The sequence below is a fragment of the Lepidochelys kempii genome, chromosome 10 (genome assembly GCF_965140285.1).
Source record: "Lepidochelys kempii isolate rLepKem1 chromosome 10, rLepKem1.hap1, whole genome shotgun sequence".
Lineage (NCBI taxonomy): Eukaryota > Metazoa > Chordata > Testudines > Cheloniidae > Lepidochelys > Lepidochelys kempii.
In genome coordinates, this window is record NC_136389.1 from 30,311,016 (window position 1) to 30,585,987 (window position 274,972).

The 274,972-nt window shown below is 48.5% G+C and overlaps 6 protein-coding genes across 31 annotated transcripts; 3 read left to right on the forward strand and 3 right to left on the reverse strand.

Annotated features, from left to right (window-relative positions):
• The first annotated feature begins 876 nt into the window (after positions 1-876).
• On the forward strand, positions 877-56,987 carry PPL (periplakin). Of its 2 annotated transcripts, XM_073362560.2 has the most exons (22): positions 877-1,114; positions 27,193-27,292; positions 28,848-29,002; positions 29,974-30,094; positions 32,261-32,386; positions 32,800-32,841; positions 33,116-33,277; positions 33,970-34,077; positions 34,883-34,978; positions 36,646-36,768; positions 38,145-38,291; positions 39,696-39,847; positions 40,840-40,937; positions 41,606-41,763; positions 42,690-42,868; positions 42,952-43,090; positions 44,404-44,597; positions 45,788-45,938; positions 46,442-46,525; positions 47,335-47,451; positions 52,509-52,601; positions 53,318-56,987. In XM_073362560.2, the coding sequence occupies exons 1-22, from the start codon at positions 1,053-1,055 to the stop codon at positions 55,979-55,981; spliced, it is 5,271 nt and encodes a 1,756-aa protein (XP_073218661.1). In that variant the 5' UTR covers positions 877-1,052; the 3' UTR covers positions 55,982-56,987. The 2 variants fall into 2 exon arrangements, with proteins under 2 accessions (XP_073218661.1, XP_073218662.1); XM_073362561.2 differs by lacking the exon at positions 27,193-27,292 and having other exon boundaries at positions 1,038-1,114.
• Positions 55,403-92,323, reverse strand: UBN1 (ubinuclein 1). Of its 9 annotated transcripts, none has more exons than XM_073362567.2 (18): positions 92,219-92,323; positions 90,705-91,571; positions 89,072-89,158; positions 84,221-84,316; positions 83,810-83,944; positions 82,941-83,044; positions 80,431-80,869; positions 75,840-75,910; positions 74,661-74,790; positions 74,315-74,433; positions 73,718-73,846; positions 72,544-72,687; positions 70,251-70,301; positions 69,193-69,235; positions 66,935-68,158; positions 63,902-64,154; positions 63,470-63,559; positions 55,403-56,658 (listed from the first exon to the last, which is right to left on the reverse strand). In XM_073362567.2, exons 2-18 carry the CDS (start codon positions 90,945-90,947, stop codon positions 56,645-56,647), a joined length of 3,372 nt encoding a protein of 1,123 aa, XP_073218668.1. In that variant the 5' UTR covers positions 90,948-91,571; positions 92,219-92,323; the 3' UTR covers positions 55,403-56,644. The 9 variants fall into 9 exon arrangements, with proteins under 9 accessions (XP_073218668.1, XP_073218667.1, XP_073218664.1 ...); XM_073362566.2 differs by lacking the exon at positions 55,403-56,658 and adding an exon at positions 58,031-60,416 and having other exon boundaries at positions 69,199-69,235; XM_073362563.2 differs by lacking the exon at positions 55,403-56,658 and adding an exon at positions 58,031-60,416.
• A 103-nt stretch (positions 92,324-92,426) lies between these two features.
• On the forward strand, positions 92,427-125,598 carry GLYR1 (glyoxylate reductase 1 homolog). Of its 8 annotated transcripts, XM_073362579.2 has the most exons (17): positions 92,467-92,574; positions 93,733-93,824; positions 95,287-95,323; positions 96,966-97,045; positions 107,481-107,619; positions 108,220-108,462; positions 111,839-111,925; positions 112,851-112,907; positions 114,114-114,164; positions 114,256-114,329; positions 115,992-116,091; positions 118,249-118,359; positions 118,706-118,807; positions 120,228-120,390; positions 120,892-121,071; positions 121,584-121,708; positions 122,115-125,598. In XM_073362579.2, the coding sequence occupies exons 5-17, from the start codon at positions 107,533-107,535 to the stop codon at positions 122,187-122,189; spliced, it is 1,455 nt and encodes a 484-aa protein (XP_073218680.1). In that variant the 5' UTR covers positions 92,467-92,574; positions 93,733-93,824; positions 95,287-95,323; positions 96,966-97,045; positions 107,481-107,532; the 3' UTR covers positions 122,190-125,598. The 8 variants fall into 8 exon arrangements, with proteins under 8 accessions (XP_073218676.1, XP_073218677.1, XP_073218675.1 ...); XM_073362575.2 differs by lacking the exon at positions 93,733-93,824 and having other exon boundaries at positions 92,427-92,574; positions 118,709-118,807; XM_073362576.2 differs by lacking the exon at positions 93,733-93,824 and having other exon boundaries at positions 92,427-92,574; positions 118,267-118,359.
• A 13,113-nt stretch (positions 125,599-138,711) lies between these two features.
• On the forward strand, positions 138,712-190,697 carry ROGDI (rogdi atypical leucine zipper). Of its 10 annotated transcripts, none has more exons than XR_012161165.1 (12): positions 138,712-138,825; positions 149,887-149,958; positions 150,670-150,752; positions 153,018-153,072; positions 154,102-154,182; positions 156,988-157,083; positions 159,001-159,099; positions 159,706-159,819; positions 160,757-160,806; positions 162,212-162,338; positions 163,957-164,128; positions 168,035-168,080. XR_012161165.1 is itself a non-coding variant. In XM_073362586.2 (12 exons), the coding sequence occupies exons 1-11, from the start codon at positions 138,784-138,786 to the stop codon at positions 168,045-168,047; spliced, it is 768 nt and encodes a 255-aa protein (XP_073218687.1). In that variant the 5' UTR covers positions 138,712-138,783; the 3' UTR covers positions 168,048-168,080; positions 190,628-190,697. The 10 variants fall into 10 exon arrangements, 8 of the variants coding, with proteins under 8 accessions (XP_073218687.1, XP_073218686.1, XP_073218692.1 ...); XR_012161164.2 differs by lacking the exon at positions 168,035-168,080 and adding an exon at positions 164,636-165,141; XM_073362586.2 differs by lacking the exons at positions 162,212-162,338; positions 163,957-164,128 and adding exons at positions 164,636-164,698; positions 190,628-190,697.
• Positions 168,595-179,644, reverse strand: SMIM22 (small integral membrane protein 22). Its single transcript, XM_073362593.2, has 4 exons — positions 179,388-179,644; positions 174,714-174,880; positions 172,049-172,131; positions 168,595-171,187 (listed from the first exon to the last, which is right to left on the reverse strand). The coding sequence occupies exons 2-4, from the start codon at positions 174,847-174,849 to the stop codon at positions 171,140-171,142; spliced, it is 267 nt and encodes an 88-aa protein (XP_073218694.1). The 5' UTR covers positions 174,850-174,880; positions 179,388-179,644; the 3' UTR covers positions 168,595-171,139.
• A 56,566-nt stretch (positions 190,698-247,263) lies between the features above and the next one.
• LOC140917886 (galanin receptor 2b) lies at positions 247,264-262,402 on the reverse strand. Its single transcript, XM_073361409.1, has 3 exons — positions 262,309-262,402; positions 254,039-254,433; positions 247,264-248,401 (listed from the first exon to the last, which is right to left on the reverse strand). The coding sequence occupies exons 2-3, from the start codon at positions 254,410-254,412 to the stop codon at positions 247,654-247,656; spliced, it is 1,122 nt and encodes a 373-aa protein (XP_073217510.1). The 5' UTR covers positions 254,413-254,433; positions 262,309-262,402; the 3' UTR covers positions 247,264-247,653.
• Positions 262,403-274,972: the final 12,570 nt, after the last annotated feature.

Here is a 274,972-nt window from a genome sequence, read left to right on the forward strand (position 1 = left end):
GCAAGTGGAGAATCAGGATCAGTAGGCCAAATCCTGCACTGACTCGCCCTCAGGACATAACCAGTGTTGGATTCAGCCCTGATTAGGTCTACACAATCCTGTAGTCATTTGTTTAATCTCACATGTCAGCAAAATCCAGACAGAACAGTTGCTCCCAATTGCTTAATTATACACACTCTCCATTTTGTGGAAGCAAGACTCCGTTATCAATTTCCTCCATTTTTCTGTTGAAAACAACTTGTCATTTTGATGTTTCCTTAGATGTTATTTTTTAAAGGTTTTAAAAAACTCAGAGTCAGCATGAAGTGTTCAGTTTTGGGTTGAGTGAAACATTTCACTCAACCTACAACTTGCTAAGAACGGCCAGACTGGGTCAGAACAAAGGGCCCTCTAGCCCAGCATCCTGTCTTCTGATAGTGGCCAATGCCAGGTGCCCCAGAGGGAACAAAAAGGTAATCATCAAGGGAGCCATTCCCTGCTGCCCATTCCCAGCTCCTGGCAAACAAAGGATATTTTCCCAATTTTTCAGAATTGCCAGGAAACTGAAAAATAATCAGTTACACAGCTCTCATCTCCACTTGGTTTGCGAGGCACATTCTGGGGGCTTGATCTATAGTCATTCCCTGCCTCTGTTAACAACAGGATGGCAACAGACTGGAATGCTAATTCCTGCTAGTGGCTATAGTAAGCCCTGACCTTCAGCCATACACGCACAGATTTATATCGCTCATCATCACTTTTAGTAACCTCTTTTCTGCTCCAGGCAAAAGCAGACTGGGGAAATGCATGTAGCTCCGCCTGTGTCAGTGACATGTGTGGTAGGTAAGCACCACCTTCTCTGGGAGAGCCCTACCCAGTTTAGTGGGAGAACTCACACCCCTGGAGTAGTGACAGAGCAGGACTGGAGGCAGCTGCAAGTTTCCCTGTTCCTTCCTTCCCAAGAAGTGCACTGTACCTGCAGGATCTAGCAGCAATCTCCTTTAGCCAGCTGGGGAAGGAGCTGGCAGCCAGCATTTTGCACTGAGGCAGCTGCTAGCACCAGGGAAATCACGATGAACTCTCTCTTCAGGAAAAGAAACAAAGGGAAATACAGCCCCACGGTACAGAAGAAGAGGTGAGTACTCTGTGTCCCTTCATACTAGGCTATTGGCATTGCCAGCCACTGCAGCCTGTAGAATTCAGGCTCTCCCTGAGCTGGGAAGATGCAGATTATAAAGTGGAAAGGTAACAATTAGCAATTCCTACGTGTTCCTTGGAGAGAGTAGACCCAAGCAGATCTGTAGCCAGGCTTCAGAGCAAGAGCCTGGCGAGCAGGTGCTTGCAGGGCATCTGAGAGGTGCAAAGACCACAGCTGCACAGCAGAGAGAGCATTACTTTGCATGCAGCTTTTCTGGGGTTGCCCAGTGTGAGGACAGTAGAACTGGCGCTGCTGTTTCCTTTGGCTTCCCTGCTTTTCAAAATTGTGCTTGTTGGGGTTGTCGGCACATTCCAGAATTTAATCTCTCCAGGGCGTCTCCCCTTCCTCCCCACAATGCTGCCATGCACCTTATTTACGTCTCCTTGAAAGGGCCAATTCCAAGGCAGAAGAACATGTCTCGATGTGTCCAGGTTGTAACAAATCAACCCACGCTGATATGATAAACAAGAATTAATGTATTCTGTGCACAGGGAACCGGTGCCAAAAGGAGACGCCCCCTGGGCGCTATGCCAGCTCTGGCCAGCAGGCAAGGGAAATCTAGAGGCCGGGAGATTAGAACGCTGCACAGTGCTACTGGGGCAAGTGCTGCAAATGTTCGGTGGCCCCCCATGGGGAAGTTTAAAGGGCCCAATCCTGCGTGGGGCTGACTGCCCTCAAACACCCATTGATTTTAATAGGAGCTGAAGGTGGTCTGCACTTCACAGGATCAGGCTCTAATCCCTTGGCAGAGAGTCTGGCTAGAAGCACCCATTAGCAATGAACTGTGTCTGTTAGTATGTACTGGAACCCTGTGGTAAACAGGCCCGTGGATGGATTATCCAGTCTCTACAGGGGCAGGCAAATGTACCCTTGGAGAGCAAAGCTCTGTCTAGGGTAGAGAGTCAACCTGTTGCTGACACCCATCGTCAGCCATCCAGCTAGTGGTGGAAACAGTTTATCCATGAGAATAGACAGCACAAAGTACCTGCCACCCCATTACAGAGCAGCTTGCTTGGATTGTATCTGAGGCTCTTTCCTCCATGAGGTCTTGTTAGCTAATCTATCCCCCTCTCAGTCATTCTTGTCACTTACTCAGCCTTTGTGCCATGATCCCCAGCAGTTACAGAGTTCGTCCCATCCTCTGTGATGATCAGGCCCACTGCTGTGGGGCAAGCCTCTTTGGGAATGTTTTGGGGGGCAACAAGTAAATTACATCTGCCAGGACCCAACCCCGCCTCCACTCTATTATTCCACTCCTTCCCCAGCTAGGATCCCCACCACCTTCTAATATTCCCGATGTAGGATCCCTGCCTCCCTCCACTCCTCAATCAGCTCTACCCTCTGCTCCCAGCTCCAGGACCTTTTCCCCCAGCATCCCCCTCTTTGCTAATAATGATCTCTCTCTTTTCTCCATACACCCTCCCTCTAATCTGGAGCTCCTCCAGGAGGTCAGAGAAACCTCTCTCATCTCCCTCACCTCCTGCATCCCTGGGCACATTCAGAATTTCCATGCTAGTGGAGGATGACATTCCTGATCACTCCTCACCCACCCCCAGGGAAAACTGAAAAAGAAACTGGACCGATTTCTCTGCAAAATTGACTGGAAACTCTTTTGTTGTGTTGCTGTTCGGAAAAGTGACTGTTCTTGGAATTGTTAAAGGTTCCCCTGACACTCTCCTTTGATAGAACCCTGGTGAGATCCAACAAGCATGTCATCTGTGTGGGTTGGTTTCTTTTTTAAAGGATCAGTTATGGAGAGACATCTAGGGTGGAGACTTGGAATGGCCCTCTGTGTTTGTGTTATACTCAGTCTCCTTCATTAACTCAAACACACCCACTTCAAAATGAATGGGAAGGAACCAGCTGAAAAACACATGCTTGGCAGCTTGAGTTACACCATGCTCCCACAGGCCTGGCATGCCACAAGGCCACAGCTAGCCAGGTACTAAGTTATATTATCCAGATGAAAAAGGAATCAAGACAGAGCCAAGCAAGAGAATGGGGTGCTAGGGGTTAACATTTCCAAAGGGCCATTTGGGGGGAGTTTACACCAGCAAAAATGAATTGCAGGTGCAAATCACAGTACTTGCATCTCTACTTATCCTGATTTGCCCCCATGGGCAGGTAATTAGAGGTGGAAAGAACCAGATTTGCACCCATAGCTGAACTGGGGGTAGAGAAATGTGTGTGGAAATTGCACTCAGAAAGGAAACCATTATTTTGATAAGAGGTCCTAAAGTGACAGACAGCAGCAGAGATATTAGCTATTGAAGGGGAAGTGATGCAGCTTTGGAACTGCAAATTAAATACAACCTCTCTCTGGTGATTTTATTTTTTCTGGATATATTATGCAACCTCAGAGGGGAAGATACTGCTCATGTGTTGTATTGAGTACACCAAGAGCGAGCTTTTGGACAGCAGGGCTAGGCAGAGTGGATCTATAAGGGAGAAGACGACCTGCCTGAGTGGAAGGGACAGGAGATGGACTTAACTGGAGAGGCAGTCCTTCAGAATCCATGGACTTTGAGGCCAATTTCGCCTGCATAATGGCTTCAGGATTTTTCCCCATTTTTTATATCTCGGATTATAAACAAGCAATTGTGCTAAAGCTGTAGAAGGCTGAAGGGGAACGGGGTTAAATATAGTTCCACTGTTCCTCCATGCACAATGGAAACGATGCTAAAATTCCCAAGAGCCAAGGCTAGGCCGCTCTGAAGGCTGAATGATTCATTGTAGCAAGGAGAAGGAAACCTGGACTCTCTCCAGCCTCCAAACACAATCTGAGTTTGCAAATTAGAACTAGGGATGGATGGTTTACAGAAGGTTCGGAATTTACAATTGATTCAGCAAAGCAGAGAAGTTTGACTCTTGTGCGGCAGCTTCTCCAAACTAGCCAGACCCCTTGGGTAGGCAAATCTGGCCTGGAAGTCAACAGAGGATAAAGTTGTCTTCTGAGAATCAGTGTTTTTGGTACTCCTAATCAGCCAGGAAGTTGGGGAGAAATAGGCTGTCTTGCTGTATTTTGAGGCTTCCAATATGCTGAGCTAGATCAAAGCAATAAAGTGAAGAGCTGGGAAAATGATTTTTGGGAGAGGGTGGAAGCTAAATTAAACTTTTTCAAACTTTTGAAAATGCAGTTCAAGTTGTAGGGGAAGATTCTGATCCGTTCTTATTTTATCCCTGGTTACGTTACACCCCCGTCTCCTGGCTTTCCTTCCCGGCTCACCATTACCCACTCACACTACCTGTCAGCAGGTAGTGTGCTTTGTGCCCAAGTTTACATTTTGATTGTTGAGCTACTTTCCCAGGCTTGCAGCTTGGATCTAACTGCTACCCACGGAACTCACCCAGCTCACTTGCTCACTGCTGCCTCACACAGACAGATCTTCCTTCCGTAAAGGAAAAGTAAGGGTTCAATCTCTCTTCATGAGCGAGTTGCAGAGACTACGAAATCCAGAAATGTTTCCCATGAACGACAAGAAAAGCACTGACCCAGTTAGCACCAATACTGGCCGTTAAAGACAGTATCAATAGCTAGCTATTATCCCACTGCAAGGCCAGTGGGATTGGGTGGGGAATGACAGGGTTTAAGAGGCTCAGGTTTGAACCTAAATCACCCTCTCTTCAGATGGGATGTAATGCAGGGACTCTGGTTTAACTTGAACAGGCACCCCCTTGGTAAAAGTCTCTAGTTGAACTTCATTCCAGGCAGTGCTGCAAAAAGGAAAGCCAACAGGTGCAATCCAATCCAGAGGAGCTCCTAGGTCACGCCAGCCCTCTCTGCCCTGTGGTCAGCAGCCCTTACCTTATTCTCATAGGAGAGTAGCACTCTTTTCCTCTAAAGTGTTACACTTAAATAGGCTCAGCTGCACAGTTAACTGCCTGCTGGGAGTGCCTCCATGAGCCATCTCTGAACCCTGCCTGGGAATTAACCTCCACCAGCACCGGCTCCTTTTGGCTTGCACTTCCCCCTGGGAACACTAGTGGGGCAGCAGGACTTTGCAGGGGAGCCAAAAATACCTATGCATGTTTGGGGTCAGCTTCCGTGGTCTCTCTCACTGTCAAACAGCATCTCCTCCCAAACTGGGCTTTAAAGACACACACACACACACTTACTTAGCATTCAGGCAATCCAGAACAAGACAGCCCTCTACACCCATCACGAACGTTACCAGGCACTGAAAACAGAGACATTTGACCCTGCAAACGTGGCCCCTTGAGTTAGGGTGACCAGATGTCCCAATTTTATAGGGACAGTCCAGATTTTTGGGTCTTCTTCTTATATAGACTCCTATTACCCCCACGCCCCGTCCTGATTTTTCACATTTGCTCTCTGGTCACCCTACCTTGAGTATTAGGTGTAGGTGTATATAGGGCCTGGTCCTGAGAGCTGCCTCCTGTGCTGAGCATCCTCACCTCTGCTGGAGGTCAATGGGAGAGGAGGGCCTGGACCCAGGAAGCAGGATGCTGGATCTCCTGCTGGGAATACTATGGCCAGACACACGCAGCAGAGGGAAGGCTGGGCGAGGCTAAACAGCCCTGGCTCTGTGGATGAGGTGCAGGCATATCATGGCAACTCGCAGGGTTTTAGCACCAGTCTCATGCTGTGGGGGATTTTTTCCCCCTAAGACCCGCAGCTCTTGGAGTCAAGTGATGACACAGGAATCGCAGCTTTGATATAATAGTTACTACTGGTATTACAGAAGGGCTTAGGAGTCCTTGTCGGGGCCCAGGGCCCCACTGTAAGTGTCTAGCTTTCATGGGTGTAGAGGAAGACTTGAACCATGGTCTGGAGGCTCAGAAGCCAAATAAAAGGTAGGTCTTGGCTTAGGAAGATCCAGCTGAACTGGGCAGAAGTGCACCGAATGACTAAAGAAGAAACCAGTCTGCCCGCTATACTAAGGAAACATGTTGCTGTTTTTGGAAAGGATCTGGGAAGTATGAAGGGAATCACTGTGACATTGAACATTAAACCTGACAGTCAACCAAAATATCTGAAAGCCAGAACTGTGCCATATGTCATCAGGTCAAAGGCTGAAGCAGACTGGTCACAAATGGAATCCTAGTACCAGTTATCCATAGCCCATGGGCAATTCCTATCATTCCAATAGTGAAGAAAGATGGCTCCCTCCGGATTTGAGGTGATTTTAAAGTCACTGTCAACCCAGAGTTGTGTGCAGAGCAATACCCGCTTCCCCGCATCGATGACCTCTTCGCAGGCCTGGCTGGGGGACAAAAGTTCAGTAAGATTGATCTGAGTCAAGTGTATTTACAGATGCACATTGATGAAAAGTCCCAAGAGCTGTTTACTATTGTGACGCATAAGGGGCTTTATTGATACTGTCATCTTACCCTTTGGAATAACGTCTGCTCCTGCCCTGTTCCAGAGGGCTATGGATCAGATCTTGTGTGGCTTGCCAGGAGTCCAGTGCTATCTGGATGACATCCTGGTCACTGGCAGGAATGAGGAGGATCACCTAAAGAATTTAGAGGTTACCCTTCAAAGACTGGAAGAGTATAGTCCACGAGTCCGCAAAGACAAGTGTGAATTCTTCCAGCCCTCTCTTGAATATTTGGGACACATCATTGATACTACAGGTCTTCGTAAGGCCCCTGCAAGGCTATTGTGGAGGCTCCCCCTCCTCGAAATGTTAGTCAGCTTTGCTCGTTTCTAGGACTATTAAACTATTGTGGAAAGTTCATCTCACAGTTAGCCACACTGCTAAAACCACTTCATGAACTCTTTGGGCAGAACAAGGCCTGGAAGTGGACTGAAGCCTGTGATTTTGCATTTAACAAAGCTAAGGATGCATTGCTAAATTCTGAAGTTCTGATGCACTTTGATCCAGCGTTACTCCTACAGTTGGCCTGCGATACCTCCCCAGTGGAGTGGGAGCGGTCGTGTCACACATTATGCCTTCGGGAGAAGAGAGACCTATTGCTTTTGCTTCACGCACTCTAAGCAAAGCAGAAACTAACTATGCCCAAATCGAACATGAGGCATTGGGAATCATTTTCAGAATTTGGAAGTTTCATCAGTACCTGTTCGGACAGAAGTTTACTCTTCTCACAGACCATCGACCTCTGACTTCAATTTTTGGACCTCACACAGGCATTCCCCCATTAGCTGCTAGTCGTATGCAACATTGGGCGTTGTAGCTTTCCATGCACACATATGAAATGAAATATCGGATATCCACTCTGCATAGCAATGCGGATGGTCTCTCAAGGCTGCCTTTGCCAGTCAAATGTCAAGATATTGCCCAAAAGGAAATTTTACTTTGAACAGGTAGAGAATACATCCATCACTGCTACTCGGGTAAAGGCGGCAACTCGAGTTGACCTCGTATTGTCCCAAGTTATGGACCTGGTGATGCATGGAACATCTCGACGAACCTCTCCAGTCTCACCCGACCTTGTTACCTACATGTCCAGGAGGACGGAGTTATCGATCCAATCTGGTTGTTTGTTGTGGGGGAAACGTGTCATTATCCCACCACCACTGAGATCACAGATGTTAGAACAGCTACGTTCTGGTCACTGTGGAATAGTCCGCATGAAGGAAATTGCACAAAGCTATTTTTGGTGGCCTGGATTGGACAGTGCTATTAAAGAGAAGGCAAGAGCTTGTATGTCATGTCAAGGTGTGAGGAACGCACCCCAGTGGGCACCCCTACACCCATGGGACTGTTTCAAACAGGGCCTGTTTCCGACACAGTTCGGACTGCAGAGGATCTCACCTGGCAGCGACATGTAGATCAGCTGCTGCCAGGTCAGACCAGTCCTCAGGACACATCTTCAGTTGAGTTGCCTGACTTCACCACTTCTGGCGAGACACCGAATCAAGAGTCACCTGTTCCTGACTTTCCCCCTCCATTACTGCTGGTGGCAGAGATACCCCCCTGCCTGGAATGAGCTGATACCACATCCTCATGCATTCGCCTACGAACCCTGAGCCCATTGTCAGGCCTGCGCCCAAGACACTTTTGGGAGCAACACCACCAGAAGTCCGCCGTAATCCACCTAGAGACAGAAGGCCTCCTCAATGGCTGGATCTTTAGCCAGGGCAAACCCATGGTTATGGGGCAAAATAATCCCCGGGGTTTAGCTGGGAACGGAGGCAGTCTACCCTCCTTCTCTAGTTTAGTGTTTTGTTTTATTTAGGGGCTGTTCTTATTCAAGGGGGAGGAATATGTTGTGTATTTGGTTGTCATGGTAATAGAACCTTGTTGTTGCTATGGCAACCGAGTCAGATTATTAGGGCATAGTCCAGCCAGTTTTGGCTCATTTTTGGTTTGTTCAGTGTGTGGCAATAAATGGCTGCTTTTAAGGGGTACAGCACTCTATGTCTCCAGTGGTTTCTTCCTAAAGCTGTTGCCCCCAAGGATATAAAAGAAGCGGTTTGGGCTAATGGTTCATTGTTCCACACATCTCTCTGCACAGCACTTTGCCTGCAGGGTCGGCAGTCGTGCTCCATTCCTAATACATGTTGCAGATAAGGTCCGTATAAACGAGGTCTGATTTAGGCCGCCTGTGTGCAATGCTGATGTGATGTGTACACATGAACCATTTGTTGTTCAAAGCAGAGTTTCTCATGGTAAAAAAATGAAGGGAAACCAGAATTGGGCTGGTTACGCTCACTAGGCTAAACCCTGCTCTGCTGCCTGGGTGCAGCCCTATTGAAATCAGTGGCATTGCTTACATGCACGTAACAGAGGACAGACTATAGAGTCCAATCCATTATTCACTGACGTTATTAGAAAGACTCCCATTGACTACACTGGTCATTGGATCAAACGTTTTGCCCACTGGATCTTATCTTTATGAAAGGGCCTGTGTACTGTGTTGGCACACTGGCCTGCAAGGAGAGACCCCTGAATTACACACCACCATCCCCCTTCCACCTCCTTTGCCCTGCACAGCTGAGGCACTATCCTTTGCCCTCTATTTTTGAATTTAATTCATTTTACTCTGTGCCATGGTTGGTGTGCTGAGACACATATCTGCACGGGACAAGTTGTTGTGGGGGGAGTTGGAAGTTTTGACAAAGAGGGTAGGGAACAGTTGGAGTTTCAGAACTCAGGAAAGCAAGGAATTCACATTGGATTTTGACCCCTGGGAGGAAGTTGAGGCTTTTGGCATTAGGGAGGGTGGAGGTGATGGGGGAGTTTGAATTTCTCATTCCCCTCCCTGGCAAATCTTGAGAGCAGCTAGCTGCCTGCTGCATCCTATCCCAATACTTGCCACTCAGTGCAACAGTAATGTACTTTAGCTTGATGAGCCTGCTGAACAATACTGACATTTAAACAGTCACCATTAGGTTTCAGACAACTCCCTCACTCAGAACTATTGTTTTGGGCAGTCTACAGACTCAGGTAGATGCCAGTGCATTGCTTTACTCATGGAAGGTTACCTTCCCACCCAGAAAGGGTGGACACTATTTTGATTAAATGAAACCTTAGATTCTGTAGATCAATTACCCAAGCTGAGAAACCAAGAGAATTATATGTCCACACAATCACTTCAGGCACAGGGCCCTGTCTGTGCAGCATTCTGGAGAACTGGCTCTGAGCAGGTGCTAGACTTTCAAGTGTGTCTACTTGCCTAGAGGAGTGCTCCAGTCATTAGCCTGGAATGTGGACCAAACACTGTTTTAGTACATATAGATAACAACTGACAAACACCATCTGCCGTAATTAATCCTCAGAATGCTTCCAAGGTGGGGAAATATCATCATCCTCATGACAGAGAGGGGGAAACCAAGGGAAGACAGGTTGAGTGACTTGCTCAAGAACACAATGGAAGTCACTATGAGAACAAAAAAACAGCATCTAGGAGTTTCTGACTCCCAGGCCTGTGTTAGGCTCTGGGCCCAACTCCCACTAACCATTCAGTTACCCTGGTGTAAGTGTGGAGTAAAACTCTTCTGAGCCCAGTGGAACTACTCTGCCTTTACAGTGGTGGAAATAAGATCAGAACCGAGCCCCATCCCTCTCTTTTAGGCTGCAGGGGTTGGAGTGTTAAATAATAGCACATTCTCTAGCACTAGAGCAACCTTCATTTCAATGACACCACCACCTACCTCTTATATAGGGTTTTTCATCAGTGGATCTCAAAGCACTTTAGAAAAGGAGATAGGTATCATTAGCCCCATTTTACATATAGGGAAACTGAGGCACAGAGCGGCGAGGTGACTTGCTCTAGGTCACCCAGCAGGCCAATTGCAGACGTAGGAATAGAACCTCCATTCCAGTCCAATGTACTAGGCACAAGGCCACTGGGTTAGGCTTCTATGCATGACTAATACAAGTAAGAAACAGCTAAACACAATTTCAAAAAGAAGCCAGTACCCATCTGAGCATTTCCTGCGGATAACAACTAGCCAGACGAGTGATCCACTGGCAACGTAGCACCTTCTGGAGTGCTAACCTCCGTCTTGGCTGATGCCGGGGAGTTCTACACTTTTTACTGCTTGAGTTCAAGAGCCAGATTGTGTAGCTGGGGTGGGAAGAGAGGCTCAGAGTGGCACACACACGTTACATTTAGATTCTGCTCTCACTTACACTAGTGCAACTCCTTGGCCTTGAGTGCCTGCCCATAGAAGACAACAGAAAAGATCCCAGGAGGCCCTTAGTCCTTCCAATTGACAGAAAAGATCTCGCTCATGGATGTCAAATACTCCCCACTTCATTTTCAACACAATTCAATTCCTTTGACTTAACCCTTTAGAGCCTGACCAGAGAACTAAAGGTGACCGTGCACCACATTTGTTTTGTAAATGTGTGAACAGCCTCCTTGGACTGGGTAAACATCTTCTCTTGCTGAAGAATTCTGCACCCACTGAGGGGGATGGAGCCTTCACATGAAGGGCAAAGATCGTGACAGTTCATGAAGTCAGGATCGAGATAAGCTGTCAGCACTACAGATCTTGAGCTCAAGTCTGCACCAACCGACATCCTGTACAAATCCCATTGAAATCAAGGGTCTCTCTCACGCCTGTGTAAGTCAAGAGTAATTCCAATGAAATCAGCAGTGTTACACCAGCATCAAACTGGTACAAGTGAGAGGAGAGTCTGGCCGTGGACTCCAGTGGGGCTTGTGGGGGGCATAAGTCTGTGCAGAATTTAGCCCACTGTACAGAGAAGATTTTATCTGATACAGTGAAGCCTAATCAGAAACAACATCTGTCAGGCCAGATGGGTTAAATTTGTGGATGTGGGCTGAACCTGATGCATTGATTTCAGTGAGGTTATGCCAGAGAATTCGACCCTGGATGTCTTCGTAGTGAAATCCTTTTGCTCAGATAATAAAACCATGCAGAGCTGTAGCAACCCCCCAGGTACTGAGTCACCAGAAAAGGGCTGATTCTGCTCTCACTCTCTGCTCTCATGTTTATGCCAGGAGAATTCCATTGACTAGTTCCACTGATAGTGACTCCCGATTTACCCCAATGTGAGAAGAGAATAAGACCTGATGATATCAGACAAGTGAAGTCAATAGCCCACTGTGTACTGGCTAATAATGATTTGAAGCTGCAGCTTCTACAGTGCGGAGGACCCCAAGGAGTTGTAAGTGGTGTAGTGTGAACAGCACACATCAGACTACATGCCCCATAATATCAGGGGCTTCAGCATGAAAGTGGAAATGGTATTGCAGAAGAGGAAGCTAAGGGATAGCCGGCTAAGAAGAGAGTTGCTTAAACGAATGGGTGTCGGGAACCATAATGAAGAAACTCAAGTGCAAAGGGTGCTATTGGTATTGAACAGATGAGCATTACAGTAACACGGAGCCTTATGGTGCTAGTCCTGGCCATGGCCACAATGGCATGGCTCAAGTTTCAGCATTGACCTGTTCCAAAAGGGCACCAATACTCCATTTGAAGTTACTGAAAGTGTGGCTAGTTCTGCCTGCCTCCCCAACCTGCAAGGAAGAAGGTCCAGGGCTGTGGAGGCAGCTGCATGATGGGAATCTGTCACAAAACAAGAAAGACCCCCTGTCACCAGGTCCGCATGTCAAACCTTATCTGATCTACGTTGCTATCGCTCAGGAGGAGTCACTCCCTTGGCTTTGACGTGCTAATGGGGCAGCGCAATGGAAAGAGCAGGAGCAGCATCAAGTCCAGGGAAGCCACGATTATCTAACCTCCATTTGGTGAGCACAAGATGAACCGGACACCCTGGCTCAGTGCAGTGTGTCCATTCACAGGTGCTGAAAAACTCCACTCTCACAGCAAGACATTTAGCAGCATGCCTGTCTATGGCTAGCGGAAACCCACACTGACCCCGTGTGTCCAAACACCTGACCATTCCTGGTGCGTCATTCCTTCCACTCCTTGGCCGTCATCTCCTTGTCCTTTCCCGCAGGCTCCTAGCTACCTTACTCCATAAACACAACAATAATTATCTATGCATTGGACACCAGCTTCACACCCACATGCAGGAGTTTGCTATCGCTTTAGTCCCAGTCATCCACGGGCACGTCCCTCCCAAGGAAGAGGCTGCAGTGCTCTGCTAGCTCTTACCTGTTGTATTTTACTTTGTTAACTTTTAGATAGGAACAAGAAAAAGATTTGGTCCATTACATCCCTTGGAAATATTCCTCCCCTCCCCACCTCATACAAAAGTGGGGCAAGTAAATACCTAAGTGGACTTCCCTTGCCAAACCCTCCCCTCCTGTATTATATCCGCAGTGAGACCCAGAGAGGAGAGATGGTCTTGTGATTAAGACACTGGGCTAGGACTCCAACTTTGCACCAGGCTAGTTGATGTTGGGCAAGTTACTCGATTCCTCAGGGCCTTGCTTTCCTGTCTGTAAAATAGGAACAATAGTACTTCCGTTGTCTGTCTTGTTTATTCAGATAGATAGCTCTTTTGGGCAGGGACTGACTCTTCTTATGCACAGCACCCATATAGCCCAAGGTCCCTTGGCCAGGGCCTCGAAGGGTACATCTATATAGTGAGCAATGACAAGTCTCTGCAGCTGGGTTGACAGCTTTGGGCTTGCAAGGCTCACTCCGCAGTGCTAAAAGGAGCTGCGTAGAGACTGCGGCTCAGCCTGGAGCTCGGCTCTGAAGTCTGAGAGGTGGGGGGCCTCAGTGCTAGATTTTAATCTCACCAAAGAGGTTTGTTTTTTTCCTTCCAGGTACTTTAATGGATTACATAACAATGAACAAGATTGAGTTTAGAACTGGATCACCTGGCCCTTTCTCTTCTTGTCTCCTCCTAGCTCAAAATGCTTGCACCTCTTAATGGCCAGCATTCTCTTGGACCTGCATTTGGGCTCCACACACTCAAGCCTCAGCACGATCTTCTTTGTGGTCTTGGCCTTACATGCATAGGAGTTGATGGGATCATAGCGTGGATAGAAACCAAATAAAAAGGCCTTGTAGTAAATGCTCCTATTCTGTGTTTCCTGTAGCTAAATACAGAGCCCATAGTATAATTCCACTGAAGTCAACAGAGAGACGGTCTCTTATGCTTGAGCTAAATTTGACCTGTACACTCTCAGTGGAACTTGCGCTCTTTCACACAGCTTCAGCCTGCGTGATGAAAAGTAGCCGTGTGCTGAGATATCTGTCATGTACATCGTTCTTAAGGCTAGTCATTTTCCCATGGCTAAAACGTCCCCTGGTTTTGTAAGCCATCTGTCAAGGGAGGGATTTTTCCCCACTGGGCAGCAGTAGTAATCCTAGCCACTAATAATAACAACAAGAGAAGATGGAGTAACACAGGAGTGGTTGTCAACACCCGTCAAAGCTAACACAGGATAATACAGGGCCATTTAAAACTGAATTGCAGTGTCTTCCCACCAAAATCCAGAACCTTTTGATTTTTGGACAAATCCCCTATATAGTCTGATCCAATTCCCAGTGGGAGTCTTTCTATGGATTAGAGCAACCTGCAGCAGCCTGCTCTGATTTCGGTTGGATTGCATTCAGTTGTAGCCCAGAGCTGACATGTGGTCAAAAGCGACCTGTGGGACATCCATGTGAACTTTCCACTATGAGATTTTGAGCAATGAGGAAGCAAAGGGAAACTCAAGAAGAAAATGAAAGCCCCTGAAGGGATTTCCCAGCACCCATCATCAGGTGTGAAGCCAGAGTGCAGGATCATATCAGAGTGTGAACATGTGCACATTCCAGAAATACCTGACCTCTGGACTTCAGGCATTTTATCAGTCAAATGACAACACTTTGGTTCAAAATCCTGTGCGATTATACAAAGGAACTAACAGTAGACAGAATTCTTATCAGTTTAGGAGGCAGGCTGAAACTGCTTCATAGACATGCAAAATATTAAGGATTTATTTGATGCAAGTGAGCATGTTGCAGATTCAGGCCCTGATCCTGCACATACATAATCTTTTGCATGGGAGCAGTCCTGTTAATTTCAAAAGCGCTAGAATCCTTTTGACAAACATGGTGCCCTCTCAAAGTGACAGCCAAGTTATTGGGTGGTAAGGAGATAAAATTAGGAGAAATTCCAATGACCTTTCATGTTGCCAAATGGCAGTAAATGGCACATGAGGTTTAAATCTCGAACTAGGCTGGAAGGCTTGGGGGGCTGGTAATGAGATAAGGAGATTTTCTCAGTTCTAATCCAGCCAAGATGCTAGGGATTCAAAATGGTTACCCTACAAGGAGTGGCCGCCTTGTGAAAGGCATCCAATTCATGTCATAAGAACCACAACTTTGTTTGGCATTAGTTCACCTACCTGTTGCCAGTCTTAAGAGAAAAGCCAAAAGCCGAATGAACCGTGAAAACTGAACTTCCCTTTCACCTTAAAGCGATCCCTGCCGAACAGGGCTGGGGTGCACTGGTGCGGCCATGGGGGTTAACTTCTTGTTGCTGCTGTCCAGGGTGAATAGAAGACTTCAGTCTCCAGAACTGAGGAGCAAGATGGCCAAGGAAGGAGAGGGGTTCTGTACAACTATGGGGTCCATCCACTTTCAGTCCCTTGCCAGCTCACAGAGCTGTCCCTTGGGCAGGGCGAATCGGGGAGACCATGCTTTGGGGGGCCCCATGAGCAGGAGTGATTGGCCAGCGCGGTCAGTCCTGGAAGAGACGAATCCGTTACTTCTGCCCCAGGCCCCGCACCCACCGAGGGATGGCCCTGTATCTGGGCAGAATTCCTCCAGGCAGCGTCTGCCAACTCCTGGGACCCCTTCTCAGAAGAGCCAGCCTCCACTTTCTCAAAGGCCATTTTCCAATGAAAAAAGGAACATTTTTCAAACAGCTCTAAAGGATCCTAATCTCATTAATCCGAAAGACCTACCTGTAGGAACATGATGATTGCCGGGCTGGATCAGACCAGCAGGCCACATAGTCCGGTCTGTCTCCAACACTGGTGGCCAGATGCTTCTGAGGAAAATACACAAATAACCTGCCATCAGCAATTTAACAATCTGCCCATAGGACAAGGTTCTTCCTAGCCCCCTCAATAAGTTGCCTTCTGCTGTGGAGCAGATGGGCTTAATATCTGTTCCAAACTTTATTTCCAGATCATTTGTATTGTAGTGCTGGATGTTCACCCTGGTTACATTTCTATCCCCCAGCTCCCTCACTCGCCTATATCCTTATGCATCTAGAGTGATTTTATGTCCCCCCGTGCCATTCCATTCAGACAGTCAAACCTCCACTTAGGGCTCATCCACAAATTTTCCATCAAAACTCTTTTTACTCCCAGTGGAAAATTGGATCTTTATTAAATGAACATTTTCATGGACAGCATACACTTTCCTTAAAATTATTCAACTTTTGGCAGAAAATGGAAAAGCCAAAATTTTTTTTTAGTTTTCATCCAAAACTAAATGTTCAGTTTTCAACAAAAACAGAAGGTTCTTTGTTTTTGTCCAATTTTTCCATGGAGTGAACAAACTTTTTCCAATCAGCTCTAGTTTCACTAAACATTTCCTTACATCTTTTGGAATCTCTAATGAATACTTTACTCAAGTATAGCATATCTAAACTCATCTGGCAGATCACTCCTCCAAGTGGGAGAACCATCTTACTGATGAAGTGTGGAAAGAATATAGGGTAAAGAAGACTGACTTCTCAGGTTCTGTCTTACAACAACAACAATGATGTGTATCCCAGTGCTGCACCAATCATGTGCTTGTATACATCCATGATGCAGGAACGAGCAATCAGTCCACATCTTCTGTTCTGATTCTCTAAAGATAGATAGCTGACTCATGATGAGCAAACAAGATACAGAGATAAGTCTTCACCTCCTTACAAATCATTCTGTTGTCATGTTTTATTCCTAAGTAAGACTAAGCTATCTGAGAAACAGGTCTAGTGTAAATTATAAACCTAACACTTCTTTACAAACATTTACTTACCTGGGTAGGTTTGTTGATTAAGAGGTTTAGAAATAAGATGAAATTCTTTACACACTAGGCCAAAGGTCAGATCTAAAGTTTAATTAAAATTCAGGTGATTTTCCCCATTCGTTGTCCTGTAACATGTTCTGTTGCAAGTTTGGGGCAGGAAGATTTTAGGGTCAGGGGGTCAACCATAAAACGCACCTTAAAAACAGTGGAAGGTTTTTGTTAGATTTCCCTGGGCCAGATCCTCAACTGGTATAAATCAGAGCATCTCCACTGAAGCTAAGGAGCTGGTCCCTAGTTTAAATTGCAGTTTGCAAATACCCATTGTATTGCTAAGGTGCTTGCTTGAAGGAAGCAGAGAACGGAGTGGCAAATTGCTGCCAACAACACATGGAAACATGTTCTCACCTGCTCTAAACACCAGCTTCACAAAATCTTTCCGGACTTGCCCTCTGCTAGTTACTTCTAACAAAACATCTGTAAGGCTAATAAAAAGTTTACAAATTACCATACAAATTGTCCTCTCATTACACTGACTTCAGTGGCCATCTGCAAGGACAATTTGCCCTCAGGTTGATTCAGCTCCTCCCCAAAGGTCAGTTTCTGTCCCTTGTATCTCAGCTCCTTAATCAAAACTCGTGTATCCTCCTTGGAAGGTCTCGTCTCATTGGCTTGTATTGTAGCTTTCCTGCCCATTATACAGCAGCAGTGTGTGCGTGTATGTTGTCGAGGCACGGCAGTCTCTTTCTGATCCAGACGAGGGATGGATTCCAGACTCAATGAACATAACTTTGCCATTCCCTGCATAGAGAGGTCCTTATTCAGGGCCAGATTGTGCCCTCAAGGCCACATGGGAAGGCATCCCTCTGTGCCGAGATCTCCCCTCTTCCATGTGAATGGGGAAAATGGCATTCACATGCCATTTTCCGAATGGCATCGCAGCACCATGCCTCCCCAAGACCCCAAAAAGGCTTTCTAGGAGAGGGGTCAGGACTGGGCAGGCTGGGAGTAGGGAATGGGCAGCCCTGCCTTAGAGAAGATGGCCATGGGGGAAGGAGAGGCATGTTGGCCCCTCTATTAGCCCCATGGAGACTGTATTCCCTGACCCACGGAGTTCCCTCCGAAGTGGGGACCCCATTAAGATAGAGTCCCAGAGACAGGAACCGTCAAGTGGTAGCCATGGGAACTCTATTGGAGCCATGCTGACAGAAAATGGGGGGGTCAATGCCAGGGGCACAGAGCGAGTGAGGTGGCACATATTGGAGGATCAATACAATTTTGAGATGGGCCCTGCAGATCATTCCGATGGGGCGGCAAACCCTGCCCCGAACGGCTCAGTCAGGGACCTGAGCCCTCTCCTGTGGGTTTTGCTGCAGGAGGCAGCTCTCTGGCACTCAACCCTCATAGACAAACTCCCATGGAAGCCAAGAGCTGAGTAACAACCCAGCAAGGGGCACCGTGCTTGGCCCATGATGGACGCACTGTTCCATCAGACAAAGGGGAGGCTGTTCTCTAATCGGACTGTACATCTCAGCTGTGGAGAGGGTTTAGTTTCACTGTTCAAACTCACTCTTTCAAGTAGGCAGCGCGGAGGAGCCCGGCAAAGTATCTCCAGCCTAAGCCCTCTGTGGCTGCAGCTTCAGAAAACCAGATCAGTGCATCCCTTCTCTGAATTGTTTAGAACAGTCTAACACCAAGCCAAAAGAGCCATGATCTTCTCCTTTACCAAGGGTCCAGCAAATAAACCAACAGCCTCTTCTCCACCTCCCAAAGAGGGGCCCAGAGCCCCCACGGGAAGCAATCCAGCCACCAACTTAATAAAAAAAAATACAAGCCAAGCAAGCAAAGCATGGCACAGTCCCATTGTCGAGGATGATTGCGTGCCACATCTGCTTTTCATTAGCATTGCGTCCCTTTGTTGTTCCAGTCGTAGTTATGAAACAAGCCTGAGCATTTCCAGCAGAGAGCAGGCCAGCACCAAGAATTGCTGCAGTTCCCAAAGGCTCTGCGGTCAGAGAGGACTCCTGAGGGCTGCTCTTTGGGAAGCATGGAAAGGTTCCCCCTGCAGGTTTCCTGACATGGCCAAGCCAGAGCATCATCGGGAGGCTGGTGAATGGTCTATGACGCAAGCCAGAAAGCTTCACTGGCCACCAAGCCTCTCAGACGATCAGGCCGATTCTGCTCAGCATTGTTGCATCACAGGTCTCGCCGGTGGCTTGGAGAGACTAAGGAGCTGTGCCCAAGATGGCAGTAGCTGACAGCACTCTTCTTGCCGGGGGGCAGGCCTCCGCACTGCCAGGGGAAAGCATGCAAAGGAGTGGCAGCTACCACAGCCTCGGAAAGTTTGCAGGGCATGCTCACCGCCACCCCATGTCACTAGCAAGATGCTTGGCAGGCAGGACAGCAATGACTCCCCTAATCCACATGACCACGCGCCTTCTATTTTATGGCAGCGATTCTCAACTGCCATAAGCCTTGTGCTTTCACTTATGCCTGGCCAGAGAGGGTATGAAATCCAGCCACTCCGCAGTGTAGCATCTTATGTCCATTTTGTAAATTATGATTCAAGGGGCAGTGGAGAATCATGCTCAAGGGGCTCAAATGCCAGGAACCTGCCTGTGCAAGTGAAAAGGGCTGTGTATACCTTCTCTGTCTCACCTTGTGTGCCATGCAGGGGCCCACAGGGCCAGATCCTAAACTAGTGCAAATCAGTGTAATTCAATGCGGCTATGCTGAGCTATACCGGCTGAGGATCTGGCTTGTCCTGTTTGGAGTTGTATTAATACACGTGCTCACCTCCTGTTGCAGGATCTTAGCAGGCCCAGCCAGCCAATAACTCGCTATTTCCCACATCACTGCAAAGGGATTTTCAGCCCCTTTCCCAGGCTGAATGAACTGAATGAACAGAGCATTGGGAATTGGTCCTGCTTTGAGCAGGGGGTTGGACTAGATGACCTTCTGGGGTCCCTTCCAACCCTGAGATTCTATGATTCTATGATTCTATGCTCACAGGGCAAGGGGTCATACAGTGGAATTGACTGTAAAGGGAGATGGAGGAGACATTGCTTTAAACCTCTTAGACTCATAACTGGGACTAGTTAGAAAATATAGACATCCGACAGGCAAGATGGTGCAACATACCATTCGACCAAACCACCATGCACTGTAACTCTGGGTTTTTCATGATCACAGCGGAGAATTATAAGATCATAAGATGATCATTTGCTTTTCTTTTCCTCCTAGGATCTCAAAGCACATCTACAGAGAAGTGCTCCATCTCTAAGAGCTAGACATTATTAATTATTATTAACAGCCATCATTAATTAATGAACCCTCAGAAATGCCCCTTTGTGGTTGGGAAGATGTTTTATCCCCATTGCCCAGTTGTAGCCCACAGAGATACGGGACCAGGTTTTGACCTGCTTGCCCATGATGAACAGTAACTTGCTCCCCCGAGGGCCCCGGCAAAGTCTAGTGAGCTGATTCTTCACTCACTCATGCTGGTTTTACACCAGTATCATTCTATTGACTTCACTGGAGTCATTCCTGGTTTTCACTGATGGAGGCAAGTGGAGAATCAGATCTACTGGGATCCCATGTGGAGTAAGGTGCTATATAGCCAAAGGAAGGAGCCTTAACAGGATCTGGCCCAGGTGATGTGCCTAAAATGTCTCAGAGATTCAGTGGCAGGTCTAGGAGTCCTGGTTCCCAGTGCCCATCTATAACTATGGTCCCGCCCTACCAAATTCACAGCCATGAAAAATGTGGCACAAACTGTGGAATCTGGTCTTTCCCGTGAAGACTGATTTTTTTGTGTACTTTTACCCCATACTATAAAAGTATAACTATATGGTAAAAGTATACAAACATACACAGTGCTGCCTTCAGAGCTGGGCACCCGGCCCAGCCAGCAGCTGCTGCTCTCCAGCCATCCAGCTCTGGAAGGCAGCACAGAAGTAAGGATGGCAACACTGTGACCCCTCTACAATAGCTTTGCAACCCCTTTTTGGGTTGGCACCCCCAGTTTGAGAAATGCTGAGTCTTAAGGGCTTTACGTGATTATATTTTGCCATTTTAAAATACATATTCATGTTTTGTTACAACACCGTGAAATTTAAGAGTTAAATACCTGAAACTGTGAAATTCAAGATTTTCAAAATGCTATCACAGTGAAATTTATGAAAATGGACCGTGAATTTGGTAGGGCCCTATCTATAACCTCTAGAATTCTGCCAACATTAGTCCTATAGAGGCATTTAAATCCAACCCCTTGAACTATTACATTAAAAGAGGACATGGGTATTTTTGCCAGGAGTCAAACACAATGAAAGAGCCTACGAGGTCAACGTCTTCAATGGCCTTTCAGTTACCCAGTGCATCCGAACAGAGCTGCTCAGAAATACTGGGGAGTATCTGCACAGCACATTGCTTTGCATTGCTAGGAACACAGAGCCTCGTAATCCTCCTCTTAATCTAATCAACTCCTTGCACTGAGAGGGCTCCATGGAAATGAAATCATTGGCTACATTGCAAACTGCTTCTAAAACAGACATAATGCAGGGCCTTTCCCTCGCCTGCTAGATGGAGACACACAAACAAACCTGGGCTTGCGATAGAAAACCACGCTCCCCTTAGGCATATCCTATCATCCCTTCCCCAAGCCCTCCCTTGGCTCACTCCTCACTCATAAGTACTTTCCCCGCAGCCATGTGGATTTGTGCTATTTTGAGACTCTGTAGAGGCAGTTTCTTCTTGGATATGAACTGCTTGCAGCTGCAGGAGAAAGTCAGCAAGCAGCAGTACTTACCTCTGAGCAGTCAGATGACAACACCAAGCGGATCTGCGGTGACACTCACCTTTATGTCCAAGGAGGTTTCCGACCAGTAATAACTTCGAGTCGGATGTCTAGGGTCATTTTCAAAAGTGGCTTGGGGCCAGAAATGCAAAGGTATTTAGGTGCCCAGAGATAATCATAGGTGCCTAGCAGGATTTTCAAAAGCACCTTGGTGCCTAATTCCCTTTGAAATTAATAGAGGTTAGGTGCCCAGGCACTTCTAAATCAGCTATTAGGTGTCTATCTACATAGCCTTAGGCATCTAAATACCTTTGAAAATCTGTCCCCAAGTCTTTTTTGAAAATAGGATTTATGCACTTTTGAGCATGTTGCCTGAAGTCACACCACTCTGTGCTCAGAATGGGGTCTATTATTTCCTGTTCATGCATAGTCCACGTTAACATAGTGGGCCAGATTCTGATCTTAGTGACAGTGATGTAAATCCAGAGGAACTCCACTGGGGGGTTAGCACTAATGGAAGTAGCTTAGGCCCTTTATGAGTTCCTAGGGTATCACTTCTTTGGACCTTTTCTCTCTCAACATCTTGAATCCCATTTCGTCTGTGGGGCTCATAGAAAAACTTACACAAGGCACCACAGTCCTAGATAATTCTTCACCTCTGAATATTAGAAGAGTTGGGCACACAATTGAGCGTTTCATGTGCACATGCAGCTACTATGATTGCGCGCACAAATCATGTCTGCACAATTGCTGTTTGTGCCTGTGATCACCCAGGTTGCCTGAGCAATTGCACCATTTGCCTGCACGTTAGATGCACGACTGGGCATACATTTTGTGCATGCAATTCTTCTGAAAACCTTGTTCTGTCCTTTTAAGAGTGCCCCATTCTAGCCTGGCATTAACAATAGCATTGAACACATCTGATGTGATTTGAAAGGCACATGGCAAGGTTATTCTCTTCTCTAAAACCCCGTTCATTCGCTGCTGCTCTAAGAGGCCCGGGAGCAATGCTAGGACTTTGTTAATTAAGAGTTGCTAAACAGAGAGACAGTGACAGATGCTGAGACTAAGCTAATAACCAGCACCAGCAATGTGATGACAGACAGAAGCTTCCTGGCTTCCATAAAGGAAAACAGAGCCAAACACTGTGCTCAGAGGGTGAGTGGAAATGCTAGCAGGTGTGTCCACTGCCACAAGAATCCTACTGGCTGGGACAGGATTCCAGGGGGGCACGTGGTAGGTGATGGGTAGAGGGGTGAATTTTTCTGATCTTTTGCAAAGGGCACTAACTACGCCTGGCTAGTACGTGCTACACAGCTCAGCCCTCATGCCAGTCAGCTACGGGGGGGCTGGCCACATCACAAGATGGCAGAACTCATGTCCTGGATGGCCCATGGTGCAGGAACTGAGAGTTGAGATGCACGTCCCTCCAAAAGCTCTCAAGCACTTAGGTTAGATCATGTTGCAGCTGAAATCACACAGCTGCAGAGAGAACATCAAGACCACCTCCTGACCTCCAACCATTGGTGCTACTGGGAGATCTGCCTGCAGACGAAGGGCATGGCATGGCCCTATATCTGTGCAAAGTCTGCGGAGAGTTTTGACCTGATCTATGGAATTGGACAGCTCATTATAAAATCCTCTGCTAAGTTTGGAGTGAAGGGGTGTTGCTCAAGCAGACAGCTAAGCTTAGTGCTTTGAGGAGCTTGGATGGATGAGAGCCTCTCCTACTTCAGAACCAGACTTAGTCCATGTTCCACTAAGATACTTTCCTGGTTCATCTTTATCCCAGGCTGCATTTGCCTGAGGCTCTGGTCTTGTCATATTGCATATTCCTGAGCTGAGTCAGGCCTTAATGGGACCCTGCCACAGAAACCCCAGGTGCTGTGAGAAGTGGGGTTATGGGACTGGTGCTCTTCCAGTGGGGCTGGCACTGAGCAGCGTTCCGCTAGGCTGTGTCGTCACTTTATGCTGCTATGGGTGCCCTCCTTTGGATGAAATATGAAACCCTGATCTTGTAATTATTTTACTGAGCAATTAATATATTCAAAGCACTGTATCAACGTTAAGCTTTCCACCACTCTTTAGTCCCATTTTATAGAGGGGAAACTATCTATTGCCAAGAGGTTTAAGTGTCTTGCTTAAGGCCACAAAACAAACTGATTTCAGAGAGAGGATTTGAACTCAGGACTTCCTAGCTACCAGGCCTATACTCCGGCCTGTGGACATTGCTAGGTCTTGTAAAGCTGGCTGGGATTACTCAGTATCCCCTGACATTTTGCTCAAGCGTTGCAGCTGGTGTCTTGGCCATGTGCCCATTCAGCTAATTACACCCTGCCTCACTCAGTAATCCTGCTGGCTCCGGCTGGATGCCCTGTTCTTCAGGTCCCAACTGATGCTAATGTGCAGCGTTGTGCTGTTGCCTCTTCGGGCCTGAGTGAGGTGGTTTCTGTCTATAATTTATGAAGCATCTCAGGAGCCTTCAGCAAGCCAGGCAATAGCAACAGATGGGGCTTGCTCTACTCATTGCCAGGAAATGAACGGTTACTTTAGAAACTGAAGGTTCACCCCTTGTAAGGGGCAGTTGATCACGCCAGTTTCCCACTTGCAGACTGATAGAACGGACAGAAGATATAGCCAGCCTAAGCCATCACTAAGTCTTCCATACCCAGAGGGGGGAAATTCACTCTCCGGCAGCTGCCACTTTGCACTGGCTACGCAGACGCAACATGTCTGTAAAGTGGCCAAAAAGTCTTCCCCGCCCCACCCCCACTAACACCTGCAGCTAGTTCCCTGGCAGGTACAGGGCCAGTATAGCCAGCTCTATGCCACCCCTCCCCAGGCACAGAAGGTGTGACTAGGGTGTTTCACTGCTGGTGTTATTCTTGCCGAGGCTGTTGCCGCCAGGGGTGCAAGTTGGAACTTGTGTCGGAGAGTGAGCCAGCCCCCGGTGCCCTCAGGGTGAGAGAGATGCAGCATCTTCCCTATCGTGGGTTCTGCACCAAATTGAGGCCTAAATGCTGGCTTGCGGCAGGGACTCTGGTTCCACTTGGCTTGTGCTTTGTTCCATCATCACAGGGCTGATCTTAAGAGCCTAGTGGTTTGTGCACCACCAGTTCAAAGTATCAGACAGCTGCAGTGGGTGCGTGGGATCAGATCTCCTGCAACAGCCGTGGCAGCTCAGTGAAACAAGGGGATGAAGGTTCCCAAGGGCTCTCCTTGTGTCTAGCTTCGAAAGGGGCAAACTATCCTCTCACTTCCACCTCCTCACCACCAGGGACTGTCAAGCAAGATGAGCCGCTGGGCCCTGAGCCGCCATCGCTCTGCAGTGTGCAGCTCCCCACCCTGGCGTATTGCATGGGTGAAAACCACTCCATCAGAATGGCAGCTTTCCACACCTGCTCTGCACAGGTGTAAACGCCTGGGCACGGTTCCCACTGCACTCCGGAGCCAGCCAGTGCGTGGGGTAGAATGCTACCGAGTGGCACGGAAACCACAGCAGTGTATGAAACAGTCAGTGGATGAGCAAACACTGGCAAGAAACAAGGAGCCTCCACTAGATGACCAGGATCACTGTATGGAAAGGCAGATGCACCTCCCTGTGAACTGCAGCTCTGGCCACCAGCCCGAGCACTTCATTATGTTATAAATCACGAGTCAGTTGGGGCCTGATCTTGCTAACTCGCACTCATGCACGCTGTCCCGCTGACGTCAGCCAGGCTTCTCTTGTGGGTGAGTGAGGCTCCTCCAGCTGCACTGCCCTGCAGGGACAAACTGTCTTTCTCTCAAGGAGGGAGAAGGGTTCCTTGGGCAAGTGCCCACATGGACAAAGCCGAGGTGGGTGGGCCTGTCCCCCTCTGTTTGGTTTAGATAACAAGGCGCTTTCCTTACAGCATGGATGCCCTTTGCCTAGGAAGTCAGGGTTGCTGCTGAAGGAGGAGCCCTGCCTGCCAAGGACGGCATCCTCGCTGCTGGCCCGTTCCTGCAGCTGATACACTGCAGTGGAAATGTACAGTGCTTGTCATGGAGCCTGACCACACCAGGAGACTTTGCACTTACCGAGCTGGTGGCTATTGGGTTTGCTAGATCCTCGGGCACTGGAGGCTCATCTGGGCCCCACAGAGCTCTTTCAGGCCATGGACCGCATCATGTTCCAGACACATGTTCGAACAACCTCAGGCACAAGACTCCAAGGGCAGATTGTAAGATGTGCCCAAGGGTGGACAACTTCCAGCTGGGACTTGCTGAGCATGGCTTTTACTGGCCCAGCTGGAGCAGGAGCTCTCTCTTGACTCACCTGGCTAAGGGGCTGCCAACAGCGTCCAGGTTGAAGCCTCACTTGTGATGACCTGTGGGGAGCACACAGCCAGCTGCTCAGGGAGCTACAGTAGGTGCTTAAGTCAGCTGTAGTGACCAGCCAGCAACAAGAGGGAATCCTCCAGTGCAGACCAGGGGTCAGATCTGCAGCTGATGCAAATGCCAACACACTGCAGCTGAGGATCGGACATTCTGTCTCCATGCCTCCATCCTCAGTGAACCTGTCTCTCCTGCAGACCCATGGAAATGCCCCATCCATGCTCTGTAACATGCAGCCCTCTGAATACCCGTATGGCTCACCCAGATACATCTTGCCTTTCAGAGCCCAGGACAGCTGCTGATTAACAAGCACCTGGGGAAGAAAAGGGCAGCTCAGCTTTGACTTGGAGTTACACCAGTGCCTCCCCTTTGACTACACTGGGAAGGCAGTGGTGTAACTAGAGGATGTGGCCTTAGGTGTATGTCCACATCCAGCTGGCTGTATGGGCGTGAGCCCATCCTGTGCTGCTGGGCTCTCCTTCCTGGCCACGGTGCCAGTCCAGCTGGTTCTGCAGCTGATATTCAGCCACACTCTGTCCTTCTCCTCCCCCGAGAAATCCACGGTAGTCCTTTGCCTCCTACCCAGCACAGGCAGGAGAATCCCTGCGTCCCATCCTCAAACTTTGGTATCAGGGCCAGGTAACACCAGCCCTGGATCCACATGGCCAGGATCACTCCCTCTCTCTTGCTGCTGTTGACGGGGGACAACCTGCACCGGCTGGGATTAGCTGCGACCTAATCTCTGCTGAATGCACAGAGCAGCTTTCTATGGAGCAACTCCCAGTGTCTGCTAGACTGGAGCAAGGAGGTGATGCACCCATATCTGTGCTGCCCCTCTGGAGCAGCTGCTGGCTTGAAGGGGGGCGTAGTACAGCCAGCAGCCCACCTCAGACTGCAGCTTGGGCCAGAACGTCGGGGACACCCTGGCTGGTGGTGATTGACCATCACAGGCTGTATTTGGGAATTACAAAGCCAGGGAGGCTGACGGAGTCCCATCAGTGTCCAGCAGCTTCAGTAAACAAGCAGGTCTGCCTTCACTCCCATCGGCCTGTATCGTCTCTGCCATGAGAGATGGGGGGTGTGCACACAATGATCAGTCAGGGAGCCCCACCCTAGAGTCACTTTTCCCCCTGCTCTGGAGCTGTCCCATTCCCCCGTGCCCTCTTGAGGTCATGCCCCTAGTTCCTGAGGCAGGGCCAGGCCTGGCTGTGGTGGGGAGGGCAAGGTGCTCCCATCCTGCTGCGTGGGAGATCATAACCTGGCCCCTCCTGGCAGGGCAGCCGAGCATTCTGGAAACTATTAGAAAGGCAGCAGTGAGTCATGTGCAGCTGCAGTGCCTGGCAGGCTGAGCTGAGCCCTCTCCCTCCCTCAGATGGGGTCAGGGCCATTGTGCAGAGAGCAGGGCTGGCTCACTGCCACCAGGGCGAGGCACTTCCAGATATCCCGGAGCCTGGCAGCAGCTCAGGAGATGGTCTCCCGCTTCACTCTCCTGTAGTCACCGGCATCAATTCCTCTGCTCTTCTCTCCCCACAGCATCTCCAGCAAGGAGCTGTCAGAGCTCATCGAGCGGCTGCAGAAAAATGCCGACCAGGTGGAAAAGAACATTGTAGAAGCTGACTCCCGAATGCAGAATGTAAGAGCTGCCCCTGTGCTCAAACGCCACCACACTTAGCCACACCCCTTCCCATGCACACCCCACGCCTATTCTTCTGTAGGCTCCTGTTCCCAATACATCCTGCCCACGCTGCCCATTCTCCCTGGAGGATTGCCCCCCAACATCATCCAATCCCTAGACAGCCTCTCTTTATGTTACTCACCTTCCATAAACATGCCACACCACCCTGCAGGCATCCAACACCTATACAGCCATCCCATGCATGCACCTCCTCCACCCCCCCTTTCTCCCTGAATGCACATCTACCTACCCTCACCTGCATGGGCCCTCATCCTGACCTCGATTGCAATTACCTTAGTGAGGGAGCTTTCCTTCCATTGCATTTAGCCGTTAGCTTGCCGTTTCACACCAAGTCTGCAGCCCAGTCCTTCTCTTGGAGGATCCTCTTTGCATCCATCTTCCTTTCACGTGCACCTGCTGCCTTCCCCGCTCGTGTGATTGAGAACACCTTTGATCACTATAGCCAAAAGGGTTTGCAGAATTTTGTCGACTTCAGGCTGTTCTGTGCAGTGTGGTTGTCATTTGCATTTCACTCCCATGGGACAGTGAAATTAAGGTGGTCAGTTTCACTTTCTATTTACAGTCAGTTTCATTTCCCATTTCTTAACAACCATCACAGTGCTGAAGGGTGGGAGATTCCCCAGACTATGAAGAAGGTTTAACCCCCTTCATTCCCCTCCCCCCTGGAAAAACCCCAACCCTTGTCATTTAAACTAATGGCCCTAAATATATTTCTAGTCCTATCTTATTTTGTTTAAAAAAAAATAGATTACATATCATAACTGTGAGGACTATCCTATTGGATCATGTCCCCTATACACAGCAACAGCAGAGCCGCTTCTGTGATGGGATGCCTGGTGGCTTTGAAGATCTATCCTGGGGAACATGTTACAACACTGGCCCTATAACACCAGTGCAGAGTGGTTAGATGAAAGGGACATAAAGAGGAGGAAATGTAGTCTCATGAAGCTAGGAGGTTAAACCCTAAGACCTCAGTTACCTATGACTTGATAATGGGTCTCAGAAGAGGCTTGCTGTGGAGTGGAATAGATTACATGGCCTCCTGTTATTTCCGTATAAACTAGTGAAAGGATTCCTCAGAAAGAGGTCTAGTCACAAGTTGTGTGATCACGAGAAAACAACAGACATGAACATCAAGGGAGAAGGAAACAGACAACTCCAGCTTGGGGTTCAGCTCTCTCCAATGAGCCTAGCCGCAACATTCAGCCTGCCCAAAGGTATTCTATCCTTGGCCTCCCACGCAGGCAATCTATAGTCCTGCTCCTGAGCATCTGTGGCTGGGGAGGAGGCCAGTGTGTGGAGGTTAACATCCTGTTCACGGGTGCCCCCCCTCCTTACACACTGCGCCTCACAACACAGGCTGTATGACCAACCCTTATGTAATAACTCCATGCACTGGGCAGTTTTATGTTGTATTGTTTTCCACCATTCAGCTGCTGTCGATTTCAGCTCTTTCTGCCAATTCACCATCCTTTTCTCGTTGCATCCACAGGACTTACACAAGCTCAAGGCCGGCCAGCCTGCTCAATACAAGGACCACACAGCAAGTAAACTGTCCGAGTCGGATAAACTCCTCTACGTTCTGGATGGGGATGCAGCAATTGCCAGGCACATGAAACACCCACAGGGTGACATGATCACAGAAGAGTGAGTCCAGTGGGGACAAAATTTGTTCTGGACCCTAATTGCATGCATGGTGCTGGGCTAGCCAGACACCCCTCGTAGGCCAGTAGGCATTTCTGTAACTCCTTATGGGAGGGCACTGGATGGTATAGCTAGAGTTGGGCAACATTTATGGCTGTATGTTTTTTTGGTCAAAAAACGCACCTTCAGGTGGACGGAAACATTTCATGGATTTGGGTGGAATTCGCCTAATTGTTTCAGTAAAAAAAATTCTGAAAAGAACGGAAATGTTTGGGTTTGACATTTTAGAAATGAAACATTTTGATTTTTCAATTCTAAACGCCTTTTCATTTGGACTTTTACTGTCATTTTAAAAAAACCTGAAAAGAAAATGAAATGTTTCATTTAGGGTTGAACAAAATGGTTGGTTTGTTTGTTTGAAAAAATCCAGTTTGCTGGAAATTTTGGTTGGCTGAAAATGTTTGTTTCTAGTCAACCCAAAACGATTTTTTTTCCAGTTCAGGCCACCCAACTGAAAAATCAATTATTCACATAGCTCTGATTATACCACAGATACAGCATAGCCTAAAGAGGGCTTTTGTGTGTCTGTACTTACACCACCTTAGCCTGGGCTCTCACATTAAGCAAGGTCAGCCCTGGGCCGTACTCAGGTGGGAGACCCTCCCAGGTTAAAAAAGGGGTGCGAGTGCCACTCTTCCCTCGGGTCAGTTCGGTACCTTGTGGCCCAGCACTGTGCTGCAGTCGATGCTGACTTTTTGGTGAGATGCAAAATCACATTCCTGAGCGGTTATTAAAGATCACATGGCAGTGCAGTCCGACCATGCCCCCTTCTCCCAATGTGCTAGGGGACTTGGGGAGGGAGGATGACCCAGAGCTGATGGTACCAGCTCTGTGCCAGCCCAGAGATTGATCACACCAGCCCAACTACTACATCCTTGATGCCCCTGAGTAGCTTGTCTTCTCCCTTTCTTCAGCATCCGGCAGCTGAAGGAGCGTGTGGCAAACCTGCGTGCGAAACACGACCAGATCTACAACTTCACTCCGCAGGACGTGGAGCCGCAGGTCAACTGGTCCAAGGTGATCGATGAGAAACAGGTACAGTGACCCCAGCATCTGCCCCTGAAACACCTGTGCCTGCCTGCAGCGACCCTCAGGGCAGCTCTGGAGACAGGGGCTTGCACCAAAAGTTTGCCATGTGGGTGCCAGAATTTTTTTCCCATGGAAGAACACACCGAGGAGCTCTCACTCAAACCATCAAGGCAGCTTAACATGGCATGGAGCACACACAACAGCGGAATGTATTGAGTGGGGGCAGATGGGGAAGGCTGGGAATATTAGAGTGGAATCCAGGACTCCAAGGGTTTTGGAATGGGTTTAAAACGACCAGAGAATGGGTGGGCAGCTGTCCTTAACTGAGGCTTTAGCTACACTGGGGATCTGCTCTGAGGACAGCCATCCATGGCCAGCCACTGGGCGAAGCTGCACCAATGGATCTCCCTACGGTAGAGCACTATTTTACCAGTGTAGCTTGCACGTGCTTGAAATCTGGGTAAGCTGCCCCATTGCTGATCAAGGCTTATCGCAGTTTGCCCTGTCTGCTAAAGTTAACTGATGCTGGTGGCCATCCACTGATGCCTGAAATTAGACTAAATATGGCCAAAGCCTCCTTTGGAGACAGTACATCCGAGTGGATAAAGCACTTAACTGGGATTCAGGAGACCTGGGTGCCATACTCAGCTCTGTCACTGCCCTGCTGGTTGACCTCAGGAGAGGTACTTCCCCGCTCCATGCCTCAGTTTCCCCATCTGTAAAGTGGGGATAATGACACAGACCTCCATTGTAAAGTGCTCTGAGGTCTACAGCCAAAAAGCACCATATAAAAGCTAGGTATTAGCTTTGGTCTTGGTCTTTCCCCCATCACCTTCTTTTATTCTCTTCTCATTTTCTTGAACCCATTTGTTTTTCATCCTAGACAGATAGAAAAAGTAAGGGCCAGGTCCTGAACTGGTGTAAATCAGCAGAGATCCAGAGAGTTGTGCCAGTTCGCAGCAGCTGAGGATCTGGCACAAATGGATGCTGCCTTGGTGTGTGGTAGCCACACCTTACGGGTTCTAATGCCCTCTGCTGCTGTTCGTGGCTGCTCAGTGACGGGGAACGGAATTGCACTTCATTCAGACAATCCCGGGGACTTTGGGTCAGTTCTTATGAGCGAAAGGACGATTTCACTCCTTTCAAGGGCTGGCCTACGATGCCCGCTGTATTCATTAGCCACATCCAGCACAATAACAGACACAACTGGTCGCTCCACACTGTTGATTTTGCTGCTATTCAAACTGCTGTGTCAGCTTCGCTATGCAAATCCCCAAATCCAGCCTGAGCTGCCGCTTGTTTAATTAGCACTTTGCTTTGGGAAGGCCATGCTGGCCTTGCAGTTCTGCCCATTGTGCAGGCTCTGCTGCTTCCAAAGGGGAACGGGCCCATTAGCATGGGAGAGGGGAGGCCCTTGCAATGACGGAGGTTTGTACAATGCTTGGGAAATGCCAAGCGGTGGTTATTAGAATTCACATCACAGGCAGGCGCTGCTTCCCATCTCGTCCCCTAGCACCTTGCAGTCTTGGGCTGCTCCTTCTCCCACTGACGCCGCTAGCCAAACTCCCAGCAGGCCCATCTTAGCCTCTGGAGAAGAGACACTTCACAGTGCAACCCAGGGCTGCCTCCTAGGAACATGGAGACTGCTATATTAGATCAGACCTTCGTTGGGATGCCCACCATCTGGCAGCACCTGGCCCTCGACGCTCGAGGAGACAGCTCGTGCAATGCTGTAAAGGGGCGGGGGTAGGGGAAAGCCCAGGCCACCAGCTGACACCCTGTAGCCTAAGAACGGGTCATCCTTGCATAGCTGCAAGTGGGCCATGTTCACACCAGCTCTCAGGCTGCCTCTGTGCTATGAGAAGGTCGTCCTAGAGGTGTTGAGTGCCCCTTGCTCTGATGTGACGTGGGGGGATGAAAGAGGAGGTCTGGCTCAGAGATCCCTACGCCGTTCATGACGCTGAGTGCTTCAGCCAAGGCTCTTTCTAGGTCTTCAGGGAGCAGAGATTCCCATGAGACTTCCCAAACCTGCCCCATTCCCCACTGCAACGAAGCAGAAGAGGGCACCCCAGGCTGGGGGTCTCTCTGCCTTAGCTCGAGGCAGGTGGGCAGCAGAGCTGGAGGGTGGTTCCCGGTACGCCTGTTGCTAACTTTAGCCTCTCTGTGCGCCAGGAAACATTGAACAGCCAGGGCTTTGGGACCGACCTGCCGCTAGTCAACAGTCAAGTGGAAGAGCACAACATCTTCCACAATGAGGTGATGGCCATTGGGCCGCATATCAGCAAGGAACGGGACAAGGTAGGGCCCGTCTCTGCCTCATTCGCTGGTGTTCCCTGTGCCAGTCTTCGCTCTTTCTACCCTGCCTCTGCCCCCGCCCAACCCTTCCTACACGGGATTGCAGAGCACAGGCCAAGCTTTTAGACTAACACAGGAACTTCAGGCCAAGCTAGAGGAGATGCACCCGAGGGAAGGACAGGCTTCCAAGAACACGGGGAGAGCAGCACCCAAAGTTGCTTGCAGTGCCATGGGCCCAACCCAAGCCCTGTGTCCAAAGACCCCAAACTGCAGGGTGTCCTGAAGCTACACCTGTACCCGGAGCTGAGTTTCAGGGGCAGCCCCCCGACATGCCCCCTGCTAGATCCAGCCCCCTTTGCCCTCCAGCTGAGCTCTTCAGCCCTTCTCATGCCTGGCTTTTCTCTCCTTGTTTGCAGGAATATATGAGCAGCCTCCAGGTGAAATACCAGAAGCTGCTGGTAAGAACCTCCCTCAGCCCTGAGGGAGCCGGAGGTTGGTGGCTAAGCACCAGAGAGCTGGGGAAAGGGGGTGCGAGCACGGGAAGGACGTGTAAGAGGGAGACACATGGCCCAGAGATGCTCATTACTGGTGGGGAGGGGGGTGCAGAGTCCTCACAACTCCCCCTCCCCCCCTGCAGAGGAAAGTTCTGAGCAGGTGGCCTCCTTGGGCTGCTCCCCCAACTCCATGACTGGACGGTGAGCTCTGACCCTCTGCAATCCTCTCCTTTGACAGTCAGGGTCCCAGCAGCGGCAGCAGGATTTGAACTCCCTGCAGGATTACATGCAGCGCTGCACGAACAAGCTCTACTGGCTGGATCAGCAGGCCAAGGACAGAATGCATTACGACTGGAGTGACCGCAACCTGGACTACCCCAGCCGACGCCGCCAGTACGAGGTCTGTGTATACCCTCCCCGGCACACAAAACCTGCCTATCTCGCCAGCTATCTCCTGGCCAGGAGGATTACACCAAAAGGCGGAGGCAGTGTTGCCTAAGGGGGAGAACACTGCACTGGGACTCAGGAGACCTGTGGGTTCTAGTGCTAGCTTTATCACTGACCAGCTGGGTGACTTCACATCCCTGCTCTGTGCCTCAGTTTCCCCCCTTTGTAAAATGGGAACAACACTACTGACCACTTTTGTAAAGTACTTTGCGATCTACTGCTGCAAAGGGCTGGGTAAGAGATAGGGCTTGATGTTATTACATGTACAAATAGATCAGGCCCTAAAACAAAAAAGAATGAAAATACCTGTCTTGACATAGGGCCTGATTCTCCTCTTGCTTACGCTGGATTTACCTTGGTGGGAGCAAGGAGAGAATCCAGCTCAGAGACTTTACAAGCAACTATAAGGAAAGGAGGAGGCCAAGATGCAGCAGGGCAGGGCTGGGGCTTCCTGGCCTTAAGGGATTCTCTGTTTTGAGTGCACCAAGGAGTCAGACCCCTTCATTTTAAGGTATGTAAAATCTGGAGTGTAAGCCAGGGTCCCTTCCCCCTGCTGTTGCTGGGTTCCTGTGTTCTGGTCTGTTAGTAAGGGGTCCCCTCCAAGCATTCCCTTCTGAGCCTGACACCTTCACTGCCTCTGTCTAGAACTTCATCAATTGCAATCTAGAAGAGAGAGAGGAGGCTGTCAACAAACTGCATGCGGAAGGAGACCAGCTACTAGCCCAAAACCACCCTGGGAAGAACCCCATTGAGGTGAGTGTCCCTGAGAATGCTAACAGGTATGTCTTTTCCCTGCATACCCTGGAGAGAACACCATCCCATCCAGGAAATGCCTACTTGACCCTGACCCAGCACCCTGAGATGACAGTCCATGGAGAAAACTCCCCTGCCCTTTGTCCTGTATTGGCACTCACCCTATAATGGCTCCTCAGCTTTGCATGGCTTCCTGAGCTGCCGAATGCCAACCAAAAGGCTCCCTTCTACTACAAGTGTATAAATTGGGTAAAACAGAGATCCCATTACCCCACCTCCGCCAGGCCTGTTATCTTGTTCCTCCCCTGACAAGCAGAGCTGGTTAAAAAAAAAAGAAAAAAAAACCATTTGTTTTTTTCACATTTGTCCCCCAAAATGTGTCCCATATTCTAGCTCGCTCTCCCGAGCAACTCTGCTCGGACATGTGGATTTCCGGCTCTGGTCTTAGGCTGCCCACGAGGATTCATTCAGTGGAAATGGAAGGTGGCACTTTCCCCTGGGTAGCAAGCATGTTTGGTTAGGTTCACTCCTGGAGTAACTCCATTGACTCCAGTGGCGTTACACCAAGAGAGAATTTAGCCCCATAGCAATCTGGCGAGTTGCTTCCAAGCCTTCAGTTCCCAGAGGAAAACTGGCTAATGTGCTGCTCCTGCTACCCATTGCTACTATTCTTGGTCTCAGACCCCATTTACGATTGTGTCACCAAGTAAATGCCTCCCTGGGATTCTTCTCCAGAGCTGGTATTCACCCATTGAGGCAGGCAACAAGCCTTTGTAACATGCCGGCTGCTCCCGTTATATCATAGGCTCACATGGAGGCTGTCCATGCTGACTGGAAGGAGTATCTCAACTTGCTGATCTGTGAGGAGAGCCATCTGAAATTCATGGAGGACTATCACCAGGTACCAGAGCCCGTAGGCCAGGAAGGCTCCTACTTCTCAGTGGTCCCTGGGAGAGCAGATGCTGTGTTCTGAGGGATCTGTGAATGTGGGGAACAAGCACCATGTGCTCTAGTGTCTATCTGCCAATGCTAAAAGCCAGGATACTAGACTCAAGAGTTTCATAGATTTCAAAGCCCAAAGGGAACACTGTGATCATGCATAGCACAGGCCAGAGTTACCCTGTAATGAGCCTAGTAAGCTGTGTTTGACTAAAGCACATCAGCCAGAGAGGCACCAGACTCATTCTGAAGCTATCAAGAGATGGAGAAACCACTCGCGAGGAGAAGGTTGGTTCTGTGGTTGGGCACAGGCAAGCTGGGTTTAATTCCTGCCTGCCACAGGCATCCTGTGTGACCTTGGGCAAGTCACTCAGGCCCAGATCCTCAAGGTATTTAGACTCCTGTCTCTGAAACCAACAGAGCCTTTGAGGCTCTGGGCCTGAGTCTCTGTGCCTCATCCCCCACCTGTGCCAGGGACAATACTTCCCAATGTCCAAAGGGCATTGTGAGGATAAATGCATTGGTGAACGTGAGGCTCAGACACTCTAGATAACCCTAGAATAAGACTCCCAGCGAGCAGAGCTTCTGCTGTGAAATCCTCAAGCATGAAAAAGGGGTTGAGGGGTTCATTTACTGCCTTCTGTTGTCCGAATTCCCTTTTCCACCCCAGGGAGCAGTTCAGTTCCCAGAGCCCTCAACACCTTTGTGCCCAGGAACTCTGGGCTTGACTGGGAACAGGGAAGAACACATTCCAGAGGGCCCTGAGAAGAGAAGCAGTTGAGGGAGGGAGGGACAGAGCAAGTGCAGATGGGAAATGAGGGGGTGGTATCCGTTCCTGAGGGTGTGTCTCAGACAGGCACGTCGCACCTCCCCCAGGGTGATCACTGCCATGCAGGTTCAGGGCTGGTCCCCGACAGTTCATGGTGAGGGGAGCAAGTCCTAAGCTGTCCTGCCTCTCAACAATCAAGCCACTCCCCACATCCCTAAGGTGGGGCAGGGCAGTGCTGGAGGAATCCCAATGTGATATTTCCACATTGGCTGGAGGCAGGGGGTGAACCCGGCCCTCACTGCTTCCCTGCCGGAGAACTGCCTGATGGCATGGGGCGCTGCATGGGGCCATGCAGACACTCCGAGCATGGGGACAGGCAGAGCAAGAGCAGGGGCCTAGGTGTGCTAACACCCGGAGGAATGATCCATGGTGGGATGTTTAAACAGACGGAGGGATGCTCATGTGTCTTCCCCTTGGGGGCGGGGGGATTACTGAGAAGAAGTGGCTCAGGGGCTGCAGGGCACTTGGGTCTCTTCCTGCAAGACTCCTCCAGCCTAGTACCAAAGGGCATCAGCCCAACACTGTAGAGACATGAAAAGACAGAGCCAAATTCTCAACCACCCCCAACGAGCATTGAGCAGAGCAGAGGAAGTGCTGGATGAGGCTGCAAAGGAACCACCCCACCCCCACGCGCCTTGCTACCCTGGGGCTCACTCGGCCCTAGTCCAGCCTCACAGGCCGGGCCCCCGGCAGGCTCAGAGAGGACACAGCACCCACCTGTCCTTAGCCCATGCAGGGGTCAGATCTCTCTGCCAGCTGGGGGTTCTCTTTTAAACAAGTCTTGCTTGGCCTTCCTGCAGTTCCAAAAGAATGCTACGGATGCCCAGGAGCTGTTGAAGAAGGTGGACACAGACCTGGACCAGAAATACAACCCTGATTTCAAGGACAGATACCAGCTAGAGTCGCTTCTCAGGGAGCTGGATGTGAGTAGCAGCACAATAACAGAAGAGCATGACACTGGCCTTGGTGATGGGAAGAACCTTTGTGGCATCAGAGCAGGTGCTGCCTAGAAGGGTGCAAGCGGGTGGGTGGGCTGCCCAGTCTCTGCCCATGGCAGGCACTAAGGCCTGGACACTTCTGTCCCTCTGCAGTCACCTGTTCATTGTTCTGTGCTGGCCACACCCCGTCTTCCCCTTTGGCCTCCTACTACATCTTCCATGACGAGACGAGGGAGCATGGGGCTGAACTGTTGGGATTCTCCCATCACACTCCTACTTGCTCAGGTTGGGAGCCTCATTAGATCGTCATGGGACTTGGCAGAACCACCCGAGGGAAACGTTCGTCCACAGAGCCACCCACCCAGGGAAAAGACAGGCAGAGCAACTGGGCTGCTCCCAGGCCAGAGCGCTGCACAGCCAACACACGCAGTAATAGACATGCCTCCACCCCAGTGCAGGCAGCCAGCCACCCTCCTTCTTCCCCATGCCCCCAAACCCCTCTCCAGCCTCTGGTTCAATGCTGGTCCCAAGTGTTGGGGGCTGGGGGTAAGCGTATGATCCCGGGTGGGGAAGGTGCTGGGCAGTGAGCAAACTTTCTTTCTGATCATTGGTCAAGGACATGTCCTTAGAGAAGTTTACTGGTTGTGGCCGCATTTGTACTGGTCCCACCCCACTGTCTCCCTAGGAGGCACTGGGCCCCTGGCTGTCACACCTCACTTATTACACAAACCCTCAATGTCTGTGTTACTAGTGAATGCCAAATAACAAAGACAAGTTCATATGTGTTCCTTCTCTCGTTCCCTCCCCCCGACAAGCTCCCCTCTCCTGCTGATATCACAAGCATTTCCTTTGCACATCTCCGCTGTGGCTGTGGCAATGGCCCACCGCAGTTAAGGAGAGGAAAGAGCAGACAAGCGCATTCTCCCCTTCAGGTTGCTCACACCCTCCACTCAGTGCCCATGGGCAACAGTAGCGCCGCTTGCCTGTGGAAATGGGAAATGCCAGCAGGAGACCGAGACTTGAACAGCACCTCAGCCTCTGCGAAGGGAAGGCATCACCGCTGAGGAGAACATTTTCCTATTTCTTCACATTTTGCAGTGTGAATATTCAACACCAAACATCTCTTTTAAAAGGGCCAGAGTAGATGAGATGATGTCCAGGCTTTACAAATCAGCTCCGCCAGCCAGGGCCCGAGGGAGCATTTCAGGCTCGCCCAGCAGCTGTCTCCATGGCCCATTCAGGCGGAAAAGGTTTCCCTTCCATGGCCAACATGCCACATGCACAGCCCTCTGGTGGTCCACGGGTGGCAGCGGCACATTTTAAGACCTCCCACCTCGTCATGGCTTTTCCTTTCCCCCTAGGACCAGGAGAAGGCCTTGGACAAGTATGAGGCAGTGGTGAAGTCCCTGCAGACGCACAGCCTGCAGGTGCTGCCTCTGAAGTACCGCCGGGAGAGCCCGCTCAAGCCCATCCCTGTGGAGGCACTCTGTGACTACGAAGGCGAGGAGGTAAACCTTTCTTCCGACAACCGGATCCTGGGGCTACGGGGCGGGGGCACTGCAGGGAAAATGGCTCACCCATTCCATGCCTCCCACTCAATGGGAACCTGGTTAAGAGAGAGAGTTTTCCTGGTGCTTAGGTATTAAAATATAACTTATTCTGGCCAAGGCCTTGGCCCTGCCCGGAAAAGAGAGGAGATGTGGCGGGGCACGACTGTGGCTTGTGACAGCAGCCAGACATAACTAGCCTTGAGGGTCATTTCTCCTACAGAGACTCTATGGGATTCAAGTAAGACGCTACATTGTATAAGGAGCCTCCTGAAGTTAGAGCCTCCTTGACCTGTAGCCTGTGGAGCACTCCCAGGTTGGCTGTTGTCACATTTAGAAGCTGTGCACCTTCCTGGTGGTTGTTGCCCAGTCCAGGATAATAACGGGGCGCAGGCACCTTGTGACTAATTAAACTCAACCCCCAAGCACTTCTCTGTCTCCCTTTGCTAATATAAATTCCACCATGATCCTTTGCACATGCTCCTGGCTGAGTGCCGTGTGACAGCAATGCTGGAGGAGCTAGTGCACAGGATGACAGAAGCAAAGCAATCTGGCTAAGTTAGAGCAGGGGAGAGAGATTACCCATGGCGGAGCCACAAGCCTGCACCTTAGGGAAGGCAAGGAACAGCACCGATACAAAAGGCAGGGCTGGAGCCTGCCAGCCCCAACTAGCCCCTTTAAAGGAGTTTATTTGCATTGTGCTGCCTCAACCCCATCCTCACAATGGAGTTTCCTTGGTGTAACCATCCCTTGTAAAGTGATGCAAGCAGGGGGCGGGAGCAGGACTGGGAGGATTAAGGGAGGTGGTATCCCAAAGAGGCTTATGTGGTCCACACACAGGGTGTGAAGATAAGCACTCTGTATCTAACCCATCCCACATCCAGATGAGATTAGCAGCTAGACCCAAAGGCCGTTTCTCCTGCTAGCAAGCAGAGGGACCAGGGAAGGGTAGGGGCCTGAGGCTCGCTGTGGCCATTTAGAGTTTGTTGAAGGAAGCTCAACACACCCCTGGCTGTACAGAGGTACTCTGAGGATTGCAGAGATGGTGGTGGTGTGGCTGCTCGTACTAGGGCCTGGACACTGGGATGGTGCTAGCAGCTCTGTATGTGCATTGATCTATAACCTGCCAGCAGGCAAGTGGGTCCCCCAAAGGGGAACACGCTGTATTTTCTTTAAGAACCTCTACTACCCACCTGATGGCGGGGGTGGGAACACATGCCTGCCTGGGAAAAGCTGTAGGGCTGTGTGTTAGCCAGGTTGGCCAGACAGGGCCCCACCCGGGCCTGTGTCCCAGGCATGCATGTACTAGACCAGAGTGGTGGTAGTTATTAACTGACTGGCAGCTGTGACTGATTTCTGCCCTAGGGCCAGGTTACCCGTGGAGCCCGATACACCCTGACTAAGAACGACGGTGACATCTGGGATGTAACAGACAACTCAGGAAACAAGATCCACATCCCAGGGGTCTGCTTCATGATTCCTCCCACAGACCCTGAAGCGCTAGCTCTCACTGACAAGTACGTGCAGTCAGGTCCCTTTTCAGTGTAGCCTGAGCTAGGGTGTGATTGGAGCTTCTCCTTCCTGCTGTGCCTAAGACACACGTGGGTAACACTTTGCTCTTTCGGAACCAAAGCAACACGGAATCATGGAAGTGAATCCACAGGGGTGGAAAGTGCTTCACTGGGCCACGCTCTAGGGTTAAGGCCTGACCAAGGCAGTTTGTCCTCCTAGCTTTTCTGAAACCTAAACCCTTCCTGTCCCGAGAGAGAAATGCAACAAGAAGCTATTAAATATACTTAGCTCCTCAGTGGTCAAGGCTGCTCTCTCTCAGTGGAAAATGGAGATAAGGTTGCTGACCCTCCTTGATAAAGCACTTTGTGAGCTGCAGAAGCTTCTTAGAGTATGCCCAGCATGCATCAGGTGGCACGTGACCAGAATTCAAATGTGCTGTGTGACCATTCACACTTAGTGCTACAAATACAGACACCAGCCAGGCAGATTCAGGGACTGTTTCGACACAGCAATGTTAGTGGGACTGTCCTATATTCCCCTCACAGCCCTCCAAGTCTCCACCTTATGGCAACCCTGCTATTGTCAGAGGAGGAGCAAATGGCTCTTTCCAGAACCCAGCAGCCCTGCTCTGCCCATCCACCAGCACCAGAGCCGGGTTGCCAGAAAGCAATTCAAGGCAGCCCCTTTCTCCACTTCCTCTGCAGGGGGACTGGAAAGGACACCAGCTTTGCCCACGCTTAGGCGCTCAGTGCAGCTGAACAACAGTGGTTGGGTCATGCTACCACCATCCAGGGCTTTGTCCAGAGAGGGAGATGCACCCTTGTGAGTAGGAGAAGTCCCTTGGTTATGGTGAAATGCTCTCTCATATGGCAGGGACAATAGGTTCGATGGCACATGGGTGACAGTCCTGATGTTACTGGCCAACTGGATGCATATGACACTGAAAGGGTGAAGGAACAGGCCCTAACCTCAATTCACACACTGTCTCATTGTATAGCATTGCCAGTCAGTATCAGAGTGTGAAGCAGAAAACAGCCAGCAGCAAGAATGCATTACAGCAACGCTATGAAAGGCTGAAGGCTGATGGCATTGGAGGTGAGTCTTCATACCTGGATCCTTTTGACAAAGCCTTTGCAGAGTCCTAGGGTCAGGAGCACCAAAGAATATTGGGAGTTCAGTTGGAACCGGTGGCAGTGGGCTCTGGCTTCCATTCTTGGGTCACCTGGTCCTCCATATGTTCTTGGCCAGGACCTGCAAGAGATTTCTCCTTCTCTTCATCCTGCCGGAAGATAGTTTGCTCTGTAGTCAGCTATATGGATGTCTGACAGCTCCCAGCACTTTTGTTCTCTTCAAAGGTAAAATGGGATAAAGTAGTTGCCACAGCCACCACAAGTGACCATCTTATTTTCTTCTCACGGAAATAATGGGATGGCATTGCTGGAACAGGGAGTCAGGCAGGTCACTCAGTCTCTGTGCCTCAGTTGTATCATGGACCCCAGCTGTGCATGGTGAAGCACCTCCTGCAATGGCTTTTTTCATGCTGGCCATGGAGCAACATCAAGAAACAGACTGGAGCCACCAAGCTAAGATGCAGATTTCTAATAGCCCAAAGGTCCAAGGGTTGGGGGCAGGATTGCGGTAGTAGGAGCTGCGGTTTTGGTTTTCACCCAGCTCCCTCTCTCTCTCTCTCTCTCTCTGTGTCTGGGTCTAACCCCAGCCCCTACTTCCCATGGCCTCTAACTCAACATCCTCTGGTTATCTAGACGCTGCATCCATACAGGTGCGCCAGCTGCTAGCGGGACTGGAGAAAGTGAACAGCGACCTAGACAAGCAGGAGAAGGCAATAACAGCAAACCTACGCCCCCCACTGGAGCACAGCCGGGCAGTGCAGGACAGTGCTGAGCGCTCAAAGGACCTTAAGGTAACGGACATGGAGAAGAAGATAGGGAAGGTCATTTGCCCACTTCATAGGCTAATTACTGTAGCAAGAGCCATGAAAGCAACCTTGGCACAGGAAACACCACAGCAAAAAAGCCAGCTAGAGAATCACCCTATGACTATAAAAGGATCATTTGAATGTCTGTTTATTCAGCTACCAACCTCATGGCTGCCAATGCACAGCTGCAAGCCTAACTCCATAAAACCCCTCTCCCTGTATTAGGAAAGAAAAGGGAAGGTACCAAAATGTCACTATTCTTAGATGCAATTGTTCCTCATGCACCAACTCCCAAAAGCATCATTGCTTGCATGCAATTAGATGGCTTCTCCTTTTCCATTAACAGCCCTGGCAGATTCCTTGAACATACAAAGCAAGCCAACCTTCTTGCTCTGAGTGATGAGACCCCTGCCATTGTCTTGGCAGGAAATTCAGATCTCTCTTCCCACCGTGATGCAGTCAGAAAGGAAACATCTAGTAAGATAAAATGGCCATAACATAGCTAGGGGCTATTCATTAAGGGCCTCAGTGTACAGAAAGAATACGAGTGGGATAGCGGTAGAGTGAACGGAGGGGACACAGTCTTGAACATTAAAATAGGGTGGATGAGGGAATATTGGCTGCTCGGGTCCAAAACCCTTAACACAGTTTGCAGTTTCATCCCTGCATCACAATGGCATGATCCTACAAAGAAATGCCATCCTGGAGCAACTATGCTGCTGTTTGATCCTCAGTGCCCTCAAGAAACATCACCTTGTCTCAACAGGCTGAGACCCACCTGGCACAAAATCCTCCCCACATATCTGGAACAGGGGGCCTGCCTCAGTGCAAACCTCCCTGCTGCTGCCTTGTTCGTCATCCAGTCGCTAGAGCCCTGTTCAGTGTCTGTAAGGACTTTCTTCTCATTGCAGAACATCTCCAATGAGGTCCGCTGCATCGAGCCTGAAAAAGCAAAGAAGATCCAGGAGTGTGAGGCTTTTATTGACACAGTGCCCAACACTGGCAATGCCACCTTGTTGAGGAACAAGGTAGAGGACACTAAGAAGAAGTACGACCAAGTGGTCCAACTGCTCGGTGCTGCCCAGGAAAAGTATGTTATAGCTCCCACTGGGCTTAATCCAGACTTTTCAGTGGTGGCAGGGGAATGCAGTAACATGCTTCTTGTATTTACAGAGTGGATGTGGCCAATCGCCTTGAGAAGAGCCTTCAGCAAGGCAGAGACCTGCTGTCTGCATATGAAAACAAACTGGTGACAGAGGATACTGTGCCAGAGGACTTGCGGGCCCTAGATCATAAGAAAGAGGAGCTCTTGGTAAGTGGTTTCTTCAACCAGTTCTCTAACCTATCAACATGCTCAATAAACAGACACACACTAGAAAACCTGGCCCAGGTGTCTGCTCAAGGGACCAACCAAAACACCAATGGGTTAGTGGAGATGATCTTCAACAAAGGTGGAGAAAAGACCTGGACTCGTTCCATTTTCATCAATGTGTCAGCAGTCCTGAGACAGGAGGTTGCTTGACAGTGGGTGGTCTCTGTACAGACTTCATTGGAGCACAAGGGATTCTCAGCACAAGGTGCTCATGCAGGGGGATGGTCCCTGCCTCATTGCCACCAATGTGCATCCCTTAAATGAGTGCCTCCTAACTCACCAAGCCAAAATTCTAATGCCTGGCAGGCACTACTGACTTGACTATAGGGCTACCACTGGAATTCGGATGATAGAATTGCTCAGGGACCACACAGCTGAGTAGCAACCTCTAGGTCCTAGTCAATGGGTATCCGTCAGAAAAGTCACCTATCCCAACCTGCATCCTTGTGGGTAAGCTCAATGGAAAGGCCAAGAACTCAATGGGCCGATGCCTGACAGCCTCTAGATGTGTCTCTCAGGAACAGGGTGCAGGTAAGCATGCAAAAGCTATTGCAGTGACAGGGACGAAGGACTTAAATCTTCAGCACTTTTCACAAACACTGTTACCTTAAAAATTAAGAAAAGGGGGAAGTCAGAATAAGAGAGAAGTGGTTTCCTCCCCAACAGATCTACTGGATGGCTCCTAGCCTTTGTCTAGAATCCCCAGGCCTGGGGCCTGAGTGTCACCCTTCCACAGCCAGGACACAGCACCATCTGTAGCATTAGCACAAGCCTGGCCATCCTCTAACCTCGCCCGCAATGCCGATGCTGGGTGCTGCTAGAACAGAAGGGCATTCTGATGCAGAGCACCACACCCATTTCACTGGAAGCAGGCTGAGCACTCTTCCTTCTTGCTTTGCATCCATGGTCTTTGCAGGGCTGGGCAGCAGTCAATCACTTAGATCAAAAGACGGATCCTGCATACCGACGAAATTTTGCACCGAGCCAAGCCTTTCCTAACTGGTTTAATCACATCAGCTGAAGTAATATTTGCCATGCCCCTCACCCTATGAATCATGATGTGGGTGCAATTGGATGGGGTAGCAAAGAATTCAGGGGTGAAAGGGTTAGAGGAGTAGGAATGCAAGGAACACTCATGAATGGTCAGCGAACTTCTTTCTTTAAAGCTAGAACCGCAGCTAAGCTATGTCGGAGAGATACTTGGTGAAAGCCTAGGATTTAACAACCCTATTGTTCTCCTACTCCCATTCCAGGCCATGGGCGTGGAGCTGCAGTCCAAGAAGTCTCTGCTTAATGAGGCAGAGCAGAATTTGCAAAAAACAAAGACGTGCTCCACCACCCTTGCCAGCCGCTTTCAGGAGCACTGCCCTGACCTCGAACGCCAGGAAGCTGAGCTCCACAAACTCAACCAGCGCTTCAACAACCTCAGCAAGCAAATTGACCACAGGTGAGACTCCAGGACAGGCTGTTGGCTGAGCACTGGAGATATAGGTTAGGAGAGGGAGTCCCTTGTCTCCTAGCACATGGATTTTTACAACAGAATACAACTGATAGGAATGGAATCAAGTCTGGAGGAATTGCAATATGGTCCCTAGGGATACAGGGATGGTTGATCAACATGGATGCATCTAGAGCTGATGGGAGTTTGACATTACAGGTCTAGGGAAGGAGGCATGGATGGTTCTTCAGCATGGGTAGGCTGAGCAGATCTGGATGGCCTTTGGCACTTAAGCGCTCTCTTAGTGGAGACTGGAGTTGTTATAAGACTGACCAGTTTCTCCACAAGGGCTGAAGGAAGGATGAATGAATTCCCCTCCAGCACAGCCTCTCCCTCCTGCCTCTGACTACGTGTCCTCCCTTCACTGGCCTTCATTTCCTTTCCACATCAAGATCAAGCCCCTTCAGAGCTTTGCATGTATTTGTCCTTATCCACCTTCTGCTTCCTTTACCTACACTCCACTCGCACTCCCTTCCTCTTTCACCCACTCTCCACTACCCAGCCGCCTTCACACTGTGCCAGACGCCTGACATAACCTCCAAGCACTTGCTGGCCGCATACTCCACCACCCAATGATTCCCTTAATACCCAACTAGGCAATGACACTGCCTATGCTGGCCCCACCCCACTGCTTGCTTTGACTTAGTCGGGTCTGTGCTCTATTGCATGCACATCTTTGGATTCTAAGATTCTCAGGACACAGACACTTTTTGGGCTGGCACACTGTACGCTGCCATGCCTATCAATAGTTATATTCCAGTGTCACCGTGGATTCCACCGCATCCTCCGAGCTAATCATAGTGTAGTTTGACGAACTGTTGGTGCTTGGGGTCCATAATAGACCGGGAGAGATGGGCCCTGTATGGAGTGCTTTGTTATATACAGCACAGCTGAATTTCACAACGCTCCACCCTGACCTAGACCTGCAAGCAGAGGAAGGAGTATAAAACCACAGCATGTTTTAACATGACCTGAAGAAAAGACCTCCTAGGAAATACTACGTAGGATCCTGCAGAAGACGACTCCTCCTGGGGGAAAACTCAGGCCCCAAGTTTGTGTCTGTGGGAGGGGTGGGGCCAGAGACATTTGCAGAAACTGTACTAGTTTGGGAAGTATTACATCTCATATCCCCCTTGCAGATCTCGGACCCTGCAGAAAGCAAAATCATCCTATTCCACCTATCGCTCCGGCTACAATGAAGTCAACCAGTTTCTTTGTAACATTCCGAATTATGAGCCGCAGGAGATGGACAACATCCAACAAGTGGAAACGAAGCTGAAGAACCAAATGGTAATTCCTTCTCCTCTGAGACACATACTGCAGGGAGCCTCAACATCTTCCCCACACTTCACATTCAGAGTCACCAACATTGATCAGGACTGCTGCGTGGGGAGATGCCAGCAGCGGCTACAACAGGGGTTAAGGATAGAGTGGGGGTAAATATGTCCTTGTTTGTTTGATGAAGAGTTCCTGCTTAGCTAATACAGAGGTAGGGCACTGGAAATCCACCTCAATCTGAAATCTAGTGCCGTCCTTAATACAGAATTATTCAGTGCTACTGCACTTTGCCCATGAGTACTACCCTGCAGGGGACATGTCCCACTGGGAGGAGAACCCTCCAATGAGCCAGAAAATAGGTGAGGGGCAGCTGCACCCATTCAAATCATGTTCAGAGAATTGAGGAAACAAAGAAAAGAATTCAGACCATCCCCTAGGTGTAGCTTTAACTGGAGCCCCCTAAAATGCCATACTGCTTGGTTCATGCTTTTCCTGTGCCGTTTGTCTGTTTATAGACGCTGCTGGGTGATATTGCACAAAAGGAGCAGGAGGTACAGAAAGTCTCCGCTGATGCCCAGCGGTACCAGCAGGCAGTGAAGGTAAGGAGTGTGATTCTGTCACCAGAGGCGTTTTCAATAGACTCAGACTTTAAAGTCAGAAGGGTCCATCATGATCATCTAGTCTGAACTCCTCCACATTGCAGGCTGCAGAACCTCCCCCACCCACTCATGAAATAGACCTCTAACCTCTGGCTGAGTTATTGAAGTCCTCAAATCATGGTTTGAAGACTTCAAAAGTTACTGAGAATCCACCATTTACACTGGTTTAAACCTGCAAGTGACCCATGCCCCAGGCAGCAGAGAAAGGTGAACTTCCACCGCCCCAGGGTGTCTGCCAGTCTGACCCGGGGGGAAATTCCTTCCCGAACCGAAATAGGGGATAGGATAGCAATGGCTGCCAAAAACAAACCACTGCGGCCCAGTGATGGAGCAAAAGGATGGGGGAGGTAAGGACAGCTTAGTTCCAATCCCTGCTCTCACAGCAACTCCCTCTGTGGCCTTTGTCCCGTCAGTTAACATCTGTCTCAGTTTCCCTGTATGTAAAGGGGTCAATTCTCCCTTCTTGAAGATAAGTGGCTTTAAAGCACTTCATATGGAAGTCGCAATACAACCACGAAGGTGCATTAGCAGGGTAGACACGACAGGCAATGCCTGAACTGGAATTCCCAATGAGATAGAAAGGTCTCACTGATGTTGTTGTAGACCCATCATTCTAAATTAGTTACTTAAAAGACGACCAAGGGTTGGGGTAAAGACAGGTGAAAGTTTGGGTCCATTCACAAGCAGTGAGGCGCATAGGTCAGGAGGACCTGCATCCTCACCTCTCTATCACCACCACTCTCCTGCAGGACTATGAACTGGAAGCAGAGAAGTTACGATCCATTCTCGACCTGGAAAATGGACGGAATGGCTACATGAACAAGAGACCCAGACTCCAGTCTCCAGCTGCCAAAGTGAAAGAAGAGGTAAAGCCGTGATGGGGTTGAGAGAGGCTAAGGCTGGGATATGACTTTGAGGAGCCATCAGTGATTGTAAGGACGATGATTTTCACTTCTGTGACCTCAGCCTCATTCAGGGTTGGGAATTCTTCAGCACCATTAATGGATCAATTATCTAGCATCCCAAAGATTTTTGGGAAGGGTGAGAAAAAAGTACCTGAGCCTGCACTTTGTTCCAGTGAAATCTCCCCCAACACGACTTTCAGCTGGAAGGACAGGTTTTAGGGGTTAAAATTCTTGGTGTAAGCTATAGATACTACGCAAAGACCATGCAAGTTTTCAAGCTACTTCATAGCTGTATAACCCACTGTTTGGCTATCTTAGCTCATCCTTCATCGTATATTGCACCATGTAGCTGAAGTTGCCCACATGAGTCCCCAGTTGTCCTACCTGTTACACACATTTGGTAGAGCAGGTTGCAGGAAGGGAAACTATTGTTCTTCTTTGAGCGATGGCCCCTCTTGGTACTCCACATGCAGAATACGCAATGGCTGTCCGCTGGCCCGCACGGGTGCTGTAGCTTTCATGCTCCCAACCAAGGATATAAAGGGTGGTGCAGGCTGACTATGCCCAGGTCCCAGGATTCAAAAACTGTTTCCTGCCCTCGTTCCTCTTCTGTGAATGACAAACATCAACGCTGCCTCTGCTGTCTGGCTGAGGCTCATATTTCTAACAAGTGCAGCATCTGCCTCTCTCTTCTCCCCAGAACTCATGAGGATCGGGAACAGACTCAGAAAACACCTCCTGGAGAAGGCAATGAAGCCCCAATAAGATGTGGATCAGAGACTCATCTCCCTCACTCCCCTCAGCAGGCAGTGCCTCCCTGAGCACAAGCTTGGGAACAGAGGCTAAGTCTGATAAGCCTAAAGAAAAGGCTTTACAGGAAAGTAAGGGACTTGTCCTTAATATGCCAGTCCCAAAAAGAAGGGATTCCCTCCCTGACCCCATCAGAGTCGAGAGAGCCAGTGTGCATGGGTACTAAGGTTTCAGTTCCAACTAAATCTTCTTGACAAGGAGGCGGCGGCATGCAAGGGTATGAATCCTATGGTTCCAGCACTTGCGCCGGTGGTGAAGATGAGGTATAGATAGCTCGTAGTGCTTCTATCCACTTCAGGAACTCAGATAGCAATGTGGCCCCAAAGGGTGACCAGAGAGGCTCCAGGAATGGACTCTCCTCATACTCCAGGATGGTTGGAGATGTCTTCCAGGGAGACGTACATCTTTGCTCTCCCCCATCCAAGTTCACTGTTCCTATTAGGTCCTATATTCCCGGACATTGTTCGCAGCCCTCAACATGAAAGATGCGTATTTTCATACGGATATCCAGCCAGCCCATAGGAGGTTCTTCAGGTTCCTCTTCAACCAAGACCATTACCAATCCAGAGTTCTCCCCTTCAGTCTGGCCACAACATCCAGCATGTTTACAAAGTTTTTTCCAGTTGTGGCTGCTTAGATGAGAAGAGAAGGATTTACAGTCTTCCCGTACCTTGATGACTGACTTCTCAGAGTCAACTCCGACAAGGAGGTCCACAGGGCAACCCGTGTTCTGCTCAGCCCCACAAGGAGCATAGACATCATAGGGGCAACACGTTACACTCGTACTGTAGTCGAGTCTATCTACCTCTCAAAACATTTGAGCACTTTCATAACCAGGTCACTCTCAGACCCAGGATGTCACTCAGAACTTGCCTTTCCCTCCTTTGCCACATGGCTTTCGTGCACACGTGATGCCGTTCAACAAGCTACATCTAGAATGCCTACAGGCCTTGCTTCTCTCAGTGTACCCCCCGGAGAATGGCATCATAAATGACAAGGTCACAATTCTGCCCAAGAATTGGGACTCTCTCGTCTGATGGACAAAACCAGAAAAGGTTCAGGTAGGTGCCCCTTTCCTCAGACCAACACCCGAGGCACCCACCATTGCCAATGTCCCCCTCTTGGGTTGGGGTGTGCACATGGACCTTCCCAAGGCACAGGGCATCTGGACACCTTGGGAGACCAGAATGTACATAATTTACAATGGTTATCAGCAGCTTCATCGTACTTACCCAGGGTGCAAAATTCCCTAGTGGACTGTCTGAGAAGACACTTTCCTGAAAGCCACTAACGGGAGATTCACGATTTGGTTCTCAGTGACGTCTTCGCTCAATGGGGAATGCCAGCTTGGGACCTTTTGGAAGCTTCCTCAGTACTGCTCCAGAGCAGTCCTGGGCAAAGACTCATTGGGAGATGTCCTCCTGATGTCAAGGAAGGGTTGCCTAGGCTATGCTTTCCTTCCAATTCCTTTGTGGATAAAGTCCTGATTTGCTGCTTACATCACGATCACATCATGTGGAACAGCACATTGCATTTGATGTTGTGCATGCCGTCTGTCACGATTTTTCCCCCTCTGTAAGTTGAGGTGTACATTTGACAAAATGTCAGCTCCTAAGAAAGCAAAGTTAGATGTCCATTCATTTCACTTAACAGCAACATTTGGTGGCTAAGTTGTGGCAAGGTTTTGGTGCGCTTTATAAACTGTTTTGATGCAATCAAGGCCTTTTTGTCGGAAAAAGGACAAAACTACCCTGAACTGGATGATGAATAATGGCGGTGTAAGCTCATGTTTCTTACTGACATCACCGCTCACCTAAAAGAGCTCAACCTCCATCTCCAGGGTGCAGGGCAAACGGTTCTGGATCTTTATGAAACTTGGAAGGCATTTGTTGTAAAACTAGAAGTTTTTTTCCTCGGGATATTTGAACTTCGACTTTCTGCTACTTCCAACACATAAAAGAGCTAGCGACACGTTGCACTGTCAGTGTTGATGAGATTGGAATGTACATGCAAGAACTGGAATCAGAATTTTCTGACAGATTTCAAGATTTCCAGCAATTTGGCCCAACGTTTTCTTTTCTAATTAAACCTGAGAAGTTCAACAAAAGCGACTTGGATTTGTCTGTATTTCAGTGGATGGATGTTGAAGATTTCAAAATACAGCTCATTCAGTTAAAAAGCTCAGAATTGTGGGTATCAAAGTTTGGAGATCTGCGGAGTGCACTTAAAGCTACCGAGAGAGATCATGGGGCCTCTATTCTGACCTGCTGAATGTCCCTGCCAGTGAAATTTAACTGTGAAGAAAACTGCATTTGCAATGCTTTCAGCATTTGGATCCACATACCTGTGTGAACAGATATTTTCACACACGAAATCTGTCCTCTATCCCTCTCGGAGCTGGTTAACAACTGATCACTCAGAAGCCTGTGTGCAGCTTAAACTATCCAAATACATGCCAGACATTGGAAAACTCAGCAAGGAGAAGCAAGGGCAAGGATCACACTAAACTGATAAAATCTGCATTTTAATTTAATTTTAAATGAAGCTTCTTAAACGTTTTAAAAACCTTATTTACTTTACATACAACAATAGTTTAGTTACTTATTATAGAGAGAGACCTTCTAAAAACGTTAAAATGTATTACTGGCACATGAAACCTTAAATTAGAGTGAATAAATGAAGACTTGGTACACCACTTCTGAAAGGTTGCCGACCCCTGTTCTAATGCAACACGGGGGCAAATTCGCACACCCAAATCAGGAGTCGTTGCATCTTAGAGTATCTACTTACCCTTAAGTCTTCAGGTATTATATTTGCAGTCAGCGCTTTCCATCCTCCAATGGATAACCATACGATCTGTACACCCACATCACATCAAGATTTCTGAAAGGGATTTTCAGATCCTTTCCTCCAGTGGTGAAATTTGCATCTCCCTGGGACCTCAATTTTGTTCTATCATCTCTCACTAAGATTCCCTTGAGCCACTGTCCACATGCTTTGTGACCCATCTGTCTATGACGGTGGCATTTCTGATAGCTATAATGTCAGCCAAAAGAGTCAGCGAACTGAGAGAGCTTATGGTGGGCCCACAGTATACTACCTTCTACAAAGGAAAAGTCTCTATGCCCCCACCCGAGATTCATACCCAAGGTAGTTTATGAGTCAGGTCATCCACTTATCTGTATTTTTTTCCTAAATCACATGCCTCTGAAGAGAAAATTGCATGCTCTGGATCTTCGGAGGACTTTAGCCTTTTATCTGCAAAGAACAAAGGAGGTTAGAAAGATATCTAAACTATATTTATTTCCGCAGCAAAGTGATCAAGAGGTCAACCTATATTGGGCAGAGACTTACAATCTGAGATCTATTTTGAATTATCCTTTGTTACCAACTAGCTGGTATTCCCCTTCCCTCTCCTCTCCCCCAAAGGGGTAAAGGCTCATTCCACCAGGGGACAAGCTACTTCAGCTGCATCTCTGAGAGACAATCATACTAGAGATATGTAGGCCAGCTATTTGGAGCTCCTTGCATACCTTCCCGAGACATTATGCCCTGGAACAGTCATTGACTTCAGATATGGCTATGAGGACAGCAGTACCACAGTCAGCTATAATTTCTGCATCCTCACACCCACCACCTGTTTGACTACTGCTTGTTAATCTCCCACATGTAGAATACACAAAGGGACCATCACACTTAGAAGAAATGGTGGTTACTTACCTGTAACTGGAGGTAAGTCTTTTGAGACGCATGGCCCCAATCTGTATTCCACTACTCACTCACCCGGGAATTCATTACTCTGTCATAAGAATAGGAAACTGGAGAGGCGACAGCCCACACCGCACATTATGCCCTCAGTTGGGAGCACAAGGAGAGCTATGGAGCATATGCAGGCCAACAGACATTGCTTCCAAGAAATTCTACGCACAGACCCATCGTGCGCTTGTGTATCCCATGTATGGAATACACATCTCAAAGAACTTTCAGTTACAGGTAAGCAACCTCCACTTCTGTGCATGGAACCTCTCGAACAGAACCCACAACACAAGATCACAGTAAGAGGGAAGGTTTTGAGAAAAAAGCCAGTTGCCCTGCCATACACTTCCCTACCTGTCCTGCATGTCACCATTTGTTTTGTTTCTATTCAGAAAGTCTTGATTAACAGCTCTGGTTCCACTTCCTTCTCTGAACGCCTTTCCGTTTCACAGGAAGCAATTCTGGCTGCTAAATTCACTGAAGTTAATGCTGTCAATAAACAGAGGCTGCAGAACCTGGAATTTGCCCAGAATCTCCTGAGGCAGGTAACTGATGAATAGCAGGAATTGATTTAGCTAGAGATGAAACTAGGAGCTTGACCTTCTAAAACATGCACTGTGCCTCCTCTTAAAATCACAGCTGCTGGGTGATGGTCACATCTGCACCACAATGAAGGATTTTGGAGGTTTATGCATACGTTAAAGTAGATTAACTTTATGCTAAGCAATTTATTCTACAAGAATATTTAATAAAGCAGAATTGCACACAGTTTTTCACCAACTAGAAATAGAGCTAGCTAATGTGTCACATCCTGGAAATCATCACCCAGAAGGAACCCAATTTGAGCCCACCCATCAAGAACAATCTAGCCCACCCAATGACTTCATTACACTCCTGATTTGGTGTGAGGGAGTGTTATGTAAATCTTAGGATGCACTAGTTGAATGGTTTTCAACTTTTTTCATATGAGCGCCACCCACAGATCCCCTTCCCACATAGCCAGACACATTTTCCATGGGGTAGTATGAGAAAGATGGGGTGGTCATGACCTGTGGTTAAGAACCCATGCACTAGTTCGATGGAAGGACATGGACTTGCTAATATACAATACTCAATCATTTTCAATGGATCTCTCCATTAGAGTTTGAAGTTATCCCACAGTAGTTTTACCATTTTGCTGCTGAAGGAAGATAGGTACACCAAGTAGTGATTGCTAATAAGAAAGGTTGTCCTTACCATGCACTCTTTATTTCACTGACAGCAGCCAGAGGTACAAGTAATGCAGGAGTCTGTCCAGACTAGCAAGTCCGAGAGGCCGCAGGAGGAAGTCTGGAAAATAATGAAAGAGCTGGATGATGAGAGTCTACGTCGACAGCAGCTAGAGGGGGAGATCAAAACCATCCAGAACGACATCCTCCATCTACAGAAACAGAAGCCCCAGGAAACTGTGCTGAAGAAGGAACTGCTGAAGAAAGTTCCTGACCCTCAGCTGGATGAGAGCTGCCACAAAATGCAGCAAAGCCTGGCAGAAGAGCAACGCAAGAACCAGGTGCTACAGGATGAGCTGGAGGCCCTAAATCTGAAGCTGCGAGCCCTAGAGCATGAGAGGAGGGAAGGGGGCCAGGAGTATATCGTTAAGGAGGTCCTGCGTATTGAGCAGGACAAGGCACAAGCGGATGAAATCCTCAAATTGAAAGAAGAGCTGGAGGACCTCAAGAGGCAGGAAGGAACCAGAGAAAATGAGGTCACGCTCCTGCGCCACCAAATCACCGTGCTGTCTGATGAGAAGAACAAAGAGCAGGAGAAGGTTACTGAGAAGGAGGTGGTGAAGCTGCAGAATGACCCTCAGCTGGAGGCGGAGTTCCGAATGCTGCAAGAGAACAAGGAAAGGGAGAGCACCCTGAGGCAGAAACAAGAGGAGGAGCTCAGCTACCTGCAGGACAAGATGAAACGGCTAGAGAAGGAGCGGGCCATTGCAGAGAGCAAGATCACAGTCAAGGAGGTGCTGAAGGTGGAGAAAGACCTGGCAACAGAGAGGGAGGTGAACGAGCTCCGACGCCAGTATGAAGACGAGAAGTCCAAGGGCCGTTCCAATGAGAGGGAGAAGGATGAGCTGCTCAGAAAGATCCAGGTCCTGGAGGAGGAGAATGCTAAGGTGGTCGTCCAAGAAAAAGTACGTGAGATAGTCCGCCCAGATCCCAAGGCTGAAAATGAAGTAGCCAACCTTCGTCTGGAGCTGGTGGAGCAGGAGAGGAGATACCGAGGTGGGGAAGAGCAGCTGAAGAGCTGCCAGAATGAGCTGGCTTACCTGAGAAACAGAAGCGGACAGGTGGAGGTGAAAGACATTATCAAGGAGGTCATTAAGTATAAGACCGATCCTGAGACCAAGAAGGAATTGCAGAGACTCCGGGAAGAAATTGTAGACAGGACCCGAGCGATTGAGAGAGCTGATCTGGAGATCTACCAGCTGAAGCAAGAGATTCAGACCTTGAAAGACACAAAACCTCAAGTGCAGATGAAGGAAGTCGTCCAAGAGATACTGCAGTACCGGGAAGACCCCAAGACCAGGGGGGAAGTGGAGTCCCTGAGAGCTCAGCTAGCAGAGGAACAAAAGAAGCAGATTGACTTGGAGAGGGAGAGGCTGCTCCAGGAAGAGAAGATCAGACAGAAAGAGGAGGAACTGTCACAAGTGAAGGAGAAAGTGGTCCAGCAGGAAGTGGTGAAGTTTGAGCAAGATCCTGCCTTGAAAGCAGAGATCAACTCCTTCTCTCAGAGCATTGAGAGTGAGCTGAAGCAGATAGACTCCCTGCGGGAAGAGCTACGCAAGCTGCAACAGAGGAGATCTGAGCTGGAGCGTCAGTTGGAGGAGCTCGAGAAAGAGAGGCAGGCCCGCAGAGAGGCTGAATTTCAGGTGCAGAGGCTGAAGGTCAGGCTGAACGAGCTGGAACAGCAGGAGAAGGAGACAACGGAGAGAGTAACCGTGAAACAGAAAGTGATCCTCCAGCAAGACCCACAGCAAGAGAAAGAACACTCTCTCCTCAAGCTGGAGCTGGAGGAAGAGAAGCACCGAAGACAAGTCCTGCAGGCTGAGCTGGAAGCCTTGAGGAAGAAGCTCCTCATGCTGGAGAAGATGGAGGTAAAGGAGAAAGTAGTCTTTTCAGAGAGCATCCAAGTGGATAAAGGGAACACCGAATACGAGATTCAAAAGCTGAAGAGCAACCTGGAGGAGGAGAGTCGGCGTAAGAGGGAGCTGGATGCAAATGTCAACCGCCTCGAGGCCAAACTATCTGAGGTGGAGTTCAACAATTCCAAATCCTCCAAGGAGCTAGATTTCTTGAGGGAGGAAAACCACAAGCTCCACCTAGAAAAGCAGAATCTTCTGCTGGAAACAAGGAGGTTACAGTCCGAGATTGAGCTCACAGCAACGGAAGCTCAGGATTTACGAAACATGACCCAGATTGACAGCAGGGTGACTCTGGACTCCAGATTCCAGACTTTGGAGAGAGAGCTGGAAGATCTCAAGAAGTTATCCAGTGAAAAAGATGCAGAGATTAAGCAACTTCAGAACCGCCTCAAGACAGTGGCCATCAAGAGAGAACAGAGAGAGAACCACTTGCGGCGCTCCATTGTGGTCATAGACCCCGACACTGGGAAGGAGATGTCTCCAGAGGAAGCTCACAAACTTGGCCTCATCGAATGGAGCTTGTTCGTCAAGCTGAAGGGCCAGGAATGCGACTGGGAAGAGATCTCAATAAAGGGACCTAGTGGGGAGTCCTCCATGATCCTCGACAGGAAGACTGGCAAAGAATTCTCCATTGAGGATGCCTTAAAGAGTGGAAAGTTAACCATGGCTCAGTACGATCGTTACCTGAACAAGGAAATGTCCATCCAGGAGCTGGCAGTACTGGTGTCTGGGAAGAAGTAATTACAATGTTCCCTCAACTCTATATTGAAACTTTTCTTACAGCAGCTTGCTCAGAGCTGCACCACTTGTTACAATTCCAGATTGCTGCAAATCCTTTATGTCTTCCGAAATGCTATAGCCTTTGCATGGTCCAACATGAGGCTGCCATGAAGTCATGCTGCTTGCTGCATCCATTGCATAAGAGCACTGCCACGCCAGAGGTGGAAAATGTATTTGTCAACATTACATTAATCTTTCCTTCCCCATTACAACCTTACCTAGGTACTCACGCCAACTGAAAACAAACAAAATCATCTTCAAGTCTGAAGTTGTTTATTAACATGTGCTCTCAAATTTAGCAACTGAGAAAAGGCTGCATATCTCAGCACATTCCTTTTTTGTTTTTATGTCAAGTATGAACTTCTCTCTAGAGGGTACCGCAAAGCTGTATAAAGAGCCACTGGAAAGAGACAAAAGGTCAAGACCACCCAGAATAGCAGAGGAAGCCTAGTAAGCCACCCACCTGTATGAAAATCTAGAGAGACACTATCATTATATACAGTGGAATGAATGATGGTATCTTCATCTGAGAAAGGCAGCTAAGTGCACAAAAAATGAAATTTATATATTAATTCATAGTCATGATACTCACATCTAATCAAAGCTGTTTCAGACGGACTTCTGTCACCTCAGTGCCTCTAATGCCAAAGGAGAGGGGGAACAAAAAGAATTGTAATTTGATACAGTAATTCCTAGATTAAAAGGAGGTATTTTCATATGACATCACCAGAAACATGTAAAGAGACGTCAATATTATGTAGTAAATGCTACTGTAACCTAATGCGGAGGTGCCGGAGGTGCCTTCTGAACGGTCGTGCTTACCTCATGGTTAAAAGCCACTCATACCGATATTTTACTGACTAATGTTACACATTCAGCTATATGTATCATTTATTTGTGTAAGGGAATGGGAAATATGGGGAAATTCTATTTATAGTACAAAATAAAAATGCGGTGGTTTAAATCAGTTTATTTTTCCTTTTTAAATTGATGCCTGCCTTTTGATCTAATACCTTAAAGGAACCCAAATTTCAGAATCAAAGGTGACCTTTCACCCAACACTTACATTTATTTTTTAATATAAGAAACGTGCATGTTAATGTTGTACCTATATCTTTGGAAAAAACACAAATTGCTTGTTGGTCAAGTTTACTGGCAAGAAAGGCATGCAGCTGATCATTGGTACGTTGTCCTGACCCTTGCAGCTACTGGAAAAGGCGAATTACAGGCCAGTTTCGCTTTCAGGTTAGAGCTTCGGAATTTCTACCTTACCATGCAGCTCTGCTATCAAAAAAGGATACTAAAGAGAGCGCCTGTGAGGTTCCATGTTTATTGCATCATGGATTTCCTGATCCTGTGTGCTCAGTTTACAAGTGGAAAAGCTTTTCCTGCAATCTCAGTCTGGGAGCTGAAAGGCAAGCTGGGTTTTTCCCACCTAACGGATCCTCCTGGGTAGTAAAGGTTCTGCAGGCCAAATGCTGCCCTTAGTGATACCCACAGGGGTGTGATCTTAATAATGTCCGAGTGCCACTTGTGCAATCCCATTGCTGTTAAGAAACTTACACAGGTGTAAGTGATTGGAACCTGGTACAGAGTTCTGCTCACTTTGCTGGAGCTCTGCTGACTCTACTCTGTAGGGCTAAGAGCACTAAAAATTTATTTTACACCCAACCCTGCTCCCACTGAAGTCAATAAGAGAGTTTTACCATTGACAATGACAGGAGCTAGATTGGGCCTTAGGTCACCATTATTAAGCTAAAAGGATGGTCCCTCCCAGCAGATGTAACACACACAGGAACAGGTTTGTTGAGTAAGAAGGTGTCATTCTACTGCAATGGCAATTTAAGAGTTACAGCCGTATTTTAAAAGGACTTGGTCATTTACAAAGCATTGGCCAAAATGCATACTAATAATTAGTGACCCAATGAGTGGTAAGAGGCAGCAATACAGTCACTAAGATGATCTTCCAGTCAATTTACATTTGAAGAGAAACTGAGACTGAAAAGAGCATTTTGGAAACTTTGAAACAATTTATTCAGTTGCTCTGTACAAGATTGACAGTTTTCACACCACCCCCATCATTGTCATCTAGACAGTCCCAACACTCACAACAAAAATAAAGTAAATAGCAGCTCTTACACACAACAGAAACTGCCAAACTAAGTAAGTGCCGGTGGGAGGCTCGCCCCCCACCGTAAAGAAAACAGCTAACGTTGCCTAGTCAAGACAGAGATCCCAGATGCTCTGCTCCCCAGGGCTTGTGATCTCATTCCATATTTCTGCCTTGCCATGGCGGTTTAATTCATTCACTCGTTCATTACAGCATGTAAAGAAAAAAGAAAAAAATCCCACAGAATTTCCACCGAATAAACATTTCCCTGAGGCAAAGGCTTTGCTAAATTCCTAAAACGAGGGCATTCTGCTCCAGCTGCGACACACAAATGTGCATCCCAGCAGAAACACCAAAGTGAAAGCAAAGAGAGGGAGTGGAACCAGTACCTTGGGTTGCTCATTAAGGGCTGGGATCCTGCCAGGTGTTTGAATGCCCTTTCAGCTGCCACTGGCTTCAGTGGAAGTTGAAGTGCTTGGTACCTTTCAGGATTAGGTCCTAAATGGGAACCATGCGACATCCACTGCTCAGAGTCCATCGATAACTGCTGTACTCTATCTTAGTAACTCAAATTCTGTCTTTGGCTCTTTTGCTACAACTTAGAAATATCTTCTTTTCTGTAAACAAATTTGAATTCTGAGCTGCATTTTTAAAGAAAAATACGAACAGTGAAGTGATCTTGAGAAGTCCTTTATCAGTTCCACTTCCAAACATGTGTCTTGGGTCTTACGAAAAATAGAGAAAACTAGAGCTACTATTGGCTGGCCTACTTGATTTCAGTACCCCTCCCAAAGCACAGGAAGGAATTCTGCAAGCTTTTATTTGAAATACCAATGAATAACTTATGGAGCAGTGCTACTATCTCTGAAGTCCAGATAAATTAGATCTGGTTAAAAGGTGACCTGAAAGAAGGGAGATCACAACACCACAACTACAAGTCAATGGGGCTTACGATCTGAGAACCACAGACTGCCCCCTCAATCTATGCAGGCATATCAAAGGGGACATGCAGACAGACTGAAATCAGCTTACTGGGCTAAAGCTAAAAATATACACTCAGATCCGAGTAGATCTCCATTGCTGCAGCTCTGACAAGTAAATGATTTTAGTGCAGAAGTCATCAAGGGGAGCAATATTCACTTGATTATCAGTGACCTTTGTTAATCTAGATCACCAGAGAGATCATTATTGAAGACCCTAGTAAAGAATGGCTTTAGGGGAGGGTCTGGAACCCACTTGCACAAACTCAGATAAGAACTGGTGCTCTTGCTAGATTTGGTACTGGATTTAAAGTAGCCAAGTCACCATTTAAGTCCAGACAGTGCAGCTTTTGATGTGTAACCATAAAAAGCTCTATTAAATAAAAACAGAATACATATTAAATACAGAGTGATTAAAAAAGAACTGAGGTGCACACACAAAAAACGGCCAAAATGGATGTTATTAGTCCATTCTTGCTCCACCATAAAAGGCACTGGAATTATGTCTTCCTATACATGTGACATGCTGAGAAGTGTTCCAATCAATCCAATGCATTCAAAGGTAATGATAAAACTGAGCACACAAAAAAAAATCCCTTGAGAGGAAATAAAAATGTAGAAGCATTTCAATGTCCGTGAGTGCATCTAGAAATGTCTCTCTAAGAGTCTTCATTCTCTTCCAGAGGGGAATATCAGGCGATTCATGATAGTCACCATAAAGGAAGTGCTAAGTCCTCCAACTAACTTGAGCACTGCTTTATAGCACAACTGAAAAATTTGGACAGAGTCAATGTCTTTGAAAAGCCCTAGCAGTGCTTGAGTTATCCAAGTCAATCCAAAGCAGGAATAAGCACCTTTCATGTACTCTCCTAGGGAGCCAAGGAAGTAACTGAACTCAGGTACTTGGCAGATCTAGACACAGGTGGGGGGAAATCCACCAAGGCTCTTGACTTTTTGAAAGAAAGATGCCCCACCAGTGTTGCCCACAAGTTCTAGCGCTTGCCCGTGAGGACTGGCAGCAGTGAAACAGTGCCGTAAGTGCTTCTCTCACCAGGGTGTGGCGCAAGGTGGCTCACTTCCTGCAGAGCTCCTCTCTGGATGCCACTGACCAAAAGTGCCAACTCAGTTTCTCCAGCTGCCATCAGGAAAAGAAAACAAAGAGCAGGTGGAAAACAGGGCATCTGCATCCAGTCTTCACGGCCGACTCCTCTTGGTTTGTCCTGGGCTTGCATTAGCTTCCCCTCTTGCAGATGTCACAATTTTCGCTGCTGCACATTGGACCCTTTGCCATGAAGCTGAGACGCATCTGAAAAGAGAATGAAAAAAAAAAAAAAAAGGAACAAGTTTCAGTGTCACCATACCCCTAGGCCAATTGTTCCAGTGGTTAACTCCTCACAGGATTCTCTGCACAGCTGGGAGGCGCCAAGATCCCATTGCATGTAAAAGCTATTGGGTCACCAAGGATTCAGACTAGAGCAGTGCTATTCAAAGTGGTGGCCTGTGGACTGGTGCCAGTCCACAAGCCATCGGCTGCCAATCTGCGCGCACATTGGAAAAATAAAATTGCCGGTCCCCCACATAAGATAGCTTGAGAAGCACTGGACTAGAAGATGCTGGGGGAAGATAGAGATTTTCATGGACACGTGGTAACTGGGAGTGGTCTTCATTGTGCTTGTATATTACATGATCTCTGGAAGCAGTAGACCTCTTCTATGGCCTTCCAGCATAAGCATCACCAAGGGCCACAGACGCAGGTAGCTGGGAGGAGGGAGCTGTTAGCCAGCTAGTCTAGCAAGCTATTTTCTCTTCATCAGTCCAAACTAGCCATGGATAAGGGCACTTGCTAACAAATACATGATTTTACCGATTACCCAGACAATCTGGAAATTGTAGTTATTGAGAGTTCAAATAGGACTTTAGTTCCTGGCAATTAGCGGATTTCCGCAACTATAATGAACCTTTTTGTACTTCCGATAGCCCCAAAGAAACTCACTGCACCACCAGTAGTCAGAGTCTGAACACCAGAGGTAAGGGAGAAGGACAGTAGGAGGAAGTAGAGCAAGGAAAAGGGGCTCCACAGAGGAGAAGTGACAAGAGAGAGACAGAGAGTTGAAGAAAGTAGAAAGTTTCTAATCGAGATTACACTAGCATCAAACTAAGGCGTGAACTGGTGTACTTGAAATGCATAGCTTGGCAGAAGTGGTATTGGGCATGGGGCACTAACAATTTATCCTGTACTAGCCACCCCAAGGCAAAGAGGGTTTTGCTGATTCTAGAGCGGACTCATGACACGGATTCTTTCAAAACACGCGGCAAGTAAAGTTAGAACAACCACTGGGAGAGAAATACACGTGCATTTCCACCAACATGCAAATTGATGACAGAATGGCAAACACACACACTGCATGCCATTTGCTCAGATGCTTTTGGACAGCTGTTACACACACTTTAATTTAGGATTCCATCAATTCCCAGCACGGCAGAGACATCCCAACACACTGCAGACTATACAGTTTTCAAATGGCTACATTACCCTGAAACCCAATCTTCGGAGGTGCTCCTCTCCAACAGAAAGGAGATTTATTTCCATAGAGTTTGTCATAGTTTATTCCACCACACAGATTCATAGATTTTTAAGGCCTGAAGGAACCCTTATGAAATCATCTAGTCTGACCTCCTGCATAACACAGGTAATAGAATTTTATTGAAAGATTTCTGCATCAAGACCATAACTTCTGGTTGAGCTAGAGTATATATGTTTATTTAAAGACAACGGTGATAAAAAATCCACCATACCCGTAGGTAAATTGTTCCAGTGGTTAACTCCTCACAGTTAAAATGGGTGCCACCTATTGCTAGTCTGAAAGTGTCTAGTTTCAGCTTCTGGCCACTGGATCTCATTAGGCCTTTCTGTTAAAGAGCTATCTATCGTCAGAAATCTTCTCCTCATGTAGGTACTTGTAAGACCATGATCAAGTCACCAGTTCTCTTTTGATAGAGTGGAGATTTCTTCTTAGCAACACACAGAATACATTTTGTACACATTTGCTTAATTAAAAACAATGGTCCCTAGAGGATGTGGTTTTATCATCACAACATAAAGCAAAAGGTTTTTGTCTCCTCCATTATCTACATCACGGATACAGCTTACTGATTTCACCCACCTAGTCACTACAGGTGGGCCCTGTTCTCTGCTCCTCCACATCGATTACTCTATTGTGTATTGATTGGAGAGAAACTGTATCTCAGCCAGGACTTGGGTGTTGGAGTGGGGAAGAGGACTGATGTGGGTTCTCATTAACGCACAGTGCCCATATCCTTTGCTCAGCAGAGGAACACATTCCTTGATGATAGATCACATGATACTAAGCTATGTTACAAGGCTAGATTAACTAGAGGTTCATCCACCCCCAGTGGCCTTGCCCACCAAAAATAAGCTGTCTCACTCACCCCCATATGTGGCACATTGCTCAAGTGTGAAACACAGCAGCAGGAAGTACTGTCCTTCAGGACTGAATTGCATTAATAGAGTTATGTGGGGCATTGTCCAGGATTAAGAAAGCAGGAACAGCCGTCTATCAGGACTGAGCTGCACTTTCAGTGTTTGCACAGCACTCTACACTTGGATCTTGATTCTACAAGCACTGACTGTATCCCTCTTCCCCCCTGCTCCCAGACCCATAAAATGCTACTGCCTTTATGTGGCTTTGCCATGTGCCACACAAGCCAGAGCAGCTATTGTTCTAATTACAAAATGACAGAGAAGGAAAGTCACCTGCTTCTCACAGATCTCCCATGGTTTGTGTTGGTTCTGAAGGTATCCAGCTGGGGTCACAATGAACGTACTCACAAAAAGGTCATGTGACCAACGCTAGATAAAGCTGTGGCTGAAAAAGAGGCAGCCAACTAGCATGATATTATGCATGGGAGCAGTATTTCCTCCTGGAGATAGCTCAACGCGAGGTCACAGGTGACAATTCTCTATGCAACTAGCACATTTAATCCTAGACAGTACTGGCAAGTTATGCAAAACCACATAAAGCTCTTAATCCTGGTAGAGTGGGCCTTTAACATGCACCAAGAACAGAGCCAAACCACTTGAGACACTCAGAAATCCCAAAATGCATCTGGGGAAGGGGTCTGTCTTTCCGGAATGGAAGATTTCTACCATCTAGTCAGCAAACGCACAGGACATTAAGGACCCTAAACCTCATGAGGCTGGTGAAATGAAGCATCAGCAAAGACTACACTAGTAAAGACAACATTGAAGGCGGTGGTGCTTTCACCCCAAGATGAGCCATCCATCAAGGCGGAAGATGACTCAAGGCACAAGACAAACAAGACTGTCTGACAAGTTACCTGGCAAACTCTGCGGTAAATGGGTGGACAGGGCAGAGTGTGGGAGTGGTGCTGCATGGTGCGGGCTGGAGTGCAAGCCAGCCAGAAGACCTAGAGAGAAAAACAAAGAAAGGAAGGGGTGGGGGGAAAAAGAACAAATACACATTGAGGACAGAAACAAGCAGAGTAGCTGCAGCCGTTAGAGCCTGTAGCTTTGTCTCCAGTACTAGTTCTGCTGAACAGTGGAAGACAGAGATAGCTGGGACTTCTGGGCTAGCTATAGGTACATGCCTGAGGGCCTCCAAAACCACTGGCTTAAGACACAAACGCATGAACTACAAGCACAAAGCAACAACATGAGAGATGGGCTCATATGCAATGGTCTAACACAGTAGTCCTGATGCAATTCTTACAGCACAGGCATGAGAGACACACACAGGGGAAAACACTCACTGTGGCTGAGGCCGTGGTGGAAAGTTCCAGGGGCAGGGCCCGTGACAATTGCATCCTTGGATACTCCTGCTTTGGGGGAGGAGTCCGAGCTGAAGGAGATGACGTGAAGAGGAAAGGAATGGATGGGAGAGATAATCCCCAGCGGGGTGGAGCTCAGGGCACCCGGCAGCTTTGGACTGCTGGACTTGTAGGATGGAGACAGTACACTTAAGGGAGGAGAGCTGGTTAGCAGCACAGCTCCACTGGTTCCTTTCTGGAAATGAAACAGCAAAAGTTAGTCAAAATAGAAACACAATGGTACCTCATCAGCTTTCCCATTGGATGAGGAGAGCTCTGCCCAACCCAACCCCCTCACCCCACCCATGCCCAAAGCCTCCTCCCCCATACACAGAATGCCTGCCTGCCAGATACCAGAAGACCAGCTCCATAATGCAAACAATCCAGTGTCTGGAGGTTCTGTTTCTGGGAACAGAAGAACAACCACACTGGCCCAGACCAGCAGTCCATCTAGTCTGGAATCCTGTCTGCAGCCGTGAATTGATCCTTCAGAAGGTGTAAACACTTCTATGATTGGCTGTCATGCACGAACACTGCCACACGGGAAGTTTCTTACTAACCTCTGGCTTATGTCCCGAAGCACAAGGGCTCATTTCCAATAAACTTGTATCCTTATCCTTATCCTACCAGTGTAACTGAAAATATTCTTCAGTCACATGCCTACTTCTCTGATGAATCCTACTAAGCTCTTGCTCTGAGTAATCTGCACGGCATAGAGCTCTAGAGCTTGATTAGAAACAGGAAACACACAAATTGGCAACTCTCTCTCAGCCCATCCCCTTCTTGTGTTATGAAAAAAGAGTAGATATGAATGGCTGACTTGACAGTCGATTGTTATATGAAGGCATCTAGAATTGATAAGCTTTCTTCTGGGAGTGAAAACCGCGGGGTTCATTGCATTAAACACAAGAAGTAAATATGAGAAGTAGCTCCAGGATTATTTAATGAGATCCTACATTGGGTTTACTTTGCACAGTACCTGAATTTTCAGTATGCTGCAGAATTCTGCACAGAACAGGCTGACCTGGATCTGGAAGTGGTCAAGGAGAAGCAGGAGATTGTGGTAGCTGGGTAGGTGACAATTAGAGGATTTTAGCCCCTGGGAAGGGGTGGAGGCAGTTTGAGTTTGTGAAACAAACACATTTCAGTGTCCAGTTATTGATCAGCAGTGAAACCAGTGTTAATACTGAAATCTCTAAGGTGGGAGGATATCAATCATGTTGAAGTCTGGAAAACTAAATTTGTTCCACTGCAACTTTAGATTAAAATGGAAACTGAATTCAATTATAAATGCTGTCATGTTTAAATGCCACTATGGGGAGGGTACCTGTTTGAATTTTATAAAAATTTCTGTGGACAAAAAGCAAAATCATGAAAATTAAGGCCCTGATCCTGCAAACACTTAAGCACAGAGGTAAATTTACTCACGACTAATCCCACTGATTTCAGTGAAACTACCTCCATGCTTAACTTAATGCTGCAAATACATATGCACAGGCTTAAAGGGCTAAAATTGCATTTTTATTTTAAAAATTCTCTTTGATCTACTCTAATGTTTTGCCAGTAGAACTATATTAGTATACTAGTAGGGCTTTGCCAGACAAGTGTGGATGCAGTTTATATTGGCAATACTATGCTTCTCCTGGCATAGTTTATTCCAGACCCCCTGAACAAAATAAGCTACACCAGGAAAAGCATGGTTTTACTTGTGTAACTGTCCACACTGGAGACTTTTGCCACCACACCTATGTCAGTCAGGTGTGAAGGGGTGTGATTCCCAGCCAATAGAGCTGTGCCAGCAGAAATTTGTAGTATAGAACTGGCCTTGGTGGCATAAATTCTTTGATACTTCAAAACAAAGCTTGACTCAATGTTATTCAGACTTTAAATGCATTAAAAACTCATGTTTTTTTTATATATACACACAGGCCGTCTTTAGAAATAGATACCTAAAGTAAGGCTCCTAAGCTCAAATTTAGGCTCCTCTGGGTGGTGTTCTGAAAAGCAACTGGATGATTTATTAGCACCAGTCCCACTTGACTTTAAACTGCAAACCCTAGTGCAAGACTTATAGCCTGCTTGAAGCATTACAGCTTTCTTAACTCGTACAAGTTTAATCTATTGGAAAGTGGTGATGTTTGCAAATCTAGCATGCACAATTTGCTTATCTATTTTGTGTCTGAGTTGGTTTTGTTCTCACAGTAAGGTCTAGACTTGTCTTTTTTGGCACAGACAAGCTTCTGTAGTGTGAAACTAATTAGTAAAAAAACTTCTCTGTAAAACCTGAAAATCTAAGAGTTAGGAAGTTAATTAAAGAAGCAAGTACAAAAAATTCACTTTGACGATTTAAAACTATAAAATGGGAAGAAAAGAATCAGCAATATGAAAATGAGAAATTTGATCTCTCTCTTACAATAATGATTTTTTTTTTAAATCACAATTTTTATCCATCGTGGAAATTTGTCTAGCTGGATTTCAGAGTTTACATCCTATTGAGCTGAATGGGGGAGCAGACACAGACATTTCTTTGAGCTATTGTTTCAGGCTGCCTGCAAATTCAGGCAGATAGCACTGCACAGATTACACTCAAGTCGCAGTTCAGAAGGTTTTCTTCATAACCCATAATGGGCTAAAAACTTTGGTTCTTTTTAAATAAAAGTGAAAGCTTAGATTCTGGAGCACCAAATCTGTGGCAAAGGGTATGTTCTGCAGCAAATCCCATGTCCATGGAATTTGAGTACACACTCTCCTGAATCTAAACAGACAGCTTGGGGCAGGACTGTCTTTGTTCAGAGTTTGTACAGCGTCTAGCACAATGGGGTCCATAACAAGGGCTCCTAGATGCTACAGTAACACAAATAAATAACCTCAAGAAACACCTGAAATTCTTTTGAAGCTTTCACTTTAAGGCAGATCTTAGCAAGACATTGCTTGACACAATGACGTTAGGCTGGGCTGTCCCAGCAATATACTTACTGGCACAGAGGTAGAAGACGCCGTGCTACTAACCACAGCTGGCTTTATGGAGGAGGTTAGTAACTTGGCTACCCCCTGAGTTCCTCCACCAGAATCTCCATTTGGACCACCAGGTGGCGCTACGAGAGTCAGCTTCTGAGAGACAGGGGTTTTTTTGACCATGGAGCTTGGGGAGGATCGGCTGGAAGCCTGCCCTGGGGAGGGAGTCTGCACACCCGACAGCAAGCCCCCCGAGGAGGAGCTCTGGTGTGCAGACACTGCGGACGACGTGGAGCTGCTGGAAGAAGCCCCATGCTTGGAGAGGGAGCTGGAAACGAAGGGAGATTTGTAGGACTGCCCTGAAGAGCTGGTGGAGTGCTTTCCTGCGTAGCTTAGGGAAGCCGTTGAGGAGCCAGGGCTCTTGTGGGAGCTGCTAGAAGCTGGAGTGCTGCCCGCAGATGAGACCGAGGAATGAAAGCCCTGAGCTTTGGTCGATGGCTTGATCGGCTGGAGGAGGGAACGTGGGGGCACGGGGGAGACAGACTTAGGGCTCTGCCGGGGAGCCGGGGACGTGAAGCTTTTCTGCTGCTGGCTGCTCGAGTGAAAGACTTTCACTTGGGCAACTGGCAAGGGGGTGGACGTCTGGGGCCCATGACTCGTTCGCTGCAGGCTGTGGTGCTTCTGTTTGGACTGGTGCACATCGGGGAGGATTTTACTGGGGGACGCTTGGCAGGGCAGCTCTTTGTAACCAGAACTCTCTGCCTTTTTGTCTTGAGAGGACTGGCCCAAAGCCAGGGCCTGTTCGGCCAGGAAATTGAGAGGTGATTGTAGAGAGCCAGCAGGCGGTGGGGTAGGAGAAGAGCTGGACTTAGAAAAGTTCCGCTTCTCCTCTGAAGTTGCAAGACTCATGATCTTCTCTGAAGGAGGCTTTGGGGGTCCAGGGAGGGTGAAATCAGGGCTCCCACAGGCTCGGCTGTTAAGCACAGCCAATTCCTTGGACACGGCTTCCAGGGAGGAGGTTGGGTTACGAATTAAGTCCTCGTCCAGGGAGTCATCCATGCTAAAGGCAGCAGGTGTAGTAGTGCTGCTAGATGCTTGGGCAACGCTGAGACACAAGAGCTCTCTGGTCTGGGAGCTGATGCCAATGGCCACTCCCTGGGGCTCAGAAGGCAGAGAAACCGGGCCACTTGAGTGGGTCAGTGGAACAGACACTAGCGTCTTCTTATCTGGCTTACTGGAGGAGTCCTGCAAGAAAGTCACGAGGAGTGAGACGCGCAGCTACACAGAGTTTACTGGTGAAAATGAATGCTGCCTATTACATTCATTCCGGTGGCAGAAGTTGGGCAAGACACAGCTCAGGAACTTGCCTTGCCCACAGATCCTGTGAGCAACAATTGCAGCTGTACAGTGCTGTAGCTGGTTGCTTTTTTTCCCCCCCACTTGCACAATGTATTCAAATTACTCACATAGCCCTGCTGCAAACTACCCACCTGAGTGCCAACCCACGGAACAATCACCCCATGCAGATACCAGACAAAGCTAGAAGGGAACTTTTGCCAGAACAGACTTTCAGTTTCCAGTTCCTTTCTGCTCTAAGCTGGGTTGGAAATACCCCATTGAGGAGCCTCTCAAATGGGGTAAAGAAACTGCCTTTAGAAAGTCAACATTTGCCAGACATTACTGCTGGTATCTCTTATTTGAAGTATAGACAGAGGTAACTACGGGCAAGAGATTTCATGACCGCTGGATTTCAGTGGAGACAAGGAATTGAGGAGTCCTGTTAAAATGTAAGACAAGTCTACAGACTTTGGGGGCCTACAGATTTGGGGGAATCTAGATGGATGGTGGAGGCTTTGCCCTTTTTCAGCTAAACAAACATACTCAATTGCTCTCATGTTACGAGAACCACTGAATACTTCACTTCCTCAGAGAAGGACATTACTGGGGAAACTTAGCGAGTTTATTTGTGTTCCACGGTGGCTCTAAAGCAAGATCTTTTATACCTGTTCTATTAATGCAGCCTTTGCAGAGCTTGCTATGTCTGCTTCATATACAATCATGTTAGTATCCAAATGCCCTGGAACCAGCTGGAGTTTACCTCCACCCCATACATTCTCACAGACAGCATCTGACCTGTGGAGACTAAGAAGGATCCTCCCTCTCTGGTATAACAACCTGATATGGGGACAGTTCAGTGCACATCATAAGCAACATTGTCCCTCCCCATCTCAAGACAGGTAAGTACAGCCTCCGGGAGGCAGGGAGACAACAAAACTCACTTTCACCTTCACTTTTGGAGGAGCCATAACTTTCTTCTTCGCCCTGTTTGGAGAGAGACAAAAGACATATGGGCTCATTGAATTTCCCTGGAGAACAAGCCAATTAAGGAGCGCACCAACTGATCTCCACTGAGATTCATAGGAAGAGAGGCAGCTTCTCAGGTTGCTAAGACTCAAACCACATGAAGTTTGCTATTGCTCTAGAAAGTCCTGACTTCCATCCAGGAGCCCAAGGAAAGTGAGGGAGGAGGCAGAAGTGTTGGTGGAGCACTAGTCACTGAAAGCAATTGGCCTGCATGTCCTGAACCAGTTATCGAGTCAGTGTTGAACTGAGTACACTGCAATAACACATTCCAGAAGTCACAAAGGAACTATAATAAGAGGCCCGCAGAGAGAAACTGCCACAATCGTTTGTGCTCAGGCCAGCTACCCGGGATGCCAGGAGAAATCATGGATCCAGAAGCATCCTCAGAAAAACTCTGTCAGGAAGGTTCCTCTAAGTCATTAGGGCAGGCATCATCTCAGCTGAATTCCACATGGTTCTCCTGGCAAACTGGTATTCCTCCTTCTTGCCTGCAATGAGCCTTAGCTACCATGCTTATCCCAGACCCTCCTTCAGCCAGGCAATAAGAAAAAGTCCACATTGAATGAAGACCAATAGAGCAGGGTGCCATCTGCATACTGATGGAACCAAGCACAAGCTGTATCCATGTTCCCTCCAAGGGTATAGCATACAAGTGGCCCTTTCTGTTGAATGATTAAATTCTAGGAAAGCCCAGCCCAGGTTAGAGTTCTTATCTGGGAGAAATCTCAAGGCGAACAAGGTGCACGCGAATCTATTGTTGGAGGTGAAGTTATATGCAAACTATAGCTACGCTACTTCCCAGAGACGCTCTCCGCTCATGCAAAGCCAAGCTGCATCTGGAGAGAGCTGAACAAGCAAGACTGCAGGCCTCACGTAGGAGCAAAGAACGAACGGGGAGAACTTTATTTGGTAGCAACCAACAATACAGTACAACAACAATCAAGGAAGAGGGCAAGTGCTGCAAGATACTCACAGGATTGATGTCAGGTGTCCATGCACACGCCTGCTCTCCTTGAACAGAGTCCTGCAAAGGAGAGAGAGCCGTGATCAGTTCTATCCAGCCGTGCTCACTAGAATGACAGGGATCACAGGAGACAACGGAACTCTGCTGTACCATGATGCATGCTGTGGTGAGCCAAACTGCCAGAGGCAGGAAAAGCTGGTAACTTGGCACCCAATTCTTCTCAGGAAGCCTCTCTCCTACTGCAACAAAATGTCCCCATTCAAGTCCTCCTCTGGGGTGGGGTGGGGGCTACTCTCTCCACAGGCTCCAAGTCTATTAATTATTAGAACTTCACAGCGAGCCCTCTGCTACTGGCTAAACCAACTGGCGTGGCAATACTAACACCAATTCAGCTAACAGAAGGATAACGGCAGCTGCTCCTCTAGATCAGTGGTTCTCAACCAGGGGTATGTGTACACCTGGAGGGTACACAGAGGTCTTCCACGGAGCACATCAACTCATCTAGATAGTAGCCTGTTGTAAAACTAGGCAAGATAAAAATCACTAGCGAAGTCAGTACAAACTAAAGTTTCACACAATGACTTGTTTGTACTGCTCTATATACAATATTTATATTCCCATTGATTTATTTTATAATGATATGGTAAAAATGAGAATGTAACCAATTTTTCAGTAATAGTGTGCTGGGACACTTGTATTTTTAGGTCTGATTTTGTAAGCAAGTAGTTTTTAAGTGAGGTGTAATGTGGGGGTACGCAAGACAAATCAGACTCCTGAAAGGGGTACAGTAGTCAGAAAAGGTTGCGAGCCACTGCTCTAGATGTCTGGGTAAAAAGATTACAAACATGCAGTCAGGGTTTATGTTTTTAATATGTCTGCTCCTCCGTTATTAAATGTATTTGGCTGTTAAAACAAACTAAAAAAAACAAATGCCAGCTTACTTTCACTAACTGCCGCTCTCTCAGCTCAGACTCTAAAATACACTCGGCACGCACCACCACGTCTCTGAACTCATCCACACAATCTCTATTCTGTCCACATGGAAGCTCCTCTTCAAGATCATCATCATTTGTATTTTCATAGCACCTAGGACCCCCACTGTGCTAGGTGCTGTACAAACACAGAAGCAAAAGCCAGTCCCTTGCCCCAAAGGGCTTACCATCTAAGTATTTTAAACAGGAGACAATGGGTGGATGCTGACAAACTTGGGAAAACAAGGAAACAAGAGACAATATTGGTTCACATGATAAGCGGAGGTCTCAGCACACCAGTAGCCTAACCAAGCTCTGCCTTCTTGTGTACAGTGAATTGAGTTGTCTTGTATATAAACTATACACAGTTTGCCTAATGTTCCTATTCATTTTCCCCTGCCTTCTGTCTGCTTGTCTGCCCTTAGCTTAGCCTGTGAGCTCTGAAGAGCAGAGAATTTTGCTTGAGCATTTGAAAAGCAACCGGGAAAAGCAATTTTTGTTCATAGTCACTGTCTAGTCAATTTCACGTCTAAGTTCTCCTGCACTCAGTCGCAAATTGCAATGGATACTTTACTCCTAAACTGCACGAAATGCTTGTTTATACATTGAAATGTTCACGGTTTTCCATGTTTATTTATTTGGAATTCAGAACACAGCAGTGGAACTATTTCTATTACTCTCACATAAAAGCTAATGTTTTACAAACCTCAAATCCAGCAGCGTCCTTCTAAGCTCCGGAATCCTCCTTACCCATTTTCCAATCCCACTGCCGAGCTCACGTTCTCTGAATGGCACATTACAAATGTCCACACATTTGTGAACCTCCTTTCTGTGTACAACTGCAGTACCTAGGCATGCAGGTGTCCAGTTAGACCCATTACTGACCATTCACACAATGGTTATAAAAAGCTGGGACCTACTTCTCCCCTTCAGACCAACTCACTTCAGAAAAAGGGATGAAGAATCCCCATATTAGAGGTTTACCACTGCCTTTCTTTTAAGCTACTGAGCAAAACAAGCAAGAGAACAGCCAATAGTAGCACCAAAGTGACTCCACTTCCCACTCATGTGCTGGCTTCCTCAGTGGAATGTGTAAGGAGGAAACACAGCCTAGCAATTAAGAGTGAAGAGCTCAGGTTCAGTTCCCACTTATGGAACAGACTCACTGACACACCTTGGGCGAGTCACTTAATCATTCTGATGCTTTTTCCCTTCTGGTAGATGGGAACACAACTGAGACATGAGACCTCACTCATGTCTGACATACTGCAAGATCCTCTGAGATAAGGAACAACAGAGCGCAAAGTGTTGACAGCCTCACTCTGACTCACCTGGACTGCATCCAGCCCTTCGGCCAGAGGGGTTTGACCTCTGCGTCTAGAAAGGTCTTCACGTAATCCTCCAGAGACTGAGCCTTGTTCTTCTCCAGCTCATAGCCATCCAGTTTAATCTTCACCACGTGGCAAAGCAGCTCCCTGAGAGATGGGCAGATTCAGACCAGGTTACCCACAACAATTTCCCCCGGAGTGCACTCAATTAACCAGAGTTGAGTGAATATTTTATCAGTCTCCTCACATTAGGATTTGCCATTCTGGGTCAGACTATGGACCAGATCGAGGATCACAAGCCCAGAAGTTCCCAAGTGGTGATTCTTCAGAGAAGAGTGACACCTCCACAGTAATGCACCCAGCCAACTGGGCAGAGTGGGTGAGTAGGTGTGAGAGTAGATACTTCCTAGCTCCCGCAACTTAATACCCTGTGGCAGAAGATGTGGTTGCCCTCTGCCATAACTTTAGCTGTTATTAATGGCCCTGAAATTAAGCCAGTTTGTCTTGATAACCAACTGCAGCAGTTTGTTCTAGAAGGCAACTAGATGCTGTGTGAAGTGAAGTTTCCTTTATGTTCTAAAGGAACCAGCCCTTAATATAATGTTGTGCCCTTGTTGTGGAACAAAGAGACAATGAGGGGTTGATCAGTTTTCACTTTGCCCTTTATCATTTTCCCCTTCAACCATGCCACCCTACCCATATTCTTCTTTATCAGACTCTAGAATCCCAGCTGCTGCATTCTTACCAGCAGTTTTAATTACCAGCAATCTGGTCATTTTAGAATCTGTAGGACCTCATGTCCTCAGTATAGCTCCTTCTTTCCCAAAAAGGCTCCCTATTATCAAATATCTTTAAACTTCTCATCTAGCCACTATCTTCGCATCTACCCATTGAAGCCCCTTACTGTCTCCTGAAGAGCCAGCACCATGCCTGGAAGCGGGAGCATTTTAGAATACACGCAGAATCTGAGACTAACAAATGTTGCACTGGCCTCATAAAACATTGCAACACCAAACCTCTGAGCAGACCCTGAATGGATTCAGTATTTAGGGTCAGACACACTCAGAAAGCCAGAGATAAAACAAAGTCACACTGTGTACTCCCAGCTCCATCAAGCTCAAGGGTCTGGAATGGAACGAATGGAAAAGATTCGGTCAAAGACTCAATCTGTCCAAACCTGATTTCATCGTTCCACTGAAATTTCTTCCGAGGTCCCATTATCCGCTTCCCTCCCTTCTCCTCATCATCCTCCTCATCAGAGCAAACCCGGTCTCTCTGCTCCTTGTCCTTTTCCTCTTCCAGCATCCTGAGAAGAGAATGGAATCAGTAAACTGTGGAACTCACTGCCACAGATATTACAATGTAGAATGATTCAGAAAAGGACTGACATGGATATGGACAAGAACATCCGGAGTTATAGAAAGCGAACATAAATTATGGAAGAGATATTAATCCTCATGCTTCAGATTTTAAAACAATCTCCAACAACTAGAGATTAGGCGGTTTCTCGCACCTTCCTCTGAAGCATCTGGTGCTGCTACAGCAGAATCCCCTAACCTCTGGTAATCTACAGGAATGCTACAGCAAGACCACAGCACGAGGGGCAAGGACACAGCTTGACAACCCTTGTGCCCTTCAGAAATTTTCCATCTAGGCTTAAACACATAAACAAAAGACTGAAAAGAAGTGAAAGGCCACAAGAGCAACCTGCAGGTGGAGGGTACCTGCTGAGAAGAGATACAGATTGATATTGAGAAGAAAAGGAAAAGCTTACTTAGCAAACTTGGCCTGGGTATGCGCTTGACACTCCTCCTGATATTTAGCCATCTGCTCTGGCATTGCCCGGCCAATGGCTTCCTTTAGCTTCTGGAGAGGCTCCTTCAGTCGGCCACCCTGCAAAGAGCGACAGGACACGGTGAGGTTTCACACAGAACTTTCCATTCAAGAGATCCCATAGTTCAGAGACAATAGCAGTGTTGTAACGGTACCACTAGACATGGTGACTGCTATATGCTCAGCAGAGGACAATAGTGCCTCATAAAAAGAAGAAAATTCCTGATCTCCAGAGCATGGTCAAAGTGCAAATTAAAGGATATTGTGCTGCTTCTAAGATCACCCACCTGTTCGTAAAGATAAAGCCTGCGGGCACGTTTGACCAGTGTGTCTTTGCTGCAAGGAAGGAAGGAGGCCAGGTGAGCATACACTCCGGATCGGATCTGGCTATTCAGCTCACGGGTCTGCAGCTCTATGCTGAAGAATAGGATAGACAGACTATTGACTGTGATTTCAACATGGTTTCCTCAAAGTAACACAAATATTCTGACATGAAGAAAGTCACATAATACTAGGGATGTGGTGAGCTGACTCCAGGAATCTCACAGTCTAGGCTTTTCCACTCAGTACATGCCCACCACCATCATAACGGAGCACATAACAAGCATATTACAGCCAATATAGGTCAAGAGTTGTCATTTCTTCCATACTTCCTTCAAGGCAGTCAGGACCATGATGACCAATGAAGCTTTAGGCAATGAAACAAGAAAGATATTCCCCAAGGAGCACATTACCCTAGTCAAAACAGATCACAACAGAAACACTGCAGCCTAAACCAGAGATAACATACTTTTCACGTTTCACCCTTCATACAAGGCTCTCAGAGCACTTTGAGAAAATTACGCTGGATAAGACATGTAGGTATTCTCCCCGTTTTACAGATGGGTAAACCTAATATTCAGGGTGGCTAAGGGAATCACTCCAGTCACGGAGAAAATCAGTGGCATAGCCAGGAATTGAACCCAGCAGCTCCAGCTCTTAGTCCCCTCTTCTAACCAGGGGATACTCCCTATACCGTTCTGGATTGGATAGCAAGGAATAGGACGACTAAGAGCCCTCATGGAAAAAGGCTATTGTAATTAGAAGAGGCCACTTTATTTCCAGTTATAGATTTGATTCAATTGACCAAGCACAGCACATTTCAACAGTTTATCTTAAACATCAGCTGGAGATGGAAACAGGATGACTGGACACACCTCTTAATTCTCCCCCACCCTCACCCCCACCCCAAATATTTGGTATTCTCCAATTTAAGGCCAATTATGGAGTACATCAGGGTTAGTCCCAACACACCTAGGAGGAGCTTACACAGGGCAGCTCCCCACCCATGCCCCTCAACCCTAGAGCCAGGAGATCTTCTCCCCCTAGATTTACCACTGGAGCGTGTTCTATATAACTTTCTCCCTTCCCCAGAGTTGTGTCCCCTTCCTCTATATTAATGGCAGGTAAGAGATGAGGATACTTACTCCAGTATGATGTTATTGATATCCTGGGTGAAAAACCTCTGTTTGCCTTCTCCTTCTGCAGCTCTGGCAGCCTGGTTCACAGTAGACAATATGAGCTGTTAGCTCACAGACAGATACAAAGAGGCACAAGTAATCAAATGTTTTTCAAAGCAGCCTCAGGGATACTGTAATAAAACTATCAGCAACTTTATTCCAGGGAGACTCTGCATCGGTTACATACCAAGACTCCAAGTGGAAGTAACACCTACTTTGCATGACATGCACTTCCATGAATGAGCTCGGATCGTGTCCCACTTGTCAGGAACTGGAAGGCCTGCCCCAAAACCCCAGCCAATCAGCTAGCTGCGCTAGGGCCCCTCTAGCTGAAGCTTCACCATTAACTCTACACGGGGGATGCAATCACTAACTTCACATGGCAGCTGAGTTTTGCTCTATTTCACTGGAATATACTCCAAGTAAAGCACACCAATGTAAGATGTGCTCTGCTTTCCCCCAAGTTGCCCTGGGCCTCTCTGCTTTAGGAAGGGGGTGTTCTCACCCCCTTGCTCTGACCTGCACATACCGCACTACCTGCGCTCACCTCTACACCGAAAGCATGTGGCTCTCCTGAGAGGTGCTCCAGAGTAGAGTACCAGTGTGCTGGGCCAGCATTCCAAGGAACAGCTGAAAAAAACACTACTCCAGTGCAGCCCTGCATTTCTGGGCCACCCAGCCACTGCCTTCATTTGAATGGATGCAGGGGAAAATGTGTCTGCCAATAAACATGGGCCTTCCAGCAGAGGAGGGTTATAGAAACTGAAGAGAAATGGAACCAGTACTGCTCATTAACAAACCCAGCTGGAAGCACCAGGGTACAAGAGGAGATATGCTGTGAATAAACAGCACCCACCAGCACTGAAAGCAATGCAAGCCTGTACAATGTGCCAGGTAAGGCACCACTTCCTCTGCTGCATAAGCCCCAGATTTGTAGTGTTCTTGTCACACAACTCCGCACATCCAATGCGGACAGTCTATAATTAAATAATCACCCAGGAAAACCAGGGGCACTCTAGCATTTCCTCTTAGAGACTTCAGTCAATCATTCATAGAAAAGCAAAATGTTTCATGAGACTGTGTTGATTTCCCAAATTTGTTCTACATTAAATTTTGTCAAAGGCGGTTTTGATATGCTCAAAATATTCCATTTCAACCTCTTTGGAATGCAACACTTGAATTTTCCATTTCGAACTGACTTTTCATTTCAATTGTTTTATTTTACATTCATTCTATCAGAATGAAATCTTTCAATTGCACCAAAACAAAATTCTGGGGGGGGGGGGGGAGTAGGGGTGGAAATTGTTATATGGGAAATTTCAAAATTATTTGTTTTCATTCTGTTTTGGAATGGAACAATATTTTAGAAAAAATCAAAAGAATTTCCTGCAAAATGGAAAATCTACTTCCTGCCCAGTTCCAGTTTCTTACTGGAGAGCAGGAGGTCTGGGGAGTTCAATCCGCTGGCCTGCCTTTTTGGAGACAAGATCCTTTGCATTAGCCATGAGATGGACTATCATCCCACAGATCTGGCCCAGTTCTAGTTTTAACAATTCTCCTTTATTTTACTCTAAACAATTGTACGATTTCTCGGCTGAGGCAAGAATGAGGAGAGGGGAGAGGAGAGAGGAGACGAGACTCAGACCCTATGCACTCTCTCATTTCTTGGCAGCTTCTCAGCAGGTCCCAGCTTGCCTTCCTTTCGTATGTACCTAATAATGTCAACAGAAACACCTCGGGATAGAGGAGTCCCTCCCCACTGTCAAGCCTCAGTGAGGTGCAGTGTGAATTCATAGATGTGGGGCTGGAGGAAGGGCAAGATAGCTGGACTGTAAATATGATCCCATCAAGCCAGAAGCAGACAATATAAGGAGTCCTGCCCTCTGTTCATCCCCTCCATGCCCTCACTTCTCAAGACTGTCCCCCCTCCCAACCCTGCCCCAGAAAACCCTCCAGCTCAATAGCCAATGATAGTTCTCACTTCAATGCACCTGTGAAATTGAGAGAAGCACTCTCCCGCCCTTGTGGCCAAGCAGAGGACTCCTGAGCAACTAGCACACCTGGTATGTTTCAACAGCAGCCTTCCCCTGGGAACAAGGAGCAGCTACTTGCACCTCAGCGCAAGACGGCTCCAGGGCACAGTGTTTTATTTCATGCTGCAGCAGTCAGACCCGCACTTGCAGTTTGGGTAGCATACGCAGCATGAGACAACGACTGCCTCTGGGAAGCAGAGGGGCCTCTTACTTAACTCTAATTTGGTTTCTCCCAGTCCCTACTAGGCCATTCTGGACACTAGGCAATAGGACTTCCTAGCAGAAGACAGAGGACCAACCAAATGTGCTTGGTCAACACATACAGATGGGTCAGTTCCAGCCAAGGAATCCTGTACAGGAAGTTTCCCAAGTAACAAGAATTGCACACAAAAAAATCAGAGCAATAAGAATGTGGAACAATGGTAAAAATAACTCAAACAACTGGAGGAGGGATAGCAAGAAATTATAGGTTGTGGCTGAGGTCGCCTAGTACCATTTCTGTGCTGGTGAGTGGAACTATACAAGAAAGCAAGGGCTGGGATTAACCAGGAATTACACACACTGAGTTAGCCAGCCCTAGCAAGGGGAGATGGCTTTGAAATCACTTATGCTGATGCTTCAAGCTCCAGGCTGGTAAGGGATGAATGAGTAAGGAGAGGTCCTACATTCCTAAAGTGACCCCCATCTCTGATAGCAGCAGCAGGCAGATGGCCAAAAGACACCACCACACAGATAGTAGACAGGCGAAAAATAAAAATTATTTTCTAAAAAGAAAAGCAGCACTATGAAAATCCTACCAGGGAGGAGAGGGTTAAAACCAAAAACTCAAAGGAGGGAAAAGAAGAGAAGAATGTGTGAAAGCTTCCATTCGACAGAGGGATGCTCCCAGTTGCTGATATGGGCAGAAAACTGGCCTCTTTTAGGGTGTGTGCATCCAGAAGTGTGGTCTTTGTCCACCTTCACCTGCTAACAGGGTCTGTTCTCCAGAGTCCAGACTGACCAAGGGGGCTTAGGAAACACAAGTTTGAAAATGCAACTGTTTCTTGCCCCCTAGAAACATAACCCAGCAGCGACCCTGCTTTTCTACTACACTGTGAAATGTTCCCCCATAACCACACAGTAATTGGCCATCACACTAACTCGCAGCAGTGTAATAATTAACTCTGTGTCAAGGGAGCCATTGTATTACTCACCACTAGATAACATACACTCCAGGGACATCTGTTCCAGTTATCCATTAACAGACAAAGTAACAAATGGCTACCTCCATGAAAAGTTCCATGTCATTTTATCACCCATACTTTGCTGTGGCAACACCTTGCCGAACTTTCTATCCTGTGATGCCTCAGTGCTGACAGCTCACCACCACTACAAAGAGTTCAGGTTTCGAAGAGGGACGTGCTAATGAAGAGGAACTACCTCAACAGACATGTAAGAGCACATGCTCTAAGATGGTGACTGTCCCACTGTTCTACATTAGGGTAAGAGCAGAGGTTAGGACCTGAAGTCTAAATTTAAATATTAGTAGCAGGACAGAAATGTCACCATGACATGTCCATAAACAAATGGCACGACAGCTCTTACAGAAGCTGAAATACCAAATGGTTTTTAAAATGCAATTCCCTAAAGTATCCTCAAGAGGCTCACTGTTTACTACCTCTCAAAATCTCCATATCAGTCTTCTAGAATTAAAAGTACTCTTTCCCTTCTCCCCCAATGGTCAGTGCCACACAGGTGGGATCTGAAAGTCAAGCTGGGTTCTTTCTTTCCATCTCAGACCTCTCTGCCACTGAGAGAGACCTGGCAGAAGTGTGGTAAGATATAGTTAAGCCTTAACTGAGGCATCCACCTCTGTGCATCTCAAGGTGAAGATTCTGTAACTGGAGCTGAGTTAACAATGCTAATGAATCCTCATTCCTGGATATATGGGCTCTACAATGTTACAAGATGTCAAGAAAAGCCAAAACTTATTGCTGGCATCTGCTTGTTTTAGTGTACAGGAAGCTGAATGTAGCACCACTTCAGAGTCCTATTTCTCACCACCACTGGATTTAAAGGATATTATCCTGTAACTTGGCTTCCAGCTTCACTGCCTCCTATTATAAGCCCACTCAGGTTAAGTCAGTCATGGAAATTGGAGATGGAACTGACTTATTAGATCGCCAAGTCCCTGTCTCTCCAAGACAAGGATAAAGGTTATGCTTACCAACTACTGAACGTAGTACGCTTGAGCTAAGCGGCATTTTAACACCATCTCAAAGCACTGAGTGCAGAAGAAGTGCAGCAAAAGCTGGGGTGACCCCTAGCTGGACTACACCTGGCTCTACACACAGTCCTTCACTTCCATAAGCGGGGGGAACTATGTGAAGTGAAGCCAATCCTATGTCAGACAGAGGCCCACCAGCTGGTGGAGCTGCAGACTCGCCTGTGTACGAAACAGAAGAGGCTTGTCCTCCTCCATCAGCTGCACAATCCATCCATCCCCTACTGAGCAGTACACCCCATGCCTAATCTAGCTGCAATACCTGAGTCAGCTCTTTGATGCGTTTCTCCAGTATGGCTGGTACTCCATCTGGGAGGGAGGGTGGCTGTTTGAACTCCTGTTCCAAGCCCATCCCAAGAGGGTCACTCCCATCTTCCATGTCATGGAAAGGACTCCCTTCTGGAGATTCGTTGAAGAGATGCTCCAGGTCTAAATCGGTCAGGGAGTCCATGGCAGTGGCGGCCTGAAGCAAGTCACTGTCACTGGCGTGGCCAAAGAGAGATAGCAAAGGATCAGACATAGTCTCCACTTCCCGCGGGGCCGGAGCTTCTGCTGGTGAGGGTGTCACTATCTTCTGCTCCTCATCTCTCTTCTTCTGAGCTTCCTTCTCCTTCTGGAATTTCTTCAGCATCTCTTTGACACTCAAAGCACCTGAATATTTCTTCTTCTTCTTCTCCTTACTGGCATTTAGTGCTGTGAAGCTGTAAGCAAGGGAAAAACAAGAACATCCTTATGACAATAAGCCCCATAAAGGGAAGGGAATCTCGCAAGAAGAGGGGAGGAGAGAGGAAATACCTTTGTACTAGCTCAGAGCATCAACCATGCATGCTGATCTCCAGATGAAACTTACCCAGGACCTACTCTGCCTTACCCCTAGTTCCCCCAGAACATGGAGCTACTGCCTCTAGAGGCCACTGCTAGGAATTCGGCACTGTGTTTCTGAAAAGTACAACTTTGTACAACACCAAGTGTTGATAGTGACTCAGGGATATTCCTGTTCAACATACTATTTTTTTTAGATTTACCTGACTATTAAATGTCCTCCCTTCTAGTTCTAGCACATAATAAGTTCACCTCCCATTTTACAATCCACTAGATTTCTTGTACATACTTGTCTGATCATTCCTATGTCAGACTTCATGAATATGTTTCCCACGGAACAGCAGTTAAGTGGGGAGTGAAGATGTTTAACATGACTACCCTCAAACACGTTACTATATCACAGAGGAAACAGCTGACAGACCATGGGAAATGACGGATGGTCCAATGCACACCAGCCACCTTCAGCAAGGAAAAGCTTAGAATGCCCATAACAACACTGCTCTAAGCTCTCTACTTGCTCCCCATTTGATTCCATCACCACTCTGAGGTCTTGGCCCTAATGTTAAGATTCTTCATGCGCTACAGTGTAACTCTCTTAGAGCCTACCTCCCCATCTATGGCCCACTCACCATAAGCATTCCAGGTGAAACTCTTGTGAGCTGTGTCTTAGAGGTGCAGGGAGGGCAGGAGATTCTTGGTGCAGGGCAGATGTGGAATTCCTTATACCAATGATAGGTCGTGCATAGCATTAGGCCCTATCTCATGCACAAGTCCTCTCTTGGTGATGGGACCTGGTATGGTGGAGCTTAAATCTCCTGCTCCATCAAGGTATGCTTTTAATTAATCAGGTGCATGCAGCCCAGATAGCACAGCAACGAATGCACTAGAAGTGCACAAATAGAAACTGAAACCATTTGTACTAAAGACTGAAATATGAGAAGAGTTGATTTGAAAGAAGCCTTTTGAACATTTCCCTTCTAGTAGCACCACCACATCAAATTCCCTTTTTTGATTGACTTTCAAGGTTCCAAGCACTCAACATGACAAGTCAGACAGCTTTTGAGAGAGAGACAGGACTGGAACAATAATATGTTGCCAGAAATGAAACAGCACAAAAGAAAAGAAAACACAGGGAAATAATTAAAGCGAAGGGGGAAGAGACCAAGGGGAAAGCGCATCGAGCCAGCTGCAGAGAGGGGAGGGGTGAGTGGGGGAAGAGAATAAGGGAAAGAGCCTGTAAGGCAAAGAAAGCAGATACAGAAATCAAAGCAAGTAAAAACTGCAGCTGTTAGGAAGCATTAGAACACTTATAGTGTCAAAAGGAACTGGTTACATTTGTAGCCCAACAATGACAAGCCAGTTTCAAAGGAGAGAGACTAAAGAGAGCAAGCACTCAAAACCAGAAATGCCTTCCGCAAGGGGTCAAACATCTGCCTAGGGGTGGCATCAAGACACTGCTTTGCATTTCAGTTCTGATCACTTGCCCCAGCTTTTTAACACCTAACACTTCATGCTCCTTCCCTCCCTTGCTCTCCCCATTTCAATATCCATTATCCTCCTTTCACTCCCTCTTCTACACTTACCCCCTCATGCCATTCCCCCTCATCCATCCCTGTGCCTGTCACAAATAGAGAGAACACAAATAATGAAAAGAAACACAGCTAACAAGCCAGGTGACCCTCACTGCCCCAACCCCTTTGCTTGGATGCTGGGCCGTTTCCCCCTAAACCTGCATCTGGCTTTTTGCCCACCTGGACTGTAAATTCTTTAGGGCAGGGAAGTATCTTCCTAGGAGCTTATCCAGTCCCCACCATGATAGGCTCGTGTCTTGACTGGAGCTTTTGGGCACTACTGCAGTACAGATAAATGCAATCTGGCCTCAGAGAGGCGGGGGTAGACTGGCACCCAAGAACTTCCGTCGCCCCCTGAATACATAGGGCTCCTTCTCACCCGGCCTTGGGGAACTTGGATTTTTTTGACTTCTTTTCCTTGTCATAGGAGTCGTCTTTCTTCTTCTTCTTCATCTTTTCACCTCCTTCTTTCAACTTCCGCTTCTGGGGATTAAACACAAACCAGAGTCAGAGAGGGTGGGCTGCACAATGGTGACCTCTTGTCCCTGGGAGGCCCTTCTAAGCCCTACTTCCGATCTGCCACTAACGGCCTTTGAATGTCTCAAATCAACCCCCACTGGATACTAACCCACACCACGTACACATAGCTACTGCCTGCTCTAGCACACTATCTTCAGCTCTTTTGGGATTCCTCTAGCTAAGCCCAGCACCACATGAACAAAGACAACTGAATTTCCCATCTCCCTTTTATTCAGGTCCGTTTAGTGCTGGTGAAATGTGCCTGTTTGATAGCCCTGGAGGTTTAAACCCTTCAAACAGCAGGTACCACAGGGCAGTAGAGCAAGCTTCCCCAGCAGAGCCCTCCCTTCCCAACGTACCTCAGCACCAATGTGAAGGGCTCATCCCTGGGGCAAGAGAGGAGGATATTTCCACTCCCACCTGAGCTTTCCTGCTAAGATTCACCAGCTCCTAAGGGTGATAATTGTGGTGCCATTTCTCTTCTAGGAACGAATGGAGACCACCCACTCGTTCTACACAAAGACAGCTTTCCCTGGGTTACAGCCAAACAGGACAGGATTTGAACCAGTGATCTGGGGCTAAAAACTCCTAATATCTCCATAACCAAGCCCCCCAAACCAGCCAGAAACCCAACCCAAAGTTACAAAACATTATTTCTCCAGCAGCAAATCCAACCTATCCACTGAAATTTAATGACAGAAAATACTCCCTAATTGCAGAATCTCTGACCTTGGGAGATTTCTTCTTTTTTTCTTTGATAAAGTCATCCTCCGATTCAGATGCCTGTCGGAACTGCAGCGTTCCCGAGTTGATGTAAAACCCTCCATACTTTGTAGTTAGAGAAGCTGGAACAAGCTCGTCGTACTGGGAACAAAAGAAAGAACCATCTATTAGTGGTGTAAGTTAGTCTGTTCCCATGTTAGATAGTAGCAGGATGGCACGCTCCCACTCCCCACTAACAAGTCTCCTTGTGGGACAGCGTGTCTGAGAACTTGGTATTCTTCCACCCTGCAGATGCCCCTGGAGTTGTCATTGCACTGTCCCAGCATGCTCCTTCCCTGCACTGCACTAACATTCTCCCACATGCCCACCTGCAGCCCTAGAAGCAGCTGAATTTATAGCCCTTCATTCATTACTCACCGCTTCAGAATTATCAATGAAGGAATCAGATTCGTCGTACCCATACCCCATATCAATCAAGTCCTGCATACGGTCCTTCCTGCGTTTCTTGCCACCCTGAAATGATAGAGATCGATCACATCCCCCTCTCTCCTCAGTCTATTGCAGGGACCAGTCCTGACACAGGAGGCTGGCACTTCTTCCCAGCCTAGACTGAGGTAGCACTCCTTCTTTTCACTCTTCACATCTCCAGGAAGGGGCCTACATGGGTGAGCACCGGGGCTGGATCCCAGGCTTCTCACACATTAGTACAGACCTCCTCCAACAGGAAGGGGCACTACTCTCTAATCATGTAACCAGAGTAACATTGAGTTGAATTTATTTCTCCTCCATTGGCATGAACGAAACAGCAATACAAGAAAGGCAGACAGAGACCTTAGTACCAGTCTTTAAAAAGGCACTCAACACCTACAAGCCCAACCCAAAGTGATAAAAAACCTGTGTTTCCTCCCTAGGCCATGCCACTAAAGCCACCCCCTTAGAACAGATTAACCACTGGAACAAGTTACCAAAGAAGATGGTGGGATTCTCTACCACATCATGTCTTCAAACCAAGATTAGGTGTCTTTCTAAAAGATCTGCTCTAGTTCAACACAGGAATTCCAGAGTGAAATTCTCAAGCCTTTTTATGCGGGTCAGCTTGCATGATCAGTTTTCAAACTGTGGGGCACGCCCCAGGAGGTTATTGGGGAGCGGAGGGGGGCAGCGCAAGGACCTAACTTGTTAAGAACTTTTCTTGTTTCTTCAGAGTATTGTTGATAAAGTAAGAATTCCTCTCACAAGCTGAGTCGCCAGCTGCCGCTCTCACTGCCATGCTGGAAGATGAAAAAGGGAGGGAGGAGCAGCAAGGGTGCATGACCTCTCCCTTGGCAGGAGGGTCCCCATTCCAGCTCACTCGCCTCTACAGAGGGTGATGTGCAGGCGCCCCCTCTGGAGGTAGTTCCTCCCTGCTCAGACAGGCTCTTGCGCATGCACGCTGGGGATTGCACCAGGGCCAGAGGACCCTGTAGCCTGTGAGTGATTCTGTGGGGGTCCCAGGGTAGAGGTACAGCCCAGGTGTCTGTGTCCTGCTCAGATGCTTACAGCTGGGGAGCGGTGGGGCACCCCAGCCAGGATGGGCTCCCAAAGCCCAGGCATCCGTGGAAATACCATTTCTCAGGACACAAGACATGAATCTCCTGGGGGTGGGGGGAGCACGCAGCAAAAACATTTGGGAACCTCCAGCCTAGATGATCATTATGATCTGTTCTGGCCTTAAGATCCATGAATATCTATGTAATGTTTACCGTGCAATGTATTTAATTTAACATATTGTCCGTTCAATTTCTAATTTAAAAAAATACAATTTGATACTAGGGCTGGTGGAACAGCAGAAAACGATATTTATCAGTATTCATCAAATACATTCTTTGAAGGGTATTTCATCAACTACAGAGCTCATCAGATACCGCAAAACTTATTAATTGAATAAATTATTCACTTTATACTCAATTACATTTGTTGAGTGATGTTTGCCAGGTACTATCTGTGACAGACTGACAGTATCCTGGACAAACCTCAATAAAGTAAGTTAAACTTTATTGAATTAAGTTTAACATCTTTGGAATACATTGTATTAGAAATTAAAATGTTTATGTACTATTATGGGATTATATGGAACTGCTTTAACAAACAAGATTAATGCAATCTCTGAAAGGTCTTTTTGGAAAGTGTGAAATGGATTTCCTAGGAAGCCCACTGGGATGAGGGAATGTAAATTCTCCCCTCCAAGCCAACTTTTTGAAGATATCTACTGAGAGACAGATGTATTGGAAACTACAGATCAAAGACCCCTGAACTGTATAAAGGATGAACCAAACACGCTATGAACATGTTTGTTCTGACCTGACGTTGTGATGAACTGGTCACCACAAGGAATCCCCCTTGAACGGGGTTTGAAGGACAGTTGGTGTCAGAAGCCATGTTAGGGCTGGAGTTAATTCTGTTGGCTTATCAGCATACAAGTAGGCTCTTTTATTGCTTTTAATATGCTTTCTCTGTAATGCTTTTTATCTTACGAACAAAGTAGGCTTGCATAGGAAGTGCTGTGTGATACCTTGTAACTAGCAATTACACCCGTTAACGGTCTCTGAAAAGAAAGCAAACCGGTGACCCTGGGCAACCTGTCAGTTCAGGGAAACACAGTGGAGGTAGGGAAATGTGCAACCTGGACATACCCCAGTCCGAAGGAAGAGGGACGCAGGACTCCTCCGAAAAATGGTTGGGGTGCTGGAAGCCAAGAGTGGGTGCCTTTGCTGGACCGCTGAGGGGAAATATAAGTGCAGTTGCCCTGAACTATAACACTATCTGGCCAACCCTACTTACCGGCAGCCCTTGCTTTTCTTAAACCTTCTTTTCTTATGACAGATCATGCTGTACATTTTCTTGTGTGGTCTTCAGTGTCTCCCGCTTCCCTATCGTTTTTTCCTCCCTCTCTTCCATCCCGTGTTATTGTGGTGTCTACCTCCTCTCCCCAGAGATGGCAATTTCCCAGGAAAAACTACTTTAGGACAGGGAGCTGGTAAATACTGGGCTTAAACCCAGTTTAAACCAGGAAACTGGGGAAAATAATTGCATCGGTGTTTAGCAAGCATAGAATGAATCTTTTCAAGTGTTGGATACATCCTTTCAAAACTGAGGAATAGGCTCAGTCTATCCACTATATCAAAGCTGGTCTTCTGCTACAGGACACTTTGTGGCCAATGGACCTGGACTGGTAGCCTGAAACTCTGTGTGCTTTTGATGGCTTAATGTTTCAAGCTTACAAATCTGCATTGTCGTTTTCATATAATCAAATGTTTTCAACTTTTCTTCATAAAATATTGAAAACTCAAATGAGTCATGATGTGTAATTTTCTTGAGAAAATACCAAAATGTATACAGATTTTATATTGTTCATTATTACAATTACATATATTCAGCTTATGACCACTGCAGTTTTACTTTGTATTTGTACAACCCTAAATTAACCTCTCAATCTACTGCCTTATGTAACTACAGCTGGAATAGGTAACTCAAACTAAGTGTAATGTGGTGTCATTAACAAAACCGTTTTTAAAATAGAAAACTGGGACTAACAAGTTTTTCCCAGGCAAGTAAAAATCATAATTTTACCCGGTAAAAACCATGCCATCCCTAGTAAATACCATGCCATCCCTGCCTCTCCCATATTTCCTCCTGCCTTTCTTCTCCCACCTCAATCCCTAAAAATCTAATACCATATTTCTTTCGGAACGTCTCATCAATCTCTTCCTCATGTCTAGCCACTCACACCCCTACAGACACCCACACCAGGCACCCAATAGCCAGAGGACTCAAGTTTCTGACCACAGCAGGGCATTACTGTATAGAGGCAATGCCCAGGTGAGAGTCCAAGTGATAGGAAAGGAGATAGCACTGGGATCCCTACTGAGCCTTTGTCTTTCACATTAGCCTCTAACTAGTAAGTGCCTGATAAATTTGAAGCCTTACCCCCACAAAAAAATCCTCAAGAGAAGAACCATTAGCATCCCCCCAAGCAACACCACAGTGAATTGACCCAATTCTTGTCAATTTCACTGTTGTCCATAGGATTCAGTAGAGCAGCAGTGAAGACTGGCACCACTCTGGTTGCAGTTTGGCAAAGTTCTGAGCAGCAACAGAAGCTCTGAAGCTGTCTGAAGATTTAAGATGACAGCACAGCATCATTTTACACATGGTTTAACATTTGGAAAGTGGCTTTTACCACCATAAAGGCTAAGTTTTGTTGTTTTATTTTTCTTTTTAAATGAAAGCTTAGATTCAAAAGAATTTGATAGCACTCTACCAGGAGAATTCTCACTTGCCCTGGGTGAACATACTGTTTGAGCCCTGCTTGTTATTGTCATGGACCTCTTTAACCTTAACATCTAAGGCATATCTACCAACTGAAAAGACAGGAGAATTGTTTATTGAGAGGTGCAGGGCTATTTCTGATGATGACTTATTTTACCACCATCTGGATGATTGAGTGAATAGCATGTTAAAGAAATGCAAAGAATTTCTGAATTTATTTAATTAAGAATAGCAGAGCTATTTTAACCTAGCCTTCTGACTGCAGGAAAACAGGGGAGCCCATGCTACTCTACCGCTCCCTAGTCTCCATTTTATTAATATCCCTCTCCAGAAAATAGTAGAAGTATCTACCCTCCAAACAATGCTGAAAGCTTTCCCAAGCAATAACACAATGAAATTGAAACCTAATTCTTGTCAGTTTAACTGTTGGGACCTCCTGGCCTAGACATCATGTGTAAAAAAAAATAAAATAAAAAGAGCGGTGAAACTGACAAGACAGGTTATTTTTCCACACTCTGGTGCAACTTGGCAAAGTCCTGTACAGCAGCAGAGGCGCCAGAAATGCATATGTACAGACTTAATAGATAGCATTACATTCTGTCACGCTCATTTCATCTTAGGAAGGTTATATTCACAAACAAAGGCCATTTTTCCTTTTAAAAAAAAAAAGTTTACACGCTGCATTAGTTGATGGCACATATAACTAACAAGTGAAAATAAGAAGCCTTCACTTATTGGCCAGAATTTGTCTTTACTAATGGATGATCGGACTGAGACAATCAGAGAAAGTTATTTTCCAGCTGGATAAAGGATCTCACCAGAAATAGGGCATAAGAACCAACGGCCTTTATTCCTAATGAAATACGTTTAGCAGAGAGGCAAGAGGTTGGAGTGGAAATAAGCTAACAGAATTACTCATTCTGGTAGAAGAGAGTGTAGTAGGAGGGATAAAACACATACGTATTTCTCTTCGAACTTCCTAGCAAGAGCTTCCACTTTGTGTCTTTCCTTTTCTTCATCATTGAAGGGATCACCAAGGTCTTTCTTCTGTGAAAATGAGCAAAGGCAAACATAAGAATCGACTCCATCACACTGTCTGACTAAGAAGTCCCACCATGAGCGGAGCCTCTGGAAAGAAGCTTACACAAACCACCTTCAACATGCTGAAGAGCTGTTTTCAGTGGATATACTACTGCAGCTCTTTGCACAATGAGAGAACCATGTTAGGGGTTCTCAGGATGCAAGGAATAACCAGCAACAGAGAATATACACAAGGATTGAAAAATTTAACCAGACACCCACTGGCCAAGATGTCAAATTACTAGCCAAAAAGAGAGAGGCCAAAAAGGTGAAGTAAGCCTTCTATCACCTTTCATTGAGGTTTCATGAGAAACCCAAGCCTTCATGGACAGTTACAGAGAAAAAGGGGAAAGGGGGTGCTGGGATTCATTCCAGGTCTCTGCTCATGGATTTCATCTTTTGTATTACTGCTGGCTAGCAGCTGACTAATCTGAATGCTCATTTTCTCCCTCCAGCAGCTAGAAGGAAGGAATTTGCTCTTGTTCTCTTCTCCAACTTGTTACATCCCCCCAGAGTCCTGGCTGCCACCCACACAGACGCATATGTTCTCCCCACGGCTTCTGTTCTTCAGGTCATCCTAACATGTAAATAGCCCCAGTGCCTGCCACTGCTGGTCCTCCCAGCTTTCTCAAGCAGCCACATGAAACCATCAGTTGACTGCCCAGATGGTTCTGGACAACAGACATGAAACTGACTAGAACTTGTTAGTTTTCCCAAGCAACACCATGTTACCAGCAGTACCACTGGACACATCCATTGCAGACTGAGGAAATCAATATTTGTACAGATCAAATTAACAACAATTCTAGCTCTTGCAGGGCACTTTTTGTCTTTTAGATCTCAAAGTGCTTTACAAAGGAGGTCTGTTTTAATTTTGAAGCACTTTGCATTTAAATTAGTCTTTAAAATTAAAGTTTAGTTTCTGCTGAAACCGACTGGTGAGCCCTCTTATGGAAAAAGTTTCCTACTCACTATTGGCAAGTGAATTTCTCAGGTGCTGACTGACAGCAACTTATGTACAAAGCAGGAATCAGAGAATGCTCAAATTGAAATATCTGTGTACAGTATGAGTCCGTCTCTCTGCAGACTCCCACTGTACAAACTGTATGGAGAGGGTCTACTTTGAATGTTCTTTTAAGGATATTCATGTTTCAAGCAATCCAGGTACCAAAAAAGCACTGCAGTCAGTCTGGATCAAGTCAAATCAACATTATAGGACATTGTCTGTTGTGCTTTCCAAACAGCGTTTTATCCATTTCAAAGGAAATTCTAATAAGGAAAAAATATAAAGGGAGTGCTGTCCAACAGTAAGTCATCCTGGTTTCTATTTCCAGTTCTATCACCAAGTTGGTGTGTGATCATTGACAAGTCATTTCACCTCTGTGCCTCAGTTTCCTTCCCCATCCCTAAAATAGGGATAAAACATACCCAGCTCCCAAGAGAGCCCCAAGAATTAATATTATGAAGCAATCTGAAATCTTTAGTTGAAAAGAGTACGTTATTAGATGCTCACCTTGTCTCCTGAGGAGACACCTTTCACTTTCCCTCGAGTATTCTTCAGAAGCTCTGGGTAGAAGAACTCTGGGCACCGTTTGTGATCTGGCTCAAATAGGGTGAGTGTGATGCGAACTGCTGCTGCAGCTGAGTCCTGGGGCTGCTCTGCTCCTGCAACATCCTCTTTACGAGGCTTCTTCAAGAAAGTGTTGCTTAGTGGACTTGGCAAAGAGGTGAACTGAACCCTGTGGGGCTCCGTCATGGCTATTATCAAGTCTTAACAGGTCTCATGGCATGGTTTCCATTAGTTCAGAGAAGTTCTGGTGAAACCTTGTACGTTTGCATACATGGGGACTGCAATTGCAAGGACAAACAGAGATGTTTAAGGACACAGGAGCACATTGGAGGCAGAAAAGGTTATTGGAGTTAGATGTTTCTATAAGGAATGGCAAAGACTGGCCTCTCAAAGCTTGCTGCATTCATCAGAGAAAGGCTGATTCTCAGAGCAGAAATACCTCTGAAGTTTGCAGTCCCCTACATTTTAATGTCTATCCATCTGTAATGTTACCGCTTTAATGCTGCAAAACTCCATTTCTACAGGGTGGAGAGAAAGGAAAACAATAATCTGGTGCACAGTGCAACCTCCAGAAAAAACAGTTTTAATGACTGAACGCTCCTTTGTCACAAACACTGGTCTGGACTGTGCCACGTTGCATCAGAGCTTTGCCCTCGATGGCAGATATCAAAAGGCAAGGAGAGCCAAATATACCCGCTTCTCCTCTGCACTGTGCACATACACATGCTTGCTACTGTCAGATGCCTGGTCCATGCCCAAAGATCAGCACTCACGAGACTGCATCCCAAAGAGGCTTCTTCACATTTCTGACTGGAAAAGAAAATAAAGATCCACCTTAAAACCAAAAGGATTTTTTTTGAGGGGAAAACACCCTCCCCCGCCCCCAATCCAGCTCAAATAAGCGAGATTTAAAACAACACCCCAGCTCAGGAAAAAGCCTAAAAAAAAATCAGCTCCGTGACAACAGGTACCCGGCTCAGAAGCTGATCCCCAGAGAGCGTCCGGGCCACAAACCCAACGCGCCACAAACCCCCTGGGGGAGATACCAGCTGTCGCCCACATGCTCCACCCAGCCCGCAGGGAATGGGCGAGCCTATGGCCCAGCTGCCCTCTGCAGCCCCAGGGAACGGGGACACCCCTTCAGGCCGTGCGTGTATCGGATCCAAGCCCAAGGGAAGGAGACCCCAGACTGCCCGGGGGAGGGAGGCCCTTCAGGCTAGGTACCCCAATGGAGCCCGAGAAAGGCAACGGGGGCGGAAAGAAAGGGAAACAGCGGCTCTAGGGGCGGCACCAGCATCCCCTGCAGCTGGTGAGCCCGGGGGCGGCCAGGAGAGGGGCCGGGGCCGGCTACCCTGCGCCGCCCCCGGCGGGAAGCGGACGAGGCGTGGCCCCGTCACGCGGCGACCCGGGGGAGGTGCCAGCGCGCCAGGCTCTGCCCCGCTCGGGCTCGGACTCACCCCCGCTCCTAGCTTGGCCGCCTCGGCAGGCCCCCAGGCCGGATCCGTTCCCTGCTCCCGTATCACGTGCCGGAGGCGCTACCCCGCGCTGAGGTGGCCGGGTAGGGTCACGTGACACTCCCGAGCCCAATGGGCGAGGAAAGGGCAGTCACGCGCGGAGGGAGCGGCGCGGTGACCGCGCGACCGGATCACGTGACGCGGCCTGCCCTATCCCGGTGGCACCGCCCCCTCCGCTGAGGCTGGCCGCGGCGTGGGTGGTGCCCCCCCGGCCCGTCCCGGCAGCCCCTGCGCCGTGGTGCTGCTGGTTGAGTCGGTAAGATGGCGGCTGTGAGTCTGCGGCTCGGAGACTTGGTGTGGTGAGTGTGGGGGCCGGGAGGCTGGGGCAGCGGGCGCGGGGGTTGGCGGGAGCTAGCCCTGTAGGGGGTGATACCGGAGCGCAGGTTGAGAGCGGGGACCGGATTAGGAGACCGGGGGCTGGGTGGGACTGGGGCGGGGGCGTTGCCGGGCTGTCTGTAGCGTTAGCGGGCAGACGTAGGGTTAGAGGGGAGGGTGTAGGTGGGACCGCTGAGGGTAGGCGCCCGGGGTGGGGTAGGCCGGGCTCTCTCACCCTGAAGCGTTGGCGTAGGGGTGGGAGCAAGCCCCGCCTTCCCCATGTGAAGGGGCCCGGGCTGTTGTTCTGGACAGGTCAGGGCAGAAAGCAGGGTGAGAGCTGGGGCACTTGCACAGGAGGTGTCAGTTTAGAGCGGTGTCAGAGATGGTGCAGGGCACTGGCCTGTTGCCTACACATCACTGGGGGCAGAGAGTTGATGGGGGAGTTATAAGGGCTTTGGGGGGGCAGAATAGGATCAGAGCCCCAGTTGGTCAGGAGGTATTGGGTTGAGGACAGGGTGGGGTACAGACCAATGGGTCTCTATTTCAGGGTAAAATGTGGGGCAGGCTTTGCCTGTGCGGTGGGTAATGTGCTGTTACCTGGGAGTCTTTAGGAGTAAAAGGGATAGAGAATAATTGCCTTAGCATTTTTGGAACTGGAAGACCGGGTGAGGCAACCATCTAGAGATGAGAAAAGGTAGAGAAATGAGGCAATGGGTTGATTGCTTGGTGGATGGTGCTGGATATACAGGAGTCACCTGGGGGTTGTGAGCAGAGCAAGGAAGGAGTGATCATTAAGATCTGGGTGTTGCTTATAGGGAGTGATTTATGTGATAAGCAACACAATATAGGAATGGGATTTTTTTTTCCAGGTTGGGCTATCCCTGTTGGAGCTCACAGGAGCAACTTTCCCCTGTCACCCGTGCTTTATCCCCAAGCGCAATTGAAGAGTCATGGTCTTTATACTTCCAGCTCAGGAGGACTGATGAGGCCTCCTTCAAAGCTTGTTAGCACTGCTCCTAGAGTGTTCAGGCTTCACTGTGCTTCTAGATTGCATTGAATGGCGGGTTAGACCTCACACGAGGGCCTGCAACAAATAGCTAATCCCCAACACGCAAGTGTATACATTTATATTTATATCCCAGATAAAAAGAAGTGCGTGGTCCAGGCTGACAACTGCAGTTTCTCATCCGAAACATTGACAGTGGTGTGAAGTTTGTCTAATTTATATAGCAAAGTAAGTAAAGGTTGATTCCTTTAGCTGAACTTGTTTCAAATGAGTGTTTTGGGAGTGCACTGCTGTTAGTGATGTTTCTGAATGCAGATCATCCAGCTTGAGTTTCATATGTGGCCATGTAGACAAGGCACAGCTGCTAGGCCCACCCAAAAAGAACTATAGCCATAAGACTTGGAGGGAGATGGGAAAGGAGAAAAACCTGGATAAAAGGAGAATTGATGGATGCAACAGTAAAAGAAAGTCATGGTTAGTGTCCTTCTAAGCAGTGTTTCTGCCATTACCAGCTTGCCCTCTCTGTGGAATCCTCACCTCATGGATGTTGACATGCTACTTGCTGAAAATTTTAGTTCGGGAACTGGCAGGCGCTAAGGATTCTCTGCCAGTCTCATGCAAGACAGTGACTGATGCCAGATAAGGTTTTGTGAATATTTGTAGTTGTGTGAATGACAGGGGTAGGAAGACTATGCTTTCATGCTGACACCAATTCTCTCTTTTCCCCCACCCCTTTCTGTGAGGAAATGGTTTGGCTTAGACTTTGTGATGAAACTTGCAAAGGCAGGAAATAAACTTTTCTGTGTTTCTAGTGGGCCTGCAGTATGTTTCACAAATCTTAGGTTTCAGAGTAGCAGCTGTGTTAGTCTGTATTCGCAAGAAGAAAAGGAGTACTAGTGGCACCTTAGAGACTAAGCTAGCACCTGGAAGATCAGTACTAAAGCTCTTAGTACTTTGGTAAGACTGAATGACATTTCTTTGCTCCCATACAAATGACTAGTTTAATTGCCTGCATCAATACGAAATAAATTGTTTAGTCTCTAAGGTGCCACTAGTACTCCTTTTCTTTTTTCACAAATCTTAGTAGCATGATGAGTGGCTGAAAAAAGAGTGATAATGGAAGTAACCTTGCAACCTTTGATATAGGAATTACTATCTTAAATTATAGAATAGTACATTTTAGGAATCACAGCTACCTGAATTGGAAACATATGATGCTTATTAGACTTTTTCTGTCCTGAAAAGTCTTAAGTTATCAATACAAACTCTGGATTTCGTATTGATGCAGGCAATTAAACTAGTCATTTGTAAGGGAGGAAAGAAATGTCATTCAGTCTTACCAAAGTACTAAGAGCTTTAGTACTGATCTTCCAGGTGCTAGCTTTACCACCTCTGTTCTTAATGACTTAGGCCCTGATCCTGTAATGAGGTACATTACCCATGTGGGTGGTCCCCTGTACCCATGCAGACTTCACTGGGGGTCAGCATGGCCACAGGCATCTGCTCACATGGCACTTGGGAGCATTGGTGAGTGCTCTTCCAAGCTGAACAGTTTTGTTCTGTCCTGGTAGGCTTTGTGGCTTATATTGTGTAAGCTCTAACTTTTGAAAATAAATTGCAGTAGAAGCAGGTAGAAGTGGAGCAACTGTCTTTTCTGTTGCTAGTGGCTGACCTTTTCATTTTTTCTTAGGGGGAAGCTGGGCCGGTATCCTCCTTGGCCAGGAAAGGTGAGTCTGCTTCTGTCCTGAAGGGAGCAGTTCATGAAAACAATTCCAGTGAAGATTTAAGATTCTTATAGTTTTCTTCTTTAATTTTTAGCTAAGAAGCTCTTTGGCCTTAATTGTGAACCAGACTATTCATCAGGGATTTTACTTGACTCAGAAGTTCAGTCTGTCAGTAGCAGCTGTTAGTTCAGATGGAATGAAAAGCAGTACAAACCAAATTGTCAGAATCTGGAACTGATTGTATCTCCCAGTCGTAGCAATTTAATCCCTATTGCTTTCTGCAAGACAGGTTTCTCTTCTCTCACAATAAATTGGCTAATTTGACTACATGCACTGTCTTAAGTAATAAACAGGAGAGGAAAGTCCAAATTCCCAAACTAATACTTAAAGTTACAGTTTTGTCATGTTCTTTGGGAGAAGACACTGGGTGATTGTGGATAAAAGTTCAAGATAGGGGAAAGAAGATTTTGTGTTTAAAGTCAGATTGCAGGCACTGTTCATATACCCCTCCCCCCCACCCCAGAGTGTTCTATTTTCTGTTTTTAGTGTAGGTACATGTGCTGACCTAACAATATAGGCGTTGTCTTCACGAGAAAAAAAAGTGCATTCCTAACTTGTTAGCTTGAGTTAAAATCCAAAAGAAAACAAAGTAATTTGTAGATTTTAGCTCAACCTGCTAACTCATGTGAAAGTCTGTGGTTTAACTTGTTCTGGTAACTTGCATTAAAACTACAACCACCTTAGAATCATAGAATCTCAGGGTTGGAAGGGACCTCAGGAGGTTATCTAGTCCAACCCCCTGCTCGAAGCAGGACCAATTCCCAGTTAAATCATCCCAGCCAGGGCTTTGTCAAGCCTGACCTTAAAAACCTCTAAGGAAGGCGATTCTGCCACCTCCCTAGGTAACCCATTCCAGTTCTTCACCACCCTCCTAGTGAAAAAGTTTTTCCTAATATCCAATACCTTGTCCACACGCGCATTTTAACTCTGAGAAAAACACTCTTTTCTGTACTGAAGACTTGGGCGATAGTTGCCTTATGGGAGCAAAGCTCTATAAACCCAGCCTGGCTTTTCAAATTTTAAAAAGATACTTTACTCCTAGGGGATAGGGAGAACCTCATGTTGCTGATCTTTTGGACCAGTGGAACCTCACTAAAATTCCACTGGTGCATCTGGGCAATGTGCCTGAGCCCGTGCAACACAGGTATAACTTTGTAGCTTACAGTAAAGTTTGTTCATCTTTACTCACATCTGCCCTCTCTCTCAGGTCCAAAAGCCTCGCAACAGCCAAAGTCATGATTATTTAAAACAAAAGAACCATGAAAATCATGGAATTCACAACAGCTGTGACAAAAGTCCAATCTTACCTGAACAGCAGGCTAAGCCTATAATGTGATAGGGTAATTGTTACTCACAGCACTATGCCTGGAGTTAGTATCAAAGAAATATATGGATTGTGTGCTTGGGAGGCAGACCTTTGCTACCAGTACAAGCCCCTCCTTACCACCATTTTGCTTTAAAAATATTTTTAGCAAAGAATCTTTGAAGCAGATTTCTTGCAGGCATAGACCAAAAACTTTAAAAAGCCACAGAATTCTATTGCTGCCTCTCTAACCAACACTTGTCTCCTCTCTTTGCTCCTCAGATCGTTAATCCGCCTAAAGACCTGAAGAAGCCCCGTGGAAAGAAGTGCTTCTTTGTGAAGTTTTTTGGGACAGAAGATCAGTATGTACACACTCTCTTCATCTGATGACAATGTTGGCCTTTGAATCACAGGGCTTTCCTGGAAAAGTTTTATGCTAGCATAAAAAGATGTAGCTCTGAGACAGATTGTCTTATATTATCTGTATGTAATTATTATTCTATGATGTAGCTTTTCATGTGGGTGTATGAGGGTTGCATAGACCTTCTCAAGCATGTTTTGATTTTAGGTGCTGCTCTGACAGAGAGTTCTGGGTAGTTGATCACTTGCATGGGCGTAGGTGTGCCTGGGTTAATGTTAGTGTAACTGTCACCATTTTTCAAGAATAGTGTGTGGTCTCTCTTGTTTCTCCTGCCATAAACATAAAGTGGTTTTATTCCCGTCACTCATAAAGAGAACACTTTATGATGTCTGATGGCATAAAATTTGCTTGTTTTGCATTTGGGAAGACTGCAACATAGGGTGGTAAAGTTATTGTAAGACATTTTTCTATGAAGTAGCTATTTGTGATAAAAGCACATGCCAAAATGAGAAAAATCACACTAGTCTGATAATTACATACCTGCTCTTACTACAAATAACTCAAGATTCCTGGAACTGAAATGTTAGGAAACACCTGATGTGTTGTTTATTTTTTATATTTGAAGTCATTTTTAGTCAGTTTCGCTATTTCCCTGTGTAATCATTTAGCAAGGGAGAAAACGATAATTGGGGGGGGAACCTCGTTATGAACGCCAGTAAGTAGAAAAACCCTTTACTTTTTTGAAGGAATTAAACAAAAGTGAGGATGTGGGCATTAACAGGATGCTCTATCAGGAAATGGAACTTTTATTTTGTAATTGTCATTTTTTTCAAAGCATATTGTCAAAGCTTCACTGTCCCTTTAAGGACTGAGGTCATGTAACCAGCCAGGACTAGAAATGAAGCTGCATACCAATAAAATGGGGGCTGCTGGCTTTCAAATAATGTGAAGATGGTGTCTTTAGCTCACAAGTAATCCTGACTAATCAGGCCATAAAGTTGTTAGTAGTCAGTGTGTGTATTTTCATTCCTGCCCCTGTATCACTGTAATTCTTCGTTATAACTAACTCATGTTTTTGGGAGAATAGGAAAATATTTTGTTGTAGATTTTGGAGGGCTGTTTTGTCCAAACGATAGCCTGTGAAAAACTGGTCGTATATCTGGAATGTTCCACTTAAGATTAGTGGACAGATAGCAAGTTAGGAGGCCAAAGCTACAAAATAAAAGTGGTTTATCAGATGATTCTGAAGTTCAGGTTAGGAAAAATCCCATCATGTGGCAGACTGGAACAGACAAAAACACAGTCTGTGAAATGTAATCATTTCCTGGTGGATCATCACAGGATTTTAAAATCCTGCTTACCCGAACTGATGGGTGTGTGCAACTTGAAGTTGGAGCAAAAATAATACTGTCCTTCCACCTCAATTTTCTTATATAGTCCACTAATCAAGAGAAGAAATGGATGCCTTCTATGGCTCTGTTCTATCTCATACTGGACCTTGTGGAGAATGCATATGTTTAGATCTGTTTGATTGTGCCAAAAAATGGGAAAATTTTCTCATTTTACAACCAAATTTGAGATTAGATTCTTAAACCAGTTGCCTTAAACTCCAGCAAGCTGGGAAGGAGAAATTTCATGGTTGCAGAAATAAAGTAATTTACTCCATAGTTGGCTTTTATCTTATTTAATTGTTTAGATTAGTATACAAAAGTAAAAACAACAAGGAATCCTTGTGAAAAGATGGGAGTTGCCTTACCGAGTGGGGGTCAGTGCTAACATGGCCAATTCAATTAGGATGGATGTAGCCCATTTCCAACAGTTTTCATGTGCTGTATTTTTATACCTGCCTACTGTATTTTCCACTCCATGCATCTGATGAAGTGGGTTATAGCCCACGAAAGCTTATGCCCAAATAAATTTGCTAGTCTCTAAGGTGCCACAAGGATTCCTCCTTGTTTTTGCTGATACAGACTAACACGGCTACCCTATACAAAAGTCAAAAGTGATGCATCTAGGTGGAGATAGGTCCCTGACTGAAGATAATAAACCTGAAAAATATTAGTAAGTCAGCTGAAAACAAAACTCCTGTTAACTCCTCCCCTGCCCCACCCCCATCCGTCTCCATCAAACTATGTGTGTGCGGATACAAAGACCTAGCACTGGACTGTTCTAGTGTAATTAATGCCCAGTTTTGTCTGCTTGTTAAGTTTTTGAGATGGGATTGGCTATAGTATCATCCATATGCTAATGACGCTTGGCTCTACAGCTTATATTGTCTTGATTTGGCAGAGATGGAGATCTGGACAAAAAGCCATTCTGGCTTATGTTCGGTGTATATATACACAATGGAGGAGATGCTGGCTGGCAGGTGAAAGCATTTTGAGGAACTGTTGAAATCTCACTGCTCTCTCAGTTGAGGACATTTGCCTATCCGTTGGCAAAAGGGTCTACAATCTCAGGCTGTTGATAGACTCCTTTCTACTCAAGATTCCCAGATGGCAAATGTGGCCAGAAATGCCACCTTTCCATCATATGCTAGCTGAAAGACTGCAGTATTGTCGTCTCCATGCCTTTGTCATCTTGAGGTCGCAGTGTGCCCTACCTAGGATTAAGTGTGAAGGCTGCTCAACTCAAAAATGAACACTGGTGCAAAATATGACAGCCCACTCTTTGAGCAGAGTGGATGAGTGGGAACGTGTTATACCTGTGACTTGCATTCTGCAGTGCTTGTTGGTGAAACTTTCAGGTGAAATTCAAGGTTCTCCAAGATCCTAAATGGCTTAGGGCCCAATTTAGAAGAGCCTGCCTCTTCATTCTTTGCCCACCACAAAGTGGGCATTGCACTATGTGCAATGATAAAGTGGGCATTGCACTATGTGCAATGATAAAGCTAACTTGTCCCAAGGGCGAGGCTACAGTGAGCAAGGATAGGGTGTTAAAGATAGCAGAATTGTCTTTGGCCAGAGATATATAAACCTGAGCCTGGTCGCATTCAGACATCCAGCTTTTCATAGGCTTCCTGCTGATTATGTTATTCCGTGCATTTAGCCTCTTGGTAAAGTTTCCATTGTCTTGCCCTTAAAGTAATAGTGCTCCTGGAAGGTGTCTTTCTAGCATGTAGGAAATGTTAGAACATAAGAACGTCCATACTGGGTGAGACCAATGATCCATCTAGCCCAGTATCCTGTCTTCTGACAGTGGCCAATGACAGGTGCTTCAGAGGGAATGAACAGAACAAGTAATGGAGTGATAAAATGTTTTTGCATTTTAACTTAAGGCCCGTGAAGTGCACCCACTACTACTGGGGGCATTCTGCACACAAGATTTTAAAATTTTGCATATTTTATTTGTCAAAATAACAATATAATTACACTGGTTTCAATTATTTTGGTAATTTATTGAAACTACAACACAGTGGATGGAGAATGGGAGTGAGGAGCACTGGAAGAAATCCCCAAACCCCCTTGTCTAATAGTAATGTAGCTAGGTTTGACCCTTTATTTCTAGTTATTAGTCAACATATATGTGCAGCCATGTGCTCCATGTTACATCATAGGCAACTGAAGAGCAAGTGAAGGCTGGGGAATCAAACTCACAATTTATATTGGCTACTTAACATCTCCAGAAAGATCAGTAGCAAACAGTTCATGGAGCACATTTTGATAGGAAATTTTTTCAGTTCAAAAACTTAGACCAGTTCTAATCAATAAAGGACAATAAGCATTTATTACCACTCTGGCAATGTAGAGGAGCCTTAAAACTTTTACACTTGTTTTATACTTCTGGGTGAATTCATAAAGACAATGAGAACAATTCACTAAGCAGACAGGCTGCTACGTTCTGCTCTGCCTGAGGGGACAGAGCCTGCCCCATGCTTATCTCCTCAGAAACACCCTGAAGCCCTGCTCCTCCACTACGAGCATACAGCAATAGTGAGTGAGGGGGACAGAGTGTGTGTCTGTCTGTCTCCCTCATGCATGACTGCACATCTTCCCCCCACGGCGGTGATTTACCTCTCTACAGAACCGACCGACCTGTCTGTGCTGCCAGGGAGGGGCACGTGACTGCTCTTGCAGTTTCCCTTTGCTTCCCCATCAGAAGTCATTTTTCTGTGGAGAAACAAAGAAATCTGCAGGGGACATGAATTCTGCACATGCACAGTGATGGTGTATTCCCCCCGAGTAACCCATACACCATAGCAGTGGGGGCTTTATCAGTGTCTACAGTAGTAATCTAGTACTTTCACCTTGCTCTGAAGTAGTTTCAATAGTTATGATACACACATTGTTGATTATATAGCTCGCTCACTGGCTCCATGAAAGAGAGTGAGATGTTTCAGGCTACCTTAGAGTTCATTTTGGAAGTTGGGAGATTATTAGCTATTGCTCTAATTCTGCAGAGAAATAACACTCTGAAATGTCTTTCCTTTCTATCCCCCAAATCCCAAGTGAAGTCCCATATACCCTTTTCTCAGCAATGGAAACCTTGTAAGTAGACTGGGGTCTCTAAGCTCTGCTGGAAAATATTAAGCAGGTCTCTCTCAAAATATTGGTATAGATAAGCTCCCTCATCCATCTGATATATAACGGTGTTCCTAGGCATACAATCACAGCCTATCTTATTTCCCAAGCCTACAGATTTGTCATAGGAAGGCTTAGTGCACCCCCACAATAATAACACGAAATAAGGCAAGCAAGGAGAACCCTAACATCTTTCTCAGACAAATGACATGACTGAATCCCATAAAAATCAAACTCTATGAGAGAGACCCAAGGTGTGCTTCATCCAATTCAAAATAGTCTTGTATGCCGTGATCTGCTGCTCAACAAGAGGAACTTGGCCTGTCTGCAATTAGCATTGGCAAACAGACATTAGCTATGTGCTATAACAGTGTTGTTCCCTATAGCATTGGTTCCCAAACTTGTTCCGCCGCTTGTGCAGGGAAAGCCCCTGGTGGACCGGGCTGGTTTGTTTACCTGCTGCGTCCGCAGGTTCGGCCGATCGCGGCTCCCGCTGGCCGCGGTTCGCTGCTCCAGGCCAATGGGAGCTGCTGGAAGCGGCGCAGGCCAAGGGATGTACTGGCTGCTGCTTCCTGCAGCTCCCATTGGCCTGGAGCAGTGAACCGCAACCAGTGGGAGCCGCGATCGGTCGAACCTGCGGACGCAGCAGGTAAACAAACCGGCCCGGTCCGCCAGGGGCTTTCCCTGCACAAGCGGCGGAACAAGTTTGGGAACCACTGCCCTATAGACATGGAGTCATTTCAGTGAACTACTGGAAAGTACACTGCAACCTCCACTACCTGATAAATACTATGCTCTTTCACTTAACTCACAAGCCTTACAGCTTGGAAAAAAAATTCTTCGGTATTAGTGTATTATCAAAATTTTATTGTTAACGTGCTGGAGCACCCCATAGTGTCTTTCTGAAGCACCAATGTACAAACTAAATAACCTTATCAGGTATAGGGTCATCTGGGCTTACTGCCTGACCTGAGTTACCCAAAGAAAAATCAAAGACAAATTTTGCAATCCAAGATAAAAGTATAATATGTAGACTGTTTGAAAGATACAAAAATGATGGCCTTAGCAAAACTGTGTTAGTAATTTCACCAACCCCCATATCCTTCTGTAATGCCAAAGCTTAAATTCTGCCACTGCTCTTTCCTGGACCCGAGGGGGGTTCTTGGGATAGTAGAGCTTTCTGCTGCAGCTGGTTGGAATGTTCGCCAATGATCTTGCATTCAGAAAACACTAATTTGGAGTTGGCTTGGTGGTGAAGGTTGGGCTTTTGAAGGTCCAATCAGGTAGTTGGAGCTAGGGTTATGTTTCCTATGGGTAGGGTATTTAGAGCTTGGGTTAGGGTTTCTTTGGGTAGGGTACTTGGAGCTCAGGTTAGGGTTCCTTTGAATAGGGTACTTTGAGCTAGCATTAGAGTTCTTATGAGTAGGTCTCCGTGATCTAACGTTAGGGTTCATATGGGTAAGGTACTTGGTGCTAGGGTTAGGGTTCGGGTTCGTATGGGGGTACTTTGCACTAGCATTGGGGTTCCTATGGGGGGGGGTTTGGCACCAGGGTTAGGGTCCTGTGTATAAGGTACTTAGAACTAGGATTAGGGTTCTTGTGAGCTAGAGTACTTGGACCTAAGGATATGGTTCCTATGAGTCATGTATTTGGAGCTAGGGTTAGGGTTCCCGGGGTAGGGTTGGTGTTCCTATAGGTACAGTACTTGCAGGTAGGGTGGGGTTCCTATAGTTAGGGATCCCCATCCTAAGGCTAGGGTTCCTGTGGGTAGGGTACTTGGTGCTAGGGTTAGGGTTCTTGGGGGTGGTGTGTACTTGGCACTAGGGTTAGGGTTTCTATGGGTAAGGCTCTCTGCCTTGAATTAGTGTTCCTACAGGTAGGGTCCTTGGAGCTTGAGTTAGGTTTCCTGTGGGTAGAGTACGTTGAGCTAAGGATAAAGTTACAATGGGTAGAGTACTTGGAGCTTGAGTTAGGGTTTCTGTGGGTATGGTACTTGGAGTTAGGGCCAGGGTTCCTATCTGTAGTGTACCTGAAGCTAGAATTAGCATTGCAGTTCATAGGGTACTTCCAGCTATAGGTAGGGTTCCAATTGATAGAGTACTTAGAATAGGGTTAGTGTTCCTACAGGTAGGGCACTTGAAGCTAGGGTTATGGTTTCTATGGGTAGGATACTTGGAGCTAGGAATAGGGTTCTTTTACGTCTCTCTGCTCTAAGATTAGGGTATTTTGGTTAAGCTATTTGGAACTAGGGATAGGGTTCCTGTGTTTCTGTGACTTGGAAATAGGATTATCGTTCCTTTGGGTAGGTGATGTGGATTTAGGGTTACGGTTTGTGGGTAGGGCCCTTTGAGCTAGGGTTAGGGTTCCTATTGGTAGGGCTTCCAACCCTAGCATTAGCTTTCCTATATGAAGGGTACTTGTAGGTAGAGTTAGGGTTCCCATGTGTAGGGTGCTTGGAGCTAGGGTTAGGGTTCCTATTAGCAGGGTGCAAGGAGCTGGGGTATGGTTCCTGTCGATAGGATCCGTGGAGCTAGTCTTAGGGTTCCTATATGTTGGGCTCCCCACCCTAGTGTTAGTGTTATAATGCCTAGGGTACTTGTAGAGTTCCTTTGGGTAGCGTGCTTGGACCTAGGGTTAGGGTTCCTGTGGGTAGGTTGCTTGAACCTAGCGTTCAGTAAGGTTAGCACTTATTTTATTCTATGTTATGCCTCAGAAAACTCTTATCTGGATACTTGACCTTCCTTAGCTATGAGATCACAGCCTAATATGTCATTTGAGAGGACTTATGCTAGGTCATTGTTTTTTGAGGCATGCATGTGTAGCTATGAATGCCTTTGTTCTGTGGTGTAGCTTTATTTTTATAGTACCCTACAGCATTGGGTGCTTTACAGACATTTAAGAGGACTAGTCCCTGCCTTGGAGAGATTAGATAAATCTATGGCATGTAGACAAGGGACAAACTAGGGAGAGGAATGCAGACTTTTTTTTCTTATTGTGTGTCTGTGACTTTTCTAAGTCCTTGCCTGCTTGCCCTTATCCCTTAGTCTTTTATATAGATCTTTAATCCTTGTCTCCAACAGTCCCCAGTGTCTCTGTCTCCCCTGATGTATAAACCTTGCTCCTCCACTACCAAAAGAATAGTGAGCAGAGAGTTGGTGTACGTATGCATGGGGAAGGAGGTGGGGAGTGGGTAGGTACACACATCAGAGGCAATTCGGAGGAGAAAGTGCAGTGGATTCCTCTCCCCCTGCCCCCCTTGTTTTGTTCCCCCTCCAATAAGTTTTTGAGGAACAGACTAGTGGAAATAGTGATTTAATTGAGGGGCCCAAATCTGGAAGGAAGCTGGGGGAAATGCTTCTTAAATGACTTCATTGACTTGTTTCCCGACATTCTTATTGCATGTGTACATGTGTGAGAGAGCGAGCTAGCTAGCTTTTCATAGACCAACACTGCCCAGCTCCCTAGTGATTCATAGGGTGAAGGGTTTCATGCTTCCCAAGAAAGATTCCCTGGACAATTTCTAGGCTGTAGACTGTTGTCTGAGAATCACTGATTTCACTCGTTATATTGTGCTAACTCAAAGGTGGGTATGAAGGGGGATGTAGGACCGGGGAAAGGATTCTGTAGGGTGCACAGAATGGAAAGCATTGTGGGATCTTCCACCCTTCAGGGCTATGGTGGAAACTCTAGAGCAAGAACCTGCTTGCAGTAAGTGGAAAGTGTGTAAGCATGCTTCCTGCACAGTGAAACCTGTGCTAACCGCAACCTCTAAGCAACAGTTACCTGCTCTAACAGCCATGAAGTTTCTGATCTCTTCTATATTAAGTCCTATGTGAAAAGCATCTATCTGTGAAATGTTTGCAGTACCACACTGACTGATTCAGTGGCTCATTGTACACAATGGCCCATGCTAGTGGAAAGGAAGCTGCTCCACCCAGGCCTTAAGATGGTAAACTGGTCATTGCATCATGAAAAAAGAGCAAATAGGAACAGGCAAAGGGGCAAGACCCAAATGTGAAGTGAAAAGAAAAGAAAATTCATCCATGAGCATGAAACTGGAAACTCTGCTATTTTCCTGCTGTCCTAAACAGATCCAGGAGACACAGGCTATTTGTTATGGCTGATCAGAAAACCTTGATGCGGAGGCCAGGGACTTTAAAATGAAAAGCAACGAATGATGAGATCAGTGGAATACTCCGGGCTTTAAAACTGCACAGATGAACATTCTAAAAAGCAGTGGGGAATTATGATTTTAAGGCAGGTGGATGGAGAAAGCTGCCTCTACCACAGGTTGTTTTTGAAGCTGATTCTCTCAGAGACTGTAGTAAATGAGAACAGCTCTCTGGCAGTCTGATTCCATCACGCTGATAATATATGGAACTGGGATAAGATTGCTTGTCTGTTGAGTATATGGACAAGCCATGGAAAAACAAACTAGAAAAGGGCAGAAAAGCTGAGCCAAAGAGCTCCTAGATATTCTGATGTGATAGCACAACTGGAAGGTGAAAGAGAAAAGCTGCTGTTAATTGGGAAAGTTCTGCAACTTTTTAAACATTATGAAACTCTTCAATACCGAATGTACCAGTTATGTGGAGGAGGTCCGATTTAAAAATAGAGGATTCATGCCATAATGGGTGGATTTCTAATTTCCATTCCTTGAAAAATGAGCTACTGAGGCATCATGTATCAAAATTTGTGTTCGGTTTATAGCTATGTAGATATGATTCTTGAAAATATGAAATTGAAAAGGCTTCCTGTGAACAGCAGCACCTGTCTGCAGGAGATAACCATTGCTGGGGGTGATCAAAATGTTTAAATCTTCTACCACTGACATTTAGCATCTTTTGTTTTTCAATGGTGCCCATTTTTAAAATTCATTTCCCTGCCTAATGCTGTACACTGAGCTGCTCCCTGATGAAAATGCTGATGGATGTTCCTATTCAGCAACGTTTCCAATAAGTAGTGCACAGAACTCTACTCTTCCCAATAGTAAAGGGGAAATAGCACTGCAGCCACTTAACTGATGAGGAGCAGTCCGGAATGAAAATTTTGAAGAGGTAGACAACGTGAAAGAAGGCAATCATTCCGTGCGAGAGCCTACACATTTCAGAAATGTCAAGGAAAACCAGTTGTTACAGGGAGAAAATGTAGGAGTTTCTTCACAAAGCAGAAGAGAGCTCTGCTTTGATGTTACTACGTTATAAAACACAGTGGTGCGAGCCACTCTTAAACACACTGCCAGCAATTGAGGATAAATGCTTTTTTCATCAAACTGAAATTTTTCACTTTTATTTCAAGTCATTTGATCCTGTGTGTGTTGAAAGTGTGGTGTGCAGTGAGCTATGGTGTGTATGCTCCTTTTGTTTGTGGTGGTCACTCAAGTGTTATAAAATCTAATTTTGAAAAATATTGTCTATTCTTCCAGCCCTCATGGGGATTTATACATACATACACAGTACTAGACAAGAATAATCTTGTCTCTGACCAAAAGGTGGTTTTGTCAGAACTGTTGAGTGGCCTCCTGTTGCAACAGTCCTAGGAATAAAATCCCACATTGGGTGTGTGGGTGTTCCCCACACCAGTACAAGAGCAATCAGTTGTGCACTTATAAATGTGTGTGCTCACATGTGGGCGCATTGGCAGAGCACATGAATGGTGCCCAGAGGCGAGTTTCATTTGCACAGTTGGGTATGCTACTTGTTGGGAAGGCTGAAGAAAGACTTCAGTGAATGTAGGAGTTGGAGCCATCAGGGAAGAGGGAACAGAAGTGAGTTTGCTGGTATGGTCAGTCCAATGTGGCCATACTATTGTATATGTCAGTTTTACCTCTACATGGTGGGGTTGGGTGAGGAAGTTGATGTGTGTTTTGATTGGAAAATGTATCAGTAGTTAACATTTTCTGACGTTTATTATCAGTGCTTGGATCAAAGTGGAACAGCTGAAGCCTTATCACGCCCACAAAGAGGAAATGATCAAGATTAACAAGGGTAAGCGCTTCCAGCAGGCTGTGGATGCTGTGGAGGAGTTCCTTAAGAAAGCCAAAGGCAAAGACCAGGTGAGTGGTTTTAACTTTGCTTTGTGTGCCAAAGTAAGGCTTGATGTGATCAATAACCAAGCTTCTGTATTACCTTTATTAAAGCTGGTGGCCTCTAGCTTTAAACTTTCCATAGAAGAGTGGTCATGATGGCCATGATACTAGTTAGCACTCACATAGTACTTTCCATCTGCAAAGCACTTAACCAAACATGAATTTCCCCAACCCCATTGTGAAATAGGTAAGCATTATCCCTTTTTTTAGTAATGGGGAAACTGAAGCAGAGAGGCTAATTGACAACACAGTAAATCAGCGCTAAATCTGGGGTTAAAACTTATTCTCCTAAACCTTTGTTTTAGACTACATGATTCCCCAGCGATCCTTCACGTGGCATGTTCTATGAACAAGTTTTTGAAACTGATACATTTGACTTAAATGCTAACTTCAATAATTTCAAACTCAACAGCTTCAAAGAGCTAATTTTTCTTGGACCCGGTGCTGTAATGTGACTTTGAACCATCAGTTTCCTGATAATCAGCACTGGATTCTTGGTATCCCTGGGTTTTTTATGAAAATCACTCGAGTTTCTCTCTTCCAATCTTCTGTTCTATAATCTCTCAGGCGTCTTCCCATAACTCCAGTGAAGAGAAGAACCGGCGTAATTCCAGTGAGGAGAGAGGCAAGCAGTCTGCTGGTGATGAGAAGCGCAAAGCTGGTTTGTCTGAAGGGAAGTTGAAGAAGAGCACAGGAGAAGGAAAGAAGCGAGCATCTTCTGTCTCCTCAGAGCGAGGCTCAAAATCACCTCTGAAAAGAGCACTAGATCAGAGCCCCCGGAAGCGGGGACGGCCCCCCAAAGATGAGAAGGTTTGTGTTGTGCATGTCCTGCCATGACCTGTGGACTTTACTGATTGACTCTAGGGATGGCACTTAGGCTTACAGGCCAAAAGGAAGGGCTCAGTTTTGTACCATTTGTAAAGCTGTTCGTGTCAATTCTTCTGAATCTATTAGCTGACCGATACCCATGACCAGGTTATCGTTGACTGTCTTCTGTGGATTCCTAGCAGGATTAGATAGTCTTTCTTGAATGTCTCCATTCATTTTTTTCTGAGAGATCTTAGAGGGCTGTCTTGTGCGGTTGCACATGGTTCCGTCTTGCCACCCTACCTGCTCAGTGTATGCATGAGGTCCGATTTGAAGATTAGTGAGGAGATGTGAGCTTTAGTGCCTTGAAATGATATCCTGGTGTACATTTCCCCTCCCATCTCATCTGGTTTGTGTGGTTGAATGACTGATACTCTTCCCTCCCTTACTCCCAGTGCTAACAGAGATTGGGGGCTTGGGTCAGGACATCTGATTGAGAGTCACTGAAGAAATGCTTGTGGGTTGAGGAAAGCTATCAGAAGCATTAGTGAGGCTTATTTTAGCTTCTGTGATTGTGGATGTAGTCCCTCTGTTACTGAGATACAATGTAACACCAGGTTTTGTATTCTCAGTTGTTTCTGTGTCTCTGCGGCAGCAACCAAATGTATTTTTGTATCTGTCCTCAGCTAGAAGATTGCAATTTATTTTGATTGTCGCCCTCGCTGCAGTGATCCATGTCTTTGTCACCTCCAAAATGGATTACTATAATGCACGTGCTCTACAAGGGACTGCTGCTGAAAACCATTGAGAAACTTTAGTCCGTGCACAGCATGGCAGTCTGCTTGCTCACTGATTCTTCAAAGGGATCACTTTGTACCTGTGACTCATGTTCTTTGCTGACTTCCAGTTCACTTTGGAGTACAATTCAAGATGTCAGTCTTGATCTGTAAAGCTCTAATGGGATTGGGCCCTAGTTGTCTGAGCAGCAGCCTTTCTCCTTGATAACCCTGCAGTTAAGTTCCAGCTAACACCAGGTAGTAGATGTGAGGGTACTGCTGGCAAATTAGGTTTAGTGATGAGCTATTGACTCTCTCTTTGTCAAACTGAAGAGAGTGGTCAGGAAGAGAATTCCAGTGTCTGTTGAGGCCTATCTGTTTCTCCTTTCTTCTGAGAAGAGGAAAAGGTGGGTGGGTATTGTGGGTTCTGAGCAGTATTGATGCTCCTGGGGGCTATAATTGGTTAATGCAGAATAACTTTTTATTGACTAACTTATTGTACATGTTCCTTGTGCTTCTGGATAGGCAAATGTTAAAAGTTCAGGTATAAATACATGGATTAAAATGCACCTTCAGAATCTTCTGGGGATGAAAGATGCTTTCTTGGATCAGAGCATGATTCCAATCTTGGAGGATGCATGTTGCTGAAGGTTGTATATATGAGATCAGTTGCCAGTCATGAGTTTGATCCTCATTGGCCTGAAGACTTGTCAGTCATCTTGGCATGTGGCATTTGTCACATGCAGAGAATGCAGCTGCAGGAGTCATGCCAGCTGCCAGAAATGAGTTGGAGGGATTTATAAAGTAAGTATTTTATTGGCAAACCTCAGCAGAGGCTGTGGAAAGCTGTTCTTATGACATTGAGCTGATCAACTGGCTAGCAAATGTCTGGTCAGAGACAACAGGCTAACTAAGATGTGAAGTTGATAACGGTATGTGCTTCCAGAGAATAATATGCTGTCTATTAATGCCATCATGGAAATGTACAAGCCCAGGCATAAATTCTGTTATCTGTATTGTGAAAATAATAATTACAAATCTAATATTTTACTTTTCTGGCCAAAAGAAGAAATACTGAACACGCATTTTCTACCTGCATAGGTTGAGTGGCGTGAAATGTTGGCTTCTATGACAGTGTCAGTTCTGTTTCATAACAGACAGAGAATCTTTCTTTATCCTTATTGTTGGGGTGGGAGGGGAGGAGGGAGATAGCTACACTACTTAATGATGAGAGGTGACATTGCTGAGCTGCCAAGAAGCTCACAACCACAGCTGTACTCTTCTTTAAAATATGCTCAATTTTAAACTAAAGCGATTAATATTTTTAAGTTAGGCAAAATCTGGACATCCATAACTTGTCAAGATCCTAAGGGCCACTAACCTGCATTAAACAAAGCAGATTGTAGCCACCCTCGACTGTCCAAACGGCCGTGCCTTTCCCACTAATTACAAATCCCAGCAGGCAGTGCTTCACCTTGGTCTGAGTGGAAGGTCTCCTAGATCTAGATGGAACTTTACATGCTGGGGTCTGAAATGTCCAGAGTAGTGGTCTGTTTCAAAAAGACAGCAGCAACAAGCCAGATTAGGTCCAGGAACCATACTTCGGCCATCTTTGTTCCAAGTAACGTGAGCTGCTGCTTTGTTCCCCAAGTGAAACTGCCAGTGTTTGGACAGTAATGTGCTCTTTCAGGAAGTAGATCTGGGGAGGGAGAGGGTCATGTTTGTCCATTTCTTGACAGCTGAAAAAAAAAAATCCTCCAGGAAAATGAAACCAATCATGCCCCATCTCCCTCCTGAATCCTGGTATGTGCTGTCATAGGGGCCTGCGCAGCTTAATTTGTACATCTTCTGTACACCACATTTGCAAAATGCTGCTATAGAACTTCATAATATACTTCCTCTTTCTTACATGCTTTGCTGAGTAGTGAAGTAGTTGAAACATTGACATGTTAAGTATGATTGTTATTGGAGTTAGCATCTATTGAAATGAAACAAACACCTGAGCTACTGTATTGGGTACTCTGCAAACTGAGGCAGACATTGGTGCTTTGGTTATGCTTGCTTTATGTTGTGAAGGTTTCCTCACTATCTATAGCAGAGACTAATTTTTAAAGAAATGAAAGCTGAGAATCTGGAGAACAATTAAGAAGTCTGTGACAACATCCCCGTGCCCTGATTAGCTCTCTCTCTCTCACACCCCGCCCACCCACTCTGAGGGATGGGCCTCACATTTGGGGAAATGCTGGAGTAGGGGGTGTTCAGTTCTTTCCAACTTTGTTTTCCATTTGTGTAAATATATGCATTCCTCCTAGGTACAGTGGGATTTCTCCTGAAATCATAACTCTGGCAAACTCCCCGTGTCAGTGATTCCTACTCTCCTTCATCTTGCCCACTACTGGACTAGTCTTACACTGACAATGCAATGCATGGTGCAGTGTGACCTTCTTTGGGGAGGGATTTCCCAAAGGCCTGTGAAATGAAAAGTGTTTCATGATGCTCTTCAAAAATTGTCTTGTTTGTATGTCATAAAAGCCAACACTACATGGTCAACCCTTGGGACTCCATCAGTCACAGTCTTTATCACCCTCCTTGTCTCTCCTCAGGACCTCACGATCCCTGAGTCCAGTACAGTGAAGAGAGTGATGACTGGAACAGTGGCAGGATTTAAGTGGCCACCAGGTGTAAGTGAGGTAATTAAACTCTTAGCTTTCTTTGCATCAGAAGTGATTTAGGAGCTAGAGTGACCCTTATAGGAGTGGATATGCTGGGGACAGTGCATTTGAGTCTCACATTTTCCTAGGCTCTAATAATAGTCATAGATCTTTCTTGCTCCTATATGAGGTGGAAAGGACAGCTAGCTTTTTTTATGATACTGAAATGTAACTGAGTCAGCCAGTCAGTGTTCAGGGGAGCTGATGTATAAATGAGCAAGCTTTGTTCCTTAGTTAGCCAGTTCCCTTCCTCTGGGTCTGTGTATCTTGTCTGTATATTTTCTACATGGTTATTTGTCAGCAGTCACACAGTATGCCAACACTTCCAGTTTAACATCCTTTTAGTTTTAACTCTGCTATCATTAGCAGCGCAGGTAAGCAGTTACCTTTTAAATGATTTTTTCCTGTCTTCCTTTAAACCACCAAAACTGTTCTTGATAAAATCCCAGTTTAAACTGGGAAGTGCTAGGAAGTCGCATGATTGTGCCCCATGGGGCTTAGATGTTGTAGAACATATAGTATGGAAGATCATCTGCTGAGTGTAGTCTCAAATTTAATCTTCCTAGTCTTTCTAATTTGACATGCTTTAAACAAATAGCATTTGAGTATCTCTTCTGACCAGGATTCTAGACTGGCTGGTATGCCACCTCATTCTTAATATAATTCAGCCATATTCTCAATCTTTCATTCCCCTCCCATGATTTCCTGTTTCCCACATGTTCCCTGAGTTGGGAATTACTCTGTCAGAGGTCCTAAAGTAGGCAGGCAGAGAAAGGGAAGCAATTTATCAGGTTTCTTAAACTGGGAAATGCTGCCGTCCGTCTGGGAGAACAGGGGAATCAATGCTGAGGTTGCTCAGTAAATCTCTGGTGATGTTTCTCAGCCTGTGCTTTTCTGATTGCAGCCTGTGAATGATGGTGACCCACATTTCCATCACTTCTTGCTCAGCCAGACAGAGAAGGTGAGCCATAGTAACATAGGTTTTGGCAGACTGGCTCAAACAGCTGGTCCATCTAGCTAAGCCTCCTGCCTTCTGCAGGGTCTAATGTCTGATGCTTCAGACAGAATGCACAATAGCCAGTTGTCCAGTGCTGTGCATTTGGAGCTACAGCTATGAACCTCTATCGCACCCCTATAGTGGTCCTCTCACTCCCTAACCTTTGGACTTAGGTGAACTTTATTTTAGCATTTATAACTACAAATTTTACAGGCAATAAAAAGTTATCTAGCCACATGATTTGACTCTGACCATCAGCTGCAATGAATTCCCCATGTTGATACTATCACGTAAGAGATGGTATTTCCTGTGTCAAGTAATCCATTGTTCTTGTCTTCTGGGATGATTGATCTACTAGTTCTTTCATCTGGGTAGAGCTTGGTGATTCAGGTCCTGAATAATGAGTGGAATAGGAAGGAGAGCATTACATTGAACCTTCTTGTCCCTGGGAAATGCAGTCAACTAATGCCAAGAAAGACAGGTTGTCATGTGGGATTTTTATCATCAGGCAGTGAAGATCGAGATTAAAGAGAAGGTCAAATAAATGAAGTGGGTTTGTATCCAGGTAGGGATCTGGGCAGAGACAGCTGGATTAAGAGCAGATAGCTGCAGATTCTAACAGGTTCTTATCTTTAATCTTAATGAGTCTGAAGCCTTTATCACAATCCATTTGTTAAATCCCCCACACCTTCTCCCTTACTAATAAGGATTCTGCTTTTCCAGCCATCAGTGACACACTGAGTGTAGGTGTGAAGCAGGGTGTTCTGCAAGATACTAGTCTGCATCCTCTGGGGGAAAAGGGTTTAGGGGTCTCCATCTTCTGCAGTGTCAAATGTGTGAACAGGTAAGTCCCCTATACTCAGGGCCTCCACCTTCCATTGGTGTGGATTGTCGCATAGGAGCGTGTAGTACCTAGAAGAGAGGGTGAACAGCCTGAGTAAGAACTTTAGGGATTTTGGTACCCTGCATTGCAGGAAAGTTCTGGGCTTTATTTTCTCTCATGGGGAGGAGGGTGGCCATCTTTTCCTGCATTGCAGATGATAGCGTGGGGATGAGTTGCCTCTTTTTCCTTTGTACCAAGCATATGGTCAGTTTCTTCTGTACAGGGCAGGATAAAGCACGAGAGCACCCAGCCCTTTCCCTAAATGTGTTTTTCTCCTCTTCATATAGCCAACTGTCTGCTATCAGGCAATCACTAAGAAGCTGAAGGTGTGTGAAGAGGTAAGGCAAACTGTCCCGTTGTCTTACTCTTATTGTGTTGAGGTCTGGCAGTTCTGCTAAAGTAAGAATATCTTGTGGCTTGTCTTCACAGGAAACAGGATCCACCTCCATCCAGGCAGCAGACAGCACAGCAGTTAATGGCAGCATCACTCCTACTGACAAAAAGTAAGGCCCCCATGTGTTCCAAGAATCTGCCTTCTCTCCCTTTTTGCCACTCAGCTCTCTTTCTCTTCCTCCACCCCCTTCCTCTTTCAGGTGGATCTGGGGAAGCAGCCATTGGCTCTGCTGAGAGAGACAAGGTGGGTGAGGTAATATCGTTTATTGGACCAACTTGTGTTGGTGGAAGGAACAAGCTTTCAGGCTTCAGAGTTACCTTCCCCAGACCTGAAGAAGAGCTCTGTGAGCTCGAGAGCTTGTCCTTTCCGCCAATAAAGTTGCTCCAGTAAAAGATACTACTTCACCCACCTTGTCTCTCTGATATCCTGAGACCAGTATGGCTACAACACTGCAAACAGCAATTGACCATCCTGTCATTTAGAATAAATAAACCTTCCCATCCCTCCCCCACTGTTTCTGAACCATATACTGTCCCTGTGAGACTCCTATTCATGGGAAACAGCCACACATGAGAGTGGGGATGCTGCACCATGGAATAGCTCAGCAAGAGGCCTTCAGGATGCTCATAGGGGATTGGGTTTTGTCTGACCCTGACACACATTTGCAGTGTGTGACGTGACATGACAGAATATTACACAGATCAGTGCTTCTGAATGCAGTGTGGGCCGCAAAGATAAAATGTCTCCAGTAATGTCTGGCAGAAAACCAGGTTTGTTTGCTCACTAGCTCAAGCAGCTAGAATGCAAGAGGAAGAGGGCGGCGCTTTCTCCCACCTCACAGGAGCACGTGAGCCTTCTGGTTTCTTCTAATGTTCCCCTTCTCCTTTCTAGAGTGACAGGAGCCAGAGCGGGGCTTCCTGTTTCACTCTGTGACTTCTGTCCTGTTCAAATGCAGATCAGGCTCTGGTCTGTTTGCCGTTAAATCGGTTCTTTCTCTGGGGATGTCAGTTTTCAGCCTTACTCAAGGGGACCCAAAGTAAAGATGAAATTATTCAGGTAAAACCCTTTCCCTGAAGGGGTGGGGGGAACGTCTCTTCAGCTGTGAGGAATGGAAATGGGCAAGTCCTGTTGCTGAAGGAACTAGAGTGACTCATTCCAACCCTTATATGTTGGTTTGCTTCAAAAGCAGCACATACAACCAGCTGTGAACCAAAGGGCAGATGTAAAGCTGAAACTGAAATGCATCTGAAATGGCTTTGTTCAAATTAGCATTCAGAAATGCTACATCATGGGGGATGGTAAACTCTGAAGTGTAATTTAGATCCACTCTTACTTAGTATTTCAGGGTCTCCGACTACCATCTGTCATTTTGCAGCAAACTGGCATGATATATACAGGATCCCTGGAGCCATAGCTGCAAAGAAGTTCCTAGTGTAATAGGAGTAATAGGGAAGGAACTTTTGCATGATGACGATAAAAATCTTGACAACCATTAGGCAGCTGGTATGCTGAGATCACTGCCAATATGGTCTCATTGTTTCCTTGTGCTTTCTTGAGTACCAGCTTGCTCTTCATATCAGCCTGAACTCTGCCTTTGGAAACAGGTGGCTTCTTAAAAATGTTCTTCTTCTACCTGTGAGTGCGGTGGCACAAGTTCCTCGTGTGTTGGACCTCTGTCATGTGCTCTACAGTATTTTCAGTGGCATCAATCTGACATCTATTGTCTCTGTGTGTTCCCTTTTCTTCACTGATGTGTGTCTCTTTTCCCCAGGATAGGATTTCTGGGTCTCGGCCTGATGGGAAGTGGCATTGTCTCGAACTTACTAAAAATGGGGCACACGGTCACTGTATGGAACCGGACTGCTGAGAAGGTAAGTGTGTCCATGAGAAGGTGTGGGATGGAGTCTTTCACAGTGGGACCTGTTTAAGTGCCTTAACTTCCAGAAATGTGTGCACATGCTTGGAGGAGTGGAATGCATAATGTCATTGGGTTATTGTATTCAGCTAGAACAGCCACACTGGTCATGGTGTGGAGCTGGACAGCCAAGAAAGGTTTAAGCAAGTCCACTCTGTGAGAGATGTGCTATTCAGATGAGAGACTCCACCCTGGCACCCTGTTGTGCTAAGGTGGAACAACAGCTTCATCTTGAGAACCTGAACTGCTACGATGAGGCTGAGGTAGTTTTCCAGGTTTCATCATCAGAAACTAATTCAAGAACAGCTGATTGGCCATATAATGTTAGTTCATAGTATCCAATGTACTATTTCCCTTCTCTCCTCCTCTTTTGGTGGCCAGTGGGGAAGAAAACACTACACAATATTTTGATCCCAAAAGAACTGCATCAGTGTGACACTGGTGTCTGAGTGTGGAGAGAAATTACTGTCTTTGGCAACAGGAATCATTTGATGTTCAGCACAATTCATAATGCTCTAGCAAGGTGGCAGAGGAGTTCCAGGCTAGGATTTAGATTCTTTAAAGTGTTTATGAATACTGAGGGGTGTGTGTGTAATGTACTTTTTTCATTAGATCATGGCATAGAGTGATATATACACACACACACGCGCACAAAATAGTGTGGCCATTTTTCGTATGGATGATGAGACAACACGCCCCCCCTCCTCCCCCCAAACACAGACAGTGGCAGAAGGCTGACCAGCTGGAGAAGCAGACAGTCTAATAAATTAAACCCCACATTGTTCTCAGTACTGTGGATATTCCTGCTGACAAAACAGGAGGTGCCATTTGACAGTCATCTTCCAGCATTTTCTCCCCTTCCCTCAAACTTTGGAGTATCCAAATCTTCTATGACTTCTCACAGGATGCACTCCGCCCTCCCCTTTTACATATCCTCAGAATATTTTCCTTCTCTTGTACTCTGTCCCTGCCTCCTGGGGTTCAGGAATTGTGAAGTCAGAGTCTCCATAGTGGTCTGTCCTTCTGCTAAGACGCCAGGTCTGTCTCACATCAGTCTGGGCACAATGGTTAGAGTGTGTGTTACGGCAGTGGCTTAGAGCAGTGGTCTCCAAACTTTTTTGATCGCGCACCCCTATCAGTAAAACATTTTTGAGCATGCACCCCCAATATATGTATATTTATTTATGTATAAATTATATACATGTACTACTATATTGTGTAAATTATAAAACACAAAAATAGAAATTAAAAAACAAGATAAAGATGAAATAAACAATATTTTTAATTTTTTTTTATTTTATTAACGGTACAAAAAACCTTTTTGCTCTCTTTAAAAAGAATTATTAATAATTTTTAGTGAGAGCAATGTGATCGAATGTGCTTTATTATTTTTGAAAATCTTGGTTTAACACTTTGTGATACAGCGGGCGCTCAGGGTGGGGGGCGGGGTCTGGGAGGGAGTTAGGGTGTGGGAGGGCGCTCAGGGTGAGGATGCGGGAAGAGGCTCAGGGCTGGGGCAGGCAGGAGGTGCAGAGCACTTACCTGGGGCAGCTCCTGTTTGGTGTAGGGGGGGTGCAGGTGGCTCTGCGGAGCGCAGCACCACCCCCATGGCCACGATTCTGGGAGCTGCCCCGCCCCCGGCAGGCAGGGCCACCTGGAACACAGGGGCTTTAGGGGCTTCAGGGCCCTGGGCTAAGGGGACCCCTGGCCTGCAGCTCTAAAGCCCCTCTTGGAATGCGGCCCTGAGAGCACAGGCCAGAGGACTCAGGAGGAGCAGAGGCAGCTGCGCTTTCCCCTTCAAAGCGCCGCTTCTCTCTGGCCAGCTTTGAAGGGGAAAGTGCTGCTTCTTTCTGGCCGTTGGCTGCGCAGCTGCCCCTGCTCCTCCATGGGCCGGGGTCTCAGGGCCGCCCCCTTTTTCTTTCTTTTTCCTCCGGCGGTGCTCCTCCTGCCACTCTGCCCTTTTGCTCCGGCGGTGCTCCTCTTGCTGTGCCCCCCAATCGATCGTCTTGTGCACCCCCTGGGGTGCGTGCACTCCACTTTGGAGACCATTGGCTTAGAGGACCTGTTGCTTTGTGCTTCCTGCTCCTTACGTTTGGATCTGTGACTTTTGCAGTGTGATTTGTTCATCCAGGAGGGGGCACGGCTGGGAAGAACCCCCGCTGAGGTGGTCTCGACCTGTGACATCACCTTCGCCTGCGTATCAGATCCAAAGGCGGCAAAGGATGTAAGGATTATCTCTCTTTCCTAACCGGACTGCATGTTAGAGTCCTGACTTGTCCTGCCCTACCCAAACCCTTTGGACAGTCACGGAATACAGGTTCCTGGTTCCACTGAACACATTAGTCAGGGTCATTCCAGTTGCCAGACAGCACAGTAGTAATTTTTCGAACAAAAACATTGCTGTATCCTGTACACACATTTATTTAAAATTACACTGAGAGCATGAACATTTCTGGAACCCTTCCAGAAGACTGGCACTGTAGAGTCAGGTTTGTTTTAACTGCTGACATTGAAGGATTTGAGTTTCTTTGCAGACACTCTATTGCTTTACCCCTTGTCTATTCCCACAGCTGGTACTTGGCCCAAGTGGGGTATTGCAGGGTATCCGCCCAGGGAAGTGCTATGTGGATATGTCGACAGTGGACGCCGATACTGTCACAGAACTGGCACAGGTAATTGCCTTGGACTAAACATCTGACATTCACTGCTGTGGAATTTTTCTTGTGTCAGGAGGTTAACTCTTGTTTGTTGCAGTACTGGGAGATATCCAGGACTCTTCTAGGGAAAGTGCAAGCTCAGAAAGAATGAAATAAAGTAACTTGTCAAGTGATATCCAGTTAACAAAATCAGAAGCGGTTTGCTCAAATGATTATGTACAACAAACTGTATAATTTCAGTTCTGTGCTGTCAAGTGACCAAACTCCAGTTCCTGAGAGAGTTCCTATCCTCCATAGTAACTTTCACAGTAGCAGCTTTGGTGGAGGGGGAGAGAAAAGGTTTGGGAGTCTTATTGGTGGCTAGTAAGTTTTCCTCTATTTGTTCAATATACATAATTTGGCTATTCCTTGGTTTGTTGTTAAATACTCCAGGGCATGGGAAGGAAGCTCCTTCATGTGCCTGGTCTTAAAAATATTTACATCAAGGGAGACCCAGATATTTGTATCTGAGGGAAGCAAGGTTTCAACCACTTCCAGCAGAAACTTTGGTTTCCTACCTTGACCTCTCAAGTCCATATGCCTTTGTCCTGAAACTGGCTTTGGTCCAGGCCTAAAAGCAGGAGGACTGGGCAGTACAATAGCGCACAAAATTTAAATTGGTGAAATGTAAGGTCATGTCTGTTGGTGAATTGGTAAATTCAGACTGCGGATGTGCTATGAACTAACATGCTCCTGTCAGGAACAAAAGTCCAGAAAGTCACTAGAAGATCTGTCAGAGGCCTGTGGTCCTGGGCCTGCACTCTCACTTTCATGGGCAGCCAAAGTAAAATTTAAAAGAAACTGTTCTATGGACTTAAATGCCAGGATATTTCCATCCTCTTGACTTCCAAGCCCCCGTCCTTGTGCCTCTCCTAATTTAGGATGGTGCCGGTGAAATAAACACATCTGCAAATAATAGTTGTCATGAACAAGGGCAGAGTCCATGGAGTCATTTTCTATTCAACCAACTCCTTTCTAGCACCTCTTCTTCACTCCCACCCCTAGATAATATACACTTTCAGTGTTGTCCCAAATTCCTTAGACTTTTCCAGCGGCATGTGACACAGTCACATAGTTTTCAGATACTGAAATGTATAGTCCTCTAGTCCACCTTTGTGGGATGGGGAAACGTGAACAGAGGTACGAATACATGGCTAAGGCAAGTTCCTGGGCTAGGGTACCTTTTGCAGTACTCTGTGTTGTATGCTATTTTGTATTCTGCAGCATTTCTGTTCTTCATCTTATCTGTATGTATAGACAATTTACTTTGCTTTATGCTTCTGTACCTAGTGCTAGAAGCACCCTGCATGGTGTTTTTGTTTGCCCTGCTGCGTACACAGCGTGTGTCTGTTCTGTTTGTGCATAGCTAAACAGAGTATGTTCTCTTTGTTTCCAGGTGATAGTATCCAGGGGTGGTCGCTTCTTGGAAGCACCAGTCTCAGGAAATCAACAGCTGTCTAATGATGGGATGCTGGTGATCTTAGCAGCTGGAGATAGGGGTTTATATGAGGACTGCAGTAGCTGTTTCCAAGCAATGGGGAAGACCTCTTTTTTTCTAGGTAATTGAAACACCAGGGGCCTTGCAGTTTCTCAGTCAATGCAAGGAGCAGGATTTCCAGCAAGGAGTCTGAGGGGGACATATATCCTCTTTGCAGACCACTGGTAAGAGGTTGAGCATATCAGCTGGTTGTCTCCTCTCTCTCTCTCATGAGGTAGTACAAGAAACTGGACAGGTACATGTCTGTCTAGAATTGGGTTGGGGGTTCTGAAGTTGGCTGAAGCTCCCGTTTGAAACACTGGAATCGGAACCATGTTTAGGGTGAGGTTTATAACTAGGGCTGCATGAAGGTTTTTAGTTCAAACCATACTTTTCATCACGGTAAGTTTCTTCCTTCTCCCTCAAGACAGTGGCCCTAAGGGTCAGCAATCTGTAAGACTGGGGGAAGGGAGAGCTACTAGGGCTGGGTGGGTCTTGTGGAGTGTCTAGGATTGCTAATGTCATGTATACAGGGAGCCTGCCTTGCTACAGAGGAACATCCAATGGTATGTCTCTTTCACAGGTGAAGTAGGCAATGCTGCCAAGATGATGCTGATTGTGAACATGGTCCAAGGTAGCTTCATGGCTACGATAGCAGAAGGACTGACCCTGGCTCAAGTGACTGGTCAGTCCCAGCAAACTCTTCTGGATATCCTCAATCAGGGACAACTTGCCAGCATCTTCCTGGATCAGAAGTGCCAAAGTAAATTTCCCTCTTGTTTTGTCATAGGCCATGGTTATTGCTTTAACCTAGCAGCTGTAGGCAGAGATGAAGGGGGAAAAGTAAACGTCCCTTTTGCTATCAGCCTATGGTGCTGGGAACTTTCTCTTGCTGTCCCCTTTGTCACACTTGATATGAAAGGTTGAATTCTGTATCCCAGCATGGTAAGGGCTTCAGAGACACAGCACCAATTCTTTCACCTGCAGCCAGTGTCTCCTTAGGACTGGTATTAAGGAGTTCACTGGGCAAGGTGACAAATGAAAATGGATGGAAATCTGCCCTAGGAACTGTTGGAAGTCTGGGTTCAGTTCGACAGTTGTGGTAGTGAAATTGTTTGTTGTGTTGTATGTGACTGGAAGAAGGGACAGGGTGGGGAATAGGGAAGGAGCATCTTGGGAGTTGGGGATGGGGAAATGAAGATTTATGTTGAATTGCATGCCACTGAGGTATTTTTAGGGTTGATTTATAGTCTGATTTTTGGCCTCTCTTTACAGATATCCTACAAGGAAACTTTAAACCTGACTTCTACCTAAAATACATCCAGAAGGATCTTAGATTAGCCATTGCACTAGGTGATTCCGTCAACCACCCAACTCCCATGGCAGCTGCAGCCAATGAGGTAAGACACTCAGCATTTCAACTTAGTGTGTGGACCTGTCTCCTGCAAGACAGAACTGGAGTCTTGTGTTGGGTAGGGAGGGGCTGCTTCTCAACAAGGGGGAAAATCTAGAAGGGAAGGCTGCCTTGAGACAAGGTAGCAGGGATTGGTGTATATCTTATAGTATGATGGATGAGATGGAGACTTGGGGAGATAGGTTTGATGGGAATTTTACAGATCATATGTGCCCAGAGAAAGTGACACTTAAAGTGCTTCTGCAAGATCTGTGTGTTCTATTCTGTGTTGTACTAATTACCCAGTTCAATGTGTGCAGTGCTCTGGTTAGTGATGGCTACTTAGTAGTTCTGCTAGATGCAGACTTCCAGGGAAAAGTGTAACTGATCCTTTGCCCCTTTCTCTCCTCCAGGTATACAAACGAGCAAAAGCATTGGACCAATCAGACAACGATATGTCTGCTGTGTACAGGGCCTACATCCACTAGGCTGCACCATTCTTACTGTTAATACCATGATTATTAATTAATATTATGATGATACTGGGTTTTAACTCTGGACCAGTCCATCTCTGTCTCTCCATTTCCTTTTATACACAAACTTTGTTGAGATCTGCCTCAAGGGCAGCTGCTGCAGTGAGCCTTCCCCTGGTGGCACAAGGGGGAGGAGGGGGCTCGGATTATTGCAATCTGATTAGAACATCCATGCCATGCACTGACAGTCACGGAACAGAATGGTGGCGGCTGGTTCAGAAGCTCTGAGGCAATTCAGCCAGAAATCTGCTGCTTGGCTTTTTATTTCTCCTCTGTATGCTTGTCCGAGATGCTGTTTCTAACAATTGCTTCTCTCCTTTCCCATGGGTAACATATGCATTGGCCTCTCTGCATCGAGGGACAGTTGTAATACATCCCATCTACCTGTGAATATCAGTACAACCCTAAATCCCAGTGGGGGGGGCGGGGGGAGGGTGTGAGAATTGCTCCTGCTCATCACCCACTGCTATAGAACAAAGCACCTCCCAAGGGCAGTTCTGTAAGTTGATGGGGCTGTATGTAGGCTGCATGCAACACTGTCTGGTCCCCCAGCACCTTGATGAATGAGCACCTCATACTGATGGGAAGAGCAAGCTGTATTATTCATGGCTTCTCCTCTACAGATAACTCTAGCTTAGGAACCACAGGCCATGGTGGATGAGAGACCATGATATAAACACAGCCTCCTAAAAGGCTAATCACAGCTGCACATCCCTATAAACAGTGTTAAAAGATTTATAGGGGTTTGCTTAAAAAAATCATAAGTAAAAATTCAAAGATTAAAATTGAGCCAGAATTTTTTCTCTTGGTGAAGGAACAAACCTCAAGGTCTTTCCTGCCCTTATTTTATGTGGATTTTTTAAAATCATCTGCAACCTCCACTTTTTCCTAACAGTTATTTACAAACGCTTCTTGGGTTCCGGCAATATCCCAAGTAGAGTCATGAATCTGACAGAATGGTCTTAGAGGAATGATCATAGGGCCAAGAGGTAGGAAGTCCCACAGTTCCAGTCCATGCTCTTCATCTGTGGCCTTCAGGTAGTCATTTTAGCTCTTTGCCTCCGTTTCCACATCTGTAAAAATGAGCTTGATATTAACCTACCTCACAGGGATGTTGTGAGGATTGATTAGTGAACTTTGAAAATGTAAAATTTCACATACAAATGCTGAGTGTTGCTGTTATGGGCACCACACTAGCATAGCATATCTCTTGCTGCAGTTGTGACTGCTTGGCACGATCCCAAGTTTAAGGAAGGCCTAGTAAATATAATGGGAGCCTAAAGTGCTGCTGAACTTGAGCCTAGAAGTGTTGGAGCTGAACTGCAGAAGTGAACTCACAAAAACACAGAAAAAATTTTAGTGCCGAAGGTGGAGAAAGCCAGAGTCCAAACAATGCCTGAGTATGTAAAAACACAGAACTTTGTCATTTTAATTTTCTCAGTATTAGCCTTTAAGGAGGGTTCTTGCATTTTGGACTCAGAGAATGAAAAGGTTAGTAAAACACCAGGAACCAGCTTTCTTGGCTGAGATCACTCCCCCACCTCCTTAGGTTGGGTAACACTCTTGACTCCCTTTATGCTGGAATTCTGAAGTGGAAAAGAAAGCAAATGCAGAGCAGGCTGTGTTCTGTTAGGTCCTTAAGGGCTGCTTGTCCTTTACCATCAGATCCTTTTCGTTGCATTGGCTAAGAACAAACAGCCTTGGAGTCCACCTTGGCATTGTTGCCCCCTTCTTTATTAAGGGCTGTTTAGGGGCGGCAGTGTTATTTAGGAAAACCCTCTGATGATCCTGTGGCTCGGGATTGCTTTAGTTGAAGCAGATGCCTTGCCTGCAATGGGATCTATAAAGTTGTGGGTCTAGTTCATTAAGAAATGGGAACGTATCAGGTATCCTTTATGGAATATAACATCCAACTCCTCCCTCAAGCTGTAGATGTGACTTATGTTTTAAATACTTCACCTCTTTTGATGACCCATTACTGTTTGTGAGCGAACACTGTATTACACATCCCCTCCTAAAGTAAGTATCTCCCTGTAGCAAGAGATCCTGTTAGACATCACTTGGCCTGATTACCCATTACTGTGTTTGTGAACAATCTTATATACATCTACTCATGAAAACCAGTCATCCTTCACCTAGTATCGTACGTTAAATGTACATGTAACCTTACCTGCTATTACCTATCAGTCTGCTTTTGACATCTTGTATGCACACTTTACAACCACAATAAATCCACAGTCAGCATTCAAAATCCTTGGTTAAACGCATCACAGTTGTAAAATGGTGCACAGCTTATGTGGGGAAAGTTACTCACCTCTTCAGTGTGCAGGAGATGGATCTTAGAATTTATACTCCAAGGTGTGTCTGTTAGGGACACTTGGTATCTGAGCTGGTACAATGGAAGGCTTTTATAACGTCCCTGCAGAAACCTCTTGGAATATAGGATGAATGGATCTGAGCCAGTGTAGTCAAGGATCTCCCTGCATTATAGTCTGGAACCAGCTGGGGAGAAGGGTGCTCTTAAGTCTTGTGATCCGTGTTCTATAGTGAATTCAAAGAATTATACAGAGGAAAATAGTTCCCGGGTCACTGCACTGCTGCATGTTTGTTTTGTCAGAAACAGTCATGTTCTCAAACGGGATCAGAATGTACATGGGAGTGGCAGGGCAGAGCAGCAAAACACTGTAATTTATCCTGTAAAAGTCTAACTGCAGCTCTCTAGCTAGATGGATACAGATCTGCTGGAGGGTGTGGTGTTTCCGGCAGGACTGTACCATTATTAATACACAAGGGAGCAGAGAGAGCACTCTGAAATAGATATGAAGCATGGGGGAGGGAAGGAAATGGCAAAAAGTGGACTGTTTCAGATGCCATTTCAGGTTCTGGCCCAGGAGTTGGTTTCACTTGGATTCTTGTATTTATCTATGTCTAGTCTCTGAACACGAATCCCATTCTGTTTGCAGGCCTGAGACATCCACGGGTGGGAAGGGGGGAAGCTGTGGATTGAGAGATGCTATAATGAAACTGGCTAGTCAATGTTGTCTTAATATTGTTGGCAATTCTGTAAAGTTCCTTTTTATGCGGATTTCTGTTTTAGCAATTTGCTTTATTTTTTGACTCCCTCCTTTTTAAGAAGAAAATGTGACACTTGTGAACAGCTTGTAAAGAAAAGCAGTTTCCTTTTGTTTCCTCAATGACAGATCCTATAGGTAATTAAGATTGTGAATTTTTATTTTTTGCCTTGTTTTTAATTAACGTTTGTCATTCAGAATAGGATGTGTGATAATGTTTAAATGGCAAAACAAAATTTTTTTGTGCAATTAACAAAGCTACTGGTGAAAGAAAATAAAACCCTTCTTGGTAACACAGTGTTCTCATAGCTGTTTCTAAGGCCATCTCAAGTCTATCCTCTGTCACTCTCCATTCCATACGCAGATTGTAACAAGCTGTCCTATACCTCACCTAGCTCAGCTGGCACAACTGTCATGTAGAACCCTGATCCTGCCATGAGCCGACCCCTGCGCCTTTGTGGAATCCCAGTGAAGTCACTCGGGCCCTGCAAGTGCAAAGGTCTGCTCACATGGAGTTAATTGTGGGACTGAGGCCTTGAATAGGAATAATAAATACAAAACTGTCCTGGTGCAGCAATTATTTCTCTAGTGGCTCCTAAATACAGAGCTTCTGCAGACCCATGGGAGGCTGGCACTGCAACTGTTCCCAGCCATCTAGAATTTCCTTCATCCAGAATATGCTTTTTTTTAAGTCACATTTATTATTTATGTGGCATAAATGGTGAGGGGTTTTCCAGGCAAGCTATGAAGATAAGATCTTTTAACTGAAGAGCTTACAATCTAGAGAGGAAGCTGCAAAGTGCTCTGACAATTTGAATTCTGACATTGTCACCGTTCCTTATTGCTAAGGTAGTAGCTGAAAGCCTTTGCTATTGCATGAGTGTCATTTGTAAATTCATGTGCTTAAAAAAGAGAACTTTAAAAATGTGATGGTAACAAGACTGAATCCCAGTGATGTCTGAACACGATGGTATTCTAAACAAAAAGGGCTTTCAACCATGCTGGTAGCTGCTTTCATCACTTCACACTGACTCAGCAGACGTTCTAGGCTTAAGAATGATGTTTGGGGTTATTGTGCTGATTTGTGAGTTTTGTGCTAGGGAGAGTTGTGTGGATTTGTGCAGGTGATGAATGAGGGGGGTGTGCTGCAGAGAAAATATACGTTTCGGATAATTGTTTTTTGTGGGGGTGGTATTGTGCTGGGAGATTTGTGTTGATTCAGGTGGGTGCCAAATGAGGGTGTGTATTGTGATGAGGGGCTGTGTGTATTTGGGGTTATTGTGTATGCTGGTTATGGTGATTTGTGCCTGGAGGCTGTGCTGGGAGATTTGTATTGATTTGTGTGACTGGCAGTTGGATGAGGTAATGCACCTTCTGTGCAATCTCCCCCATATAACCAATGAAATTGTTGCATGAAAATGTAGCCCTAGAGCAGTCGTTCTCAAACTTATTTGATCAGGCCCTCTTTCTTTGTGTCTGTAGTTTATTCCCCTCCCCCCTCCCCCGCCCAAGTACATATACCACCACTCTGCTCTGAAGGCAGAGCAGAGAGCTGCAGCTGCTGGCTGGGCACCCAGCTCTGAAGGCAGCGCCATACCAGCAGCAGCACAGAAGTAAGGGTGGCAATGTGAAAAGTGATATGTCATCACTTTTCATAGCAGACTTAGTGCCCCATTGCCAGACTTACTTCTGCACTGCTGCTGTCTCCCTGCAGCTGACAACTGGAGCCCTGCTGCCTCCAGGTGGGGGTCGGGGGGAGGAGAGCCTGAGCCTGGGCGGCCTCCCAGTGAAGGAATGAAGTGGGGGCGGGGGAGAGAAGAGCCCGAGGCCGCATGGCGGGGTTCCAGCTGTCAGCCCCAGGGTAGCAGGGGTCCAACTGTCCTCTTTATCCCTGCCTCCTGGGTGTGCATGGCCCTTCTGCACGAGCCCCAGCCACCTGGGACTGACAGCCAGAGCTCTTCAAAAAAAATTTTGAAAAAAAGGCGCACAGCTCACACCTCCACTGACACATTCCCAGGCCTCCCTTGGGAGGCCTGCCCCATCGTTTGAGAACCGCTGCTCTAGAGTAAGGGTGGTGTTTGGTTGAGTTATCTCTGATGATATGATGGTCTGGGTTTCTTGGCATGGCATAGCTACATGCCTTACCATAGCTGTACACTGCAGAGGTGTAATTTGTAAAGTCAACATGGCTGAACACGTAACAATTATCCGGTAACAGACTGTGAATCCCAGTGATGACTCAACCTAGTGAGGTTCTGAACAAAAAGAACCCTCCACCCTACCTGTAGCTGCTGCAAGCTGACTGTGCTGACATAGGCTTCGGAGTTACATCCAGTTACATTGTTTCAGTCTTAGGGTATGTCTACACTATGGAATAAGGTCGAATTTATAGAAGTCGGTTTTTTAGAAATCGGTTTGATATATTCGAGTGTGTGTCCCCACAGAAAATGCTCTAAGTGCATAAAGTGTATTAACTCGGCGGAGTGCTTCCACAGTTCCGAGGCTAGAGTCGACTTCCGGAGCGTTGCACTGTGGATAGCTATCCCACAGTTCCCGCAGTCTCCGCTGCCCATTGGAATTCTGGGTTGAGATCCCAATGCTTGATGGGGCTAAAACATTGTCGCGGGTGGTTCTGGGTACATATCGTCAGGCCCCCCTTCCCTCCCTCCCTCCGTGAAAGCAAGGGCAGACAATCGTTTCGCGCCTTTTTTCCTGAGTTACCTGTGCAGACGCCATACCACGGCAAGCATGGAGCCCGCTCAGGTAACCGTCACCGTATGTCTCCTGGGTGCTGGCAGACGCGGTACGGCATTGCTACACAGTAGCAGCAACCCATTGCCTTCTGGCAGCAGACGGTGCAGTATGACTGGTAGCCGTCCTCGTCGTGTCCGAGGTGCTCCTGGCCACGTCGGCTGGGAGCGCCTGGGCAGACATGGGCGCAGGTACTAAATTTGGAGTGACTTGACCAGGTCATTCTCTTTAGTCCTGCAGTCCTATTGAACCGTCTTAAGGTGAGCAGGCAGGCGATATGGCTTGCTAGCAGTCGTACTGTACCATCTGCCGGGCAGGCAAGAGATGTGGATGGCATGCAGTCCTTCTGCACCGTCTGCTGCCAGCCAAAGATGTAAAAGATAGATGGAGTGGATCAAAACAAGAAATAGACCAGATTTGTTTTGTACTCATTTGCTTCCCCCCCTCCCCTGTCTAGGGGACTCATTCCTCTAGGTCACACTGCAGTCACTCACAGAGAAGGTGCAGCGAGGTAAATCTAGCCATGTATCAATCAGAGGCCAGGCTAACCTCCTTGTTCCAATAGGAACAATAACTTAGGTGCACCATTTCTTATTGGAACCCTCTGTGAAGTCCTGCCTGAAATACTCCTTGATGTAAAGCCACCCCCTTTGTTGATTTTAGCTCCCTGAAGCCAACCCTGTAAGCCGTGTCGTCAGTCGCCCCTCCCTCCGTCAGAGCAACGTCAGACAATCGTTCCGCGCCTTTTTTCTGTGCGGACGCCATACCACGGCAAGCATGGAGGCCGCTCAGCTCACTTTGGCAATTAGGAGCACATTAAACACCACACGCATTATCCAGCAGTATATGCAGCACCAGAACCTGGCAAAGCGATACTGGGCGAGGAGGTGACGTCAGCGCGGTCACATGAGTGATCAGGCCATGGACACAGATTTCTCTGAAAGCTTGGGCCCTGCCAATGCATGCATCATGGTGCTAATGGGGCAGGTTCATGCTGTAGAACGCTGATTCTGGGCTCAGGAAACAAGCACAGACTGGTGGGACCGCACAGTGTTGCAGGTCTGGGACAATTCCCAGTGGCTGCAAAACTTTCGCATGCATAAGGGCACTTTCATGAAACTTTGTGACTTGCTTTCCCCTGCCCTGAGGCACATGAATACCAAGATGAGAGCAGCCCTCACAGTTGAGAAGCGAGTGGCAATAGCCCTGTGGAAGCTTGCAATGCCAGACAGCTACCGGTCAGTTGGGAATCAATTTGGAGTGGGCAAATCTACTGTTGGGGCTGCTGTGATGCAAGTAGCCCATGCAATCAAAGATCTGCTGATATCAAGGGTAGTGACCCTGGGAAATGTGCAGGTCATAGTGGATGGCTTTGCTGCAATGGGATTCCCTAACTGTGATGGGGCCATAGACGGAACCCATATCCCTATCTTGGCACCGGAGCACCAAGCCGCCGAGTACATAAACCGCAAGGGGTACTTTTCAATAGTGCTGCAAGCTCTGGTGGATCACAAGGGACGTTTCACCAACATCAACGTGGGATGGCCGGGAAAGGTACACGACACTCGCATCTTCAGAAACTCTGGTCTGTTTCAAAAGCTGCAGGAAGGGACTTTATTCCCAGACCAGAAAATAACTGTTGGGGATGTTGAAATGCCTATAGTTATCCTTGGGGACCCAGCCTACCCCTTAATGCCATGGCTCATGAAGCCGTACACAGGCAGCCTGGACAGTAGTCAGGAGCTGTTCAGCTACAGGCTGAGCAAGTGCAGAATGGTGGTAGAATGTGCATTTGGACGTTTAAAGGCGCGCTGGCGCAGTTTACTGACTTGCTTAGACCTCAGCGAAACCAATATTCCCACTGTTATTACTGCTTGCTGTGTGCTCCACAATATCTGTGAGAGTAAGGGGGAGACGTTTATGGCTGGGTGGGAGGTTGAGGCAAATCGCCTGGCCGCTGGTTATGCGCAGCCAGACACCAGGGCAGTTAGAAGAGCACAGGAGGGCGCGGTACGCATCAGAGAAGCTTTGAAAATCAGTTTCATGACTGGCCAGGCTATGGTGTGAAAGTTCTGTTTGTTTCTCCTTGATGAAACCCCCCTCCCCTTGGTTCACTCTACTTCCCTGTAAGCTAACCACCCTCCCCTCCTCCCTTCGATCACCGCTTGCAGAGGCAATAAAGTCATTGTTGTTTCACATTCATGCATTCTTTATTCATTCATCACATAAATAGGGGGATGACTACCAAGGTAGCCCAGGAGGGGTGGTGGAGGAGGGAAGGAAAATGCCACACAGCACTTTAAAAGTTTACAACTTTAAAATTTATTGAATGCCAGCCTTCTTTTTTTTGGGCAATCCTCCGTGGTGGAGTGGCTGGCTGGCCGGTGGCCCCCCCACCGCATTCTTGGGCGTCTGGGTGAGGAGGCTATGGAACTTGAGGAGGAGGGCAGTTGGTTACACAGGGGCTGTAGTGGCAGTCTGTGCTCCAGCTGCCTTTGCTGCAGCTCAACCATACACTGGAGCATACTGGTTTGGTCCTCCAGCAGCCTCAGCATTGAATCCTGCCTCCTCTCATCGTGCTGCCGCCACATTTGAGCTTCAGCCCTGTCTTCAGCCCGCCACTTACTCTCTTCAGCCCGCCACCTCTCCTCCCGGTCATTTTGTGCTTTCCTGCACTCTGACATTATTTGCCTTCACGCATTCGTCTGTGCTCTGTCAGTGTGGGAGGACAGCATGAGCTCAGAGAACATTTCATCTCAAGTGTGTTTTTTTTTTTCTTTCTAAGCTTCACTAGCCTCTGGGAAGGAGAAGATCCTGTGATCATTGAAACACATGCAGCTGGTGGAGGAAAAAAAAGGGACAGCGGTATTTAAAAAGACACATTTTATAAAACAGTGGCTACACTCTTTCAGGGTAAACCTTGCTGTTAACATTACATACATAGCACATGTGCTTTCGTTACAAGGTCGCATTTTGCCTCCCCCCATCGCGTGGCTACCCCCTCAACCCTCCGCCCTCCCTGTGGCTAACAGCGGGGAACACTTCTGTTTAGCCACAGGCTAACAGCTCAGCAGGAGTGGGCTCCTCTGAGTGTCCCCTGAAGAAAAGCACTCTATTTCAACCAGGTGACCATGAATTATATCTCACTCTCCTGAGGATAACACAGAGAGATAAAGAACGGATGTTGTTTGAATGCCAGCAAACATACACTGCAATGCTTTGTTCTACAATGATTCCCGAGTACGTGTTACTGGCCTGGAGTGGTAAAGTGTCCTACCATGAAGGACGCAATAAGGCTGCCCTCCCCAGAAATAGTATTTTAAAAGGTACACTCACCGGAGGTCCCTTCTCCGCCTGCTGGGTCCAGGAGGCAGCCTTGGGTGGGTTCGGGGGGTACTGGCTCCAGGTCCAGGGTGAGAAACAGTTCCTGGCTGTCGGGAAAACCAGTTTCTCCGCTTGCTTGCTGTGAGCTATCTACAACCTCATCATCTTCTTCTTCTTCTTCGTCCCCAAAACCTGCTTCCGTATTGCCTCCATCTCCATTGAAGGAGTCAAACAACACAGCTGGGGTAGTGGTGGCTGAACCCCCTAAAATGGCATGCAGCTCATCATAGAAGTGGTATGTTTGGGGCTCTGACCTGGAGCGGCCGTTCGCCTCTCTGGTTTTCTGGTAGGCTTGCCTCAGCTCCTTCAGTTTCACGTGGCACTGCTTCGGGTCCCTGTTATGGCCTCTGTCCTTCATGCCCTGGGAGATTTTGACAAAGGTTTTGGCATTTCGAAAACTGGAACGGAGTTCTGATAGCACGGATTCCTCTCCCCATACAGCGATCAAATCCCGTACCTCCCGTTCGGTCCATGCTGGAGCTCTTTTGCAATTCTGGGACTCCATTATGGTCACCTCTGCAGATGAGCTCTGCATGGTCACCTGCAGCTTGCCATGCTGGCCAAACAGGAAATGAGATTCAAAAGTTCGCGGTTCTTTTCCTGTCTACCTGGCCAGTGCATCTGAGTTGAGAGTGCTGTCCAGAGCGGTCACAATGGAGTGCTCTGGGATAGCTCCCGGAGGCCAATACCGTCGAATTGTGTCCACAGTACCCCAAATTCGAGCCAGCAAGGCCGATTTAAGCGCTAATCCACTTGTCGGGTGGAGTAAGGAAATCGATTTTAAGAGCCCTTTAAGTCGAAATAAAGGGCTTCATCGTGTGGACGGGTGCAAGTTTACATCAATTTAATGCTGCTAAATTTGACCTAAAGTCCTAGTGTAGACCAGGGCTTACATAGATCGCTTAAGGAATTGGTAATGGCACATGCTGAGCCTTTCACCTCAAATGCAGGCTGATGACTGCAACGGGTGGCTCATCAAAATGAATTGCAGTTTCTGATGGATGAGACCCAACATCTTAAAACTACCACCAGACGTGACACTAGCTGGGATCCTTGATAGCAGGCTTGGCAGTGAAGCCAAAGATTGAATGGCTCATGGAGTCAGAACTACTTTTCTTTTTTGCCCGGAGACGATGCCCCCAGCTCAGGGTTGAGATTGGCAGTATGGAGAATCTTGTATTGCTGATGACCATGTTGTACCTGTTCTTTGGCTAAATAAGGCTGTAGTTAATTCAGGGTCCCAAGTTGCTTGGATGGTAAGGAAGAGAAAGAGCTGTCCGTCTGGTCCCTCTCACCAGCACTAAATCTCGCACCAAAAATTTATTTGATAAGTTTACTTTAAAGACTTCACAGCCTTATCACGCTCCCGTTTGCTTAATGTTCCTGACATCAGACAACATGAGCTTCTTCAGGGCAGAGAAGCAGCCAACCTTGAAAGCAACCCTAATGCATTAAGTTCTCTGCTCTCAAACTGCTGTGTGTTTACCACTCTGGTGAAATGGCCCCTGCTGAAACAGCAGCCACTGTGGTTTGTGTGCTGAAGTCCCTGAGGCCAGTACTAAAGCAGCTCACAGAAACACAATCAACACTCTTCTAAACTTACAAGATCTCTAGAGAGCTTCTGACAATATCTAATTCGATTAGGAGGCTTTATCACCATTATAATACTGTCGGAAGAGCAGGGGGAATGGATGGAGCAGCATTTCACATCCTGTCTCTGACCATCTGCATGAGCAGTGAGTGTGTCCCATGTTAGAACACTTTTGTTGCCATGTAAATCCAAGTCTGAGGCCTGGTCTACATTAGAAAATTAGGTCTACTTAACTAGGTTGTAGGTTGTGAAAAATGCACGCCCCTGAGCAGTGCAGTTAAGCCAACCTAAGTCCCTGGGTAGACAGTGCTAGATCAATGGAAGAATACTTCTGTCAACCTAGCTACGGCCTCTCGGGGAGGTGGATTACCTTTGTTGATGGGAGAACCCCTTCTATGGGCGTAGGTAATGTCTACAATGAAGCGCTACAGTGGCGCCGCTGTAGCGTTTCAAGGGTAGAAAGCCCTCCATAAGCGTGAGTTAATTTAAATTTTCAAACTTGATGCATGAGATCAAACGGACTTAACTTCCTTAGGAGCTTCTAGTACTGTCCATGCTTGAGGATTCTTATTAGTTCTATGGTATGTCCTACAGCAACCGGGCAGTAAGATTTCTATAGGGTTTTATAGTCCTGTACTTAACTGTACTATAAAACAGGAGCTACTTACACTTCTGAGATGCTACCTTTCAGCTAGTAGTGATGGCAGCAAGTCAGACAAAATAGTTGTGTGATGGCATTTCTCAGAACGTTCAGCCTTGCTTGGTTATAAGACCAATAAACAGGCAGACTTAGCAAGCCATGTCCTGTGCTGCCCAAGCAACAGTGCTGCCAATACTAATAAAAAACAGTCCAGTGCCAACAGTTGCTTTTAAACAATGTTCTCCTGCAATGTTTGAAGCCTAAACAGTGCAACAATGAGAGCCAGAATGTGCAAGTGGCTGCAAATCAGGTGAAATGGATTTCACTTCTGTTACCATGGAAGCTGGGAGAAATGAAAAATGGTAAACGGCAGCTAGTGACAAGACAATCCAGACCTCTTAAAATTTCTTCACTTTTAATCATCTCTAAGAAACTGCTTTTCAGTTCGGTTTTAGAAACTTTCCCAAGGGAAGATAATGCAGTTTGGTATCCATGCACATTAGGAACTTATCCCCAACACACACACCCCGCCCTTCACGTACTCATACCGCAGTTCAAACACTAGCCTGAATTAAGCTTTAAAACTTCTCTCTGCCTGGTAGGAATCCCAAGAAAGTGCAGACCCCGTATGATGGAGCTCTGCAGTAACACTAATTCTGACTGTAAAAGCTTCAGTGATGAAGTTAGAAAGGATATTAGTTCTCTGCAGGGATGGGTGTGCATCTTAGGTCAATGAAGGCTGATGGGTTCAATCTTATTTATTGGTTTTGTAAATTCAGAAAGAAAACAGTTTCAAGGATCAAAGTTCTTAACTGGAGAGTTCAGGATATAGAAGATGGTAGAGGAAGGTTCATTCTAACAAATCTTGCTCATGCCTGGAAGATGTTCTGCCTGTAACTAGTTCATTACACTTCTGCATTCACACAAGGCTCTTTTTAAATGTAATGGTGTCTATATAAGGTGAGAACTAAGGACCTGAGATTGGAGGGGAGAGGCTGCCTGAGGAAAAACTATGAAGTCCCCCTCCCCCACAGAACAAGACAAGGGATATTAAGCCCAGAAGAAGGTGGAGCTGTGGGAAGGGGTACTAATGCACTCTTCTAGCACATATTGTGCAGCCCAATCTATTATTATACTCCTCCTTTAAATGCCCAAATATCTGGCATGTTAAATATCAATATAATGAGACAAGGTGGGTCGGTAATATCTTTTACTGGACCACTTCTGCTGGTGAGAGAGACACGCTTCTGAGCTACACAGAGCTCTTCCTCAGGTCTGGGAAAGGTACTTAGGCTTTCTCTACACTAGCACTTTTGCTGGCAAAACTGTTGTCTGTCAAGGGTGTAAAAAAATACACCCCTAACCGACATAAGTTACACCGACAGAAGCACTGATGTGGACAGCCCAATGTCGCTGGGAGATGCTCTCCCGCCGACATAGCTACCACCACTCGGTGGAGGTGGTTTAATTATGTCGACGAGAGATCTCTCCCGTCAGCGTCAAGGGGCTACATGAGCAATCTTACAGAGGCACAGCTACATCAGTACAGCTGTGCCACTGTAAGCTTGCTAGTAGAGACATGGCTTTAGTGTCTAGAAAAGTTATGAATTTAAGCTCCCAGACTCGTCTTTTGAAAGTGTTATGCAGATTTCCTTTGAGGATGAGGACTGATAGGTCAGATATAGAGCGATCTCTTTGTGAAAAGTGTTCACTCACAGGTGACAGCGTGTTTTTGTCTTTTATCGTTTTCCTGTATGAGCCTTGTGATTATCTGGTTTCATCCACATAGTTGTTGAGGCATTAAGTGCACTGGATGAGGTACGCCACATGTTGTGATAGGCATGTGTAGGATCCACGGATCTTGAAATGTGTGTTGTGCGTAGCAATGGACTTATGTCTGCAGATTTTGCATGTTATTTTGGCAGGGTCTAGTGCCGCTTAGAGTTGGTGTGTCCTGGTCTTGTTACAGTGTCAAACACAGTCACCATTTCACTAACTAAAGAAAACCTCTCTCAGCCTCTTGGAATCTCTTTCTTTGCAGATGTATCCTCAACTTCTTAGTGAAAGTCCAAGACAAAACAGAGTAATGAAAGCAAACTTCTTTGCTAGTATCTAATGGAGAGGAAATTAATCCACAAAACTGAGCAAGCAGTTGCAATGAGTCCCTTCCAAAACACTCAAGCAGTAACAACCTGGCTCATTTCATATCTTCAAACCTGAGCTTTTTTCCCCTCTCTTTTCCAGTGATGTACTAATAGCTAGAGGTGGCATCCAAAATAAAGCTAGGCCAACTTTTTTTTTTTTTAATAGCATGCAGCAGAGAACTGACTGCTTCTGTAAACTCACCCCAAAACTTTTCAGTTGTTTCGGAAGCTGACACCAGGAATGTTATGCAAGAGGCTGAGAGAGTATTCTAAACAAACTTGGCCAAATAATCTGTTCTGAACGTGTTTTCTGAATGTTATGCTTGTTTTCACTGAATAATTCATTTAAACTACATTTTGTGGTATTAGATTAGCTCCATAACGATAGTCATTGAATAACTTATTTGATATTCTTTTCTGTAGATGGCCAGCTCTGAGTATTGGCATGTAAACACTCACTCCAGGCATTCCACTTTGCTTCTAAATTAATATGTATCTAGGCCTGCTGGAAGAAATCTCTTTTGAACAAATCTCTTCACCCCCTTTCCCAGTCCCGAAGCAGGGGAGATCAGCTCTGCAGGATGAGGTTATCCCCCGTTGCAGCTGGAACAAAAGCCAGTGCAAGAAGAAAACAATAACGCATCCTGGAAGCGGGGTAAGAGCTGTGCTATTTGAGGGAATTAGATTTGCCCTGCCCCTCTTAAGAAAATGTACAGTAGCTAACAGCATGGCTTAGGAGATCGATAATGTGACAAGCAGCCCTTTTCATTTGTACATCATGGGTTTGAATCTGGCCAGGGTCAGTTGTAACCAGAAGCTGTTGCAGGATTGCTCCGGTAATAGCCCTTGTTTACCTCTCTGATTTTAAAGAACAAAATAAATGCTCTAAAGCAAGTGGTTTTCAACCAGGGGTACGCATACCCCAAGGGGGACAGAGTTCTTTCAGGGGCTACATCAACTCCTCTAGATATTTGCCTAGTTTTACAACTGTCTACATAAAAAGCACTACCGATGTCGGTACAAACTAACATTTGTTACATACAACTTGTTTATACAGCTCTATATACTATACACTGAAATGTAAGTACAATAGCTATTTTCATTTGATGTATTTTATAATATGGTAAAAATGAGAAAGTAAGCAACTTTTCAGGAATAGTGTGTTGTGACGCTTTTGTATTTTTATGTCTGATTTTGTAAGCAAGTAGGTTTTAAGTGAGGTGAAACTGGGAGGATATGGCAGGCAAGATAAATCAGACTCCTGAAATGGGTACGCTCATCGGGAAAGGTTGCTCTAAAGCAGTGGTCTCCAAAGTGGGGTGCGTGCATGGGGGGAAGACGATCGATTGGGGGGCGCGGCAGGAGGAGCACCGCCGGAGGCGGGGGTGGGGGGGCAGCCCTGAGTCCTCTGGCCTGTGGAGGAGCAGGGGCAGCTGTGCAGCCAGCGGCCGGAAAGAAGCGGCGCTTTCCCCTTCAAAGCCAGCCGGAGAGAAGCGGCGCTTTGAAGGGGAAAGCGCCGCTTCTCGCTGGCCGCCCCTGCTCCCCCTGAGTCCTCTGGCGTGTGCGCGCAGGGCCGCATTCCGAGAGGGGCTTTAGAGCTGCAGGCCAGGGCCCGGGGCCCCCTTAGCCCAAGGCGCCCTTAGCCCAAGGCCCTGAAGCCCCGAAAGCCCCTGCGTTCCGGGTGGCCCTGCCTGCCGCGGGGGAAGCTGCTCCCAGAATCACGACTCCCAGAATCGTGGCCATGGGGGTGGTGCTGCGCTGCGCAGAGCAACCTGCATCCCCCCTGCACCAAACAGGAGCTGCCCCAGGTAAGTGCTCTGCGCCTCCTGCCTGCCCCAGCCCTGAGCCTCTTCCCGCATCCTCACCCTGAGCGCCCCCCCACACCCTAACTCCCTCCCAGACCCCGCACCCCACCCTGAGCGCCCGCTGTATCAAAGTGTTAAACCAAGATTTTCAAAAATAATAAAGCACATTCGATCACATTGCTCTCACTAAAAATATTAATTTTTTAGTGAGAGCAAATAAAATAATTTATTTTAAAAATATTGGTTTTTTTCATCTTTATCTCATTGTTTTTTAATTTCTATTTTTGTGTATGTTTTATAATTTACAAATATTAGTACAGTAGTACATGTATATAATTGATATATATACATATATTGAAAACCGGCCCCAGGCATGCTCAAAAATTTTTCACTGATAGGGTTTCAGAGTAACAGCCGTGTTAGTCTGTATTCGCAAAAAGAAAAGGAGGACTTGTGGCACCTTAGAGACTAACCAATTTATTTGAGCATGAGCTTTCGTGAGCTACAGCTCACTTCATCGGATTTGAAGTGAGCTGTAGCTCACGAAAGCTCATGCTCAAATAAATTGGTTAGTTTCTAAGGTGCCACAAGTCCTCCTTTTCTTTTCACTGATAGGGGTGCGTGATCAAAAAAGTTTGGAGACCACTGCTCTAAACTGTGGGTCGCGATCCCATTTTCATGCGGCGGTGAGAGCTGGGTTAGACTTGCTCCAATACAGGTAAATTACCAGCTGCTTGTTGGTTCATTATGTGATGGGCTCTCAGTCACTGCATGGCTCGGCTGCACATCCCTGCAGCCAGCCTCCTCTGCTGGATCCCGGCCACTCCACCACCATTCAGTCTTAGGCCCCGCCCCATCTGCCCATACATTGTGATGTCACTCCAGGCCTTGTGGCGTCATCCCCAGTCCCGTGCATCTTTGCCCTCAGCTCTGGGAGGACGGAGATAATTCCAGCCACTCACCAGCTCCCTGGGCCGCGTTGCTAGGCAGAGTAGAGGCCGAGCCGCGGTGGGAGGGGTCGGAGTTGGGCGGGGCCTGGGGAGGACAGTAACCAATCCCAAGGCTGGTGGTGCCGGAGCCTAGCCAGTCAGGAGTGAGGGGGGCGGGCACGAAGCGGAGCCGGCGGCCCCGGCCTGTGCTGAGGAGGAGCGGAGAGCTGGGGCATGGCGGCCGCGATGGCGAGCGCGGCGGAGCGGGCAGTGCTGGTGAGTCCGGGACCCTCCCCCTCCTCTGCCCCCCTGCCAAGGGCCTGGGCCCGCCCCTGCATCTCGCCAGCCGGGGGTTGGGGCCAGCCCCGAGGCCCTCCTCTGGGGGTGGGGATCCTTCCCCCAGGTGTCCCGGAGAGAGGCGCTGCCCGGCGTGGGGGAGGGCGAAGGGCTGCCCGGGGCCTGCCTGCCCTGGGGCCGGTTCTCCCCCGCCGGGCAGTGCCCCCAGCGCAGCAGCCCGCCCCTCTCCGCCATCGCAGACAGCATCAGCCCGGCCGATCTGGAGATGCAGCGTCTCGCCTGGGTGGTGGCTGCCCCTGCCCTGGCCAGGTGCCCCATAGGCCTGGAAGGGTCTCCAGAGGTCATCTAGTCCCGTCCCCTGCACTCACGGCAGGACTAGGTATTATCTAGACCCGGGGTCTCAAACTCAATTGACCAACGGGGGCCGCATGAGGACTAGTACATTGGCCTGAGGGCTGTACCACTGACCACCCGCTGCCCCGGCCCCGCCCCTACTCCACCCTTTCTGTGAGGCCCCCTCCCTGCCCCCAGAGGGTACAGGTGGGGTGCAGGGTGCAGCAGGGGGCTCAGGACAGGGAGTTGGCGTTCAGGAGGTGTGCGTGGTGCGGCGGGGGCTCAGGGGGTTGGGGTGCAGGAGGGGTGCAGGGTGAGGCAGGGGGCTCAGGGCAGGGGGTTCGGCTGCAGGAGGGGTTCGGGGGGTGGCGCACCAGGGGCGGGGCAGGCTCCCTGCCTGCCTGCCCTGCCCCCGCGCCCTCTAGGGAGGAGGCCAGGACCTGGTGGGGGAGGTGCACAGGGGTTTGTGTGTTGCCCTGGCCTCTCCTCCAGGTACCTCCCCTGAAGCTCCCATTGGCCTGGGAGCTTCGGGGGAGGTACCTGGAGGGGTGGCCAGGGCAACACACAGACCCCTGTGCCTCCCCCCAGGTCCTGGCCGCTTCCCGGAGCGGTGCTGGGGCAAGGCAGGCAGGGAGGGAGCCTGCCCTGTCCCCGGTGTGCACCGGGCCGGAGCTGCTCTAGGTAAATGCTGGGGGGACTGCGGGGAGTTGGTGGGCTGTAGAAAATAACCCCGTGGGCCGTGTGTTTGAGACCCCTGATCTAGACCATCCCTGACAGGGTTTGTCCAACCTGCTCTTAAAAATCCCCAATGATGGAGATTCCACAGCCTCCCTAGGCAATTTCTTCCTAACTGTCAGGGTGGTTAAGCCCTGGAAGTTTTTCCTAATGTCCAACCTAAACTGCCCTTGCTGCAATATAAACCCATTGCTTCTTGTCCTATCCTCAGAGGTTAAGAAGAACAGTTTTTCTCCCTCCTCCTTGTAACAACCTTTTATGTACTTGAAAACTGTTATGTCCCCTTCTCAATCTTCTTTTCTCCAGATGAAACAAACCCAGTTTTTTCAATCTTCTCTCATAGGTGATGTTTTTTTGACCTTTAATCATTTTTGTCGCTCTTCTATGGACTTTCTCCAATTTGTCCACATCCTTCCTGAAATGTGGCGCCCAGAACTGTACACAATACTCCAGTTGAGGGGCCTAATCAGCGCTGAGTAGAGCAGAAGAATGACTTCTCATGTCTTGCTTACAACACTCCTGCTAATATATCCCAGTATGATGTTTGCTTTTTTTGCAACAGCATTACACTGTTGACTCATATTTAGCTTGTGATCCATTATGACCCCCAGATCTCTTTCTGCAGTACTCCTTCCAAGACAGTCATTTCCTATTTTGTATGTGTGCAACTGATTGTTGCTTCCTAAGTGGAGTACTTTGCATTTGTCCTTATTGAATTTCATCCTGTTTACTTCAAACCATTTCTCCAGTTTGTCCAGATCATTTTGAATTTTAATCCTATCCTCCAAAGCACTTGCAACCCCTCCCAGCTTGGTATCATCCACAGACTTTGTAAGTGTACTCTCTATGCCATTATTTAAATCATTGATGAAGATATTGAACAGAACCAGACCCAAAACCAATCCCTTCAGGACCACACTTGTTATGCCCTTCCAGCATGACTGTGAACCACTGATGATTACTCTCTGGGAATGATTTTCCAACCAGTTATACCCCCACCTTATAATAGTTCTATTTAGGTTGTATTAATGAGGTTCATGGCATAGGGTCATTGCTGACTGTGAACTAAGCAGGGAAGCTGAAGTTTGCCTAGCAGCCAACAGGCATTTCTCATCCCTGACCTCTTCTTTCAGGGCACGCTTTCCTTGGTCCTCCTACTGCTTGCGGGGCACTGCCCACTTGTCCAGTGTATTAGTCTCTTGTTCTTAGTATTGAAAGCCTTAATTGATATAGGGTCAGTGCCCCTTAGGAATTGTCTGCTGCCATGTGTCCTGTGAAGACCATTAAGATCAGTAAATTGGAGCTACTGGTCTTTCCCCAAGATAAGATCTTGAGGTTGGGAAGCGGATTCTTGTCAGGCTTTCAGCCCTGGAATGTCCTTACTCACTAGTACATCCTCTGTAAATCAAGGTTTGTGACTCTGTAGCATTTTACTTGTGTTGTTTTCGGGTCAGGATTGTAACTCGCTGGCTGGAGGAAATTTTACAGATGCCATCTCTGATAATTTTTAGCGATTTCTAAGGTACCTAAAAGGCCTTTGGCCTTGGATAACTGAAATTAAACATCGGTACTAAAGGACATTTTTATGACCAAGATATGCATGGGTTTGTCCATCAAGAACTTAATTAACAAATGTGCCTGAAATTGTGTTCTAATTGAGACCCTATTGTAATCAGTAGGTGGAATAGCAGTTAAAACAACCCTAGGCTAAAGGCATGTCTACACTATAGACTTAAGTCGACCTACATTAGGTCGACTTACGATCACTGCAGGAATTACTGCTGATGTCCACACTGCCCTCCTTCTGTCGGTGGTGTATGTCCTCACCAGGAGCGCTGTCACCCACTGAAGAGGGGCAGTAGGCAGGGGCTGAGAGCCCGGGCTCTCAGCTCCACACACCTCCCCTCGAAGAGCCTTGTAGCCACCCAGGCTTCTTGCCTCCCTGTTCCCAGCAGGGGGCAGCGGGGCACTAGCTGCCCAGCTTTCTTGTCAGTTTCATAGTTCCAGCATGGATCCCTGAAATTGATAAGACAGCCAACAGTCAATGTAAGTAATGCAGTGTCTGCACAGACATTGTGTCACCCTAACTACACCAACATAAGCCCTATGCCTCTCATGGAGATGAAGTTATGTCAGTGTAGTAAGGCACTTACATTGGTGGGACAAGGCTGTAGTGCAGTGGTTCTCAACCTATTTATCATTATGGGCCGCAAAGTGTTAGTTGGGCCAAAAGTTGAGAACCACAGTCCCCCTCCCCCCCACAAACCCCTATGTTCAGCGATTTTCACACGGAGAACCCCGGCACAGAGCGGAGAGCTGGGTGTGGGGCAGGGACCCCGACCCCCGCCGTGCGGAGCCAGGGAGCAGCCAGGACCCCGACCCCCGCCGTGCGGAGCCAGGGAGCAGCCAGGACCCCGACCCCCGCCGTGCGGAGCCAGGGAGCAGCCAGGACCCCGACCCCCGCCGTGCGGAGCCAGGGAGCAGCCAGGACCCCGACCCCCGCCGTGCGGAGCCATGCGGCAGCCGGGAGCCCATGACCTTTAGCACACAGCTGAGCTGGGCCGCAGCTGTGTGCTAATTGGTCCTCATGTGAGCTGCGGGTTGAGAACCACTGCTGTAGTGTGTAAGCTGACATAATTAGGTCAATGTAAGCTGCCTTAAATTGACCTAACTGTGTAGTGTAGATCAGGCCGATGTAACAAAATAACCAACCAACCAAGACCTGCAGGAATATTCATAGATTCATAGATTCATAGATATTTAGGTCAGAAGGGACCATTATGATCATCTAGTCTGACCTCCTGCACAATGCAGGCCACAGAATTTCACCCACCACTCCTAAAAAAGACCTCACACCTATATCTGTGCTATTGAAGTCCTCAAATTGTAGTTTGAAGACCTCAAGGAGCAGAGAATCCTCCAGCAAGTGACCCGTGCCCCATGCTACAGAGGAAGGCGAAAAACCTCCAGGGCCTTCCAATCTGCCCTGGAGGAAAATTCCTTCCCGACCCCAAATATGGCGATCAGCTAAACCCTGAGCATATGGGCAAGATTCATCAGCCAGATACTACAGAAAATTCTTTCCCGGGTAACTTGGATCTTACCCCATCTAAAAACCCATCACAGGCCATTGGGCCTATTTACCATGAATATTTAATTACCAAAACCATGTTATCCCATCATACCATCTCCTCCATAAACTTATCGAGTTTAATCTTAAAGCAAGATAGATCTTTTGCCCCCACTACTTCCCTCGGAAGGCTATTCCAAAACTTCACTCCTCTGATGGTTAGAAACCTTCGTCTAATTTCTAATCTAAATTTCCTAGTGGCCAGTTTATATCCATTTGTTCTTGTGTCCACATTGGTATGGAGTTTAAATAATTCCTCTCCCTCTCTGGTATTTATCCCTCTGATATATTTATAGAGAGCAATCATATCTCCCCTCAACCTTCTTTTAGTTAGGCTAAACAAGCCAAGCTCCCTGAGTCTCCTTTCATAAGACAAGTTTTCCATTCCTCGGATCATCCTAGTAGCCCTTCTCTGTACCTGTTCCAGTTTGAATTCATCCTTCTTAAACATGGGAGACCAGAACTGCACACAGGTTTCCAGGTGAGATCTCACCAGTGCCTTATATAACGGTACTAAAACCTCCTTATCCCTACTGGAAATACCTCTCCTGATGCATCCCAAGACGACATTAGCTTTTTTCACAGCCATATCACATTGGCAGCTCATAGTCAACCTATGATCAACCAATACTCCAAGGTCCTTTTCCTCCTCCGTTACTTCTAGTTGATGCGTCCCTAGCTTATAACTAAAATTCTTGTTATTAATCCCTAAATGCATGACCTTACACTTCTCACTATTAAATTTCATCCTATTCCTATTACTCCAGTTTACAAGGTCATCCAGATCCTCCTGTAGGGTATCCCTGTCCTTCTCTAAATTAGCAATACCTCCCAGCTTTGTATCATCTGCAAACTTTATTAGCACACTCCCACTTTTTGTGCCCAGGTCAGTAATAAAAAGATTAAATAAGATTGGTCCCAAAACTGATCCTTGAGGAACTCCACTGGTAACCTCCCTCCAACTTGACAGTTCACCTTTCAGTAGGACCCGTTGTAGTCTCCCCTTTAACCAATTCCCTATCCACCTTTCAATTTTCCTATTGATGCCCATCTTATCCAATTTAACTAATAATTCCCCATGTGGCACAGTATCAAACGCCTTACTAAAATCTAAATAAATTAGATCCACTGCGTTTCCTTTATCTAAAAAATCTGTTACTCTCTCAAAGAAGGAAATCAGGTTGGTTTGGCACGATCTACCTTTTGTAAAACCATGTTGTATTTTGTCCCATTTACCATTGACTTCAATGTCCTTAACTACCTTCTCCTTCAAAATTTTTTCCAAGACCTTGCATACTACAGATGTCAAACTAACAGGCCTATAATTACTTGGATCACTTTTTTTCCCTTTCTTAAAAATAGGAACTATGTTAGCAATTCTCCAATCATATGGTACAACCCCTGAATTTACAGATTCATTAAAAATTCTTGCTAATGGGCTTGCAATTTCTTGTGCCAATTCTTTTAATATTCTTGGATGAAGATTATCTGGGCCCCCCGATTTAGCCCCATTAAGCTGTTTGAGTTTCGCTTCTACCTCAGATATGGTGATGTCTACCTCCATATCCTCATTCCCATTTATCATGCTACCATTATCCCTAAGATCCTCTTTAGTCTTATTAAAGACTGAGGCAAAGTATTTGTTTAGATATTGGGCCATGCCTAGATTATCCTTGACCTCCACTCCATCCTCAGTTTTTAGCAGTCCCACTTCTTCTTTCTTTGTTTTCTTCCTATTTATATGACTATAGAACCTTTTACTATTGGTTTTAATTCCCTTTGCAAGGTCCAACTCTACTTGACTTTTAGCCTGTCTCACTTTATCCCTACATATTCTGACCTCAATAAGGTAGCTTTCCTTACTGATATAAACATATCCCACCCTGTCTGAGAATCCCAGCCATCCCCAGCCCCTCAGCTTTTCTTCTCTGATCAGGCTTGTTTGATTTATACTCCCTTCTGTCAATCCCCAATCATAATTCTTCATATTAATTTTGGTTAGGGCAGTGAATCAGGTTCTGCAGGACTCACAGGAAACCCCCAAATAGTAGCACTTGGGTTATATCAAACAAAGCCAGAGAACTTCGGATGTGTGTTTTTTGTGTGTTATTTCTTATCGTCTCATATGACATGTATAATATCTGAGATCTGATGTCCAGGAATTCAAGAAAGACTAGAACTTATGTGGGTGCCATAAGTAGCTCCCCAGAAGTATTTGAAAAGCTCAAGAAAAAAAACAAAGGAAGTACTAGAGCCTGTACACATCCTGGTCTTTTTCTCCCACCTCCTCCTTAATAAAGGGTTGTACTATCATGGAAAATGGCCTTGGACAGAGGGATGTGTTTATGATGTGGTTTTAACTGTTTCAGAAAAAGGTCCAGGGTACTCTAGGAAACTGAGCAAAACAAACTGCTGCTGTGTAAGTCCCTTTGGATGTGTCAGTCTGTGACACTGCAGGTGCCATATGCCACTTAGTGTAAATTCATGCGTGGATGAGCAAATTGCCCCAAATTCTACATATTGAGATTTGAGACTTCTAAACAAAGGTGCCTATTCTGAGCTGTAGATTTTTAACAAATTCGTAGAAGTATTCCAAACACAGTTAGGCTGGAACTGTGTTTTAGGTGACAAAATAACCAACCAACCAACCAACCCTTGTGTGAATATAAATATGCCTCACCCTCTCGAAGAATCCCAAGCATTCCAAGTCTCTCCGCTGTTCTCAAACATCTGCAAAAACGTAGCATGGGTAGCATGAAGGTCAATAAACTGTCTAATCTGGACTGATCAACAAACGATGAGAACCAAGCCAGTTTGTGTGTGCCCTGAAAATGGAAGAAGTTTGGAAGCTTAAAAGTGGTTTAAACAGTCTTTAAATGACTGCACATGTGCATCCCACTCTACGCACCCTGCGCACAGTCACCAGAAATTTTTCCCTCAGTGGTACCCGTCATGGTGGCTCAAGCACCCTTTGCTGCAGCACACTGTGCAAGTATAAAGCACCCAGCGGACCCTGTGACCCCTCAGTTCCTTCCTACCGCCTGTGGTGGTTGCTGGAACTGCTCTCCTTCCATTCACAAGTTCTCTCAGTGGACTTTCTCTTTTTATTGTACATAGTTAGTTTTAGTAAATCGTGTTTATTGGAGTTTTCTTCCAATCCACAGTACCGAGGGAGGCCTCGGTCACCAGGCTTCAAGCCCTGCGTCTCCTGCAACAAGGTTATGCCCTTGAGCGACAGGCAGTCAAGCTACTTGAAGTGCCTGAGAGATGCTCATACTGGGGACCATTGCTAGATCTGCAAGGACTCGCTCGGAGAAGGATTGTGAGGCCAGGCAGAAGATCCTGCTCATGGAAGTGGCACTGAGACCTTCATCTGAGCCAGGCCGAGTGCATCAGCATCAGTAAGGAGTGCTCCTCCTACCTTACCAGAGTCCCGGCACCAATCTCCATCTCCAGGGCCCAGAAAAAGACAAAAGAAACAGCGTGCCGAAAGGGGGGGCATTCCTGGCACCGAAGGCTGCCAGGCATGGGAATCAGGGTAGAGTGCGATCTAAACCAAAGCACTCCTCTACCTCAGATCCATAGAAGCTGGCACCGTTGATTCTGGCACCTACGTAGGCACCGTTGAGTCTGTTACCAGAAGAGCTTCTGTATTGGTGGCACTGTGTAGTACCGACAGTATTTTGGTCCCGACCACACCGGAAGCATTTGTAGCTGTCAGGGACCTTCTCTCAATGTCGGTACCGGTATCATCGACAGTACAAGAACATAAGAATGGCCATGCTGGATCAGACCAAAGGTCCATCCAGCCCAGTATCCTGTCTGTCGACAGTGGCCAATCCCAGGTGCTCCAGAGGGAGTGATCCTAACAGGTAATGATCAAGTGATCTCTCTCCTGCCATCCATCTCTACCCTCTTGCAGACAGAGGCTAGGGATACCATTCCTTACCCATCCTGGCTAATAGACATGAATGGACTTAACCTCCATGAATTTATCTAGTTCTCTTTTAAACCCTGTTATAGTCCTTGCCTTCACAACCCCCTCAGGCAAGGAGTTCCACAGATTGACTGTGCGCTGTTACTGGTACTGGTGTACTGCTATTATTGGTATTGGTGAACAGGAGTGAACCAGCTGGGTCATTTCAATGTGAAGGGCACAGTATCGTCAGAAGGGAAACCTGCAGTGCTTGCCTCAGTGCAGACCTCTCCACCCTGTCACTGATCTCTGGAATGGTTGGGAATTGCACCTCTGTGGTACCCAGAGAGTCTCATCCTCTTCAGAATCGGAGATCAGGTCTTACTCTTCCCCTCCTTGAAGCCGTTCTTGTTAATCCTCTAGACATTTCCACCCTTCCATGGATCTGGGCACAGGAGTACCATTGAGTGGTTGGCCAGGAGATCACTCGGGACCTACACCAGTCCAGTGGCCCTTTTGGAACCTATGGGGGTTTTCCCCCAGTTTCCCAGGCATATTCCAGGTGCTGCTATTCAGTGGCCTCTGAAAGATGGGTAGCATTGTCCTATTGGGTGGCACCCAGTCTGGACTCCGGTACCAAGCCCAGTATCAAACTCAAAGAGCCAGTTCAGCGGGATCCTGCTGATGCAGAAAGGGAAGAAGAGCACCCACAGCCTACATAGAAAGAACTAAACCATTCTGGTGGTCCACCCAACTAACTGTTTGTGGCTGTAGCGGACAGGATGAAAGGTCTCCCAGTTTCTTCAGACAGCTTTGCCCTGGATGTCGTCATGTATTCGCAAATGTTAAGCTCAGGCAGGTGTTTTGCCACCAACTAACCTGACTGCTCATTCCACAAGATCGCAAGCATCCTCAACAGCATTTTTAGTACAGATTGTAAAGCAGCAACCTGGTCAGTGGAGCACACGTTCTCCTCCAATTACACCATGACTTCGCATTCAGGAGATGATGCCAAACTTGGTCAAGCTGTACTGCAGCCTGTGTACATGAACCCAAATCCCTCCTCCTACTTAACTGCTTGGGAGTCACCTTGGTTGGAATCACATGTGCAGTCACTCAAAGAAAAAACAGTTAGTAACCTTTCGTAACTGTTGTTCTTCAAGATGTTTTGAACATCCATTGCTTGACCCGACTTTCTACCCCTCTACATTGGAGTTTTCCAGAAAGAAGGAACTGAGGAGGGGGCGCGGGGTCTGCTGGGCGCTTTATGCTGGTGCTAATGGCACACAGCAGCAGAGGGTGCTTAAGCTGCCCCAATGCATCCAATGAGGGGGAAAAAATTCAGTGACTGTGCGCAGGGCTCACACACACCTAGAGTGGAATGGAAACATGCAACACAATTTCAAAGAACAACAGTTACGAAAGTTTAGTAACAGCTTTTTTTTTTTTATAGCTGATGGTATTGGGGAGAGGGAGTGTGCGGGCACCAAATGAAAGGAGGGCAAAGCTGCCATCCTCTAGTCTTTGGGGAAAGTCCTTCATGTTGCAGTGAATCTCTTTGCCTACTCTCCCCACAAATGGAACCTTTTACCACCACAGAATTGACTGTTCTTAAGAGCTGAAAGGTTTTTCTTTTAAACATTTAATGTGTTCAGTGGTTTTATGAAGACTCTTTCTAAGGAGATGTACTCAGAGAGGAATTGTCTGATTCTCTGGATTGGATCCATATCATGTTTGACTTGCTGTGAGCGCCCTCATTCTAGCAAACTCCCAAACCTGATTCCACCAAAGGATCAAACCTCTCATTGGTTCCCGCCAGATTCCTGCTATAACATATCTCAAGCTTTCGTCGGCACTTAGTGGTTAACTGGTATTTTATGAAATGGAATCTTATCCAGATGTGCACCCAATAGGCACATCTGGCAGGTTAACGAGTGTTATAACCAACATCTTTGTCCTAGCCCTCATTCAAAAGGGGTTTGCCAGCAGGACATTTCCATCTCATGTGAAAAGAGCTGGGCGAAAATCCACATATTTGCTAACACTTCTCCTAGTACACATTGGTAGGAATGGTATAGTGGTTAGGCCACTGGACTAGACTGGGATTTGAGAGACCTGATTCAGTTCCTGACTCCCAGCCACACTTTGCCTGTGACACCTTGGGCAAGACACTTATTTACCCTGTGACACTGTTCCCATCTGAAAAATGGGGTTGTCCTTCCCTACTTCGCTGTGTTGAAAGTAATCCTCCCCACAACACACGCACACCTACTGCCTTTGGTGTTCTTTTGACCAAGGGTGTTCTTATACTAATACTTCAGGTTTGCAGCTTCAGGATCTGGTTTTCACAGGCTTTCTCCATAGCAGACAGCTAGTTGAGGTCAGCTGAGAAGTTGTCCCATCAGATCTGAACTTGTTTATTACTGAATTTGTGCAAACAGTCCCGTCCCCTCAGCTGAATTTATTTTGGGTTCTTTCCTAATTAAGCTGCTGTTTGGTAAACTATGTGGATGAGACCAGTATAAGAACCAGGCTAGAACAGCCCCAGAGTTTTCAAGGAGGCAGGATCTGGGCTTTATGCTTCATCTGAAATGGATACCTCCAGCAGCACAGGGCCACCTACCACCACTATTATTCATATAATGTTCTAAATAAATAAACATTTGCTCAGTGGAGTCAAGGCAAGATATTTTGAAAGGGGATATAGGCAGCATGGAGAGGTAGAGAAAATAACTCCTTTGATCAATTCAGTCAAAAACTGCCTACCTTTCCTCTTGTTATATTTCCACCTGCACATACCAGTAAACTTGTTCTCCATGGTGTATGTGCTTCTGTGCCTTGGAAAGAAATTAAGATCAAGGATCCTGTGAAAGCCCCAAGAGACTCTCTCGTAGATGATTCCTGTTTTGTCTTTCTATGGCTATAGGAAGAAGAGTTTAAATGGCTTTTGCAAGAGGAGGTTCATGGTGTCCTGAGACAGCTGCAGGATATTCTGAAGGTAACGAGCCAGTTCCAGCCATGCATGGGGAATTTGCCTTTTCAGTTGCTTTTTTCTGGTTGCTGTTTTGTTCTGTGTGAACACAATGCTGGGGTGACAGCCCTGGAGAGCAGAGACCTCTCTTTATCCCCAGAGAAAATATATTAAAAACAAAAAACACCGCCACCCCTACACGCATACTAATAAGCTAACTAGAGGACCCCCCAACCCTAACATGAGCTCTGGCAGGAGCAGTCCTTTAAAACCCCACTCAAGGGGTTTCCTTGTGGTTTCAAGTTCATCACAGCTTCAGCTCAGAACAAGACCACAGTCTTATGGGACCCAGTCCTTCCAACCCTTCCCTAAGGATTGGGTCCCTTCTTGGACCAAGGGACTTGTCTGTTTATTTGATCAGGAAGAAGGCACTGAGCTGGTTTAAAACAAGGCTGTTTATCCAAAAATCATTTCTTGGTCTGGTGGTCCTGGAGAATCCAGTTTGAACGAGCATATTTGCACCTCTCTAGAAGTGGCTTTCCATCAGCATCCCTCTCCTCCTAGAGGAGTTGCATACAATGCCACAATAACACCTACACAATTGCATTTTTAATACAAGGGACCTCAAAGGTTTAAACCTAATTCAATAAAGTTAATCTTAATCCCATAAGGTTTGTCCAGGATATTGCAGAATTACGTCACTCTGTCACAGTGTCAGTTCCCTTTGCTCTTGTGCAGGAGGCGTCTCACAGGTTTGCTTTGCCTGTTGGTAGCACAGAAGGACCAGTCAAACAGGAGAACTTCATGCTGGGCACTTCAAGGTAAGTGTGTGTTCTCCCTGTGCACGTTTGGTCTTGGGATCCTCCTTGCGTAGGAAAGGAGGGGGAAGGATGTGGAGGGCTGAGGCAATTCGCTCCCATTTGACACAGATTCTCCTGTTGCTGCTGTCGCCCATGTAACATCTGGAGACACTAGAGCACTTCCATAGTTGAGCACATCCACCTTGTCGTGACCCAGGTGCCTGGCTTGCAGAGCGCAGAAGCTGATTTACTTTGGTGCACAATTTTAACTCGTTTCCTACAACGTCTGTGACAGTTTGGCATTATTTGTCTCTTCTCGCTTGCTGCTCTCCTAGCTTACGTTAATCGTTTGCATGTCACATCTTCCTCCCTCCCCCATTTCATCTGCTTTGTTAGATAACAAACGTGGAGATCTGAATGCAGTGGTATTTAGAAAAGCAGCAGTTCAAGGCTAAGATAAGAGCCCCTATCGGACAGCTGTAGCTGGGAGCTACCCACTCTCTGCTCTGTAAATCCCAATTTAACTGTTGTACTGTGTTACTCCCACAGTTGAGTGGTTGGGTCGATAGCTGAATATCTGCTTCTAAATAGATGTTGAAATGTTCAGCCATAATTTCATTATTTGAACCTTTACTGCTGTAAATTTCCAGCCCTTTAAAAAAGAGACTGTCGCTCTGAGGAAAGCCTGATATTTTGCTGTTTGTGTTGTAAAAGGCAGTTAGCCAATGCTCATTTATTCATTGTTTAATAACCTTCTAAAGAAAGAACACTCGACTTTCCCATCTGTTCTGCTTTCTTGCCATTTTATCAAACATTAATTGTATTTGCCTGTTAAAATACACATACCTGTCCTTGTTTACTCCATATGCATTAGCATCTTTGGTAATGTACATACAGGATGGGAAGTTCATTTCTTTGATCCCATAAGAATAGTGCTCTCAAAAAAATCACTCCTGTGGTAGGCTTAAGTAAAATTAGATGCTTCCCATCAGATGAAAGTACTTTTTAAATGGATCACATTTTAGACTTTACGAATTTCCTTTTTGTTTGATTCTTTAGTGGAATCACCAGGTGGTTTTCCTGGTCATATTCTGATTCATTACATCACTGCTGAATAGTTAGATCAGTTCTGACCCTGCTCAATGTGTGAATAATGAGGAGTCTCTGTCTAGTGCTTACAGCTGGAGACCTGGGCTCAAGGAATCTGAAGTCTGTTCTTGGCTCTGCTGCTGACTCTGTGTGTGGCCTTGGGCAAGTTCCTTAACCTCTGTGTGTTAGTCTCCCAAAATGTAAAATAGGAATAACGTTTACCCACCTCACAAAGCAGTGTGAGATCTGGATGAAAGGCGCTATATAAATGCGGTTACTACTAAACTGCATCTGAAATAGTCACTGTTTCTGAGCCTCCAGTTCAGCTCTACTTCTGTAGAGTTACACAGTAGACAGTGAAACATGCTTCCACAAAAGTTCTGAGCAGCTGTGGAGCAAGGGATTCTGGTATCCAAGGGGGAAAATCTGTGTGTGCAGAGATTGTCTCTGTCCATTCCTCCTGATGTTTCTCTCTTCTATCACTTCAATCTACTTTGAGTTGAACTGCAACAGGTTTGTCTTTGTCAGATGGTGGGAGGTCAGTGAGATCATGGTGTCTGTGTTAAATGAGATGGGCTCATAAATTGGAGTCCTCAAAGCCCAGATACTTTAGTTTCCAGTCATTGTTTCATATAAACATGTAACAGGATTGTTGAAAAGGTGGGACCTTTGCTGAAGGTGACCAGTTGCCCAGCACCACTCTTCAACTTCCTCTATGGCATAAGCAGAAAGCGTACACAATGTCAGATTATAACCTAGTTTGTGATTTGCATCCATGCTGTTAGTGCCAGAACTCTAATGTTTAAATGGTGAACAGTGTGTGGATTGTTAATACAGGGAGGAAAATAGTTTAGGATGGGACCTTAGTGCTCTAACAAGTCAGTTACACAAGGGAGCATCTCTCAAGCAATATTACAGTTGCTGGCAGGAGGCTTGACCTAAGAGTAGGTGGTGAGAATGCATCTCCCTAGCTGAGCTGTCCACAGGACATACTAGGACCAGCACTGGGGAGCTCCTGTGTACCCACCTGGGAGTGGGGAAGGTCCTTTCTGCCCTCTGCTGTGTTGCATTTTGGTTGGTAAGGGTGGAGGCTGGTCCCCTGTTCTTGCTGGGGGTGAGAGGCTGGCTGCTTCTGTACCGGTCTTGGTAGGCTGTCTCCTGTGACTCTCACTGGTTGGAACTGTTTTGTCATTCCAGCGCAGACCAGGTGAAAGGAGTACTGATGCTGCAGGGAGATGCTCTATGCCAAGCTGTGAGTACCAATCCACACCAATCACTTTGTGCTAGCACTGAAGCGTACTCCTTGCCTTTCTTTCCATGCTAGACCTTGTCCCTTCAGATGTCAACAAGCGGGGAGGTGTGTCAAGCCCATTGGGAATGGAGCTGCCCTCTGTGGTGGTGATTGGCTGGTTGCTGTCTAGTGATGGCACCTCGGTACCACAGTGATTGCATCTCGCCATTGCTTTGGTTGGTTTTACAATAGGCTCTGGTGCCAGCCGAACACTGCCATGCAACTGAATGAAGATGCAGCCAAGTCTGTGGCTGTACAAGGCACTTCTTGCATAGCTGACATGCTGCTGGGACATGATGCCAAGGATTGAAATCTGTATCTAAAAAAATCTGAGTGCAGGGATGAGGAGGAGGAAGATTCTGTCCGTACATGTGTGTGCTATCCTGCTGGGGTGTGTTTTCTCTCCCAGTTAGGGAGTGGCACCTTGGTTAGCTGCAGTCCAGTCTTAATATGCATGGTGTATAGTCTTAGATCTGTTTTAACTCAGCCTTCCAAAACTGTCACTTACTCACCTGGGACAGTTCATTATTTATGATGACCGAGTGAAATATCATTCGTGTTTGCAATATTGTAACCTGATAGGTAGGTAGGTAGAGGGCTTAACTGTCACGTGTACTGCGATAGACCCATCTTAGCTGACGGGCGTCTCACCTACGTTGCCCCTTATCTGTACCATCAGAGTTCCCTCACCACCTCCTCAAATGAACTGGCAGTCTCCTCTCTGGGCCCAGTTCAGTAACGGCGTTGTCATTTATGCCTTGCGTCTCCCTCCTGTAGAAAAAAGATTAAGGTGAAAAACTGGCTGAACCAGTACTGCTCAAAATGCCCCCACTCAGCAGTCAGTGTGGATGGATCTGTCGGAGATGGGATGGATGGGTTTGAAGGGGTATGCACAGCACCTTTTGTTCAGGGGGTGCCCTGCTCTGCGTTTTGTGGGGGAGTTCCTCTTATTTCTCTCTCTCTCTCTCTCTCTCTCTCTCTCTCTTAAAGGATATTAATTTGAAAATGCCCAGAAATAACCAGCTCCTGCACTTCACATTCCGCGAAGACAAGCAGTGGAAATTGCAGCAGGTATGGTTATCAGGAGTCTTCCCTGTGTTGAGCTGGTCCGAGTCTGAGCAGCCTGCAAAGGCCCTCTTTCAAAGAGAAAAGGACTGGTGGTCTTCATTGGGGTTCTCCAGACCCCAGTACCCACCTTCCTTTCCTTATCAGTTGGAGTGTGATAGAGGAGGGGGCAGAGGTGTGAACTAGTTGGGATTAGGGCGTTAGAAGAAAAAGGGTGGGTGCTTCTAGTTCCTGAGACATCAGTGAGCTCAAAGCTCTCTGGGTTGGAGTGCTGAGCCTGTGAAAGGAGTGCTCAGAGCACCTGGGCTGTAGCTCTCTCTCTCAATGCCTGTTGAATCTTGGCTGGCTGAACAGAGAACAGTTCATCTGGCCCTGAGCTGGCTCACAAGTCTGCTCTCATTCCCTGTATGAAATCATGTCTTCTCCCTTCTCCTCACTAACAGCATATGCCAGTGCCTCAGACTCTAGCTATATCTGAATTCTTCAGTCGGAGATCTGGCTTCTGGAAATCTAGTGTTCAGTCTCATAGAAGTAAAGTTTTCCACCATTGAAGTTTAAAAACTGACTCTGGGGTTCTATGCTATGTAGATCCTTATACATTATCTTGGATTTTTTTTTTTTATAAGCATATTTGGATTTTGGTAGTTTGTTGGACACATCGGTCTACAACAGATTGAGAGCTCTAATTTACTGGCATTTTAAACATGTTAGCCAATTGCCGTGTTTAGACTCTGTGGTAGGTGAATCAAACCCTCTGTTGATTTGGGCTTTGAGTCACTGAAACTTATGGCTATGTTGAGGAGTTTGTGCTTTGCAGACAAGTGAGCTTTTGTGATGCGCTCAGCAGTGTTTCCGACATATAGTGACTCTTTTTTGTATTGCTGCTCTATTGATATTCTTCCACCGTCTCTTAAGCACAGCTCCTGCCTTCATTTACTTTGGAAGGACTTGGTCTCTTAATGTTATTTAGATGAGGAATGCGAGAGCCTAAAGGAGGCAGAATAATAGTATTTCATGAGATTATGAGGAGACCCTTGTCCTGTTTCTCTCAGAATAAGCCTCCCATAGTGAAATATCATGAGCCTCTTCCATGAGGGAGTGGGTCTTGCCAATCAGAGGAAGTGCTGTGAGTCTGCGTGGAAAGGAACCAGAAGCGGGAGCTGGTTGTGGAGGGGAAGGTAGTTGTTACTTGAACAGGGAAAGGGCTGGGAAGCCTTCGGGGAAGTGGAATAGAGAAGGAAAACAGGTCTGAGAGAGGAGGCAGGGATGAGCGGAGTCCTTGTATTGACAAGGGGGATGGTGCGTGTCACTGCAGCGCCTAGTGGCATAAGCTGCTCCCAAGTCTGTTGTTCTGGAATGTTCCTGGAGGTGGGGGATCTGCAGGGTAGTGTCCTGTGATGCCATGTCACGAGTGCCAGCGGTATCTGAGCCGCCAGCTGCTTGCAGCATAATGGTGGTTTTGCACTGGACAGGTTTCCTCCATCTAAAGACACCCTCCTCTGAGTCACAAGACTCCTACTGAGACTTCTGAGCTGCGTGCTCTGGGGAAGCAAGTGCAAGTCATACAGGAGCTTTTCTCATATATCTATCCAGGGCCTGCACTAGGTAAGGTTCAGTTCAGCACTCGGGAGACTTGTGCCGAGATATGGGGGAGAAAGGAAGCTTCAGACTACAAGCTTCCCATGAACAAAGTGTCCAAAGCTGTGTCTATCTGTTTCACTGTTACATTTGCAACTGGCACCTAGAACTTGTTTGAAAACCCTAGCGAAACATGCCCTTCACAGCATCCTGCTCTAAACTCGTTCAAGTGCTTTTTTGTACACACCGACTGCCTCTTACCCTAAGTTGTGCCTACCTTTTCTGTGTTCATCCTCCGCGTTCATTAATGCCTTCCTCTGTTCCAGCTCCCACACCAGCCTCTGGTGCTGAGTGTCTGAGTCTCACCCCCACTTGGAGATGCTCCTCTGCTCTTCTCCCTTTGCCAGTGAACCCTTTCTTTGCCTTTGGAGTTTTTCCTCACTCCTATTATGGGCAGCTCTGGCAGGATTGCTCTGTTAACGGACCATATGCTGCAGTCTCTCTTGGTTCACAGGGGTTCATGCTAGATGTGCCTCAGGTCTATTCTATGAAAGGTTGCTCAAGAGGCCAGCCCCAGTGATATGTTCCCCTGCACCCAAATGCTGCAGCAGCTACTCTAGAGTGTTGGTAATCCACTGTTCCAATGAACCTTAAAGTTAGAAATCAGTGCTTCGTGTTCTTTTAAAGTATTCAGATGTTGTATTGATTTTAGCTCTATGGCAATGATTCTTAAGAGCAGCCACTGTAATCAGATCACAGCTGAAGATGGGGAGACTGGACAAAGACAGTAACCAGAATGTGCTCTGAATGCCCTATATCCTGGACAGTGGGAATGCCTAGCTGGATAGCAATGTATCACTTTTGTTTCTGGCCCTGATTGCTCACGAGATCTTACTACCTGACATCACTGCTCCTTCAAACCATCAGTGCTAGTTTGATGGTCCAGGACATAAAATAGCAGGCCCCAGACTTCAGATTGTTGTTTCTTAAAATGCCTGGTCTGGTAGATCAATCATTTTATGATCTTAATGGCAGAGGTAACAGCTTGCTTTAGTGGTGAGTGCCGAGTGCCCAGAAGAAAATGCCTTTAGTGTTATGGGATGATCAACATTTTCTTTCCTGTCTGTGCAGTGGTAAGGGATGGATCCTGGGAGACAACAGTGGGATAGTCTACTTTTTAGCATTAGTTCAGGGGGAGCTGATTTGACAGGGCTGTATTTTGTACGTTTGCAGATCCAGGATGCTAGAAACCACGTTAACCAAGCAATTTACCTGCTCACAAACCGAGATGTAAACTACCAGTTCAAAACAGGCTCTGAGGTCCTCAAGGTGAGCAGAACGCTCTCTGGGAGGTGGGGTAAGAGGATAGACTCCAATTCCACATTTCTCCCCTCTTTTTAATGCAGCTGCTCGGTGTCGGGTTTTTTTGTACTGAGTTGAAATCTCTGCAGAGACTGGTCACACAAGGAGTCTTTGGTAGTGCAGGGACTCAAACCCAGGTCCCTGGCTACCGTCCGAGCCACTGGACAAGTTGACTGTAACTTCTCACCACATCAAGTGTGAGAAAGAAAAGCCTGTTCCGTTTTTACTTGGGCAAAGGCAATCAAACAGGAAAAGATCAGCAAATAAGACCACCCCCCTTTTTCTTCCCCCTGGGAAGAAGATGAGTCATAGTTCAGAGTGCCTTAACGTTCTAGTAGTCATGAGCTCTGTAAAAAGAAAAGGAGGACTTGTAGCACCTTAGAGACTAACTAATTTATTTGAGCATAAGCTTTCGTGAGCTACAGCTCACTCCGAAAGCTTATGCTCAAATAAATTAGTTAGTCTCTAAGGTGCCACAAGTACTCCTTTTCTTTTTGCGAATACAGACTAACACGGCTGCTGCTCTGAAACATGAGCTCTGTAGCAGATGAACACAGCTCCCCCAGAATTCTGGGTTGGGCATTCTTCCCAAAATAGGGACTATATCTGAGGAAATTCTCCTTCAAGATGCAGTATTCCTGCCAGGTGAAAAAGCCACTACTGTCACAGACTTATAGGAAAGAGCTTGCTCATTTACGGCCCCAGTCCACAAATACTCAAGAGTGTGCATAACTTCATTCACGTGAGTAGTTTCATTGACATTCATGTGATGACTCACATGACTAAAGTTCTGCACATGCAAGATTGGAGCCCATCAGAGCAATTAGGCAACATTTTTATCTTCTTTTGTATGTAAAGCTTCTAGAAGAGCTTTCAGTGTCTTTAGATCCCTCTATGACTGTCAGCACTTAAAATCTTTAAATTGTTTTCTCTGCTGTTTCTTACATAAGGCACAATGGGCTTTTTTTTTTTTTTAGCTGGAGTTGGAGGTGACTTACCCTGAAGAGGGGTAAAGTGGGGTGAAGGAATGTGGGCTGACACTTCTGAAAACATTCTTGTGCTTTTTATGTAAGGCTGCATGACAGTGGTACATTTTCGCCAGCCAAATTACACTTATAAACAGCAATTTTCTTTCCCAGTTTAAGTCTGAATTCCTGCTCCTCTTTTCTTATAGCAATACAGTCTCTCTCCCTGCCCAGCTTGTGCAGGTTCATTTTGTTTCTAACCCTGTTGCCAAGTAGGGTGTAAATTTAGAGTGAAGATTTCACAGTGGGATCATGTAGGTCGGGGGGTGGGGAGGGAGACAACCTGGGAGGGAGGTGACTCGGATGCAAATACCTTCTGCTGTTTAGAAGAATTTGCAGAGCAAATCATGCTTGGTCTCATTGTAAAGATGCCAGGAGAGGTCTGTAGCATGAGTGACTTTCTTTAAAGCAAGCTACTTGGTTAGAATTCAGAGTAACAGAATATCCAGGAGCTCCAAGCTCTTCCAGTGGCAGATCCCGTAGAAAAGCAGAAGCTCTTATATGAAACATCAGCACTTTCTGATCTGGAACCTTCTCCCAGTGACAGTAAGTCATTGACAGAGCATTAGAGTGATGCCAATTAGGCTGTTGTGGTTTTGTTGGGAACATCAGCAGGGATATGCAGTTGACAGAACATGCCTGCCCATGAGTAACCTGAAGAGGGCTTTGCTCTCTAGGGGTCTGAGCGAGAGCTGCTTGCTTCTGTTTGAGCCTCGGGTGGGAGCATGTGTGTAGAGTTGACGCCATGTCTTGATGCAGTTTCCCCTGTAACAACTCATGCGTGTTACGCAGGCTCTTCAGCTCGCCCTCCAAAGCTGCATCATGGCCTTCAGACAGGAATATGTGTTTTCTTTCCTAGCTGATGGATGCGGTGATGTTACAGCTGACACGAGCTCGGAACCGGCTCACTACTCCAGCCTCCTTGACCCTACCAGAAATTGCCTCCAGTGGCCTTACGGTAACCTTATATCAGTCTTGGTCTATACTGCCCGCTCCCTCTCTCTACCCACTAGTGAGGGCTATCATGCCCCTCCATGATGGGGACATGGTTTGCTGTTTCTAATCTATCCTTGTCGGACACAGTATAAGAGAATCTCCTTTTTAGTCTTGTATAACTTCCATTGTCTGGAAGCAGATGTAGACCCTGTGCTCAGTATTGGTGGTTGGTCTACCTTTCTCTGCTCAGACCTGGGCTTAAAGAGCCCTCAGCCAGGAGAAAGAGTTTTGGCTTTGTCAACTGGGCTTCTCCAGAGCAAAACTCTAAAGAGGGACTAACTATGGAGTCTAACCCTTGTCTCTTCTGTTCCCTTACACAGTGTTGGTGCAAGAGCTGTCTAGGGGTCAGGTGCAACAAGAGAAATAGCCATCATGTATGGTCACGTCCCTATTCCAGTCTCCCTGTAAAACATAGCTTTTCTCCTTTACCTAAAGCTCTTAACGTCTCTCTGTCTCTCTCTTCCATTTAAAAAAAAAAAAAAGAGAGAGACTCTACGGTAGTATTCCCCTAGCTATAGAAACAGAGGGTCCTGTCACTGATGCAGAAATCATTTCCATTTTCTCACAGAAAATGTTCACCCCCGCTCTGCCCTCGGACATCCTTGTGAATTTCTACATCAACCTAAATAAGCTGTGTTTGACTGTCTACCAGCTCCATGCACTGCAGCCCAATTCCACCAAGGTAGTCTCCTTTATTCACCTTTCCCAGTCAGGGGAGATATGGGCTAAAAAGACGAGTTCTCAGTTCCTTGGATGATGCTGACACCTCATGATGTGATGTGGTGAGATTTCCAGAGCATGGGATGAGTGTGTTTAGTGTTAGGTACCTGGAATTAGGTCAGGATGCAACCAGAACACCTGGTCTTCCTGGAAATGCAAACCTAGGTTTGGGAATAATGATTTAGCAAAGATGGAGCTATTTGAGTGAGCCCCAGAGGGAGTCATCAATAAATTTACCCGCATGATATTTTATTTTAAAAAATATATTTGGGTCAATTCCTTTATAGTGTTAAAGGGACACAGTCAAGTTAATGAATATTTTTCTAATAAAAATCCCTTATCTGTGTTACAAATACATCTTAGATTATTTAAACCAAAGGAATTGTAAAGAGTTAATTTCATTTTAGTTGCTTGGTCACTTGGATTTCTCAGCTTGGACAGTGGAAATCAGGCTAGTCAGTTTCATTTGGTTTATAAGTAGTTTCTAGTGAGTTTCACTCTGAGGTTCTCCCTGGTGCTGTGTTTTTGGATGCAAACCCTGCATAGCAATGGATTCTTTTCTGGGACTATTACTCTGGATCTTCTGTGTGAGCTGATTTAGGTAAACTGAAACTGGGCCAGACTGGACCCAACAAACTTAGAGAATTCATGTCCTCGTAAGGGGCAGGGAGAGACCAGATGCTAGAGGCTCTTTTGGCTCTGCCTTTTGTTTACTCTTAACTTCTTTGCATGCACCTGCCCATGTTTCTTGATATCAAACCACTGTCTCCCTGTATACAGCAGTAAACATGAGTCTCAGCTACACTTTGTCAGAACATCCTGACAAATCTTTGATTGTATTTTTTTTCCTTATGTCAGATTTTAAGTGACTTAATTTCTCTCTTGCATCCGTTGTGTAGAACTTCAGACCTACTGGAGGGTCCATTCTGCATAACCCTGGAGCCATGTTGTAAGTACTGTCTTCTGAAGGGTTGTATAGCGTGTGTAGGAGAGGGTGATGTCCGACACTGACTCATGACAAGAACATAGTCATTGGCATTAGCCCTGTTTATGAATAGCTTTGAACTTTTGGCCAAGGAGGGCATCTGTTAGGCCAGGTCTACACTACCGTCTTACGTTGGTATAACAAGGTCACTCAGGGGGTAGCCAGCCTCTCGGGGAGGTGGAGTAGCTTCGCCAATGGGAGAAGCTCTCCTGTTGGTATAGGTAATATTTTCACTAAGGCCATGTCTACACTAGCACTTACGTCAGCAAAATGTTTGTTGCTAAGGGGGATGAAAAAACATCCCCCTGAGCGACATAAATTTTACCAGCATAAGTGCTCGTGTGCATAGGGCTATGTCGGCAAAAGATGCTCTCTTGCCGACATAGCTACTGCCGCTCGTTGAGTTGGTTTTATTATGTCGACAGGAGAGCTCTCACCCTTCGGCCTAACTTGGCTACACGAGCACTCTTCTAGCGGCACAGCTGGGCTGCTGTAAGCGTGTAAGTGCAGACATGACCTAAGGCAGCGCTGTAAGTGTAGACAAGCCCTTAGGTAGGGCAGCTCCAGTGAGCCAGAGCTGGGGCTGTACCTGCTGAGTACTGGTGCAATAGCAAGATCCCTTCAATGACTCCTTCCCTGGCCCAGACAAACATGGCTGTTCAAAATACAGTCCTCACTGAGAGAGGAAGGGGCTGGCAGGGAGCTCAGGCCCTGCACAAAAGAGAACATTAACCTCCCACCACTACAGTCAGTGTTTCATTCCCTGTGCTGCTGCCCCTGCATGTTCCCTGGTTAGCCAAGGCTTGACTCTGCACCTTATTTAAGCGGGGCCGAAGCAGTTTCATATTCAGCATGTCTGGCAGGTGTCTCGTGTAGCCATGTGCTTCTGACAGAAATCCTTGTGGTTTCTTTCATAAGGGGGGAGAGGGAGGGGAAGAGTTCTAAGTGATTCATACTGATTCTCTGCACCTGGTGGGGGCAGTGGTGTAACTGAAACTAAGTGGTGGTGCAGTGAGCTAGATGCATCAGCCTCTCCATTTACAAACCTGGGTTCCACTTAATTTGACTACAGGTAAAACGGAGTTAAATGTCTACTGGACGTGGCTGCCTACAGTGGATAGGTTTCCCAGTCTGTCATCTCTATTGCTTAATCTAGGACTGGACTGTTGGGGGAAGGTGCTTTGGCAGAACAGTGGAGGGGAAGCTGTGTAGCATTTGTCTGCTAACTAGCACACTAAGCCTCACTCTCATGAGCACTACATGCACCTATAATTTACAGTCCAACCCTGACTTAGCTAGTGTGGCCCCTGGATTTATCAGAGTCCATGGAGCCCTGTCTGTGAGCAGCTGTGGTGTGTTCTCTTTGCAGTGAGTGTGGCAGCCAAAGATATGAAGTCAGCCACGTCCATAAAGTGGAGTGTGTGGTACCTTGGCTAAATGACGCCCTTGTCTTCTTCACGGTCTCTCTGCAGCTCTGCCAGCAGCTGAAGGACAAGGTAGGGACGTGGGCAGGAGTTCTGTTAGTAGCGGGCTCCCTTTGCTTTTAAAGGGTTTCAAACCTGTTCAAATTAGTTACCTAGGTGCTCTCGTGAGCTGGAATGGTTTTGACCATGAGTGCTTGGCACAGAGATCAGTATGCAGTACGAGATAATTTGTTCTGTGTATTGATGGCACAGGATGTTCAGGGAAATAATGAAAAATTGTTGCTATGGAGCTGACGAATGGTAGGTGCTACGCAGCAGGAGGCTAGTTAAAATTCCAAATAACTGGGTGAGATTTAGTAACAGGGTGTTGTTAGCAGCTGCAGAGAGAGCCCCTTAGAATCCAGCAGCCTGGTCACTTTGGAGGTGGTTTGCAAGGTTAGAAGTGTCACTTGCACCTGTAGAGAACCGGATGAGGTAATTAGCTCACCAGCTGAATGCCAGGGAGAAGGCAAACAGTACGAAATGCTGGGCTGGGGATGGGGGCTCCCTTTAACTGCTGATATGTTTATGTTGTACTTGGAGCACAAGGGAAAAAACAATAATAAAGACACTTGGCGAAGGTACCCCGGTGTGGAGTGTATGTGCTGTGTAGCTCATCAAGAGGGCTTAACAGTCAGGGTTTCCAGGAGCAGAAGGGGGAACTCGTTCACAAGGTCATATGAGGGACTAGTCATGCTGTTTCAGAAATATGTATTCCTGGGCTAAGGACCGTGGCCATACATTGAGAAACTGAGATGAGGGGCCAGAGGTTCAGAGCTGCTGGAGAGGCAGTGTGGTCAGACAAGGACTCGGGAGGATCTGAGACCTGTTCCTAGCTCTTCCACTTATCTGGTGCGTGACCTTAGGCGATGGGGATAATATTTTCCCTCCTTTGCAGGGTGCGTTGAGCTCCTTGGTTGAGAAGTGCCATGTAAGAGCTCGGTGGTCTGGTGTGTATCTGCTGTACATTATATGAAGCCTGTGGCAGTGACACTCTCTGTGTAAAACACCTATGCACAACTATGGCTCCATAGACAAATGGAACAAATAATAATTGGCCCATTGTAACGGCTCTTGAACTTGGAACCAGGAACCACTCCTTATATAACCAGGGCTAGAACACTCTGGCAGGATCCGTGTAAACCTGTCAAGAACCAGTAGACTGTTGGTAGCACTGGTTCTGGATCACTGCTGAGGCATACGCCTGTGGTCCCTAGGATTCAAGCGTGGCCCGTTGCTCCTGGCTTGGGCTGTGTACGCTCTGGGGGAGGTATGAAGGGAATGTCACTCTCCAGAAATCCCACTGGCTGAAAGGAGCTCTGCCCAGCCCCCTTGAGCTGGGAGCAGCCATTGTTCTGAGTTAAAGGGAAGGATGTGAAAGAAAATAGAGGGGGCTCCTGGGATTTGGAAGGGGTCTGGCCAGAGAGAGATCGGAGAATTACTGACTCCAAGTGAGGGCCCAGATCTAAGACAATCATGGACTCCTTCCAGCTTCTCTCATCCCCAGAGCTGCTTCCAGTTCTGGCCTGTGAGGTGGGGTTGGGGAGGAAGCTGTCCCTTTAACAGAAAGAAGCAGCTTTAACGTGAGACTGTTATTTAACAAGGATCTAGGGAACCCAGGGGCCTACCTGTTTTATCCCTTGTTTTCCAGATCTCTGTGTTTTCCAGCTACTGGAACTACAGGCCATACTAATCCTTCCACAAGAGTTTGACCCTACACGACCCCGACCACTACTGCCCTGCCCCTCTTAGGAGGAAACCCCTGTGTACCAACCTGAGAGGAGTGCCATGTCGCACTGGCCTGTGTCCTGCCATACACCAGGGTCAGTGCTTTCCAGAGACATTACCTGTAGGAGCTGCTTGTGCTTCAGACCTCAGGGTTCAACACATGGCAGCACTGAGCAGGGCCCCTCGCAGTGCTGTGATGTGGACCGTGAGCTTGCTCATGTCTGCGTAGTCACATGTGGAATGTTACTTATTTGCACCTTGCAAGCCCATAATGAGTTATGTGGACCATGTCCGAGGGGTTGGGGTGAGGGGAAGACCATGAGCCAGTAAAGCTAATCTAATTTGCACATACCATCGGGATTGCTGGACCACGAACAGAGCTGGGGAGAGACCGAGACAGACAAACACTAACTGGGGCAGGCTGAGTGCTTGTTAATGTGCAGCACATCATGGATCAAGAGGATGCTGTTTCATGCAGTGACCTAGGATGGTCCATCAGGGTTTTTGAATGGCCCCAAGACTCATTCCTTCCTGTCCCAAACCCTCCCCAGCATCTATCCAGATGTTTCTTCTCATTCATTTTGAGATGTTCTTATTTGCAGCTGTTACTTCCTTCTCCCTGGCACCAATGTGACTGTGTGTTACTCCTTGTTTCTGAGCCCCAGGTGAGCCAGTCATTTCTGTCTGTTAGAATGTAGCTTCTGTTTGCCATTTGCACATAAACCTCTCTCTCCCTAGCACAGGAATGAGCGGAGCCTCTGTCCGCCATCTGTGCCAGGCCTTCTGTTGTACAGTCTCTATGATCTACCACAGGGTGACACTAAACACAGATCTGCAGACAAGACTATGTTGTTCCTGTGGAAGGATGGTGGTTGTTAGCTGCCTAACCTATTGATGCTACAGTATATGAATCACCCCCATAACCAGTCAATATTTGTGAAATAAAGTTCCTCAGACCAAGCGCTGTGCTGCGTGGCTGTTACAGGCATTGTTCAATGCTAGGACATGCTGAGAATTATTAGTGGTCACAAGTGATTTACTACCTCTGTAAGCCAGGATATCTCCTGGAGGTGCTTAGTGTGACTCAGCTAGAATAGCCTGGCTTACTGCTCAGCAGGGTAGGGTGGAGGGAGGATGGCTGCAAAATAACAGCTAAAGGGAGGCTTGGGCAGAGCAGAGCGGGATATATGGGGTACAGTGCAGTATGAAATGAGCAGAAATTGAGGTGGGGATAGACTCAGGCAGGTGCTAGAAGATCACGATGAGGAAGGTAACCCTAGACCATGGCAAGAGTCTGGAAATAGTTGTAAGTCAAGTGCTGTAGGGCAGGGGCACTCAACCTCTTTCCCCCCAGGACCCAAAAGCTACCCAGTGCCACTCCGTAACCTAACCGCCTTGGACCATCATAAAGAGTTGGGGCCAGGGCAAAAATGCAGAGCTAGTTTTGGATGCTGTGAGTGGATTATACTGGGGCTAAGGGGTTGGTGCTGGGTGCGAGGTTGTGGTGGTGAGAATGGCTTCTCCTTTCCCCAGTGCTCAGCTTCAGTAGGCCCCTTCCCCAAGTTAAAGCGGCACTCCCTCTCCATATGCACTCACTGAGGGTTCCTCCCAGGTGGTCCAGCCTTAAGTCAGAGTCAGGATGCAGGAGTTTTCCTTCATCTTATGTGCTAAGAATGGCTATGTAGCCTCTGTGCTTCCTTTCTCCCGCAACATCACACGCTCCAGGGTTAAAGGTCTCTGGAATTGTTGCCAGCCTGAAATCCCCTGACACAATCCACATACGGTGGGGACTCTTAGCAGTGATTCTTCTCAGGGAAACTGAAAACTGGCATCTAGGGTCTTCTGTTCTTGGGAGGGAGAAGCTGAAGTGTCTGTTTGCTGCTCTCAGCCACTGCTGCTCTGTCTGCACTGGACTGGGAGCTCTGCAGATATCTCAATGGGATGCAGAGGCCTTCCATGCCATCCTCTCGTGAGGTTCCCCAAAACCAAAAGGGGGATAGTAACAGCAGCAGCCCCATAATTGCCCAGCCTCCTTGTTTGAGGAATCAAAGGCTAGCTCTGTGCTTCCTCCACATCTAATGCATATATGCCTCAGGAGTGGTGAGGGATAGACAGTTGCTTTCGCCTTTGCTTGCAATGAGTGTCATAGAATATCAGGGTTGGAAGGGACCTCAGGAGGTCATCTAGTCCAACCCGCTGCTCAAAGCAGGACCAATCCCCAGTTTTTGCCCCAGATCCCTAAATGGCCCCCTCAAAGATTGAACTCACAACCCTGGGTTTAGCAGGCCAATGCTCAAACCACTGAGCTATCCCTCCCCCCAGGAGGTTGGATAAATAAATACTGTCGTGTTGGGTAAATAAATACTGGTTTATTAGTGGGTGGTGAAAGCTGGAGGCCTTCATGCTTTAGACTGTGTGTGGGTGGAGGGGGAATGGTTCAGCAAAGATTTGCTAAGCATCCACGCTGCCATAGAAGTGACAATACAATAGCAAACGCATTACCTGCTCCCATCAATAAACTTTATGGCCAGCAGTGCTCTTGACTCTGGGTATGCGATACCAGAGCCCTGCTCCACGCGTCTGTTACCAGCCTGCTGAGAATTAGACTATGCACATGCATCAGTTCTCACGTCTCCAAGGACAGTAAAGGATGTGTATAGTTAATGAAGTTTCTTCTCCATCTTTGGATGATCCCTGATCTTTAACGCTGTGTGGGTGAGTGACTCCCCTTTAGAGTCAAGCTAATGCGTATAATCTAAGAGCGATTGCCAAGCGCTGTCAAACCCAGCTGTGGGCTGCCAGCTTCTCAGGGAAGTTTTGCCTGTAGCATGCAACCAAGGATGTGTTATTTCCTGTGGGTGGAAATAGCCTCCTTTAGTTCTAGAGACATGGGCTAAGGGAAATAGCCATCCTGCCATTCCCTACTGACCAGACACGTATGTTAGGAAGACCTTTATGGAGAGCGGTAACAGGAGCTGTAGGCTGGCTCCTGGACTAGGGTGGTCTGTAATGTGGCTGGATCTGTAGCACTGTCTAAATCAGAGGTGGGCAAACTGCGGCCTGCTGGCCACATCCAGCCTGCGGGACAGTCCTGCCCAGCCCTTGAGCTCCCAGCCAGGGAGGCTAGCCCCCAGACCCTCCCCCGCAGTCATGCCACCATCCGGGCAGCACTCTGGGCAGTGCAGCTGCCAGACATGCTGCTCTGAGCGGAATAGTAGGCGGGCTGGGGGCGGGGGTTGGATAAGGGGCAGGAGGTCCCAGGGGGCAGTCGGGACAGGGAGCAGTTCGGGGGAGGGGGTCTGGATAGGTGTGGGAGTCCCGGGGGGGCTGTCAGGGGGCAGGGGTGTGGATAGGGATTGGGACAGGGAGCATGGGGGATTGGATAGGGAGTGGGGTCCCGGGAGGGCGGTCAGGGGACAAGCGGGGGGGGGGGGGGGGTTGGATGGGTGGGGCAGTCGGGGTGGGAAGTGGGAGGGGGCGGATAGGGGGCAGGGGCCAGGCTGTTTGGGGCGGAACAGCCTTCCCTACCCGGCCCTCCATACAGTTTTGCAACCCTGATGTGGCCCTCAGGCCAAAATGTTTGTCCACCCCTGGTCTAAATGGAGAGTACTGCATAACGTGAGACACTTCCTACTAAGCCCTTGATGGCCTCCAAAATCTTCTTTGGTTTGAGAGAGAGACGATAAATGTCTCACCAGCTGTCCACAGTGAGGATAAATAGACCCAATCTCCTAGCTCCTCATCTTCAGTTTAAGCTGGAAGTGCAGATAAAAGCATTCTGCGTGCCTGCTCAAAGCCGTTCACTTGTACACATGCACTAATATGTATAAACCCGCAGCAGTGGGAAATGCTGGAACCTTTCTGGCTGCTAGATCTCTGCCGGGCTGTAGGAAAGCATCCCCTTCTTTGCTGCCCCAAGTGCAAGGAGAACAGGTGTTCTGACTGGATGAATGCCTAGTGCTACGGAACTTTGACTGTCTTACTTTTGAATTTCCTTTCAGGCAGAGCATGTGATTAAAGAACCCAGTTCCGTGATTAGCATTAAATGTAAGTTGCCCTCTCCTATCTGTGTTTGCTCCTGTTGATTACCAGGCCCTGCAGGAGGTTGTCTGTGTCACATGTAAAACATCTTCCATCAGTGCTCCCACCCAGCAAGCTCATTCTTTCCCTTAGTAGGGCAGCTCCAGTTCTTCCTCATTGTGTGTGCAGGGAGGGGTCTCTGAACCACAGTGGGCTGCAGTTCTGCTTCACTGCTCCTAGATAGTTCACAATATAGTCCTAGCAGCTGGGTCCTTGCTGCATGGAAACTGGCAAGGTTACAGTCTCCATGGGCACTGAGCACTAGAACCCAGCCTGCTACCTTTCTAATTGACCTTGGGAAGGCTGCTGGTGGGGGAAGTCAGCAGCCTTAACTGGTGGGGAAAGTTAAGGAGGAAGTTCTCAGCAGTGGCATTCTAGCTGGCACTAGAATCATGCACCAGTGACACAGTTGGGCTAGCAGGAGGGCCTAGAGCAGCGCTGTGAATTGGTCTTAGAATGATGATCACCAAGCAGAGGAATGTAAAGCAGTGACAGGTGTTTATTTGATGCATGCTGTGTGCATCTCAGAGTCAGCAGTTAGTCAAGCATTACCCATAGAACAGGGACAGGCTGCCAGCCAAATGAATACCCCAGGGCCCATGCTATGTGTATACATATGTACCTGCTCACATACAGTATCCAAGAGGTTTAATGTACAAAAACGCCTGGCTAGCTGATCTCCATCATGTGCTTTTTATTTATAATCATGAGTCTCTCTTCCTGGATTCAGAGATGAAATTAGAAAGTTTTATGAACATACAAGTCAGTGGGAAACCCCAAAGGACGTTGTTTGGAATGTTAATTGAACTGACCCCAACACTCTCCCTTCAGGTTCCCTGAGCCACTAGCCCTGTGAACCCTATGAGCATAGAATAAACGGAGAGCTGGGTGGGAGAAGACAGTCACAAGCCCTGGAGCAGCTGACCAGCAGGAAGGGTGTGACACTCCCTCTGCTTGACTCTAATTAGCGCACAAAGCACAGGGTTATAATGTACCAGTCAGTGGCCAGGGAGTGGAGCCACTCAGCCAGAAGAGCTGCTGAAATCGATAAATGTTCCAACCAAAGGGACGCCTGTATTTCCAGCGTGCCCTGCTGCTAGCTGGGTCTGAGAGCAAACCTGCTGGGCAGAAGGGGGGTCTGCTCCAGCTGCCACTGAAGTCAGTGGTCTCACTGACCACAGGATCGAGCCCACAAAGAGAAGAGGCCTTTCTTCTGTGTGTGTCGCTCACCTCTGAGCCAAAGTGAGTACGAAAGGGGCTGGGGAAGATGAAGCCATGTACCTTGTGGGCCTTCACTTTTAGACACACTCCCTAGGCAGAGTGTAATACTACTGCAATGCAGAGATTATGCCATATGGAATAAGGCTCTGCAGGAGTGTGCAGAGGCCAATGGGTGCGTACATACAGACTGTACTGTGATGAAGGAGAACATGTCCAGACTGAATAGAAGCACAGGTCCCTTTGAAGTCCCATGTGCTCTCTGAACACTTCTTATTTAGAGGGCTTCAAGGAGGAGTCAGAAGAGCAAGGCTGTCTGTGACTCTGGCTTCCCTTTGCAGTGCCAGGCAAGCTCCTGTCTAAACTTAGTCCAGTGGGTAAGTGAGACCTGTTCCTGAATGCCATGCTCAGGATGTTCCTGAGCACCAGAGAGGGGTGGGAGTGGCAGAGGCCAGGCACTTTGTTCAGAGCTGGAGTGCTCAGGCCCCCTCACTTTCCATGGCTTCCAAGCCACTGCCCGAGTTACTCTCTTATTTGCCTTGGCCTGCTGTGGGGAGTCAGTGTCTCAGACAGCAGAGAGGCTGACTTAACCCAGCCCTGAGGTACTCTTCCCAGAGGGAGACAGTGATGAGTTCTAACCCTTCCCCTAGCTGCTGAACAAAGTGGTGTCTCAGGGAGCTGGACAGGGTCATTGGCTAATGGGTTGTGCTTGCTGGCTCCGTAGGACTCAGCAGAAGGCTACTGACCGTGCATTACATCCACTGAGTTCTGTGTAAAACCAGCTACGCAGGAAAGAAATGACTCTTTGGGCTTTCTTGAGCCCCCTGATCTAGAGCCCAGTGCCCCTGGCTGAGGCCTGGCCTCGCCGTTACAGACACAGACACCGGGCTCTCCGAGCATCAGGCCTGCACCAGCACTACCCTAGTTCAGTGGTTCTGCAGAGCTCTGTCTTCCTTCTCCTGAATCAATGGAGACAGCAGCGTGTCAGTACACAAGACGTGCTTCCTCCCCGAGCCTGTTCTCCTTCAGCTGGTTCTATGGACGGTTCTCTTGCCTATCAGGGACTGTGCAGGTAGCAATTTAACTCCTTGGCTGCTGCCAAAAGGACCCAAGAGCCTGTGTGAATGGGGGCTCTATAGGAAAGTGCTGCTAAGACATTCGCCTCCTCTGTGTTCAGCTAAGCCAGGATGGGCTTTCTGGGGAGCTGTTCCTTCCCATATGGTCAGTTCTGGTCTGGGGCATGTTCCTTTCCAGACTCTGGAAGTGTCAGATGATGGGTGCCAGCAAGGGATGTTTTCAGGCACCTGGAAGAGTCCCTGGAGGCACTGTTTTAATTAGTGACTACACACACAGGAGCTGCCTTTCAGGACTGGCCCAAAGGCCTATCTAGTTGCAATCCCTGATGCCAGTAGTGACCTTGGAAGGTATAAACTCCCTGTTATGTACAGTACTCTACCACAAGGAGGTAGACTTCCTCCGCTGACCCTAGGCTGATGAGCAACTTCTGCCCTGTAGCTTGAGGACCAGTGGCTCTAATTGTACAATGTGAGATTGCTGTAGATGCTATCCTTATTCAGCATCGTAGGAGTTCCTTTTAATCTTTATCCTTTGTGCACAGAGAAGGAAGAACAAGTGCTGGAGCCAGTGCAGTGCAGTGCTGTGAGGCCAGGGCCCCACCAGGCCAGCACTCAATATTAACACAAACAGTCCGATCTGCAGTTGATTGCTGTGTAGCGGAAAGAAGCAAGCAAAGAAGAGTCTTTTTCCCATTGGTGCCAGAATCTGTCTGTCCAAGGGAGGAGGCGGGGCTATGGCTCCATGGCCTTGTTATCAATGCCCACTTTCTTTCTGGGGACCTAATTGTGGTTTAAAAAAAAAAAAGTGAAAAGGAAGAACATGTCTACGTTCTAGTTACCACGTGATGGGAGCAGGGTTCGTCTCCCAGCCTCTGCCCACGCTACAGTTTGAATCCAGTTTAGCTTGGTTGGGCCTAGAAACTATGATCAGGGACAGGGATTTCTTGTCTGAGAACCATTTGATGGGAGGTGGTGTCTGTTCAGTCCTTTATGGCCCCCCATCACCATATTGCGTCTGCACATCTCCTAGTCCTTAATGCATTACAGCTCCCCTGCAGGGTTGGGAAGTATCTCCATTTTGCAGGTGGGGAACTGAGGCACACAGCAACTAAGCGACTTGTCCAGAAATGGAACTTGCATCCCAGATCAACTCCTTAAACATAAGGCCACCCACCCTTCTGTCCACACAGCACTGTGAAAAGCGCAGGTCATGGAAAGAAATTCCTTCCCACCCCAGTCAGAGAAAGCTGCAGGAACCACCCCAGCAACTGCCGTGGTTAGACAGCTTTCCCCCAGCCAAAAGGTGAAGAACCCCCAGGTGCCCCTTTACCACCCAAGTCCACCACGTAGCACAGATGGGACAGGGCCAGGTGACATGCCGAGGCTGTAGCGTGACTCAGTCCTGTCTGTGCCTCAAGACTGAGCTGTGCTTTAACCTTGGGGGGGCCTGCTCCTCCCCAGCCTGGCTGGGGTTTGCTGGGGGGAAGGCTAATTGAATATGCAACATTTCCAATCCAGGAGAGCCGAGCCCTGCCTCTCTGCCATAAGCAGTGGGACAGCTGGCTGCCTGAGTCCAGTGCCAGAACGCCAGGCACAGGAGCGGACTCCGCGAGAGACAAACTTTTTATTTTTTTATTTTACCTTCTTGTGTGATCCCCGGGAGTCACAGTCGCAGCAGCAGCAGCAATGGATCAGAGCCAGGAGAACCATCAACAGCACAGTACCTGGGGGAGAATCAAGCAATCATGTCCACTTAAGGTCCCTTCCCATGCTGTTAGCACATCTGTCAGGGCACCAGCAGTGACTGCACCTTCTAGATAGTCAATCGGACCTGTGTCTCATAGCCTCTCTCCAAGCCTCTGGCAGGATCAAATGTACGTGCCCATTTCAGGTGCCTTTCTGGGACTGGTGCAATACTCTGAGCAGCAGCACGAATGCCTCCTCCTTACCGTGTCACCTCACTGACCCTTGCATGCTCCCTAGTGCTGCTGAGTCACCCAGCTGGCAGCATGCCCTGTGCACAGCAGCGGCTGAATTGTGAGCCCTAAGCATAGTTAAAGCCACTGCGCATTGCTAGAGACAGGAGATGTGGAATCCTTGGACTCTAGATCACTAACCAAGGCAGTCGTCATCTCCAGGGTTCCTCAACCCCCCGCAGTAAGTGATGGAGGACCAGGAAAACAGCCATTGGCAGAGAGGGCCAGGTGTGAATCCAACATCTCCGGGAGCCAGGTACAGCCTGGCCTACACACACAGCTACACCAGTTTAGTTAAGCTCCTGTGTGGACACTCTTATTGGGGTTCAAGAGATGGCTTGTTTCGGTTTACCTTAAACCAGTTCCTAACTGATGTAAACCTGGTTTAAACCAGATTAAGAGTGTCCATCCGGCCTTTTACACCTCTTTAATTAAACCAGTTTAAACTGGCACCTAAAAGTTGAAACTGCTGATATAAACAAGTGCTGTGAGGTTAGGCCCTCAGGCCATAATTCCCACCCATTCCTCCCAGAGCAGACCTTTGGGGAGCCCTTTGCAAACCCATGATCTGCTCTGGTGCTGGCTGAATGCAGCTCCCTGCATACCTCTCTCTCACCTCTCCCCCAGGTTTGTGTCGACCTGTTTCAGAGTTTTGATCACTGAGACCCCAGGTCTTGATTGTGTTTGCCTGGGTTCCACGTCCTTCAAACTCATTCATCTGTCCATCTGCACAATGCACAGCCTGCATGATTGAAGGTGTGGGTGCACGGCATGCACTGGGTTCCCCGGCTCTGCTAATGACATCTGTCATGGCTTTCAGGTGAATCTCATGGGCCATATTTCCAAGCATTATTCCTCAGAGGGGAACAGCATAAGGAAATGATGCCTGGAGATTTAACTCATTCTTAATAACAGCACTGTCCCTCTGTGAGCCCTGCCCCACAGCCTTGTCCTCTGTGTTACCATGCTAGCAACAGCCATAAGCAGGATAATCCCTAGCACGGTTTCTCTGGCCATACTCACAGGCCTTTTAGTTTTGCTGAGAATCATGCAATAAACCATCCCTGTGATAGCTTCACACCATGGCGCTATGAGGTGGGGGAGGGGGAATTTCTGTCTACACTGGACAGAGAAAAAACCAGGAGGAGTAAGTTTAAACACAGCTGTGGCCAGCCAAGTGATGAGCTGGAGCATCTCCCTCCTGTCACTCCTCCCCTTTCTAGCCCTGAATGGTTCGTCAGCACCTAGGAGTAACGCAGGTGTCAGCAGAGGGTACGTACTTGTACGCATTGCTATACAGTCACACACGTGCTGAGGCTTTGGCATCATGTTGGTCCTCTCGGGGCTAAAATACAGCTTGGACTTGGGATCAACACTTGTTCTAACTGCGTTCCTCAATGATGCTACGCAGATGGACTTGCCTGAACTGTAGTCTGCTGGCTGCTATCTTGGCCAACATACCAGGGACTGAACTGGAGACCTGCAGCACTAAACGTACAAGCTGCTGCACCTTGAGTTAAAGGTTCCTAACTGTGCTGTAACAGACTCACTTCCTCTGCTGACTGGGGACCTGTGACAAACACTCACCGGGGGTTACAGCAGCACAGTTTGGCCAGTGTTTTAAAAACTGGTTCCCTTCTATCTACTCCCCAGCACAGACCATGTTTTAAATCAGTCTGGTGGCTGGATCTCCAGACACAGCGCTTCCTTTGGTGGAGGTAGGAACTTTTTAATGTCATAGGCAGATGACGACCCAAGGGCTGGAAGCTAAAGTGAGACAAATTCAGACTAGAAATAAGGTGCAGATTTTTAACCGTAAGGGTGATGAGCCACTGGGCCAACTTACTTAGGGATGTGGTGGATTCTCCATCATGTAAGTCTTTAAATGAACAGTGCAGGTCTTTCTAACAGATCTCCCTAGCTCAAACAGAAGTAGAGGTCTCTGGCTGTGATCTATAGGAGATCAAATTGGATGATCTGATGGTTCCCTCTGACTTTCAAGTGGATGGATTGTCTTACTGTTTGTACAGGGGTAGCACCTACGGGCCCCTAGTCCAGTTGGGCTAGAAGCTGCACACATTACAGACCATCTTTGCCCCCAAAGACTTTGGAATTTGCTGGAGGCGCCCACTGCAGTAGCCAGATGCTTGTGCCCAGCATCTCTAGACGAGTTTAGAACAGCCCTACAGACCCTGCACAGATAAGCATTGGATGGTGTGGCTGGGTTTGCAGCACACCCACATGTATCTCATCTGCCCTGTCTGGGAATAGAGAGCAGCCCCAGGCCGTGGGCTGCTAATCCTATGCCCGTTGCTTGGCCCCACACTTACCAATGAAGATGAAGAAGATGGCGAAGGCAGCAATGTCCCAGTCTGACTGGAACATCTGTTTGGTTGCGAGTCTGCTCAGGACGTCATTGATCTGGTTGCTGAACTCCTCTCCCAAGTTTTGCCTTTCAGATCCCATTTTTGGTTTCTTTCAGAGTTTCCCCTGTGGTCTGATCGACAAAGGGAGAGAGGGTGGATTGATGCCACTAATAACCTTTTCACCCCAACTGAATGGCCTCCCCGTCCCCAGATGCTGGAATATCATTGAGAGACACGATCACCTTGTCCCTAGCTCTGGCTGCACTGGGCTTTACCCATATTGGCTGCTGGTTCCCTTTGATACAGAGGGCCATAGGTGCTGCATACAAGATGACTGCCGCAGTTCGGGTTTGCTTCCCCATCCCACAGGCCACTGATCCTACTGCTCCAGGGCGGGAAGGGGCTAGTGTGTTCTGCTTGTGGAGTTCCAGCCCCTGGAGTGGGGAGGGGGGACTAACCAGGGTGAAGTGGTGCTGGGTGGGCACAGAGGGTTAACAAGTAACAGATCACAGCAGGAGCTGTGGAATGTCTGAGGCCTTGGCCACACAAGGAAGTTGCACCATAACCTGCCTAGAAGCAGACTGTCATGCTGGTGTGACACCCCTCCCCACAGAAGACACTCCTGTTGCAGTTTAACAATATCTAGCCATCCCTTTATCATATGTGGGTTAGAATGTCCCAGGAGGAGTCAGGAGAGCTGGGTTCTAGTCCCAGCTCTGCTATGAACTTACTGTGTGACCTTACACAAGTCACTTGTCTTTTTGTGCCTCGGTTTCCCCATCTGTAAACCAGCTTGCTCTGAAAGACACTCAGATGCCGCAGTGACAGACATGTTCTAAGAACCTGCACAGAACAGCCTGTAGAAACCTCAGCACTGTTTACCAAATGCCTGCTGGTTCCCTCCAGCCAGCCAGAGCTGGGAGCACAACACAACATTTCAAACAATGCCAGTCAGGCCAGTTAAAGATGCAGGAGCAGCTCTGTGAAAGCAAACAAACTCTTCTAACTTCGCAAGGCCTGAGTAAAGCTGAGCCCAGCCGGAGCTCACAGGATAGTGGCTCCTTTGGCGGTGCGTAGGCTAAGGAGCCTGGAAGGAATTTCTCACACACACTCCATTATAATGTTTGCAGCAGCATGGGAGCAGTGTGCTAGAGACCCAGGCAGCCTGCAGCATGAGAAACAAAGATGCAGTCATTCATATTTCCCAATCTGAACCAAAAAGCTGGCTATTTTGCATCCTGGAAGCTGCCCCATTGCTAAACGGAAATACTATTGATTCCACAGCGCTGGGCTGATCCGCTGCAGTACCTGTGTTCTCACTCTAAGGGGGTGTGGAAGTGTGAGGGATAGAAACAAGGAATCCTTCTCTGCTCTGCCAATGTCATGCAGGGAAAGCCATGTGGTGCAGTTTGGGAAACCTGCCCGGATTTCTTAGGGATATGCCCAGCGAGTCTCAAACAAGCCCCTGTAGTTCCCAAGGCTGCAGCCTGACACCAGAGCTGCATTCTCTCTAGTGGGAGGCATGACCTGCTAGAAACACTCAAACCAAATAGCAAACCACCCTTTGTGGGCCAGGCCAGTCCCTGTTCCGTTTAGTTACTGACCTACAATGTACTGCGGGGAAAGAAACCATTTTCACACTGATTCCAACTCGTGAAAGTCTGCTGCTCTGTCCTTTATCAGGGATCTGTCCTGAGCCAGAGGGGGAATCCAGAGATAACAACGCTTAAAGGGGTATGGTGCCCGCTGGAAACTATCCATAGTAGAGGGGAAGTCTGGAGAGCCGAAGAACAGCGCTGGGCTAGTGATTAAATACTGAACTGAGGCTCTGCCACAGCCTCCCTGTGTGACCTTGGGCAAGTCCTAGATCGGTCTGTGCCTTAGTTTTCCCACTTGTAAAAAGAGGTCAATGCTGACCTACCGCCCACGGATGATTCGAGGTGTTCAGATACTAGGGTGATGTGGGTGTGTATATAGATACGTGCAAATACGTAGTTACTGTGAATGTTTCCTCTCTTACGTTGGTTGGTCAGACACTGTGTTAAAGCCATGCGCTTTAAGTGCATGGACGTGGCTGAGGAAAATGGCAGCTCTCCCATCCCAGGGCAATGCCTTAAGGTAGCAGAATGTAATGACGGGAGTAGGAGGGTTAGTTCCTAGTTTGCCTATGGCAGCAAAGCCCGTGCAGCCTGGCTCTCTGCTTCCAGTTCAGACTGAACCCCCTGCTGAATGTAGGGACAGGACCTGACTGCGGACTTTCCTCCAAACCAGCAGCAGTGGCCAATTTCCCACAGCTCCTGGGAGCTGCTGGCCAGGGGCTCTCCACGCCTAGCCCTTTCTCTTGCAAAGCTAATCTCGATTGAAAACAGGCTCACAGGTTTTGGCACCCCTCGTCCAGGCTTGTCATGTTGATTAATTGGAGAGGGCAGAGGTACTAATCTAGGATTCCATAGCGTGCCTCAATCCACAGCAGAGCACCACCTATAACGGAGGGAGGGTGCCACAAAGACTTCCCAGGATAGTCAGCATCACTCAGTGGGGGAATATGGCCGCCATCAGGATCACTGTTATTTCTGCCCTTTGTATCTCTTCCTTTCCCCTTTCTCTCCCTCTCCCCCTGCCCTGTCTTTGTGTCTGTCCCCCTCTGCACTCCTCTTCTAGCCATAACATCCAATTCCCCCTGAGCTCCCCTCCCACTCCTTCCCCTTTTCCAGCTGCTACAATGATCAGCAGTGAATTAGCAAATGTTGACATGTAAAGTGTCGTCATTACGCTCTAGAGCAAACGCCATACATGCTGATGACAAAAACACACTCCTGCTGTAGGTGAAACTGAGACATTGCTTCAGGCTGCTTGCAGACTCAGGAAGACAGCACTGCATCAGTTCACTGCTGCCTCATTGTCTGCACGGTGAATGTTACAACCAGGGGGGCTAGAATATTTTTTATACATCTATAAATGGGCGCTGAATCTGGACTATGCCCTGCTGCCCCATGAACATGTCGGAGAGGCCAGCTCTGGCCTGTGTGTTTGAAGTCACTGCCCTAGTCACTTTCAGATGGTAATGAGTGCTAAGAGGCACCAGAAATAAACCTAGCACAAAGTGCATTCCAGATCACGTGCAGCTGCTGAAAGCCAGAGGCCCTACATGTCGGTGACAAATACATACGTCTGTGCCAAGTGAAACTGCTTCTGGCATTGCCCAGCTGCTGTGAGGCTCAAAGTACAAGCAGAGTGTGGTTCTATCCTCCCTGCTGAAAGCTTGCAGGGTAGCACTTGCTTCCCCTTCTAGCATGGTTGCATGGTGCTGCCGTGAGAGAGAGCCAGAGCTCCACTCCAGAGGAGGCTGCATTTCAGCACAGGGGAAGTGAATGCTCTTTCTGTATGCTGATGAGCCTGGGGGAGCTGCACGAGCCCTCTGTTAGGAAGCCCAGCCTTTGGTTCCATGAAAGATAATCTCAGCTTGCAGGTACAAATAATTCAGTCTCTAACCCTTTTTCCTTGGAAAGATCCTTGAAAACATGGCTGACTGCGATGGCAGAAAGGAAACAGTCGCTGGGTTCTGCTTCCGCAGCCAGCAGCTGAGCAGAGAGGAGTGGGGGAATCTAAAGATCCCCCATATACGCACACAGTTTGGGGTGGTCCCCGCCCCGAACCATTTCACCGGCCCTCCCCTCAGCCCAGCCCTGTCTGCAGCAGGGGGTGGAGGGCAGCAATCAGGTTTGCAGGCAGGGGGTAGTTGGTTCTCAGGCCCAGCCAAAGACCCCCGGCCAGCCCTGCTTAGCAGCATTTCCAGCAGTTTTCCCCCCAGCTCCCAGCGCTTGGACCATGAGACAGCTGTTTCGTGCTGCTGGGAGGGAGGGGGGAGGAGAGGGAATGCGGCACACTCAGGGGAGGAAGTGGGGCTGGGGCCGGGATTTGGGGAAGGGGTCCAATGAGGCAGGGAGGGGGTGGAATTGGGGTGGGGACTTTGGGGAAGGGGTTGGAATAGGGGCAGGGAAGGGGTGGAGTTGGGGTGGGGGGGTGTGCAAGCAAATACCCACCCCCCCCTTGGAGTGTCCTTTTTTTTGAATGTTCAAATATGGTAACGCTACTCCTGACCCAAAGGCCTATGGCAGCAGAAGCTCCTTGGAACAGTGAGATCCTGCCCGGGGTTCCTAATTCCCCAGGGACAGAGCACCGTACAGCTATGGAGCACCCCGCAATCCCACCACGCTCTGAGGCCCTGGCTACTGCAACCCCCCTGGCACTTCCTCCCCTCTGGGCCCTGCAGTGGCTCCCACCCTGGAAGAGGTTCCCTCATTTCCTTTTCTTTGCAGCGTCAGGATTTCCCTTTAGCAGCCCCAGCCCTCTCAGCGGCCGCCCTCAGACCAGTCTTCACCCTATCCCTGGGCTCACCTCCGCGGCCTCTTGGCTGGCCCTGGCCCTTAATTCCTGAGGATCTGTAACCCCAGAGCTGCCTGCAGCAGCTGGCTCCTGGTGAGCAGAGAGCTCCCAGAATGAGGAAGTAACTTCAGTTCCCCAAACTCGCCTCTGAGACAGACCCAGAACTGTAGCCCTAGCTGAGCAGCATGACCCCCCAGGGGCCAATACCTCCCCACCCCCCCGAAGGGGCAGCTTCCTGAAAGGAGTGTTTACCTTGGGACCCTTTCGGAGTGCTTCTTCCAGCCGATCTCCCCTCTGCAGTAAGCTGCGCTCCCTGGCCTCCACTTCCTGGTTCCTTCTGGTGCCTGCTGCACAAGGATGTTGATTGGCATCCACCTGAGTCCAAGGAGCGGCAGACACACCTCCAGTGTCCTCCCCGTTTGGGGAAGGAAAGGCTTGCGGGGGAGGGGATAGCGTAGGCTGCTTGTTTTGCTTTGTCCTGGCAGCATCCACCTGCTGAGGGCTGCTGTTGGCAGAGCTCTCATGGAGATCCCGTTGGCCCGGGGCTTCAGAAACCCTTATGCCATGGTGCTGGGAGCAGTGGCTTGTGGGTTGTTTGAAAACACCAGGCTCTGTTCTGTCAGACTGGGGCAGTACCGGACATATAGCTTCCCATCCGTTGTAGATTGCCCTGGTTCAGCTGAGCTAAAGTCCTCGTGTGACCAACCGTTACAGCCGATGCTTGTAGGGTGCATGTGACAGCTGGTGTCTGAGGACAAAAGGTGATGTATGGGCACTGCAGGCTCACAGAGCTCCAATCAATGGCTTCTCGCATTAGTGTCCCATGGCCCCAGCCAGGCAAAGGGGGGAAGATTTCCTGAGATTGTTCCACTGCTGAAGCAGCGTTGCAGAAGTGGGACGTTGTGGCCCAGGGTTAACGAGGCTGCAGGATGGAGGCCTCCCACAGCTAGGCTGGCTCACAGAAAACTCATAACGCCACTTATTTCTCAGTCATTCTCTTCCCTTGCCCTGGAGCACAGCACCCAGCCCAGGACATCTGAAATGCTGCTCGCAGAGCGTGCTGTAGGCACCAAGCCCACCACAGGGGTGAAGGTGAGAGGCCAGCGACAGAGAGCCCTGAGAGACACCAACAGAGAGGAACCTGGGAGAGGAGAAGAGACAAAAGGAGAGGCTAGAAGAGAAGCCAGGAAGGAAGAGGCAACAAAACTAAAGGGAGAGAACAATCAACAGGCTGCAGAGCGAGCGAGGGAGATGTGGACAGAGTCTGGGCCCCAGGCCCCACCCTGAAGAGGTCGCTGTGGACCTTGGGGAGCAGTCTGAGTGGGGTGGAGAGAGCGGAAGCCAGACTGGAGGGTCTCAGAGGGACGTATCACCAGCATCAAGGTCACTTAAGAAGCCCATTAAAGGGAAGGAAAACAGCTTGCGTGGGAGCTGCACCTTGGCTCTCCTCTTACTAGACAGGAAGGAAAGGGAGCCACAGAGCTGACCCCTCTCGTCATCCTGGGCACAGGAGGAAGGAAGCAGTGCTGCAAAGCCAGGATGGAGCAATGACAGGCTCTTACACATCCCCTGCCCCCCTTAACACAAACTGCCCCACTGACCATCTCTCTGCCCCTCCCCCTGGGTGCTCCTGATGCCCTGACTCGCAGGCTCCCTGGAGGCCTGCACAGGTCGTGGTTCCCCAAGAGAACAGCTGATGAGACTGGAGATGCGCTGGAGCCGAGTGGACCTGGCCCACAGTCAAATAGATGCTGGGCAGGCCGAGGCAGCTGATGGGTGTGGGCTGAGCTTTGGGGATGCGGCAGAGAGCTAATCAAACGAGGCACATGGAAGCGCAGGGCGTCCATCACTCCAGGCAACCAGGCTGCTTCTTCAGGGTTTATGGGTTTAGCAGCATAACTTCCAGCCAGAAGGGGTTGTCCTGAGTCTCCAGCGGACTCAGCTGAATAACGAAAACACAGATTAACCCAGAGATGCAACTAAACAGTTGGTTTCTCCGTGCTGCTGCTTGCAGGGGCGTGTTATTTGTGGGTGGCCAGGTGGCCACGAGGCAGTTGAGAAAATGTTTCTGAATTGCCTACATTTCACTGCGTTTTAAAATTCTTCCAGGAAAAAAAAATCATCCCAGAAATATGTTGCTCTATTTGTCACCTAAAGTAGGGTGCTGGGTGGGCCAGTGGTTAGGTCATAGGAAACCAATGGTCAATTCCTGCTTTGCCACAGACTCTGAAACAGGGTGACCTTGGCCAAGTCCCTCAGTTGCTCTGTACCTCAGTTTCCCCCTCTGTACAATGGGGATAACAGCAGTGTCCTACCTCACAGTGGTGGTGTGAGGATAAATACATTAAAAATCATGACTGATGCTATGGTGATGGCCAGATCCGTACAAGAAGCAGAGCCCCTCACATATGTTAATGAGTTGATTCTCAAATCCTTGTGAGGGAGCTTCCTGTTAACCCCTCCCTCTTTTGCAAAAACTGAGGCACAGCGCAGGTAAGGGAGCTAGCTGAGGTGGAGCTGGGAACTGAAGCCAGGCAGCTAAGGAGGTGCAATGCCAGTGGCTGGAGAGGATTTGAAAGCTGTTGTAAAGGAAGCACATTTGGCAACAGGCGGACTGTGGGGAGGTGACTGATGGTGCAGTCCCCGTGGGCACCTAAGGCCAGCCTGCAGGGGAGATTACATTAACTTTGCTGGCAACAGGAAATTCTTCTCCGTTCTCAATTGCCCAGTCATTGCTGCACGGATCTGAGGATTAATCCTGCCAAATTGGAAAGCAGGTGCACACGGCAGTGAAGTCCAGTGTGACAGGGATGGTGTGACGACCCATTTTCACAGGGCTGATGGTCACATGGCTCAGCCCTACTCCTGCTCCAGACAGCTCAAGGGAGCTCAGATGACCCTGCAGACATGAGGCCAGAAGGCAGGCCGTGAGGAAATGGAATTGTCTGCAGTGGGGCAGGCAGCCTCGGGAAGTCATTTCTCAGGTACACTGGCTGCTGGGGAGATCAGCTAAGCAGCTGTATGGATGTCACGCTGGCTGGAAAAAGCTAAATGAGATTATTACTGTATCATAGGCTTCCCGGTGCGAGAGAAAATGAATGAGAGAAGCAACAGATGGAAAGGAAATGGCTTGGAGTGGGAGGAGAGAGGCAAAGCCTTGATGACGAGGACAGCATGGCCAGGGATTTTTATAAGGATTTTTGAATGCAAAGAGCAAAGTGAATTCTGATGTGTAACAAAGGTACAGTTAGCCTGTGGAACTCACTGTCACAGGATCTCAGTGAGACCAAGAGATTAGCAGGATTCAGAAAAGGATTGGATGTTTCTGTGGATATCCAGAGTAAACTGAACATAAAGGAGTTCTGGACAGGATACAAACCCTCCAGTTTCAGGGCATGAGCCACACTCTAGAAATTAGGGATCAGGAGGGAACTTTCCGTGGGATAGGGTGATCCCATAGCTGCTACCGCAGGGTTTATTGCACATTCCCCTGAATCATCTGGTGATGGCCACAGCAGAGCCAGGATACTGGGCTAGATAGAATCATAGAATATCCCAGTTGGAAGGGACCTCAGGAGGTCATCTAGTCCAACCCGGCCAATCACCAATTTTTTCCCCCAGATCCCTAAATGGCTCCCTCAAGGATTGAACTCACAACCTTGGGTTTAGCAGGCCAATGCTCAAACCACTGAGCTATCCCTCCGCCCACCCAGGTCTACTCCCATCTGGCAGGTCCTGTGTTCTCATAACAAACAGGCAGTACAGATGGTATGTCCTTGCATCCAGCTGCTAATTAACCACACATAGACCCATGCCCTTCCTAATGCGTACACAGAAATTAGCTCCTGAACTACAGAGATTGGGGCTCCGCCCTCTTGCGGGCCACGCTTTATACACAGAGGTTTATTAGAAGCACTGCTTAGCAGCCTCCTCATGACAGCACCCCATCTGCCAGCTGGGACGCCAGCAGGGTGAGCGTCCCCACAGTAGCGCCCTCCCAGTGCAGACCAGAAGGGATGCTAGCTCCTGAACATTCATGCTGACCATGAGAATGCTTTGTGTGCTGCTGGTGCAAGCACACCCAGGTATCCTCAGCTTAGCTAAGCTGTTGGGATGTGTCCGTGATGTCTCAGGGACTGGTAGGTAAGTGATCTGCCTTGGCACCCAGCTCAAAGAAACCCTGTTCTAATTGCTCACCTTGTAACTGCACTAAGGTGTCCTGGTGGCCTGGCTCCCTCCGGCGTGGTAGTAAAGGGGAGAGATGTAACCCTGCAGCTGTGCAGAGCTGTCTGACGTTCTCCATAACAAGTGGGATCCCAGAGCTTGGTCTCCAGCAGATGGCCCCATTGCACCACACTTACCAACCCTGGCAAGCTGGGCAGCGTGCACAGCACTGTATACGTGCTCTGCTCTGGCTAAATGGCTTTGCCATCGCGCTTTGGAAGGCGCCCCATCAGTGTTGCCCTGCCACTTTCCCCCTCTCATCTCACCTCGCCCCTGTTGGCAGGCCCTAATTCCTCCCTCCTTGCCCTTCTTCCGAGCCGGAACCATGTCCCCTTCTTGCTGTGTTCCTCTTGGCTGTGGCTCGCTGAGCCTGTGTGGGATGGCGAAGCTTGTGGCCAGCTGGGGCTAGGGCAGGCCCGTGGGGCACGTGGATCTAGCACCTGTGAAGCATGCTGAGTCCCATGGTACGTTTGGAGAGTCAGTGTGTCCCAGGGGACACAGCCCTCAGCTGGGCCTCAGGAAACTTGGCTCCTGGCTCTGCTGCACCCTCAGGCAAGTGCCTTCCCCACTGGGTCTGTTTTCCCTTCGCTCGCTAAACAGACAAAAGGGGGAAGCTCTCCAGGGCAGGGACTGGCTCTTGCTATGTGTGTGTTCAGCCCCAGCACGCAGGGGCCCTGCTCTTGATTGAGGCCTGCTAGGTATCGCTGTGATTTAACAAAGTCTACCTGGAGCAGGGCCTGTGTGTGAGTCTGATACTTGGGACTGTCGGGACACAACCCAGCTGGGGGGACTCGAATTGACTGTGTGGAGCATCAGCAGCAGGGTTCGAATGCGGTTAGCAACCAAAGCAGCTGACAGTCTTTACCTCCGAACAGAGGGCTAGCCTGGCGCCAGGCCGTATCCCTGTAACCAGTTTAACACGTTGATTTCCACTCTGGCCACTCTAATTCCACTCTAATCTGCTTGGCGTAACCAGTTCAGCTGGTCGTGCTCCAGCTCAGTTCATGGTGCAATAGGGCATCCCACAATGCACTGCTGCTAGCAGTGCTCTGGACTCTATCTCATGTTGGGGCACTATGGGAGAGCTGCTCAGATTTCCCCACAATGCACTGATACAAGCCTGGTTAGACCGCACAGGAGGTGGGGAGAAACGAAGTCTAGTCTATATAACAGGGATGGGCACCTTTAAGGTAGCAGAGGGCCACAAGTTCATTAAAACCCGCTGGTGGGCCAGGAGGTGTGATGTAGGGGTGTGACGGGGGAGGGGAGAGTGTCAGGTTCTGCCCTCCGGTGAGCAGGAGGCACTGCTGGATCGCCAGCTCTGAGCTGGTCTGGGGCAGGTCAAATAAAATAACCTGGCAGCCTGGATGTGGCCCTCAGGCCGCCAGTTGCCCATCCCTGCTATATAGGGCCTTATACTGTGCTCATCACAGTAGAATCTGAACGTCTTCCAGTAGTGCATTAAATAACATGCCTACACATCTGTCCCATGTTGTGTGTTCTCTCGTCCTCTCCCCAGCGAATTCTTTCTGCTGTATAGTTCATCCTGGTATTTGGAGATGCTTCTGCCCCAGTGACCATGTCTGCAGAGAAAGCAGCCTTGGACACACTAATCACAGAAATGATTCAGAAAAACCTGCCATCCCACAGATTTCCAAGCCCATGTCACCTGGGTCCATTCAATGTGGGGAACATGAAAAGTAGAGATTGGGGCTGATGCTGGGACATCCAGAGCTGGTCAATGGATCAGTGCTTTAAATTCCCAGGAGAGAACAATGATGCAGAAGTGGGTGTGTTCCTCCTCTGGCCTGCTGGACCAGACGGCTTACAGACACAAGGCATAGAAAGTCGAAGGAGCTCCTACCTCTGCAGATAGTTTGTCCACGTCTCACTGCTGTAGCCTCCTTCTTGAAACCAGCAGAGAGAGTCTGGGTCTTTGGGGGGCCGGCCATGCTTTTGCCCAGCATTTCCCATCGGGCATTGCAGCTTGTCCCCCGGTACAATGCTGCTATCTGAATACAGTGAATGGCTGATTCATTTGTGTGACTCCAAGTCCCCCAGCTAGAGTAAACCACGAATGGATGTGCTGGCTGCAGCTGATCTTCTCTGGAGGCTGCTGCTGGCCACTCACTCTCTGACTCTGTTTTGCTCCTTCATCTCACTGAATCTGTCCCTCTTCCTAGTCCCTCAGGAACTAGATAGCGCCGCTCCAGTGCCTTCTGTGTAAGGATCTCAAAGCGCTGCGCAGACATTAGAGAATTCAGCCTCACCTCACCCTGGGAGGCAGGTAACGTTTCTCCCATTTGACAGATGTGGACACCAAAGCACAGACAGTACCTTGCCTAAAGTCACAGAGTGAGTTAGCAACCGAGCCGGGAATAAAACCCCAGGTCTCCTGACTGCAAGTCCCCTGCTTTAAGACATCCTGCTTTCCTGAAAAGTCACCTGAGCCATTTCCTCCTTTGGCTGCTAGACAGAACAAAGAAAACAGTTCCTAATAAAGTCTTTAGAGGAAAGATCATTTGGATCCTCAGGTGGCCTGTGCAAGATTATAATAGTTTGCTGCACCGCCCTCAATCAGTGTGAGGCCAGGGAAATGGGTAGCAACCCACGTTTGCTCTGCCTGGGAGGTGTCAGCTTGAAATCTATCCATTGCACGGTTTCATCTCTTAGATTTAAAGGGTTGTTCAAAAAGCCATTGTTGGTTGGAGATGTTCCATCTACAATACTTACAGCGAGAGGCCTTAATGTAAACCCCTGTTGGGCTCCGTATACACCGGCCCTACTGGAAACCTCAGACTTTGTGTGTTGAGTGAAACATCCTGACGTATTTAAACAGCTTTATTACAGCAGCCTGAGGCAGGCTGATTCCCTGTCTCCAGAGAAAGGTGGGAAGGACAAGGCACTTTCTTTATAGCACGTGTACGGCGGGAGAGTGATTCACTGTCACTGTGTCTCAGCAGCCACAGATGGTGAAGCGGGGGGACTGGAGCGATGCACTGGGAAGTAGTGAGAGCGTGTTGCAATTAGCAGCATCAAAAGGGAAACTAAGTCACGCTGGTCTCTGCTGAGGAAGGTGAGTGGGGAAGAGGGCCGTGTGCAGCTGTGAAGTCTGTGCTGCCTCTTCAGGGCTCTGAGAAAGCAATTCAAGCCCCAGCAACCAGTTCCTTCTCCGTCAGGTCTCCAGTCAAGAGGAGTATGGGGATGTCTACCACAGCACTGAGTCTCAGAGCCCCCGTCAATTGACGTGGGCTCACATGGGTCGGGCTGCTGGGCTGAAAATAGCAGTGTAGATGATCCTGCTTGGCCTGGAGCCCAGGCTCTGAGGCTGTCCCCCCTTGTTGGGGTGCAGAGCCTGGGCTTCATCCCAAGACCAAATGTCTACATTGCTCTTTGCAGCCCCGTGAACCCAAGTCAAGTGACCCAGGCTCTGAGACTCAGCCCCATGGGTCTTTTATTGCCGCGTGTGACACAACAGACAAGCTGCTGGCTGGAAAACAGCCCTTCCAAGAAGCCAATTCTCAGGCCGCTGAGCCACAGTCTTCACTGCAGTGTTAGGTCAAGTTCTCTCCTTTTGAGCAATCCCAGTTCAAGTGAGAGCGGTCACTGCCAAACAACACTGGATGAATGGATTAGTAGCACAGTGGGTTTGTCTGCACAGCAAAGAAAAACCCACATGGGCCCGTGCCAGCTGACTTGGGCTTGCGGGGCTGTTTCACTGCTGGGTAGACTTCTGAGCTTGGGCTAGAGCTCATCTCTGGGACTTTCCCACCCCAGTGTCGGCGGTTCTCAGTCATCATCAACACACACCCCTGCCAGGCCAGCTAGCTGGAGTTTATGGCACCACTTCACTTAAGCTAGAGACTCATGTGTGTGGATGAAAGTTGCATTGAGGGCAGCACTCACATTATAGCTCAAGCTAACACTGCAGTGAAGACAAGCCCTACGAACAACAGACCAGATCCTCAGCTGGTGTAAATCAGTTAGCTCCATTGAAGCCAGTGGTACTTTGCCAGCTGTGGATCTGGCCCAGGAGCAGGAAGAGAAGGTCTGCTTGGAAGCAATGGCGGGCATTGGAGATGCATGCTGAATGCAGATGAGTTCACAGAGACAGCAGCAGCAGAAGAGCCTGGCTCTGCTCTGGGAAGTAGCTTTGTAATAATGGCCCCTTCTCACTTGGCAGCTCTGCTCCCTGGGTGTGTCAGAGTGAAGGCTGCAGGGACAAAACTAAGTGCATCCTTTTTCTTTCCTGGTGACCCTGCTAAGGGGGTCAGCTGGGTAGTATCCTGAATCAGAATGGTTTATTAAACTCCAATCGGTTACAACTGTGAAACCCCCCCTCCCCCCCCCCCAGGGCTGATCAGGCTGCGCAGGTGTTCTGAGGACAGGAATTGGCCTGCAGTGTCTTTCTTATTGGTGATGCTGCATGAGATGTGTAGGGCTCAGTATGTCTCCCACATCCTGGGCTTGGTTTGTAGTTAAAAGGGAGATATTTTTTCGTCTATAAACGGATCCCATTTGATGTCAAATCACTGAAGGGCAATAGCCATAGGGCCCCATCATGGCTTTGTTCTGGAGTCACAATTCAGGGCAGAACCATGCTTCAAAGAAACGTCTCTTTGTGTGGATCTCCTGGCCAGTGGTAAGGAAGGGTGGCTGCCCTGTAGCATTTGCACTGGGGGCTGTAATTCTCACTAGTTCAGGTGCGCTAAACAGGGCTGGGCTAGGTCAGAGCTTGTACCGGCGTCCTCTAAGGTGGCACTTCTCTTCCCTCTGAGTTAATGCTAAATATGTGTCTGTGCTGCTGGAGGTATCATGGCTCCAGCGGGACTAAATGGAAACTCCTCCATCTTTAAGGTCACTAAAACTCTTGAGACATGTTGGCAGGAGCAGCAGTGAGAGGCCTTAAGTGCTGGACAGCTTCCATATGGGTCATGTCAACCTGCCTACAACCCCCTCACACAGATGCAGGACTGTTTCTCTTCCAGCCCAAGTGGTTGTGTTGTGTTGCTGGCTGGTGGGTGTTTCACCCCTGTGGTGGTTAAAGCAATTCCTCTATGTCTCTAAAGCGCTTTGGGGGTGCGAGGGGTGCTACAAATGAAGTGATTCTTCTCTGAGCCCAGGTCTCCAGCTTTCCAATGCAGAAACTTTCATTAAACGAGCTACCCATAGATAGCCTGGTCTTTAGTACCTGTGGCTGGCTTTAGACTACCCCCTCTCACGCAGTCTGCTTGTACGTTCTGTACGGAGACCTACGGTCAAGGCCTGGCCTGCATTTAGACAGCTCGAAGCTGCAAGTGCTGTTCTATTTTTTTGTCCTCCCACTCTTGACAATGGCTTCTGCCTTCCACGTCGCTTTAGATTTAAAGCTGTAAAAGCAAGTTGAAAATTCAGGCCCTGGTAATTGAATCTCACACCCACGTAAAGAATCTCTCCTTGTCTTTTCAGGTGTGTGTCACTCTGAAAAGCTGTGTTCCCAAGGGGACTCCACTACATAAACAGAGAAACAAAATACCGAGTGGCAATTTTTATTATTGCACAGCAGGGGTGGGGGTGGGGGAAAAAAAGATAACCACAGTAAGAGCTGTTTCTAAAGCACCCCAGCTGCTGGAAGGAGAATATAGCATGGTTTCACTTCTGTGTACCATACGGAACGTACCTAATGCAGAGATGGGACACAGTGTGGCATTTCAGCGCTAGTTTGAGTGGGCCTAGCTCAAGATTCGAGGCTTCATTCGGGTTAGGGTTTGGGTTCTGATTCAACAGTACGGAAATCTTGTGACCCAAGTGTGTGACCCCAAATAGGCAAATGATCACTGGCACTGATGAGACAGCTACTCCATCTTCATAGCCCAGGCGTTCTTGACCAAGTAATACAGGGTGGTGGCTGGAGTAATAGTGCTGGAGTCTTTAGATCTGATCCAAAGCCCTCGGTATCACTGGGCTTTGGATCAGGCACACAGGGAACGCTTCGGGCTAAATTCCGCGTTCGTTCAGGATCAGAAAGTTCCATTCGTGTCAATGGGCTTGCAGCGCTGTCGCTGAGAGTGGGCTCTGACTCTCTGTGCCCTGCACTGAATGCTGTCTGATGCGAGGTTTCTCGAATTAAATCTGTTCCTTAGAAGAGACTCACCTTAGCGCCTCTTTCTGTGTGCTGCAGATCAGAACATAAGCAGTCATTACACACGGGCCACCTCTCCAAAGATGTAGTGTGTCCTGATGTGCTGGTGTTGGGACCAGACCAAAGGGCTTTTCCCTCTAAGGATGTGATCTTGGAGATGAACTTTCTGTTTGCATGTATCTCAGAGCTGCCAGTGCTGGGATTATCTGATCTGACAGCAGCTAAGAGGCTCTGACAGGCTGTTTATTGTCTCATCTGAGTGGCGTTTCACACCTGTCTGATCCCATCTCCCAAAGCTGATCAGCAGGAGGGAGGCAATGCCCCAGATGGCAGAGCATTTACACAGTGACCTGAAGAGAGGCCTCTGGTTAGAAGGGGACTTTCTCAAGGCCTTGCATTCTTGCATCTCAAAATGGGCGAGGCTGGAATGTCCCCACTATGCTGCTTTCTCTTCCCTTCCCTCTACAAGGCTGAGAGTGTCCTGTTGGCACAGGCAGGAGCCATGGGAAAGGGGGAGGGTGAAAAGCCAGGGCTAGTGCGCAGCAGGGTGGGGCTGTCACTTTGAGGTTACTACAACACAGGATTGTGCTGAGCTAGCTTGATGTCACTCCAGCTTCCTCCATTCATGTAAGCCTACAAACTGTGTCCAAATGTGGCAGGGCAATCTCAAATTCCATGCACAAACAACGTCCCATGGGGAGCGACTCCTTCCTAGGGTCCTGTATCTAAATGATGCTTGGCACCAGCACGATGGAGCTCCCTGGATGAGAAAGAAACACATGAATAAAGGCTTTGTTGGCTTCTGCTTGAAATGTGCAGCCCAGCCCATTGCCCACGTTCAAGTCTGCAGCCAGCCCCCAGAACATAGCCCTGCCCCCACCATATCACTGCTGCGTACCCGGCACCTAGTCACACTGCAGTATGGCTGGGACAGCGGCTAGAATGAAGTAAAGCCCTCGGCAGAACAGAATGGCCACTTGCCCATTTGTTTTCTTCACATGGTCTTACATTCCTGCCAGCCCTCCTGGCCTCGTAGCCTGGGTCTCATCACCTGGTCACACAACAGTTTTGCTGTAATATTCCAGGAAGCACCCCAGTCCTCTGATTTTTTTTCTCTTTTTTTTCCCTGCTGCAACACTGCTTTCAGATTGCTCAGCTGGGTGGTGGCATCATGGCATGACTGGCCAATCGGCGAGGGACACCGGAGTCCGGAATTCAAACAAGGGTGTGAGCTTTGCAGGAGGATTCCCTTGCACTGGATGCAGCTGAGTTAGTAGCTGTGCATCCTGCTCTGCCTGGAGACCTAGGGCAAGAGTGACAGCCCTGGGATTCCACCCCTGCCCTTGAGGGAATGGACGCAGGCCTCCACGTGACTCCAGAAGTTGGTGCTGTGTTGCCCAAATAACTGTCAGCTGATGCGACATTCTAAAGTTAGTTGCTTAAAGACTTGATCTTGTACTTGGAGTCAGTAGGAGTTCGGGGCTGAGTAATGAATGTGGGGTTGGACTCTAAAAGTACAGTATATCACATTGTGGGAGGAAAGCTCCTCCACAATTTCAGCATGATGTTATCATAAACAAGTAGGATTGCCCCAAAATTAATGCTTTGGCATGATGGCTTCCAAATGGGCATCTTCTTTCCTATTAAATAAAGCATGCCAGTTTCAGGAACAAGCCAGAGCTTGGAGGAGAATAAGTGGCACTTTCCATTTCCAAAACGCTTTACAAATATTTATGAATCCTTCTGTGAGGTAGGTAGGATGTTATTGTCCCTATTTGATGGATGGGGAAACTGAGGCAAAGTGATGTGTCCTTGGAGGGGGAGAGAGGTGCTGTCAGAAAGGCTCAGACCTTTGGGTCTAGATCCCACCTGTGTCCAGTGAGCTGCCCATGCTGGTAATGGCCTGTTAACTGTCTGCTTGCTGACAGTCGTACAGCCTGTCACGAGTTATCACTACTGCACAGGAAATGGAGAAATGGGGCCAAAAGATGAGGCTGCTGGGAGGGGGAAACCAAGCCATCAGCAGTTCTTCAGCAATGCCCATCCCATGCCGATCCCTGTGCCTCTCACTGCTTCAGGCTATCTGCGCCTTGGGAGGTTTGTGAGCAGGGAGATTGGGCAGCCAAATGAATGCAACTGGCACTTGAGTTTAATTTTGCCCCTCAACCCCTAGGCAGGTCTGCACATACACACAGATCCAGGGTGGGGGGCTTCTGGCACTGGTGTGGCTTCAGCCGTAACTCGGGGGCAGGGAATGTAAATCCTGACCCTAGCGATAGCAACCCCTGTGACCTCAGCAGCTTGGGTCTGCAACTACTGGCTAGGGTGACCAGTGAGCAAATGTGAAAATCAAGACAAAGCCCCTAATATCAGGACAGTACCAATAATATCGGGACATCTGGTCCCCCTACTCCTGGCAGTAGTGCACTTCGTGTGGGCCCTACTGCACTGAGGGAGGCTGAGTCAGCATCCCATCCCGAAGCACCGATTTATTGCTCTGTGGGCTCCCAGGCCCTTAGATGCTGCTAACTGGGAATGCTGCTAATGAGGTTGCTGTGCTTTGCTCCGAGGCTGTCGATAGCAGCTGTGTTTTGATTAGTCTGAGGCCTGCAGCACAGTGGAGATCAATTAAGACCTTTCAACAGAGAGCACTTGGAGCCTTTCCACCAGGAAACGCTGGAGCAAGAGTTGACTGAACAGTTAATTGTACTTTGTGATTCCCCTCCATCCTTCATCCTGGCTCCTGCATGGGACTGCTCGGCACAGGCCCTCACGTGCACTCTGGTGTCACTCTCTCCTGTAAACCGATGCTCCCTGGGCAAGAGGAGGCAACAACTGGCCTCTTCTGCATGACGAGCGTGCTTGCTGCAGCATCAAACGCTCAGAAATTCATCCTGCTGCAGCGCTGCACGCCCCCGTTCCACACGGGCAACTTCGGACCCTGCCGGAGCAAGCGTCTCTCCGCTTTCGTATGGCGGGAGGAAGGAAGGACAGAGCGGGTTTGCTCTACTGCACGTGCTGGAGGCAGGCGTGGGTTTTTCAATATGTTAAGGCAGGCAATTTGTGATTGCGCTGCAGGTGATGTCAGCTGTTTCCCCCACCTCCCCCAGCCTTCCCCTGTAGGGCGCTCAGGGCCTGATCTTGTCCTCCTTACTCCCACACAGAGCGTTATTTGCCAAAGAACTGCCGTTTTGGTCAACCACAACTCTTTGGGACCTTTTCCCCAGGGGGAGAGAGGGAGAGAACGAAAACGAACATCCCCCCTATAACCTTTAGCACAGTGGGTAGGGCACTTGGGTGGGCTGTGGGACGCCCACGTTTAAATCTGTACTCTAGGCTTGAACTCAGACATCCACCTCCCAGGTGAGCACCCTCCCCACCTGGCTCTAGGTTATTCTGCTCAGTCTCTCCTGTGGATGCTGTTCTGCTTTGTATAGATACTTAAATATTAATTGGACCAAAGAGAGACTGAGAATGGTCTGTAGCCCGGTGATCAAAGCACTCCACCTACGAGATGCTGATTTCAATTTTTTCTCTTGTTCTGCCTCCTTGCCAGGGCTGGGCTGAATCTGATTGGAGGCAGTACTGGGTTTACAATGGCTCCAGTGGCTCCATGGAGCCGGGCCCATGCTCAAAAGGGGCCCCGGCCTGCTCTGCTTGCACTGTGCCCTGAGACCCTGCTGGCTCCCCCCGCCCACCCTCTGCTCCTCTCTGCACCCTGGCCAGACCCCAGGCACCTCTGGCTCTGGGCAGTCTCTGCTTCCCACCGCCTGTGGGGCCCCGCCTGTCTTGCCTGGCACTGGTGCAGAAGTCGGCCAGCCTCAGCCAGGTGTGTGTGGGGGAGACCAGTGTGGGGGGCTTGGCTGGGCCCCTCCAGGCAAGTGCGTCTTGAGGGACCCTGACTGGAACAGGCCCTGGCCTGGCTGATCGCACCACTCCCAAGGGGACGGAGCGATTCCTGGCCCTGGGACCAGCCCTGGCTGCGCTGCTGACTCAGCCCGGCAGACACAGTCCCCTCCCAGCAGGGCCGGTGAGTGCGGCTGGGAGGCAGGGCTTGGGGGAGTGGGTCTGTGAGGAGTCTGGGGGTGGGTGCTGGGCTGTGACGTGGCGGGGAGGATGTGTGTGTGTTGGGGCATTAGGGAGTGGGGGTTCTGTTGGGGGTGCTGGGCAGTTGTGGTGGGGCTATGGACAGGAGTGGTGTTGTGCAGGGCGCTGTGCATTTGTGAGTGGATCTGGGAGGGCGCTGGGCACAGTGGGTTTGGAGGGGCTCTGGCAATAGGGAGTTGGGGGGTGTTGGGCATGGGGTGCTGTGTGGTGTGGCATAGGCCCACCCGTGAGGGGAAGAGGCATGCTGGCAGCACAGGGCCAGGTGGGCCACTGTGCGTCTGGCAACTGCCAGTTTGTAAATAGTGCCCTCACGTTGGGCAGAGCGAGGCCGCCCCTCCATGTCCCATTGCCCCTGGCTGGCCCCTCGCTCCCCGCGCCATGCTCCATCGCCTCCATGGGGCCCACAGATATGTTTGGCACCAGGCCCACTAAAGGTTAATCTGGCCCTGCTCTGAGGATGGGCTATAATGTGCCATCAATATGAATGGGCGGGAGAGGGATTACGTGGGTTGAGTGTCTGAGCAAACAGCCATTTTGGCCCCAGAGGTGTTACTATGCAGCATTTACATTTGCAAATGTCATTTTTATTTAATGGAGCAAAAATAAGTGTCTATAAATAATCCAGCAGACCAGGAGTAAATGGGCAACACAGACATGGCCGTTAGCGTAATGCAAGGTCACTGCTGGCTCTAGCCATCAAAGCCCGAGGCATGTCTGGTACACAGACGCTTGAAGCCTGTGAGATTCAGGTCAGTGTGCCTCCCCAAATGGGGAGGAACCCTGTGTCATGAGAGCAAAATTCAGCCCTGCATGGGAGGTGGTTGCGGGGTGGGGGTTCTGCTAGTGCATGGGTGAGCTCCACACACTTCCATCCATAAAGGAATGGAGCTCTTTTCTCTGGCCCCTGTATTTGTCCCACCACTGTTTCCAATTGCCACATTCCACATTGCTGCTGTGCTTTGTTCACTTACCCCCTTGAGTAGAGGAGTCTTGGCCCTCAATCTCCTCAGCCGGACTCTCCAAGCACCACTGCACACAGCTGTCCATGGATTCCCTCTGGCTGCGGTAATCCACCAAACCCCTCGTACGCCCGGCTGAGTGACGGTTGGATGCAAAGTGCCTTGTACTGAGGCAAGAGCTCTGAATGCTCTGTTTCAATAGCTGGGCAGTTCATGGCAGGAATGGACAGCATGGGACCAAATTGGCCTGCTGCTGCCTGCATCATCTCCAGTAGTTACTGTTCATGCACAGGTACCACACAATGACGGTCATGCAAAGCTTTTAGCATTGTTATTAGCTGCATTCCAGCAGCGCCCACGATGTGCCAGGACTCTGCAGAAATGAGTGGAGAAGTAGGAGGAGGGCCAGGGTCGGCTAAAAAGCAGGACAACAGTCCCAGTGGGGGCTCAAGGGCCTTTGAGAAGTGGGGTTAGCCCCCCTGTGCTGAATTAGCTGCCTGCCAGGTGATAGGATCAGATGATCTGCAGGCTTAAATAAAAGGCCAAGAAACATTCCATGGGGGGCAGGGCTGGCTGGCTCACTCCTGCAGGTGACCCTGGGTCAAGCAAAAGGAGCTGGGAGCAGGATCGGCAGCAGGGTCTTTGGATTTCAATCAGACTGCTTTTATTTTGAGAAATAAAGCCACCCCTGAAGATAGGGGCTGACATTGTGCTGCTGGTGGGAGCTTTATTTGCTGCACTGGATTATTATTTGTATTGTGCTGGCACCTAGGACCCCTCGTCATGGAGCAGGCCCCCATTGTGCTAGGTGCTGTACAAACACAGAACCAAAAGGTGGTCCCTGCCCCCGAAGAGCTTACAGTCTAAATAAGACAGGTGGTGATAGGTGGATACAGATAGGGGAGTACAAAGAGACCATCTTGGTCAGCATGACAGGCCGTGGTCTCAACCCACCAGCAGATGAGCCATTGCCAAGTTTTTTGTAGGCCTCATGGCAAAGGAGAATTGATGGGTTGGCCCCACCAGCTTCTATGGACTTAAGGAAAACTCTTCCCCAATCATCTTGAGCTGACTACCGAGGCCTTGTGCATGTGGAGTAGGTAGCTTGCTCCAGCCTTGCATTGGGGCTCAACTGTTTACTGGTCTCTGCCAAGCGGTGGACGGGGAGATGCACAATCTGAATCCTGTGAGGATTCTAGAGAATTTGCTTCAATTGGCCTCAGTGAGTGAAAGGAGTGATCAGCTAACCCTCCAAGTGATCAGGTGTTCAACTCACTCCTCCTATGAACCAACCAAGAACCCACAATCCTCTAGCAAATGTAACAGTAGGACTGGCCTCCAGATAACGCTGGGAAATGGCACCAATGTTCTTCCCTCCCGCCACAGCCAGAGTGCAAAATAGAAAGCCCAGCCCCTGAAGACATGTCTCCCCCTCCTTCCCTGTGACGGAGAAGGAGATGCAAATGAAAAGTTCTTAGATTACTAGTGTAAGCAGTGTCAGGATGAGCTCCACCCTGACATCTGGTGGTGAGGTGTGGCAAGTTGTGGAAAAGAACTTCAGGGGCTGATCTCATTTGCATAGGCACACCCACCACGCCTAGAATGAGACCATAGCTGCCCAAATGGTCACTTTGGCTGCTGTGGGATCCCCAGTGTCTCTGTTATTGGGGCAGGAAGAATAAATTGTTATTACCCTGATTATGGGAACTGTGCTTGGAACTGTACGTGGCCTTTTGTTATGATGGAGGGATTCACCATCAACTAAGTAGCACTCGCTAGGCAAGGGTCATGGGTTCCAAAACTGTGTGAATGGAGAGAGGCTGGGGACAAGTACTAATACGTGGTGGCATGGGCCCCTTGGTGAGGGCCTTACATGCTAATTGCACTTCCTCCTCTCTCCACTGTGGAATATCAGAGCTAATTTTGATTTCATTAGAAGTCTAGTTATAGGCTGCTGAGCTCACTTTGGGTTGACAGTGCACCAGCACTGGGGCTCCCCTATTATAAGCTGAATTCACCTAAGAGCTGAAATCACTGAGTGTTGTGTTAAGTAGTGGGGGAGCCTGAAGATATATTGTGGAGCAGTTGGCGGGCCGGCTGGAGTGCCTTGCGGACCGGCTGGTGGAGCTGTTTGTGGATGGCAGGAGCTGCTTGTGGGCTGTGGAGCTGAGCGAAGGAGTTCGTGGGGCGGCTGGCGGAGCGGGGCGGAGCGCAGCTGAGCGAAGGAGTTCGTGGGGCGGCTGGCGGAGCGGAGCGCAGCTGAGCGAAGGAGTTCGTGGGGCGGCTGGCGGAGCGGAGCGCAGCTGAGCGAAGGAGTTTGTGGGGCGGCTGGCGGAGTGGAGCGCTGCTATAGAGCTATGGGGCGGTCAGCTTCAGATCATGTAAGGTGCCTCTTACCCCCGTCCCATTTCCACCCAGGTTGGGAGGTAAAGCTCCGCAGATAAACTTTCGAACTCTGGGGCTGCCCTGACCAGGGACAGAGACTTTGGGGCATTGGACTTTTGGGACTTTGGGTGATTTGGGGTTGCTGGACTCAAGAACCAAAGGGAAAAGGGCATGCCCCAATTTGCTTGTGGTGTGTTTTTTTGCTCATGGGTTGTGTTATGAATCCTGTTGGTGGTGTTTCCCCAACATAATGCCACATTGTTTCTCTCTGTTATTAAGACTTTTGCTACACTCAGACTATGTGCTTGCGAGAGGGGAAGTATTGCCTCTTGGAGGCACCCAGGGGGGTGGTATATATTTGTCCCAGGTCACTGGGTGGGGGCTCGAGCCGGTTTGCATTGTGTTATTGGAATGGATCCCCTAGATATTGAACCCGGCCCTTGTTGCTGCCAACTCTGACGGGCAGAAGGGTTACACTAGGGATGATCATTCTGATCACTCTGATGCTCCCGATGCAATCCTACCCAACCGGGCTACCTGTCCAGAGCCACCTGCCAATCACAGCAGCCAATCTGACCCAGGCTTCTGCCAAGTACCTGTCACTCACAAGGCAGCACAAACACCTATCCTCTCGGATCAAACTATAATACAAACATACTTTAAGTGCAAAATTCAGTTCAACTGTATTCCGGGCCGGCCTTAGGGAAATTGGCGCCCTAGGCCAACTTGTATTTTGGCCCCCCTCACTCCCATGGGGCTCCCCAGGCGCTCCATCCTTCTGCACCCCTAACCCCAACCCTGTGACCCCTTTGCCCCTAATCTCTACACTCCCCTCTTCACCCCAACCCCTGCATCCTAACCTCTACACTGTGTCCCCTTAACCCCTGCTTCCCTATTGCCGGTACCCCCTCCTACTCCTTTCACCCCTGCACTCCCCACCTTCACCCCAACCTCTCTACCCTCCTCCTGCACCCACGTGAGGAAACTGACCTGGATGCACAGTGCAGCTGGCACTGCTGCTCACTCCCCCCCTGAAACCCTGCTCCTCCATGCACCCTGAGGGGGCTGTGAGGAGGGGAGTGAGGAGCAGCAGCAGGGCTCCCTTCACACAGGTCTCTTTCCCCACCTGGGCTGTGTAAGGGGTGGGCAGGAGAGCAGCAGCTCCTGATGTTCACCTCCCAGCACAGCCCAGGTGGGGAAAGTGACCTGGGTGCACGGAGTGCTTGGTGTTGCTCCTCGATTCCCCCCACCCCCCCAGAGCCCCCTAGCGGGGGCACAGAGGAATCTTGGTGAAGGAGGAGTATCTGTGTGTCACCGTTCACCCCCCACCCCCACCCCCCAACACAGCGCTCCCCTGCCAGCTGGGAGCAGTTTCTGACACTACACCGGCGCCCCCTTGACCGTGGCGCCCCTGAGCGGTCGCCCAGGTAGCCCACCCCGAAGGCTGGCCCTGACCTTAATTACGGAGTTGCAACCTGTGTCTCCACAATGTGAACTGTGTTTAGAACTGTGCTACTCGTGCACAGGAAGCGTGTGGGTAGGCTGATGGATGGATCCTGTTGCATGAATGAATAGCAGAGCTAGCTGCGAAGCTTTTAACTAATTTTCTTGTCAAACATTCCAGCTTGTTGAAACCAAAACTCGTCACAGGGTTGCTTGCGATGAATTTCTCAACTTGAAAAAATTTTGAGAAAAAAAAGTTTCAAAGTGCCCTGTTTTTACATGTTCAAAACAAGCAAACAAAAATAATCAGTGTTCTGGCTTGAAATGACTTTTCTTTTTGAAATGTAATTATAGTACAACATTTAAAAAAAAAATTAAAATCAAAATGAAACTTGTCGAATGACCTGAACTGAAGATGTTCAAATTTTTGGTTTGTACAAATTTCTGAAATTTTGACTTTTTGACCTGATTTGGGACAGGAAAAGAGTCTGAAATCTCAAAATCTCATCAGATAGGAAACCATTTCCCTCCTAGCTCTAATGTGCATGTTTGTGTGTGTAATCATTGTGACCAATGTTCCCTCTAATTATTTTCCATCCATGTGCGGAATAAATTTTATGTGCAACGAGGTATGTGCAGATGTGCGCCACCAGTAGAAACAACAAACCTAGATATAATATATATTTTTAAAAAGTTACCACAGGGATAATTACTCCAGCCAGGACAGGTTAGGCATTTTAGAACTCACCTCTCAGAATTAAATTTAAGTGTAAGAGAAATAAAAATTATGAAATGCATCTGTTTTGGGCACTCAAGGCCTAGCAGGAATGCTCTGGAAGAACCAGGCCTACACGCAGCAAAGTAGTGAGTCATTGGCTTTATTGAAGGTAAGTGACACACCCGCAACGGGGACTCCAAGCGTTGCTGTCATGGAGGCAGAGAGCCCAGCGCACAGGAACAATGCCTGGGACGGAGTCTGACGAAGGGGTGGACAACAAGCAATATAAAACACTACACATTAACATATGATAAATATATAATTAGGTGCTTTCCTAAGGGGGTTTCCTTTAACTGGCAAAGGGCCATGTGCGGTGGTTGAAACTGGCCTCAGGCTGGTTACAGCCAGTTCTTTGTGTCCTACAATGACCGTCGGCGCAAGAAAGCGTTCTTCCCTAGCTAGGCCGTCACAGAGTTTTCCGCAGTCCCTTACAGCATCAACCAGTCAAAACACTAAAATAACTCACCTTGAAAGAATAGAATTACAGAGAATATATGTGCATTGCAGGAAGTACCAAGAAGTACATGAGGGGGAAAGGAGTCCAGGAGAGCTGGCTGTATTTCAAGGAATCCCTATCGAGGTTACAGGGACAAACCATCCCGATGTGTCAAAAGAATAGTAAATATGGCAGGAGACCAGCTTGGCTTAATGGTGAAATCCTTGCGGATCTTAAACATAAAAGAGAAGCTTACAAGAAGTGGAAGATTGGACAGATGACCAGGGAAGAGTATAAAAATATTGCTCGGGCATGTAGGAATGAAATCGGGAGGGCCAAATCAATCCTGGAGTTGCAGCTAGCAAGAGATGTTAAGAGTAACAAGAAGGGTTTCTTCAGGTATGTTGGCAACAAGAAGAAAGCCAAGGAAAGTGTGGGCCCCTTACTGAATGAGGTCGGCAACCTAGTGACAGAGGATGTGGAAAAAGCTAATGTACACAGTGAAAGCTCTCCTGCTCGGTCCTGAGCCCTGTTGTCTCTCCTTCCCCGCTGTGCAGAGATGGGGTACATAGGCATGGGGAGAGGGTGTGTGTGTGAGTGTGACAGAGACTGTGTGAGCTGGCTGTTGTGGAAATTTCAGAAACAGTGTGCGTCTCTTTAAGAAAGACACTCAGTCATTCACGGTTCAGACCTCAGACCGCAGCAGCTCCAAGTCCTCCTGAGCTGGGCCGTGTCCCCTCTCCCCTGCTCTCCAGAGCTGGTGTACAGGGGAGGGGGACACCCTGACATCAGCATCCTCCCTCCCCCGGCTCTGCACAGCCAGCGGGAGGGTCCCAGGAGCAGCTGCAGGACAGTGCAAGGTGGCTGCAAAGCAGCTGGGGCGAGGGACCTGAACACAGGCTGCCGGCTGTGTGCACTCTGCTAATGAGCTGGGAAGCACTTGAATCTCTCCTGGGCAGCTGCCCAAGCGCGCAGCTTACAGGGAACACAGGTTGTGACACACTGGGTATGATCCAGACTAATAAGCATCTGTGTCACCTCTGCCCAGTAGCAGAGGTGCCTTTTACACTGCCTTGCTGCTGTAGCTTCCAGCCAGGACTGCTCACAAACTGCCTCCAGCATGCAAGTCACCCCCAGCTATATCTGTGTGTGCTGCACCCAGCCAGCCACTCCTCGATTATACTGCAGGGTGACCCCAACACACCCCCTCATCTCGGATCTTCCCCCAGAAATGTTTGTCCTGTACTGCTCAGCCCTCTCCTGGACAATACAAGCTTACATAAAGTCCATTGTAGCTTGAATAGAAATAATATGCACATAACTTGCCATTCCAAATGGAGTTGCTCAGACACTTCAGTTTAAACAAACTGGATTAGATAAAACAGTAAAACATGTTTATTAACTACAAAGAGAGAGATGCAAGTGCTATGACAGGGTCGGGCCAGATGGCTATAGGAGAGTAACAGAAGGCAGATATATCAGCCCCAGGCTAAGTAGGTCCCTTTTCCCTGGGTAAGGTAACAGGGAAGGTTCCAGAACAATCAGGAACCTTCTGGAGACAAGACAGACAGGCTGATTAGAACACCTGCAGCCAATCAAGAAGCTGCTAGAATCAATTAAGGCAGGCTAATCAGGGCACCTGGGTTTAAAAAGGAGCTCACTTCAGTTTGCGGTGTGCATGTGAGGAGTTGGGAGCATGAGGCACTAGGAGCTGAGAGTGAGAACGTGGACTGTTGGAGGACTGAGGTGTACAAGCATTATCAGACACCAGGAGGAAGGTCCTATGGTGAGGATAAAGAAGGTGTGGGGAGGAGGCCGTGGGGAAGTAGCCCAGGGAGTTGTAGCTGTTGCACAGCTGTTCCAGGAGGCACTCTAGACAGCTGCATTCCACAGGGCCCTGGGCTGGAACCTGGAGTAGAGGGCGGACCCAGGTTCCCCCCAAACCTCCCAACTCCTGGTCAGACACAGAAGGAGTTGACCTGGACTATAGGTTCACGAAAACAGCCAAACTAAGGGCTGCTGTGAAGCTCCAAGGTGAGCAAATCCACCAATAAGTGCAAGACCCACAAGGAAGAGGAGGAACTTTGTCACAGTGCGTATAAGTAAAGAGGCATAAAAGTAAAAAATGATTACAAGAAAATAAAGTTAAAACACTACAGGTGCCTAACTTAACAAACTATATGAGATTCAAGCAAAGTTTCATACCATACACATTCAGCAGTCTTACTGACCCAACTTCTTAGGTCAGGACTCCTTCTCCCAGTATCCAACAAATGCTTCTTTTGTCTTGTTGCTTCAGGTGCCATGAATGCAATGGGCTAGGAGAGACAGAAGGGGTCCCTTGCGGTGTTGGTCCCTCCTTTTTATAGCATCAGTCCCCCTCTTGAAAAATATTTCCAGCTGAGATTCAGGATACAAAGAGTCTATAAGGAAGAATGTTCACTGCTGCTTATAATTCACCTGTTTGAGCATCCTTTGTTTCCCTTCCTGCTTGATGACTCTGTTCACTGCTTAAATACAAATTAAGCAGAGCACACATTCCTTTGTTGGAGACAGACCTGTTTGCCAACCTCAGTTTGGAACATGTGTTAAAAACGACATGCAGTGGAATCTTGTGAGTTCACATAGAATGTTGCCATGCACATTTTTTCAGGACAGTAATGATCAGCAAATTATGAGTTTTCAAATGATACCTCACATGGCATACTTTATACAAAGATGATTCCAACAGTGTGTTGGGTATGGACATGGGTACCATCTGTCACAATCGGATGTGTCTGTGCAGTGAGGGCTGCATCCAAGGCTGTATGCTTGCACACAAATAAGTGTGTTTCTTTGTATATAGATGGATACAAGTGTGTGTGTGCACGGGTCTCTACATTGGTGTATGTCTTTGTTCATGAATGGTTGTCTCTTCCTGTTCATTCCCATGCAACGGGGTCTGTGTGTATGGATCAGCATATGAGCGAGTGTATATTTGAAGTGTGAAAGAAATGATGATATATTACCTGCTAACCTCTCCAGAAAGAGAACTGTAGCAGGAGGGAGCATTGTCTGTTCCTGACTTTGGTGTATAATGGTGGGTAAGATCTGTCCCTATTTCTCTGCAGCAGAATCTAATTAGTAAAATAACACCATACCCATCGGTTTGTCCAAATTCTAATATCACGCCGCTCCACCCCACGAAAAAGACTCCATACAGTGGTTAACTTGAGCAAATGAATCTCTTCTCACTCAGTTTCTTATCCACTGGCTAAATACTCCACTTTGGACAGCTGAGCGGTATTTCATATTCATGCCTGCATGACGGAAGAATGATATTTATGTCTCGCTGCTGCACTCCTGTCTCTTAACATCCTGTGCTGATGGGCAGACGGGTCTGAGTGACTCTAGTGGAGGAGGAAAGGGTAGGAATGGATTATGGATGGATGAATTTACTCATGCAGATGGTTGACTGAAGTGATGGTTAAGTAGATGGATGGATGGTTAAATGAAGGGGATGAAAACTTGATCTGTTACTGACTAGGTAAGAGACAAAATGATGTGATTTGTTAGATGAATGAATAGAATGGTGTGAGGATTGAGGGGGATGAAAAAGCAGGGATTGGAGCATACTGCAAACACATATGGTTGGTCAGTGACGTTACTTTATTGTCTCAGTAAACTGAATGGAAATAGGGCAGGCTGAAAAGTGGTTGCTGGGGGGAGTTTATGAGAGTGCTGATGCGTACTGAGCAGGGCTCCCAGACACAATGGGCTCTCCTGTGACGAGATCCAGTTAGGAACCAAGAACTGGAGCTGAGGGCTAAAATGGGTCTCTTGTTGCATGTGAACAGGGCCCTGGCCAGAGTGTCCGGGGCTGGAGAAACAAAGAAGAACCCCTCTAATTGTTTGGTAAAAGAGAGGCAGGGCTGAAAGTCCATTAGTGGCTGTGTGAGGCACTCAATCCTGCCCTAATGGGGGCCCTATAAGTACCTAGGGAGTGCAATAATGTGTGGGTCGCGGGAGCTGGGTGCTCCTGGGCATGCCCTGAGAGAACACTGAAAGGACGTGGCCTTTCCCAGCTTGCCAGAGTTCCTCTCTTGGGAAGTAACTTGGAGGAAATTTGTGGGGGGGCTGCTTCCTGACACTGGTAGAAAGGGGCACCCCTTTATCCCAGTGGCAGGAAGGGAGCTGTCGCCCCGTCTGTCTCTGGTTATAAATGGACATGGTACCGTTTACTGAGCGTGTGCTTGTGTCATTGTGCCTAGGACTCTGCCTGGCTGTGCTCACCCTGCATTAGAGAAACAGGGAGGTCAGGTGATGCTATGTGCAAATCCTGATGCTATATTCTCCTGAATAGCCCTAGCTCTGCCAGATGTGTAGCCTGAACTCTGCAGCCCCCTCTTCCTGAAACATGGCTAATTGGATACAGCCGGATAAGCCCTGCCATTGTCCTGCAGTGATGCAGCTGTTCCCCACTCACTGGCTTCCAAGGGGGCACCATGCAGCCAGTACCCTTTCAGAGGGTTAGGACTCACTCCTGTGCCTGCCTGATCCATGCCTCGTTCTGCCTGGTTATTGCAAAGGTGTCTGCTCCTGCTCTGATTAGGCACATAGCGGATGAAATCAGGATGGAGTCTTTGCCTTTCCTGAGCCCTGTGGCTTCCCTTGTGTTATAATCACCCCTTCAAGTCTGCCAGCGTGTGGGTCCAGGTAGGGGGTTCCTCTGTGGGAGGCTGAGGTGGTTCACTAGTGCTGAGGGGGAGAACAGGTCAGCAAGGCCTACCCTCACTGCGAACTTTCCCGAAAGCCCCTCTCACAAGCAGGAAGCCAGCCCTCTCTCCTGTTTGCCTTCACCGCTGGGTTAATGTCTGAGTCAAGCAGCACGTCCCTTGCCTTTGAACGTAGCACTCGCCTGGGCTGGAAGAGCGGATGTCTAAACAGGTTGCCAGAGTGTCTCAGTGCTCGTGACGAGAGCTGCCAGGCTTACCAGTCACCTGCAGAACGGGGGATGTGAATCAGGAGTGGGTGTGATATGCTCGGATTAACCCTGGCCCCTTCCTTGCTGGGTTGTTCTGCCTTGTTAGAAGAGAGTGTGGCAGAGGTGGACAGCTTCTGGAGTGGGCTGTTCTATCCCCCCTCAACGAGAGCACCGGGGTCACCGAGAATTGGAGGAGCAAGTTACGTGGTCCCCATTGGGGCAGTGACTCTGTCCCATGCCGCGTATCTTGATAGTGGGGAGCAGAGGGAATCCCAGAGGAGTTGAGGCAAGTTCTGATTCAACAATCTAGGGCCGAAGAGCCAAGTCCTTCCTGGGCCAGGACCCCAGTGTGCTAGGCTCTGTGAAAACACAACAAAAAGGCTGGTTGGTCTGCAGCTAGCTAGTGGGTGCAGGCAGTTTCAAGTGCTGATGAGTGCTTGGCTTGGCTGGGAGAGCGGAGGTGTCTGTTAAACTCTGAGCTGATCCCGTGTGTGCCATCTGCAACCCCTTTGCAATGAGAACGAAAGGGCGATGTGCGGGTAAGGCTGAAATTCTGGCTTTGGGCAGGAGAACTCCCAGAAACTCCTGGATAACAGCTAGGACGTTTGCATTACCATTCAATTGTTGAAATAAATTCTTATACCTCATTGGCAAACTCCTTCCTACACCAGGCAAAGACACAAAGTGGCCTGGTGGCCTAGTGTAGGGGTCTGGCTTATGGTATTGGAGGAACTGGGTTCAAATCCCAAAGGGGCCTTCGTGGTAGGGTGAAATCTGTAGCAAGTCTAACTTTCTCCAAAAAGCTCTTGATGGCTAACTTGCAAACTCTGTTGCACGAGAAGCCAGACGTAGGTCATTTGTTGGTTAGAGGAACAGGTCTGGGTGGGGGTGTGGCAAGCTCTGGGTTCTGTTTGCTGTGAAGAGAGCTCTGTGACTTCTGTTACCTGACTTACAAATGCTGTTCTGCAATCTCCAAATCTAAGCATACATCATGTCAGGCTACTGCTGCACCTTACTTTGACACGTTGAGATATCTACAGAGCTAGGTTGCCTGCTCTGGGAACTTCCTCATAGTAGTGACCTTTCAATGTGCTCTGGGGTGAAATCTTCAGATCTCGGGTGCCTAATGTTAGATCCCTAACTCTTTCTTTTCCTATCTTGACCTAAAATGTGGTCTGACTTTTCAGAGGTGCTTGAAATAGGCATGGAAAGTACGGGGGTGGGGTGGGGGGGCGTGCTGCAGCACCCCTGGGTTTTACGTGGGATCCCAGCTGCCAGCCCCATGCCTGGGGCTCCGTTCCCGATCCCGCACCTGCCCCCAGCTATGGCCCCAGCCTTGGCCCCCTTACTCCTGTCCATGGCCCCCCCTCCCCCCCGGAAACATGGCCCTGCTCCCGGCCTCAGCTCAGGGGAGGGGTGGAGGGCAGACAGGGGTAAAGGGGACACGAGGTAAAAAGTTTGGGGATAGTTTTTTTGGTTTTCAGCACCCAAACTATTAAAAGCATTCCAGTGCCACTGATGCTTGATGTCCGAAAATATAGTTTCAAAATGCGTCTTCCACAGAAGATTTTTATTAAACTAAAGAATACAATCACAGACATGCAGGCTTCCACATCGCTTGAGTTCCGACTTTGTCGCCTTTGTTTACCAGGGACCACTCCTTGTCTGGAAATCTTTACAGCTCAGAAACCTAATGGCTAAATAATGTATTGCCAGGAAACATATCCATTACACTGGGGACACAATGCCAAACTGAAATCAGTGGGAGCTGCAGGTGCTCAGTGCCTCTGAAAATCAGGATATTTTTAAGGGCCTAAGTGTAAAACTTCAAGTTTGGAGGGAAAAAATACCTGAAAGCTAAGACACAAGCCAAAAGGGCAGCTTTGTGGTGCTAGTATTTCTGGTTTGTTCTCTGGCAGTGGAAGAGTCCGGTGTCAGTTAAAATGTCTGTAGGAGTGTATAGCTTTTTATGGAATAAAGGAAATGTATGAGTCTCTAATGATCAGAAAGGAAAAAGAAGCAAGTCCTTCCTAATGTAGACATAATTATCCAAATTATGATCATTAGACAAACAGACCCTCATTTGTACGACTGTAACTCGGCTAATCTCTTAGATACAGTTTGTAGCATGGCCTGAGCAATTACAGCTCATCTTCAGTGCAAATGCTTTTGATATCCAGTGTTCTAATGGCGAAAGCTCTGGGGCATGATGGGAAGGGGACTGCGAGTGCACAAACTGGCAGAGGCTGTTCAGTAACTGTTCATGAATCAGTAACTAGTTGACAAATAGGAAACAAAGGGTAGGAATGTTTGGTCAGTTCTCACAGTGGAGAGTGGTAAATAGCAGGGTCCCCCAGGGATCTGCTCTGGGACCAATGCTGTTCAACATGTACATTCATGATCTGGAAAACGGGGTAAACAGTGAGGTAGCAAAACTTTCTGACCATACAAAATTACTCGAGATAGTCAAGTCCAAAGCTGATTGCAAAGAGTCACAAAGGGATCTCGGTAAACTGGGTGACAAAATGGCAGGTGAAAGTCAATGTTGATTAAATGCAAAGTAATGCATGTTGGAAAATATAGTCCCACTATACATACCAAATGATGGAGTCCAAAGAAGCCCTTGAGGAATTCCACCAGGATTTCAACAATTTCCATGCTACCAATAACCTCAGCCTAGACCAGTCATCACAAGCTGTCCATTTCCTGGACACTACAGTGCTAATAAGCAATGGTCACATAAACACCACCCTATACCGGAAACCTACTGACTGCTATACTTACCTACGTGCCTCCAGCTTCCATCCAGGACACACAACATGATCCATTGTCTACAGTCAAGCTCTAAGATACAACCGCATTTGCTCCAATCCCTCAGACAGAGAGAAACACCTACAGGATCTCTATCAAGCATTCTTAAAACTACAATACCCACCTGATGAAGTGAAAAAACAGATTGACAGAGCCAGAAGAGTACCCAGAAGTCACCTACTACAGGACAGGCCCAACAAAGAAAATAATAGAATGCCACTAGCCGTAACCTTCAGCCCCCAACTAAAACCTCTCCTGCGCATCATCAAAGATTTACAACCTATCCTGAAAAATGATCCCTCACTCTCACAGATCTTGGGAGACAGATCAGTCCTCGCTTACAGACAGCCCCCCAACCTGAAGCAAATACTCACCAGCAACCACACACCACACAACAAAAACACTAACCCAGGAGCCTATCCTTGCAACAAAGCCCAATGCCAACTCTGTCCACATATTTATTCAAGGGACACCATCATAGGACCTAATCACATTAGCCACACTATCAGAGGCTCGTTCACCTGCACATCTACCAATGTGATATATGCCATCATGTGCCAGCAATGCCCCTCTGCCATGTACATTGGCCAAACTGGACAGTCTGTACGCAAAAGAATGAATGGACACAAATCAGACATCAGGAATCATAACATTCAAAAACCGGTAGGAGAACACTTCAGCCTCTCTGGCCACTCAGTAAAAGATTTAAGGGTGGCAATTTTGCAACAGAAAAGCTTCAGAAACAGACTCCAATGAGAAACTGCTGAGCTTGAATTAATATGCAAACTAGATACCATTAACTTGGGTTTGAATAGAGACTGGGAGTGGCTGGGTCATTACACATATTGAATCTATTTCCCTAAATTAAGTATCCTCACACCTTCTTGTCAACTGTCTAAATGGGCAATCTTGATGATCACTACAAAAGTTTTTTTCTCCTGCTGATAATAGCTCATCTTAATTAATTAGCCTCTTACAGTTTGTATGGCAATTTCCACCTTCTCTGTATGTATATCTATCTATCTTCTTACTATATGTTCCATTCTATGCATCCGATGAAGTGGGCTGTAGCTATGGTAACCAGACAGCAAATGTGAAAAATTGGACAGGGGTGAGGGGTAATAGGAGTCTATATAAGAAAAAGACCCCAAAATCGGGACAGTTCCTATAAAATCGGGACATCTGGTCACCCTAGCTGTAGCCTACGAAACCTTATGCTCTAATAAATTTGTTAGTCTCTAAGGTGCCACAAGTCCTCCTGTTCTTTTTCCAAACTAGCTGTTACTACTCAAGAAAGAGATCGAGGAGTCACTGTGGATAATTCTCTGAAAATGTCTGTGCAATGTGCAGCAGCAGCCAAACATGCTAATAGAATGTTCGGCACTATTCGGAAAGGGATAGATAATCAAACAGAAAATATCATAATGCCCCTGTATAAATCCATGACTATCTTGAATACCGTGTGCAGTTCGGGTCACCCCATCTCAAAAAAAGATATATTAGAATTGGAAAAGATGCTGAGAAGAGTAACAAAAAATGATTAGGGGTATGGAACAGATTCATGCGACAAGCGATTAAAAAGATGGACTCCTCAGCTCAGAAAAGAGATGACTAAGGGGGTCTATACAATCATGACTAGTATGGAGAAAGTGAATAGGGAAATGTTACTTACTCCTTCACATAATACAAAAACAGGAGTCACCCAATGAAATTAATAGTCAGTAGGTTTAAAACAAACAAAAGGAAGTACTTCTTCACACAATGTACAGGTGACCTGTAGAACTCATTGGCAGGGGATGTTGTGAAGGTTAAAACTATAACCGGGTTAAAAAATTAGATAAGTTGATGGAAGAGAGGTCTATCAATGCCTATTAGCCAAGATGGCCAGGGACAAAACCCATGCTCCAAGTGTCCCTAAACATCTGACTGCTAGAAGCTGGTGCTGGATGATGGGGGGTGGATCACTCGATAATTACCCTGTTCTGTCCATTCCCTGTGAAGCACCTGGCACTGGCTACCGTCGAAAGACTATGGGCGAGAGGGAGCATTGGCCTGACCCAGTACGGCTGTTCTTATGATCTTATGTATATTTTAGCCATGGGGCTTGGAACAAACCCACAGATCCAAACACCTCACAGTTTTGGGGAGCTAGAATCTGTCTTGGGATTTTGCAGTTTGGGACTGTCTCTAATTCAGGTGGTGGCTATTGCTTTAGTGTGGCCTAGTGGAGAGAGCACTGGAGTGGGACTCAGGGGTTCTATTCCCAGCTGTGCCACTGGCCTGTCACCTCACCTCTCTGTGTCTCAGTGTCCCCAACTGTACAATGAGGATAATGATCCTGACCTCCTCTGTAAAGTGCTCTGAGATCTGCTGATGGATCATGCCAGATAAGAGCCAGATATTATGTGGTAAGCACTGTACCAGGCAGAAAGGCTGGGGTTTTCAAAGCAGCCAAAGTAGATTAGGCACTCAGTTCCCATTGAAAGTCAATGCGGTTTGGGAATCTAACTTCCTTTGGCTCATTTGAAAATCTGAAGCAAACTCCAGGCACCCCCGCCCCGAAGAGCTTACGGTAGGATTGGAGGGGAATGTGAAAGCAGCCAGGAGCCCAGTTCCACCCTCTAATGCCCTTCTGCCACTGACCTCTCTTGGGGTTAAGTGAGCCCCCCTGAGAGCAGAGCTGGGCCTACAGCAGAGGTGGGCAAACTACGGCCCACGGGCCACATACGGCCCACGGGACCCTCCTGCCCGGCCCCTGAGCTCCTGGCCAGGGAGGCTAGCCCCCAGCCCCTCCCCCATTGTTCCCCCTCCCCCGCAGCCTCAGCGCGCTATGCTATAGGTGTAGTGTATTAAACTGCTCTGCGTAGGAGTGTGCTACTGGTAGTAGTTATGGAGAGCCATTTACTACACTAGGCCAGCACGACGCTCTGGGCAGCGCAGCTGTAGTGCCGCCAGCCACCGGTGCTCTGTGCTGCGTGGTAAGGGGGCAGGGAGCAGGGGGGGTTGGATAGAGGGCAGGGGAGTTCGGGGTGGTGGTCAGGGGGTAGGGGTATGGATGGGGTCAGGGCAGTCAGAGGGCGGGGAATGGGGGGTGGTTGAATGGGGGCAGGGGTCCTGGCGGGAGCAGTCAGGAATGAGGGGGGGTTGGATGGGGCGGTGCAGGGCAGTCAGGGGCAGGAGTTCCGGGGGTGGTCAGGGGACAGGGAGTGGAGCAGGCCGGGGGCGGGGGGTGGATGGGGCAGGGATCCTGCAGGGGCCATCAGGGAACAGGAGGGTTGGATGGGGCAGGAGTCCCGGGAGGGGGAGGGATGTCGGGGGTGAGAAACGAAGGGGGCTGGCGGATAGGGGGTGGGTGCCCAGCCTGGCACAGCCTCCCCTAACCGGCCATCCATACAATTTCCGAAACCCAATGTGGCCCTCAGGCCAAAAAGTTTGCCCGCTCCTGCCCTACAGCCACGCACTGGGGCTGACAGTGAGGAACTCCAAAATTCTAATCACACCTCCGGCACTGACTCGCTTCAGGGCCTTGGGTAAGTCACTAACCTTCTCTGTGCCCAGTTTCCCTGACTCAACATTGGGGCAACAGTAAGGCAAACCCTGACTTTCCTGACCTCTGCTTCTGTCCCACTGAGGTTGCACAGACTGAAATCCTGCTTCTGCCTAGTCCTTGCGCTCTGCAGGAGGGAGCCCATTGGCTTGAGTTCTGCTGTAACTCTTGGAGCTCTGCAGACCTTACTGTCTTGGCTCTCCAACTCTTCACCCCTTGAATGTCTGACCAGATCAGTAGTCTGTTGAATGCTGGCATCTAGCTCTCTGTGCATAGCTGACATACTCAGCAGGTGAAGAGCACTACAGACGTGCCATGTGGTGCTATAATTTGGCTGCTGCAACATGACAGATCAAATCACTTCATAGCAGGGACTGTGGCCATTGCCAGCAGGAGGTGCCTGTGTGAGACTTTAACTAGACAACTTGAATGTTCAAATCCAGTGTAGTTTATGGGCAGAGAGAAAAGTCTGCCACCCGACCATAGTACTGAACAAAAACGGTTTCTATTTTGCTTTCCCAGACCTGGTATTCCACATTGCTCTGCTTCCCATGTAATTCTGATGACCTGGAAAAGAGATCTCATTTTTATTGTATTGACGATGTAGTTAATTAAGACCGCTTACGGGTGATGCTAACAAAGGGCCCAATCCTGCTATCCTAATACATTGAGGTCAATAACAATGTTGCCAGCCTGAGCGCTCCGGAACTGAGCTCAGAACTAGCCAGCTGGTTTTACTGTTGCTGCTCTGGCTTTCTGCCTGATGGGGGTTGCTGGCTGTATGGGATGGGGTTTCTTCTTGGAGCAGATGCAGTGTTAAGTCATTGTATGAAGTCGTGTCTCCTGAGGTCTCTTTTTACAGCCCTTTAAGCACACCAGCAGGAAAGTCTTAAGTAATTCTGCACTGTATGTGCTGTACTCCATCCAAAGCACTCGTTGACCCAAGTATTGTCCATTAAAAGGCTCTCCCATGTTTACCACTACTTCAAGCCGCTGATCCTTTTTCCAGATCCTTATTGTACTAGCCACTAGACAAACAGTCCCTGCCCCAGAGAGCTCAGCCTAGAACTTAGGCAACAGGTGAATAAGCTGGCCCCCAGAGGGGGGTGAGTTAATGGTAGAGACAGGGGCTCTTGCATAAATTAACAGTCTCAGGCAAACTGCCTCTCTCTCTCTCTCTCTTAAATCGCTTAAACCTCGATCAAACAGGGCACTGAGAGCAGAGCTGGGCCTCAGATAATCAAAGTTGATTGTGTGTGATGCGTCCACAACCTAGGATAGGATAGGATATGACCCCACATAAGGGGCCTGGGTCCTCCGAAGGGATGCCTTTGAGCTCTAAGATGGCTTCCACCATTTGACCTCACTGACCTGTAAGATAATTGCTCCCACACTATGGTTTTTGCCTTCCAAAGACCTATTCCAGGGTTCTGCCCTGTGATGGCTCTGAAGTAGATAGACTGCCGTTTCGAAACTGCAGGAGCTATTTCTGTTGGCTTGTCTCCCACAGGAGCATCAGCACCTCGACATTTCCTCATGCTTGCAAGTTCCTCTGTCTCTCACACCAGGGCTGTTTACAAACTGTCTGATACAGTCTCTTCCCAGGGAGGGGAAGATGCTTCGAAACTGTGCTGTTCTCATTCAGTTGACTAGATTCTGATCTTTCTTACACCCAGGTCAATCCAGAGTAATTCAACGGACTTCAGTGCAGAATCCGATTCTTGGTGAGCAAGCACGGAACCACTATGCTGTGCACAGAGCCTGCTTACATAGAAATACAAAAACTTGGGTCTGTCTCCTTTGCACCAGTAGGCGTGGCTGGCTGAATCAGCATTTACAGCTTGCTTGCTGGTGCTTTCTAAGGGGTAGCGAGACATCTGCTATAGGCTATCCTGGGACTGGAGATGGATGTGTGATGCAACTTCCGGACAGCTCTGGGGCAGAGCTGTGTCTTTCCAGCACAGCAATGCTTGTGTTGGGGGCACAGCTGGTCTTTCCTATTAAAGCCACTTGTGCCGTGGGTTACACTTGACTCTGGGGCAGGTGTGTTCTTAGTATAGCACCATGGGGAGTTAGAGATTTTGCGTGGAGCTGCGGGTCTGGGACAAACTCTGTCTTTTCCTAGAACAGCATTGTTGTGTGGATTACACCCAGCTTGATCTTCCCATAGAGCATAGAGCATGTGGGATGGGTTGCAGTGGGATCTGGAATATTGGCACACAATGTGGGTTCTGCTTGGATTGACGAAACAGGGTCTTCCAGTACAATGGGATATGGTGTTGGTTGGGTTTCAGTGTGTGGCCCAACTGGGGCTGAGGACACATGGTAGAGGTTGCCTGTGGCTCTGCATCAGCACTGAGGGAACAGCATGAGATATTCCCTGTTAAGTAGTTGTAGCTGCAGCTGAATCTGGTGTGGAGCTGCAGCCTATCAATGGAGGAGGAGATCACACTGCTAGGAGCCCTCAGTGCCACTAAAGAGCTGCTGCTTGTGTCTGTGTTTAGTTAAAGACTTTTTCCCCATTTGAAACAGAAGTCAGTCGGGCTAGTGCTCTATTATCAACAGCCCAGACAGACAACCTGCCATAAGGACTCCATCATAGGGCCTAATCACATCAGACACACTATCAGAGGCTCGTTCACTTGCACATCCACCAATGTGATATATGCTATCGTGTGCCAGCAATGCCCCTCTGCCATGTACATTGGTCAAACCGGACAGTCTCTACGTAAAAGAATAAATGGACACAAATCAGACGCCAAGACTTATAACATTCAAAAACCAGTCGGAGAACACTTCAATCTCTCTGGTCACTCGATTACAGACCTAAAAGTCGCAATATTATAACAAAAAAACTTCAAAAACAGATTCCAACGAGAAACTGCTGAATTGGAATTAATTTGCAAACTGGACACCATTAACTTAGGCTTGAATAAAGACTGGGAGTGGATGTGTCATTACACAAAGTAAAACTATTTCCCCATGTTTATTTTCCACCCCTACTGTTCCTCACATGTTCTTGTCAACTGCTGGAAATGGCCCACCTTGATTATCACTACAAAAGGTTGTTTTTCTCTCCTGCTGGTAATAGCTCATCTTACCTGATCACTCTCGTTACAGTGTGTATGGTAACACCCATTGTTGCATGTTCTCTGTGTATATAAAATCTCCCCACTGTATTTTCCACTGAATGCATCCGATGAAGTAGGCTGTAGCTCACGAAAGCTAATGCTCAAATAAATTTGTTAGTCTCTAAGGTGCCACAAGTCCTCCTTTTCTCTGAACAGTCAGTAATTCTAGCCAGTCCTGTTAATCAGTGTAAACTGAATGCCAAAGTCTTGGAGGTCCAGAGGGTAGTACCCGAAATCAAGGCCAGGATACAACTGTCATATTCCCTGATTAGTGCTCAGTGGAAGGTCTCTCCTTCCCAGCATATCACAAGAGCTCAAGGGATGGATACAATATGCTGCACAAGAGAGAGGATTCCTGGGTAACCAGATGGATGATGGAACCCAGCAGCACGGCTTGGTCTGGAGAACCGCGGTGCACCCTGGGGTACAATGCAGGTGCCATGAGAGGTTAGGGGGGGTGTCTGTGCGTCTCTCTTGTAATTACATCCCCTTGCACCCTGATATGTGTGTGGGGGAGAATCCTGGTGCTAGCACGCTCTTTCTCCGCTTTCCTTGCTCCTTTCTGGTCCATGTGCGAGAGAGAGAAACACACAGTGTGAGTGTCTCAGCATGACTGGAGAGAGAGCTAGTGGTGAAAGCTAAGCAGGGTTATGGAGGGGAAAGGGGTCGTGCGAGCCATTCGCTAGATAACATCAGTATCAGTGCAGGCCAGTTATCCTGGATGAAGCTGCAGTTCTGCTTATTTAGTGGGGTGGGGGGGAGGTGCACTGTGGAATATGTGTGTTCCTATAGCACCTACCAGCCTAAGTTTACAAATAATGGACAGATTTCCCACTTCCCTGCCTGTATTAATGTGAGCCCCTTCTGCAGCTGCGGAAAGGGAAAGGGGGAAGCATCCCTAAGGCCTCAGTGAGTCAGCAGCAGAGCAGGGGGTAGATCTTGTGTCTCCTGGTGTCCAGTCCCCTGCTCTGACCACTAGACCCTGCTCCCTTCATTTATTTGTGGGGGTGGCACTGCCATGCAACAGGAAGCACAGGGTGTCTCTTTGGAGCTCTCTAGATGTGCAGGAGGCTGGCCAGGTGTGGCAGATCCAGGACAGGCACCTGAGTTTCTGGATGGGCAATCTGAATATTCTGGTGCACGTGCTGTGGGATGGGGAGACAGCTCAGGGGGAGAAGGAGGTTCTCTCCATGTACATGGATTGCAGCAGGGTGGGGTTACAGACTTCTGAGGTCAGCCCCACAGCTGGTGTCAATTGGTGTAGCTCCACTGACTTAATGATACTGATTTACAGATCCAGATGTGGTCTCTGGGCTCAGGTGCTCATGCAGGAACAGCCTGGGAGGTTTCTTTGTTTTATTTCTGCTCCTGCTCTGCTCAGATATAAAGCGGGAGGCAAATCGATCCAGTGCCGTTGCTGGCCAGTTACAGAGAACACAGCGTGTGACCTAGGCAGGGGGCTATCATTGGTTAACTTAGAGACATCAAATAACTAGTTTCAGAAGAAGTAAATGAACTACCTTGCATTTAATTCAAAGAAAGGGGTGGAGAAAGGGGTGGGGGAGGCATCCTTAAGTGCCCAGAACTGGCAAACAGGCTTCAGTGTAGCAAACCCCACAACCTGTATCAAGATTAGCTGGAGACTTAAACATACAGTGGAGTCAGTGAAGTTTGTATAAACTTACGACAGAAGGGGTGTGTGAGTGGGACAGAGGGGAGGGTGTGGGGGGAGGTTGTGAGGGTCTTGGGGCTGGCTGTGAGCAGGGGTAGAGGGATGGAAGCGCTGAGTCTGGATCTGACAGTGGTTTCATGACCGACGTCTCTGGACCCTAGCTCTGCTCTGCATGAGTTTCTCGGTCCTTTCTCCTGCAGCTGGGCATATCTGTGGGGTGAGAGTCCTGGCTCCTGCTTTGGTCTGGAGAGCTGCATTCCTTCACTGTTGGGATTAAGCTCACGCTGGCACCTGAAGAATAAACCAGAACTGCCAGCTGCCAAATGCCAGGGTGGCCACCAGTCGATGCCAAGGAACCCCCTAGAGGTGGGAGAGAAACCTCAGACCAGCTCAGCCAGCCCCCTGGAGTGCTAGGTGATGGATAACGTGCTGTGAAAGGTGGGAAGGGGGCATGTGTGTGGATGTGGATGGTGTAACTCTGAGACATGGAACTCATGCCAGCTCCTAGGCTAACCCTGCCTTTTGCAGGTGTGTGTATTTCTCACAGGCCTGTATGGTGCCCTGGGCTGCTCATCAATCCCAAGTGAGATTGAAACTCCTCCAGGTATCAAAGTCCCCAGATGGGGCAGTTCCAGGAGGTGACCAGCTCTCGAGGAGGGGTTGCATCTTCTGTCAGCCTTGACTGCTCAAGTGTTTACTGCTCTGAGACCCTCCCCAGGTCAGAGCTCAGCCTCTTCTCCCGAGGAGAGGAGTTGGAAGATGGGGGTGGGAGGGAATGACAGGGAATAGCTGTGAGAAGCTAGGGACATGAGGCTATGGGTGGGTATGGAGGGGCCGTGAGGAGTCGGGGAGGCCAAAGTAGGGAGGGGCCATGAGGAGCTGGGGGATGAAGCTCTAGGAGGATTGGGCAGAGTGAGGGCAGCTGTTCCCACTAATGGTCACTAAAACCAAACGTGTTAGAGAACAAACCCAGCCTAGCTGGAGTGACACTGTGCTAAGCAGAGCTAGCTAGGCGACTACCTTTGGAGAAAATGAGGGAAAACCACAGCAAGAAATAAGTGGTAATGCTTTATTTTAAGGAATGTTTTAGGGAAATGCTATTTCTCTTAGCAGATCATGTCTTTCTCTCAAGGGTACACTTCTATTGCCCTCAAGTATACGATGCATGTATCATCAGCTTCAGTATAATTGTAGTGGGGCAGTTACCCTGCTCCTAAGAGAGAAGACTGGGCTGATTGGGAAAGAGCCACAGCTGAGGCCATGCCCCAGTCAGGCCGCAGCTGGCCCTAGAAAAGGGCTGCCATCTTTGGTGGGAGATAGACCTGGATGCCTAGGAGCTTAGGGAGCAGTGTTGTAGAGCTCAGGCCTGGCAACCTTCCAGGCTGCAGCCTGAGAGAAAGGCCAAAGCAGGCACTGAGGCTACAGTGGTGTAGCCTGGGGTTAGGCTACGGCAGCAGGTCCAAACCCTCCTTGCTGATGATGAATGGTTTACAGACTGCAGTCTGCCCCAGTGAGTAGGGGCTAGATGCTGGCTGGCAGCAGCCACTGAGGCAAGGTAGGGATAGAGGGTTGGGAGTTCCCCTAGGAGGGGAGACCCAGAATGTGAGGACACTGCCAGGGGGCAGCATCCAAGGCAAAGGGGTACAGGCCCAGGAGGGCCAGCGGCAGGTGAGACACTAGCCTGCGGAGGGCGCTCTGGGCTGGAAGAGCTAATTCCCAGGATGACCAGCAGCTGGTGCTGCACTGGTGAGTCTTTGCATTGTGACAGTAATGTTTTAAAATAAGGGATGGCTGGGACCCTAAGGGATGAAACAAGGGGTGATACCTTGAAATAAGAAACTGGTGGTCACCCTACACAGGGGTATTGTTTAATAGACCTTAGAGTTTTTTAAAGTTGCTCATTTGACTTGTGGCTTGAAAGCTGTCTCCCTCTGCCAGAAATTCCCCCTGTACTAGGGGAGACCTCTGTACCTGGAGGAAAGCCAGCTCTCTCTGCCTGCCCCAACCCCTCCTTCCCCTCATACCCCAGGGCTTCCATTCTATGCTGCACCACTTCCCAAGCCAGCCTGGATCTGCCTCAGCCCGCAGCTGACACTCTGCTCTTGCACTGCTTCCTTCTTGCCCGGCATAGTCCTCTCACACCAAGGGGACAGGGTCTCTTGTTTCCAACCTGTCTCATGAACTCTAGGGTCTGATCCAAAGCCCATCCCAGTCAATGGGAGTCTTTCCATTCCCTCCGGTGGGCTTTAGATCAGACCCTTAGTGATCTTAGAACAGCAACGTGGTGATGGGTCTTTCATTAGCAGGACTCTGGTGGTCCTTTTCTGATCACCTGTAAACAGAAATTGCAGCTTTAACCACCTCCTTTCCCCACCTCCAGTAGTGTGTGTGTAGAAGGCACATCATGAATTCCATCAAAATAAAACTACTTCTAGGATCAGTGCAGCGTCCTAGAGCCATTACATACAAGTTCAGAAGCGTGATACAGAATGACAGCCCAAGTTTCCCAGCACAGCCATCCACAGACTGGGATGTTAGGTGTGACTATTGAGGTTCATCTAAACGTTATCTTCCTATGAAATCCGAATGCAGAGCCCTGTCTGAGACACTGGCCAGCATATGTGCATGGAAAGACTGGAACTCAGTGTAAGAGCAGTGGGGCTATTCCTTGCTGCTTCAAAAATTGTCACATCTAAGGTGTTGGATGGGTCATAACGAGTGCCCCCTGATATGCTATCGCCTCAGAGTTTCAAGTGTTCTGTTTTCAAGGTAGCATTAGGTGAATCTGTACCTAGCTAAGTATTTCAAATTTTCTTCCATCTCTCCACTATGTGAGATGGGAGCCCAGTGAATGCAGCTCAGCCTCTCCAATAGCTCCAAGAGGTGACCCTGCCCATTTTGGAAGGCTTTTCCCTTGATGTTATGAATTCATTTTCTTGTTGGAAAGAGGGTTTCCCTCCAGTTATCTGTTAAAGGTCATTAACAAGGCACTTAATGCCCTCATTCAGTACCCTCCTGGCCTCTGTAGGCATGGCATTGTCTTGCCCCAGGCTTGGCATGGAGACGTGCTCTGAGCCTGCAGGGCGCTTGGCCCTGTATGGGGATGGTAACGCTAATCTGCGTGGGGTAACTTGGTGGGCAGAACATCAGGCCTTTCATTGGAGACCTGGAGACCAAGTCCTTGTTTTGCTCTTGGTTCATAAAGGGCCTTTCTGGGGGAATCCCTGCAATACCTACAGTTGTCAGCTGGGGGGTGAGCTCAGGTCACACACAGGGAGAACAGCAATACCCCTGCTCTTAGAAATGACCCATTCTTGTCATGGACTCCTACTGGTTGAGTGCAGGCTTCCCAAGAGAGATTGGAGAAGTGGCAAGTTGGCCCATAATCACCAGACTCGGCATATTCCAGCCGGGGTTATGCTGAATGTCTGAGGAGCTCAGAGCGGTGGCTCATGGTGGAATGGAACCATGGGCATGAGGAACTTGTTGCTTTTCTAGATACCATCACCCCCTGCTTCTCTACAAGGCTATGTACTAGCTATTATCTGCAGAAGTTCTACCAGATCATATCAAACTCTGACCTGAGACCTTTCCAAACTGTAGCTTGTTTTCATGCAAATCTAATCAGCTCTCTGCATTCACGCAGTCTGCTGTTAATGGAGAGGCATGTAATTATAAACAATCAAATGCCATGCATCTACCAAGCTGTAATTCACATGGGACAAATAAGTGTGTGTGTGTGTGTGTGTGTAATTTCAGTCCATCTGCAGAACAGAAACTATCACAACGCTGGGTGAAGCCTGGAGAACTTGGGGGTGGGGGGGTGTTAGAGTGCATATGCATACACCCCACAGGGGACAGCCTTGGAGCAGGTGCTACCAGGCACTAAGAAGAGATGCAGGAGACAGCCAGCATGGCACTGAGCCCCTCTGTCTGTGCTGCTGACAAAACAGGACAGCAGTGTGTCCACCTGTCTCAGTCCTCTGCTGACCGTCACTCTGTGCATAGTGCTGGCTGGTCTCTAATATCAGTGGGACCACCTGGAACCTCAGAACCCACCTTCTCCAATGAGAGGCAGTTCCTGCTGGTGAAGTACCTACTCCATGACCATCAGCACCTCCATGCTCTGCCTCTGTTCCTAGTTCCTTCCCCATCACCCCGCCCCCCTACATGTGTTGCCAATGTACTGTACCACAAGTCTCTTGCTACCACCTCCCATCCCCACTTGTGCTCCTTGAAGCCTGGCCAGCTGGGACCATAGTGGGGAGCGTCGTGTGTAGGGCAGCTGGAGGCTCAGCCTTGGGTGGCAAGAGAGCTGGAAGGAGCCCTGTGCATCTCACTCTGCAGAAAACCCGACACAACCTTGGGTCACTTCGGCTGGTGGCTTCTGGGCTTCAATACAAGTTCAGCCCCTCCCTTTACCATGCAGCAGGCTTAGGGTGTAAGTCAGTGCTGTAGCCCATCTGCTTCATTCTTTCTCTGCTGTCTCACTCTGCCCCACTTCGTCGTCGCTGCTTCTGCTCTGTTCCCCCTCTCTCTTCTCCACCAGGCCTCACTTTTTTCCTGCTCCTCTCTCCATCCTTCACCCTGTCCCTTTCTTCCTCCTCTTGCCCCTTCTTCCCTCATTCACTGTCCTCTCTCTCTCTGACCTCCAGCTGCAGCTGGTCTTGTCCATCTCTATCTGACTCTGCTCTTCCAAATACAGGCCCCTGCACCAAGCCTCAAAGGCTCCTGCCGGCTCTGGTGGCCCCTGGATTGGAACAGACTATGTTTGCGTGTGGTTAGCGTGCTGTGTGAAATGAGATGACCCCATCCTGATGGGGCCTGCTCTCCTCTACTAATACTAGAAGACAAGCTGCCTCTTCAGGCAGAGCTGCCTTCTCTGACAATTTCTCCCCTTCAAAACCATTCTCCTTCTGCAGCTCTTCATGGCAGTTACCCAATGGCACCTTAACTCAGAGGCCCTGGGAAACCATTTGAGGAGAAATGAAGTTAGTCAGTGAGGGGATGTCTACACTGCAATTAAAAACCTGCAGCTGGCCTGTGCCAGCTGCCTTGAGCTCAGGCTGTGTGGCTGCTGCTTAATTGTCATGAGCTCTGGGGGCCCCTCCCACCTTGCAGGGTCCTAGAGCCTGGGCTCCAGATTGGGCCCAAACATCTACCCCTCAATAAAACAGCCCTGTGGCCAGAGCCCTGCAAGCCCGAGTCAGCTGGCACGGGCCAGCTGCAGGCTTTTAATTGCAGTGTAGACATCCTCTGAATGGCTTAGCACTGATGTGCAGCTAGGAGGGCTGCACCCAGCACCTGGGTGTGTGTGTGGGGGGGTGGGCATTAGCCCCTTCTAAGGATACGCAGGGGAATACTAGCTATAGGGCACTCTTACCTCTCTTCCTGGGTAACCTGGACAGACCCTGGTCATTGTTCAGGTGGGATCAAACCTGGGACCTCTGGAGCTAAATGCGTGAGACCTGAAATTTCAGAATTGAAATACTTCAGTTCTCAATTTTTTGCTGAAAAGTCACAATCTTCTTGTCAAGGTTCCTCCCCCACTCTGAACTCTAGGGTACAGATGTGGGGACCTGCATGAAAAACCCTCCTAAGCTTATCTTTACCAGCTTAGGTCAAAACTTCCCCAAGGTACAAAATATTACCCCTGTTGTCCCTGGACTGGCCGCTACCACCACCAAACTAATACTGGTTACTGGGGAAGAGCTGTTTGGACGCATCCTTCCCCCCAAAATACTTCCCAAAACCTTGCACCCCACTTCCTGGACAAGGTTTGGTAAAAAGCCTCACCAATTTGCCTAGGTGACTACAGACCCAGACCCTTGGATCTGGGAACAATGAAAAAGCATTCAGTTTTTTACAAGAAGACTTTTAATAAAAAAATAGAAGTAAATAGAAATAAAGAAATCCCCCCTGTAAAATCAGGATGGTAGATATCTTACAGGGTAATTAGATTCAAAAACATAGAGAACCCCTCTAGGCAAAACCTTAAGTTACAAAAAAGATACACAGACAGAAATAGTTATTCTATTCAGCACAATTCTTTTCTCAGCCATTTAAAGAAATCATAATCTAACACATACCTAGCTAGATTACTTACTAAAAGTTCTAAGACTCCATTCCTGTTCTGTCCCTGGCAAGAGCAGCATACAGACAGACACAGACCCTTTGTTTCTCTCCCTCCTCCCAGCTTTTGAAAGTATCTTGTCTCCTCATTGGTCATTTTGGTCAGGTGCCAGCGAGGTTACCTTTAGCTTCTTAACCCTTTACAGGTGAGAGGAGCTTTCCCCTGGCCAGGAGGGATTTCAAAGGGGTTTACCCTTCCCTTTATATTTATGACACTTCTGCTGAGGAAAATCCTGCATTATCCAGCCAGCTCTACTGCTGTCTTCATGGCCTGAATTCATTCTTCAAAGATATAATAACCTTTCCAGTGGTTGCAGCCCAAGTAGCTCTGTGGGGGTTGGAAGTGCCCTTTGGTCTCTAGGCATTACCAAATATATAGCAACCAGATCAGGGCCCCACACTGCTAGACATGGTAAATGTTGAAGAATAATTCACAAACTTAGTGGAGAGCTTCAAATAATAAGAGCTCAAGAAAATCCTCATCTTGGACAGGAAAAGACCAAATCTGGTTTTTTACTCTGTTACAGATTATTGGCCCAGCTCTGCTGCTGTGGGCCAAACATGCTGACAATGTCCCAGAAGGCTGGCCGGCGGCAGAGCACAGCAGGAGCTGTCACTCCATGAAGCAGCAGGCGTATTATGACCAAGGTTGCACTGGTGGAAAGCACATCTAGCCACCACCCTTGGAGAATGCTAGTCCCGCAACAGGAGACAGCTGCTGTGGGGTAGAGCTTAATCAATGCTAGGGGACTCTTAAACAATGGGCTGATCTGATGAACAGTAATTTTCATGTGCTGAGATGTGACCTTCAAATGATGTATAGGACTGAGCATTTGAGGTATACCCATCAGTATGGGGAGCCTGTAGCTTTGCAGAGAGCAATTCAGCCTGCAGGCCTCTCGTGAGATGAACCACTTGTCTTGAGTCTCTTGATTGAAAACTGGGCCATCACTAAGCACTGTATGTAGGTGACAAAGGCCCTGCAGCACACTCTTTCTCTCTGGGGTTTTGTTTTGTGGTGGTGTCTAGAAAGGGGAGATCAATTGTGGTTTCAGCATCTAAGTGAGTACCTTGCTGAGAGAAATTTGACTGACATCTGGTACATCCCCCCCCCCCCCGAGCAGATTGGAGGTACCCCAGAGAGAGAGAGGGCCTCTTCCTACACCACAGTCCAAGGAGGGGTTAGGGCCCCCCTCCGAGCAGATTGGAGGTACCCCAGAGAGAGAGAGGGCCTCTTCCTACACCACAGTCCAAGGAGGGGTTAGGGCTATTGCAGCACTTAGACCTTGTTGGGGTGAAAGTGGGCCAATACAGGCTGGTATGACGTACCAGTGAGAAGCTGGTACTAGCCCGTACACAGCCGACGTTAAAGTGCTGCCATGGCAAAGGACCCTCTTTAAAGCGCTGCCATGGCAGCACTTTAATGTTGCTGTCCCTTCTCTTCCTGCAGATGGGGGCGGGGCACAAAAGCTGTCCCAGGGCTGGCAATTTAAAAGGGCCTTGGGCCCACTTAAATCACCCCCAGAGCCCCGGATGGTGCGGTCCAGGCAGCATGGATGGGCTGGCTGGGGAAGGCTGACCCCAGCCCTGCCCCTTCTGGGGATGCAGAGCCAGGTCCCCGTACCAGTAAGAATTTAATATTCCTTTCATCCCTAGACCTTGTCTACACTTAAAAGTCAGATTGACATAGGTGCATCCCTCACGGATGAGAGAAATTCACACCCTTGAGCACCATAGTGATGTCAACCTAACATCCAGTGTATATGCGGCTAGGTCACATTGGTTGGGATAATACGCCTGACTGGAATATTGGTATAGAAGGGTGCAGCTTGCTCAGGAAGGACAAGCTGGGGGGGAAAAAAGGGGTGGAGGAGTTGCCTTATATATTTAAAATATATACAGTTGGACTGAGGTTGATATGGAAATAGCAGACAGGCTTGCTGAAAGTCTCTGAGTAAGGATAAAAGGGGTAAAAAAACAAGGGTGATGTCATGGTAGGGGTCTACTACAGACCACCGAACCAGGAAGAAGAGGTGGATGAGGCTTTAAGCAACTAACACGATCATCCAAAGCACAGGATTTGGTGGTGATGGGGGACTTCAACTACCCAGACATCTGTTGGGGAAAATAACACAGCAGGGCACAAATGTATCCAACAAGTTTTTGGAATGTACTAGAGACAAATTTTTATTTCAGAAGGTGGAGAAAGCTACTAGGGGAGAGGCTGTTCTAGATTTGATTTTGACAAATAGAGAGGAACTAGTTGAGAATTTTGAAAGTGGAAGGCAGCTTGGGTGATTCATGATTCTGAGAAACTGTATGAGGGGGAAAAAGCACAGTAAAGAGAATGGATTTCAAGAAGGCAGAGTTCAGCAAGCTCAGGGAGTTGGTAGGTAAGATCCCATGGGAAGCAAATCTAAGAGGAAAACAGTTGGCAGTTCTTCAGAGACATTATTAAGGGCACAAGAACAAACTATCCCACTGGGTAGGAAAGACCGGAAGGATGGCAAGCGACCACCCTGGCTTAACCAGGAGATCTTCAATGATCTGAAATGCAAAAATGTCCTACAAAAAGTGGAAACTAGGTCAAATTACAAAGGATGAATATAAAAAAATAACACAAGTATGGACGGACAACATTAGAAAGGCCAAGACCCAATGAGATAAAACTAGCTAGGGACAAAGGGAACAAGGAATGTCAGATCATCCACATTAAACTATTCAGTGAACACTTCCCCTCTGCGCTTGGCCAGGGGACTGGTGCTCGGCCTCTGAATTAAAATGGCTTTCCTAGCAACTGGGGACTTGCAGCACTGTCGAGTCCGGTATCCTGTCTCTGACAATGGCCCATACCAGATGTTGCACAGCATGTTAAAAAATCAAAAAACCCTCTAATGGTCAATGGTTGCCTGTAAATTAGCAGTTCTCTTATGTACTGAAGCAAGCAGGCTTACATATCTTAAATTTTGTCCCCTTTTAATGCAACACTGGATACTGTTGTTCATCTGATCTTTCCCTATCCTTTTATGAATATTAAGATCTTCCCTTCTATCTCAGTAAGCCCTCTGTTTTTTCCTTTTTTTTTTTTTTTTTTTAAGGACCAGAGGACAGCCACTTTCCACATAAGATTTACTGAATTTATTTGAGCATGAGCTTTCGTGAGCTACAGCTCACTTCATCGGATGCATGCCGTGGAAACTGCAGCAGACTTTATTTATACACCGAGAATATGAAAAAATACCTCCTCCCACCCCACTGTCCTGCTGGTAATAGCTTATCTAAAGTGATCATCAGGTGGGCCATTTCCAGCACAAATCCAGGTTCTCGCCCTCCACCCCCCCACACAAATTCACTCTCCTGCTGGTGATAGCCCATCCAAAGTGACAACTCTTTACACAATGTGCATGATAATAAAGTTGGGCCATTTCCTGCACAAATCCAGGTTCTCTCACCCCCCTCCCAAAAACCACACACACAAAACACCACAAACACGTGTGGTTTTTGGGAGGGGGGTGAGAGAACCTGGATTTGTGCAGGAAATGGCCCAACTTTATTATCATGCACATTGTGTAAAGAGTTGTCACTTTGGATGGGCTATCACCAGCAGGAGAGTGAATTTGTGTGGGGGGGTGGAGGGCGAGAACCTGGATTTGTGCTGGAAATGGCCCACCTGATGATCACTTTAGATAAGCTATTACCAGCAGGACAGTGGGGTGGGAGGAGGTATTTTTTCATATTCTCGGTGTATAAATAAAGTCTGCTGCAGTTTCCACGGCATGCATCCGATGAAGTGAGCTGTAGCTCACGAAAGCTCATGCTCAAATAAATTGGTTAGTCTCTAAGGTGCCACAAGTACTTCTTTTCTTTTTGCGAATACAGACTAACACGGCTGTTACTCTGAAACCTGTCATAAGATTTAATCTCTTCCAAACAAATGAAGACTGGGCTGAAAGGGAATTCAGTCTTTGACGCTTTCTCACTGTTTACAATACATTCTTAGTCCTTCTCCCACTATTGTCACATCCTATAGGTGCGAGTTAGCCCCTCTGTTACAAACATTCTGCATGGGGTGATCCCATTGTCTTCTATCACCACCCCCCTACATGTGATGCACAACTGTCTGTCCTGGTTACTTGTTGAGGAAGCTGGGATGGCCTGTAATGCTCCAATCCAAAGTGTAGGGGTAACTTCAGCTGTAAATCCCTACCCTGATATGCTTTTGCTTTGTGCTCTTAGATTGTGTAGGCTAGACCTAGATTTTTTCTGTTTTTTTCTCCTGAGACCTGGCACACAGGTTTGTTTGAGGTAATTGCACTGCTCATGTTGTGGCTTTTTTTTTTTTCGTTTTTAAGTCCTTCTGTTGAATGCATTCTATACAGATACAATCACTTCTTCCCAGAACTGCATTTATTTAGTCTCTAGCTTTTAATTGCTTTTGTCTCGAAAAAACCTTGCACTGCTTCCCACTCTCTTCTATGATTAAAAAAAAATCCCTTTTTGTGGAGGGAAGGATGACCTTGCAACTAAAGCCCAGCACTATGGGATAGGAGATCAGAGTGGTATTCCTGACTCTTCTGTTGCCTTCACAGGGCAGCCTTTGGCAACTCATGCAACCTTTGTGCTTCTGGTTTCTCAGCTGTAAAATGGAGATACCACCCTGTGGAGTGGCTGTAAGACTGAATTCATTAGTGTCTGTAAAGGACTTAAAAATCCTCCAAAGGTGCCAGAGCTAGAGAAAGCTGAAGTATTATCATAAGGATTCCCTAGGCTAGTGGTTTTCAACTTTTTTTTCCATTGGCAGACCCCTTAAAAATTTCAAATAGAGGTGCAGACCCCTTTGGAAGTCTTAGACAGTCTGCGGACCCTTGGGGTCCATGGACCCCAGGTTGAAAACCACTGACTTAGGCCAAAAATACTGGTGATAACCCAGATATTTCTCCTGTTTCTTCATCTGCTCCCCGCCCTTCCATTCCATCTGTCTGAGACTTCATTTTCTACATTTGGCAAGGATATGACTTGCCTGTGATCAGCCCCAGGCCAGTCAGGGTATGTCTACATTTAAACTGCCACTGCAGCGTGGCTGCAGCACTTCAGTGTAAACGCTATTTGCACTGATGGGGGGTTCTCCCATTGGTGTAGGTAATCCACCTGCCAGAGAGGTGGATTAGCTAGGTCAGTTGAATTCTTCCACTGACCTACTACTTTCTACATCAGGGGTTAGATCAGCATAGCTACATCTCTCAGGGGTGTGGATTATGTGTAAATTCCCAGTGTAGACCAGCCCTAAACCAGTCCCACTGATGAAAAGGCCTCCACAGTTGCCTTCATGTGGTTGTGCAAAGGGCACCTGACAGGAATTCAACAAGGGCACTTGGGCACTTGCCATTTCAAAGGACCCATATGCTGGCAAAGAAGCACTCGAGAGACACATAGGTATGTGACAGCTGCCATCTTGGCCAGCCCACTAGGGACTGAACCAGGGACCTCAGAGCTGAAGGCATGGGCTGCTGCAGCTTGAGAGTAAATTGTTACAAGCGTCTAGTCTCTGTGGATCAGGCTCAGAGGAGGACCTGTAATACACACACTGACCAGTAGGTTACTGGCACAGAAATGGGGCTATTCCTGTGTGGGGATTATGTGTTTGGGTGCATTTATGTATGCACAGCTGCAGGTCCATGTTTGTGCCTGGGCCCATTATGTATATTTCCATGCATAACTGTAAGAGCCTGTTTCTACACACAGCATGTACAATGCAATAAATTGGCTTCCCTGCTAATTGATTTGAACTAGCTGATCTGGCAGGTTCAATTATAATGTTTGCTAGTTAATTAGGATTTCACCATGTGTTGGCTAATGTAATACAATATGCAGTAGTCCAGTCACACACTCTGTGTGTGTGTGTGTCTAAGGAATTGTGTGAGTCTTAAGTATCTTTCCTCAGAATCACTGTGCCCCCATAGATGCATTCAATCTGAGCTGTTGGATTATAAAATTTTAGTAATTCTGCTCTCTCGTTTTTGGAAGTCATTTCCATCTGAGGTTCTGGTAACTGCTGATTCACTCCATTATTTCCAGACACAATAAATGCACCTTTCTGCAGCTGCTACTCTAGCTTTAAGCATCAAGCACTATTTTTATTGTTTTCCCTTATAGTAATGTCGCAGGGTAGGTGCACTCCATCAGGGGGCGTTGGGTTGGCAGGGGAGCTGAAGTAGAACTGGGGTGGCCAAAGTGTCCTCATCTTCCACAGCAGCTCTGGCTCCTAGGGCAGTGTGGCCTCATGGTCATGGTTAGTTCAGCAGCCCTTTGGTGAGAGTCCACAGCCCGATGGCCCAAGTAACTAGGGCTACCCTTTAAGTAGGGCAGTGTGACCTAACAGCCAGAGCCAGTAGGACTACTTCTCCCAGGTGAGAGAAGTTCTGTTAATTCTGGCCACTAGGCCACGCTGCCCTGTCAGAGAGAAGTCTGCATTTTGTGTGGGCCTTCCCTGGCCCTGATGTAACATACGAAAGTCATAAGGCTGGAGCAAGAGGTACTACCATGTGATTGGGGCGTTGGTGTCCTTCATGTGGTTAATCCATTGGAGGGGTTGCATGGTCAGTGACCAGTTGAAAGCAGCTCTCCAGCAGGTAATATCTCAGGGTGTCAATCACCCACTTGACAGCCAGGGCCTCCCTTTCTATAGCAAAGTAGTGGGTCTCCTGGGGGAACAGCTTGTGGCTGAGGAGAGGATCAGGTGCTCCTCCGTGTCATCTACTTGAGATAGTACTGCTCCCAGCCCTATCTCTGAGTCCTCCATTTGGAGGATGAAGGGCTTTGTGAAGCCTGGATGGATCAGCTGCTTTCACAGGGCCTGGAAGGCTGCCTCACTGTCCTCTGACCACTGGACTTTCTGCAGCTGGGCGTTCATCAGGCCCAATAATGGGGCAGCCAACATGGTGAAGTTGGATATGAAGCAGTGATATTAACCCACACTACCATTCTGAGAGTAACACAGCACTGACACCATCACCCCTTCTACCCCAAGCGACCAATTAAGAGATCCTAAAACATTCCAGCAAAATGAATAACACTAAAAATCAAAACCCCCCACCCACAAGCAAAGGTTACCTTTTAACCCCCAAAAGGAGGAAGAAGAAGAAGAACCAGCAATGCCCTGAAGTCTACTAGGGACTTAGCTATTGCTAACCATTTGATGTGGAAGGTGCACAGCTGCTTTGGTGAGGGTAGCTGCTTACTATGTTCTTGGTGCTCTTCTCCTGGCCCAGGTGAAGAGCAGCACTGAAAGCCCAGAAGTAATGTTGTTAAGGAAATGAAAATATCTATTTGTTCTGAGCTGAGAAAATCCAATCCTCTTCCCTGCTGACTGAAGTAAGTGACTCAAGGTGGCTGCTGATAGGACAGGCCAGCTGGATGAGCAGCCTGGTCTGCAGTGGGTGAGTTAGCAGGAAGAATAGGCATCCTCATTAACCCCACGGAAGGGAGGAAGGGGTGTAGAAGTAGCACACATGGGCGCAATGGCTATTTCCTGAATTGATGCGCGCACATTGGTCCCAGAGTTGGAACTAGAGAGGGAGATCCACTTTCTCATGAGCAATTGGCCAAGGGAGTTGATGAGGGTGGCTAGGCAGCTGGGGTGCTGAGACCACAAACCTACAATCCTGGCAGTATTCTTTCCTGGTGCTTCCCCCTGCCCGGCTCCAGTGGTTGTCTTGTCTCTTACTTAGATTATAAGCTCATCAGGGTGGGAACTGTCATCTTGTTCTGTCTGTACAGCACCTAGCATAATGGGGTCCTGGCACAATAACTGGGGGCTCTTAGGTGCTATAATACTCCTAACAATGGATGATGCAGGAGAAGCTACTGCTGCCTTGATCAAGCTGAAAGCTTGCATTAAAGCCAAAGAGGGCCTGGCTCTGAAAGGCACTGAGCAGAGGCTAGGGGGAGAGTTCCATTGTGTGCAGGATTTTGATATGTCGAAATTGGGTTTCATCCTGATAAGATGTGAAAACCCACCACTTTGGAATTCCCCAAAAAGGAGCAGAGTGGGGCAGGGGCCAGAGTCAGGAAGTCAGGGGCTCTCCACCAGCCACTGGTTGGTGAGCAGGCTCCAAACCAGGTGGGTTTCAGATGGAAATCTACCTGGAAGGCAAAGCTTCCCAACCTGCCTGGGTTCTGCCAGTCAGACCAGCTCTGCACCAAATGGGGAAGGTCCAGTGCCAGGATGCCTTGTAGGCATTTTGACCGGCTCTAGCGCTGATGCTGCTTGGCTCCCTACCAAGTGAATAGGAGCTGCGAGTGCTCTGCTCACAGCCACTCAAGGCCTTGGAGACTCTTTGGTGTGGAACCAAGATAAAGGGATAGGATTCACACACATGTGGGGGGGCCCTGGCTGTGCATCACCCTGCGCTTGGTGGTGGTGTTTACACCCATGCAAATTGCTACCAGGGCCCCATTTTCCACTTGCTCATGCCAGTGGTAGCATCCTACATTTCCTCTGCACATCCACTAGCTACACAAAAGTGCAGAGAACCAGGCTTGATATGCACTATACGTAGCTCTGGATACTTCCTCTTGATCTTCTTCTCGGGGATGGGGGCTGGCTCTGGGAGGATCTTTCTATCTACAGTGGTGACTCTCAGCAGGAGCAAGATGGAAGTGTGAGCCACCAGCTCAGATCCATAGCAAGGACCCCTGTGCTCCTGAATCTGCAGTGTTTGAAGAGGCCACAGCCCTGAGAGTAGGGTGGGGGGCTTTGCAGTCCCCCAGTCCCGTTGATTAGAGAGAGAGGATCTTGTATGTTTTGGGGGGCAGGGAGAAGCCAGCTGTCTGTTGCTAATCACCACAGGCTGCCATGAGCCACCAGGAGATCCCTCCCTCAGTAGTAAACAAACCACTAAGTAGCTTTTTTTAGTGTTCCCTATGAATTGTGTGTGGGTACTGCAGCAGCAAATCCTCAGAGGCCCAGAGCCAGACAGTTTGTTGGAAACTGGCAGGAAATTTATTCTGGGATATTAATTTGCTAGCAACTCCTTAAAGACTGATCAGTCCACAAACCCCAGCCCTGCTATTCATTCCAGCCCGGTGGAGCCTGAGAGGGCCCAACCGGCCATTGGGGAAGGTTACATGCTGTGATCATTCAGCCCTTGGGAGCTGCATGTTCCACCCCAATGCACCTGGTTTCTGGTACACCCATCCTCTGTGGGGCACTCTGTAGCCCTGTATCATAGAATATCAGGGTTGGAAGGGACCCCAGAAGGTCATCTAGTCCAACCCCCTGCTTGAAGCAGGACCAATTCCCAGTTAAATCATCCCAGCCAGGGCTTTGTCAAGCCTGACCTTAAAAACCTCTAAGGAAGGAGATTCTACCACCTCCCTAGGTAACGCATTCCAGTGTTTCACCACCCTCATAGTGAAAAAGTTTTTCCTAATATCCAATCGAAACCTCCCCCACTGCAACTTGAGACCATTACTCCTCGTTCTGTCATCTGCTACCATTGAGAACAGTCTAGAGCCATCCTCTTTGGAACCCCCTTTCAGGTAGTTGAAAGCAGCTATCAAATCCCCTCTAATTCTTCTCTTCTGCAGGCTAAACAATCCCAGCTCCCCCAGCCTCTCCTCATAAGTCATGTGTTCTAGACCCCTAATCATTTTTGTTGCCCTTCACTGGACTCTCTCCAATTTATCCACATCCTTCTTGTAGTGTGGGGCCCAAAACTGGACACAGTACTCCAGATGAGGCCTCACCAATGTCGAATAGAGGGGAACAATCACGTCCCTCGATCTGCTCGCTATGCCCCTACTTATACATCCCAAAATGCTATTGGCCTTCTTGGCAACAAGGGCACACTGCTGACTCATATCCAGCTTCTCATCCACTGTCACCCCTAGGTCCTTTTCCGCAGAACTGCTGCCTACCATTCGGCCCCTAGTCTGTAGCAGTCCATTGGATTCTTCCGTCCTAAGTGCAGGACCCTGCACTTATCCTTATTGAACCTCATCAGATTTCTTTTGGCCCAATCCTCCAATTTGTCTAGGTCCTTCTGTATCCTATCCCTCCCCTCCAGCGTATCTGCCACTCCTCCCAGTTTAGTATCATCCGCAAATTTGCTGAGAGTGCAATCCACACCATCCTCCAGATCATTTATGAAGATATTGAACAAAACTGGCCCCAGGACCGACCCCTGGGGCACTCCACTTGACACCGGCTGCCAACTAGACATGGAGGCATTGATCACTACCCGTTGAGCCCGACAATCTAGCCAGCTTTCTACCCACCTTATAGTGCATTCATCCAGCCCATACTTCCTTAACTTGCTGACAAGAATACTGTGGGAGACCATGTCAAAAGCTTTGCTAAAGTCAAGAAACAATACATCCACTGCTTTCCCTTCATCCACAGAACCAGTAATCTCATCATAAAAGGCGATTAGATTAGTCAGGCATGACCTTTCCATGGTGAATCCATGCTGGCTGTTCCTGATCACTTTCCTCTCATGCAAGTGCTTCAGGATTGATTCTTTGAGGACCTGCTCCATGATTTTTCCAGGGACTGAGGTGAGGCTGACTGGCCTGTAGTTCCCAGGATCCTCCTTCTTCCCTTTTTTAAAGATTGGCACTACATTAGCCTTTTTCCAGTCATCCGGGACTTCCCCCGTTCACCACGAGTTTTCAAAGATAATGGCCAATGGCTCTGCAATCACAGCCGCCAATTCCTTCAGCACTCTCGGATGCAACTCGTCCGGCCCCCTGGACTTGTGCACGTCCAGCTTTTCTAAATAGTCCCTAACCACCTCTATCTCCACAGAGGGCTGGCCATCTACTCCCCATTTTGTGATGCCCAGCGCAGCAGTCTGGGAGCTGACCTTGTTAGTGAAGACAGAGGCAAAAAAAGCATTGAGTACATTAGCTTTTTCCACATCCTCTGTCACTAGGTTGCCTCCCTCATTCAGTAAGGGGCCCACACTTTCCTTGGCTTTCTTCTTGTTGCCAACATACCTGAAGAAACCCTTCTTGTTACTCTTGACATCTCTTGCTAGCTGCAGCTCCAGGTGCAATTTGGCCCTTCTGATATCATTCCTACATGCCCGAGCAATATTTTTATACTCTTCCCTGGTCATATGTCCAACCTGCCACTTCTTGTAAGCTTCTTTTTTATGTTTTAGATCCGCTAGGATTTCACCATTAAGCCAAGCTGGTCGCCTGCCATATTTACTATTCTTTCGACTCATCGGGATGGTTTGTCCCTGTAACCTCAACAGGGATTCCTTGAAATACAGCCAGCTCTCCTAGACTCCTTTCCCCTTCATGTTAGTCCCCCAGGGGATCCTGGCCATCCGTTCCTTGAGGGAGTCGAAGTCTGCTTTCCTGAAGTCCAGGGTCCGTATCCTGCTGCTTACCTTTCTTCCCTGCGTCAGGATCCTGAACTCAACCAACTCATGGTCACTGCCTCCCAGATTCCCATCCACTTTTGCTTCCCCCACTAATTCTACCCCGTTTGTGAGCAGCAGGTCAAGAAAAGCACCCTCCCTAGTTGGCTCCTCTAGCACTTGCGCCAGGAAATTGTCCCCTACGCTTTCCAAAAACTTCCTGGATTGTCTATGCACTGCTGTATTGCTCTCCCAGCAGATATCAGGAAAATTAAAGTCACCCATGAGAATCAGGGCGTGCGATCTAGTAGCTTCCGTGAGCTGCCAGAAGAAAGCCTCATCTACCTCATCCCCCTGGTCCGGTGGTCTATAGCAGACTCCCACCACTACATCACTCTTGTTGCACACACTTCTAAACTTAATCCAGAGACACTCAGGTTTTTCTACAGTTTCGTACCGGAACTCTGAGCAGTCATACTGCTCCCTTACATACAGTGCTACTCCCCCACCTTTTCTGCCCTGCCTGTCCTTCCTGAACAGTTTATAACCATCCATGACAGTACTCCAGTCATGTGAGTTATCCCACCAAGTCTCTGTTATTCCAATCACATCATAGTTCCTTGACATCACCAGGACCTCCAGTTCTCCCTGCTTGTTTCCAAGGCTTTGTGCATTTGTATATAAGCACTTGAGATAACCTGTTGATTGCCCCTCATTCCCAGTATGAGGCAGGAGCCCTCCCCTCACAGACATTCCTGCCTGTGCTTCCTCCCGGTATCCCGCTTTCCCACTTACCTCAGGGCTTTGGTCTCCTTCCCCCGGTGAACCTAGTTTAAAGCCCTCCTCACTCGGTTAGCCAGCCTGCTGGCAAAGATGCTCTTCCCTCTCTTCGTAAGATGGAGCCCGTCTCTGCCCAGCACTCCTCCTTCATGGAACACCATCCCATGGTCAAAGAATCCAAAGCCTTGTCTCCGACACCACCTGCGTAGCCATTCGTTGACTTCGACGGTCCCTACCCAGGCCTTTTCCTTCCAGGGGAAGGATGGACGAGAACACCACTTGCGCCTCCAACTCCTTTATCCTTCTTCCCAGAGCCACGTAGTCCGCAATGATCCGCTCAAGGTCATTCTTGGCAGTATCATTGGTATATTCAGGTACATGTCCACTTGGCCTGTCATTATCTCAGCCCCACATAATGCCAGTGTTTGTGAGTTGCCTGTGAAGTTCTGGCATGATGGGAACCCTTTCCCCACATGTTGTGCTGGGTCAGGCCAGCTACTCCATCAGGCTTCTGCTGTGGGATGCCTGATGCTCATCAGGGTCCTGTCTTTGTGCCCATATCCAGACACCCCTTCACTCTGCCTTTGGCTTAGCACACAAGAGAACCTCACTGGGATTTCTCAGACCTAATGCCAGCCACTGTCCATTACACAGAAGAACTCTTTGCTGGCTCCTGTGCACACCTGCTCTCCATCACAAGCTGCTGAATGCATCCCCATGACTGGTGTCCAGGTGCCTAAAGCCTCTGAGGAGTGAGACAGGACCTTTATGGTCCCCAAAACAAGCCCTTGTGCCATGGTTCCCCTGCATCTCCACTTCCCTAGCACAGAAAAGCAACAGCTTCTTGGTGTGTGGGGCATTAGGACCTAGAGGAGGCCCTTTAGGGGAACCAGCTGAGACAGTTGCACCCAGACATGCAGAAGGCAGCTGCTCTGTGGAGAGAAGGGCTCTGGAGGAGCACGCCATGTGCGCATGCCTTTGTTTGCGTTGTGCCGTAGAGCTTCAAAAAGTCAATTGAATGAGGGGTGCTGGTGAGGCCTCAGCTGGCGTACTGCGTCCCATGGTGGGCACTGGCAAGATGCCTACAAATCGGAGAGTCCACAGGAGAGCAACAAAAAATGATAAATGGTTTAGAACAGAGGTCCCCTAAACTGTGGGGTGCACCCCACTAGGGGGTGTGGAGGAACAGTTGGAGGGCTGCAGCTGGGGCCCAGGCCAGCCCCCAAAAGGGGTGAGGAGCGAGCACCACCCAGCTCTGCTCCTGGCCCAACACCCGGGGCCCCAGTTGCTGGCCCCACCCTCAGCTGTGGCCCCAGCCTTGGCCCCCTTACCCCTGTCCATGTCCCTCCTTCCCTCCCAGAGCCACAGCCCCACTCCCGGTCCCAGCTCTGTGGGGGGAGACAGACAGTGGGGCATGAGTTAGAAAATCTGACCTAGGAGAAAAGGTACAAAAAACTGGGCATGTTTAGTCCTGAGAAGATTGTTTTCCAGGTCTCTCCTCCTCCCCTCCACCCCAATCCTTAAATATATTAAGGACTGGTATGAAAAGGATGGAAATCAATTGTTCTCTTCTACTGAAGGTTAGGAGAAGTAATCAGATTAAGCTGCAGCAAGGGAGTGTTAGGTTAGATATTAGGAAAAACTTTCTACTTCTCTAGACTAGGCTTCCAAGGGAGGTTGTGGAATCCCCATTGTGATAGGTTCCCCCCAGGGTGCCACCTGGAACTGGGGTACCACTCTGCCCCTGACCCACCAGCCTGGGCTCCTTCTCATGCTGTACTGCTGTGACAAGTGACACTTGCTTTACAGCTTGGAATCCCCAGGTGTTTCATACACAGGCTAGAAATCCCTTTAGCCTGTGTCCAGCACTTCCCCCAGTTCAGTCTTTGTTCCTCAGGTGTTTCCAGGAGTCGTCTTGGGGGGGGGAGTGAAGAACCCCAGATGATGTCGCTCCTTGCCTTATATAACCCTTGCATGGGGTGGGAACCTTTTGTTCCAAAGCTTGGTTCCCAGACCAGTCTATGGAAAAATACTGACAGCCCAAGATGGAGTCTAGAGACATGTGGTCTCATCACATGTCCTTGCAGAGTCCTAGCAGCTGTTACTCAGAGGCCATCTGTCCTGTTCTCAGGAAGGCTCCCCAGGTGGGAGATAAGCTTCTCCTAAGGCCTATTGTTCTCCCTAATGGCTCATTGCCCTCAATAGACCTTCCCAACCAGCTGTCTAGACTGAAAGCATCTTGTCTAGTGGGCATTACCACGTGTAACTACATTTGAAATACAGATACATAGTCAATATTCATAACTTCACATACAAACCTGACACATGCATACAAATAGGATAATCATATTCCGTCCATAACTTTTCCAATGACCTCTCACGTGACTTGCATAAAATGCATCATAATAAAATTACTAGGAAGAATATGAAGTGCAGTGTCATTTCCACCACTGTAGGTTTTAAGAACAGGTTGGACAAACACGGTCAGGGATGATCTAGGGTTACTTGGTCCTGCCTCAGCAGAGGGGGTTGGACTAGATGACTTCTCAAGGTCCCTTCCAGCCCTGCAGTTCTAAGATTCTCTGCTCCATACGGTTCTTTGCTTTGGGCTGGGTCTCCTCAAATAAATAGCAGGCTTTTTTCTCCCGGAGGATTTTCTTCTGTGCCAGCAAAGCATTGTCTGTTTGGGGAGCAGGGCCATGCTGTGCATGGTGGCCACAGTGGACTATCTTTTCCCCCCTCTGTGCAGAGAGAGAACATGGAGGCATTAATTCCATGTTTGGCCTGGCAAAGATGGCTTCACCAACAGTGCTGGAAGCAAGGAGTGCAGAGCAGCAACTGCTCCAGCGATCGCAACTGGGCGTTCAGCAGCAGGAGCTGTTCTAGGCGCTGCTGGGTCAGAGGCTGGCAAACTCCATCCATGCTACAACTCCAGCTGCCCATCCCAATCCACGGGTGTTGCCGCATCTCCTGATACTTATACATGGGGTTGGACTGAAACCCTTAGACTACAGGGCATTCAAAATCCAGATCCAGCCCCAGCTTGTTTCTAATGTTAACACAGAGGCACATGAAGGGCCAAATTCTCCATTGATTTACTGTGGTACCATTAGAGTCAATGAATGCTGTGAATCAGCACAGATTTTTGACCCTGTGTGTGACTCTCAAGCCATGGCAGCACTGACCACATGGCCTGCATGTCCCTCGTGAAGCTTGAGCTTTCATGGTTTAGAGTAGGGAGATGTGGTTCCCCTCCTCGGCAATGTCTAGATTAAGAGATGCAAGCTGTGTAGGGAAATACCACATCCCAGCTGCTCCCTGCTCCATCCAGAAATCACTGTGCAGGGCATTAGACAGCATAGAGGGGACAAAGTGTCAGGTGGTTTGGGATGCAGACCAATGACTTTTGTGTCACTGCCCGCCCGGTGATCCTGAGTGCCTTATGATACCTTGCTGCTATAGCTTCCAACCTGGGATGCTCACAACCAGCCTACTGGCGGCATACAGGTCACATGCTGAGTGTCTGTGTGCTTAGACAGTCCTGTTCCAGCAACTCTGACCCCAGAGCCCCATTCTGGCTTCCACCAGCCTTGGTTATAGCCAGTGAGAGGACCCCAACACACTTGCAATCCTAAATTTCCCAAAACCGTGTGCTCTGCAATGTCCAGCCCTCCCCTGGATGGTTCAGAGAAATAAGATTTGTTTGTTCCTCTGAAGGCACACAAACACATCATAACTTATTCACTCACCTGGGGCAAATACACCTTTCCATTTAAACTCAACACTGAGCTGGTTTATAGTAACAAAATAAAACAGACTTATTAACAATAGATCAGAGGTTAAGTGATGCCAAGTAAAAGGAATACAGTTAGAAAGGGTTACAAACAAAAGTGAAAACACTAATCTAAAGCTTAATCTAGCAAGATACAGACTCTGTTTAAGATATTTTTTTCTTTTCTACATTCAGTTCCCAGATTTCATCCCCCCCACACATGCACTTGACTGACGGACCCATCTTTTCAGCTTGCAAAAGCTGTCACCCTGTGTCTCGGGTGACCAGATGTCCCGATATTATCGGGACCACCCCAATATTCGGGACTTTGTCTTATATAGGCAACTATACTGCCTACCCCTGAAAAAACGTGTCCTGATTTTTCACACTTGCTATCTGGTCACCGTACCTGTGTCTGTCCAGTGATGGATGCCAAAGATGGCTCCTGTCTTTGCTTATATCTTCCAGGGTTCAATGACTTTGTTTCAAGAGATAGCATGACCTTCTGCTGTTCTTCCCTTCCTGTGGGCTTCCCATCCCCCTATATGTAAATGGGGCTTCCATGGTTTTGATGCCACTATGGTTAATTTACATAGCAGACAGGTCAATAGCTGCCTTCTCTTCTGTCTGGGAGGGAACCTCTTCGTTCCTGTTTGGTCACAGACTTCAAAGCATAATATCATTACATAACCATATTTCCTCATATTGTGTCAATACAAACATTGCACAATGATATTAATCGTCAGTGTGTCATTAGCTTTCAGACAAGACCTCACTCTATACACTTGTAGAATACAGTGATATTGTTTACAGCCAGTTGAGTCACTTGCTTATCACTTGAGGTTCAGCCCCACCTGTCTTTATAGACCAGTGAACTTTTGAACTGGATTTTTCTGAGGGTTACCCCTCAAGGTAAAGTTCATTCAAGCTTTGAGGAGGGCAACATGAAGACTGGTGGTGAGGGAAAGTCCATGTTTTATTCCTCCACTTGTATTTCCTGCCATCTCCTCCCCTGCTGCCTTGATGGGCCTGTTTACTGCTTATATGTAATTTGAGGCAAACACACATTCCTTCCTTTAGGATGGATCTGATTAACAATTCCCACTGCCATACCTGGTTCAAACACACTTTAGTCATAATGCTAGCATGTAGCCATAACTCTTAATGCCTACTGTGTACATCCATCACACAAGAATAGTAATGATCAATTAGTAATTAGTTTATATATATATATTTCACAAGGCATATTTTGTACAAAGATGATTACACTAGTGTGTAGGGTGTGAATACAGGGGTGTTCAGGGTCACACAAGGGTAGCAGCAGATAGCAATGGGAGTGATGTATCTAAGCACAGCAGGCTAGGGTCATGTTCAGGCCTCATCCGCTCCAATGAAACCACACGCCGACTCGATGAGTTACAGCTTGGATGTGGCATGGGTGTGTTTGCCGCCTCTTGATCCGAGCATGAGGGTCTCACTCTCATGGGCTATGGGCTCTTTTCCATACAGCTGCTTCAGTGACTATTTTTGTTCATTCATGTTAAGAGCTATTGGCTTGGTGCGGCAGGAAAGGAACATGAGTTATGCTAAAGCACTCTTGGTTAACAGCTGTTAATGGGCGGCTGGCTGGGAGCCCTCTCGGCTGGGAGAATGAGCAAGTGGATTTCCAAACCTCATGGTGTACGCTTTAAAAAAATAGATTTGACCTAGCTACCTCGCTCTCAGCTGTGGAAAACTTCACACCCTGAGCACTATAGTTAGGTTGACCTGACCCCCGGTGTAGTCACAGCTAGATTGATGGAAGGATTCTTCCATCGATTGAGCTACCACCTCTTGGAAAGCCAGATGAACTACGTTAACAGAAAATCCCATCTGTTGACCCAGGAAGTGGCTATGCTCTGGCAGTACAGTGGCACAGCTGAGGTGCTGTAGAAGCTGTTGTGTAGATAAGCCCTTGCGTGCAGCAGAATTGATCTTCGGCATTTGGGAAATGGGAACGAAAGCCCCCGGGGCAGATCTGTTGCTGGCTTGAGCAGGCCCTGAGTGTATGTTCCCTGCACTGAGTAAGTGCTGCAGGGAACATGTGCAACAGGGGAGGGAAATCCTTCTCAGCAGGCACTGCACCCGCAGCTCCCATTAGCCACAGTTCCCGGCCAATGGGAGCTGCGGAGTCGGCGCTCTAGGCGGGGGCAGTGCACGGAGACGCCCAGCCCCACCCCCCCACACACCCCAGGGACCGCAGGGATGTGCCGGACGCTTCTGGGAGCAGTGCGGGACCAGGGCAGACAGAGAGCCTGCCTTTTTCCCACTTCACTGCCAGACTTTCAGTGCCTAAAATCTCCTGGTTTGGCTTCAGTAGCCTTCAGGAGATAGGGCCTGATTCTGGGAGTCTCCCAGCAAAACTGGGAGGGTTGGCAACCCTAGCGACTGGAGAGAGAAGGAGACCCACAGCCATGCTGTGTTGCCATGGGCTACACTTCTCTATGCCCCATGCACTACGGAAATGGCCTGAGTGAAATCCAAGAAGGTAAGGGCCAGAGCAGGAGGGTGAACACCAAAGCTGTCCCAGCAGCCTGTGGAGGATGGTATTGTGCAAGACCAGAGTCAGCTCTGTACTTCTTTATTGCCCTGCCTCTTCAGCTTCTACTCTGGAGCTCTTGTGCTCTTAGTGGCAGATAGGGCTTGTGATGAGTTAGACACCCCCCACCTTCTGGGATGCCACCTGATGTGCTGGGGTCCCACTCAGCCCTCCAGCCCCAGTTTCCCTTGCACTGGGTTGCTGTGCCAGGCTCTCAAGCCCCTTTCCAGCACACACCCAGGCAAGACCATACCCAGCTGCAGACACAGTCTGCAGTCAGATCTGTGTGAGAGGCAAACACCCCAAGATACCCCCCCTTTCTCTTTGCACCAAAGAAGACTAAAGAAACAGCCATTGGACTTCAGGGGAGGGGTCTTGACCAATCTTTTTGGTCAGTAATGTGGATGGGAGCATGTGGGTAAGAACTCTGCCTTAAATCAAGCTTAGTTTGTTAAGTTTTAGGATCAGAAAGTGTTCTATTTCTATTTTCCTTGTGATGGAGTCTAACCATCTTACCTATACTTGAATTCACTTAATCCTATCTTCTTTTGTTAATACACTTGTTTTAATGTTTACTCAACTCCATTGTATTTGTTACACTGTTTGGGTAACTCTATTTAAGGGGGTAAGCTCTTGTGTATTGTATCATTAGAGGAACAACGGATCTAATGTCTGGGCAGTCCAGGAAAGGTCTTGACAGTGCAGATTATACATTTGGGGGGGAAATTTGGGACTGGGAGTGTGTTGGGGTCATTCTGCAAATAGTAACCGAGGCCGGTGGGAGCCAGGGTGTGGCTGGTGTTTGCTGATAGGGTGTTGGGATCAGAGGTTCTGGACCAGGGCTATAGCTGCACACAGACACACGGGGAGTGAATTACATGCTGGCAGGCTGTTTGTGAGCAACTCAGGAGAGAACTACAACAGCAAGGCCTTGTGAGGCACCCTAGGTCACAGGTCTGAATTGCACCCTGGAAGGTGACAGTGGGTGAAGAACATAATGGACCCGCCCTTGAGGTCCAGTTGAGCTTTGCTCAGCCCAGGACCTGAGGCAGGGGATGCTGTTTAGGTGAACACTACCATGGCACTTCCATGGTCCCCCAAAGATCTATAATACTAGCCAAGGATCACTAGAGTGCAGGTGAGTTCCCTCTCCCAGGTGCATCCAGCATTCCCCATGGAGGGTTAGGAAATGAGTAACGCAGGGTATTGGACCACTTGTTCAGATTCAGTTTCCAGCAGGAGGGCTTCATGCATAACCAGTAAGTAGCAGATGAAACTGAGAATAACCTTATTTATTGAATGCACAAGTACTCCTTTTCTTATTTATTGACTGTAACTTCCAGAAACCACTCCATAGGGCAGATCTTAGAGAGCTCTGATCCTGCTCAAAGTGTCCCGTTTTCAAACCGAGTACTTTCTGAGTTCTGGCACAAAAAGAGCACTGGATACTGGTGAAAAATCTGACTCATGCCAAATAGCCAGTAAGGTCTGTGTGAGCTCACCCCTGACATCTAGTGATGAGCTGCAGGAGAAGCCTTCAGGAACTACCCTTGTTTGCAGAGACACGCCCGCTCGGCCTAGGCTGCACAGAATGATGGAGCTGCTGTCCAAATGATCACTATGAGCTGCTGTTGGAGTGCAAGGCACCTTGCTCTTGGGTGCAGGGGTAATAAAGGGTCGTCCTTGTTGTGTGAATAAAGAGCAGCAGAACAGTGCTTGGCATGCCCCGTTTGAGGGGTGCACGCTCAACTGAACTGCACTCGCTGGGTAGGGGTGCCAAAGCCCAGTGGGGATGAGAGAGGAGGGGGAGAGGGGTTTTTGCTTTTGCTCTGCCTAAGGGCCCTAGACACCATTTGACCCTCTTCCTTCTCCACTGTTTAAGGGCAGAGCTGATTAAAACTCAATTAAAAGTCTTTTGTTGTGGATCAGTAGAGCTGAAATCACTGATAACGAGGTCTAAGTGTCAAACCTTGCTTATGGGACAGTGTCCTTGGGAAAAGAGACAGCCCAGCCTGCTCTAGCAGTGAGGGTCCCCCACTGAGCGCTGAAATCACTGAGAGTTGTGTTAAGTGGTGGGCGCTCCAGACCCCAGCCCAGAGGCTGCAGTAGAGGGCAGTGGCAGAGTGAAGGACTGTACAGCAGCTGACAGGGAAGTAGCTCCGGAGTGAGTGGAGGCAGACACAGAGCGGCCGACACAGAAAACGCTGAGGCAGCAGCTGCTAAGGCATTGCTTGACGCCTTTTCTACCCCCCTCCTGGGGTGGGAGGTGAACTCATGTGAACGCACCTCTGAACTCTGGGTTGTCACTGACCACGGGCAACAACTGTGAGTGGGGTGCAGTGGAGGGAGAGGGGAGTAGTGTGTGAAAGGAACAGTTGTTTGTCAGACTTTCACACCACCAGGTGAGAGACTGAGGCAAAGGACGCTGCTCAGCGTACTCTGGTCACTTGTCTTCGAATCATGCTTGTGGTGTTTTCCCAAATTAATGCTGGGCTCCTTTCCCCTTTTTTTAAAAGTTTTCTTTTCCCTACACAGACTTGGTGCTTGTGAGAGGGGAAGTACTGCCTCTTGGTGGTGCCCAGGGTTGGTGTTTAGTTTTACTGGGTTGGGGCTTGAGCCAGTTCTGGGTTGTGAGGTCAAAAGGAACCCTTAGGTATTGATCCTGGCACTTGTTGCTGCCAACTCCACTTGGCAGAAGGGTTCGTCACTTGCCTCTGGAGTAACTTCCTGCCAACTCTGCCCAGCAATAGTCCGATGGCGTGGGAGGAGCCAGAACATTTATTGAGCTCAAAGGTGGGAGTTTTCGTTCCCCCTCCCCCTTTCTCCCCCCCAAGCTAGAGGAAAGATGACTCTATAGGGCCTGGAGTGGGTTTCAGCTTTAACTAGGGAGCTTCTGAGCAGCTCTGTAATAAAGTGACTCCTAAAGCACTGCTCCGTATCTTTACCCAGCAGCTCTGGGTTGTCTCTACAAGCTGCCAATCAGTTAATTAAAGCTACTTGACTGTGCAGTTTGCTGTGGAGACACCTCTGCCTAGGGGTTGGGGGCACGTTTGCAAAAACAAAAAGGAATCTGGAGAAGTCACCAAGCAGCTCTTGTTCCGGAGCCACACCATTTACATCTTTCCAGTCCATAAAGCAGCTGACTCCTAATAAATCTCTTGGACCCAGTTGTACCCTCTCTGGGAACCTGGTGTTATTAATATTTATCAGCTGTTTAATTAGCCTTTCTGCCAAGAGAAACCCTAACGTCTGTATGTCAAAAGCATCCCCAGGCACCTCTCCCCCAGCAGAGGCAGGTTGAAATTGTGCTGAGTGTTGGCCTGTACTCATAAATACCTTTATAATATGGGGGTGCTGAGGGCTTTCAGTACCATCTCTGAGAGTCCAGTTCAGTGGATATTGATCTTTCATAGCCCTGTGCTCCTGGGAGGGAGAAATTCTCCCCAGGGCAGGGGCCCAGCCACACCACTGGAGTCCTGGGGTCACAAGCTTTGTGCTGGGGTGAATCTCATACAGACCAAACACTAGCAGTTCCCATTGCTCTTGAGCACCTGCTCCTCTTTGACCCTCCAAGGGGCTTTGACAAAATCTGCAGGGGTAGCAAACCGGGGGAAATGAAAGGAGCGGATTTTGCAGTTGGTGAGGGGTTAAATATCAGTAGCTGTGTTTGTGAGGGATTGGAGTGAAACCCCCTGAGTGTTTTGAAGAGAAGGGCAAAGGAGACAGGCCAACCAAGAGAGTGATGCTGATCAGACGGCACAGGTGAGGGTGCAAGAATCTTTTGGAGTGGGGCTGAAACAACGAGGCACCATTGCAATGCCCAGGAGTGTTGCAAGGAAAGATGCTGAGGTCTACAATGGGCTCCGTTTGTGCTGCATGCCTGACACCACAGGCATGTGTATAAGGAGCAGACTGGTGCTGGGTGTCTCTGTATGCCGTGGGGGGATGGTTGACTAGCTGGAAGTACTATTCCTAGGTCGCGAAGGAGCTGGGTTTTGGTGCGGTATGTGTGTGTGAATGTTTCCAAGTGTTGGCAGGTGCCACTCTCTGCATGGGTAGTTTTTCAGGCGTGTTGCATATTACCTGCAGAGGGGAGGGGCAGGTTGCCTGTGGACATACATCAGGGGGCTGGTGCGTGAATGGGTTTGTAGAGTGTCTGTCTCTAGTGTCCCTCGGTGAGTGCGTGAATGTGCCTGTGTGCACAGGGGCACAGTGCATGTTTTGTCAGGCCCAGGCCCCTCCTGTGTGAAGGAGGTGAGAGCCGGGGCAGTGGTGTACGTATGCGTTTGTCAGGGTGAAGGGGATCCATTGTGTGTGGTGCAGTGTGACTTGGGATGTGTGTGTGTGCATGTGACTGTCTGGAACGGGCGGGGACGCAGGCTGTTGAAGGACAGTGGCGCTGTGACATCCTCAGTTGAATGCCAGCAGCCCCCACTGGTTGCTGCTGGGCTCAGCTGAAGGATGCAGGATGGTGCTTGTCTGGCTGCTCTGTTCCACAGCCTGTTGGGACCAGCAGGAGCGAGCGGGGCTTTGCACTGGGGCTAGGCTGCTTTCTGAACTGCACCGTGCTTCACTGTTTTAACAGGATGGTGAAGTAAGAGGGAGAGGCATCTGCACACTGCCAGCAGCTCTGGTCTGATGCTGAGCAGGGACCCTTCATCTCTCACCGCTGCTGACCCAATTACCACTGCTCTCTCCTCAAGTGGTGGTAGGGAGTGTGTGCGACTGTCATGGGGCCTGCATGACAGTACAAGCCAACTGGAGTAATTACTGCCTCTGCCCTGCCTTTCTCTTTGCTCTCTTTCACCAAGCGCTTGCCAGCAGTGTGCCTTCCATGGCACATGGCCCCTCTCTGTCGGCTGGCCTTGTTCTCGTTCGTCTGGGGCTTTCTTCTCTGCCTTCCCTTCGCAGTCCGTAACCATGTGGAGTGGAGGGGCCATGGCACAGGAGAGGCCCTGTCCTGCTGGGCGGGGAGTCGGGGGAAGGGGTGAATGGTCTGGCAGTCGAATCAGCGGACAACCCATTTGCAGAAGGGAAATGGTCCCCTCACGGCTTTGAACAGCACCTGGGTTAGCCCAGTATTGGGAGTTGGGAGATATGGGCTATAGTCACACCTCTGCCATTGACCCTTCTCCTTTCTGGGTGTCTTTCCCCCAATTATAAGATGACCCCACTTTGATTAACTCTCAATTGCTCCACCTTAGGAGTGCCCCAGAGGCCTCTGCACCAGTTCCCACCATACTTCACAGAAGGTGCTGCTGCAATTGGCTCTTTCATGTATGGGGTGACCATGATTTATGGCATCCAAGAAACAGGGAAAGAAAGCAGCTGGCAATACCCCCTCCTACTCCAACAACTGCTGTCCGCAACCCCCTTGAGCTTTGTGATTGCATCCCCTCCTGAGCTCGAACAGCGTGAACACCTCAACCCTGGGCTCCTCTATCCTGCCCATCCCATCGACTCCTTCATGGGATCTAGAGCCAGCTTTCCCTGGCTGTCAACCAGGTTGTCAGCTAACTGTGTTTGTGTCAGGAAAGCAAGTGAGCTGTAGCCAGAGGATGAAGGGCTGGGTGGATAGCAGAGCCAATGGGCCAGATCCTCAGCTGGTGTAGCTCAGCAGAGCTCTGATTTACACCAGGTTAGAAGGTGGCCCTGCAGGTGTCTGCTAGCCTGGTGCACTCTGCACTTTGCACAGGTGAAGGCTGGCAGGAGACTGAAAAGTCTTTGATCTGAGGAAGGCGCTTTGCCATGTGCTGTGGGGGCCAGGGAGGGGTTGATCCACACAACATGGCATGGGCCAAGCACAGGGTTCTCACAAAGCAGTGCCATCTATTCCCTACCCCCTGGGCTGCCTGCCCAGGGATCTGGCACTCCTGGGAGCTGGGTGGAGAGGAATGGGGTGGAGGGGAAGAGGCTGATCCAGCGCTCAAAAGGTCGTCTCCTGTTTTCCTTTTTACCTTCTGGGAGCCAAACCCAGGTTTGGATTTTGCAGCTGGGGCCCATCCCACAAGGAATAATGACAAAGGCCCTGTTGCTTCCCAAATTAGGAAAACATATTTATTTGCTGGGGGTTAGAAAGACACCTCTACAGTATGTACAGCCCCGTCTCCCTCACGCAGACCCCAGTGCTCCATGTGTGAAGGAGAGCCCCTTACACTAGAATGGTGAGCACCAGAAGCAGACGCGCACAGGCAGCCATGCACCCATGCCGTGAATACAACTTGCTTTAAGGACACTCCGGTTATGGTGACTGGCTTGGCCATGGCATAGTCAATAAACCAGCATAGATTCTGGACTGTCTGCACGCTATGGTCCCCCCTGCTATGCGGAACACAAGTGCTGATGAAGGTCGCACAGTGAGCGCAGGGGAAACGAGCAGCTCACACACAAGGGCTGTGCTCTGATGATGCTCCCAGCACCTAGACCTGGGACAGGGTCAGGTGGTGACCTTGTGTCAGGTATTGCAAGGTGAACACCACGCACATGGTGGGCAGCACAGAGCGGGTGGGGGAGTAGGTGGGCTGGTATCATGGATCAAAAGATGAGCACATGGCCAAGGTCCTGGGAGCAAAGGGCCAAGCACGTGGCTGGTACAATGAAGTCAGTGGGGTAGTTGCAAATGCACATGGCAAATGGAGTGGTACAAAACAGTGCCCCAAGCAGAGGCTGAGGGATGGGCCGACCCTGTCTGTTCCCTCAGGGCGTGTTTGAAAGATGGACAGAGCAGGCCCAGGCAGCTTTGCCTGCTGTGTTTCTGTGCTCTCCTCTCTGAGCAATGCCCCTCACCTCTGACAGATGGATCAGAGGGTTGGGAATCTGCCTCCAGACACTGTGTCATGAACTAGAGATGGGAGGGGATGTTTTAACCCCGAGAAGCCACATAAATGAGGCAAAAAGCAGGACTGCCTAGACAGGACTACACTAGAGCAAGGCAGTGATGGGCGTTAGCTGGTATTAAGGAGCAGGGAGCACTGACAGCCAACCCAGACACAATCAGAGCTGGGTTGGTGCTGCTGGTCTCTGCTCCATTCGCAAAAACTGGGTCCAATGAGCTTTAGTCTAGCAGGGCTGTGGCTCCGGTGTAAACTGGGGTCTGTTCCCTCCCACGGGCAGGCCCATTCTTGCACCCTGTCTGGGGGCTCGGGAGAACAACAGGCCTGTGGCATGCCAGGAGAAATTTAAGTCCAGGGTTAGGAGTAGGATTCTCTGGGGTTGTCCCTCGTGTCCTCTCTATCATCCAGCGAGAAGGGGAGGCCTCTCCCTGCCACTGGCAACACAGCACGGCTGCCCAAGAGGATGGAACCTCGCTGCTAGGAGAGGTGAAGGGGCCTAGAGGAGCCCGATTGGACCAAGAGGGATCCTGCATCCAGCTCGCACCCATCCTGCTGCCCGTTGTTCTCGTTCATCTGGGATACCTCAGTGGAGCCCGCCTCGAAGCCAGGCACTGTGTGGGCAGCATGCACCACATGGACCTTGTTGCGGGCTTTCTTCCTCAGGAGGCAGCTGAAGACCTTCTTGAAGCCCTTGCGGAAGTGCTTGGAGACCAGGGCATAGACAATGGGGTTGAGGCAGGAGTTGGCGTAGGCCATGCAGTGGGAGAGCAGCCGGAAGGCATAGGTGGCCTGGTTGAAGGGGAAGTCCCCATAGAGGTAGCGCAGGATCACCACATGGTAGGGCAGCCAGCACAGACAGAAGAGGATGGTCACTATGATGATCATCTTGGTCACCTTCCGCTTGGCCTTCCTGGACTCTGACATATCCTCCAGGGGGTCCACGGCCGTCCACAAGTACTTGATGGTCCTGGTGTAGGAGAGGCTGACGATCAGCACGGGGATCATGTAGCCGAAGGCAAACGTGCTGGTGTCTATGATCTTGCGCTTCCACTCTTCCCAGCCGGGCATGCAGATGTAGCTGGACTCCCACTCGATCAGGTCGTAGTAGCTCAGGTATGGACCAGCGAAGACCACAGAGAGGCCCCAGATCACAGCCAAGGCGGCAACTGCGTTGCAGGGGGTCCGCAGTTCCCGGGAGCGCAGTGGGTAGCGGATGGCCAGGTACCTGTAAATGAAAACAAACGGGCAGTAGCTAGGGGTGTGGAGGACTCTGCCTTGGACATGCAGTCGCTGTGGGATTCCTGCTGTCCTGTAACAGTGGTTCCCTCTCTCCCCTTCTGCCTCCATCCAGCCTCAGCAAATGGGTGTGACATCACTAAGAAAGGGTCCTCACCTTGCCGAACCCTCTTAACCCATTCAGAATACGGCCCTGTGTAGGGCAGCATTTTGATTCCTCATGGGATTCTTCCTGGACAGCAGTATTTTTCTAACCCGGGTTCCTTCCCCTCCCTCCAGACAGAAGGCTCGGCCCAGTTCCCTGAGCACTGGCTAGAGAGGTGAGGTTGGGGAGGCCACTCAGGAGTAACACACGATGCTCTCTCTCCCCAGGGATGGAGCACGTTCCCTCCATGGCTCTCCCACACCCAGCTGGAGCAGGGGAGGACAGGGCCAAACCCCTCAAATGGCAGCCCATGCTGACACAGGGTCCCTCCCCCGCTGAAAGGAAGAGCTTGTGCCTCTGACTGGCTGAGACTGAGGCTGGGATCTGATCAAACTCAGGCCCAGCCCTGAGCCTTGGTTTGAGGCCTTTGGGATCCTTAAGTTGTTGGACACTCCAGGGATGGGATGGGTATAGGGATATGGGTCACAATTGACAGCCCCAAGAGGTCAATGAGGGTCGTTCCATTTATCTCCATGGGGTTTGGATCTGGCCCAGAGGTAGGTAGATCTGCTCATTGGGGCCTTGACTGTGCTGGCCCAGAGATGGGGAGCTGGAGGTCCCAAAAATGATGACTCTTCCTCTCAGTGTTGGGCTGGTTTCTGGGGCTGATAAATGTCCTAGCAACAGTTTGCTGCCTGCCTGTCCTCCCCTGGCGCTGCACCAGTGCACCTCCAGGTTAAACCACACAATGCAAAGTGCTGCTCCTGGCTCTCCAGCAGGCGCCGGGAGGCTGAAAGAGCAGAGCGGCGTGCAGGAGAAGCGCTGAGCCCAGCTCCCTCACACGCATCAGTAGGGAGAGCGGCCAAGTGGGAGCATCTGTCTGCAGCACCCCAGGAGAGCTGAAACATGTTTGGTGTGACAGTCCCTGCGGGGTCCCTGGTGCGGATGACAGCTAGGAAGGGAGACAGCTGGGATCCTAGTGGACTTGTGCACAGGAGACTGCAGGGAAGGGGGAGTAGCTGTCAATGCAGGCACAAGCCCTTCAGTGCTCCAGTCTAAGCCTGTCCTCATCAAGTAGGGACTGATGCTCATTGCCACGCGCTGTGCCTTAGGAGTTCATTCCTGGCAACAGAGCGCAGCCGACAGCCCAAGACAATAACTCAGCCAGCACAAAAGGTCATCCCGAGCAGTAGCATAGCGTGTCTCTGCTGTACCGTCCATCTGGAAAGCTCCAAAAGCACTTCCCAGACGAGGTACAAGGATGGCTTCATCCTGTGCTGAAGTGGGTGGAACACAACCACGTTCTTCAGCAGCAACAGTATGTAGCAGGAGAGGTGGAGAATAAGCTGAAACCAGGTGAGCAGAACGCTGTGCCAGGGCGCATGCTGGGGAGCTGTAGGGGTTTTCAGAGACTGTCCCTGGATCTGAGCTAGCTAGAGAGATGCCGTCTCCCACTGCAACTCCTTGAACTCCTACTTTCCATCTGCAGTAAAGTACCATCAGCCATATCCCCTCATGTTAGGCTTCAGTCTGATCTCACAAGCTACCTGGGGTCAGCTTTGAGCCAGTACTTGGGTGGGAGACCTCCAAAGATGGCTTACAGTAAGTGCTGTGGGAAGTGGTCCGAGTGATTTATCAGTCACTATCAGATATAAAACTAAGCACCTGGCTACGTTTGATTATCAAAGTTCTCTCAGCTTCTTTTTCAGGAGTGCTGGGGCTGTGTCCCTGAGGTCCTGGTCCAGTTCTGGGCTATCTTAATGCCCCTTGCCATTTCAGTTGGGGATGCTATTCTTCTCTTCTTACCCCCAGACAGCACCTAGCACAATGGGATCCTGGTCCCTAACTAGGTTCCTGGCACTACAGTAATTCCAATAACTGCTGCGGGCATTCCTATAGAAGAGGTGGTATTTCAGTGGTGAGTGAAGTGAACATAAAAACGGCCATACTGGGTCAGACCAATGATCCATCTAGCCCAGTATCCTGTCTTCTGACAGTGGCCAATGCCAGATGCTTGTGAGGGAATGAACTGAACAGGGCAGTTATCAAGTGATCCATCCCCTGTCATCCAGTCCCCTAAGCAGTCAGAGATTTAGGGACACCAGAGCATGGGGTTATGTCTCCGACCACCTTCGCTAACAGCCATTGATGGACCTCTCCTCCAGGAATTTACCTAATTCTTTTTTAACCCAATTATACTTGTGGCCTTCACAACCTCCCCTGGCAACGAGTTCCACAGCTTGACTGTGTGTTGTGTGAAGAAGTGCTTCCTTCTGTTTGTTGTAAACCTATTAATATAATTGGGTGACCCCTAGTTCTCCTACATATCTCCATTTGGTCGTCTCTTTTCTAAGATGAACAGTCCGTCTTTTTAATCTCATCTCTGATAGAAACTGTTCCATCCCCCTCATCATTTTATTGCCCTTCTTTGTACTTTTTCCAGTTCTAATAAATCTCTTTTGAGATGGGGTAACCAGAACTGCATAGATTATTCAAGGTGTGGGCATACCAAGGATTTATATTTATATTATGATATTTTCTGTCTTCTCTGTCCCTTTCCTAAAGTTCCTAACATTCCATTAGCTTTTTTGACTGCCACTGCACATTGAGTGAATGTTTTCAGAGAACTATCCACAATGACTCCTTTCTAGAAGGGTCTAAATTAGCTATTTCCACATCATTTTGTATGTATCGTTGGGATTATGTTTTCCAATGTGCATTGCTTTGAATTTCACCTGCCATTTAGTTGCCCAGTCATCCAGTTTTGTGAGATCCCTTTGTAACTCTTTGCAGTCAGCTTTGGACTTAATTATCTTGAGTAATTTTGTATCATCTGCAAACTTGTTCACCTCACCGTTCACCCGTTTTTCCCATTATGTTGAACAGCATAGGTGCAAATACAGATCCTTGGGAGACCCCACTATTTACCTCTCTTCACTGACCCTTTGTTTCCTATCTTTTAACCAGTTACTGATCTATGAGAGGACTTTCCATCTTATCCAATGACTGCCTACTTTGTTTAAGAGCCTTTGGTCCTTGTTAAAGGCTTTCTGAAAGTCCAAGTACAATATATCCACTGAATCACCCTTGTCAACATGTTGGTTGACCCCCTCAAAGAATTCCAGTTGATTGGTATAGTGCTTCCTATATAGCTTGGGAAGTAGTTTGGGATGGTTCAGAAAGAAGTGATATGTAACGTAAGATAGCAATAGTCATTAATTACCTGTATATAGAATATAGCTTTTATAGAGATCAGTAGATCTCAGAGTGCTTTACAAAGAAGTTCACTATCATTATTTCCAATTTACAGATAGGGAAACTGAGGCATGGACCCGATCGATTGATCTGTAAATATATAGCACCAATCGATGTATTGTCAGAACGGTGTCAAGAGTCCTGCAATCTTCAGTCCCTGATATCAGTGTGGGGGTCTCTTAATCACAGGGGTAATTTGCCATCCTTACTCCCCACCTGCAGTGAACGTAACAAACAGGAAAGATGAGGTGATCCAACCAAGCCAAAGCATGATCCATAGGAAGAACATGTATTTCACCCCTACGTGCAAACAGTGGGGGAAGTTGGGGCAGTGCAGCCAAAACTGGGCAGATGTCCTGTCTCAAACCAATTGACCGGATTCTGATCTGCTACACAGGTGTACATGAGGAATAGCTTAGCTGCAGGCACTGGAGCCATGTTGCTGTATGTCCACATGAAATCAGAATCAGGCCCAATACGTAGCTTGAACCAAACCATGCTTTCAGAATTCTGCATTGAACGTACACACTGAATTGCATTTAAGGCAGAATGGGCCAGATCCCTAGCTAGTGTAAATCAGCATCGCTCTGCTAATGTCAGGGGAGCTTGGCTGACTTACTCCAGCTGAGGATCTGGCCTAATATTTTTGTGATATGACACTGGGTCCCTTATTAGACAGAGCTAGGGCCAGATTAGGCCCTGTCATAAGCAGGCACAACTGCACTGGAGACAACCGAGTCATCACTGATTACACCAGGAACTGAGCTTAGCCCACAGTTTGAATGCACCAGGTGTGCAATGTATTATTGGCACAGATCTTGGGGCTTCTAAACTGATCATTCATCAATGTGTTTCAGTGATGGTCTGACAGCAGTGGAAAGGCAAGTCCTCTCTTAACCCACAGAGCTAGAATCTATTTATCTTAGACACTTTATCTAGCCCCTAATAATGTCAGCTGAGCACCTCATAAGCTTTAATGTATTTATTCCGTGAAGGAGGGCACTGCTGCTATCCCATTGCACAGATGGGGAAACTGAGGAACGGAGCTGCTAAGTGATATGCCCAAGGTTACCGATGGAGTCTGTGGCACAGCAGGGAATTGAATCCAGCCCTCCATGTTCCAGGCTAGTGTCCTAACCATTAGACCATCCTTCCTCTAGAAAAACACAGGCAGTGGCACCACAAGCTTCCCGACCCAGCTGCCCTGGCAGGGCCACATCTAGGGTGGAGAGCATAGTGGCTCCACCTCCTTGGCCTGTAAGAACGTGGGTTGTGAAGGGGACACCTAACAGGCACTGTACTACATTCCTCCAACCCTTTTAGAACATAAGAATGGCCATACTGGGTCAGACCAAAGGTCCATCAAGCCAGTATCCTGTCCTCTGACAGTAGCCAATGGCAGGTGCCCCAAAGAGAATGAACAGACAGGTTATAATCAAGTGATCCATGCCCTGTCACCCAATCCCAGCTTCTGGCAAATGGAGGCTAGGGACACCATTCCTGCCCATCCTGGCTAATAGCCATTGATGGACCTATCCTCCATGAATCGATCTAGCTCTCTTTTGAACCCAGTTATAGTATTGGCCTTCACAACACCCTCTGGCAAGGAGTTCCAGAGGTTGACAGTGCGTTGCATGAAAAATACTTTCTTGTGTTTGCTTTAAACCTGCTACCTATTAATTTTATTTCGTGGCCCCTTGGTTTTGTATTATGAGAAGGAGTAAATAACACTTCCTTATTTACTTTCTCTATACCACTCATGATTTTATAGCCCTCTATCATATCCCCCTTAGTCAACTTTTTTCCAAGCTGAAAAGTCCCAGTCTTATTAATCTCTCCTCATACGGAAGCCGTTCCATACCCCTAACCATTTTTGTTGCCCTTTTCTGAACCTTTTCCAATTCCAATATATCTTTTTTTGAGATGGGGCAACCACATCTGCATGCAGTAAGGTGTGGGCTTACCATGGATTTATATAGAGACAATATGATATTTTCTGTCTTATTATCTATTCCTTTCTTGACGATTCCCAACATTTGGTGCGTTTTTTTTTTTGGCACAGGCCACAGAGGGGACAGCATTAAGTCATTTCTGGTGCAAGCTGGGTTTGACCTGGTGGTGATGAGCCCCCTTTTCCCCATTCTCTGAGCCTCCAAACTCCCGAGGCCAGGCACAGGGCATCTGGTAGGGTCCAGCAACCCCATGGCAGGTTTCAGCCTTGCTTACCTGTCCACTGAGACGGCAGCCAGCGTGAAGCTGCTGGCATACATGGTGAGGTAGATGAAGAAGTGGACGGCCTTGCACATGAAGGAGCCGAAGACCCAGCCCTCCAGTGAGTAGATGGTGGCCTGGAAGGGGACGCAGAAGATGATGAAGAAGAAGTCGGCCAGGCTGAGGTTGAGGATGAAGAGGTTGGTGGTGTTGTGGCCCATCTGTCCGTTGCGAAGCAGCACTGCCAGCACCAAGCTGTTGCCCACCGTCCCCAAGAGGAAGATGAGGGAGAAGATGACTGGGATGATGACGCTGGCAGGGCTGAACTGAGAGCTGTCTGAGGCGTTCCAGTACCCAGCCAGGCTGGCAAAGTCCTCGTGCTCTGTCATCCTGCCTTCAGGGGAGAACACCTGGAGGGTGCAGAGAGAGGGAAAGGGAAGAGATCTTAATGAGGAAGACAGTAGCCAGAGCCCTTGACTCTGTGTGACTGGAGTAGGAGGATGAGACCCCATTAACAACTCTATGGCCAAGTGCTCTTCAGCAGAATCTACTGGTTACTATTGGCTCAGAGAATACACGGCATGAGACTGGGCTCCGTCTCCGAGCCTCTGCTCTCAGTTCCTCCCCCCATGCCTCTGAATCCAGAATCAAGCTGCAGCACACACCCGGGCATGCTCCTGGAAAGACAGCGATGGAGAGACTATCTCCTTGGGGAGCCCTGCCTGCCCCCAGCACAAATAAAGCAGGGCTCCCCTGTTCTGGGATGGAGGAGCTGGGATCTACGCAAACTGGCCTCTGCAGCAGCTCTGCCTCCCAGACAGCAATGAGACTCTCATGGTAAATCAACACACTCACAAAGCCAGGGAGTTTTATTACACTATATAAATACACAGTGTGGTTTTCCTTCTCCCCCGCCCCTGCTCTGCTAGATTAACTGTAGTGCCACAAAACACAGGGCTATAAATGCCTCTCTCCGACAGTGAATGTAAAGGAGTTGGCCTGTCCATAGGGGCAGCTCTGAGCTGATGCAGTGAGTTATAGAGATGTGGGCACTCACTCTCCCACACACGGCAACTTTGCTCTTCTTGTTTGTGTTTTGTATGGTTTCCCTGCTTCTAAAACAGGTCGCTCAGCCTGAAAGCGTAACATTGTGTATGGGAATTGGACCATCTCACTGGAAGGGGTGAGGGCTTGGGGATTGATTCCCTGAAGAGATCTGAGGGGTATGTGTGGGAGTGGGGTGAAATGGTGGCCCTCTACCCTATCCCAGAGTAGGGAGATGTTTCTGCTAAAGGGACCAGCAGTGAAGTAGTCAATAGTCAATGTTGCTATTAAAGTGATCATTAGGTTTCAGAGTTAATGGTTGTACTAAAGAGGGCAGCTCACACCTCAGAGGTTGTCTGGCTGCACAGCACTGCACCAGGCTCCTTTGGAAGGGTTTCTGCACAGCCATAATGGCTGGGAAATTATTTGAGATTAAAATAAACCCCAGACCTGATGAGTGATGATGAGAATGGAGTGTGTCTGTGCTGTGTAGATAGTATTTGGAAACATGCACATGTGCTTCTGGATTAAGGTTTGGCGTTTGAAGCTGAATCAGGGCTAGCATTTAAATCCAGAAGCTTGAAATCTCACAAGCTGATCTCCTATACTTATTAAAGTGGGATGCTTTTTGCAAAGAAAATGTAGCCACTTGTAGCCTCACTGGAGCGGTGGAAAGCCTGCAAGGATACGCTTTGCAAATAGTAATCCTTATTTCAAACCCACAAGCTCCCTTTATCTCCTTTCTGCAAACCTTCGTACCAGTAAACTTGTTTGCAGCAACAGCATGTCTCCCACCTTTATCTCATTCCCAATAGGTATGGTGCCCCATCTGTCAACTTCTGCAGAGAGTCAAGATCTCTCCATTGTTTTCTCTCCCTCGCCCAGGGAATTGATGGGCTCTCAAGGTTTCTTCCTGGGGAAGGTGCTATGACTATCTGAAGTGTTGCTGCCCCCACCTGGGGAACAGCACCAATACAGAAAAGCATAGGGCTGTATCTGCCACTCTCATGGGCTGTGCGTGTTGAAGGAAAGGCAGATGTGGCTTTGTCTATACCAGGGGTGGCCTAACTGTGGCTCGCAAGCCACATGCAGCTCTTTTACCATTAAAATATGGCTTGCAAGCCTCCTCCACCCCCCGCGTTCTCCGTGTTCCAGACTGGGCGGCAGGGGGAGAGATCGGAACCTCTGTCTCGCAATGGGATGGTGGGGTAGGGGCGTCTGTCCAGGGGGGAGGAAGGTCTTGGGGCTTCAGCCCTGCAGGGCGCACCTGCCGGGGTTCAGGTCTTCAGCAGGAGTGGAGCAGGTGTGCTCCGGCCTTCAAACTTCTGAAGATTATCGTATGCGGCTCGGAAGGCCAGTGAGTTTGGCCACCCCAGTCTATAGTGTGGATAATTGTACAGGTGTAGCCACACCGATGAAGCTGTTTGAAACTAGTGAGCCCCTTTTCACAGCGGCACAGCACATTTACACTCTGGGTTTGCAGGAATGCATAAGTGAAGTAGCTACACTGGTACAAATCTCTCTGAGACAGAAAGGCCTAGACATGAATGTGAGAGTGTCCCATGTTTGTTTGTTTTGGCATGCACCTCTAACCTGCTCTTCAGTGAGTGATGAGTCCTTCGCTAGTGGCTGGTGCACAAAGGATAAAAGTCTAGGATATGTATTCACTAGAGGAGCTACTCCTTTAGCTCACGTGCTAAAGGCTCATGGTTTTAGCACTTGAGGTCCTGGATTCGATCCCTTATAGTGACCCACAAGGGCAGTACCAGGTTTACAATGGTGTCATGGCGCCGGGACCAGGCTCCAAAGGGGTCCTGGCCGAGCCTGCTCTGCTTGGGCTGCAGTCCAAGGCCCCGCCAGCTCTTCTCCGCCCCCACTCTCTCCTGCGGGGGCAGAAGCTTGATCCTGCCGACTCCTGGGGATCCTGCTGCAGGGCAGGCTCTGCCTGCCCCCACCGGCAGCCAAGCTCCCCCCGCCTCTTTCCCCGAGCCTGCCTTGTTCCTGCCCCGAGCCTGCGCTGAACAGCTGTTTGCCGGTGCTCCTGGAGGAAGGGGAGGAATGGGGTCGCAGCACGCTTGGGGGAGGAGGTGGAGAAGAGGTGGGGGCAGGGCCTTGGGGAAGGGCGGAGCAAAGGTGGGGCCCCCACACTCCACCTACACATACCCTCTCCAGACCCCTTCCATGAGCCACTCAGGGCCGGAGGCTGGGAGCACCCCTACAAGCCCAGCCCCCTGCCCTGAGTCCTGCACCCCCTCACACACCCCCACTACCACAGCCCTGGCTCCTGCACCCCCCACACATATCCAGCCCCCCCACACCCTGAGCACCAAACGGTAGCTCCTGCACCCCTCCCATTCCCACGCACCCCTCGCACCAAACGGGAGCTGCCCCAGGGAAGCGCTCCACACCCCAACCTCCTGCCCCAACTCTGAGCCCCCTCCCTCACTCTAGCTCCTGGGCAGACCCTACACCCCAACCCTCAGCCCGCTTCTGGATCCTGACTCCCTCCCAGACCCTCCACCCCCAGCCCTGAGCCCCCCCTGCACCCTAAGTCCTGGCCAGACCCCACACCCAAACCCCCAGCCCACTCCTGCACCCTCACTCCCTCCAAGACCCTGCACCCCCAGCCCTGAGCACCACTCCGCACTGTAAGTCCTGGCCAGACCCTGCACCCCAATGTTTTTTCTAGAGGGCTCTTATCCCAAGCACTTTACATTCGTTAGCTAACAGTACAAACAACCTTTGGAAAGGTCTTTACGTGGTCCGCCGAGACCCCCAGTGATTTTCAAGTGGTCTGTGGAAAAATAAGTTACTTCATTTACTTGCTATTACTTATGGGGGGGGAGAATGAAAAACGGGGGCCAGGGGGAGATAAGAGAGAATGTTCTTTTTCTTGGCTGGGTCCCAAGGAGGGGCCCCAAAAATGAAGCTCAGCGCAGGGCCCCACTAACTCTAAATCTGCCACTGGGGCTGACCCCTCCTCCACAGCTCCCCACGCCGCAGCCAGGGGTTGACCCCCCGAGCTCCCCATGCTGCTGCCAGGACAGGGGCTGACCCCTCCTTCACCCCAGCTCCCTGCACCGCTGCCAGGAGCTGGGGCTGACAACCTCCCCACACCGCTGCCAGGGGCTGGGGCTGGCCGCTAACCCCCCCAAGCTCCATTCTGGCTGGGGCTGACCCCCCAAACCCTGCTGCCTGACATCTTGTGTCGCCACCCCCCACACGCACACGTTCCTTCACACCCCGCTAGGGGGGCGCACTGGACTTTTTTGGTAAACTGGGCATTTGTTCATTTGCTCTTGCCAACTAATCAGTTGGCAAGAGCAAACAGGATAAATGCCTGTTTTTGTCAAAACAGTCAGGATGGCCGGGACAGTTCCCTTTTTAAGCTCTGTCCCAGCAAAACGGGGACGTATGGTCGCCATATCTCCAGGCAAGTGGGTCATGAGGGAGTCCGGCCAGGGCAGGGGTAGACCCTGCCCTGGCTAATCACGCCACTCCCGGGAGGCCGGAGTGATTCCCCGCCCTGGCACTGGACCGGCCCTGGCCGCGCTGCCAGCTCAGCCTGGCAGATGCCGTCACCTTCCAGCAGGGCCGCTGAGTGTGGCCAGGGGGCTGGGTGTGAGGGAGTGGGTCTCTGGAGGTGTTGGGGGCTGTGGCCAGTGGGGAGTGTCTTGGGGGGCATTGGGGGAGGTCTGTGTGTTGGGATGCTGGGCAGTGGGGGGTCTGAGTGGGGTGCTGTGTAGTTGTGGTGGTGGGCTGTGGGGAAGTGCATTGGGCAGTAGTGGTGTGGATGTGTGTGGGGGTGCTGGGCAGGGGTGGTGGTGTGAAGGCCACTGTGCATTTGTGGTGGAGGGTCTGTGTGGGGGGCTGCTGGGCATGGCAGTTCCGGGGGACGCTGGGCATAGGCAGTCAGGGGCTGTGTGGCACAGCATGGGCCCACCCCCGAGGGGAGGGGTCACACTGGCAGCACAGGGCTGGGCAGGCCAGTGTGCATCTGGCAACTGCTGGTTTGTATACAGTACCCTGGCACTGGGCTGGGTGGAGTGGGGCCGGCCCCACCATGCTGTGCCCCATTGCCCCTGGCTGGCCCCTTGCTCTGGGAACCAACCTCCCCACTCTATGCTCCCTTGCCCCCATGGGGGCCCACAAATATGTTTGGCGCCGGGCCCACAAAAGGTTAATCCGGCCCTGCACAAGGGCATATGTGCTGACTCTGTGGGTGCTCTGCGCCCTACTCAGCCTCTTTCACACCCCCAGGGCCCTGTCCACGCTCTGTCCCAAAGCCCAGCCCCCGCTCGGCCTCTTCCCCCTGAGATCCCACCCACCTCTCGCATGGGTGGGGAAGGGAGGGGGCAGAGAAGAGCACCCACCAGCAAAAACAAAAGTCCGGGCCTGTGCAGGAGGGCAGTTGGGCTACACTCATGCACACGTGCAGATGTTCCTTTGCAACGTCGGTTCATGCAAATAACTGAGTTTCTTCAATTCACTGGCTGCACCAAAAACATTGACAGGTTTCAGAGTAACAGCCGTGTTAGTCTGTCTTTGCAAAAAGAAAAGGAGTACTTGTGGCACCTTAGAGACTAACCAATTTATTTGAGCATGAGCTTTCGTGAGCTACAGCTCATGAGCTACAGCTCACGAAAGCTCATGCTCAAATAAATTGGTTAGTCTCTAAGGTGCCACAAGTACTCCTTTTCTTTTTACCAAAAACATTGAGAGACAATTCGTTGTGGGTCAAACAAAACACTATTCAAACCAACACACACACACAGTTTCATGCAGTTTTTGAGGTTTTTTAACTTTAAAAAAAACCCCAAAATCAAAGTAAAATTCAAAACAAAATTGTTATGAATTGAAAAATCAAAATGTTTAGGCTTGCCCCACTCTGTGCATGTTGTGGCTCTGCACTGCTCCTGGAAGCAGCGACATGTACTCCTCCGGCTCCAACACATAGGGGCAGCCAGGGGACTCCGCACACTGCCCCCGCCCCAAGCATTGCCCCCGCAGCTCCCATTGCCTGGGAACCACAGCCAGTGGGAACTGCAGCGGTGGCCCCTGCATAGAGGGCAGCACGCAGAGCTGCCTAGCTGCACCTCCACATAGGAGCCTGAGGGGGAGCCCCAACCCCCTGCCCCAGCCCTGATCCCCCTCCCACCCTCCTAACCCCTTGGTCCCAGCCCGGAGCACCCTCCTGCACCCCCAGCCCCACTCCAGAGCCCACACCCCCAGCCGGAGCCCTCATCACCACCCCTGCACCCCAACTCCCTGTCCTAGCCCAAAGCTCCCTCTTGCACCCTGAACTCCTAATTTCTGGACCCACGCCAGAGCCTTCACCCCCGCCCACACCTCAACCCCAATTTCATGAGCATTCATGGCCTGCCATACAATTTCCATGCCCAGATGTGGCCCTTGGGCCAAAAAGTTTGCCCACCCTGTCCTAAAGTGTACCAAGAGCAGAGTCCTTCCCCAGCTAGCCAAGATTCCCCCAGTCCCACCCACCCCCTGCCTGACCAGATATCTGTCTCCAGCCTCCTGCAAACACCTCCAGAGGCAGGATCAGCTCAAGGCACCAGCAAAGCAACCATGTGCCTAGGGCTGCACATTTCCAGGGGCGGCATTCCGGCCATCCTTTTTTTTCCCTGGCCCCGCTCAGTCAACCAGGTCCCTGCCCTGGCCCCCTGCTACTGGGGGAGCGGGGCGATACGGCTCCTCCCCCCCACCTGCCTCTGCCGCACATGTCACAAGCGGTGGAGGAGCCGGAGCCGAGTGGAGGGGAGCCCGGGATTCGGGCAGCACCCGCGGCCGGTAAGGGACCCGCTGCCCCGGGCGGCTTGGCGCTGGGCGGGCGCCCCTGGTCCACCCCGCTCCCCGCAGCTGACCCACCCCCCAGCCACTCTGTCAGTTACTGTCCCCTCTGCGGGGGTGAGGCCGGGTCTGAGATTGGGCTGGGGGCCCACAGATGGGATGTACGGCCCCAAACACCTCACTCCAAACACTGCGATAGCATTACACAGTCTTTTAACATTACCAGTATCAGTGGCTTCTGGTGAGCGCAGTTTCTCAGAACTGAAATTACAAAAAAATTATTTGAGGTCCACCATGTCTCAATCGTTTGTCAGGACTGGCATGAATTTCAGTTGAAAGGACCATCGCAAAAAATGTAGATTTCACTGAATTATTAAAAGACCACACAAGTATGAAACCCAGAAAAATTCAGTTCATATAAATTCTTTTAATGTATGAGAAACTGGGCGCACGGGAAGACACTAACGTTTTTCATTACAGTGTACAGTTGAACCCGAATTGTTTGTAATTGTGATTTTGTTAAAATTAAATGAGTACACCAGTAGGGAATTGTTTTATTTCACTAACTACAAATTCTCTGTTTTAATTTTTTTAAAAAAATTCTAAACAGTCAAAAAACAAAACAAACATTGCAAAGTGCAAACATGTGTAAAAGCCAAAAAAAGGGGGGGGTGCCAAATTTTTTTTTGCTTGGGGCAGCAAAAAACCTGGAGCCGGCCCTGCCCAGAGGGCACCATGGACAATCACGTGGCTCGTCATCCCCGCTCAGTGGCATCCTGTGGGCCTTCTGTCTCTTCACCGCCCATTAAAGAGCTTGCAAGGGTCTTGGTCTGTTCCACCCAACCTCCCTCTGCCTGGCCCTTGGAAGCGGAGCTGGCTGGCAAGAGTCGAGCCCCTGGGTCCGTGGGCCATCAAAGCTGCTGGCGTTGTCAGATCTCATGGGGGGTGGCAAGGGGGTGTTGTGCTGCGGGTAACCCATCACTGGGGGTGGCCCCAGGAGGACCAAATAGCAGGGGCAACCTCAGGGCTAGGTAGGGCTGGCACAAGCCAGCTGTAACGCCTCACTTCAGGGGCGGAGTGGGCGAGGGGATCTGTCTACTCTGCCCCCCTCCTCCAACCCTCGACAGCCGATCGGACCCCAGCCCCGTTCTCCGCTCCCGGGGGAGCGCAGCCGGCCCCCGGCAAAGCCTGGCCAGCCGCGGGCTAAACTCCGGAGCCTTTCCGAGCGCGCAGCCCGGAGGCTGGGGAGGCGCGGAGCAAGGCTGGGGGCAGCGACGGGAAGCCCCGGAGCCGCGGGCTGAAGGCGACGCCCGGGGCACCTGCCAACCCCGTCCCGCAGTGGCACCGCTGGGGTCCGGAGCCAGGCGCCCTGCCCGGCCCTCCCCGCCTGCCCCCAGCACCGACCCCGGGCTGGGGCCGCCCCGCGCTCTTACCTCGTGCCGGGCAGCAGCGGCGGGCGCGGGCGGTCAGCGCTGCCTGCGCGCCTGGCACCGTCCCCGGCACTGCGCGGCTGGTCCCCGCCACCCCGCTCCCGCACCGCGCTCCGCGGCCCCGCCCTTGCCGGCCTCTCGCTCCGCCCCCTCCCTCCTGCCTGCCCGGGGCCGCCCGCGCGCCCCGTCGAGGCGGGTCCCGCCCGCTGGCGCTGCGCTGGGCACCCGGGCATCCAGCCCCCCCTCCGCCCGGCTGCCAGCGCAATCCTGGGGAGTGGGGGGCAGATTCGGCTGGTGGCTCCCCCCACCCTGTGTGAACCCCGTTCACTTCAGCGGAGTCGCTCCGGATTTACCGCCGGGGGACTGAGACCAGAATCTCTCTCTCCGGGAGGCAAAGCCAGTTCAGGAGCTGAGCCGGGGCTGACTCCGGGAGGGTCGGGGGCGTGGGGTTGCCCATTCTGGTTTCATCACAGGGACATAATCTTTAATTTAATGTTAATCTTTAATTGCTGGAGGCTCCAGGACAATCCTGGAGGGTTGGCAACGCTAGGGGCGGGTTGGACCTTGGCACAGGGCTGGCCATCCATGAGCACCCTCCTCTCCAGAGCCCCTTGCTGCGATGGCTCCCATGGGAGTTACTTTGTGGTGGCAAGAGAATTGGCAGGGCCACCCCAGCCCCGCCTCCTCCAGCCCACCCCGCATGGCCCCCGCCGGGGATCCTGAGGCTGGCAGAGTTGGTTCTGCACTTGGCTCTCTGTGCTGTTGCTATTCACTGAGACCCTGCTTATGGCACAGCCAGAGCAAAGGACAGCTACAAAGCCAGGGCTGGCTCTAGGTTTTTTGCCGCCCCAAGCAAAAAAAAAATTGCCCCCCCCCGCCCCATTTTTTGGCTTTTACACAAGTTTGCACTTTGCCATTTTTTTGCCTGTTTAAAATTTTACAAAAATGAAAACAGAGAATTTGTAGTTAGTGAAATAAAACAATTCCCTACTGGTGTACTCATTTAATTTTAACAAAATCACAATTACAAACAATTCGGGTTCAACTGTACACTGTAATGAAAAACGTTAGTGTCTTCCCGTGCGCCCAGTTTCTCATACATTAAAAGAATTTATATGAACTGAATTTTTCTGGTTTTCATACTTGTGTGGTCTTTTAATAATTCAGTGAAATCTACATTTTTTGCGATGGTCCTTTCAATTGAAATTCATGCCAGTCCTGACAAACGATTGAGACATGGTGGACCTCAAATAATTTTTTCGTAATTTCAGTTTTGAGAAACTGCGCTCACCAGAAGCCACTGATACTGGTAATGTTAAGAGACTGTGTAACGCTATCGCAGTGTTTGGAGTGAGGTGTTTGGGGCTGTACATCCCACCTGTGGGCCCCCAGCCTGATCTCAGACCCATCCTCACCCCTGCAGAGGGGATAGTAACCAACAGAGTGGCTGGGGGCGGGTCAGCTGCGAGGAGCGGGGTGGACCAGGGGCGCCCACCCAGTGCCGAGCTGCCCGGGGCAGCTGGTCCCTTACCAGCCGCGGTTCCTGTCCCGATCCCGGGCTCCCCTCTACTCAGCTCCGGCTCCTCCGCCGCTTGTGACACGTGCGGCGGGGCAGGTGGGGAGAGGAGCCACATTGCCCCGCTCCCCTGGAGGTGGGGGGCCAGGGAAGGGACCGCCCCCAGGCCGGGATCCCCACACTGAGTCCACTGCCCCGCCCCACGCAGGGGCTCATTGGTTTACTGAGCGGGGCCAGGGGGAAAAAAAGGATAGCCGGAATGCCGCCCCTGGGAAAGTGTAGCCCCACGCACCTGGTTGCGTTGCTGGTGCCTAGAGCCGGTCCTCTACAAAGCTGGCCCCAGATGTCCCTGTTGCAGCTGCCAGATGTTGACAGCATATGACACTCCAGATGGGATCTGCCCCAAACACACTCTCTGTCAGCATCCCCCTCCCTTTAAAACAATCCCCAGCTTGCAAGGCCTCTGTCGTCTGCCTCCAGGATCCTCCCCAAAGTGAGATCACTGAGATTGGAGGCAAAGTCTGGTGCTCTTTGGAAGTACAGACAGGGTAGTTGGGTATGTCAAGCCTCCTCTTGTGTTTGGAGAGTGAAGGCTGGGGCAGTGCCGAAGGGGTTGGGGGGAGCGCCTGGCTAGGGAGGGAGGGCAGGCGGACTCTGCGACAAGGGGAGCTGTGAGATCTGACATTGTCCCCCTCACTGTCTCATCATTCCATCAGGCACGAGTTGCGGGTGGGGGGGAGCCTTTGAGAGAAAGGCTGTTTTAGGGTTGCTGGGGATGCTGCCCATGAAGCATTGCTTTCTGATGCAGACGAATGGCATCTCAGAGGCTTCCACCGCACCCTTCCCCAGCAAGATGTGAAGCCAGGACTGTCCCGTGGCCCAGGCTCAGAGGAACATAGGAGCTGCCAGACTGGATCAGAGCCAAGACCCTTCTAATCCTATCTCCTGTCCGTGACAGTGGCCAGCACCAGCTGTGTCAGAGGAAGAAGTAAAACCCTGCAATGCACAATTACGGAATAGGGAATGTTTCTTCCTGTCCCCCCATCAGGTAGCTCATGCTGCAAAGCAGCAGAGTCTATAGCCTCCTTTTCCCTAGCTAAGGTAACTGGGGTGGGGCGGGGGGTGCGGCATTCTCATTATCCATGTACATGTATAATGCAATTTCACATCCTGCTAAGCTCTTCGCCTGAGTTCTGTTTTGTGGCAGCGAGTTCCGTAGATTAGTAAGGCACTGTGTTAACAGTATTCCCTTGTATCAGCTGTGAATGTGCTGCCTTTCTGTTTCATTGGCTGCCCCTTTGGGCTGGTATTAGGAGACAGGGTTCCTCCATGGGCCTGGGCACCTGGTAAGCTATTCGTTTGTTCCAGCACTCCCTAGCCCTGCCTGGCTCCCCCTCTCCCTCCTTCACTCACTCAAATAGCCCAGCCCAAGCATCTCCCTGATCGCTGTACAGTGTCACGCACAGCTGCTCCTGGTGTTTGGAGATGCCTCACTGTGATCAGGCCTGGTTTGGGCTGCTGAACAGTGGCCCCAGTGCCAATCCCTTTTGGTCTAAGACAGCAGCCTGCCCAGGTGCTGCCCTGCCTACAGAGGGTTTTGTTTAATGCTAGTTTTGTTGATGAGCTGCTAGCTGTAGAGCTGTTCCCTGACACCCCGCTCCCCTGCAACCATCCATAGGCTGCAGCGAAAGTTTCCGGTCTGCTCCTTTCATCTCCCCTGAGCCGCCTGTCATTCTCGTCATCTATTGGGCAAACAGTGCTGTCTGTGTCTGGTTTTCCCTGTAATGAGTGGTGCCGGAGCTTGCATTCACATCCAAAGGGCTGCTTGTCAGCTCAGATAGATTTTTCCCTGGAGCTTTATTTTCTTTTCTTATTTATTTTTACCTTCTGCTGTTTGTAAAACTTGCTCAGCACGGGTAAATCTTCTGATTGTTCCCCATGTGTATTAGGATGACAACCACAGCCCCCAGCTGAGATCAGGTCCCCATTGTGCTAGGCGCTGTACAGACAGTCCATACCCCAAAGAGACACAACAGACAAAGAGTGGGGACAAGGAAAGCGTCTTATCCCCGTTATGACCGATGGCGAATTGAGCAGCAGAGTCTGAGGCTGGAATTTTCTGAGGAACCTAAAGGTATGTCGGTTCGCTTTGCTCGAGTTAGCACACTAAACATAGCACTGTGGCTGCAATAATATGGGTAGCAGCTTGGGCTAGCCACCCATGTACAAACCTGCCTGACCCCTTGGGTTTGCACTTGGGTGGCTAGTCCCAGCCACCAGCTGTGTCACCGCAGCTACACTGCTATTTTTAGCACACTAGCTCGAGCTGAGCTAGCGCGTGTCCATCTACCACCCACTCTGGGAAGTCTGCTCCCAGCAGCCATGTAGATGTACCCTTAGATACTCAACTCTCAGTACATGTCAATGGACTTTCACCTAACTCCCTTAGGCTGATTTGAATATCCCACCCTAGATGATTTGGCCAAGGTTCCTCCAAATGGTAAGACTCCCTGGATCAGGGACTTGTCTTTTCATTGTGTGTGTAAAGCCCCTAGCACAGTGGGGTGTTCGTTCCTGACTGTGTCCTCTGGACTCTGCTGTAATAAGAGAGGGGAATTTTCAAAGACACCAAGGCACCGACTCCCTCTGGACCAAAGGTGGGCAAACTATGGCTCGTGGGCCACATCTGGCCCGCGGGACCATCCTGCCCAGCCCCTGAGCTCCCGGCTGGGGAGGCTAGTCCCCAGCCCCTTCCCCGCTCTCTCCCCTCCCCTGCAGCCACGCCTCCAGTCGGGCAGCGCTCTGGCCAGTCGCTCCTACTGGGCAGCATGGCAGCATGGCTGGCTCCAGCATGGTAAGGGGGCAGAGAGCGGGGGGTTGGATAAGGGGCAGGAGGTCCCATGGGGCAGTCAGGGGACAGGGAGCAGGGAGCAGTTGGATAGGGGGTGGGGTCCCAGGTGGTGGTTAGGGGCTGGGGGGTGGATAGAGTTCGTGGCAGTCAGGGGACAGGGAGTGGGGGAGTGTAGATGGCGGGAGTCCTGGGGGGCAGTTGGGGTGGAGGTTCTGGGGGCAGGGTCAGAGGACAGGGTAGGGGGGGGTTCGATAGGGCGTGGGAGTCCTGGGGGGCCTGTCAGGGGGTGGGGGTGTGGATAGGGGTTGTGGCAATCCGGGGACAGGGAGTGGGGAGCATTGGATAGTGGGTGGGATCCTGTCAGGGGATGGGAGGTCCCGAGAGGGGCCGGTCAGGGGTCAAGGAGCAGGGAGGGTTGGATGGGTCGTGGGTTCTGAGGGGGCTGGGAAGTGGGAGAGGGTGGATAGGAGGCGGGGGCCTGGCTGTTTGGGGAGGCACAGCTTCCTTGCCCAGCCCTCCATACAGTTGTGCAACCCCGATGTGGCCCTTGGGCCAAAAGTTTGCCCACCTTTGCTCTGGACGGTCATCCTAGCTCCCATTTATGCCTTTGAAAATCAGTCCCAAAATTTGTGACAGTGCCCAGAACTGAACCCAGGTCTCCTGTGTCCAGTCCAGTGCCTCAACCACGTCATCATCCTTTGGCTGTAATTAACTCTTTAATTTGGTAGACAGTTCCCATGCACTGAATTAAAATCAGTGAGAACTGAGTATCCTCGGGGCAGATTTTCAAAGGTATTTAGGAGCCTAACTACCTTTGAAAATTTGGCCCCAAGTCCCTTCTTCAGCTTTGAAAATTGCACCCCAGGACTTTACTCCTTCCCTGTGTAGCCACAGGTCTCTGTTGCACGCAACTGGCGAACAGCTTTTCATGGCATTGAATGGGAGCGCTGTCGCCAGTTTGGATTGGCTGATTTCATGTTAGCTTTTCAGCACATTTCAGTGTCATTTACTCTTTGCATCAGACACATGCAAACATGGGAATTGCCACAGGCCTATAATGCAAATATTTTTTGTTTGAAAATGGCCTGATTTAGAGCACATCTGGTGGCTTTATAGAAAGAACCATTTTGCAGATTATAACAAACTGAACTGAATTTGGAGTCTTTTTTATGTTGGTCTATTTTGCTGCCCTCAACAGGAAAGGAATCTGATAAACCTGATTAAGAATCATTGAATATAAAATGTTTATACATTTGTTATCCTGTATTATGATATAAGTCAGAAATCCTAATTATTACTCCTTAGCTATACTCTGTATGCCAGTTTCTTCTTGCATTATATAGCGTGACCTGGCTTATATTATTGCACCATATACAAATCAATAAGGATTCAACATATTGCTTATAATCTGGAGATTTTGATGATATATTTTTCTAATCAGTTGGCCAAATTCTGTTCTCACTTACCCCCCACAATAGGGCCCAGTGCGTATAAATGTGAACAAACTAGGAGTGAGTTTGGATATTTCTTCCCTTTCACTCCCTATTCTGAGTTATGAATGTTTTTGTGTCTTGGTTGCTCCAGCAGAATTCTCTGAAATCAAATCAGAACTACCTGAAAGGCTGAGGCTGTTTGGATTACGAGTTCTAGTTCCACTCATCTAGAGAGATCTTTGAGTCACATAGCTTGAATCCAGGCCCAGGAACAAAACTGAGAATACAGCAGATTTGTCAGTCCCCTCCCCTGTGGTATATTGCAAACTACTTAAAATGCAGGGGTTTTTTTCCTGGTCCTGCTTGCAGCCAGGGGGCTCTGTACTGAAGTGTATGATCAGAGGCAGTCTGCAGACCACCTAGATTAAAAGAAGGTGGGGTGAATTGTGTCACTCCATTTTTAAGGAGCAGCCTGTTTTGTCTCACTCTGTTTTTGGGGTTCTGGTGAATTCTAAGAAATAGAGCAGCGTTAAATTGTCACCGTCCACCAAGGGTGTTTTATGTTTTATTATCTAACGTCTCTGTGTGTGCCATGAATATGATATCCCCCTCTACTCCCAATCTGAACTTTCCTAGCCCCAAATATTTAAGAACTGACTTAAATCCATCCCTGTAGAGCAAACCACTTAAGCACAGCAGTGCCTTTCTCAGTAGGGATAGACAACTGAATTTGGGCCTTACATCACAGGGGGCTTCAGACTGTGGGGGAGGGAGGGAGGCAGGTCCCCTCTGCTCCCATCTCTTGAAAATGGTAGAAGAATCTCTGTACAATATAAAACAAGCAATAGAACAAATGCTCTTTCTCTGGCACTTTTGTCACCCTCATCATATTGCTGTCTTGCCCCCGTCCCAAATTCTTAAGGTTACAATTCAATGTACCTTCTAGAGCCCAGCAGTGCATCTCAGCAGGGCTTTGTCCTGATGCCTCATTTATGCAAACTCTGAAGGGCGTTTTTAGTAGATATTTCTCATGAAATAAAGGGGCAGAGACAAGCCTTTGACATGTGTTAACACCCTGCTAATAGGATAGTCTTTGACATGTGTCTCCATGTGCCTCGGGGTGTGAAAGACATGTCAAGTGGCTAACAGCCTGAACGTGTTGAGATTTACAAATGGTGTGAAGCCATGTAAGGGAGCGGGATCTCGTGGACCCAGTAAGCCGTCAGGGGAGTTGCGGCATTGTGACACTTGACATGACGAGTGTGTTCATGTAGATGTTTAAGCCGGATGTATTGTGCGGAGGTGTTTGCACACATAGCTAAGGAATCCCTATGGAAATGAGTCCACTGCACTGTTAAGAATACCAGACCCTGGGGCACAGGGTGATCTGATGAGCGATTCAGGAACAGGTACCAGGGAAATGAGAAGACTGCCAGCAAACCTAGGGTACTGCCTGTGGCAGGCGATTGAGACACAATGGCATTGCTTTCTAACTCGCCAGGCTGCCCGGCCAGCCCAAGCTGGCCACGACAAAGCTTTGTAGTCCCAGGTAGACTCAGCCCAGTTCCTAGGGGTAAGTTTCTGTATCATAAAAAGCCCCAGTGTGATGGGCAATAGCTAGCAGGAGAGACAGCAAAGGCCGCCTGGGCTAAGGGAGGTTCTGATCTCCCACGTAGCACTGGGGTACATTGGTGAGATGGTGCTGGGACGCTGTCCCTGTGCAGACATCACTAGTGCTGGGGAGTACACTCTCCAGGGCCAGCGCGCCACTCGCCAGCGTGACATTTCCTGGCCGAGGGCCTGAGAAAGGCGCTAGAGATTGCCTGCCGAGAGAGCGCCGCATGCTTCCTGCGGGAGAAACAAGCCAATTAGCACCCCTTGCTGAAGTGGTGCATCCAATCCAGGCTGGCACGCTGCTCAGCAGCAGAAGTGACAGGTGCACAGGAAAGCCAGGGTGCGGACAGCAGCAGCTCTGCCCACACAGCAGTGACAGACACCTGTCTTTAAGGCTGGTGGAAATGTTTCTGTCCTGTGGAAAATTGGGGTGGTGCACAGGGGCTTGATGAAGTGAAACTTGCCAGGGGAAGTGCCTGGTCTCCTCCATTTTTTTCCCCATCAAAAACTGAAATTGGGGGTGTCGGTTTTTTCAACAAAAAATCAAAATTTGACATTGAATTTTTGAGGAAGGGATCTTCTCTTGCACTCCTGTGACGGTGACCTGGCCTGTGCCAGGCCAGGCCCCCATGAAGGGAGCTCTAAGTTGGGCCGCTGCCAAGAGCCCCAAGCAGCTGTTACAGCACCAGCAATCACTGGGCACAGGGATGCCCCAGACGCACCCCTTTTCCCAAGTCACAACTCCCTAAACTGACCCCAGTGACAGAGGTAACATAGAAACGCCTGCCCTACATGATACAGCATTCTTCCCATAGCCTGCTGAGCTGGCTTTCAGGCCACTGTGCACTAGAGGAATGGTCCAAAACTGCCCTTATTTATTTATTTGCACTACCATCATTCCTGGGGGTCCTAGTCATGGACCAGGACCACATCACAGCTAAGCATCTGGCCCTGCATGTCTGCTATGACCTCGGAGCTACTGGCCATGGTGGGATACAGGAAGCTTACACAGGGAGCAGTGCAGGGGGCCTTCAGCGCCAGAGACTACTGGCCATAGTGCTCTCAGTTCAAGAACTGGATTCACTAGGGATGCACAGGGATTAGCGACAGTAGGGCGGGGACCCTCTGCTTTCTGTCTGTAACTGGCTGACCTCTTTTTGTGATTGTCACACCCAGGCCCCACTATAAAGAACCATTCTTGGAATTTCTGGGCCTGATTCCCCTTTTGCATCGGTGTAACTCCATTGAAGCCAGTAGTGTAGGACTGGTATATGCAAGAAGAGAATGAGACCTCCTGTCTCCTAACTCTCTGCAGGCCCCGAACAATCTTCCTGCGACTGACCGCTCCTTTGGGGAACCAACTGGGAAGCTCCATTGTACAAGCTCAGGAGCCTATAGGCTTGCAAACAGGACCGAGTATGATCTTAGTGCCTGTTAACATGTAATTGAAACAATCTTAGCTGCCTGTTTGACAGAGACTGATTTTACCAGTAGGAGCCTGTGTTTTCAGAAATACTCATTCATATTTTCCACCCCATCTTTCTGGTCTCTCCCCCACCCCTTCACCAGATGGTACAGCCACAGTTCCAGAAGACATTTATTTTAGACAAACTACTTGATCATCAAAATCATTAGCTCAGTCTGGAGGTGGTTCATTGATGTGTAAGATAAGGAGAAGTAAAGCGAGAGCAAACCCTACCCAATCAGCAAGCACTTGTTTACACTAAGCTCTGTGCTGTGGGTGAGTGGGTGTTTTGCTTTTTGTTGTGTTGGGGTTTTTTAATATATCCATATGGCTGCTGGATTCTCCGTGGGAGCTGAAGGAAATAGCAGAGTTAATTCCTTAACTAGACATTCCATACAGTTCATAAATGGACTCCATGCTATGCTAAACTCATGTGCCTTCCCCTTGTTAACATCATTCCGCTGCATTTCCCCTGCTTTTGGCATGGTGGGTGAGTCTCTTTACAGCTCTGTTTATTTGTCGTTATTACCATTCAGCCTCCCAACGCCTTCCAATCTGTGTAAGCCTCCTGCCGTTGGAAGACTCCCTTTCTGCCTGCGCTCCCAGTATAATTCTCTTCTCTCTGCATCTTGAGGACACTCTGGTGTGTCACCTCGCACCATTGCTTCCTTCAGCCGTCTGGCGTTCACAGGGAATCCCATCTGGAACGTGGCTTTCCATTGTCCGCTCAAGCGCTAAGTGGAGGTTTAATCACTTGCTGCAAAGTTTGTGCTGAACTGTTTCAATGGTGAGTGAGTAAAAGCAGGGGCTGGTGCAGCCAAGGGCGTGGTCACATTTCCAGCCTCTTGTTGAACAGTTACGATTTATACCTAACCATTTCCCCAGAGAATAATGTCGCCGTTGCATGTCGCGTTCTGCGTAGTTCAGCCTCTGCGGATTGAGTGCTGGCATTCAGCTGCTGTGAGAGCTAGCCAAATCACCTCTTGTGAATCATGTCTGTGAATTTTGGCTGCTTTATGGTTTGAGCCAATAATTAAACTTTGGGTTTTTGTTTCTTTAATTAAAAATGGCTTTTGGCACACAGAGGAAATTGTGATGAAAAATTCGGTGCAAATGTTCAGGTTTTCATAGAGACTTTGAACCCCCACCGCCACCAACTTTTTGTGTATTCAGCAGCTGAGAAACCAGATTTTTCAGTTTACATTTATAACTTTGGGTTGCTGAAAATGAAAACTTTTCGGTTTTTCTGGGAACCCCCCACCCCAAGCCGCCAAAGAAAATGGAAAAAAATAATTGAAATCTTTTTTGGGGAAATGTTCTGACAAGCTCTAAGAGTTAATCTCCTTAAGACACTGTTCTGCCAGGTTGGGGCTACCAAACTCTTCACTGGCCTGGCCATGAGGGCTTCCCCTTCCTCCCTTATTCCCACGCCCTTTCTCTTGCTACCCCCTACCCCTCACTGTACCTCTACCTCCAATTCAGTGTTGCCAACTTTTTTCTTAAAACCCCAGCTCCTAGAAGTAAGACATTGCATGAGAGCTCTCAGCTTTCCTTAAATAAAAGGTAAGCTTCTAGCCATCATGCGGGGGTGGGGGGAGCTGGAAACGGTAGTCCTAATGCACCCTACCAGCTCAGACACCAGAAGGGAAAGGAAAAGTACCCAAAGTGTATTTTTAAATCTCTGGCTTAAAAATCATCTCTCTTGACGTTTTGTGGAGAGGGAGGAGGTTGGGCTGTCTCCTGATTTCTTCAATGACTGCAGCTGGCCAGACTGAATCCAACACTAACACATGTAATTAACCAAGCTGTGCCAAACCTTTACTATCTTCATTTGCTCGTATGTTATATATCCCTGTCCCCTACCCTTCATCTGCTGTGCGTCTTAGGGCTCGTCAACACGGCAAGTTCAGGTGAATTAACTAAAGGAGTGAAATTAATATACACTGGTTAAAGTACATGAAGCGCTCATGTGAATGCTCTCTTTAGAAGCAGAGTGGCCTTAGCTGGCTGTTAACTCAAGCCACAGTCTTGCCTTTGAGGCTCCTACAGGCAGGTATAGCCAATATATGTTCCTGGTCAGTCCAGCCTTCCCCAACCTGGCTTATTCCCTTCCCACTTCATATGTTTTACTTGAGATTTTTTTAAATTTATTTATAACATAGACACACCCCAGATCTGAATGTGCCCATGTGGCGATCAGAGGTGATTTAAAATGTAAGCAGAATGGTATTTTGGATGCCATCATCCTGAGATTGCATTCTCTGTCCACCCCTCTGTTTCCAGTAACATAGTCGAGATGAGGAATTATTTTGTTTTAATATTTTCACTGCAAGAGCAATCGCCGGGAACAAAAACCGAAAGCCTTAAAGCTGTGTGTCTGAGGAGTGATTATAGCAATGCAGTCTGGGTGGGAATTTCATTACCGGTTGCTTCACTGTCCTCTCAGGGCTGTCTCGCTCAATGCAGCAATTGCTCTGATCTGTAACTTCCTTCTCTGGTGGAGAAGGTGGATGACAGAGGTTCTAATATTGGTGCCCATCATTGTTGTTTCTTGGTCTGGAAAGGATGAATGTGTCAGCCAACCAGGATGAGGCTGGGCAGCAGGCCTAGTGGCCAGGATCAGAGCCACAGTCAGTCACCAGAGCCAGGGTCAAAACCGGAGGTCAGGAATGGGATACCAGAGCCAGGGGGTCAAGCCGGAGTCTGGAATCAGGAGCCGGAGCCAGGGGTCAGAACCGGAGGTCAGGAACTGCAGTAAGCAGGGGATCAGGTAAGGAAGGGCTCAAGGCAGGGGTGGCACTGAGGCAAGACTAGGTGCAAGGCAAGAGGGGCAGGAACAAGGTGGCGTGGGCACAGTGGCGGGCATGAGCACTGAGAAGCCAGCGAGCTGCTGCTGTTGCTGACTTACAAGCTAGCCTGCTGGCCTCAGCAGCCAGCTGTACTGAGGAGGCTGCCTGGACACCCGCAATGCTGCAGGTCCTGGTTCCTGACAGAATGTTTACTTGAAATTGACGTTGGGTACCATACCGGGGCTCATTTTATTTTCTTCATATAAAGTTTTTAAAAGACTCTTCAAAAATCTTATCTGAGGGGCCGCCAATGCCTTAAATGAGCTAAGGATGGTAAGAGATGTCTCACCTGGGTCTGCCTCCTCCGCCGCACGTCTGCTGCCATCCCTGCCCAAAGAGGCTGCAAAGCCCTAGCACTGGTGCGGTAGTGTCCGGTGCTCATTTTGTGTAGGTGTAAGTGACCAAACAAGCACCAGGCCTGCGGTGAATTGGGCCTAATTAGCACTAGGCAACATCTTTTTTGAACAAAAGGTATTCTCGTTGAAAAGTGCCTGTCTTTGATTTTTTTCCCCCTGCAACATTTTGATTGAAATGATCAAAAATCTTCCTTTATGGTGTTTCCATTTTTGAAATAAGACATCTTCCAAAAACATTCTTAAATGTTGAAACTATTTTCAGAGATTAATTTGTTTGGCATCACCTGGTGGGATTTTTTGAAACATTTGTCAAAATGGAAAATGATAAACTTGAAGTGAGAAATGTAATATTACAATAAACAATTTGTAAACACTTGTTTTCCAAAAAATGAAATTAATCATTTTTTTTTAAAATGACACAATCTTGAAATTTGTCATGATTTTTTGCCCCAGTTCTCCACCTGCTCTGAGCCCACTCTATTCTATGATCTCTTTGCAGTATGTCCCCTGCACATGCATAAGAGAGGAACTTAGAGATGGAAATGGAATTAACACAGGAGCAGTGTCCCTACCAAAGTAACAG

Excerpts from the sequence above, each read along its gene's own strand:
- GLYR1 (XM_073362574.2), top strand. The coding sequence starts at position 92,537 with ATGGCGGCTGTGAGTCTGCGGCTCGGAGACTTGGTGTG. Across the intron at positions 111,926-112,850 it reads GGCCACCAGGTGTAAGTGAG|CCTGTGAATGATGGTGACCC; the intron begins GTAATTAAACTC and ends TTCTGATTGCAG. Across the intron at positions 121,072-121,583 it reads CCTGGATCAGAAGTGCCAAA|ATATCCTACAAGGAAACTTT; the intron begins GTAAATTTCCCT and ends CTCTCTTTACAG.
- ROGDI (XM_073362582.1), top strand. The coding sequence starts at position 138,784 with ATGGCGGCCGCGATGGCGAGCGCGGCGGAGCGGGCAGTGCTG. Across the intron at positions 138,826-149,886 it reads CGGCGGAGCGGGCAGTGCTG|GAAGAAGAGTTTAAATGGCT; the intron begins GTGAGTCCGGGA and ends CTATGGCTATAG. Across the intron at positions 159,100-159,705 it reads TTGCCTCCAGTGGCCTTACG|AAAATGTTCACCCCCGCTCT; the intron begins GTAACCTTATAT and ends ATTTTCTCACAG.
- LOC140917886 (XM_073361409.1), bottom strand. The coding sequence starts at position 254,412 with ATGACAGAGCACGAGGACTTTGCCAGCCTGGCTGGGTACTGGAACGCC. Across the intron at positions 248,402-254,038 it reads GCTGCCGTCTCAGTGGACAG|GTACCTGGCCATCCGCTACC; the intron begins GTAAGCAAGGCT and ends TTTCATTTACAG.
- UBN1 (XM_073362563.2), bottom strand. The coding sequence starts at position 90,947 with ATGACGGAGCCCCACAGGGTTCAGTTCACCTCTTTGCCAAGTCCACTA. Across the intron at positions 89,159-90,704 it reads GTGTCTCCTCAGGAGACAAG|AAGAAAGACCTTGGTGATCC; the intron begins GTGAGCATCTAA and ends TCATTTTCACAG. Across the intron at positions 63,560-63,901 it reads CCACCACGGCCTCAGCCACA|GTCTTCTGGCTGGCTTGCAC; the intron begins GTGAGTGTTTTC and ends TTTTCTCTCTAG.
- PPL (XM_073362560.2), top strand. The coding sequence starts at position 1,053 with ATGAACTCTCTCTTCAGGAAAAGAAACAAAGGGAAATACAGCCCCACG. Across the intron at positions 39,848-40,839 it reads GCGCTAGCTCTCACTGACAA|CATTGCCAGTCAGTATCAGA; the intron begins GTACGTGCAGTC and ends CTCATTGTATAG. Across the intron at positions 45,939-46,441 it reads CGAAGCTGAAGAACCAAATG|ACGCTGCTGGGTGATATTGC; the intron begins GTAATTCCTTCT and ends GTCTGTTTATAG.
- SMIM22 (XM_073362593.2), bottom strand. The coding sequence starts at position 174,849 with ATGGGATCTGAAAGGCAAAACTTGGGAGAGGAGTTCAGCAACCAGATC. Across the intron at positions 172,132-174,713 it reads CATCTTCTTCATCTTCATTG|GTACTGTGCTGTTGATGGTT; the intron begins GTAAGTGTGGGG and ends ATTCTCCCCCAG. Across the intron at positions 171,188-172,048 it reads CCCGGGGATCACACAAGAAG|GTCCCCAGAAAGAAAGTGGG; the intron begins GTAAAATAAAAA and ends AACCACAATTAG.